Source organism: Emydura macquarii, unplaced genomic scaffold (genome assembly GCF_026122565.2).
Source record: "Emydura macquarii macquarii isolate MOO-44397 ecotype Brisbane River unplaced genomic scaffold, CSIRO-AGI_Emac_v2 contig_2768, whole genome shotgun sequence".
Lineage (NCBI taxonomy): Eukaryota > Metazoa > Chordata > Testudines > Chelidae > Emydura > Emydura macquarii.
Genome location: NW_027132905.1, coordinates 28,110,094 through 28,398,451, shown reverse-complemented (window position 1 = coordinate 28,398,451; position 288,358 = coordinate 28,110,094). Strand labels below are relative to the sequence as shown.

The following is a 288,358-nucleotide window of genomic DNA, read 5'->3' as shown; positions in this document are numbered from 1 at the left end:
TGAGGTGTCTGCAGCCATGGTGAAGTCTCCCCTTTGATGGAAGGGTCACCTCCACAGCTGGTCAATGCAGTCTGTGGTTGAGGAGTACTCTTGCATTCCACACTACCAACGCGCTCTCGCGTAGCAGCATCTGCAGTTAATGCTTTTTATCACCTCCAGTTGGCTAGGAGACTCCGTCTCATCCTAGCCTCCGTTCTTCATGCCTTCACCACCTCTCAGCTGCACCATCGCAATGCGATATATCTGAGCACAATGCCTTCAGTGCTTAGGAAACTCCAGCTAGTGCAAAACACCATAGCACATCTCCTCAGCAGAGGTGTGTGCAAAGGGGGGCAAGCAGGGGCATGGCCCTCCCCAGTTGATGGGGGCACAGAACTGTGCTGGGGCCGAGAAAGTAAGCTCCTCCAACTCCAGGCCAGATCAAATGACAGCTCCTATGGCCGCCAGGGGAGAGTGAGCTCCACTGGCCATGGGGGAGGAAGCCAGCTCCACCGGCCGTGAGGGGCACAGAAATTGCCCCTTCCAAAGCAGCTACATTTTTATTCCTGCGCATGCCTTTGCTTCTCAGCAACACAGGCAACTGAGAGCACATCAGACATGCTCTCCACTTATCTTCAAGGCGCTCCATGGCCTGGGCACAAGGCATCTAAAAGGCCATCGAACGCTCCAGGATGAAGAACATGATTGACAGCTCTGCTCCTCTGGCACAATGGAAGTCTCAACAATAAGAGCAAAGCTTGTCTGCATGAGAGAGAACTGTCTCTGGAGCCAGTCCAAGGCTGTGGAATTAATTCGTCCAAAAACTAAGGAGCACCCCAAACCTCCCTACCTATCGCTCCAAATGCGAGCCCTTCTCTGACAAATACAGAGCAACGTATGTGCGCACATATGTATTTTAAAAAATCCGCAAGACACTCTCTGGAACACAATTCTCCCCTTGGGGAGAGAATGAGAGAACACACACACAGCCGTTGTTAGTCGTGTCACTAAATGCCCTGCTGGAAGATGTTCATGTACTCCAGTGTTGAATGTTGTATAAGAACCTACATGGAATGGAACAGAACTATTGAGTCTTAGGTGCCTTGATTTGAGGAGTTCCCCAAACCTGGAGACACAGGCCCTTCACCCTTCATTCCCCTCTCTAGGGCAGGCTCTTGGTTTTTCCTAGGTCCCTGCTGAGATCTCAGAAGACAACACCACAAACACTAGAGGTCTCACTGCAGCCCACAGGACTTGTGATGTCATAGGACCATTCGCTATGGTTATCGCCAGCGAAGCACAGAGAGGGGGGCAAGGAAATGGTGAGCAACGTCTTCCCTCAGTGCTGAAGGCTGCCTGCCATGCTGGGAATGGGGAGAACGGAGTACAGAAAACCCAGGCTGAACACTGTTTGCATGTCGCCTTGCAGCTTAGCATCACCATTTGTCTTGTAAACAGCCAGCACAATAATATGCCACCCTTGCGCCATCTCACTCTGCTAGCCTCCAGCTACTTTTACTTAAAACATAAGGCTTCTTTCTTCACGATTCACATGTTGCTACTTATTTGCTGGGTGCTCGCTCCTGGTTAAGATCACTGACAGTGTCAAACGCTCCCTCCTGTCGGCAGATGATTCTTGTCTTTGCTTGTAACTCGTCACCTGCCACAAGAGCGCAAGAAAACCCTGCGGTCCAGTCAACTAAATCCTGCTCCTGATTTTAGCCTCCCCTTTCCTGTCATCACTGCTGCTCAGTCATTTACCTCCCTGATATTATTAGGCAGGTCAGGCCAGATAGGATAATAGCTCATAATGCAAATTAAACCAGAACCAATATGGGGAGGCATATTTTAAAGAAATCCACCTGCCCTCCTCAATGGCATTTCACAAGCAGACAGAAACTGGGATGCTCAGAACAACCCCAGTAACCAGAACACGTGGACTAGTACGGCCCCTAGAATCAGAAGAGTTGCAGATGGCTGGTGTAGTCCATCTCTCCCCAGCATGGGACAATTCCTTACATAGTATTCTCCAAATCCTGGGATGGGCCTTCCACCACGTCTGCTGGAGAACTATACCACCACCTAGCACAGCTCACAGCCAAGCTAGATTTCCTCATTTGCGGCCTGATCCAAGCCCAGGAAGTTAAACAGAAACACTCCCATTGACTCCTGTGGGATCAGGACCATCCAGCCTATACCTTACCTTCCTTAATGTCATCCCAAGACTCCTAGTTCTGCCCCCATGCACCACTCTAAATGATCCCTTCTCTTTGGCCTTTGAACGCTTCACATATCTGCAGGCTGCAGCTGTAGCCCATTAGTCATCGCTTAGCCACACTACACTTAGCTCTTCTCAAGCTCTCCCTGTGAGTCAGTCCCTCCCGCTTCTGAAGGGTTTTAATGCTCCTTTCTGGACTTCATCCACTTTGTCAGCGTCCTGGCAATGAGGTGCCAGAAGCAAAATCCCACCAGCCCATAATTCTCCTACTTCACTTAACGAGTCAAAGCGGCTGATCAGGGTCACCAATCCTAGAGCATTTTCCCATGCAGATGAGGTAGCATCTGGTGACTCCTGCTTGGAGCAAAGTGAGACTGCCCTCATCAGAGGAGCTTGCTGGTAGTCACAGTCCCACCTAGCCCTACTAGTGCAGCTGCCGCGCTGCCTCCTTGAAACATAGCCCCTTTGCCCTTATTACAGAGGTGCAGCCCACAGAGACTACAGACAGATCCCAGCACACAATGCTCCAGCTGCCTTCTTGAGTCAAAGGGCTGAAACAATGCACCCTGGGATCTGTAGTCTCTGGGGACCCCACCTTAGAAAGGAAAGCCTTTGCCATCTGCTCCATTCTATACCCAACCCAATGTATGCCTCTGGCACCTAGCAAGTTGGCTGTGTAGCCCAAAATTGGGGTGCCTCAGGCATGAGGAGACACATAACTGGCAGCAGGTTCCATGCCTCTGGATTCTGGCCATGCTGACCCATCACAGAGGTTCTGACTCAGCTGCCATTCACATGTTTATGCAAACGAAAGTGTTGAAGGGAGGGCTTGGATATCCCAAGGAAAGAAAAAGTAGAAAAAGTCAATCTAAATTATGCACAGGGCTGTTTGCCAAAGGTCTAGAAGTGGTTATGTTTACATCTTTCCCAGGTGATGAGAAAGGATGAAGAGACGCTCACAAAAGAGAGAGAGAGATGGGAAGGATGAGTGGATGAGAAAAGAAACAGAAGGAATGAACAGTTCTTTGAGATGTGCTTAGACAAGAGAAGATGCACTGTTCTAGCCATGTAACAACACAGGCCAAATACCCCCACCAGGCAAATCCTCTGGTCCCTGTGAGCTGCTCCAGCTGCACCAACGGGCTGGAAACTGGCCAGCTCTCACCAGCTGAAAACTGCCCTAGTGTGAGGGAGCCCGCAGATCACAGAGCTCCTACAGTGCCCCCAAAGCACCGCTGCTCTTTGGCTATTCCCAAAGGGCCCCGTGGGGTTGTTAGCAACTGTCATAGATTACAAGCAGCCTCCAAGCTGATCAAACCCATGCTGGGACCAGCGTAGTGCTAGCCTAGAATTGGGGAGCAGCAACTAGCTCCTTGTGGTTTTCCCGATGTCTAGCAGTTGAACTTACTGAGTTCATTCACTCCGAGGCTCCCAGTGCCTGGCATTATCCTCTACATTACATGTTATCAAGCACGTGGATAGATAAGATACCCAGCCCTGGGGTTAACACTGAGACGGAGCTGGATGCTGCCCCGTGCCCCCTCTCCAGATTCTTAGCCTAAATCCCTAACGGGGATTCAAAAACTACAGCAAATGGCTTCTTGGTGACAAAAAGAAACACCACAGAAACCCTACTTTCTACTTCGAGTGATTGCTCATATCCATTCCAATATAGGTGAGTGCGCACCCCGTGCACTGGTTCCCGGAACTTTTTTCCCCTTAGCAAGCCCCGGAGGGCCGGCTCAGGTGCCCCCTGGAGTGCCGCACCCATGCCACAGTATATCAGGCGCCGCCGGCTCTGCGGGCCCTCAGTTCCTTCTTTCCGCCTGTGACGGATCCTGGAACATCTGCCTCTTGCTCTTGCAAGTAGCATCCCCTTTGTATCATTGTGGTTAGATAAGTGAACTGTTAATTAGTTGTTAAGTAGCATAGTTGTTAGACGTTAAGTGTTAGATAGATAGCCCTCAGGGGCTTGAGGTTGGGCCATGCCTGGCACAACAGGTTTCAAAGCCTGCCCCGCTTGCAGCAAAGCTTTCCCTCTTAGTGACCCTCGCGACCGCTGCCTCCGCTGCTTCAGAGAGCAGCATCGAAAGGACAGATGCAAAATCTGTAAGGCCTTCAAGCCACACACCCAAAAGGAGAGGGACACGCATTTGAAGGCCATACTTATGGAGTCTGCGCTTCGGCCGGACTCTGAATGGGCGCTTTTCCCTGTGGCACCAAGCATCTCCTCGGTGCGGAGCGCTCCACCGGTACCGATGTCAACACCCGGTGCTGAAAAGGAAGAAGCGGCAGGACACCACACACCAGGACTCCCCCGCACCACCTGCCCGGCCTGGGGGGAGTCAGGAGATGCACCACCCACGTGCCGTGGAGATTACTCCGGGACCTGCATCTCCCTGCAGGGAGCTTTCCCCGACTCCTGGGGGTGGGGGAGCGCCCCTGCAAGAGCCATCGACGCTGGAGGTGTTTGCTGCGACACGCGCCCTCATGGGCATGCCCGCGCCTCCATCCCCCCCTCAGCCCAGGGTGCAGGGACCGGCATCTCAAGGTAAACCCGCACTGGGTGACCCCGGTGGGAGGCAGAGACAGGAGTTGAAGTCTCCCCCCAGACGGTCACGAAGGGTAGAGTGTGTGAGCTCCCCTCCCAGCTCCGACACCAAATCGTCAAGCTCCTCGACACCGCAGGCGGTCGAGAGGTTCATGCAAGAGGCAACACCGATACAGTTCCGCCTCGCGGGGGGGGTTGCAGTTCAATCTCTAGCACCCCAGCACGGAGTCCAGCACGGCACCAGTCCAGATCCCTGGCACGCAGCCCGGCACAGATCCCCGGCACCTGATGAGACCGAGCGCAATCGGCACCGGTCCAGATCCCCTGCACGCAGCCCGGCGCGGATCATGGCGCCCGACGAGACCCAAGTGCTCTGCACTGGTCCAGATCCCCAGCACCGGTGGGGATTCCAGCACCGGAACAGGCACAACGGCACTGGTCCCGATCCTTGGACTGCAGTCCGTCGAGGATCCCAGTGCCGAAGGACTCGGCGGTAACGGCACCGCACCGCCGATCATGGTCGTTGGAGCCGGCACCGAGATGGCACCGCCAGCACCACTCCCAGTCCCCGAGGGGGAAGCGCCATCACAAGACCTTGGCACAGAGGTGGTGGTCGTCTTCCAGCTCCACTAGCTGCTCACCCCCCTCCCCCGCCCGCTGGCACCACAGACGTCAGCACCACTGATCGTCCTCCTCCTCATCATCTCGGGGCCAGTCGTCAACCAGGGCAGGCAACCGTAAATACAAGCATCGATCAAGCGGCTCGGGATCCCGTGCACACCATCGGGAGGCATTACAATCAGCACCGATGGCAGCACCAGTATGGCCACAAGAACCTTGGCAGTGGCCGTACTGGGGGCCTTGGGGAACCCAGATGGGCCAGGGTACAGTGTCGGTCCACTCCTCAGCGGCCCAACCAGCACCCCCCCCCCCCGAGCCAGCAGGACAAGGGTCATTCCTCGGAGGAGGAATCGGACCCTGGGGAGAGTCCCTCCACGGGGCCCCTCCCATAATCCTCTTCCCCTGACAATGCGGCCGCCAGGGACCATAGAACATCCCTGCCAGACTTCTGGGCACACCAGGAGCTGCTGAGGAGGGTGGCCAGTAATTTAAAGCTGGAACTCAAGGAGCTATCTGAGGAGGAGGACTCCCTCTTTGGTGTGTCGGGGATGTCAGGGCCATCCAGAGTCGCCCTGCCAGTACATGAGAGGGTCTTGAAGCTGGCCAAGACCCTCTGGCACACCCCTGCCTCAGTTGCCACTATGTCCAAGAGTACCGAGAAGAAATACTATGTCCCCATGGAAGGGTTCAAGTATCTGTACACCTACCCTGCCCCAGGAACTCTTGTTGTTGATGCCACCAACCAACAAGAGAGGCAGGGGTCCCAGGGCAATGCCCCCAAGAATAAGGATTACAAAAAAGTAGACCTTTTTGGCTGCAAGGTCTATACTACAGGGGCCCTGCAGGTGAGGATCGCCAATCATTAGGCGCTCCTTGGCAGATACAACCTGAATCTGTGGTCCTCCTTGCAGAGGCTCATGCAGAGATTGCCACAGGACCAGGCAGCGGACTTCGCCATGGTTATTGAGGGAGGCGCTGCAGTGGCGACCTTACAAATGGCCAGCAATGCGGCAAACACCGCCAGCAGAGCCATGGCTTCAGCCATTGTGATGCGGTGGTGTTCCTGGCTCTTGTCATCGGATCTGTCTCCAGAAGTCCAGCACTCCAGCCAGGACCTGCCTTTTGATGGTGCTGGCCTCTTCTTTGAAAAGACTAATGACAAACTGCATGCCCTAAAAGATTCCAGGGCTACATTAAAATCTCTAGGGCTTTACACCCCTCAGGCCTTGAGGTGTCAGTCTAGCCCACAGGCCCAACGCCAGCCCCAGCCTGCCCCCAGACCACCTCCCAGACCCCCTCAACCCAGGAGGGGTCAGGACCGATATAGGCAACCTAACCGGCATGACCACCAAGGGTCCTCGACAGGCTCCCAACAAGGCACAACAACAAGCGCCAATTTTGATGGTGCGCCCGAGGGTGGCATTCTTACCGTCCCGTTGGATCTAACCCCGTTCACCCACACAGACTCAGGCCATACTACACTGAGTGGCAGAACATCACCTCAGACTGCTGGGTCCTCAGTGTAGTCCGCAGGGGCTATGCCCTTCAACTCACGGCCTTCCCCCCAGACTCTCCCCCTACCCCGTCCCTCTTCAGGGATCCCTCTCACAAGCAACTCCTCATACAGGTGGTGAACTCACTCCTCCTCCGAGGGGCTGTGGAAGAGGTTTCCCCACAGGAAACGGGTTCTACTCACAATATTTCCTCATTCCCAAGGCGAAGGGGGACCTGAGGCACATTTTAGACCTCCGGCGTCTGAACAGATATATCAGACGCCTCAGGTTCCGTATGGTTTCCCTAGACTCCATCATTCCCGCTCTGGATCCAGGGGACTGGTATGCTGCCCTCGACTTAAGGGATGCATATTTTCACATCTCCATCCTCCCCAGGCACAGACGTTTCCTCTGGTTTGTGATAGCTGGATAGACTTGGCAGTGAAGCCCCTGTGACTGGTTCAGCTGGGACCTGCTACGTGGGAAAGAGATCTTGCGGATAACGCTACTTGAATGTGGAGAACGTTTGGGCCACATCCTGCCCTCAGTCCACGCACACGCCTTGCCACACATGCAGCAGGGGCAGCTGCACACAACTGTTTTGGCAGAGTCCAGACTGGTGAGAGGGTGCAATGCAGACCAAGAGGCGCCCTCTTATGATGTGTGTGGAACCAAGGCCTCCAAATGCTAGCAGGTGCACAGATCTGAGCCTGTTGTAATCAGGACATGCTGGTAAATTTTACGCTTTGTCCATTTTTATGCAAGCAGTTAATATGGCAGTTACAGGTGGGGAAAACAGCTGATTTATCGGCCCATTTTCTCATGTGAGGCTGGCGAATTAGGCAGTAGCATACAAATGGGCCCACCTCTGAACGCCTCAGCCTGCCTGTAATGTTACGTCCCTTTAAGACGCCCATAAAGCTGTCACCCGAGCACACCGGCAAGGCTGGTGGAATCAGTCAGCAGAGCGCAAGCTGCTGCAGCGTGGGAAGCAGCTGCTGGAGCTCTGCCAAGACGACCAATAAGCGTTGGTCCCCTTGCTGGATGTGTGTCTGGATTTACTACCCACAAGACAGCACAGTGACCTCACTTATTACAGTGGCACAAAATCCATGCACCTATCCCACGAACCTGGCTCAAACCAGCCTCCCAAGTTGTCTGACACAGCACTACACCGAGCCCCCACTCCATCATGTCACAGCGGGAGCTTCATCACAGCTTGGCCTGTATGTTACATTCAGCATAAGTTACAGGAAGAAAAGCAAGCCAACTAATCTTCAGGAAGCAGAAAGGGCCAAGAGGCAGGATAATGATTTGGGACTCATATGGGGGGCGGTGTCCAGTCCCAGCTTTGCTGGGTGACCTTGTGCCAGTCACTTCACCTCTCTGTGCCCATTGCTCTGCCATCCCACTCTTTGTGTTTTTACACTCGTAAGTTCTTTGAGTCAAGGATGGCCTTTTGCTATGTGTTTGTGCAGCACCCAACACAATGGGGGCCTGATCGCAGTTGGGGCCTCCAAACCTTCTGTAATCCTAATAGTAATAAACTCAGCCTAGTCGGAGCACAGCTGTGATGAATTGTGCAGAACCATTTCTATTCACTCTCATTTTAGGGTGATTTTTCACTCTCCCACCTCAGCTCGGAACCTGCGCCGAGCAGCAATTTCTTCTGTGAATTAGAGCTAAATCAGAGGTACTGAGCTCCCAGGGATAGGAGCTGCGTGCGCTCAGCCCTTCTGAGATTAGGCTCACAGTGTCTGTTATGGAAGGTTTTGTTAGCATGGCTTGTTAAACCACATGAGAGTTACTGTGACAGTTTCCCTTTAAAATAGAAAATACACAGCAATACTACTAAGTAATAAACAACGGCTGCCTAATAATAGTGATTATCACCCTGTGCTGCAGATTGAACAGTATGCCTTAATGAGCGGTGTTTTGTTTTCGGTATAATAATGCTGGTATTATTGTTAGCAGTATGAACTCACCCAGCTACAGGAGAATGGGCTGGATGTGATTCTGCCTCACGCGTCGGCAACACACTTGCTAACAATGCCTATTGCATTACGGTAGGGCCTGGATGCTTCCCTGAGATTGGACCCCATAGTGCTGGATGCTGCCAGACACACAGTGAGGGCATTCCCTCCCCCAAAGAGTTTATAGGCTAACGGAACCCAGGCAAGGAGGGTGTGGAGGCACAGAGAGTGCACAGCAGGTCTGAGCAAGTCATTCTAGCCTTCTGGCTGCTGTGAAGTCCTGTCTGGCTCCGCTGCCCAGCATGGGCCAAACTGCCAAGTCCTGTGTGGTCACTGGTTTGTTCCAGCAATGGGGCACTACAGCCAGGGAAAGGGTCATCTCCCCTCACCCTGCTCTGCCAGCATCACTGGCACCAATCAACGCTCTGTCAGCCTCACACCCCCACAAGCCTTGGCTTCAGTGCTGACAGGCAGTGAGGATGCCCATTAGCGCACTCCCATGCAGGAGACAGACCCTGGCCACAAGGGGTGGCAGACCTCTCTGTGGCTGTCTGTGCCACTGTTCAGAGTTGACAACTGGACCAGAGGGAGTGGCAGAGGCTCAGCTGTCAGGCAGAAGCTAGCAACCAAATTACTGGCAGCACAAGCAGGGGCTCAATTCGCTGCTGGCCCTCTGCCCCTACGGCCAGTCCTCATTACTGAGCTAGGAACACACAGGCAGCACTGCTAGGGAAAGGCAGCAGCTCAACTGCAGAGAGCAACTGCTGGGCTGGGAGGTAAGCATGCTGAGGGCTCAGAGGGGGAGCCCCATGCTGTGTCCCAGAGGCCTGTCCCCAAGGCTCAGAGAGCAGAAGGGGCAGGTAAAGTCTGAGCGAGGCAGCCGCTCCTAAGGCCAGCAGAGAAGATGCCCACACAAGCAATTTTTATTGCTTCTGTGGATGCTGAAAGCAGGATTTGTACACACACAGCCTCACGTTTTCAAAAGGTTTCCATATCAAACAAACAAAATGCTAAATGAGGCTTCAGCCAAAACTCATGCTCGTCTGCCCAGGTAGGAGCTACAGGAGTGGAACTGTCTGGCCTCAGACAGGACTTTTTAATTTTGCAAACAGACTGGAATGGGAAATTCAACATAATTATTAAACCATATCAGTAGTAACATCCCTAGCTTTGAAGAAACCAAGTTAGTTTCATTTCCTCTGCAGCACAGATGAATTAATGCTGAAAAATAAACTTGTTTCTATATGGAATCCCCAAGAGGAACATGTGAATCCAAGATGTCCTAAGAATACATACAGCCCCTAGAGCCTGAACACATAGCCAGAGGCTGCCCCTTCCTGTCTCGTCAGGGTGAAGCAAAGGCTGGTTGGCTGCGGAGACTGATGCCTGCTGAACGCTAGTAATTTCTGTTCTTCTGGCCAAGAAGATAAATGCACAAGTAAAAACTCAACTCTCTACATGTTTTACAGAGGAGGCAAGGAGCATTCATTACGCAGACAGGGAAACTGAGGCACAGGGAGATGCGAGTTGCCCAAGGTGATCAGCAAGTTAGTAACAAAGCAGGGAACAGAACTCAGGTCTCCTGACACTCAATCCAGTGCCCCATCCACTAGGCCAGGCTGTTCCACAGAAGGAGGCCGTGAGCATTAATTTCATAGGTGAAAGATTACAGCCCTGAACCTGCACTTCTTACTGAGGCAAAACTCCCACTGAAGCCGAAGAAGGTTTTCTCTGAGAAAGGAGCTCTGGATTGGGCCTTATGTGAAAGTACATGGCAATCAGGTGTGGCCCTCAGGCTCCGGGCAGATAGCCGGTGTAGCTCTCAGTGTATCAAAGGCTGGCCATTGCACAGCACATTTTGATGCTCTGAGAGGCTACGGTATCCAGCCAGCCAGAAGAGATGAGGTCAAGTTAGACAGGATTGGCTCTCACAAATTCACTGGCATTCTGGGATCTCAGGTATAAAATACAGCCACCCATGGGATCATAAGAAAACACTTACTCACAGTATGAACAGGTCAATCAGCTCCCAGACAAGCAATGCTAGGGCAGCACTAGGACAGGCAAGGGTGTGTTTTATTGGCCCATTAATATATGCCTTGGGTGCCTAGTGAGGCAAAGCGATACCGCAGATGCTGGAGTCGCACCTCTGACTGCAGTGTCAACAAACCCAGCCTGTCAGCATTAACTAGTCTAGCACCCATAGAAATGTCCAATCCCCTTTGACCCTCACTAAGCTGTAGACCTTGGTGAATACTACCTCCACCTCTCCCAGCTTTTTCAGAGCAGCCAGGCTCTGAAGTTCAAAAATCACAAGATTGGCCCCCAAATATTTAAAAAAAGAGATTAGATTGTGGCTTTGCTCTGTCCTGCCATGTTTGAGTTGCCCCTGCTACCCCAACATGTGTGTAGAAGCTGGTGTCCTTAACTCTCCCCAGTGCACTGAGCAAAGCCATTCTGGCCCCGGCTGCAGCTCTCACCAGACCCCAGCTGAGATCAGAATATCACATTTGTATAAGATGCTGCCTACCTATGCAGAGCTTCCAGCTTCTCCCCCAACTTCCAGCTAGGCAATGCTGTGCCCCCACCTCCCTCACACCTTCACATCAATTCCCCTCTCACCCCCAGCCCAGCCTTCACAGATCTTGCAGCTCCAGGGATTCTACCCCCACCCTGGTATCACATGGGGACGGGCTCCAGCAGGGGCTGGAATCCTGTCCCTGGAGCAGGAATCATGAGAGTTGGAACACTACCCATAGCCACCTCTGCATCCAAAAGCATATGGGCTCGGTGCTTCTGCTGACAAAAGAAGCAGTGCCACAGCGGACATGGGCCACACTGCCTCTGCCAGCCCGGGGTATCAGTGTGAATGCATCACACAGCTGATGAGAGCAGAACACACCTGCCCGCTGACCTAGGCTATCTGGAGACTCAGGCAAGTCTCCCTGTAGCAGTTACATTTAGAAAGTTTCCTTCTCAACAATTCACAACACAGACTTGAAAGTTGCCATACTTCAACAAAAAAAACTTCAAAAACAAACTCCAGTGTGAAACCACAGAGCTGGAACTCATATGCAAACTTGACACTATCAGACTAGGTCTGAATAGAGACTAGGAGTGGCTAGCCCACTACAAAAAATAATGTTCCCTCATTTGACATTCACACCTTCTCATCAACCGTTGTGAATGGGCCTCATACACCCTGACTGAATTAACCTCTTTAACACTTGCCCTCCTCACTGTGATGTAACTCACCCATCCTTGCATGTGCATGTATACCTACCAAACTGAAGTTTCCACTTCATGCATCTGCCAAAGTGGGTTTCTGCCCATGAAAGCTTATACCCAAATAAATTTGTTAGTCTTTAAGGTGCCACAGGACTCTCATTGCTTCACAACAATGTGAGTGACAGATTTAGCTATTTCCTCTTATTAAAGTGGAGGGTCAGGAGCCCTTTTTGCTGCAGTCTCATTCAATAGGGAATTACATGATCATTTACACAGCTGTGTAATGCATTGTGTCGCAGGGCTGGGCTGGAAATGGTCTTCCCCTGTGCACAGCTGAGTGACCTGAGATCTCCTGAGCGGCTTACAAAACAACCTGCAACATGCTGCCTCGAGATTTCTGCTACCTCACTGACTCCGAAGTGAGCAGCCCTCGCAGCAGCTTTTTCAGGTGCGGTCTCTGCCTTTCTCCAATGCAGAGAGCTCCAAGACAGATGAGGTGAGAGTCTTGATAGACAGACATGGAGCTGTGGGAGGGAGAGCATGTCTAACTCAGTGGGGACTGAAAGCAGCAGCGAGGGTGTGTTAAAGATAGTTCTAGCAACCAGGAAAAAAAAAACCCACCTAACAAAGCCACTAGTAGCTATCTGGATTTGGAGGAATGAGCCACCTTAGGACCAAATTCAAATCTCACATTAGCGTGGAGGCAATGGAGTTACTCTGACCTATGCTGGGAACAGAGCTGAAGGTGGCCCTCTGCATCAGGGTGCACTCAGTGCTTTAAAGAAGAACCACCACATGTGCACAGGGTTCTTGACAAGGACATTAGGAGGGTGCAGTGGTGTGATAAAGCAGAGCCTGCAGCCACATCCACCTGGTCCTATGGAGGTGGGGCATGGCAGTCATCTTTGCTCAGCCCCCATTATTCGCTCTGGACTGAGTCAAAGGGACACAACAGATGGCAGTGAGCAAGCTACATGTGCGCTCTCCTCCAGCATCTGTGCCCCTGCGGGAAAAGCATCCAGGCCTTGCTGCTCTGCTCCAACTCCAGGCCCCATTGAAACCAACAGGATCGCTCAATAAAAGTCCCCCGTTCAGTAGTTAAAATTAATATGGTGGAACAAATCACACCCATTATGTGGAAATATTGAGCAGCAGAGCACACTAAGTAAAATCTGGACAGTCTCTCATGCAGAGTAGCTCTAGCAGAGGTCTTAAAACACATTCTAAGAAAAGACTTGCAAAGCTAGCAGAGTTCACCCTGGCACTCTGTGGAGACCGCACTCCATGCACTAAATGGCCAAAGGATATTTACAGTCAGAGATCATAAAACAGTCCCATCTTGCTCCACAGAGCTGCTCTCTGCGGCTATTCAGACAATCTGCTTCACTAACCAAGGTTTATACTCCATTAGCACTTGTGATGGCAGAGCAGGCTGGATTCTGTTCTGGCACACATATCGCCAACTAGCCACACTGCTGTTTGTATTCTAGTGTCACCTGGAAGGCTCCATTGTGCCAGACTCTAGAGTCTAAACACACATCGCTTGAGACGGACCCTGCCCTGAAGAACTTATCTAAATAAACACGACAGGCTGGGATGGGAAAAGGGGATAATATTCCCCACGATACAAATGGGAACGGAGACCCAGACACTAAGACTCAGCTCCTCAAAGGTATTTAGATGCCTCACTTCCAGTGAAGTCAATGGGAGTTAGGTGCCTATACCTTTGGGGAAATGGGCCAAAGTGACTGGCCCAAGGCCACACAGGGAATCTGTGGCAGAGCTGGGACTTGAACCCAGGCCTCATAAGACTCAAACCAGTGCCCTGACACCAAGACCTTTGTGCCCTTTCCCAGCTGGCTTCACTTCTGTCTGCTGGTGGCCTGACATCCCTGGAGAGTGCAGTCCTCCATTAAAGGATACAGAGCTCACAGTGGCAGTTCAGACTTGCCCTTCCACTCTGCCCCACCAGTGAGCCTCATCCCAGCCCCTCAGAGATCATCCCTTGGGCTAAAACCACTTATAATCCAGTCAATCCTTGATGTGTGCAAGGATCAGGTGACAGTGACCTTACAATTTCATGGAGGAGCTACAGTAGGGCTCCACAGTGGAGGCTGAATTTTGCCCTCCACCTCTTTGCTACATACAGAAAATGCAGTATATCTGCTTCCAACTCACAGCACTCCCTCACCGTGTACAGGGTCAGCTTTCTGAGAATTAACAAGGGGATTGGTGATTAGTTTGAGTTAAAAATTAATTTACAAATGGGCCAGAGTTTTTGGTGCCCAATGATCTTAACAGAACAATACATTTTCAAACTCCCTATGTGGCCACCTCACTGAAAACTTGAGCATAGGCTACATTTGAAGATGTTTTTAAGGTTTAATGGTCATTTCTTTGGCCGTCATTCCCTCAGCATGGGCTGAGCAACTATCTTGATTGAATGAAGAGATGTCCTCTTGTCCCAGTCGCTCTTGCTGCACCCATCCTGCCACACTGGATGGCCTGTTGAAGACACTGGGGGGCAGAGGCTTATTTGCAGAATCTATTCTCTTTCAGGGTTTATACTGCTGCCCATCACCGTAGTAGCAGAGCACCTTCCACGTCTAATCAATAGCGAGATCCCTAGTGGACTCCATGCAGTCACAAGCTCTTCCACCTTTCGGGAACTCTTCTTGAGGTTTGTTCTTGATTTGTTTTTAGATTAATTTTTCTTCAGTTGATTTGTTTCAAATTCCTTTTGTTGTTTGGCTGGCATTTGTGCGGAAGGGCCTGTCACCATTGTGACCAACTGGGACAAAATACACCAGGTGAAATTGCAATGAGATCAATGGCAAAACTCCCATTGATTTCACTGGGGCCGGGATTTCACCTCTGGAACCTCCTAAGGCCTTTTGTTAAAGCAGAGTCCTACTTGGAAATATGCTCCTGGTTTGTTTAAGACAATTTTGATGTTTAAGATCAGGATACCTTCTAACTGTAGATGTATTGACTGAACGAGTAAAACTGGCTGACTTCCCACAATACATACCTGGGCTGTTCACATGTGCAGTGCAGAAATTTGCATCCAAATTCATACACGAAAATTGGGGATTTGCAGTGTAAAACAGCTGGAAGTAACGCTCCTGGATGCAGCGAGAGATCCACTTGGAGAGACAGAGAAAAGGGTGCAGCCTCTGCAACACTCTAAAATGGCGATGCAAAGCTTGAGTGAGGTACGACAATTGCACGTGCGCTGGCAGTAGAAAGCCAACACGCAATGGACGTCGAGGGAATTCAGGGTCCACTCTCTGAGGCGTGCGGTTTTGGATAGAAGGTTGGGAGATGAATGGATTGGTTGAGATGAAAGAGACAGATTACCTTATGTAGGAACTTGGGATGGAATCATAAGGATACCTTGTCTTATGGAAGACCATGAAGGGTGGGTCAGCCATCATAGCCACCACCTCACTAACTCGTTGGGCGGATATAATTGCCACCAAGAAGATTACCTTAATGGAGAAGTGGGCAAGGGAACAACTAGCCAGTGGTTCGAAGGGCAGCTTGGTGAGTGTCGAAAGGATGAAGTTCATGTTCGGGGGGGGGGGGGGGGAGTTTCAGACTGCTGGGAAGGTGTTGAGAAGACCACAGAGGAAACAGGTCAAGATAGGGTGGCTAAAAATGGAAAAAACCCATCAACTGGCAGGAGGAAAGCACTAAGAGTCAGTAGGTGGACGTGGATGGAAGAGTGGGCAAGACCTGACTGTCAAAAGGTGGAGAAAGTAGTCGAGGATAATGGGGATAGAGACTAGGTTGAGGGGGTAACGGTGACACCATGAAGCGTTTCCACTTCGCCTGGTAACATGTTCTAGTATATGGGCACCCGCTACGCAAAAGGTCATCACGTACTGGTGTTGAGCATATATTGGCTACTTGTGAGCCCTATCCAAATACCAGGCCGTGAGGTGAAGTGATTCTGGGTTGGGATGTCAGAGCCGACAGAGTTGCTACAAGAGGAGATTTGGGAGAGGAGGCAGGCAAATCGGCGAGTAAACAGAGATGAAGGAGATTGGTGAACCAATACTAGCGAGGCCAGAAGGGAGCGATGAGAACTCATGGTCTCATTGTATCTTGTGGATGATCTGTGGAAAGAGTAGTATGAGTGGGAAGATGTTCTGGAAGCCAGGTGATCAAGGGAGGAGAAGTACATCCCCCTGAGAGCTTTGCTCGAAAGCACCCTTGAAGCAAAAAAGAGGGAATCTGTGGTTGGTAGGGGTTGCAAAGAGGTTCCAGCCTGGTGTGCGCCGCTGGTGAAAGATGGACCAGAGAGTGGGGTCGTGGAGCTCCCGCTTGTGGTTATTGTAGAAGGAGCGACAGAGTGCCTGCAAGGGTATTGTCAGTGCCTGGAAGATGGACCATATGGAGCGTTATGTCATACCTGAGACACCAGTTCCACAGATGAATGGTTTCCACACAAAGGGTAGGAGACTGGGCTCCTCTCTGTTTATGTAGATAGCCATCATGTTGTCCAAGAGGAGTTGCACATGATGGGATCGGAGGAAGAGTAGGAATGCCTGACATGCGAGGTGAACTGCATATAATTCTAGGATGTTGATGTGCATCCTGGCCTCTCTGGGGGACTGTAGTACTTGTGCAGTGTGGTCCTCCAGAGGAGCATCCCATCCTACAAGTGAAGCATCTGTCGTGAGGGTGGTACTGGGTATGGGAGAGCTGAAGGAGGTGCTGGCCACGACCGTAATCGAGTTGCACCAAAAAGCCAGACAAGTTAAAACCGAGGAGGGAAGTAGCCTTTTGTGGAAGTGGTCCTTTTGTGAGTCGGAGACAGTACACAGCCATAGTTGAAGACATCGCATGTGCAAGCATGCATTCGGGGTGACAGAGGTGCAGGACATCATATGGCCAAGAAGGGAGAGGCACTGTCAGAGATGTGTGGGGGTGGCAGCAGAGTTGCGCAGTGAAGGAAGTGAGGGCTGCCAAGCGATCCGTCGGCAGAAAGGCCGGTGCTACAAGGTAGTTCAGTCGAGCTCCTATGAATGGGAGTTCATGGGTAGGTATGAGTGTTGACTTGTCCTTGTTGACGCAGATCCTAAGGCTTGCAAGGAGGTTTTGTAGTATATGGAGGGTTGTCAGAAGGCCTTCCCAAGACTATGCAACTAGGAACCAGTCATCTAGATCTGGAAATGATGAGTGGCTGAGACATCTCATATAGGCTGCCACTACTGCAAAGACTTTTGTGAAGACATGTGGAGCGGTGGCTATTCCAAATGGGAGAACTCTGAACTGATAGTGTGAATGGCCTACCGTGAAGCGAAGGAATTTGCAATGAGCGGGATGCATGTCCACATGAAAAGAGGTGTCTTTCATATTGAGAGCTGCAAACCAGGTCCAAAGGGAAAGGCAGAGGAAAATCTGGGTAAGCGTAACCATGTGGAGTTGGAACTTGGGGGATGAATTGGTTTAGAGCCTGGAGGTCTAAAATGGGGGCAAAGACTGCTCCCTTTCTTCGGTATGAGGAAATAGGGGGAGTAAAATCCATAGACATCATATTGATGTGGAATGCATTCTATTGCACCCTTCTGGAGAAGGGTGTCTACTTTCTCTCAGAGGAGAGTGTGTTGTGATGGGTCATAGACATATTGGGCAAAACGGCCCCCGAAGATGAACACAGGAGATGTGGAGGGTGGTTTGTGGGTCTCAAGAGAGGGGTCAAAATGGATGCTTGGATTGACATTGCAGGAAGGACAAAAAACAGACGAGGTAGTAGTAGCAGCAGGGTATTGAGGCTATTGAGAGTGTTGACGGCGAAGTGGTTGATCCTGCTGGTGTGGAGAGTAAAGTTGGTAGGCAGGGGTCGGTACCGAGGTCGTAAAGAGGACCAGTACTGGTGGTGGGTTGGGGCTGGCGTGAAAAGGCCCAAGGACTGCAGAGTGGCACAAGAGTCTTAAGTGAGTGCAGAAAATTTTTTGATTATCAAAGGGGAGGTGCTCCAGTGTGGGCTGTACATCCTTCAGGAACCCTGACTTCTGTAGCCACTAATCTCTGCAGAGTACCACACCTAAGGCCAATGAATGGGATGCTGTGTCCATTGTGTCTACTACAGCCTGGAGAGTGACCTTAGCCACCAACTTGCCTTCCTTGACCAAAGATTGGAACTCAGACTGTTTGTCTTCCGGAAGAGAGGCCTGAAAGTCTCCCAGTTTGGTGTATGTGCAGAAGTTATATTTCATCAGTATAGCCTGGTAACTGGCTATACAAAATTGGAGGCCTGCCAAAGTAGAGACCTTGCATCCCATTAGATCTAGTTTCTTGACTGCTCGATCTGGAGGGGTCAACTTGAAGTGCTGTTGTCTAGCATGCGCTGTTGACACCTGGACCACCAATGAATTAGGTGGTGCGTATGTGAATAGAAAATTTGTATTTTTTGCTGGGACAAAGTATTTGTGTTCCACTCCTTTAGGTGTTGGTGCATAGGACGCAGGGGCATGCCAGACTGGTCGAGCTGGTTGGAGGAGCACACTGTGTATGGGGTGATCAGTGCACGAGGGTCCCATAGGTTACAGAATGTCCAGAAACCCATTCTGGGGGTCCTGTATGTGTTCCACCGGTAGATTAAGGTCCCTTGCCATGCATCGGAGCAGGTCCTGGTATTGACCATGGTCTTCTGGGGGAGAAAGGGAAGACAGAAGGAGTGCGTGATCCAGAGAGGAAGATGCTGCTGTGGGGATCAGTGGTTCCATCAGTCCTGTAAGTGCCAGTGGTACTGATGGTGCAGTATCTCAGGATTTCTCATAAGGAGGGTGGAGCCATGTATAGACTAGCGAAAGGAGATGGTGAGGCAGCGGCTCCCCATGGCCTCTATTCGGGTTCCAATGGTACCAGTGAGGCCAAGCATATGAATCCATCATGCCACAATGGTACTGGAACCACGCATCGGGGATGGGTCCATACACTGATGCATGGAGCAGGCGTCACTACTCTAAGCTGCAGGAATGTGCAGGTGAAGAGGTGGACTCCTGCTCTGAAGACCACTCCAAGTCAGAGGTTTGGTCCGGAGCAGCTCTGCAAGCACGTGCTCGCTTGTTGTTCCGACGATGCGAAAAGGAGACAGTTGGGGTAGTGGCTTAGTAGAAGCAGGTCCTCCACCGGTGATGGAGGGTGTATGGTGCCCGATGGTCTGGGATGCGGTGGGGAATTGGAGTACTGTATAAGTTCAACCATAGCTGTCAGCGGAGACAGATGGCCAGGTGTGCGTGGCACCGAATGTGGGATTTCCAATGGTCCTAGCAGTATAGATGGAGCTGTTGGTGCAGGCGGTAGTTCCATAGTAGAAGTAGAGGACGACATTGGTTGGTTTTGATGGTGCTCCATCTGAGACTTCTTGGGTGGAGGAGCTGTTGAGTCGTCATGTGACTTCTCACCTGACCTGGCATGACTTGGGGAGGCAACGCTGCATTTCCAGGCAGGCCCTCTCGGGGAGCTGCCCATGTGTGCGCTTATTATGAGCATAGAGCTACTTTGATGGTGCCACTGATACTGCTGGTGGCACTGGGGCCAAGGAGACTGCTCTTGATGGAGCCGGTGAAAAATTCACTGGCGGTAGGCCGAACGCTCCGGTGGATCCGCTGGCATGCCAGGAAATTGCACACATGGGTGCATGGCTTCGTCCATGAGGTGTTTTCGGAGTTGCCACTCTCAAGCCCACAGTGGGAAGGATCAACACATGGAGCAGCAGACGATGACGTGGGCTTTGCCTAAACAACAGAGAATGCTGTGTTCATCGCTCACAAAGGAGCGTGGACACGACGCAAAGCTTTTAAAGCCAGCTTGTTGGAGCATAGTCCCCTTAAGCGGGTGGGATGCCCCGCATGGGTAAAAGGATGATTACTACTAAATTCCTAACTTAACAACTGCTAACTTCTAACTACTAAAAGCTACGCTAAAACTTTTGTAAATTATATACTAGAATGCTAAAATCTATCAATACAGGGAGAGAAAGAGGAAGAGAAAGAGGATGAGGCCTGGGCTCTGGTTGAGTGCGCTGTCACAGCTCCTGGAAGCGGCACCTTCGCCCGCTCATAGCAGGTCCTGATGCAGGCGGTGATCCAGGTGGAGATGCACTGGGTGGAGACAGGTGAGCCTTTCATTCGGTCCGCCACTGCCACGAACAGTTGCGATGACTTCCGGAACGATCTGGTCCGCTCAATGTAGAAGGCCAAGGCTCGTCTGACGTCCAGTGAATGCCATCTCCGCTCCTCCTCCGAACCGTGTGGTTTAGGAAAGAACACGGGGAGGAAGATACCCTGGTTATAGTGAAAGTGGGACACCACCTTCGGTAGGAAGGCCGGGTGGGGTCTCAGTCAGACCTTATCTTTATAAAAGACCATGTAGCGGGGCTCCGAGGTCGATGCTCTTATCTCGGAGACCCTTGTAGCCGATGTAATGGCCACCAGGAAGGCTACCTTCCAAGAGAGGACAAGTAGCGGGCATGTAGTCAAGGGCTCAAAGGGGGGGGCCTGTCAACATGGCGAGGACCAGGTTCAAATCCCAGGGAGGCACCGGGTCACGGACCTGTGGATACAGCCTCTCCACCTCTTTGAGGAACCTGACTGACATGGGGTGGGAGAACAGAGATCACCCTTCCAAGAGCTGGTGGAAGGCCAAGATGGCCACCAGGTGAAACTTGAGAGAGGCCAATACTAGAGCCTGGAGCTTTAGATGGAGAAGATACTCCAAAATGGCCTGTATGGGCAAACAGCTCGGTGAGATATCCTGGGACTCCGCCCAACAGGTAAAACACTTCCACTTGGCCCAGTACACCACCTGGGTGGAAGGTTTTCTACTGCCCAGCAGAACCTGCTGGACCTGTATGGAGCAGGCTCTCTCTCCCTCCGTCAGCCACGGAGTCTCCATGCCGTCAGGTGGAGGGAGTCCAGATCCGGATGCAGCAGGCGACTCTGGTCCTGGGAGAGCAGATCGTAGCGCCTCGGAAACAGGATCGGCGTGTCGATGGATAGGTCGAGCAGCATGCTGTACCAGTGCTGCCTCGGCCAAGCTGGCGCAATCAGTATGATGTCCACTCTGTTCCTCTTGATTTTCAAGAGGACCTTGGGTAGGAGCAGAATGGGGGGAAACGTGTACGTGAGGGTCCCCGTCCAGTCTAGAAGGAATGCGTTGGAGAGGGAGCCCAGCTCGCGACCTCGGAGCGAGCAGATCCTCGGGCACTTCCTGTTCCAGGACAACGCAAACAGGTCCAGTTGGGGAACCCCCCACTTGTGGAAAATGGAAGTCTCCACCTCCGAGTCCAGTGACCAGTCGTGGCGGGGTAAGAACGACCTGCTGAGGCGGTCCGCCTCATCATTCCTGACCCCCGGGAGGTGAGAGGCAGATATGTGGAAGTCGTGCCTCACGGCAAAATCCCAAAGTCGAGTAGCCTCCTGGCAAAGAGCCGAGGAGCGCGATCCCCCCGCCTGTTCATATATAACATGGCCGCTGTGTTGTCCGTGAGGACCTGAACCATTCTGCCCCTCAGGAACCTGAGGAAGACCTTGCAGGCCAAGCGGACTGCTCTGAGCTCCCTGACATTGATGTGGAGAGCCCTCTCGTCTGGTGACCAGAGCCCCTGGGTGTTCTGGTCTTTGCTGATGTGGGCCCCCCATCCCACATCTGAGACGTCCGTTATCAGGGTCACTGGAGGAGCCAAGTCTCTGAAGGGGACACCCCTCAGAACCTCCCCCGGGTTCCTCCACCAATCCATGGAGGACAGTACCTGGGTGGGAATAGTGACCACCCTGTTCAGCGAATGTCTGGCTGGCACATGCACCGAGGCCCACCACCTTTGGAGAGGCCTGAGCTTGAGGCGAGCCAGCCTCATCACATACGTACATGCCACCATATGTGCCAATAGCTGAAGGCAGTGCCTGGCTATCGTCGTGGGGGACCTGGGCAGACCGGCGATTGTGGCGGCCATGGTCTCGAATCGAGGCTGTGGGAGGAAGGCCCTGGCCTGGGTGGCATCCAGGGTGGCCCCTATGAACTCTATGCGCTGCACCGGGGTGAGTGTGAACTTCTGCTCGTTGATGAGCAGCCCCAGTCTGGTGCATGTGGCACAGGTGAGTGCCAGGCTGTTCCTCACGTAGGCCCTGGACCTGCCCCGGATCAGCCAATTGTCCAGATATGGGAATATCTGGACCCCTCTGTGGCTCAGGTGGGCCGCTACCACCGCTATGCATTTCGTGAAGACCCTGGGGGCGGACGAAAGGCCAAAGGGCAGGGCTGAGAACTGGTAGTGGCAGCCAGCTACCACAAACCTGAGGAACCATCTGTGACCGGGGAGGATAGTAATATGAAAATACGCATCCTTGAGGTTGAGGGCAGCATACCAGTCCCCTGGATCTAGAGTGGGAATGATGGAGGCTAGGGAAACCATGTGGAACTTGATGCGTCTGATGAACCTGTTCAGACTGCAGAGGTCTAATATCAGCCTCAGGACCCCCTTGGCCTTGGGAATTAGGAAGTACCGTGAATAAAATCCCCTTCCCCATTCCTGTGGAGGAACTTCTTCCACCACCCCGAGCAGGAGGAGGGAGTTGACCTCCTGTATGAGGAGTTGCTCATGAGAGGGATCCCCGAAGAGGGACTGAGTAGGGGGAGAGTCCGGGGGGAAGGCCCTAAGATGCAGGGCATAGCCCCTGAGGACTATGCCGAGGACCCAGCGGTCCATGGTGATAGTTTCCCATTCGGCATGGTACGGCTGTAGCCTGTAAGCAAAGGGCCGGGAGAGATCCAGGGGGAAAGGAGGAGTGCCACCCTCGTGCGCACTGTCAAAACCTTTTATTGCCAGCATTGCACTTGTTTGGGTCTTGCTGGGGACCCGCAGAGGACCTCGGGCGATCGCGACGGCTAGGTGCCCGGTATCGATCCCGACCCCTCCTGGGCTGAGCGGGTCTGGGGGGCAGCCTGGGTGGAGGCTGCGGCTGCCTCTGGGCCTGAGGCCGAGACTGGTGCCTCGAGGCCTGCGGGGTATGAGAGCCGGAGCTGAAGCGTCATCTACTCTCAACCACCCGCGGTGTCGAAGAGCTCGACGACTGAGTCAGAGCTAGGAGGGGATCCCGCATTCTCGACCATCCTCGACCGTCTGGGGTGAGACCTTGACTCCTGTATCCTCCACCCACTGGGGCCACCCAGCACAGGTTTACCCCGAGACGCTGGTCCGGAACCCTCGGCCGAGGGGGGGATGGAGACATGGGCAGGGCCATGAGGGTGCATGCCGCCATGAAAGCCTCCGGCGTCGACAACCCTTGCAGGGGCACTCCCCCACCCCCAGGAGTCAGGGGAGGCTCCCTGCGAGGAGATGCCGGTGCCGGAGTACTCTCCACTGCACGTGGCTGGGGCATCTCCTGGGTCACCCCCTGCTGTACCGGTCGCAGGGGGAAGTCCATGTGGGCGGCCTCGGGCCACTTCTTTTTTGGTGCCGAAGGCTTCGGTACCGGTGGAGCACTCAGCACCGAGGAGATGCTCGGTGCTGCTGGAGAACAAGATGGCTCGGAGTCCGCGTGAAGGGCGGACTGTGACCCACCTGTGCCCAGGGTAGCCAACTGATAATGCCAAGGTCAGGGCAGGCTGCAAAAGGAGAGCATATTTTCCTCACGCTAGTGGGTGACACTGAAGCTTGGCTTCCCAACCAGCCACAAACTGCACTTCTGAATCCCCACAGAAGCCAGTACACAAACACACACAGGCCCCTTTATTGCATTTCAGCTCCAGGCTCCCAACTCAGCACTAGGTCCAGCAAAGAGAGCAATTATTTAAACTCTCTGCTCTTTGCTAAAAAGGTTCCCTCTGACTCCAAGGGGTCAGCCACAGCACCAGATCAATATAAGTTTGGGTCTTACCTAAAATACCACGCCGTCAGCCAATCCATGAGAGAAATGTTAAAGGGTTAAAGTAAATCACAGATATACAAATGATTAAAAGTCCATATACATCAGGTTTCTGGAAGAAATGTGGAGTTGCAGGCTTGTATAGTGCCCGCTGGTTCACATCCAGTACCTGGATGGGTCTAGGTCCTTCAGTTCAGTTGCAAGATGAATTGATCCAGAGGTAGGTGTGTGTCTGCAGACTGGACAGGAGCAAAGACAAAATGGATCCTGTGGTTTGATCTTATATACCCTCTGTTTTTTGGCCGTGTGGCCTGTGAAACTTACAGGAGCTAAAATGGAGTCCAGAGTCACATGGGACAGTCCTGATGCTTCCTCATTAGTGATGCCAGTTTCTCCCTCGGGGCCCCTTGCACCTGGGAATGCCTTAATGGGCCATTATGCAGGCCATTGTTCTGTGGCCATCCTATCTGGGGTGTTGCCCAGGCAGCACAATTTGAAACACAGATATCTCAAATACATCTATAACTTCCATTTCACATATTACACATGAACATAAGTATTATCATCTGACTTAGCACATTACAACCTTTCTAACAGTACCTGACATGGCACATCTTACGCGAATATTTGTGATTTAGACACACTGATGTTAACCCACATGACAAACGCTCCCCTCCCTCAATGTGCCCAGCATGACACGGACTCCATCAGGATTGCCTTCAGCCTGGCGTCCCTCTTCTTCTGGGTACGGGGCTTGAAGGCCTTACAAATGCGGCATTTCTCTTTTCTATGCTGCTCCCCGAGGCATTGGAGGCAGCGATCGTGAGGGTCACTCACGGGAAAGGCTTTTGCACACGGGGTGCAGGCTTTAAATCCAGTGGAGTCAGGCATGGCTCAACTGTAGCCCTTAAGGGCACTATCTAACTTATTAACTTGAACTAGTCTCTTAACTATCAACAACTATCAACTGAACAATGAAATGCACTAGAATTGCTAAGGGAGGCTACTTGCGATATGCAAGAGGCAGACGTTCCAGCAACCGTCACAGGCGGAAAGAAGGAACTGAGGGCCCACAGGGTCGGCAGCGCCCTATGTACCGCGGCATGAGCACGGCACTTCAGGGGGCACCTGAGCCGACCCTACGGGGCTTGCTAAGGGAAAAAAGTTCTGGAAATCTGTGCACGGGGCGCGCGCACACCTATCATGGAATGGATATGAGCAATCACTCAAAGAGAGAACTGGCACTGCTCAGGTCATTCCCCATTGAATCTGATGCTGGGCTGGGCTTGCCCAGTGCTGAGATGTGGTGTGTGGCATGCTGGCCTGAGGCACTGTGTTAGAGACTCCAGGGAGCTGAGTGAAGGCCTGGGGGGGCAAGGACCTACTGTGTTCTCATCCCTGCTCTGCCCTGACCTGTTGTGAGGCTGTGGGCCAGTCCTTTGGCAGCCATTAACTGGGGATAAGCCACATTTGGAGGGCTCGCATATGTAATCGTGCATGTTGCACTACAAAGGTGATGGCTGCTATATGACCCAGCATTTGGAGGCATGTGCGTACGTTCAAGATCAGACTGTTTTCTATTATTTCCAGATTCACAATGATATCAAAGCTGGTTTTTGGTAGGAATGCCCTGGCAGTGAGAGAATCCAGGTGCATGCCTATAAACTCTAGTTGTTGCACAGGCTGTAGGATGGATTTTTTTGTCGTTTCTCATCAGCCTTAATGAAATATAATGAAATAATGTCATTGTCGTATGAATTGCTTGACTGCCACATGCAGATGCGTGCCCTTATCAGGCAGTCATTCAGACAGCGGAATATTGTGATCCCTAGTCTGCGAAGGTAGGCTGCTACGACGGCAAGTATCTTGGAGAAGACTCTTGGGGCAGTGCAAAGGGTAATGCCATATAGTGATAGTGGTTGTTGCCTAGTGTGAATTTTAGGAATCTTCTGTGGACCAGGTGAATAGTAATGTGGAAATATGCATCCTGAAGGTCGAGGGCTGCAAACCAATCCCTCTGTTCCAGAACTGGCAATATGGTAGCCAGAATTTTTGTTTTCTTAAGTCCAAAATGATTCACCAACCTCTGTCTCTGTGTTGGGAGGGGAAATTTTCTATGGCACTTATTTGGAGTAAATGTTCGACTTTCTGTTGCAATAGATGCTCGTGAGATGGGTCCCTGAAAAGGGATGGTGAAGGGGTTTAGATTGTAGGTATGTAGGTAAAGGGAATAGTATACCCAGATCAGATAATTTCTAGTACCCATTTGTCTGTTGTTATACTCACCCAGTGTTAATAAAAGGGGTGTAGGCAATGTTTGAACATGATGGTGGGTGTTATGGACTCTGACTGTGGCAGGCAGGGGTGGTCGTATAGACTCTCGACCAAGTCCTCAAAATTGTTGTTTTGGAGGGGCAAGCCTGAGATGTTGATGGCTGTTGGTTTGTCTGTCAGCGGCGCTGGGGCCTTTATCGGGAGTGTGGTTGCTTATACCGTCTGTTTTGTGAGTAATGTTGGCATCTGGAGTTATACGGCTGATACCTAAAGGTGGTTCTTCTTGTTGCAGGTGTGTAGATTCCAAGGGGGTGGAGCATAGCCCTTGAATCTTTCACGGTATGCATGACTTCATTGGTTTTATTTGCGAAGAGCTTCACCTTGTCAAAGGGAAACTCCTCGATCGTTGCCTCTACTTGTTTAGGAAGACCTGCTGTGGAGTGAAGCCATGATGACCTATGCATGACAACAGCAGTTACAAATGTTCTAGCCGTGGTGTCAGAGACATCAAAGGAAGCCTGCAACACTTTCTTGTGACCAATTGCCTCCCTTTTATAAGCGACTGAAATTGTTGTCGTCTTTCTTCCAGGACAAATTCAATAAATTCAGACATCTTTGAGTAATCGTCATGGTCATAATTTGCCAATAATGCAGCGTAATTTGTTACTCTTAATCATAGGGTAGCTGACATGTAGACTTTCCTAACAAGTAAATCCAGTGTTTTGTCATCTTTGTCATGTGGTGTTGCTGTTTGTTCCTCTGGTTAGCAGCGTCTATGAATACTGAGTTAGGAGCTGGGCAGGTGAAGAGGCTTTGAGGACCTGGGCCAAATCAATGACAAAAAGCCACCGAAGCTCTCGTGTGCCTATAAGACAGTGGTGGTGCACATCTGGCATGACGGGGGGTCAGATTAGATAGAGGTAAAATTGCCTGAGTCCTTTCTATGCTACAGATTCCGCTGAGGCAACTGGAGAACAACGATTACTCTTGCTCCTATAGACAAGGCCCTCTGTTAGGAGAGCGCCGCAGGATGACTTCTGTGCCTAGTCTAGTCAGACTTCTCTCCTAGGGGACACCCTAGTAATCCTTTGGCATCTGGAATGAGATTCTGCCCACTGGGGGTACACACACACCCCTAAACAAATGAGCCCAGTTGTCAATAATTCAGTTAATGCTATGCATAGCCATCATGGCCTTGGGACTATGCAGTGCTGCTCCTTTGTGAGAGGATTCACACTTAAAAGGTTTCTGTCACTCTTACTGCCTGGTCTGGGGCATATAGTTATATAGTAATTAGTTTGAGTTATGAGCATTCTTAGCAGGCACACGGCTGAAGTGTCAACATTTACCTTTTGTAAAATCAAATAGTCCACTCTGCCTCTGGTCAACCTCCCTCGTTAGTAACAGCATCCCGACTGCACACAACGTATCCTGAAAGAGATGCAGGAAAAGCACATCAGAGGGATGTAACCAGATCAAACCCCAGTTGTAAATGGGGAAAAACACACACACACGCATATACATACAGGAATGCTACTTTGTCTGCAACAGGATCTGTGAATTAAAAAAAAACCCAATCCTCTACAGAGTCCTTCCCATTTTATAAATATTTTGCTGTATTTTTAGTGCTGGATGAAGCACAAACATTTTGCTTTTTGATTCCCTCTGTCTGAGCACCAGCCTCAACAGCATCAGAAAAAACATGCATAGATCAAGAGTTTCATACACCTATAATGCAAAGTGAGAGGGACATCAGTACTAGGGGACGGGGGGACAGTTTATTTTAAAACAGATTCAATAGTCAAGGAAGGAGACAGGTTATTTACTTTACAGGAATGAGAGAGAGGTTTTGTCCCTATGGGTCCCTCCTCCGTAAGATGAACGTGCACCTGGGCTCTCAACTGAAGAATGCAAAGCAGTGTCTACGAACCTGTTCCTGCGAAAAGTGGCACCTCGCGCCTCCAGATGAGGGCATAAGGAGGTGCAAGCCCGCCGCCACTCAATTGCTTCTGGTCAGCGAAGCAGTCTCCACTTCTGAGAGGCAGAAGGGCAGGAGGTGGAGCAACTATAAGGAGAAAACATCTTGAAGAATTCAGGTTACTGTAAGTTAAGGAACCTCTCATTTTTCTTCACGTATATCTCCCTGGGGTGCTTCACCTTAGGAGACGTCCAAGTAGTTACTCAATTAAGAGACAGCTCCTGAGGAGGCACGTCTAAGATGGATGGGAGGTACTGCGTCGCCAAAGGTGGTAGCATCCTTGGAAGCAGGTGAGATGGCGTAATGCTTGGCAAAGGTACCAATGGAAGACCAAGTTGCAGTCCTACAGACTTCCGTTATGGGAACATCTGTCAGAAGAGCTACAGATGTGGACTGAGCTCTAGTGGAACATGCTATCACTCTGTGAGGGTGCTGCATCCCAGTGGATTCATAGTAAGTTAAAATGCACCGACACCCACTCTGACCGTCTGAGTGGGAATAGGTTGTCCTTCCACCCTCTCTGCAAATGATACAAATAATTTGGGAGAGGCCCAGAAAGTCTTTGACCTGTAATAGTAGAAGGTAACAGCCCTTTTGACACCTAGCATATGTAGGCTGGATCTCTTGATTAGTATGGTATTCCGAAGAGATCAGAGAGAGGAAGCAAGGAGGGGGGGCATAGTGTAACTGTATCTCTATAGAAGGTAGAGAACGGTGGGTCTGCCATGAGAGCACTCTCTCCCATTTGTCTAGCTGAAGTGATGGCTAGAAGGAACAAAGTCTTGAGGGAGAGGTGGAGAAGAGAACAGATGGCCATCTGTTCAAAGAGGAGTTTCTTTAGGGCATCCAGAAACAAATTAAGTTCCCACCAGCGAATGGGAGGAAGTTGTGCAAGTCCTTGAGGACTCTCTGGCTGTATGGGGGGAGCAAAAACTGAGAAGCTCTCAATAGAGTGGAAGGTTGACACAGTGGCCAAATATATTCTGACTGAGTTCAGTGATAGACTTTGTGTTTTCAAATCCAACAGAGCGGAACCTCTGATACTTCAAGTGTTGAGAACACCACTTTTGAAGGTAAGTTTTGTGAGTATTAGGTTTCCCAGTAGATAGAACTGACTGGACCTTAACTGAACAGGTTAGCTCCAGGCTTGGGAAACATGCTGTCAGATTCAGGGTGGAGGGGTTGGGATGAATCAGGGGCAAAAAGTTTTGTGACTGGAGAGCCTTCCTGAAAGGAAGTGGGAGAGGCATTGCCACAGAGAGGTGGAGGAGTTTCAACAACCACACACGTCTTGACCAGGATAACCCTCGCTCTTTCCTGTCAGTTTGAGCAAGGTCCTAAGGATTCAAATACGAGGCCACAGTCTTTTCCTCCATATAGCAGGAGCTGCATGAGAGTCCCTGCCTCCTTCTATGCCCTCATTTCAAGGCACGAGGCACAAGCATGGGCCCATTCTCCAGGCAAGAGTGCAGTGGAGCACCCGCAAGGACATATACTTCAGGAGAACCTAAAGTTGCATCAGTTCACCAGAGAACTTTCAGTAGGTAACAGCTGCCTCAGAGAAGTGCAGACTACTACAGAGTTCAATTGTTTTAACTGTGATTTGTTAGTTTGCTTTGACACAATCATTTCTAAAGGATTTGTTAACTAGCTATCAATAACGTATGCTAATCACTGAGGAAGGTCTTAAAAGGGGCCATCAACTTGAAATCTACGTAATTAAAAACAGTAGTTTCAGACCATGCACTTACTTATATAAGCCCCTGTTAATTTCTATGGTTCTATTATCATGTTCTCATCTTTAAAAGTGCTGGTCTCTCCCCTGGTGCTGAAGGAAAGACCCACAAAAACAACTGGCTGAGCAATCTGAAATGGGACAAGAAGTACTTTTGTAACAACTCACTTAGTCCTCTTGGATGCTTCTGGAACAAGGTAAAAATAAATAGAGATAGAGAGGGGTGATGTTTACACAAGTCCTTGCACTTTTGTATCATGCTTTCCTTCACCTGTCAGTCTCAAAAGCACTTTACAAAGCTGAGCAATGTTATTGCTCCCATTTTACAGATGCTGTAACCGTGAGGCTAGGGCAAAACTTTTTTAACAAGTGGCTACTGAGTGTAGGTGGCCAACTTGAGACCCATTGGGCCAGGTTTTCAATGGTGCTAAGCAGCCATAGCTCCCATTATTTTTGGTGCTCAGCACTTCATGAATACTAAGCTGTAGATTAGCTACTAAACCTAAGCCCTCCCCCCGCCCCCCCCCCAATTATTGGGCATTTTTAAAAATGTGGAGATGAAGTGATTTCTCTGCAGTCTCTCACTCTCACACACATACACATACAGAGTCAGTGCAAGAGTCAGGAACAGGACCCGAGACAGACCCATGGCCTGTGTTCAATCCACTTAGGATGAACAGCTCACAAGAGTAAAATATCGGGGGTGGTATGGGCGGCAGGGACCCCTGCCCTGCTCACGGAAGCTGGGAGCTCTGGGTTTCCCCCACAGCAGCTAGGAACTGAATTTTTACCCGAGTCCTGAATATCAGGACGAATGGCATCCTGATCGCACATTGATCGGGATGCAGGACAAAAGATTAAATATCTGGACAGTTCCAATTTTATTGGGATGTCTGGTCACCCTAAGTCCACTAGGTCTAGCTGGCCCTTGCTTGCTCTACCGGGACAGAAAATAAATTGCACTTAAAATTCTTTAAAAGTCAGGTGGGCAAGAAAAGAAAAATTCAGATTTGTGAAAGTTTTTAGAGCTTTGAAGTCATAGTTCAGGACTAGAACATCCTGTCTGATCTGCTGGACAGCACCAGTTCTGAAATTTTCTTTTTCTGCATCAGCATGAAAACAAGACCTGAAAATTTTCATAAAAAAACATGATACTCCTACCCCAAATATCCAATAACCCAGTAGTTCAGGCATTCACCTGGAATATGGGAGAGCGAGATTCAAGTCTCTTCTCTGTGATTCAGAGCAGGCAGAGACCCACCCCAGCATAGCCTGATAGTTAGGTCTGTCTCAGCTCCTTCCTAGAACTGAGAAATCCTACTGATGAAAGTTTTGTTGAAACTGTCCAAAAAAATGTTTCTATTTTGAAAAAAAAAAAAAAATGGTATTTTCCAACAAAAATATGTTTGGTCAGAAAGATTCCTGATCTGGTCTACACAAAAAGCTACCATAAGTGTGGGCAAGCCAATTTTGAAATAAGAGTTCCATAGGCAAAGGTTTACAATCACATACATGCTTTCTGTTTGTGGGGAAGGAAGGCTAGGAAGTACCCACCATAGGAATAAAGCTGACTAGCTGGCAATCAGGATAAGGCAAGAAGTTTCATTAGCTAGAGGGATTTTCAGCCATAACCCAAACCTACTGAGTGAAGCCAGCACTGCTTCAAGACAGGAGTAATGTGTTACCTGTTGGTAGGATGTCAAGATGCAAGCCCATACATTTAATGCAGAAGTCTAGCTATGACTTTATTAGAGAGCCAATTGAAAAGAATTACAGTAATTACTGCTTGATGTAATTATGTGTCGGGTTAAGGATTTCAGCAATTTGTTTCATCCACTAGTGCCAAACGAGAGAAATATTCCTCTAACAAGATAAATGAATCAGCAGTACCGATGCAAGCTAAAGAGCTAGTGTGCAAGTCTAAGGCTCCCAATTGTCTTCCCACATGGTGTTGAATGAAATAGAGGCTGCGTTTGATACTATGGTGTCAGTTTTATTGGCGTACATCTAGCTGCGTTTGGGTAACCACTTGATACATACTTACTAGAAAAATTTCACACTCATCCAGGATTTAAAAGACATAAGATGGCACAGAAACAACAACTATGGGAAAGAGTCAGTCTGTCACTGATGCACTGTAGAAAAACAGGGTTACTTACCAGTAACTATTATTCTTCGAGATGTGTTGCTCATATCCATTCCAATATAGGTGAGCGCGCACCCCCTGCGCTGATTCCCGGAACCTTTTCCCCCTTAGCAGGACCCGTAGGGTCGGCTTAGGCACCCCCTGGAGTACCACGCTCATGCCGCGGTACATAGGGCACCACCGACTCCGCGGGCTCTCAGTCCCTTCTTTCTGCCGACTCCGACAGCGGGGACGGAGGGTGGGTGTGGAATGGATATGAGCAACACATCTCGAAGAACAACAGTAACTGGTAAGTAACCCTGTTTTCTACTTCAAGTGATTGCTCATATCCATTCCAATATAGGTGATTAAATAGCCATACCTTGGAGGTGCGTAGGAGTCAGCGTTGAGCTGCTCTTGCCAGTACTGCTCTGCCGAATCCTGCGTCCTCTCTCGCCTGCTGCACGAGGGCGTAGTGGGACGTGAAGGTGTGGACCGACGACCAGGTCGCTGCTCTGCAGATGTCCTGCAGGGGCACTCCTCCCAGGAAAGCCGCAGATGAGGCCTGGGCATTAGTTGGGTGTGCCGTCACAGAGCCCGGAAGCGGCACCTTTGCCTACTCGTAGCAGATCCTAATGCAGGCGGTGATCCATGTGGAGATGCGCTGGGTGGAGACAGGTGAACCCTTCATCCAGTCTGCCACAGCCACGAACAGCTGCGTTGACTTCCGGAATGGCCTGGTCCGCTCGATGTAGTAGGCCAGGGCTCGTCTGACGTCCAGTAAGTGCCATCTCCGATCCTCGTCCAAATCGTGCAGTTTAGGGAAGAACACAGGGAGGAAGATATCCTGGTTATAATGAAACTGGGACACCACTTTAGGCAGGAAGGCTGTGTGGGGCCTCAGTCACACCTTGTCTTTGTAGAAGACGGTATAGGGGGGCTCCGAGGTCAAGGCCCTAATTTCAGAGACCCTCCTAGCCGATGTAATGGCCACCAGGAAGGCTACCTTCCAGGAGAGAATGAGCAGCCATGGGCTCAAAGGGGGGGGCCTGTCAACATGGTGAGGACGAGGTTCAAATCCCAGGGAGGCACCGGGTCACGGACCTGGGGATACAGCCTCTGCAACCCTTTGAGGAACCTGAGACACATCGAGTGCGAGAACAGCGATGTCCCCTCCAATGGCTGGTGGAAGGCCGAGATGGCTGCCCGGTGCACCCTCAGGGAGGCCAGGGTCAAGCCCTGCAGCTTCAGGTGGAGCAGGTACTCCAATATCACCTGTATTGGAGAACTGTTAGGTGGGATACCCTGGGACTCCGCCCAACAGGTAAAGCACTTCCACTTTGCTCGGTACACCACCTGAGTGGAAGACTTTCTGCTACCTAGCAGAACCTGTTGGACCTGCACCGAGCAGGTTCTCTCTCCCTCCATCAGCCACAGAGTCTCCACACTGTCAGGTGGAGGGAGTCCAGGTCCGGGTGCCGCATGCTTCCCCAGTCCTGTGAGAGCAGGTCGTAGTGCCTCGGGAGTGGGAGCAGCGTGGCAATGGACAGGTCCAGCATGATGCTGAACCACTGCTGTCTCGGCCAAAGTGGGGCTACCAAAATGATGTCTGCTTTGTCCCTCTTGATCTTCAAGATGAGTTTGGGCAGCAGCGGAATGGGGGTGGGGGGAGGAGACGCATACATGAGGATCCCCGTCCAGTCTATAAGGAACATGTCAGAAACGGAGCCCGGCTCACGACCCTGGAGCGAGCAGAACCTCGGACACTTCCTGTTCCAGGACGACGCGAACAGGTCCAGGTGGGGAACACCCCACTTGCGGAAAATGGAAGTCACCACCTCCGAGTGTAGAGACCAGTCGTGGCGGGGTAGAAACAACCTGCTGAGGAGGTCCGCCTCATCATTTCTGACCCCCCGGGAGGTGAGAGGCTGATAAGTGGAAGTCGTGCCTCACCGCAAGGTCCCAAAGTTGAATAGCCTCCTGGCAAAGGGCCGAGGAGTGTGCCCCCCCCTGCCTGTTGATATAAAACATGGCTGCCGTGTTGTCCGTCAGGACTTGTACCATCCTGCCCCTCAGGAATCTGAGGAAGACTTTGCAGGCCAGACGGACTGCCCTGAGCTCCCAAACTTTGATGTGGAGAGCCTGCTCCTGCACTGACCAAAGCCCCTGGGTGCTGAGGTCGCTGCTGATGTGGGCCCCCCAACCCACATCTGAGGCGTCCATGGTCAGAGTTATCGAGGGCATGAGTCCTCTGAAGGGAACACCCCTCAATACCTTTCCTGGGTCCATCCACCAATCCAGGGAGGACAGAACTTGAGTGGAGACAGTGAGCACTCTGCTTAGTGAGTGCCTGGCTAGTGCATATACCGAGGCCAGCCAGCCCTGGAGAGGGCTGAGCTTGAGTCGGGTCAGCCTTTCCACATATGTACATGCCGCCATACGTCCCAACAGCTGAAGGCAGTGCCTGGCTGTCGTCGTGGGGGACCTATGGAGATCTGTGATTATGGCGATCATTGCCTCGAAGCGAGGCCGTGGGAGGAAGGCTCTGGCTGGGATGGCGTCTAGGGTGGCCCCGATGAATTCTATGTGCTGCACCGGGGTGAGCGTGGACTTCTGCTTGTTGATGAGTAGCCCCAGTCTGGTGCATGTCGCGAAGGTGAGTGCCAGGCTATTCCTCACATGGGCCCTGGACGTGCCCCGGATCAGCCAGTTGTCCAGGTAGGGGAAAATTTGGACCCCTCTGCAGCATAAGTGGGCCGCCACCACCGCCATACATTTTGTAAAGACCGTTGGGGCAGACGAGAGGCCAAACGGCAGGGCCGAAAACTGGTAGTAGAAGCCAGCTACCACAAACCGGATAAACCTTCTGTGACCGGGGAGGATAGTAATATGGAAGTACGCATCCTTCAGGTTGAGGGCAGCATACCAGTGTCCTGGATCAAGAGCAGGAACGATTGAGGCTAGAGAGACCATACGGAATTTGAGACGCCCGATGAACCTGTTCAGACGTTGTAGGTCCAAAATGGGCCTCAGGTCCCCCTTTGCCTTGGGGATGAGGAAATAATGGGAGTAGAACCCCTTTCCTCTTTCATGCAGAGGAACCTCTTCCACCGCTCTGAGTAGGAGAAGAGAATTCACCTCCTGGATGAAGAGATGCTTGTGAGAGGGGTCCCTGAAGAGGGACGGGGAAGGGGGAGAGTCTGGGGGGAAGGCCGAGAGTTGCAGGGCATAACCTCTGCGCACTATGCTTATGACCCAGCGGTCTGAGGTAATGCCTCTGCCACTCGGCAAGGTATGGTCTCAGTCTGTTCAGGGAAGGGAAGGTTTTGATCCAGTGGGACGGGGGAGGTGCCACCCTCGGGCATTCCATCAAAATTTCTTTTTGTTGTTGCCCTTAGAGGGCGGTTGCTGTGGATCCGCCAAAGAGCCTTGGCAGTCCCGGCGGATGGGAGCCCTATATCTATCCCGATCCCTCCTGGGTTGAGGGAGTCGGGAAGGCGGTGTCGATGCCTGTTGGGGCGGACGCTGGGGATGCGGCTGTGACTGGCGTCTTACGGGCTGTGGCGTATACAGCTCCAGAGTCCTTCAGGGCGTGTAGTTTCTCGTCTGTGCGATCTGAAAAGAGATCAGCACAGTCAAAAGGTAGATCCTGGATTGCCTGCTGGACCTCCTGTGACAACCCTGAGGGCTGGAACCAGGAGCAGCATCTCATAACAATGCCCGATGCCATAGCTCTACCAGCAGCATCTGCAGCATCGCTGGCAGACTGGAGGGCCGCTGTTGCCACTGTCGCTCCCTCCTGGAAAAGGGTGGCAAAAACCTCTGCCTGGTCCTGAGACCACCCCTGCAAGAATCTTTGGAGGGAGGACCACAGATTCAAGTTATATCGGCCAAGGAGAGCCTGGTGATTGGCTATCCTGAGTTGTAATGCCCCTGTGGAGTAAACCTTCTTGCCGAACAAGTCAAGCTTCTTGCTGTCTTTGTTCTTAGGGGTATTAGCTTGGGCCCCTTGTCCGTCACGCTGGTTGGCAGCCTCCACAACCAGTGACCCCGGGGCAGAATGGTTATACAAATATTCAAAGTCCTCCGCAGGGACGTAGTATTTATGCTCGGCAGTCTTGGAGGTGAGGGCCACCGAGGCAAGGGTTTGCCATAGGACCTTAATCCGCTTTAATACCCACTTATGGACTGGGAGGGCAACCCTGGACGGTCCCGCTGATCCCGAGACCCCGAAGAGGGGGTCCTCCTCTTCGGAGAGCTCTTTTATCTCCAAGTTTAAATTGTCCGCCACCCTCTTAAGAAGCTCCTGATGAGCTTTAAAATCAGGGAGCGGAGCTCTCCTATCCCTGGCGGCTGCATCGTCCAGGGATGAGGAGGATGACTGCAGGAGGGGCCCTGTAGAGGGACCCTCCTGAGGGTCGGATTCCTCCTCAGAGGAATGGTCCTTGTCCGCCCGGCCTGGGGGGGGGGGGTGGTATGGCCGTCGAAGAAGGGACCGACACCGTACCGTGGGCTGTCTGAGAACCCCAGAGCCCCCAGTAGGGCCATTGCCAGGACCTTGGGGCCAAGCTGGGATTGGTCCTGGTGCCACATAGGGAGGGACCCCGTGTGCCTGACGCCCCAAGCTATGGGACCAGTGCCGTTGGGACTTGCGGTTTCTGCTGGCCCTCCCCGATGACCCATTCCGGGATGATGAGTGGTTTCAGCGGTGCCCGCGGTGCCGGTGGTGAGGTGAGTGGCTGGAGGAGCTGGACCGGTGCCGTGCCGAGGTCTTGTACCAGCGCTTCCTTGGGGACCGAGAGCGGTGGCGACCCTCCGGAGTGTGCCCCCTCCTGGACTCCGCGGAGCGGGAGTGGTGCCAAGGGTTCCTGCGGTGCTGGGTGCTCCTTTGGTGCTGGGCCCGGCCCTGGGCTTAAGGTTGAGGATTGTGAGCGGTGCCGACACTCCCCGGCGCTAGAGGAAGTGCAGCGGTGGCGCTGAGTGTCCCCGGAGCTGTAAGACCAAGACCTTGATCGGTGGCTGGCATGCCGGGTACCCGGCTCTGGTAGGCTGTGGTCCGGGGATCTGGACTGGTGCCGAGAGGATTGGGTCCCTGGTAGCACCGGGATCCACACCGGACTGCGTGCTGGAGACCGAGAGCAGTGTGTATTGTCCGCGGATGCCGGGAAATGCACCAGGCTCCCTGTCGTGGATTGGGAGCGGTGCCGGAATTGGGAGCAGTGACAAGTGCTCCTGGACTCTTGGGGCACCAGGATCCACACCGGACTGCGTGCTGAGGATCGAGACCGGTGCCATGCTCAGTCGGCCTCTGAGGAGTGGGAATGGTGCCAGGTGTGACGAGCTGTCGGTGCCAGGCTATACCCCGGGGATCAGGACTGGCACAGGGTGTCTCCTTTCTCGGCCACTGGGATCCACGCCAGGGTGCTCTCACGGGAGCGTGAGCAGCTAGACAAGGCGGGGCTTGGACAACGTCGTCCCGTTGTAAACCTCGAGACTGGCCTCGGTGCTATGGGGCTCAATGACTGAGTCGGAGCTAGGAGGGGAGCCCGCACTCTCAACCCTCCTCGACCGTCTGGGGGGAGACCTCGACTCCTGTCTCCGCCACCCACCGGGGCCACCCAGCGCGGGTTTGCCCCGAGACGCCGATCCCCGGATCGTCGGCCAAGGGAGGGACGGAGGCATGGGCATGCCCATCAGGGCTTGTGCTGCGGCAAATGCCTCGGGCGTCGATGGCCCTTGCAGGGGCACTCCCCTGACCCCCAGGAGTCGGGGGAGGCTCCCTGTGGGGAGATGCCGGTGCCAGAGAGCTCTCAATGGCATGTGGCTGGGGCATCTCCTGTGCTACCCCGGCGGTACCAATGGCGTGGGGGAGTCCATGTGAGCGACACCTTGCCGCTTCTTCTTCATTGGCACCGCCGGCTGCCGAATCGACTGTCCCAGTGCCGGTGGTGCGCATTGACGAAATGCTCGGCGCTGCAGGGGAGCGAGACAGTTCCGAGTCCGAACAGCGCGCGGACTCCATGAGGATCACTTTCAGGCGTGCGTCCCGCTCTTTCTGGGTGCAAGGCTTGAAAGCCTTACAGATCCAACATTTATCCCTCCAATGCTGCTCCCGAGGCAACGGTTGCGGGGGTCGCTGATAGGAAAGGCTTTGCCGCTGGCAGTGCAGGCCTTGGAACTGGTCGAGCCAGGCATGGCTCAACGTAAAGCCCTGAAGGGCAAGTCTTATCTCTAACTCTAAGTATGCTACTAAATACTGTACTTAACGAAACAACAAACTCTAACAACTAACACTGGAGAACTACAGGGATTGTTGCTTGCTTAGAAAGCAAAGGGCAGATGTTCCAGCTACCGTCAATGGGTGGAATGAAGGAACTGGGGGCCTGCGGGGTCGGTGGCACCCTATGTACTACGGCACGAGCGTGGTACTCCAGGGGGCGCCTAAGCTGACCCTACGGGGCCTGCTAAGGGGAAAAAAGGTCTGGAAACCAGTGCACGGGGCACGCATTCACCTATATTGGAATGGATATGAGCAATCACTCGAAGAGAGAAGGTCACGTCCTCTCTCGCCTGCTGCACAATGGTGTAGTGGGACGTGAAAGTGTGGATCGACGACCAGGTAGCTGCTTTGCAGATGTCATAGAATCATAGAATATTAGAGTTGGAAGGGACCTCAGGAGGTCATCTAGTCCAACCCCCTGCTCAAAGCAGGACTAACCTCTGCTATATCATCCCAACCAGGGCTTTGTCAAGCCTCAGCTTAAAAACCTCTAAGGATGGAGATTCCACCACCTCCCTAGGTAACCCATTCCAGTGCTTCACCACCCTCCTAGTAAAAAACTTTTTCCTAATGTCCAACCTAGACCTCCCGCCCTGCAACTTGAGACCGTTGCTCCTTGTTCTGTCATCTGCCACCACTGAGAACAGCCTAGCCCCATCCTCCCTGGAACCCCCTTTCAGGTAGTTAAAGGCCGCTATCAAATCCCCCCTCACTCTTCTCTTTTGCAGACTAAACAAGCCCAGTTCCCTCAGCCTCTCCTCATAAGTCCTGTGCTCCAGCCCCCTAATCATTTTTGTTGCCCTCCGCTGGACTCTCTCCAACTTGTCCACATCCTTTTTGTAGTGGGGGGCCCAAAACTGGACACAATATTCTAAATGCGGCCTCACCAATGCCGAATAGAGGGGAATAATCACTTCCCGTGACCTGCTGGCAATGCCCCTCCTAATGCAGCCCAATATGCCATTAGCCTTCTTGACAACCAGGGCACGCTGCTGACTCATATCTAGCTTTTTATCCACCGTTACCCCCAGGTCCCTTTCTGCAGAGCTGCTGCCCAGTTCGTTGGTCCCCAGTCTATAGCTGTGCATGGGATTCTTCCTTCCTAAGTGGAGGACTCTGCACTTATCTTTGTTGAACCTCATTAGATTTCTTTTGGCCCAATCCTCCAGTTTGTTTAGGTCACTCTGTATCCTATCCCTACCTTGCAGGGTATCTACCACTCCCCCAGCTTAGTGTCGTCCGCAAACTTGCTGAGGGTGCAATCTACCCCATCCTCCAGATCATTAATGAAGATGTTGAACAAAACCGGCCCCAGGACCGACCCCTGGGGAACTCCGCTTGTGACCGGTTGCCAGCTAGACATGGAGCCATTGATCACTACTCGTTGAGCCCTATGCTCTAGCCAGTTCTCTATCCATTTTATAGTCCATTCATCCAACCCATACTTCTTTAACTTGCTGATAAGAATACTGTGAGAGACCGTATCAAAAGCTTTGCTAAAGTCAAGGTATATCACGTCCACTGCTTTCCCCACATCCACAGAGCCAGTCACCTCATCATAGAAAGCAATCAGGTTGGTCAGGCATGACTTTCCCTTGGTGAATCCGTGTTGACTGTTCCTGATCACCTTCCTCTCTTCCAAGTGCCTTAAAATGGATTCCTTAAGGACCTGCTCCATGATTTTTCCAGGGATTGAGGTGAGGCTGACCGGTCTGTAGTTCCCTGGGTCCTCTTTCCTCCCTTTTCTGAAGATGGGCACTATATTTGCTTTTTTCCAGTCCTCAGGGACCTCCCCCTGTTGCCATGAGCTTTCAAAGATAATAGCCGATGGCTCTGAAATCACCTCAGCCAACTCCCTCAGCACCCTCGGGTGCATTGCATCCGGCCCCATAGACTTGTGAATGTCCAATCCTTCTAAATAGTCTTGAACCCATTCCTTCAGCACTGCGGGATGTTCGCCTCCTTCCCATTCTGTGCCACCCAGTACGGCAGTCCGGGAGCTGATCTTGTCTGTGAAGACAGAGGCAAAAAAGGCATTGAGTACCTCAGCTTTCTCCACATCCTCCGTCACTAGGTCGCCTCCCTCATTCTCTAAGGGGCCCACACTTTCCCGAACCTTCCTCTTGTTGGCCACATGCCTGTAGAAACCCTTCTTGTTCCCCTTCACTTCCCTTGCTAGCTGCAACTCCAATTGCGCTTTGGCCTTCCTGATTTTATTCCTGCACGTTCGAGCAGTGTTTATGTACTCCTCCCTAGTCATCTGACCAAGCTTCCACTTCTTGTAAGCTTCTTTTTTGCGTTTAAGTTCGCCAAGGACATCTTTGTTAAACCAAGCTGGACGCCTACCATATTTGCTATTCTTTCTGCACATCGGGATGGTTTGCTCTTGTGCCCTCAATAAGGTCTCTTTAAAATACAGCCAGCTCTCTTGGGTTCCTTTCCCCCTCATATTAGCCTCCCAAGGAATCCTGCCCATCAGTTCGCTGAGGGAGTCAAAGTCCGCTTTTCTGAAGTCCATGGTCCGTATCCTGCTGTTCTCCTTTCTTCCTTTCGTCAGGATCCTGAACTCGACCATCTCATGGTCACTGCTGCCTAGGTTGCCACCCACTTCTACTTCCCCTACCAAATCCAGGAGCACTCTTTCCAGGAAGGCTGCCAACGAGGCTTGGGCTCTGGTTGAGTGCACTGAGACAGCTTCAGGAAGCGGCACCGTCACCCGCTTGTAGAAGGTCCTGATACAGGCGGTGATCCAGGTGGAGATGTGCTGGGTAGAGACAGTTGAGCCCTTCATCCAGTCCGCCACCACCACGAACAGCTGCATTGACTTCCAGAACGGCCGTGTTCGCTCGATGTAGAAGGCGAGGGCTCGTCTCACGTCCAGCAAGTGCCATCTCCGCTCCTCCTCCGAACTGTGCGGTTTAGGAAAGAACACAGGGAGGAAGATATCCTGGTTATAATGAAACTGGGACACTACCTTCGGCAGGAAGGCTGGGTGGGGTCTCAGCCGCACCTTATCTTTATAGAAGACTATATAGGGAGCTCCGAGGTCAAGGCCCTAATCTCGGAAACCCTTTTAGCCGATGTGATGGCTACCAGGAAGGCTACCTTCAACGAGTGGATGAGCAGCGGGCATGTGGCCATGGGCTCGAAGGGGGGTCCTGTCAGCATGGTGAGTACCAGGTTCTGGTCACAGGGAGGCACCGGGTCCTGGACAGGCAGATATAATCTCTCCACCCCTTTAAGGAACGTGATAGACATGGGGTGTGAGAATAATGACCTCCCTTCCATGGGCTGGTGGAAGGCTGAGATGGCCACCAAGTGCACCTTCAGGGAGGCCAGTGCTAGACCCTGGAGCTTCAAATAGAGCAGGTACTCCAAAATGGCCTGTATGGGCGAGCAGCTCAGTGGGATCCCCCGGGACTTCGCCCAACAGTTAAAGCGCCTCCACTTGGCTCGGTACACCACCTGAGTGGAAGGCTTTCTGCTGCCTAGCAGAACCTGTTGGACCTGTGCCGAGCAGGCTCTCTCTCCCTCCGTCAGCCACAGAGTCTCCATGCCATCAGGTGGAGGGAGTCCAGGTCCGGGTGCAGCAGGCGACTCTGGTCCTGGGAGAGCAGGTCGTAACGTCTCGGGAGTGGCAGGGCGATGGACAGATCCAGCAACATGCTGAACCAGTGCTGTCTCGGCCAGGCTGGGGCGATCAGTATGATGTCCCCTTTGTCTCTCGATCTTCAGAAGGACTTTGGGCAGTAGCGGAATGGGGGGGGGAACGCATCCATGAATGTCCCCGTCCAGTCTATAAGGAACGTGCCGGAAATGGAGTCTGGCTCTCGACCCTGGAACGAGCAGAACCACGGGCACTTCCTGTTCCAGGACGACGTGAACAGGTCCAGTTGGGGAACACCCCACTTGCAGAAGATAAAACTTATCGCCCCCTGGCGTAGTGACCAGTCGTGTCGGAGTAGAAACGACCTGCTGAGGTGGTCCGCCTCATCGTTCCTGACTTCCGAGAGGTGAGAGGCAGATATATGGATGTTGTGCCTCACTGCAAAGTCCTAAAGTTGAATGGCCTCCTGGCAAAGGGCCAAGGAGCACGGGCCCCTGCCTGTTCATATAGAACATAGCCGCCGTGTTGTCCGTAAAGACCTGCACCATCCTGCCTCTCAGGAATCTGAGGGGCACCTTGCAGGCCAGCCGGACTTCCCTGAGCTCCCGGACGTTGATGTGGAGGCCCCTCTCTTGTGCCGACCAGAGCCCCTGGGTGCTGTGGTCTCTGCTGATGTGTGCCCCCCCAGCCCACATCTGAGGCGTCTGTGATAAGAGTCACGGACGGTGCCAAGTCCCTGAAGGGGACACCCCTCAGAACCTCCCCTGGGTCCCTCCACCAATCCAGGGAGGTCAATATCCAAGGGGAAACTGAGACCACTCTGTTCAGTGAGTGCTTGGCTGGTGCATACACAGAGGCCAGTCACGCCTGGAGAGGCCTGAGCTTGAGGCGAGCCGGCCTCATCACATATGTACATGCCGCCATATATCCCAACAGCTTAAGGCAGTGCCTGGCTGTCGTCGTGGGGGACCTGTGGAGATTGCTGATTATGGCAGCCATGGCCTCAAAGCAACGTCATGGGAGGAAGGCTCTGGCCTGGGTGGCATCCAGGGTGACCCCGATGAATTCTATGCACTGCACCGGGGTGAAGGTGGACTTCTGCTTGTTTATGAGCAGCCCCAGTCTGGTGCACATCGCACAAGTAAGTGCTAGGCTGTTCCTCACATGGGCCTTGGACTTGCCCCGGATCAGCCAATCGTCCAGGTAGGGGAAGATATGGACCCCTTTGTGGCACAGGTGGGCCGCTACCACCGCCATGAATTTTGTAAACACCCTAGGGGCAGACGAGAGGCCGAAGGGTAGGGCCGAGAACTGGTAGTGGCAGCCAGCTACCACAAACCTGAGGAACCATCTGTGACCGGGCAGAATAGTAATGTGGAAATAAGCGTCCCTTAAGTCAAGGGCAGCGTACCAGTCCCCCGGATCTAGAGCTGGAATGATGGCAGCTAGAGAAAGCATACGGAACCTGAGGCGTCTGATGAACCTGTTTAGACGGCGGAGGTCTAATATGGGCCTCAGGCCCCCCTTTGCCTTGGGAATGAGAAAATAACGTGAGTAAAACCCTTTTCCCCTTTCCCGTGGAGGGACCTCTTCCACTGCTCCAAGGTGGAAGAGGGAATCCACCTCCCGTGTAAGGAGTTGCTTGTGAGAGGGGTCCCTGAAGAGGGATGGGGTAGGTGGAGAGTCCGGGGGGAAGGCTCTAAGATGGAGGGCATAGCCCCAGCGGACTACACCGAGGACCCAGCGGTCCAATGTAATGTTCCGTCACTCGGTATATAACAGCCGGAGTCTGTAGGCAAAGGGCAGGGTTCGGATCCAGAGAGACGGGAGAAGTGCCATCCTCGGGCGCACTCTCAAAACTGCCGCTTGTTATTATTCCCCTTTGCTGGCCCTTGCTAGGGGCCTGCCGAGGAGCCCTGGTGGTCGTGGCGGTGGGGTGATCTGTATCTGTCTCAACCCCTCCTTGCTTGAACTGGTCTGGGTGGCGGCCAAGGGGCAGGCTGGGGCTAGCGCTGGATTTGAGGCCGAGAGTGGCGTCTCGAGGCCTGTGGTGCGTAAAGCCCTAGGGACCTCAGAGTAGCCCTAGAGTCTTTGAGGGCATGCAGTTTTTCATCTGTTTTTTCTGAAAAGAGGCCAGCGCCATCAAAGGGTAGGTCCTGGATGGACTGCTGAGCCTCTTGTGACAGACCGGAAGACTGTAACCACGCAGACCTGCGCATCATGATGCCTGACGCCATCGCTCTGCTAGCAGCGTCTGCTGCGTCACTGGTCGACGGCAGAGCTGCCCCTGCTACTGCAGCACCCTCCTCAATCACCGTAGTGAAGTTCCCCGCCTGGTCTTGCGGTAACGCCTGCACGAACCTCTACAAGGAGAACCAGAGGTTCAGGTTGTATCTGCCAAGGAGCGCCTGATGATTGGCGATCCTTAGCTGCAGGGGCCCATAGAATAGACCTTGCGGCCGAAAAGGGCCAATTTTTTGTGATCCTTATTTTTAGGGGTATTGCCCTGGGACCCCTGCCTCTCTGGTTGATTGGTGGCAACAACGAGAGCTCCCGGAGCGGGGTGGGTGTACAGATAGTTGAACCCCTCTGCAGGAACATAATATTTCTTTTCGGTGCCCTTGGACATAGGGGCAACCGATGCAGGGGTTTCCCAGAGGGCCTTAGCCAGCTTAAGACCCTCTCATGCACTGACAGTGCGACTCTAGAGGGCCCTGCTGACCCGGAGACACCAAACAGGGGGTCCTCCTCCTCCTCCTTGAGCTCAAGGTTCAAATTACTGGCCACACTTCTTAGCAATTCCTGGTAAGCCCTAAAGTCAGGAACTGGCACCCTAGGGTCCCCGGCGGCCGCATCATCAGGGGAGGAGGATTGTGGGAGGAGCCCTGTGGGAGGGGCTTCTCCGAGGAATGGCCCTTGTCTGGCTAGCTTGGGGGGAGAGGGGGTGCTAGTTGGGCCACGGAGGAGTGGACCGACACCGTACCTTGGCCCATCTGGGTCCCCCAAGGCGCCCAGTATGCCCACTGCCAGGGTTCATGTGGCCACACTGGTGCTGGTATCTGTGCTGAATGGGATACCTCCCGATGATTTGCACGGGACTCCAAGCCGCTGGATCTCTTATAGCTATGGCCTTTGCCTGCCTTAGATGACGATCGGCCCAGAGACAATGATGAGGTGGAGGATCGTCGGTGCAGACACTTACGGTGCCAGTGGTGGGGGTGAGAGGTTGGAGGAGCTGGATGACCACCGCCACCTCCACACCGCGGTCTTGTGGCGGCGCTTCTCCCTTGGAGACTGGGAGCGGTGTTGGCGGTGTCATCTTGGTGCCGGCTCCAACTCCGAAGACCACAAGCAGTGGTGCGGTCCCATTGCCACTGTTGGTGCAGAGTCCTTTGGCACCGGGATCCTCGCTGGACTACGGTCCGGGGATCGAGACCGGTGCCATTGTGTCTGTGTTGGTGCGGGGGATCTGGAGCAGAGCGCGTTGGGACTCAGGCATCGGGATCCGCGCCAGGCTGCATGCTGGGAGTCTAGACTGGTGCTAGAGCTGGGCTCGGTGCTGGGGTGCTAGAGCTGGGCTCGGTGCTGGGGTGCTAGAGCTGGGCTCGGTGCTGGGGTGCTAGAGCTGGGCTCGGTGCTGGGGTGCTAGAGCTGGAACTGCGACCCCTGTTGCGAGGTGGGACTGTATCAGCACTGCCTCGTGCTTGAACCTCTCGACTGCCCTCGGTGCCGAGGAGCTCGACGACTCGGTGTCGGAGCTGGGAGGGGAGTTCACACTCTCTACCCTCCGTAACTGTCTGGGGGAGACTTCAACTCCTGTCTCTGCCACCCACCGGGGCCACCCAGCATGGGTTTAGCCCAAGACGCCGGTCCCTGCGCCCTCGACGGAGGGGGGGCATGGGCATGCCCATGGGGGTGCGTGCCGCTGCGAATGCCTCAGGAGTCAACGGCCCTTGCAGGTGCACTCCTCCACCCCCAGGAGTCAGCGGAGGCTCCCTGCGGGGAGATGCAGGTGCCGGAGTAATCTCCAGAGCATGCGGGTGGTGCATCTCCTAACTCCCCCCAGGCCGGGCAGGTGGTGCGGGGGAGTCCTGGCGCGCGGTGTCCTGCTGCTTCTTCCTTTTCAGCACCGGGCGGGTCGATGTCAGTGCTGGTGGAGCGCTCCGCACTGAGGAGACGCTCGGTGCCGCAGGGGAACGCGCTGGTTCAGAGTCTGGCCGAAGCACAGACTCCATAAGTATGGCCTTTAAACGCGCATCCCTCTCCTTTTCGGTGCGTGGCTTGAAGGCCTTACAGATCTTGCATCTGTCTTTTCTGTGCTGCTCTCCAAGGCAGCAGTTGTGAGGGTCACTCACAGGAAAAGCCTTGCTGCGAGCTGCACAGGCTTTGAAGCTGATGGAGCCAGACATGGCCCAACCTTAAGCCCCTAAGGGCTATATATCTTATCTATTTAACTAACACTTAATGCTAACAACTATACTACTTAACAACTACTGAACAGTCATTTATCTAACAGAATACTATGTGAAGGGGATGCAACTTGCTAGATAGCAAGGGCAGACGTTCCAGGATCCATCACAGGCGGAAAGAAGGAACTGAGCGTGTTACTCCAGGGGCCTGCTAAGGGGAAAAAAGGTCCGGGAACCAGTGCATGAGGCGCGCACTCACCTATACTGGAATGGATATGAGCAATCACTCAAAGTAGAACTTGGACTATATGTTCTAACTGCACATGGAACTACTTAGTGGCCTGGGTGGCTCTAAACATGATGGGAGTCCAAACACACCATAACTATGGCCACTAATCAGGACACCTTTATCATCGCCTCAGCTGGCACATGGCTCTCTGCCGGTGACCAGCTCCCAACACGTGGTGCATAGAAAGTATTGGCCTACTTCCTCCCTTCTCTGAGTGCAATGCCCCCTATGGTGCTGAGGCAGCCCCACAGTCCCAATTTGGTACTATCAACCCCAAGTGAAGCAACAACCTGCATGGAATGTGGCAGGAGCAGCATGGGTTGCAGGAGGGAAGAGTGTAGACTAGGAGGCACATGGCTAGAATATTAACTGCTGCTGGATCAGCTCTGCAAATAAAGCTTGCTTTAATAACAAGAACATTTAGTTTAATAAGGCTGGACTACTTGTGTTATTACTTAGCAGCAGATACACCACGTATTCAGAAATCACGAGATGAGTCTTCAGGGATTACATTTTCAAGCTTTTCTTCGCAATCATAATGGCTAGAAAAGAATGAACAAGTCATCTTGAGCAGATTACATGTATCAAGAACGGTCTGAGATGCATGTGCAGCAAAAGTGGGATCCACATGAAAAAATACTCAGAACTTTCATTTTTTTTAAAACTGAAGCTGAGATTCTCATGTAATCCCTGACTTCCGGAGCTGGTAGTCTAAGAAAAATACCAGGTATCAGAAGAGTTAGTAACATTCCCTTCTAAAGTCAATGGGAATACACATGTGCTCAAGCACCTTGCTGAATTGGAGCCTACCTGCTTGTCCTGCAGGCTGTCTATAGACATCTCAGTACATGCAACTGGCAGAGGGAGCATGTTTGTGTCATTCATTAAGACATTTGGTTTTCTAGACCAGAAGAAGGAGCAATAGTCTCAAATTGCAGTGGGGGAGGTCTAGGCTGGATATTAGGAGAAACTTTTTCACTAGGAGGGTGGTGAAGCACTGGAATGGGTTACCTACGAATGTGGTGGAATCGCCATCCTTGGAAGTTTTTAAGGCCAGGCTTGACAAAGCCCCAGGCTAGGATCATTTAGTTGGGGTTGGTCCTGCTTTGAACAGCTACTTAGACTAGATAGCCTCCTGAGGTCCTTCAAACTCTAATATTTTGATTCTATGATATCCTCATCTGCTGCCTGCTGTTCATTCATTGCTTTTGTACTAAATCTCTCCCACCAACTGTATCCCAATTTTTTTACAAAGCCAAGTGCAACACCATGGAGCAGGGAATGCAGAGGGATAGGCAAGCAAGCTGAGACACTTCAGCCAAGATCTGAAGTGAGATGGACTGTTGGTAAGACAGAGCTACACTGGAAGGCGGTTCCAGATCGCAAAAGCTGCCCATGAGAAGACACTCACACCTATTGAGAACCAAGTATGAGGAGGGAACAAGAGGATGACAATTTAAGGAGCTGAAGCAAAGCGGGGATGAGAGAGCACCAAGGTACTTGAAACCAACTGGAGTTTTAAAAACCAAAGACACTTGAGGAAGCAGAATTGTGGAGGCTAAAGAGCTGGTTGGGGAGCTCACAGCAAAGTTGTAGTAGTCAAGAGATAAAGCTAAGAGAGAAGTTAAGGCAATGAGCTATTAACCAGCAACAGGGGTGGCTGAATTTCAATTTTAAGTTACCAGTGAACTGTTTGTGAAGTGCTTTGAAATCCTTCATCAGAAGTGTGTTGATTCAGACATCAATTTTATTAAAACAAGATTACTTACCAGTAACTGCTGTTCTCCAAGATGTGTTGCTCATGTCCATTCCATTATAGATGTGTGTACACCTCCGTGCATGCTTACCAGAACTTTTTTCCCCTTAGCAGATCCCTTAGGGCCAGCTTCAGCACCCCGTGGAGCCCCGCACATATGCCGCGGTATATGAGGCTCTGTCAGCCCTACGCCCCCTCAGTCCCTTCTTTTTGTCAACTCCGGCAAGCTATTCTGACATGCTGACTTATAGATTTGAGCAGCTGAATTCTAACTTTGTAGATGAAAATACAGCAGGCAACATAAACTAAACATTACCTGTTAGGGCCAGGCGTAAGGACAACTGGTTGTAAACTTATCTATGCTCACCTCTCTAGAGTGCTTTGAGATTTAAGCCTGGTCTGTATATAAAAGTTGCACCAATTTAAATGGATTTAAAAAAACTTATTTTAGCTACGTATGTCCAGCCAGAAGTTTTGCACCAGTTTACAACTGGTTAATATCAATTTAGCTGAATTCACCTAAGCTAAATTGATGTAAATCAATTCACGTGACTACACGGGAGTCTGTATTGGTTTAACTAAATCAATTAAAAAAACAGATTTTTGTTCAGCTGGTGTGACATTTGTGTTTAGACAAGGCTCATTAGGATGAACAGTGCCTATATGAGAGCAAAGTCTTTGTAAACAAACCACTTATCAATTTATCCCTTAACAAAAAGTGAAAAACAGACTTACTAAACGCAATTTAAAAACAAATCATCTAATTACTTGGACATATGTTTTTGCTCTCACACCAACCAGTGAGAATACTTAAATTTAATTGACCTGTCCTTTAGTAAAGTCATGTTTATTTAAGGATGTAGCTTTATGTACAGAAGGGATCATTATCCCCATTTTAAATTTGGGGACAGAGGTACAAAGATAAAATGAATTGCTGAAGGTCACACAGCCATTCAATATCACAATCGGGAACAGGACCTCCCAAAACTCCCACTCAAAGACAATGCTGCCTGCATCACTTAGATAAGGCTGAATAGACCAGTGGCTCTGAACCTTTCCAGACTACTATACAACTCCTTTCAGGAGTCTGATTTGTCTTGCCTACCACAAGTTTCACCTCACTTAAAAGACTACTTGCTTACAAAATCAGACATAAAAATACAAATATGTCACAGCACGCTATTACTGAAAAATTGCTTACTTTCTTGTTTTTATTATATAATTATAAAATAAATCAATTGGAATATAAATATTGTACTTACATTTCAGTGTATAATATATAGAGTCATTGTCTGTATGAAATTTTAGTTTGCAATGACCTCACTAGTACTTTTTATGTAGCCTGTTCTATAGGCAAATATCTAGATGAGTTGATGTATTCCCTGGAAGACCTCTGCTTACCCAAATTGAGAACCACTGTGGATAGACTATAGTGTATGATGCAGCTATCTCAGAAAGAAAATATGCATCAGATTTTAACAGAAGGCCACTGGCTACCCAGTGGACTAGTAAGAGGGTTAGTTCCGCACTCTGTAAATCTCGCAAACAACAACAAATGTGTTTATGTGGCACCCCCATCACCATAGTGTCTGAGCCCTTTAAAAGAACAGAATGCACCATTTGGATGGGTCTCACCTTCATCCTTGTGCCATTAGGTATCTGAAGAGCTTGCATTTGATATCAGACAAAAGCGGGAAATTGCTAGGGGATATACTACTGCAGAGCTAGGCACAGATTCATCATCAGTCACAATGCTCAGACTGATATGAATAGCCAGCAAGGCAACGCCCATTCAGAAAGTTGTTATATGGGGTCTAGGTCCTTGGCTAGGAAACAAAATTAATCGTATAGGGGCTTTGTGGCACCACCCGTCAATGGCTGGAGTCCCATGGTAGCATAAAGAGGTTAGCACAGGCCAGGACTACTGGGACTGTTAGTGATGAGCCTCGGTTTGTAAAACCTGGGACAGTCCTAACAGAAATGGACTAGTAGAATCCATTCCTATTCGCACTAGCACTCGCCTGATTCCTATCACCATTCAAATCTAAATTGCCCTCCAAAGAGAAAGCTCCAGTAGGCTTCATTATAATCCTTCAGCTGGTCTCCACTGGCTTCTATTTGAAGATGAGTACCCACACTGATGTACTACTCTGTTCTAAAGAGATGGTGGCCAGCTGGAAAAAGCCTTTAGGTGTCATATCTGATGTTGCAGACATCTGGCACGTCATGGACTCACAGCTACTGCAAAGGGAGGTGATTAGTGTGGCTACTCACAAGCCACCAGGACAGGCTAACAGCTTTAGACACTGGGAAAGTTGTTTCTTCCACGTGCATTCTAACACATACCTCCACTTAGTAGATAACGGTCTTCCTAGACTTCATACACATTTCCCTTTCCCAACTCTCCCTTGTCTTCTACTTCTAGGAGCAAGGCCAAGGTAAGTTTCATTTTACTGCAAGTCTGCTAAAATCCTATTCCTTGCCTCAGCCTCCTACCTTTACTATTACAGCATTATTTCATCCAAATCTCTTCACTGGGCCTCCAGAATAGCATGGGTCCTCAAAACACCTTCCAGGAAGCAATTCAGCCCTCTCAGATTTGCCTGTTTTGGAGAGTGAGGAAAATTTCCAAGGGCAATCCTTCAAACAAGCCAGGATTCTGAAAGCTACTAGTTCCTCAGGAACCAGGAGGATGGGCTTATGCTGGAGAGTTGTAGATTCTAGACTGTAATTTGGGGCTTCAGAGATTTGGATGTTATATAATCCACTATGCCCCTCTCCCAAAAAGCACCCCTACCTGCAGTCACCTTTGGTTTTTTTACAGGGAGTTTGAGAGAGAAAAATGGGAAAGACAGTGATATGCTACATTCCTCCAACACGTTCCAAGGGGAGGATGCAAAGCCCACTTCTCAGAGGCAACTCCCTCTCTTGTGAAATGGAGCACACAGGGCATATTCAGTCTCTTCGCAGGCCTCACGCCCACTTCATACAGCAGGTAATTGCTCCCTCCTCTGCACTCCAGCAGCTGGGGATGCAGCTGAGGCAGGGGGAGAGAGAGTTCCAAGCCAGCTTCCCAACTGCTCAATGTAACAGCCTCTACTGGCTAGAGGCTGACAGTGCTTCTGCAGAAGCCCTCTGGCAGCAGATGACACAGTCCCCATGATACTACTCAGATGTCAGTGCTGAACAGGAATTTGTAAAACACGGGCCTGGAAGTCATGCCTATCCACACAAGCATCGACAGATTCCTATCCCTATTTAGTTCTAACTTGCCCTCCTGTTTTCACAGCCTCCCCTCGTCTCTCTTAGGACTCACTTCCACACTAACTTCAATAACTGTTGAGATCTCTCTCCCACATCCTCTGCACAAGAAGTCCCTGCATCCTTGTGAGATGTAACCCTTAAATCACTCTAGCTTATTTTGATCCTTCGCATGACGGACTAGTTCACAGTGTTTTGCTAAATTTGGTTTTGCGGCATTTGATCTGGATTTTCAAATTACATTTAAATCAATTGTGGCTATATTTTAATTTATTGCTAGCTTAATGACTTGTAAGTTCTGCATACAAAATACAACAGCTAACCAACTTAAATAAATTGATAAAGATTACTGCTTTAATTTTCTGTACGTCTTAAGATATAGATTTTTTGTAGCTAATCAGATTTTTTTTAAACTAAGGTAATGTGTTTATTTTGATGAGAGTCGAGGCAGATAGGGTTAAAACAAAAACGACTTTTCCAATGTTGTATGCAAGGAAACTAGCTCATTAACCCTTCAATGCCAGTGCCTCCGGCATACCTCTGAGTCATCTTTTAAAAACAGATCCATTTTGCCTATAGTATCTATAAATGCAGCACATTTGTAGTGTAGCATGAAAGCTCTTATATAATACATATAGTACATCACTTATACTGAAGAGGACAAGATATAATTTTTGCTTGAAAATGGAATAAATTCAGCAAAATATCCTTGTAGAAACCTTACAGGATTGATGTAAATGTTTATTTCTAATCAGCATTTTTGTATTGTTGTAGTAATACCGTGAATATATTTTAAGTTTGATTTATTTTAAAAACTGTAGTAAATTGTAAAGATGAGCAAGGTAAATCAAGCCATATCTTCTTAACACAGAAGCAATTGGCTCTGTAAAATTTAAATACAATCAAAATGTTTAAATGCAGGACAAGTCATTTTCCTCTTTTAAAAGTGTGCTTTTAAGTACAGCAAAGTAAACTCTGACCTGCACAATTCACTAACTTCTAAAAAAACCAAATTCATAAAATTTAAATAAGACAGCAAAATTATACCTTGTAGCTAAAGTTATCACAAATAATGTAAAGTCTAAATTGTAGCCTGAATAAACACTATTTGCTGGGTTTCTTTGCAAGCCCAAGGCAGGATGCATAGCAATTATCAGAAATGAGTACAATGATGAATTTGCATTTGAATGCTAGGGGAGAAAATGCTAAATTTACAGCACGACAACACACCAGCTGATAAAGCAACTTTATTAGTGTCCTGTGGCAAAGTACATTAGTAATCTGTAACCAAGCATTAAAATTCTCATTTTGTGCTATAAAAAAAGTAATCAGTTTTCTCCACGATGCATATGTTTTACTGAATTTCTTATGGGTTCTGCTCCTGGAGAGACATACATGAAAAACCCTTAACAAAAGGCCTACTGCAAAGTAACCAGAAAATACTTTACTCTCAAAATGCTTAAATGGGCATGACTCACCATTTTCTGTCAAATAGCTTTAAAACCCACAGCTCAAGTAGTGTCTTGGAAAACAGCAATTTTAAACAAATGCAACAAAAAGCTCTATTCCAAATTAAAGAAAAAATCAAACCCACTAAGTCTTACTTTCCGAGATGTTTTTCCACTACTGCCTTACTGTACAAGAAAGCACAGCTAACACCTGCTATTATCATACTCACTTTAACACACAAAGCTTATCCCCTACACAAACCATGTGTGAATACACAAATACATCCATCAGTAATTTAATTCATTCTTTGAGTGATGTTTCCTTTTTGATCACAATGTAAAACTGCAGTCATTGAAAGGCATAACATGATTCAACTAAAGTTAATGATTAGTGTTACTGTAAGATTCTTTGGTTATGGGATATATTTTAAGCAGGGTTATACAAAATAATTGTCACCTAGAAATATGCCCCTGAAATCTAAAAGCAACCTAATATTAAAACATTTGCAGACTGAGGTTGTATTGATAGGATTTATAAATTTGAGTATTTCCCCATGAAATCTAAACAAAGTTATCAAAATTATATTAAGTAAATACATTTTAATGAATAGTAAACTTTTGAAATCCTTAGAATATTAAAAGTAAAGTTCTGGAAGTAGCAGTAGTGGACTAAAGGAAAAACTTTTCTTTAAATACTCTCCATTGCCTTGAACTCGCTGAGAGCCTGCACAGGATTAACATGCTTCTTCTGGGATGCTCTTTTGATTTTGGTTTGAGTTTCATCCTGTTTCTCTCTCTTGACCAGAGGTTTCTTCTCTGGAGCCTTCATTTTCCAAGACACAGCAGGAAGATTCAGAGAAGCCATTCCCTGGGACTTTTGGTATTTAGTAGATGCCACATAGGAAGCCTTCACAGTTTGCACCACTGCATTCATCAGGTTCTTTGCAGCCTGGATCAGAGACATAGCACTGTCCACCTACAATAGATATCATAATCATCACCTGTTTTTGGCAATGCCCATGGCGTGCTATGCATGGTAAAAACTAGGCAAATGCAAGATGCTTCAGAAGGCTTTGTGACACTAGAATATTTTAATCCTCCTGTTAAAGTAACCCTAATCAGGATTTCCAAAAATGATGCTATGTTTTCTGACTCTTTGTGGTAAGAAAATGACTCATGCCATTAGAAGAATAAGCAGTATTTTTGTGCACTCAGTGGTGCCTTTTCCATATTTATCACTATTTAAAATATTTGTATTCAGCCGTTTGCTGTTATAGCCTTGTGGCTGTCCTAATACATCAGCTTCCACATCAATTAAATGTATTATAGCTATGATAATATCTTAATAATTGATTAATAAATTTGTAAGTCACACTGGACATCAAATCACATTAAGAGAAAGGGACTATTAAGCAATTTCAGCCAGTGCTGAAGTCCATGCAAGCAGGATTAAAGTGAGGAAAGCTGCACTAGAGAAAAAGTTCTTTTAGAAAAAAGAAAAGCTGAAGGATAAAAATATACTGTGGGAGCCAAACTTCAGCTCCTGCCAAGTTTCCAATATGGAGATGAACCAGCAGAGCAAGAGGGCCACACCCAATGTGCACAAAATTGAGCAGATTATGTCAACTGTCCTCCTCTTTCATATGGGGGTGTGGGTTACAGAGACTACAGATGCCAGCAAGCAATGCTGCAGCTCAGATTGGTACGGCATGAAAGATTACATGCTAAGTCTCAAGTTTCAGCGGGATGCATCTCAATATCAATGGTAATAGACTGAGGCCGCCTTTGTGTTGTAAAATTTGGCCACCCAAATGTACCTGGCAATTTTTATTTATGGAAAAAAAGGAGAACTGAAGGAGAGGAAAGGAACTCTGCTTCTCTATTGCTCATGCCAAGATTCTTTTTAAAAAGAGAAGTTGAGAGGGAAGGGCAGTCTGAAGGAACTGTTTTCATAGTAAGCAGGGGCAGAATGAAGAACATGCAAAAATGAAAAGGAGAAAGCAGACAGTGGGACATATGAGAGCTGAACTGGGGGGTAGGAGGGGATGAGAGCTGAACTAGGGCAGGAAGCTGGGCAAATGTCTGAGCACGATCTAGGACATGAAGATTGTGCGCAACAAGGCAGACCAGTACCTCACAGTCTTGCTGAAATAATGGCTTATCCTCTCCAATTCTGCAATACTAGTAGGAGTCTACTTTGGGCCCAACACTGTATGGATTATGCTTCTGTGCTATAATAACACTCAATGCCATTTTAAAACAAAATATTTTAAGTCTACTTCATTGCCACAAGTGCCCATACATTATAACAAAAAGAAATACATTTGAGAGTTCACATGCATAAACCCATGAGCAAACTAACAGTCTGATTGATTGGGACACTCAGAACAGGCTGCAGACCATATAATTTTCACCTTCAGGACATTACTGATCTTTAGTGACCCTTTTTAAATTTCCATTCTTACTGAAAAAGCCTGAGTATCAAGCATGTAGCATACCAGGTCTTCTTGTTTAGCAGTGCAGTGGGCTGCCAGCTGATGTTTTCACCTCCTGGTAAATTACTAAATTTTTATTAACTGGTTGGCACAGCCAGTCTTGGGTGTATGCAGTTGCACTATGTACTTCCTTTTCATTCTAGTCAAACTGTTAGCAAACTGGCGCACTAAGCAATTCTTGGAATCTTTGAAAATAAAGACTGTCCTGGCTTTGAAAGCAACCTGTTCATTGGTTAATATGACATCACATCTGCATCTGGCCAGCTACATCAAGCACATGCCCATGAAAGGGCACTCTGAGAGCACAGATCTCAAGATCCCTAGAACTCAAGACATTTTAGGTTTATTTTAAAAAATGCATCTAAAGAAGGTTTCAGCAGTTGGCCTCTAACGAGAGCTGCAGATTCACTAAGTGGATTATTTCAGGGAGCTGCTAACTGCAAAATGGCTATTTCTTTTTCAGAGAGCCTGCTGTTCTCAGGGTGTGTGTTTTTTTTTTTTTTTTTTTTATATCACAGCTTTTCAAAAGACACTGTTTTGGGGTCCTAGAATGATCTGCAGCAGTTTTTTGCCTGCATGATGCAGAAGTGCTATGAGTACTTCACACTCCCCCTATGATTTACATATACCAGTATGCTTGGTGCTTTACAGATTAAGGCAATCCTTGCCCCAGGAAGTTTACAATTTGGTAGTTTAATGACCAGATCTTAATGACAAGTCTGTGCTAGGCCCTGGTGTGTTCTCCATCAGTCAGTCAATTTAATCTGCCTTTCTTAACCTGACCATCAATTTGGAAAATATATTTTTATTTCACTGCTCTTTACAGAATTCTCCACCCTGTGAAGAAATCGGTATTGTGCAGAACACGTGGGAGGGAAACAGCTAAATTCCTGATTTTTTCTGCCAGGTTCTCTTTGCCATAGTTCATTCTAGTTGTTCAGTGATGCTTTGCCATATTCTTGCTAACAAATTGTGTGTTTTTATTTCAGGATACAAACTGTTAATATTTTTAAAGACAGAGTGCCCAATTCAATGGTAGGCAGTGGACAATCTTGTACAGCAGAGATTTTCATCCAGTAATCTGCTAGAGAGAGGCCAAAAAGTCTTGACAACATTTAGCCCTGTTCTTATTCAATGAACGCATATTAAAAATAAGAAGTCTATAGTAACAGTGCTAGGCTACTGATATGAACTAATTTATGGCAGAAGGATATGTAAATTAAAAAGGCATTTTATAATCACAGTACAACCCTAGAGCATGTTATTGTATAATGACATATCCAGTATTTGGACACCACAATGCCTTCAGCCTCACAGATAACAGGCATGCAACACAATATACAGCAACACATGCTCTGCCGCATCTTACTGCTCGGTTTCTCACTTCTGGCACTTTGAGCATGTCCTGTTGCCAGTAATGGGAGGGTGGCAGAGAAGTCCTTCTCTGGCATGAAGGTGCTAACATTATGTAAAAAGTATGTTTCTTTGCCACAACTGTGTCTATTACATTTTGTTTCACATTTTGCTCAGTTATACCAATTATGCAGCACTAACTATTCCTTCCAGCAGCCACTTGTCAGTGAAAGAGCAGTAAACGGAGAAATTGTACAAGATACTTGTACAAATGAGAAACTATTCAAAGGTTTCTAACATATGGAACATCTTAGGAAAGATCAGATTTTATATTTACTTCTAATGACTCAACTGTGAGCACTGAGCTACCAATCACTTTGGTCCCCTCCATATACTAAACCCTGCACTTAACCCACCAGAATCATCAACTGGTCATTACTGCTTTCAACCAATTAGAACATAAGTGACTACTAAATTCCTGAATTCTTTTGCCATGCTCTGATTATTTATCAGTTTCCCTCCTATGTAAATCTACAGGATGCAGATTATTGTAAGTGAGAAAAAAATCTGTGAAGTATAATGAAGACAAGAATGCATCTGCTAAATTGATGGTAGGAGTAAGGAATGAGGCTGGCCCAACAGCAGCTTTCAGCTGTCACCAAACAGAGGAGCAACTAAAAACAGCTGCACTTCAGGGCAGTTATTTTGAAATATAAATACCCCTAAAGACTTAGAACACCAACTGCCCAACATGTACAAAATCTCTATGAAAACATGGGGTAGATTAAGAAATATACATAAAATTATGCTGATTAAGATGATATAATCCCACAGTATGTAAACTCAATAACCTGTGAAAAAGTGGTAGAATATTACAAACCTATAGTGAAATTTCTTGCTGAGGGTTACTATCTACTAATGAAAGCTGAAAAGTAGTTTGAAGATTATTAAGATGCTGATTCTGCCTTCAAAAGGAGACAGTTATAAAAGGTTTTAAAGTTTGGACATAAACCCATGTACCTTTAATTTTATCTATATGCCTTAACGCAAAAGCTTAAACTGGGAAAACTGTTCAACCTGGAAAGAAAAACATGAAATGGAAATAACCAGATCTTACATACCCCAGAGACTACCAGTTCTCCTCCAAGGTTCTGAACTTCTGCCTTAACTTTGCTACAGATGTTCAGCTGATGGCAGTATAAAGCAATACGCTGTAGGTAGGCAAGAAGGTCTTGTTTGCAGGCAGAATCTGGGCACTGAAAACAGAAAAAACTTTTCCTTCAGAATTTTGAAAAGCAAGAATCTTTAAAGCTAACTACCCTGATCATCAGTAAATCCAAAAAAAAGCTTAAGTTGTTCAGCTATGTATCTATCATGATGAATACATTCAATTTATGTATTTACAGACATCTAGCTATCTATTTTCACTGACAAAGCAGTATGAAAAAAATAAGTGAATAAAGGAACAGTGCAGTAACCAATGACCATATACAAAATGGAATAAACATTTGTAACAGCTGTACAACAGTTCCGACATACCACTAGCTCCATACAATATTTCTAGGATTTTAAAACAAATTATAATTCTGAAGAATTTCTTGCATTTGAGTTCAAAACCCTTATTTAAGCCTAGGTTAACCAGCAGCAAAACTTGTGTTTATATGTCATTAAAAATTAGTATCTGCTAAATGTTGAGATTCCTCGGATGAGAAGAGTCATTGAAATACAAGAGAGGTAAATCCATTGTGCAATTTAAAAATGTGTTCTCAAAAAGCGGCACCAGGAGAGAGGACTTTCACATATTTGCTCTGCCACTGGCCTTGCTGTGAGACCTTGGGCAAATGTCCTAGTCTTTCTACATCTGTTTTGCTAACAGGTATAGTATTAGCACACCTCATGGATATTGAAGCTGTATTTGTGAAGTACTGATACAGCACTTTGCATCCTAGGATCTCAATTTAGGACTTGTATACTCTACTTGCAACTCTTACTCAAGAATAGTGTCTTTGTGCCTCAGACGCTGACTCCATTTTCAATGAAATGCTTGCACTAGTGAATAATGATTCCTGTAATTCTGTAACTCCTCTTAAACAGTATTTCCAACAGAATAGATATGTGGTCCTGACTACCTCAATCCTCTTATGAGTGTGGCAACTAGACCTGATAAGGTGTGGAAGTGCTTCAGCAAATGCTCTTGTACTGAGTCATATAGATCTAAATATTTTAGCTGTGTAATAAACTGACTACATAGCTACACAGTACTGCCACAGAGAAGCCCATTTGCTCAGCCCTTGGTGTGCACTGTGGAGACAGAGTGGAAGGAGAGCAAGGTGGTAATATGTTCAACAGCCTTAAAGAGTCAGAATATAAATTGGAGTGCTCTGGTGTTTCTCAGCTGTATTCCCATATAAAAAACAGAGGAGCCCATCTGAGTGACAGTCACAGTCCACAATATACTTCTTCATCTCAAATGTGCAGAGTATATGCACACTAAAATCACCTACTAAATAGGAAAACTGGCATTTAGCCTGTAAACAGCATGTTTTTAAACAGCATGTTTTAAAACAGCAGTAGCATAGCTAATCGGCCTGGCTTCTGCAAAGAAAATTTTTTCTCTAACCTATTAGAGTTTTTTGTGTGTGTCAACAGAACAGTGGATAAAAGAGAACCAGATGACAATCTGGAATTTAAAAAAGTCTTTGACAAAGTCCTTCAAGAGAGGCTGGTAAGTAACCATGTCACAGGGTGAGAAGTAACATCCTGTCATGTTAGCAACTAGATAAAGGAACACAAACAATGTAAGAATAAATGGTCAGTTTTCAACATAGCAAATGGTTAGCAGGAAAGGGTTCAGTACTAATATCGGAGTTTAGCATATTTATCACTTAAATACATTGAAAGAATGCTAAGGTTGCCGGTTTGAGCACTCAACAGTTATGAAATGCCAAAATTAAGATTATTTGTGTAATACTGAGGCTAAACAAGATTAAGCCTAACATCAACAGGTGTTTCCACTAGTTTTAGGTGCTAAAGACCTGAATCTTCCAGAGCATTTAGCATTTTTATAGCACTTACCATATAAAAAAAACACTGAATAGACAATTAATCCTCTACCTCTTGGAAGGTAGGCAGACACATGCCTGTAGTAGAGAGAGTGTGCCTGAGGCATAGGGCCTGATATGACGTCTAAGGCCAGAACTAAAGTAAGCAAAAAAGTCAGGCCCTGCTAATATAAGGCAAAGTTAGCAAGAGTCAGGCTATGAGCAAAAGGCAGGCCCTGTTAGAAAGCAGATGCCTGCTTGCAGGTTCACTCTTCGATACATTAATTTGGCAAGAACGGGGCTGGCGCTGCAAAAACACAAGCACTCCTAGGCATTCTGTATCCACATAAACACATTCCAGAAGGACCGTGCTAGAACACCCCGATACAAAGCTATGGTGTAAACACGCTCCCCAAAAATGACACAAGGACACACTGACCCTTCCTAAGGACAAGGTCAGGGTGACAGGGTGATGAGTAGAGATGTTTTGATCGAACCAACAGGTAAAAGGTAAAGGGTGGTAACTAGCCACATCAGAGGGGCAATACGTAACTTGTTTGTATCTGTTCATAAAAGAGGGGTACAAAAAGCGTGTCTATCTGGCTGAGGGGGGAGCGGAAAATCCTGCCGCTCTCCGACCCGAGTCCCTTATAATGAGCATGCATGTATTAAGTGTACCTGTAGCACGTAGAGGGTACTAATACCGTGCTTTGTCAGCAATAAACCTGGCCAAGTGCATTTGCCACTGAACAGAGTCTGTGGTCATCTTGGGCAGTTTAATCAAAGTCAGCTGTACGGCCTATCTGGCCAAAGCCAGTGCAGCACGCAGAGAACACAAACGCAGCCAACAACGGACAATTGCGCTGATTCAGTTTTACGTGTGGAGAAACTGAGATAAAGACCAAATGACTTGCCCAGCATCAGAGTGAATCAGTGGTAGAGCATAGTTTAGAAATCAGGACCTCCTGACTCCTAACACTGAGAGCCTTGCTATCAGATCTGCTGAGCAGCCACAGGTTCCACTGACTTCAGCTGCAGCTGAGAGTGCTCAGCTCTTTTCAGGCCTGATTTTCAGGACAGGCACCAAGAAACGAGGAACACCCAACTAGAAGCCACCTGTGAAAAGGTTGGTTTAAGTGATTTGCCCAATGTCACAAAGGAAGTCTCTGACAGAGGCAGAAGTAAAACCTGATTCTCCTACGTGGCATTCACCTGCCTCAACTACAAAATAGTGCCTATTGGATGGAATAATTTGAACTATTTAGACATTTTATTGAGTTCTAAATTAAGGAAATAAACATTGGTCTCACTGAAGACAGTGCAATGAATGAAGGCTGCTCCATGTTCAGCAATGATAAAGAAAGAAAATATTGTTCAGCTGCATAAGGAATGGGACAGAAAATAGTGTATTAAGGTGTTATTCCAGCATATAAACCAACAGGACATCAGCATCTGAAAAACTGTGTTCAGTGCCAGTCACTCTAATTCTAAAAGCTGACTGCAGAAATGTATTGGGGTGGAGGCAGGGGAGAAGTTTAATTCAGAGACAGTTTATTTCACAGAGAATAATGAATAAGAGGGAACATGACAAAAGTAGACAAGATAAGGAATGGTATGAAGAAGATATGTTGGGCACTCCTATTTAATCACTGCCCCTTCATGTTATGGCAGCAAGGATGTTTATTTAAACTAAAAGGCAACATTTAAAACTGCTACAAAATAAACACTTCTATATTAGTCAATTATCTTGTGAAAGAAAGAAAATTAAGTACTGTTTCAGGGTATAAACTAGTTATTAAGTGATTGGGGGGCAGGAAGAAATGACCACTATGAGTAAGGTATTCCTTAACGATCCATGACATTTCTTGCACCTCCACAGAAGGATCTGATATTAGTCATTGTCCAGTGTCCTGTCTGTGACAAGATGAAGCATTAATTTGGTGTGGCACGGCTCCAATCAGTGAGGTGCCCATCTCTGTGACTGTTAGAGGAGGTCCATGTCCATTCACATTCATCAGTTGGCCTCCAATAGCTGAAAACTAGAAAACTTGCTGAGGCACGTAGAAAAGCTCAACAAGATTTGGCTGATAAAATTCAAAACCAGGATTGCTAATCATGCAGACTGACACCTGACAAAAAACATCAAGCAGTAAAAGTGTGTGCACACATTATTACAAGACCTCTTAAGAAAACAAACCAGCAAACAAGGCTGCGCCAGTGGAATTTGCTTACTAAGAAAAAGCAACTGATAGGTTCAAGTTGGCAGGCAGAGCCATTTTTCTTTCTAGTATAATACCCTCAATTTAGAATCTGAACATTGTTGTAATTTTTGTGGGTTAAACCCTGACACTGTGCCAGTGACCCAGAGAGCAAATTCCACTATATGCATAATACACTAGTTTTGCATCATGCAGTTACAAAAGCTGTAAGGGGATATTTTGGGAGGGGGGGGGGGGATTTTCTTGCTGCTGGATAGTAATTTTGGCCACACATAAGCAGCAGCTGTCACATGAGAAAGCACTAATCCTGCATCAGAATACAGCTTTCCAAAAGCAGCCTTAGATTGTCTGAGCATGAGGCATGATCAAGATCTTGCCTACTGTAAGGGTGCTAAGAGAGGCTGCTAGTACTTACTTGATTGGAAAGCTGGTGCAATGCATCAGCTATCTCTACTGGTTCACTTGGATTTCACAAATTGGCAATCGATGTACCTTCTACAACTATCAAAGATTGAAAGCAATGGAAATATTGTCAGAATGCCTTGTAAGTGGTCTGGCAGAGACAGGAGAATAAATTTTCTGAGAGAACCTCTGTCTTGCCGCAATCATTTCTATTTCTTGAGATATTAACAACTTCTTAATATTTCCCCCCATTCAGAAAGAGCCTGCTATTTTGAGTGAAAGATGAAACCTTTGGGAAAATTTGAAGGTTGATGGCTAGACACTTTTTAACTGACTTGAAATACGACAGATAATAGCTTTTATGGCTTCATAGGAAATGTGTTATAAAACTATCTGACAGCAGGAGTTAGGATTTCCTGACACACTAACGTGAGGGGTCATGATTCACCTAGTGCCATGTGGTTAACAGAACATGACAGTACATCCCTTTGTTCTTCCTGCTCTTGGCATATGAAGGCATTAACACTCATTGAAATGGCTGCACAGAAAGTCTTCTGCAACTGTCAAATAGTTCTAGGTTAACAGATTACTGCACCTGTTTCTATAAGTACGTCTACATTTGTGGTGGTATGCAGAGTACAGCCACTGCACGCCCAGCTACCAAAGGTATAAACAGCAGCATAAACTGTAAGGCATGGCTTAGGCTAATAAAGCAGAGTGTCCTACATGCCTGAACCCTAGGGTATATATCCTACATAGCTCTACACACCCAAGCAGCGCCTCCCCCATCTACTCTACTATTTCTAGAAGTGTAGCGCCCTGCTGCTGGAGCCTTTCCCCACCACAACAAAGGCTCTGGCAGTGGGCGGCACCAGGAAAAAGCTCCAGCAGCTTCCGGCTGCTGAAGGCTTTCCCTGCCACATATAGCTACACATACCTATATGCTGCCACAAGTGTAGCCAAGGCCTGGGACTATGTAGGCATTCCCAATTGAATATACAGGCTAAAAGATTTAGATGAACATAGGGTTTGAAAAAAAAGTTACATTCTTGTCAATATGACTAGTTCTGGCCTTCTGCTCATCTACCCATCCCCCATGACACCTGTACATTTTTTTTTAAAACAACTTTTCTAATAAAAGCAAGCCAAAATATGCATTCACAGAGTTTTGCTGTCTACTTGTTGTGGCTTTTTATCACCTGCAGAGTGTGTGTGTGTGGAACACTATTTTAATTTGTAGCAATAGAAGATTTCAGCTAACAGAGTTCAGTGTAGATTTCAGAGAGCAATCTAATTCTGAAATCTTGCCCTGCTTGCCTGAGGAGGTGGCATCTCCCCATGCTTAATCTTTATGCCATGACTTCACTCACTGCTGACAAGTGGAGGGGGAACCATTTGAAGCAGCCTTTCCACTCCATCCCAGTAAGCTGTTATCAGTTCATTAATATTAACAGTCAATAAAACAAATAAATTTATATCAGTCACAATAATGGTCTCTGGAAACCAGATGAAACAATTAAAACATCTGCATTTGTTTTAAAAGTTAATTCTTGTTTAAATAAAAAATGTTATTTTTAATCACATGCTGTGAATTTGTATTCAGAGAGGGAAACTGCACAGTTATAGCTAGTTTTTTCGAAGTAAAACCTGTTTAATTACATACCTCAAAACTAAGGGTATGTCTTCAGTACCGCGGCAGCAGGCATCAATGCAGTGGCATCATAGAAGATGAGGGTTGGAAGGGACCTCAAGAGGTCATCTAGTCCAACCCCCTGCTCAAAACAGGACCAACCCCAACTAAATCATCCCAGCCAGGGCTTTGTAAAGCCGCACTTTAAAAACCTCTAAGGATGGAGTTTCAACCACCTCCCTATGTAACCCATTCCAGTGCTTCACCACCCGCCTAGTGAAAAACTTTTTCCTAATATCCAACCTAGACCTCCCCCACTGCAACTTGAGACCATTGCTCCTAGTTCTGTCATCTACTACCACTGAGAACAGTCTAGCTCCATCTTCCCTGGAATCCCCTTTCAGGTAGTTAAAGGCTGCTATCAAATCCCCCCTCATTCGTCTTTTCTGTAGTCTTCAGCGTAGACCCACTGAGTTGATTTGAGAGCGCTCTCCGGTCGACTGAATTAATCCACTTTCTCGAAAGAAGTAAGGCTGCATCAATGGGAGGGTCTCTCTCATCGATGCAAGTTCCGTGAAGACGCTACACTAGTGAACATAAGTACATTGACAGGAGATATGCAAGCTACACTACGTAACTATAGCTTGCGTGTCGACTGCTGCTGCCAGGGTAGACCAGACCTGAGCTATTTCAGGGCCTCTCAAGAGTAGTGACTTCATGACAAACAATACAGATCTCTTCAGTAGTATCAAATTTGGGTGTGGACTGAGACCCACGTCACTTTTGCTTGACACAAACCCAGTTTTAAAACTAGAGGACAGGCACAGACATCTGACAACCAGGCCTGAGAGGTCTGTGCTTATCTGATAACATTTTTGATAAAGTTAAATATCCTGCTAAAGTAAGATTTTTTGTTTTACTGTGATTGTCATTATTGCATGAATACCTTCTGTGATGACATGAGCACATGGTTCATTATATGATTGATCAAGATACACCCCATTAACATTTGCAGTGACAAAGGCCTGGTCTACACTACTGGTGAAATTCAGCAGCAGTCGACAGGAGTTACGCAAGCTACTCTGTGCAGCTTGCATAACTCCCTCTACTTCATAACTTGTGTTTAGCACGCCGTCCCCACTGCACTGGGCCGACGGAAATGCGTACCCGTCAATGCAGCGCTACACTTTTTGGGGAAGTGGTTTTATTAAATGGACTTCTGGATCGATTGAGTGTGCCTTCACTGCCACTCAATTGAACCAGAAAAAAATCGATCTGATGGTGGCGAATTTGTCACCGTCAGTATAGACATAACCAACGCAAAGCTCCATTGACAGTCCTCTTGCCAATGGCTTTTAAGCAGGCAAGTTCAAGTACAGAATCAGGAAACGGCTGCCTACTATGCTGACACTATAGTGCAATATTAATGGGGATGTTGGCCCTCTTTGGATAAAACACAAACAGGTAACCTGTTCTGACCATCTCTCCTGTATATCCAGATAGGGATCCTGAGGAGCATTTCAAATATAACTCATTGATCACTCTTCCCTCTCAAACACCCCCACAGAAACAGGAAGATTAAAATAAAGGCTGTGTCTGACCTGCTGGAGGGACCATAATGGTCGCTGTGTTGCCTATATATTCACATATGCACTGGGCGGCACAGAACGGGAAGGAGGTGAACATCCCGCAGTGCTGAAGGAACAGGTCCAAGACAATTTAGAAAGATTGGACATACACAAGTCCAAGGGGCCAAATGCAATGCATCCAAGGGTGCTGAGGGAGTTGGCTGAGGTGATTTCAGAGCCATTAGCTATTATCTTTGAAAGTTCGTGGCAATTGGGGGAGGTCCCTGATGACTGGAAAAAAGCAAATATAGTGCCCATCTTCAAGAAAGGGAGGAAAGAGGATCCAGGGAACTACAGACCGGTCAGCCTCACCTCAATCCCTGGAAAAATCATGGAGCAGGTCCTTAAGGAATCCATTTTAAGGCACTTGGAAGAGAGGAAGGTGATCAGGAACAGTCAACATGGATTCACCAAGGGAAAGTCATGACTGACCAATCTGATTGCTTTCTATGAAGAAATGACTGGCTTTGTGGATGTGGGGAAAGCAGTAGACGTGACACACCTTGACTTTAGCAAAGCTTTTGATACGGTCTCTCACAGTATTCTTATCAGCAAGTTAAAGAAGTATGGGTTGGATGAATGGAGTATAAAATGGATAGAGAACTGGCTAGAGCATAGGGCTCAATGAGTAGTGATCAATGGCTCCATGTCTAGCTGGCAACCGGTCACAAGCGGAGTGCCCCAGGGGTCAGCCCTGGGGCCAGTTTTGTTCAACATCTTCATTAATGATCTGGAGGATGGGGTAGATTGCACCCTCAGCAAGTTTGCAGATGAAAATAAGCTAGGGGGAGGGGTAGATACCCTGGAAGGTAGGGATAGGATACAGAAGGACCTAAAAAAACTGGAGGATTGGGCCAAAAGAAATCTGATGAGGTTCAACAAGGACAAGTATAGAATCCTGCACTTAGGACAGAAGAATCCCATGCACAGTTACAGACTGGGGACCGATGAGCTAGGCAGCTGTTCTGCAGAAAAGGACTTGGGGGTAACGGTGGATAAGAACAACGAGAGTTCTGTGGCACTTTAAAGACTAACAAATTTAATATTTGTAGACATAAGCTTTCGAGAGATTTCAGCTCTCTTCTTCAGATGCAGTGGATAAGAAGCTGGATATGAGTCAGCAGTATGCCCTGGTTGCCAAGAAGGCTAATAGCATATTGGGCTGCATTAGGAGGAGCATTGCCAGCAGATTGCGGGAAGTGATTATTCCTCTCTATTCGGCATTGGTGAGGCCCCATTTGGAGTATTATGTCCAGTTTTGGGCCCCCCACTACAACAAGGCTGTGGACAAGTTGGAGAGAGTCCAGCAGAGGGCAACAAAAATGATTAGGTGGCTGGAGCACATGATTTATGAGGAGAGGCTGAGGGAACTAGGCTTGTTGAGTCTGCAGAAGAGAAGAATGAGGGGGGATTTGATAGCAGCCTTTAACTACCTCAGGGGTGGGGAACGTCCGGCCTGCGGGCCGCCTGAAATCATTTGGTCCGACCCGCAGCGGGCCGTATAAGGCCCGCGAAATCATGTGGTCTGGTCCTGGCGGCGGCTGGGAATTCGGCGGTGGCGGGGAATTCGGTGGCGGCACGGTTTCGCGACGGCGGTGGCGTCCCATGGGGGGGGCAGTGACCGCTGCCGAAACCCTGCCGCTGTTTGCCCCTTTTCAGCGGCGGGCACTGCCCCACGCCCCCCACCGCCGCCGTGAAACTGCGCCGCCGCTGAATTCCCCCCCGCCGCCGAATTCTCCCCCGCCGCCTTTGGTAGAAAAAACTACCTCATCAGGCCTTTGGTAGAAAAAACGTTCCCCACCCCTGAACTACCTGAAAGGGGGTTTCAGGGAGGATGGAGCTAGGCTGTTCTCAATGGTGGCAGATGACAGAACAAGGAGCAACGGTCTCAAGTTGCAGTGGGGGAGGTCTAGGTTGGACATTAGGAAAAAGTTTTTCACTGGGTGGGTGGTGAAGCACAAGAATTGGTTACCTAGGGAGGTGGTGGAATCTCCATCTTTGGAGGTTTTTAAGATGCGGCTTGACAAAGCCCTGGCTGGGATTATTTAGCTGAGGTTAGTCCTGCTTTGAGCAGGGGGTTGGACTAGATGACCTCCTGAGGTCCCTTCCAACTCTATGATTCTATAGTTTTTCAAAGCACTCAGGGATATCTTGAGTATGACATGGGCTATATAAAAACCAAATTCTATTCTTTTCAGCTAATGTAAATACTCAAGGTCCTTGATTTAAAACAATGAGCTGTAAAAGTATTTTTGCTCTATGTATTCAGGGGCTTATGTTGATGGGGCAGCAAAGAAGTTGGGAGGAACGAAGTCAGAAGAGCTGTATTCAGGAAGTGATTGTAGAAAATTAGGTAAGTACTTAAGTCACCAAAACCAAATGTTTTTTACATTTGTAGATCCATACAGAACTATTACTCAGTTATGCCGAAGACTTATGAAGATGAATGATTACTTACATGGTCAGCAATTGCCCGTCCCAGCTTGTCCATCCTTGACCCAGCCTCTGCAATTTTCTTGGCTGCGCTAATCACATCTGATGTATTTTTTAGTGGTCCTTTACCTCTGCAAAACAAAGCAGATTCCACCTTTTGGAATCAAAACCAAGCACGTTGCCACTCTCTCATTCCGTTTTCCATTGTAGAGAGACAGACTCCCTAACTGAACTGTATTCACATGGGAAAGGGGGACTCGCATAATAAAAATAAGCAGCTTACAGGAAAGTTATCGCACATGCTGTGCTGTATGCTTGGTTGTAAGCCAAGTTTCCCCAATGAGTTCACGCCTCTTCATTGTCAAGTCTATAAAGGGCCCATGTTTTGTGAAAAAACTACTTTTTATTAGGCTCTTTATACCGAATGTTTCAAGCAATTACATATGATAATATTTCAGAAGTTAAGTTTGTGCTGTGACTACCTTGTTTGCATGGAATGTTGCATCAATACCTGAGAAAAACCTTATCGGTTTAAATAAAACCTTTACTGTTAAATTTCAAACCGCAATACAAGACAAGTTTAGACATTTTCAGGAAAATAACCCTAGTTCAAATTAGTGAACATACAAACCAGTTTTACTATCTGGTCATTTTATGACAATTTGTAAGTTTTGAAAACTACACATCAGTAAGTTTTAAAACACACCGATAATACTGTTCAAAACTGAAGATGTGAAAATGCAGGAATTTCAAATATTTGCGCATACAAAAGTTAGGGTGATATTGGTCAGAGCATTTCATTGTAAAGAGATGAACATCTGAGAAAGTAAGCACCTGTACAAGTTTAGAGTATATGAAAGAGGCTCACCTGGTGAAGTCTGTCATTTCCATCATAATCATACACATTTGTTTTGCCAGTACAATAATATCATTACCACTGTCATCCCATTTTGATACTTCAGCATCCAATTTACTCTTTTCTTCCTGGAAGCTTGCCACTTGCTCAGCAATTTTAGCTTTTTGCTCTTGAGGAAGCTGAGCCATGATGGCCTGAAATAAAGTGATTTTCCATATTTCCTTATTCAGTTATTTGTAAGAAGGCTTTTTAAAATATTTTCACTAATAACCAATCTAAGTCACTAAGATAGACTTGTTTAAAATTAAATCCGATTAATACAAAATACATTAAGGCCTAAGCTTCTTACAATCTCTTAAAATATTTAAATAAAAATAAATATGCTCCATTTATGAGCCTCTATCAAAACTATCAAAGACTGCTCTTCCACATAAAGGAATCAGGGAAAAACATGCAACTTTTGAGATCAAGCTTTATAAAAATGGCACAATAGGTTATGTATTGTATTAAGGACTTGATCCTGTGGTGGGGACCCAGGGGCAGCACTACTGGATGCAACAGACAGGCAGAGTCATCACAAGCTTTGGGACCTGGCTTCTGACTCCAGGAGACACCATTGTGATCATAACAGGATCATCCCCTGAGCACACCTGGATGGTTTCACGCTCCTATTTTATAGCTTCTCCCTGCCTGAATTCGGATTGGCTCAGTTCTCAAACTATGAATATTTATATGTGTACTGTTGTGCACATGGAAAAACACTAATCTGCCCAGTGACTTCCAACCTTGCTTTTGGATGGTCCTGGGCCCTTCAAGTAAATTGCTTTGGCCCGTCTCCTTTCATGTGTACACAGAAACACAAATCAATTAACTTCTCAACTGCCACCCCTTTGTCTCTGAATAAATAAGATACTGCAGTGCAAAAGGCATGTGGGTTGCATGAGCAAAAGTTTTGGATTGTAGTTAGTTATTTTGTTTTTCTGGGGGTAGAAGTATGTGTGTGTGGGGGGGAGGGGTTAGGTAACAAGGGAGAAAGAGCAGTGTGTGCAAGCAGAAAGGAGAAACACTAGTGTCAAAGTAGGACATTGCGGGAAGAAGGGACAACATTCTTCAGAGGGCAGCTTCTAATGTTGATTTCAACACTAGAAAACCTGCCATGGCTGTATGTCATAAAAAAGATCCTATTTGGGAGTATTTTCAAGAAATTCCTCTACCTCTGGGTAAAAAAGGAACACGTGGCCAAACGTAAACAGTGCAGACAAACATGCAAGGCCTGGCTGTCAGAATGAAAACTTTATGAAAAATGCTCCTCAGAAGGCAATGTCTTTCAAGAGGACATGGACATGTCTGAACAATCTGGATCAAATGGTTAATACATTTTTTGCACTATTCTGGTATGGACTACCTACCATGTCTTACCTGTTTTATCTTTTACTAGCATAGTATCAGACTAAAGATAAATGTACAAGATATGCTGAATATACTGAAATATACTATTTCCATAGCCTAGGACAAACTACAGAAAAACTGCTTCTGTATTGCAGATGCAGTTGAAACTTGGAAAATTTAAAGGAGACGCTGAAGAAATACTCCACAAAAGTTAAATTGCAGGCAGTAAAGAAGCAGATGGATCAGCCACATACTCAACCTCATTTTCTTGCCAATATTCTCAATTCAACGTACCAGGGTAGATGCCTAACTGCTGAATAAGAAGATGCTGCTATGATGTACATATAAACAATCACCCATCAATCATCGGGGTTCAGCGCTGCCTCAGTGTGGGGGGCAAAATCCTCGGTGCTGAATCTGTCTCCAGCAACCGGGTTCGGCACTGCCAGGCGAATTCCTTGGTACCAAGACTGTCTCCGGTGACCGGGATCAGCGCCACGTCATTGCAGGTGAACTCTTCGCTGCTGGAGAGCACAAACAGTGGGATGGACCTCACCCGGTGCCGGAGGGTCGAGACCTGTGTCGGGCAGGCAACTTCGCTCTCTGCCTCAAAGCAGGTCGGTCCGGCGATCGCGACCTGGGATTATTTCTAGGGAAGCGTTTCTGCTCTACCCTAGGAAACCGGTCGGCAGGAAATCTTCCTCCCCATGCTGGGGATCTCCTGAGCCATTCAGGGGTTCCCAACACAGGCTTACCCTGTAACGCCAGCCCCTTCTCTCTCATGGAGGTATGGGCAGCGGTGGCGTATGCAAGGCCAACAAGGCTTTTGCCGCCCAACAGCCTCCGGCGTCAACAGTGCCAGTAGGTGCCGAGGGGCTCCCCCACTCCCAAGAGTTGGGGGAGGCTCCCTGGCTGGAGACGCTGGCTCAGGCAGCAAGCCTCCGTGATCCAACCTCAGTACGGATCAGTGCTCCACCCTGCCTGCCTAGCCGGTGTGGGAGAGTATCCACGCTCCGAGCGCTGATTCCTTCTCTTAGTGGTTCCGAGTTGGGTTAGTGCCGACAGTGCCCTCTGCACCAACAGGCACGCTGGGTACCGCAGCGGAGCGGGGGTTGGTTCCGAGCCGGTCGGGGGCTTCATGAGCGAGGCTTTCAGGCGGATTTTCTGAAGGTCTGAAAGGCTTGCAGATCCGTTCTTCTCCTCTCCCCCCCCCTCACCCCCGCGCTTCAGGCAATGGGGGTCACTTAGCAGGAAAGCCTTCCCACTGGAAGCACACGGCTTGAAGCCATGAGACTGAAGCATACCCACTCCCGGTAAAGTCTCAGCTAGACTATCTCAAAGTCTCTAACTACCACTAAGAACAGTTATTAAGCTAACTAATTAACACAAAAAATCATTGCTTAAAGTTCAAAACATGGGGAATTAAGCGTTTGCAGTGCAAACACAGGCAGTTCCAGTAACTGTCATGGGCGGAAAGAAGGAACTGAGGGGGTGTAGGGCTGGCAGCGCCTCATACTGTAGCATGTGTGCGGGGGCTCCAGGGAGCACTAGAGCCGGCCCTACGGGATCTGCTAAGGGGAAAAAAGTTCCGGTAGCTGTGCAAGGAGGTGTGTACACACCTATAGTGGAATGGACAAGAGCAAGCACTCGAAGAATACAACTTTCTTTAAAAAAAAATAACTGAAGTACAAATGGAAGAGTTGATTAAAATTGGTGATGTAAATTGAGGCCTTCCAATTGGTGATTTAAATCAATCCACCCTGCAAGCTACACATGGGTATTCACAATTTTACAGAGTTCAGAACAAAGATTACAATGTGAAACTTCCAGCAGATAGCTGAAGTGGTTTACTAGGCTGTGTTTATCCCCAACATAATAGGCAGCAACTCAAATCCACCCTTCTTATAGGATTAATACAAACACCATAGAACTGGGTAGCAGGACTTCTATTCCAATAGCAGTAGAAAAGGAGTTTACAACATTAACAGATACCTGGTATCAGGCTGTGTCCAAAGAACACTAGACATACCTGACAACTTTTATTTTAGTTTGGAGTGAGTGGGAGAGAGGAAGTGGAGAAATTCTTTACAGGGAAAGAATATACTCCCTGCAAGTATGACTCCAAAGCCAAATGTGCCAAAAATTAAATGAACAAGGACCAACTGCTCTTGATGGCTTTCGCAGACTGAAAAAAGAGTTTAACACCAGAAATCTTTTGTGGCATCCTCACAAGAGCATAAAACACTATTGAACTAAGATGCAACTCTTCCAATAAATATTAATAGTAAAGGCTGTTTTACTTCAATGTATCTTTTCTAGTTTTTCAGCCATTAATTATTCAATATTGTACATCAATGCTTTCATTTTTAACTGTCATAGGAAATGAAGCTGGCCTGAATTTTTTTTTTTTTTTTTTTTTTTTTAAAAGGCTGCTGGTCTTTCAGCAGACCCTTCGTTAAATGTCCAGTGGACTTCCTGTATCTATTTCTGGTCTACAGTTCCAACAGCCGGAAAAGAGAACACATCAATTTGCCACAGAGAGACTTGCTTACCCCACAAAATTCACATGCCTAAAAAAAATGGGAGCAACAATTTCAGATCTGTGATGTGAAAGTCAACAGTGGTTTATCAATATCAAAAGGATTCTGGTCTTTCAGAATGCCCAAAACAAGGCAGACACTGATATTTTTGAAATGTAATGTTTCACTTAGCTGCCTTTTGAGGCAGTGGAAATGAAGAGATTAATGTCAGTTTTCTGACCTAGCATTTGCAAAAGAGAAATAGAACCAGACCAGGCTTCTTAAGTTACAGATTTAAATTGGATTTTCTGATCAAGTTAAACTGTTTCTTGTATGATATGTAATGTTTAAAATGTTTTCCTTACTCTAGCGCTTTGTCCAGCAATGAGCTGATCATCTTCAGTCTGAACACTTGTTCTGCTTCTGACATCAAAGTCTTCAGTCTCAAAGTCAGAGTCATCCAACTCTTCAGGAGTCTAAGAAAAAAAAAGTGTAATTCAGTACAAGTCAGAGCCAAGTTCAATAGAAGTGAACCTCTCTCTCAGCAACCAACAAAAATGCCTTCAGGTCAGCTGTTTAACATTAGGGGTAGAAGGAGAAGACAAAATAACTGCAGGGCATTATTTAAGGGTTTCAAAGAAGGGTAAGTCAGAATTCTCTCCTGTTTGTGTTATTTGTATGACTATGTATGTCTGACTGCCCAAACCTGAAGTTTAGTTAAGTAATTGGAGAGGCCCTAAAATGTGCACTAAACACGGAATTAGTTAAAGAAGCGTACACAAGATTTGGGCTATATGAAAAAGACAGACAGTTACACTGAATCCAAACGACATAACATATTAATATGTTTTTTACTTAATTGCTTTATTCAGAGATCACATCAAAATGCAAGTCCCACACACCTCTTTTAAAGCCTATTTCAGCTGTTGTACTGTTTAGGACAATTAAAAATCAAAGCTTGCATAGGGTTAACAGTAGCTAAAGTAAACCAAAATTTATTCTTACATCCTCCAGGCAAAACTTAAAATCTGTAGTTAGTAGGGTCAATTTTTATGCTATAGGCTAAGCTCAGCTGACCTAATTCCTGCTCGCTTAGAGTTTATTTTTGCTGCTGCCTGTATTCAGCTGAAACTGCAGCAAAATTTTTATAAAGCTTAAGTTTAAACATCTGCCTATATTAAAATACTACATCTTACCTAGGCTGCTACATTTTTTAGACAATTTTGCATGGCTGTAGTAATAAGGAATTTGACTGAAGAATGCAACATTTGTTATTAATAGGTTTAAAGATGTAATAGCTCCCACTCTTACCAGCTCCGTTCCTACAATTTAATTTTTATAATGTGTTTTCTAATACGGGTATCTCACAATACAAAGGAAGATTAGGGATGGTTGTGTTAACCAAAATGCAGGCCAGTCACGTAAGTTTATACTAAACCTGGTGCCTTCCCCAGCCTCCACTCTTATATAAAAGATTTCTTAATTTCCACATATGAATGTGGGAACACATGTGGATAACTACATCAGTGTGCCAATGTAAAGCATTTAAAGTACTATTCTATATGCAAATAGTGAAATAGTTTTGTGTTTTGTACTTTTTTGGTTACCAAAACGCCTGCAAAAACTATTGAATACTGATGCAATATTAAATGCATTTTATTGTCTGAAGGGACTAGGTACTCAGAAGAACTGCTCTGCTCCGAATACTTTTTTAACTTATGTATTTACTGTTTACTCCTGATAGCGCCTCAGCCATAATCCAGCTAACTGGATTCTTTTCTAGTTTAGATATCAATAATTTTCTAGTTTAGATATCAATAATGTTAACCTTATGCTAATAGAACCAACTACTGTCAAAGCCTGAACTAGAAAGAATGCAATGATTTTCAGAGCCCAGGTTGGGAATCTATGGTTATCTTTTTACTCTAAAATGGAACAAATCTCATATGATAATGGAGAAGATTAAAACAGTAGCACTGAAAAACCTGCATCAGTTGTCATTTGTAATCTTCATAGGTAACAGTCCAGTGGAGAAATTGTGAAAGTGGCCAACTGAAGGCATTTGTGCTCCCCACAAGTTCCTTAGGGGGTTCATTTTTGTCTTGGAATTAATTGAACATATGACGTACAAGGCAACTACAGCATTTAGCATTTGACATCTCATTCTGTAATTCAGTAATAATACTGTCAGTCAAAAATAATGAACTTCTTCCATTGATACGGTGATGATAATGCACACTAACACTACACTGACAGCTCTGAAGCTTTGTTGTTTCAGATCATAACCTTTTCTCCTCATTCCCACACTCCACCAATATCTAAGTGGTTTCCTTTACTCCAAATTAAATATAACAAATCCAAGTGAATACATGTGAGGTTTCTGATGTGTAGTTTTGTCTTTCAACATGGACTCAAGAACAGAAGTATTTATCTTTATGGAAGAAAAAAGGATTCTGCCCATGAACAAAGATTTTAGCTTTAAAAAAAAATATTACTTAAAACAAAAAATCTTATTAGGCTTTTCAGTGATATTTCTTCCAAGGATATGTGAAGCATCAGTCAATGGGTTTCCCCCATTTAGATGCAGTTTTAACTTTAAATGGCTTGTTTGCACTGACTTTGCTCAGCAGCATTCCCTTTGAGAATAGGGCTGCTTCTGAATTCCAGTTTGAAACAGAAAAAGCCTGTAAAAATGGTGCTCTGTTATCTCAGTTTTGACATGTCTATTTTAAGTTCTACAATTCAAGCCCTTCAGCTGACAAACACTCAAGTGTTTTAACATTTTGACTTTTTTTTAGGTCACTGAAGTGTCACCACTGAACTGCCTTCAGCTACTAGCAATTGCAATAAAACCACGGAATCCTGACATCAAAGATGTGGCTTCTCCCCAGCACAGATGAGCAACATGAGGGAAAATGTTAGGATTCCTGGCACTGCCAGCTCTGCTGATTGCTGCAGGCATAGAATTAGCAGCTGTACCTCTATGTCCTGAACAACAAGACTCATAGAAGAGGGTGAATAAAATTAATTTGTAGCATGTCAGGGAAACAGTATCCTAACTAATAATGGAAAAAAGGAATATATGGAAACACGGAAAAAGAGGTATATATCAAAGTTCCTTAACCTGCTTTCTGCAATAGTTCTCACTTTTTCTCTGCCCTCCCTTAAGTTTTAGTTTAAGCAAGCAAAAGGTAAAAGATGATTATGATGATAGTTGTTATGCAGTCTGTGATGTGCTGGGTTTACATACTTCAAGTTTACTCACCACCAAGACACATTTGGAACCAGTGGACAACATGAAACCTCTACAGAGGAGGCTCATTTCCAACCTTTCACAAATTGTCTTAGATAGAAAGACATTCACTACTGAGGCATGGGAAGAAGGGGAGAGGGATAGAAAACTTTACATCCATTTTGCTATCACCAAGCCTTGGTTCACATTAAGATCTGAAGAGCAAGCCTGCATGTCAGCCTGGTCTGGTACTTTCTTTTTGCGCCTTCAAATTACTGCAGATGCCCTTTTGAACCTTTAAGTAATAACCCTTAGATGACTGTGCCTCTTTATCAGACAGGGAGACATCCAAGTTAAATTAAATTTAAAAACTGCAGGCACACAAAAGAAACAAAATTCTTACAAATGAGCACCCATTTATCTATGCTACCTGGTTTCTAAAGTACTCTAAACAAGGTGAGTTACAATACCCAGATCATCTAACATCTTCAAGAAACTGGTATGGAATTTTTGTAAAATTTACTTAAGATTTGAGAAATTAAATTGGAAGTCTCTTTACCTTAAATAAAAATAAAAAAGTCAAACATAGCAAGAGTTCCTTTGCTATTGTCTAAACCAAGGGTCACTAGGTTTAGCGTATTTATAACAAGGTAAAATTTATAATAAGGTAACATCGCATTATGAATAGATGCATTAATAAGGATTTTTAGCACTTCAGCTCTAATTATCAGTGATGTTCAGATGACGTTTCAAGTTTTAAAATAAAATATACAGCAGATATTTTGAAGTACTCTATAAAGTGATTGACAGCTTTTAGATTAATAATCTCAGTGAAAAACCTTATGCTGTCCTCTCTGTAGGAATAATATATTTTCTTTAGTTCAATAAATGCTGAGTAAAATAAATGAAAGTAGAATGCTGTTAAAATAAGTGAAATACATAGTCACTCACTCTGATCATCAATACAGCTTTTCTGATATCCCGAATTCCATCATATACTAGTCGTGAAGCATCAATAAATTCGTTTTCATCCATTGGCTGAGCAGGGTCAGAACTAAGTGCTTCTACAGCAGCTTCAACTTGCTCAGTAAAACGTGGCATAACTGAATTAAAAAAAAAACAAGCAAGTCAAGCACATCTGGCAATAGTGCCCCCACACTACTCCATGTACTCTAATGAAAGACAAGTTCTGTGGTACTCAGGTTGACAGACTGGAATTTCTGCAGCAGCTTCAGTTAATTTTAAAAACTGAGGTTACTAAAGATGGAAAAGCTAACAGTAGCTCAGGTGCTGTTTTAATTGCAATTTTCTTTATATCACCACATTTTTAGTTTCAAATATGCTGCAAATGTTTGTGTTGATCCCACAGATGATGTTGGGGGAAAATCAAGAGATTTACAGTACTATACATGGGGTTGTGTGGGAGGCAATTGGGGGTTGTAGGATAAGGAGGAAGTGTTTGCTAAAAATGACCAGCAGGAAAATATTTAACTGCTAACTTAAAACTGAACCTGAAGATGACAATTTAAAACCCTACTGAAATGAACGGGGCATTCACACCCTTTGACAGCTTTTGTTTCAGGCTCTACATAGACTAAGGAATAGAACACTGGATTGGTTACAATCTGTTTGTTTTTTCAGTGCCATCTTCGGGGGTGATGGGTTATTTGTTTTTTCAGCTCTCATGGTTGCAATTTTAGTGACACAAGCTCAAATTCTGGAGTATAATTCTGTGAAGAGAAGAATCATGGATGCCTGGGCGCTGCATGAGGACTGTCAGTAAATCCATATGAATAGCCCAAATTCAGAAGTAGGAAAATATATGCCATGTTTGTGCCTCAACTATTAATAGACAGAGAACAGAAATTTTATAAGTAAATTCAGCTGAATCAAAATATTCATTTTGTAATTTTTTCTTCTTAATTCATGACCAGATTGAATAGATGGTGTTTAGTGCCCGCTGTGATTATCTGTACAAATTTTGAGTTTGAAAAGAGGAATTCAGTTATTCTTTTCCAGAGCCATTCTATTTATTCCTACCTGTATTAGACAACAACTTTGTTGCTTCCAGCACCTTTTCTGTGTAGACTCCAGGTTCATAGTTATCCATTTCAGAAGTGACAACATGAATGACTCTAGCTGCACGCCCACGAATTGCACCAGCTGTTCGGTCTAAACCATCAACATCTTTTTCTTGGAGAGCAATGACACATTTGTTTACATCTTCTAAAATATGATTCTCTGGTGGTAAAAGAAGAAGGATTGTGTTTTTCAGCATGTGAACCTTCAATTCCTTTTTTAAAATATGCTCCAACCACACTTTCTGAAGCATTAACAATATTTTAAATAAAGTTTGTTGCAATCAGTGGGCAGATGCCTCTACAAATTGGCTATCAAAATCATAGTCCATATACTATGTGGAATGCAAATGCATCCTCCTCCCAGGGCTTGGTTTTTATCAACACAAGAGTTGAGAGTTCAGCTCACGTCTACCCAGCCTTGTGTGCTCTGAGATTCCTTTCTCTGGACTGCACTACTCCATACCCTTCCCACCTCCCTTGTATGTGGAGGGATAAAAAGCCACCTTGCCTCTGACTCATCCAACCCTTTTAATATTCTAACAGGATCAACACCTCTTAACAGGATGAGGTATTTCTAACATATATTACCAGTTTGAGACAATCCTACCACACAAGTCTACAAATACAAATCACAAATTTACTATATGAGAACAAAATATGATTAATCCTCACCCTACCTTTAAATTAGGCAATCAATTGGAACAGTACATGGAAGCTCTCTTTTTCAGACGCTATTCTTTCATCAAAAATTTTTACTAAATATTATTCACTGCTTCATAAGACAATGAAAATATTCTAGTTTTGTGATTTTTGTATTTGCTTTTAAACTATAAGGAATTTGAGACAGCTTTCTCAATTGATAAAGTTAAAAAATGCTAAAAAAAAAAAAAACCAATAGTGCAACATGCAGTTATAAAAGCTTAGGCGGAGATTTTCAAGACTGCCTAAAATTTGGATACCCAGCTTTGAGCGTCTTAGCTGTAATGTTCTGATATTCTGTTAGATATTAGTTTTGTACACTTGTGCCGATTCAGCATTTTCACCTAGCATTAACATTTGAACGTTGTGCTGCTATCCAGAAAAATAACTAGCTCTGAAATACCACATTAGTAAAGCATTTCTGCTCTGTCACTTTCTATAGGTTCAAATGTTTCCTACCTCTGGCTTAATCATACTATACTGCCAAATCACACTACTGCAGTGTTTTTCCATTCCCAACACAGACTAAAACAGCCACTATGCAAGAGTCTAACAAAGGTGAGAAGTGTATTGAGTTCACTGGTAAAAGATTTGTGTAAACCGGTGGAAGAGACTTGGGCCTAGTCTACACTGAAACGTTAAACTGACCTAACCCCCAGTGTAGACAAAAGAATGGTCATACTGGGTCTGACCAATGGTCCATCTAGTCCAGTATCCTGTCTTCCAATAAGTGGTCAGTGCCAGATGCTTCAGAGGCAACAACAGAATAGGCAATTTATCAAGTGATCCATCCCTTGTCATCCAAACCCAGCTTCTAATAGCCATTGAAGGACTTATCCTGTATGAACTTATCTAATTCTTTTTTTGAACCCAATTATAGATTTAGCCTTCACAACATCCCCTGGGAACGAGTACCACAGGGTGACTGTGTGCTATGTGAAGTAGTACTGCCTTTTGTTTTAAACCTGCTGCCTATTCGTTTCATTGGGTGACTCTGGGTTCTTGTGGTATATAAAACTTCCTTATTTACTTTCTCCCCACCTTTCATGATTTTATAGACATCTGTCATATCTCCCCCTTAGTCGTCTTTTTTTCTAAGATGAACTTTCGGTCTTTCTAATCTCTTCTCATATGGAAGGTGTTTCATACATCATTTTTGCTGCCCTTCTCTGTACTTTTTCCATTTCCAATGTGTTTATTTTATTTTTTTTTTTAAATTTGAGACAACTAGAACAGCACACAGTATTCAAGGTGTGGACAGACTGATTTATATCATGGCATGATGACTTTCCTGTCTTATCTATCCCTTTTCTAGTGGTTCCTAACATTGTTAGCTTTTTTAACTGTCACTGCATACTGAGCGGATATTTTCAGAGAACTATCTACAATGACTCTAAGAGCTCTTTCTTGAGTGGTAACAGCTTATTTAGATCCTATCATTTTGTATGTAAAGTTGGGATGATGTTTTCCAATGTGTATTATTTTGCATTTATCAACACTGAATTTCATCAGTCATTTTGTTGCCCGGTCACCCAATTTTGAGAGATCTCTTTGCAACTCTTCCATCGACCTAGCTACTTCTCAGGGAGGTGGTTTACCTACATCGATTATCTACCCCTCCTGTCAGTATAGGCAGTGCCTACAACTGAAATGCTACAATGGCGCAGCTGTCTAAACTTTTCAAGTGGATATATGGAAAAATAATTAAGCTTATGTAACATTAGCAAGGCCAGGTATCACATTTCAGGAGTTCTCGAAGCACCATGAGCAAAAATTTTGCCTCACTTATACTTGTTCAATACCTTGAAGCAACTGGAGTTGCACAAGTTCAGCTGAGGGCAGAATTTGGCTTTAAGAATGGAAAGTGTGTGTCCATTAGTAATCTGACAATTCAGTGAACAGAGAGGAGGTACAGGAGAGCCACCAAGAGCAAATGTAATACAAATATTTAAACAGGTAGAGACAGAGTTTGGATGTAAAACCAGTAGAAAAAGCTTCAATATCAAAACAAAATCTATATAGTTAAGTATCCACTTCTTTCAGTGCTGCACACTTCTGTGATCAGAAATTAACACCTTTGTCAGTCTCCTATTTTTGTATAACAAATGTGGTTACTGTATGTCGCTTCCAAGAACGGAACAGGCTACACACTGAGAAGAACACCTAACAGCCATGCTCAATACATTGTACAACAGCCCTTTTAAAAGTTTTTGTAATGATTTAATCATCCCAAATAAATCTTGGAATAAGCTACACCCATCACTAATTTATCCAAAAATGTTTAAAATGTTAATTAGTATGTAAGATAAAAAGTGTAAATGGATAAAGTAAATTGCTTTTATATGGAAAGTTTGTCAATAAAGTTAACGTGAAATTCAAACTCATCACTTTGCTGGAATTCAAACCTATCTCAAGAATTCATTGAATATTCACTGAACAAGATCGATTTGCTGAATGCTCTCAATCATCTCAAATAATCTCAAGTTCCAGCATTTCAAAGACATTCTGTGCTAACAGCATATTTGAGGTCAACTGTTTCTCTTTGTTCAGACAGTCACTGCTCTTGAGAACTATACTTCATGTTACTAGTGACATACCAAGACCAGCATTAAGACCTTGAAATTCTTCAGAGTTATTAAACACAGGGGGCTAATAATATAGTCTGCCTCCCCAATAGTTTAATACCAGTGAGGTATCCCCTCTCTTGGGGTGAGATTTGGGAGGGAGTAGGCAGTAGTCAACAGCTTCTGCAGTTTGAGAATTTTTTCAAGCATATTTACAACTGAAACATGCTGGGAGGCCTTATAAAGAAAGATGTAGCACAGACCTGACAATTTTTACAATTTGTTTATATTCATTGGCACATTCCAAACAGGTTGTAAACATGAGACTATCAATTATTATTCTCAAAACAAGCATCCTTACCCAGGAACTGTGCTCCTTGCTGTGCAATTTCAATTGCCACTACTGTAACAACTGTGGAGATATAAGCTGTAGAGAGCCCCAAGGAATTCAATTGCCTTGCAAGCAACTGTGAGTTCATCCCAAAGACAAAGTTGGTATTAAAAGTATAGGACACTGGAATGCAAAAAGTGTACTATAACTCAGATATAGGTCACCCTTGGGAAAGAGCTGCTTGAGTATTTATTGTAAGCTGCCTTTTAAATTAGAACTTCAAGTTCTCTCCTATTGTTCCCACATAACTTACTTCCATGAATGTCTTTTGAATATTGGCACTTTAATAGTATTTGAGATGCTCAGTCTGTTTGCACAAGGAAAACTGGATCCCTAGATCTTCACTGGTAGCAGCAACAGTTGAAATTAGAGTAGAGTATATGCTACAACTGCGGGTGGAGTGGCACTTGTGAATTATGGATTTTAGTTTTGTTATGGTAGACAAATGCCTCAGCGAGTATTTGAAGCATTTATTAAATAAGGAATACATTTATTGAACTCTTTGGAAACAAAATTCCAATTTATAATAATGGAATAGAATTTAATTTGACAAAGATTTTCCTATGTGAGTGCCTTTTACTGTGCCCATCAGTTTTTTTTAAACACAGAACAGTTTTTCTGAGGCAAATTAAATGGATTTATTTTTTGTTAGTTCATAATTAAGTTGCACTTAATATTTTCTATTTCTTTTATCTGTTCATGCACAGGTGACTCTTTAGTGGCTAAAGTGATGATAATGTGTATCCAAGCCAGGTCTCTCTGAACAAGAGTAAAGATAAGTAGCCTGGATCACAGAGCAATCCCATGTACCTATTTTAGCACCTCTAATGTGCCAATTAAATATATATTTACAAATAGTAAACATCTTCTGCCATGTATAAACTGTTGTATCTGTCAATAGATATATAGGAAAAATATATTACATATGGTATGGTACACACTGAAGTTAAACTGCTTCATATTTTATAACTCAACCATGCTTTGTTCTAGTTGCATTAAGAGACCATACTTTACATTTTAACACCGTACACCACTGAACTTTCATGCTTACTTGCTTAGATATACCACAGTTACACTGTGATCCTTGCTCTCCAAAAAGATGGCTAACAATTTCTGGAATACTGGAACAATTGCTGACTTCCTGAAATAAGCCCCATTATACAGTTAACTGCCTCTTTGCAAGTTGGAAACCTTGTTACCTGAAACAGCCAGGAAGTCATCAATGGAAGTGATGTCATCTACAGCATCTGTCAGTACACGGACTTGCTTTTCCCATTGTTCTTTGAAGAGATCCATGTTTTCTTGCGCTAGTTTACTTTGTGGTTTGGCAGCCAGAGCCAATGCGACATTGATGACCTGTAAAACACATTACATATTCAAAATTTACTCAGTTTTTTATTTCATGCAACTAAATCAGTAAGTTACATTCCGTGAATCTGACAGCCTTCAGAGCAGGGCTAATACAATATTTGTTAATTATGTATTCAAATATAAATTTAATTCAGCCATAATCATGTCCAGTTTGTGTTAACGTCCATGTATATTATAAGCAGTAAATTCTACATGCATGTGCACTTGCAGAAAGCTGAAGCTAGCTTGTTTGTTTATTCAAACCAGAAGTGATACGTTTTAGATGGGATGATGTGTGCTTGATACATCTGAAGGCAGTGTTCCCTAAATCCCTTGGCCAGAACACTGACCAACAGAATGAAATGTGCCAGACAAGGATGTGACAACCTTTTCCATAACTAGGAATACACATTGTTTTAAATTCATCAAATTCCCATATAATCACTCTGTATCCAGCTAATAAATCTTACGGCAGCCTAACTGTTCTAGGAATTAACTGTATAAAGCCTTGATGGTCCAAAAATGAAACAGCAGAGTTTGTTCATGCTATGTTATTGGCTACCTCTCCCAAAACTGCTCCCACTTCTTGAGTGAACCCCACAGAGGCTTCAAACCTGTTTTTTGATTGATTCCATCTACTAAAGAAAAAATACAGTGTGACTTCAGCTAATCCCAACAGTTAAGTTTTAAATAAAGTATATATTAAAGTATAGAGAGACTAGAGAGTACATATCATACAAGCCATTCAGTCAATTTCAAGAGTAAAAAGCCTCTGGGACTTCACAAAGAAACACTGATCTTAGAATTCATCTTAGATTCAGCATTGTGTTAAAGTTCTATTCCCCATATTTTAGGGAAGCTAGTTAGAAACATTATTCCACCATATTGCCACCAGAAGCATAGAACAGAAATGGAAATTACTACATCTGAAATGAAAGAAAAAAAACTTAGAAATGGGGGAGGGGAGTGGACTGGACAATTTCCGACCCAGAAAACTGAATAAATTGGCATGAGATTCCTAGCAAGATTTTAATAAGTCTATCTATTCTGGGTAGGGACATAAGACTACAGAGTAGCTAACATTGTACCTATATTTAAGAATCTTTCTTCTTACTGCAAATCCAATAAGATCCAAAGCAGAGGGGAAGGAGGAACACAATACAAATAGGCACCACACAACTCAAAGACCTTCTAGTTAGAAGTAAGGAACTTCAATTTCTTCTTTGAGTGCTGATCCCTACGTGTATTCTGTACATGGGCAACAGACTAACTGTATTCAGATAAGGGGGGCTGTGTGCGTGCACGCACGCACCCAAATATGAGGTCAGTGAAGATGCTTGGAAGAACTGTAGTCCCCGCAGCTGCAGCAGAGACCTGAACTAGCACATAATGTTTTGTTAATGGAGCTCCAGGAAGCTGCCTTGCATGTGTTTTGTATCAGTAACTCCTGGAGAGATGCTGTGGAGACAACTTGCACTTGTCAAGTGGGCCCTTACTCCTCCCAAGTGAGGGATCCGTGCTAACTGGTGATAATGAAACCAGAAAGCCATTTAGAGATTCTGAGAAGATATTGCTTGTCTTTGTGACCTTTCTGCTATAGCGACAAATAACCTTGGTGATTTTCTCATTGGCTTGGTCCTTTGCAGGTAGATTGCCAATACAATTCTGAAATCTGAAGAATGAAGTCTCTCTCAGCAACAGAAGCACACTGTTTTGGACAGAAAACCAGAAATTGAATAGGTTGTTTGACACGGAATTCATAAATTCCTTTAGGAACGAATTTAGGATGAAAGCAAAGAGAGCACTTTTATGGAAAATGGTGCATGGTTGTCTGGCCACGAGTGTTCCCATTTTGCTCACCCTTCTGGCTGAAGTAATAGCAACAAAAAATATGACCTTCATGAAAAGAAGGGGCATAGAGCTTGTAACCAGAAGTTCAAACGGTGGTCTGGTAAGTATTGACAGGATGAGGTTGAGGTCCAACTGAGGTGTAGGCTTGACCACTGGTGAAAAGGTCTTGACTAGGCCCTTCAGGAATCTAAATGTTGTTGGGTGAGTAAAAATGGAATGCCTGTTTACTGGAGAAAGGAAAGCACTGATCTCTGAGACAGACTTGCAGTGGCTGATGGAAAGACCCAAGTTCTTCAAGTACAGGAGATAATGTAGAATGACTGGGATTTCTGAGGATTCTGAAGAAGACTGATTGGGACATGCTCAGGCAGAGAACCATCTTCATTTAAGTAGGTAGGTAGCATTTCCTAGTGCAATCTTTCCTCCTGTAAGTGAAAATGGATTGGGTGGCTTTCGAACATGATAGTTCTAAGTTCTGTAGTTTTTGGTTTGCGATTAACCTGCATTATCGGATTGCTCATTGATAGGAATGTCTTTGAAGGGAGGAAAGTTCTTACTGAGATAAACTATATTGAAGTAACACTGGAGTCAATGAACTTTGTGGGGATCAAAGTGGACATTCTTTGTTCACACAGACACCCTGCGCTTCTATAAGATTGACCAAGAATGACTTTGTGATTGGAATGACCTGTTGGGAGCCAGTTGTCCAAGCATGGGAAGACTATGTAGCCATGTCTCATTTTGCTGCTGCCACTGAGAAAGTAGCATTCAGGGTATTCCCAAAGGTTGATAGCCCAAAGGGAAGGATTGAACTCGCAATGTTCCAGACTTACCAGGAACTGGAGAAATTTTCTATGAGATGGATGAATATCCCCATGAAAATAGGCATCTTTCATGTCAAAAGCCGCAAACCACATTCCCTCCAGCAGGGACAGGATTACTGATGCTAGTATAACCATACTGAATTTTCAAATAAAGATGTTCAGTTTTTGACGATCCAGAATGGGTCTCCACCCTCCATCTTTTTGGGGGATTAAGTAGTATGGGTAATAGCACCCTCTCCCTTGATACTGAGATGGCACTTGTTCTATTGCCCCTTGTTGGAGAATAGAATCTGCCCCTTGGTAGAGAATCTCCTTATGAGAGTGGGTCCCTGAAAGAGACTGGGAAGGGAGAGAAATTCAATGGATTAACTATGGTAGATGATTTGTAGAACCTACTTGTCTGTTGTGACTGAGTTCCAGTTGTGGGCAAAACGTATGTGATGAACCCAATGGTGGGGTGGGAGAGAAGCGGTTAGCATCAATAGAGGCAGGTAGGTGGCTGTCTACCAAAAATAGCTCTTAGCAGGTGGATGGGAATGGAGATAGGTCCTGGCAGTAAAGGGGGCTTAGATCATTTTTTTTATGAGCTGTCACTGGCACAGAAGCTTAGATGGGCACTGGTGGTACTGTTTGTGGAGGGCACAGTCTGGACCTATAGACCCGCCTCTGGTGTTTTCTCTTCAGAGCCAGGGTTTAAATTCCCATGGAGTGGAGGGTCAATCCAGAATCTTTCAACAAGTGTAGGGGCAGTTTTCTGGTTGAAGAAGTTTGACTCAAATGGTAAACTCTCTATAGTGTTCTGCACCTTTTTGGGGAAAGAACGAAGACAAAAAACTCATGCCTCATAACAATACCGTGGCTAACCCTCTAGATGCTGTGTTCACTGCATTTACTGCAGCTTGAACGGATTTTTTGCCACCAATCTGCCTTCCTCAATGAAGGATTGAAACAGGGCTCTGTCCTCAATGGGATGTTTGTCCTTAAAGTTTGCCAGGCTGGAGTAATGAAAATCTTATTTTGCTAACAAAGCTGATAGTTAGCAATATGGAACAGCAAGCTCATTTCTTCCCAAAAGGTCCAACCTTTTTGAGACTGTATCAGCCAGGATGGCTTTAGGATGTTGTGATCTTGCGCTTTCTGTGGCTGCCTGCACCCCTAGTGAGATGGGCACTTGGGGTCTGAAAAGAAATTCAGTTCCTTTGGCTGGGACAAAACAGCACCTCTCAGCTCTTTTAGGTGTGGGGGGTACAGAAAGCTGGGGTATACCAGACCATCCTGGCTGATTCCATGATGGTCTCATTGACTCGGAGCACCACTTTGTCAGCTGCAGGAAGTCAAGGAACTGGTGCTGCGTTTCTTGGACCACCTCCAGGGAGATCTGGAGATCATTTGCTATCATCTGCAGTAGCTAATGGCTCCTGCTTACGGTTGGCCAGCAGAGACTATGAAGATGGAGTAATTACTTTGTCCATTGAAGAGGATAAGATCCTTTTGGTTCCTAAGGATCCAGACCAATTTCTTCCTCAAACTCCAACAGATTTGGTAGTTGCTATGTGGAAGAGGTACAGTGGGTCTCATGGACAGACTCGAGACATCTGCCATGTGGGTCCCATGGGCCCCAGAAGGGCTAACACAAGGGGTTGGCTGGTTGAGGGGGACTCCACAGAATCAGATAGCAGCAGTTCCAGCAAAAAAAATTTCATCTGGGAGAATAGTGCCCAGATCTCCTTGGCTGCATCAGGACTCATCTTTCTGAGAGAGAATAATGGACTGTTCGAAGCATCCAACTCATCAGAGACTTGCTCTCATTCCACTGGTGTGGCATGTGTGTGTGAACACTCCTGTCTCAGGGTTGGAGCGGAGGTGGTTCCTGTGATGCCATAGTTGTTTCCTCCTTTGCTATGTCAATGTCTCTCAAGAGGACAGGGCCTGAAAGGAGAGTGGCTAAGGATAATGGAGGAAGATGTACTCCAGCAAGACTTAAGTGTCTGCATATTTTGGCCTTTAGGGTGTTCTGGCAGTCAGAACTGATGGTTCTGATGCATCCCAAGATGCTGAAGGTGGATGATCCTTAGAATGTGGGCTGATACTGAAGAACAAGGTATAATACTCAGAGCCAGTGGCCACCAGCTTTAATGTTTAGGGGTTGGCGCCAATGATGCAACTGACAGATCCTTTTTTTTACGTGCTTGACCCTTTTGCTCGGAGGTCTTAAGCTATCCTGAGCCCTTAGGATTCAAGTGTGGAGGCTCACCTGATGTGGACGGAGTCAAGGAGGGATGGCGTCTCTTGCTATAGGAGCAGACATGGACAGCAATCAGTCCTTGGATTTTTGAGTGTGTCACTTATTCACACGGTGACCTGCATAATTCCTTGGGTGATAGAATATAGTTTAGTAGCTCTAGGCTCTGCTCCAAAGCTCATGCTTGGAAGGGAGCCACCTGTCAGTTGATATGCATCTCACTGGACACCAGAGGCAGCATTGGTGGCTGTTGCTCATGGAAAAGGAGTGAGGCCAAGAGGCAATTCTTGAGCCGTAAGACTCTGGGCACAATCCCAGTCTGTGGGAAGACACTTCAGAAAAGAGGGAAACTAAGCTATACTAACTATACTATGTAATACTAACTATGCTAGATATTAGAACTATTTACAATATCTGTTTTCCAGGCAGAAGAGAAAGAAGCTGGAGAAATCTGTGGACACAGCGGATTCTGACTCAGGCCACGTAGTGGTAAGAAGGAACTAGCAAGGCAATGGCCTGCACTGCTTCTTATGCCCTCAGTCTGGAGCATAAAGAGGGCAACTGCAATGTGTAGGCCAACTGACTGCTTGCTAAGAATCTTCAGACTCAGGCATATGGTGCAGATGTGGACCCACATATAGAATATTCATAGGAGCTAGCAACTGAAGAATAACTAATCTTTTAGAAAGGGAACTTCAGCAGATCCAATATATTTGGACTTCAGTAAAGCATTTGACATGATGGCACATGGGAAATTATTAAATTAGGGAAGATGGAAATCAGTACAGCATTGTAACATGAATAAGAAATTGGATAAAGGGAAGAAGGCAAGAAGTTGTGCTGGAAGGTGAATTATCAGACTGGAGGGATTTTGCTAGTGGAGTTCATCAAGAACTGGTCTTGGGAACAATCTTATTCAATGTTTTTATTAATAACTTCAGTGTGAAAAGTAAGGGTGTGCTAATGAAACTTGCTGATGAAACAAAATTGGGAGGCATTGTCAAGTCACAGGAGGATCCGACTATTATACAAGAAGATTTCGATGACCTTAAAGACTGGGATGAAATTCAATGGTACAAATTGCAATGTCATGCATCTGGTTGGGGTCTAATCAGAAGAGTTTCTGCTACAAGCTGTAGACACAGCAGTTGGAAGCAATGGAGGAGACGGATAGATCTGGGTGTTTGGGCTGAGCAGAGGATGACTAAAGAGCCACCAATGTGATGCAGCAGTGAAAAAGGCAAATGCATGTATTAGCGAGACATTTCCAATAAATATAAAGCAGCATTAATGCCATTGTACAAGGCACTGGTAAGACCTAATTTGGAATGCTGTGTACAATTCTGGTCGCCCGTGTTCAAGAAAGATTAATTTAAACTGGAACAGGTGCAGACAAGAACTACTGGGATGATCAGGGGAACTGATGGCCTGTCTTTCAAGAGGAGACTGGAAGAGCTTTGCTTGTATAGTCTAGCAAAAACGGCTGAGAGGGGATGTGTGCGCTCTCTCTAAATACAATAGGGGGTAATTCCAGGGATGGTGAAGAGCTATTTAAGCTAGACAACAATGTTGGCACAAAAATAAATGGATATAAAACTGTCTATGAATAAGTTCAGGCTGGGAATTAGAAGGTTTCTAACCTTCAGAGGGGTCACCTTCTGGAACAGCTTCCACATAGGAGTTGTGGGGAAAACAACTTAATTGGTTTTGAGAGCGCACCAAACAAATTTTGAGTGTGATTGTATGATGGGGTTGCGAATGATGGCAGATGGAAGGGTTCAACATCCCTGGGGCTCACTTCCAGTTCATGTCTTATGTTCCTAAAGCTCATGCTCCAGGGTTTCAGCCATCCACTGGCAGGGGTCAGGAAGGGATATCCCTCATCCCGCCCCATTGTATTCTGGCAGTGTTTTAGCAAAAACAAGGAGAGTTCTGTGGCACTTTAAAGACTAACATTTAATTTTAGCAGGCATAAGCTTTCATGAGGCTCAGCTCACTTTGTCAGGTGCAGAGGTAGAAATGAGAAACATAGGATCATCATATACATATACAAGTGCATAGAGAACAACGTGGGAGGTGGATGAAAGCCAGGTACTTGAAGTCTAATGACAGTCATTGAGTAGGAGGTGAGAATGGGTGAGCAAAGCAATTTACCTCTTGTAATGAGAGAGCCATTCCAAATCTCTGTTTAAACCCAGTTTGAATGTTATCAAGTTTGCAGATCATTTCTAACTCAGCAGTTTCTCTTTGAAGTCTGTTTTTGGAGTTTTTGTGAAAAAGTACAGGAACTTTCAGGTCAGTGACAGTGTGCCCTGGGAGATTAAAGTGTTCTCCTACTGGTTTATGGATGTTATTATTTTTTATGTCTGATTTGTGTCCATTTATCCTTTTGCGTAGTGATAGTCCAGTTTGGCCAATGTACATGGCAGAGGGGTTGCTGGCACATGATGGCATTTATAACATTAGTGGATGTACAGGTGAATGAGCCCTTTATGGTGTGATTAATGTGGTTAGGACCAGTGATTTTGTCACTAGAGTCGATGTGTGGGCAGAGCTGACAACGGGGTTTGTTGCAGGGATAGGTTCCTGGGTTGGATTCTTTGTAGGGTGTATGGTTGCTGGTGAGTATTTGCTTCAGGTTGGGGGGCTGTCTGTGAGCCAGGATGGGTCTGTCACCCACTGCCTGAGCGAGAGACGGATCATCTGCTAGGATAGGGTGTAGATCTTTAATGATGTGTTGGAGAGATTTTAGCTGGGGACTGTAGGTGATGACCAGTGGGGTTCTGTTGTTTTCTTTGTTGGGTCTGTCCTGTAGTAGGTGACTTCTGGGTACCCGTCTGGCTCTGTCAATTTGTTTCTTCACATCTCCAGGTGGGTACTGTAGTTTAAAGAATGTTTCATAGAGATCCTGTAGGTGTTTGTCTCTGTCTGAGGGATCGGAGCAAATCCGGTTGTATCTTAAGGCTTGGCTGTAGACAATGGATCGTGTAATGTGTCCAGGGTAGAAACTGGAGGCATGAGGATACGTATTACGGTCAGTTGGTTTTCGGTATAAGGTAGCATTAATGTGACCATCCTTTATTTTTACTGCAGTGTCCAGGAAGTGGATTTCTTGTGTGGACTGGTCCAGGCGGAGGTTGATAGTAGGATGGAAATTATTAAAATCCCAGTGAAAATCTTCATTACAAGAGATAAATTGCTTTGCTCACCCATTCTCACCTCCTACTCAATGACTGTCATTAGACCTCAAGTACCCGGCTTTCATCCACCTCCCCCATTGTTCTCTATGCACTTGTATAGGTATATGATGATCCTATGTTTCTCATTTCTACCTCTGCATCTGACGAAGTGAGCTGAGCCTCACGAAAGCTTATGCCTGCTAAAATTAAATTTGTTAGTGTTTAAAGTGCCACAGAACTCCCATTGTTTTTGCTGTATAAAGACCAACACGGCTACCCCTCTGGAACTCTTTGGCAGTGTTTTGTTGGTTGGTTGTTTTTTTAAATTCCTTCCTGTGAAGCACAAGGATAGCCACAACTAGAGAACAGTCATTGGACGGCATGGGTAAAGTCTCTGAAGTAGCAGCGAGCACACTTGTTCAGGTGCTTGGCTGGCTGGTTCTTGTTCACCTACTCCAGGTCTAACTGATTGCCACATGTGAGGTCAGGAAGGATATTTCCCCCCAGGTCTGATTGGCAGTGACCGTGGAGGGTTTTCTGCCTTCCTGTGCAGCATGTGGGTGCAGGTCACTCGCCACGATTATTTGGGCGTCTCTCTCATTTAATCATTTCCCTGCCTCCACAGGAACCTCAAGCACTAGTGCACGCTGGTCACTCCTATTCTCGCCTGTGGCACATAAGAGTCCAATCTCCTGAGCGCTGTAATATTTTGGTCTCATTTCAGTTGTTGGGTTTAGTGCGTGGGTGCTGGATGGTGTTGGTGGCATGTGAGATCCAGGTCAGATTAGATGTTCTACTGGTCCCTTCTGGTCTAAACTAACCAAGTTAGTTCTGGACTAACAACCAAGATCAAAGACAACACTGGTTTTTGTTTTCAAACAAGAGTTGGAGCAAATTAAATTAAAATTGAGTCTATACGTTTTCCCACGGCACCTTTTTAAAGCTGTATATCATTTCCCAAAGCTGCTGAGCAAAATCATGTAAGCAACAGATGTGCCTGCTTTTATGAAATCCATTTTTCCACCTGATTCATTCAAAAGTGTCACAACCCGTTCCTTTAAATATAGCTCACTAAATACAGAATGATGATGATGTCAAACATGTCATAACGGCACTGAATGAATCAGACAGAAGAAGCAGGATGATTTACTCAAGGGATCTTGGAAATTAGCAACAATTGGGAAAAAATACAGAAAAGTTCTATTGGGCTAGAAGACTAGTGTGTTGCGTTACATTTTCACCTCTGGGGATTTGAGCTGAAATTCTGATTTAGGTCACAAGTGAAAATGAGTTTGATGGGTTCTGTAATGTAGACAAATGATAATTTAGCATGAGTGGCAATCTGCCAACAGAAGTGAAGGGCTGAAACAGGGCACTGAAGGGACTGCATGCTCTCTAGTGTGCTCAGTCCCCTGCTTTCATGGGCACAAGTTTTACTTTCTCTCCATCCTAGGAAAGTACTTTAGACAAATTTACACTTTTGAGTGTATTGAACACACTCATTTATTAACCTGTTATGAACGTGACTCTAAAATCTTGAAAGTTTCTGAAGGAAGCTTCCTACTGCCCAAGAAAATGAATTTAAAAGATATTTGGGTTTCCAACTTTAATTTGTTTTTGTGGTTTTTTTTTGTTTTTTTTTTTTAAATAAACCCACAAATGTTCAGCAATTGTTTTTAAAAGGAACAAGTTGCAATTCACCACCCTGTGATTACTACAACATGGACTAATCAGAGACTAATCACAGACAGTGCTGCACTGGATGTGCAATAGAAAGATGCAAGGGCAGTAGTACATCCTATGTTTAGGATCCTGTTAATCAGTCAAGGCTAAATGTCAGTTGTGTTTCATCTGGCAGAGAAGATGGAAGCAGAACTTCTCTCTCCAGGGCTCTATACTCATGGTCTAGTATAGGAACTGCTGGACCTGTTGCCCCCAGCCTGGTTTATTTAATGCATTATCAGCCTGTCAGTCAAATCAGCAAGATTTAGACACCCACAACTCTTCATACATGAATCTAAGTAATGAGAACCCTAGAAGGGAAGGATAAAATGGGCAACCCTCCAGAAGTTCTCTCTCAGCCTGTATTTTGTCCAAAACAGAGGCTGGTAGTATAGAGGCTTGGAATCCTGCATCTATCCTTCTCCTAGTTCCCTTTGCAATTGATAGCATGAAAACATGCTTCAGAGCGTATTAAAACCAGTTAACATTAATGCCAGTGACACTTGCACTGCTTGTATCTGTACCATGTATGCTCTGAAAAATGAAACCGTCTTGGCATTTTTTCTTAGAGAAAAGCATAGCCACCAAACCTTGCACCCAGATCAGGTACTTTTCCCTGCAATGATAAAGGTGATTACAGTTAAAAGCAGGCCCTATATTCCCCTCGATAAAGCATTTTCTCAAAGCCACAATTCCTAACATACTAATGCTGACAAAATTGAAGGCAGAAAGAATGAGTTATACAAATGCCCTTCAGAAGAGGCAGTGAGTCTTACTGGAAGTGAAGTGAATTTTGGTTTTCCACATATCCCCAAGAAAAAAGGAGGGCTGAGTCAGTGAATGTGTCTCATTAAAAATTGACAGGAAAGATTCTCTTTCCAACAAGCAGGTATGGTTATTAACCCTTATACTTGGAAGGTAGCCAGCAGCATCTGAGAGATTAAAGGAAAAAACAAAGAAAACTCAGAAGGCTGATTATAGTATCAGTATGAAGTTTATGGGGAAACCTCACCAAGAAGAACCTCTGTGCCAATGACTCTCTCAGTTGAAACCTATTAATCCAGCTTGTAAGGTATGACAAACATTAATGCAAGACCTGGTAGTAGCTTCACAATTGTCTTTTTCTGAGGCACATTCCATCTCCAACCACGATGTGGCTGCCAACCTTGAATAGTATGCACAAACTCCATCTGGGGTTCTCAGGCCTTTAACTCTGTACATACAGTTTGTGATCTAAGCAGAATACATCTCATGGCTCCTTGGCTTTTTCTTTAACTACATACATTCCATGGATTTATTAAGGGAGCTTAAGCATAAATAGTTGGAACTTTACCCATAGGCCCTTTCCAAGCATATGCACTTGCATTTTTTAAGACCTACACAAACCTACACAACAATCAGTCCAAGAAATCAAATGAACTGTCCATCAGCTACCTCCTTCAGAGGCAAAGGAAAAGGGGCACACAGAGGAACCAGCTGTCACCTGGGATAAACTGTAGATTTATTTTGGAGGGCTTGAAGGGCAGGCTTGCTAGAAGATCATAGGTAACTGTTTGCTGAATCAGAGAGTGTGTTACGGAAGAGTGCACAGGGCTGAGCAGCAGTGCTCAGCATTCCTCTTTTTGAAATAACCTACTATATGTGATGGACTTCACCTTTTTGTTCATGCAGCCCTCCTTCACAGTCTGTCTCCCTGCTGATGAAGCCCAGCTCAAGGAATACTGTTTTTTGTTTTGGGGTTTTTTTGGGTCTCTGAGCCAAGTTGGCTGCTGGAAGCTGGAGATACAGTAGGAGAGGGAGAAAGTCATCAGTAGAGGTGAGCTGAAAAAGATTGTGGGGGGGAGGAAGGGAGAGGATGGAATGGAAACTGGGGGAAGAAAAAGCTAGTAATGTTGTATATGGGGACTGCAGCAATTAATGATTTGGAAGATGGGGTAGATTGCACCCTCAGCAAATTTGCGGATGACACTAAGCTGGGAGGGAGTGGTAGATACCCTCGAAGGTAGGGATAGGATACAGAGTGACCTAAACAAACTGGAGGATTGGGCCAAAAGAAATCTAATGAGGTTCAACAAAGAAAAGTGCAGAGTCCTCCACTTAGGAAGGAAGAATTCCATGCACAGCTATAGACTGGGGACCGACGAGCTAGGCAGCAGTTCTGCAGAAAAGGATCTGGGGGTAACAGTGGATAAAAAGCTGGATATGAGTCAGCAGTGTGCCCTGGTTATCAAGAAGGCTAATAGCATATTGGGCTGCATTAGGAGGAGCATTGCCAGCAGGTCGCGGGAAGTGATTATTCCCCTCTTTTCGGCATTATAAGGCCGCATTTAGAGTATTGTGTCCAGTTTTGGGCCCCCCACTACAAAAAGGATGTGGACAAGTTGGAGAGAGTCCAGCGGAGGGCAACAAAATTTATTAAGGGGCTGGAGCACAGGACTTATGAGGAGAGGCTAAGGAAACTGGGCTTGTTTAGTTTGCAAAAGAGAAGAATGAGGGGGGATTTGATAGCAGCCTTTAACTACCTGAAAGGGGGTTCCAGGGAGGATGGAGCTAGGCTGTTCTCAGTGGTGGCAGATGACAGAACAAGGAGGAATGGTCTCAAGTTGCAGTTGAAGAGGTCTAGGTTGGACATTAGGAAAAAAGGTTTTCACTAGGAGGGTGGTGAAACACTAGAATGGGTTACCTAGGGAGGTGGTGGAATCTCCATCTTTAGAGGTTTTTAAGCTGAAGCTTGACAAAGCCCTGGCTGGGATGATATAGCTGAGGTTAGCCCTGCTTTGTGCAGGGGGTTGGACTAGATGACCTCTGAGGTCCCTTCCAACTCTAATATTCTATGATTCTATGAATAAGAGCTCAGAAATTGTCAGTCACCACTCATGCAGAAGAACGGTTGCTCCCAGGGCTAGTGCACACAGAAAGCTGCATGAGTTTCTGCAGGTAAAGCATTAGAACCAAGTGCACAGCTTAGTGGAAGTGTCTCCTTATTCAAAAAACCTGCAATCAAGTTGGGAATTGCATTACACCCTCACTCCCCATTTGTACAGTTTATTTTTAATTGCTGCTGGTCAGGAAATAGAGGTAATGGAGAAGCGACTATCCTGCTTTCCAATCAAAGGGACTGAAAGAGTAAAGTGTTTAGGTCAAGTCAAAAGAAGAGGAAAAAATGGGCTTAGGTGACAGTAGAGTCAATGGTCAACATATCTACTTCTGAGAAAAATATGTGCAAAGCAAACACAAAACTTAATCTTCCTTCTCAGGTGCTTTTAGCACCTGTAAAAGCATAACTTCCATGTTAAGTTTTCTTCTTTACAGAAAATGTAGGTGGTTTACTCAGAGGTAGCAAAAAATGTTCAAAATTAAAAACTCTGCATGTTCTAAGTGTGGACAAATCTATCATTCTGCCGCCACAAATCCCCCCTCCCCCCTTCCACAAAGACATGCTTAACTGGTGCATCGGATGTACACTTACTTTAGAATTAGAAAGTGCCTTTTTCTGACTTAACTCATCTCTCTTTAAAAGGCATATCCACAGGGGTGGGGAGTGTCATTCTGACATAACTAAACCAATAAATAAATAAGCCCTTAAGTTTCTTTACTTGTGTCCCAGTTACGGTAAGAACTGGAAGAATTAAGTAGATTTATTTACTTTTCAACATTTGTGCTGTTCCCATTTTGCATTTAGTTGAATTAGAGCAATGAAGATAAACAAAACCACTGAAGTCCTCCAGTCTGTTTTTAACTAGCAGCTGTTCTCATACTATAGTCTACAGAGCAAACTCTACCCATGATAAAACATTCAGTCTTCAAACAGTAACACTTACTGCTACTTGCCACCTAGCTTTTTGGGGCCCCCTTCCCCACTCCTCCCTTCTAGGTACAGGATATCAAAATGGCTGCGCAGGATTCCTGCGCTATCTTCTTGACTTCGTCCCATTTGTCTCCTGCTAGTTCCCGTCTGCAGAAGTCTGCCTGTTGACCACTGACCTGATCTTAGGAGGTTCATAGCTGGGATCCAACTGTAATCTATATGTTAGGAAATGCTAAAGGTGCTTAAGGACTTGATCATAAAAACAATTAAAGCTATATTGCAGAGAAGATGATGTAAAAGTATTTGAAATAGGCTTTGCAATAAGCTTGAGGCCTACCAGGGCTCAGCAATTAGCATAAAGCCTGAACAGTTAGACTGGAGGCTTCTCTACACTTAAAACGCTGCAGGGGCGCTGCTGTAGGACTTCAATGTAGACACTCTGTCAGTGTAGGTAATCCACCTCTCTGAGAGGCAGTAGCTAGGTCGATAGATGAATTCTTCTGTTCATCTAGTGCTGTCTACACAGGGACTTAGGTCAGTTTAACTACGCCGCTCAGGGGTGTGGATTTTTCAATCCGAACAAGATGGTTTAACCCAGTGTTTCTCAACGATTGATCCCGAGACCCTCCCTGACACAATTTAGGAAGGCAGTAAGCCGGTCCCTGGCATCATAAAGGTTGAGAAACACTGGCTTAACCAACCCAATTTTCTAGTATAGACCGGGCCTAAGTGTTTGACCTAGGGTTATAAGATTTAGCAACATGTACCTTATCAGAAACACATGCTGTAAAATAATATACTGCTCTTAAATTAGCAGATTTTAGAAGCTTTTTGGTACATGTAACTATGAAGTGAAACCACTGGGAAATATATTGAAGTAAATAACTTACACGAGCAGTCAGAACTCTGATTACTGCCCCACTGGAGCAACAAGCATGGGCAGGAGGCTGAGACCTAATCAAATATGGTACTGGATGTCTGGGGACAGAGGTGTAAGTTTGTAAAAAAAATTGTCAGACCAATCTCTACCCGGGACATTAAGATGACAGCATCAATCCCACTTACCATACTTCTGCACTGCCTATTTTTTCCCATCCTCACACCTGATGGGTTCCATATGGTTGAGTATGCACAATGCAGGAGGCCATTTTGCTATACTTACCTTATTTTTCTATGGTTGCAATTATAATTGCTTGTACTTCCTTCCTTAACTAACTAACTAAATCAAGTCTCTATATATGTAACTCAATCTTATTTCCTATAGCAAATTTCAAGGAGCCAAACCTGTCAGTGACTTGTGCATTTTGCATCCTAAATTATTCAAATAATACATACTGTCAGTTTCTGTACTATCTAGGTAAATTTATTTTTGTATTTAGCTTTTACTTTAGATTCTCTGTTTCTACTTCAAGACTCCTGAGTTGGGCATTGGAACAGTTAGGTGAAGTATTTGTCGGCTGCTGCGTTTGGAGGAGATTCACTATAGACTTTCAAAGGAGAAGAGAAAGGAGCATGTACCGCTTGTGTACAAAGTCTCTGACACAAAGGAGGGTGGAAGCCTCCTTCCTGAAATAGGATCACCAGTGGGCTGGAGATGTAATCATGGACACAGTGGCAGCTGAAAAACCCATAGGGTTTCTATGTGTATGATTCCCCAACTTTACACCCATCATGAACTCATCTTTATTTCCCCTATATACCTCTCTCTCTCACACACACTTGAATGTGGTAGAATACATGGAAGTTTGTGATGCTGGTCTTGAGAAGTTAGAGAATTGTGTTCACACAGTAACAGAAGGCTTTCAGCAATACACATCCTCACATTATGAAGACCAAATTCAAATGGAGTTCAAAAGTTAATTTTTCAGAAAGAATGCTCACACTGTTCTCCGACTCTTCCACCCCTTTGGAAGACTTAGGAATGCTCCATTCTTTACACACAAACTAGCTGTCAACCTAATATATTACATCTTTGTAAACTAAGTATAGTGCAGGGGAATTCAGCTGACCCAAGGTATGATTTTCCTAATGTTTTTTCCTGAACCAATAAAGAGTTCTCAATATTGCAATTGGTCTCCACTGGCTTTAAATTTGGCACTGATGAACTGGAGACTTGTGCACTGGAAAAAACATGTTAATCTACATCTATGACTGAAAAGTCATTAGAAAGACCTGATTTTTGACAATCTGTCCACATTTTGTAAATTTAACTTTTATTTGTAGGAAGCTTTTAAGTGAACTATCTTCTTGCTTTTAATGTAGCCAAACTGCAGGATTGAGAGCCTCTGAGCCCATACATTAAGCTACTGACAGACAATTCTTTATCCATATACACATTTTCCATGTTTGTCATAATCAAATACTGGGGGAGAGCTTTTGCACTGTGTGAATTGTATTTCATCATTTGTATCGCCTAGTTTAGAAATCCTAGTCCATAGCAGGAGATTGACAAATTTCAACTAATTCAGATGCAGCTGTTTTGATTAAACAATTCTGTTTGTATAGCTCTGACAGGATCCATTTGGAACTCTGCAAGAAAAGCTATTTAAATAGGAACTCCCTCCCTAGTCTCAAAATTAACAATTATCTAACAATAGCTTGGCAGTGCATTGACATTATAGATATGGTTATTTATAGAATTTGTTATTGTAGATATTGTTAGCCACTCCTTTACCGTATTGTACACAATACTTAGATTTCAGCTTTCCTTCCAGCCATAGCATTGCCTTTAAAAAAAGGCCACTCTTTCCTACAACACTCACTGAGGTATTTGGGGATCAATGACTCATTGAAAAAAGAAAGACTGATCCACATACCTCCACTTTTAATGCGAGTACACCAGAGCTGGGCAAACTCCCTACAATTGACAAAACCATTTCATTCCTGAATGGCAAGATCTTATTTTCCCTGTACAGAATGGACATTCTCTATTAGGGAAGTGTGAGAGAACTGTCAGAGTAATTTTAGTGTTAGATGACGCCTGCTTTTCTTCTCATCTTTCACTCTTAGATAATATAAAGGCACAATATTCCTGCTGGTGGGGAATGTAACAGGGCTTTCTGTCTCTCTGAGATTCAACTGTGTGCATGTGTGTTTGGTATTCAGGTGCATGTATTTGCTTATTTAAGCAAACTTTGTTGGTTTTCTAAGGATGATGCAAGAAAAAAAAAACAAAAACATTACTATCTTTCATATCCCATTCACTCTCACTCATCCCACACAAAACAAAGAAATCCAGAGCAACTGTGCCCTGAATTCCAAAGAGGAGAAGGGTAGAAGGGAAAGCTATGTAAAAATGCAAAAAAAAAGCATCTAAAGGAGACAGACTTCCCTGTCACAGAAGGTGAATTTTGAAAAAGGATGAACAGGATAGAATTTTAAAAATATATATTTCCTATTCATGCTTATCCCCTTACAATGGCTTATTTTGTGTTCTTCAGATCTCTGAATTCATCACTAGCCTTCCTTTATGCAATCATAAGTATTGATAAGCACCAATGGCTTTAGTTTATTCCTACTACCTAGTCATAGGTATTTATGACATCAAGACTACGGTCATTAAATAGGATGGTCTCTAGTGCTTTATTGCTTTCCTGTTGTAATAAAGAACTGTGAATCAAAAAAGGTGAACTTAAGCTTAATACCATTCAAACTTGTGGTTATCTATCCTTTTTTTTAGTCCCTATCAAAGAGGATCTTTAACAACTTTATGCACTTGACTACTTCGAAAAGATAATTTTATAGCAACTTAGCAAAGGGCAGGTAGCATTTCTTGTTATGGTCATATTTTAAACCTACCTATTTTGATAGATGCGCTGGTAGTTTCTTTATACCATATTCTCCTGCAACATCAGTATGCATATATACTGCATATCTTAACTATTTACTGTCTAGCAGTTTGTCTGGACATAATACGCGACCCACTAGACCACTGTTTCTCAAACTGGAGGTCGTGAACCCTCAGGGGGGGCGCCAAAATGATTATTTGTGGGCTGTGAGCCTCCCTGCTTCCTCCTGGCAGAGGAACATGGGATAGGGGACAGGTGGTGATACAGATACTGCTCACCCTGCACAATGTTCCTCCGCATCCCCTTAGGGGACAGTGTGTGTGTGTCGGGAGAGGGAGGAAGGGGGATAGAGAAGCAACGCCAGGGCTCCCTGCATCCAGGTCACTTTCCCCACCTAAACATTGCATTTAGTTTAAAGTGTGTCTAAGGAGACTCCATTTGCAATGAGAAGGCTGTTGCATGTAAATTTCTTTGATAAATTGACTAACATATGTGTTGGGCATTGTAAGACGGCAGTTCCTAGGATTGCATCTGGGACTGAGGATACCGGCTGAGGTCATTCTATTACATTACCCAAAGAGTGGCTGGCTAGAAGCACTCAATGAGTTGGGGGCAACTTACTTCCTGGAAGCTGTGCATGGACACCCAAGAGTGGGAGTCCTCAAAGCAGAGTAAGACAAGCTCCAGGAGTGGTGGATTGGGGTGACAGTGTTTCACCAGTCCAGATTACACTAGGGGAACATCACACCATTGCAGTAGACTCAAACAAACAGTTATATACTAGTCAATGTAGTAGTAGATTAATCAACCAGCCTAAATCAACCCAGTTGTTCATCCTTCAACATCCAGTCCACTTCAACTGCTTCAGATATTCCCTCCTCCAATGTACACCTATAAAATTGCAAATTACCTGAGGACAGAGAGCTTCAAGCTGGCTTGCTGACATGCGAACTAGTTTCACACCTTCTTCATTGTTTGAGATGGAACACGCCAAGTTGGCAACCTATATTGGAGGGAAAAAAGAAAGCTTTTTAGAAAAGCAGTTATTTCTGCTATAACATGCAAAAAACTTCAACCTCTCTTTGTTCTGTAACCAGGAAACCTTCAATAAATGCTTTCCTGATTCTTAAACTCAATCTAATACAGCTTTGCAATCACCAGTGACATCTGTTCTGTCACAAGCCAGCAGATCATAAAAATAGTCATTCAAATAAGAAAGGCTGTTATCAGTGTTCCCATTTATTCAATTGAGAGGTTGCCACAAGGGCACCATTAGTAACACTTGAAGTCACAGTTAAATGCCCATTCCTACTTATAAACTATATAAGAATGAAAAAGCTGTAAGCCAACTATTTTATTTAAAAAAAGTAGGGATGAACAAATTGCTGACCATCTGAAGGTTAAGCCTTATAGTGCATATTACTGTACCTACTAAGCCCTTTTCCCTGAATAATCACCACATGACCTCCACATGTAGATGCTAGAGCACTCAAAAGTAGAAATGCTTGAAGATCCAACATACATATATAGTGCATAATTGCAGTAGTACCATGAAGCTTAATCTACTTAAAAAAAAAAAAAAAAAAAAAAAAAAGTACTGTTGCATGGAAAGTGCCTTAGCTACTGTATCTGGAAACTTAATTACCTACTATTGCATAAAAAGCATCTCAGTTTAGGCTAACAATTTAGCCTCCCTTAAAACTTCAATCTTGTGGTGAATGCAGAGAAAGCACTGATGGAAATTTTGGGATATATGCAACGAAGTATTTGCTGGTGCAGGTGGAGCTCTAGAGCACTATTCCCCAAGATTTGGAGACTTAAGATGCTAGAACAGTAGATCACATTTTTAGCCTAAAACCTGACAGTTTCGCTTTAAGTGGGCCATCTTGAAACAAAGACCTTTGGTTTCCAACTACCTTTTAGGAGGATATGGGATGGGGAAAGAATGGAATTGGTGGATTTTTTTTTTTACGCAATTGAAGATATTCTGCATATTGGAGCTGCTCTCAGGGGATTGAAATCTAAAGTAGAGTTATGTTCCTTATTTGATGGGTGAATGACAAGCTTGTTATTTTGAGCTCCAATACAGTTATATTTGAGCACAGAAAGGTGTAAAAATAGCACAAAGACAACTGAACTAAAATGAACATTGTGTACCATCCTATAGAAATGGCAAAAGGCATCCGCCCAAAGTAGTGTCTGAATCCCAAAGGAGATAAATTACATTCAGTAAAGCCAACAGATGAACCAGATATCTAACCAAACACACTTTTAGAGAATATCTGGGGAAGTTCTAAAAACTTCTGTTTAATTTAACTTTACTACATATTCATACATAACATTTTAGATAAAAAATGTAACATGATACTACAGCCAGATATTTTTTTTTCAATGCCTTTCTTTCACTTTTACCACAGTCTTTACTACATATAGAAAGCATTCCTAGGGCAGTGACAACAGACACTAATCACATATCCATAAAACTAAGTGAAGAGTCTTGCCAATTCCATTAGTAATACTAGAGCTCAAGTAAATTCATGATGCAAAGATGTCTTCCCCGCTCAGCTCCCAAATGAGTTACGAATGATAGATGTAAGCTCAAACAGCTCTCCAGGTCAGCGGTACATTTCAAACTCTAAATGGCTGAGTACAGAATGGTGGTGGTATAATCTGAGATTAACATCCATCCAAGAGCATAAATGTACAAGAAAATGACAATATGGGCTGCTCTTTCCAACACTACAGTTTAAGCTCTATCAGCATTTAGTACTAATCTGCCTATAGCTTTTATTTAGTTTAATTATTTTTTTCTATGAAAACTAAGATTAAAATTGAGCCTAAGAATGACAGGGTAAATCTTCAATTGACTGCCAGGTGGGATAGAGTTTTGTATGAACTGTAAGCATTCTAAGAAGCATAGAAAGTTCCTGATTTAGCAAAAGCTCATTTTTACTGGGGTGCACGGAGTGTGAAAATAGTACACGTGAAAAATTCCTGAAACTGCAGTTCTACACTGAAAAGTGACTTTATATGATTCAGTCTTTTTTCTCTCAATGCCATATCAAAATATGCTCAGTTTTATATGTAAAGATTTTCTCCCTGAACTGCCATGACTGCATACTCTGCTTGGAATCCGAGAATCAACCTAGGCTCTCTTCCATCCTGCATATCACCAGCAACAAAGATTCTGGTGGCCATATTACACCCTACACATTCTATTATACTTATCAAAACCCAATGAAGTCAAGTCAACAGCTGAACAAACCATTCTGTTGATGGAACAAAATGACTCAGTGTTAGCGGTGTTGGTCGCAAGCTAATGATCGTAAAAAATATGCAGTAAAATTTTTTACTTATGTCACTAAAGTGAGTGGTTATGACTTTGAATGCTCACATTCAGCAAATCTAAATAAGGAATCATCATTTTTACACAGTCAATTTCCAGAGTTGCTAGGGAGTCTATTTATCCCTAGCACATGCTTAAATCAGTGACCACTAGTCTCTGTAAACCCTACACAATGTGGCCAACTGTTGGATTTTTACTGAGAGTCTCATGATTTGATATATTTTTCTTAAAGCCCCGGTTCACGGAGTTCTGCAATTGTGAGAATCCCAGCTTTTAAATTAAAAAAAAAAAAAAAAAAAAAAGCTTCTAGTCCTCCTGATTATGGAGAAAGTCTTGAACCTTAAAGCCTCAGAAACCCAAAGGCAAATAAGACCCCTAATGTATTTTTTTAATTGAGATTTTTTTAAATTAATCCCAAGATTTTTTGGACTTTCACTGGATTGGCAATATTGCCCATGGGCTACATTTTTATACATATTAATTTTAAACCTGCACCTAATTAAATGACCAGATTCTCAGTAGCATTTCCAGATTTCCCATCAGATGCTAGCGCCACACACAAGTGAAAACTGAATGAAGCTGTATAAAACTGCCTGGGGAGCGGTGTACAACAGCCAGATGTGGAAAACTGACTTCTCCAAGCACAATTTGATGAATTACAAACAGGGTATCCACCTTGAATACACAAAAGGAAATCTAATTAAAAATTGGATGCTTAGTGATATTTTAAAGGAGTTATTTTGTACTGTATATTCATTTCTTCCCCTGAGCTTCTTGATGCTGGCAATCTTTCCTTGATAGTTATCCTGCTGGGATTGCCAGTAACTAGAAGAGAGAGAACATATGAACTTCTAAATTTCATTGCAACATGTAACCAAAGTAAACTGTTTCAAATGATTTTTCAATGTTTCAATTTTCCAAACGATGTAGTAAGCTGCTAATCAACAAGGAAACTGCATTATAATGTGTGTTTAAAATTCTTCAGTATTTCTTAAGTGTATTGTGGTAGATATTCTCAAGGACAGTCCTGTAGTTACAGCAATGGGGAACATCTCTAAAGATCTATGTTTTGTTCTTGTCTCTGCCACAGAGTTCCTATGATACTTTGAACAAGGTCACAGTCTCTGTGCTTTAGTCCTCCATCTGTAATAGGAGGATAACACATCTCTACTTCAAAGGGATTGTGCAAGGATAAATTAATATCTGTGGGGTACTCTGATATAGTGGTGATGAGTGTCATAAAAGTCTTTAAATACAGCTAACTACTAAGTATGCTTTAAAACCAAATCAAATTGGTAAGTATGTAAAGTATTTCCAAAATAGATTTAAATGAGTACCTGAAGCAAAACAGAAGTCACATGCAATAAGATTTAGTTGAATAATTCACCCCACTTTCCAAAAGACATGTGGCACACTGGCTAACTGACATCACAAGAGGGTTAAAAAAAATTATATTTGGAAAGAACGCTTGTGTTTGATAGCAAAAAAGTAACTGAATTCTTACTTTCTTTTTTCATTCTTACAACTCAATACTGTCAAACCACTACACAATTACCAGTGACACAAATGTGATGATACAAGAGAGATGTGATGAACACAACCAAACACCATGACTTTATTAGCTTGTACGTTCTGGGAAAAATACGCCCTGAGATGAGAACTCAGACCAGAGAAACTGTGGCTCAGTTTAGAAATACCCCTTGCAGTACAGACAGATCAAATTAAAAACCTCTTTGATGCAATGTCAAAGCATTAATGTTTTGTAGAGTATGCAACCATCTCCAAGAGACTGCCCTGTATATCCTAAAAGGCAGGACTGACTCGAGGCTGACTACTGTTGCTGCCAATGTTTGGATGAATGAGCTTTAGTTTACCCCCCAGTGACAATTCTGCCTGGATGTGCAAGTGACAAATGCACAAAATACAACCACTTCAACATAGCTCTTTGCTACACACTGAACTAACGTACTGCTACAAAATGAAACTAAAAGCTGGATGGAATTTTCTAGAACGCTGTCTACTCCAAATGTGTCTCAGATCTTTTAATTTAACTTTAAAATTAATTAACAATGGTACTAGAGTATGAGAAGATGATGCCTTAAATTAGGCATCCCCTACTTTACAAAAGAGGGTCAGTTAAGTAAGGCTCAACACTCTGTGGAAAGTCAATACAGGAATAAGTTGCTGCAGGAACTAGCTATAATTCTAGTATTTCTTTTAAATTGCTAGTGCCTGCCATTGAGAAAGCTTCCATGTAAGGTACTTCAATGCTGTTTAAGTTTTGATTCTTGTGAATCTATTTTTTAGGGAAAGACTGATATTTTATAACTGCCTGTGTCTAAATCAACAACTTGTCAGACCATTGCTAAGACCTCTTCAACACTACTCCTGTCCATCATGCTAAAGAGAGAGTTGTTATTGTTAAACAGAATTTCAATCATAAAGCTGCCTAGCAGCTGATGCATAAGGAACAGTGTTTCCATTGGTTTCAGGACTACAGAAACAGCAGCCAGATGAGATGGGGTTGTCATTAAAATAAAAATTTGAAGAAAATCAAGAACAATTGCTAGAAGAGAAACTTTCAATCATTTAACACCTGGGCCTAGGCAGGTAGCTGGCTTTTCTACAAGTACTGATTTGATGTTAAAGAGACTCTTGTCAGTAATCCTTTAAAGGAGATCTGCATAAGGAAAAATGAATTAACTTTGTCCTTTTCCACTTCTTTTCAATGCATGAAGGAGGCCATTATTTGTTACAGTAGAAATATCAAGCATGTCAAGTCTCGCCTTCCATGATTTTACTGGGAGACTGAGGTCTTAGGTGTGTATTAGGACTTTTGAAAACACTTTTGAGGATTTCATTATAAAGCAAAGAAAGGCACCCTCCCCCCCCCAGACCTCCCTCCTTTTGCAGGCCACTTTTAGAGCAGGTTCCGTGAAGAGCCATGCTGAAGAAAGAACTCTAGCCAGACAGTCTACCACCATCATTTAGAAACAGGATCCATATCCTGAAAATAGGTTTGTGTGTTTATGCTTAAGTGATTTTTTTTTTAATTGCTAGATCTTCCCTTTACTGCACTTGTTGGTACAAGTGGGTTTTTAGTAATTTGTTTTAATGAAGACATAGACAAATATGTATCACTAATAGAGCTGTTTGAAAAATATTTGATGGAACAGTTTTCCATCCAAAAAATGCAGTTTTATTCAAATCAAAACATTTAGTGGGAACATGTCAACTTCCATGACATTTTTTTTGGACAGGGATTCATTTAACATATTTAATATAGTTTATCTGTATACTAAAAATTAGATGTAAAATACAAGAATTTTAATCTACAATAATGATAGCTATACTTGGGCAAAATATTACAAGATCTGCTTCTCTCACAAAACTAAAATTTTGAAAAAATTATTTTAGCTTCACAGAAGTTTTGCACATGTTTGAAAGCTGGCCAAACATTTTCATTGCCTAAATTCGGGCGGGGGGGGGGGGGGGTGTGTGTGTGTGTAAAACTAAAAAGCCAGTTTTGTTCAGAAGATTTGTGATTGGAGAAAAATGCTGGAGGTGATAACGTGTCAAAAACACCACAATCTAGTTGACCAATTACAGGACTGACTCAGGAGCTTCAAGTTCTGTTCCCATCTCTAATACAGAGTAGTCTACTTTGCAAAAACATTCCTATATTCTAGTTATGAAGTGGATAAATAGCTCTGGGACTTCCAAGGCAACCACCATCATAACAACTATGCACCACTATTATCACTATTGTATGTATCGGTAAATAGAGGCTCGGTTTAAAGGAAAAAAAAGCATCACCCAATGGCACAAAAAATTAATTCCAGAATTGGCACTTAAACCCAATTCTAACATCTACTAGGCCCATGCTGCACTCACTAGACCAGCGGTTCTCAACCGGTGGTACTTACCGGAGGGCTGGGTGGTACGCGCGGCGCTGAATCCGCCGCCGCCGGATGGGCCCTCCCACCCGGCCTTGCGAAACTGTGCCGCCAAAAATGGGGAAACGGCGGAAGGGTTTAGGCGGCGGGCATTGTTTCCGCTGCGAAACCCTGCCGCCTGTCTCTCCACGCCTCCGTGAAACCCTGCTGGAAATCCCTCCCGCCGCGAAACCCCGCCGCAAGTCCCCTCCCTTTTTTTTCCCGAGTGGTACTCGGGGAAAAAAAGGTTGAGAACCGCTGCACTAGACCAAAATGGCAGAAGGAATACAATTCAGGACTCTTCTGTCCTGCACTTAAATTACTGTATTAAGCTATGCAACTTTTAGTAGAGTAACTATCACCCTTTTGCTTAATTTTTACAACCCTCAAAAAGCAGCCACGCCAAAAGGCTCACTCTACCCATCATCAAGGCATCAGAGTGCCCAAAATTTGCACAGAAAAGGTACATTTGTAGAGTTTACCTCCCCCTGGGGAAAAAATTTCAATTTTTCTTACACCCCATTAAAAGTAAAAATATAAGGGGTGTGAGATCACAAACAGGTTAGTGCGGAAAAAGCTCATGAGTTTTCAGGAAGGTTCTCACAATTCCCCCCCCTCCCTCCGTGGGTTGAATCTGAAGCAGAAAGAAAGCTAACTAGAATTGGTCAAAAACAATTTTTTTTAAACTGAAAAACTGTTGGAAAAGGAAGCTTTTTCCACAGAAAAAGAGGCATTTGACCAAGCATTTCATTGGAAATTTCTGGAAGAGCTGTCATTTTGAACTGCATGTTTTGTTTTGTTTCAATTTTTGAATTTTCCACAGAAAGCAAGAGCACATACGAACTCTTTTCAACTGCAAGAATAAAAGACATGTATTTTTAATTCTTTAGCTCTCCCCTGCCCCATTTTTTCCAGACTTTTTTAATTAACAAATAGTACTATTAAAGCAGGTCCTCCCTTTCTCCTCACCAGTGAAAAAAATGAAAAACCTGAGGGGTTGGACCCTGAAAATCCAAAAAGAAACAAAATTCATTTCAATTAGAAGTTTCCTGAAAAAAAGCTGAAGTCTCTGAAAAGCTTTGTTCACAAATGTTAACAGAATCCACACCCTAACACACCATCCTTAACATAGTTTAGACATCATACAATAAGTTGCAAAGAGGATAAAGTTCCACAGTGGATACCTTAGAAAGTTTATATTTTAATTGTTAAAGGCAAGATAGTTACTAGCATATTAAACATTTAAGGTCATCATGATCTTTATTTTTTCTGAAAATGTGCCAGGCATATAGAATAACTAGTCAGAGTTTCAAAGTTCCTCTGAGTTGAACTATGGTCTAAAGCTAAAATTAATACTGTTCTTAGGGCTGTGCACACTGGATTATGCTGTTGCAAAAACAAGAGAAATTTTCATTTCAAGCTTCATTATAAACAAGGGAGAAAAAATGGAAGTCAAAATGTTTTTAGGCTTCAAAAGCCTGGAGACAATGAGAGCGTTTAAAAAGGTACTTAACTTTCTCATAAAGGCAGTCAAATAGACAGGTGACAAATGCAAAACTGGGGAACAATGAAATTATAGCCCTGGGCACTCACATGCCCCCTATCAGTGTAATACTCAATCATCTCCTTAGGTATTAAAATTAAAACTCCATGCTTTCTTCCAAGCCTGTAGGAGATAATTTTACTCATTTCCAAGTTGAGTTTGTATGTACAGAATTTATCAAGTGAAAGCTAAGTTGCAGGAGAATGTTTCATTTACCTCTGAATACAACCAGGCTTGTGATGATTATTTCTTCAGGTAATGAGTTTCATAGTCTAGGTCCAGTTCCTGTGAAAGCTGAGTGTCTTATATTGATAAGCCTCCCCCATACGGGAAGACAATTTCTTTCTTCAGGGGATTTTAACTGTCATGGAAGCTCAGTCAGGGAGGGAGAGGAGATTTCCTTATCAAGTAAGGGCCAGAGACCTTCCAGCTCCTGGACTACAATCGATGGATCAAAGGAAAGATCAGTAGCCTTGATTCGACCATTAATTTCCATAAATTCCAAAGCCTACTAAAAGACAACAGCACTACACCCATAAGGCAAGGAACTGAGGACCTGGTGAATCGTCATCATTGTATGCTAACCTTGGCCATCGGACCCAAACGGCACCCTCTTGCTCCCCACTGCCTAGACAGTGAGTGTTCCTCGGTTTTCTGACACCCTGCACTAGCTGAAGAGAAGAACAGAAACTCGAGTAACAGCAAAACACCGAAGTTAATAGACAAGAATTTGTTATTTCATCTTCACAAGCTGCATCAGATGCTGCCAAATCCTGCCCCAAGAAGCTACTTATGAGCACCATATGCAGGAAAGAACCGTCGTCCTATTTTGCCGAGATAACCTGCATTTGGGAAGCCTTCTCAGATCCGCTCTACCTATACCCACCAACCAACAGTCCACCTGCATTCCCAGATTTCAGCACATTCCCTCATCAAAAAGTTCTGGACACTTTAAAGGAGTTTAAACTTAAGACTTGGGAATCTGAACCTGCCTTTTCTGGCTTGAGAGGTGCCACTCTTCACTAAAATACACAGCACATCCTTCACAGAAGGAATCTTCTCTTCCCCTCTTTTTGACATGCAAGAGCCCCCAACCAACTTGAAGAAATCAACCATGGATATATCTGTTCTAGCCAACCACCACACTACATAAAACTTCTCCATTTATGACCAAGGTCAGAGAAACTAGATACAGTCTAACTATAAGTTCATCTTCTGTAGCTAACATTCTAGACCCGGCACAATCCAGACTCAAGCCAGGATATGGAAATGAAACTGCTTTAGCAGTGCTCATAGATCTCCTCTGGTCAATTGCTAGAGGGTGGACACGCATTCTCATTCTCCTGGACTTCTCTGCAGATTTGACACCACTGACCATGAGATACTTTTGTCTCAAAGGTGGAGAGGATCTCTCAGGATATTGTGCTAAAATGGTTCAAGTCTTTCCTAGAGAGGCACACCCAAATGAACAGTGATGGAAAACTGCACCACCATTACACCCCTCTCAAGTCCCACAAACATCTATTTTCTCTCTGGTTCTATTCAACACCTACTAGGTGAAGTGGTCAAATGACACGCACTTAAGTGCCAGCAAGATGCAGCTAACAGACAGCTATAATTATCCTTTACGAGATATGACCACACCTCTGCTACCAAGATGATCCAACATTTGCACAAGGTCAGTTCATGGACGAAGAACAGCTGGCTGAAGCTGAACCTGAGCAAGACAGAACAGAGACTGGTGGGAAGTGGAAAGCATTTTGAAGTGTGTGCAGTCCTGGTGCAGACTCCTTTGATAAATGTACACCTCCACAATTAGTCAATTCCATCCACAGTTTAGCATTAGCAAGAAATCCAAGAGTACTTCTCACACAGCAGCATTTGCAAGTAACGCTATCTATCATCTCTGTGGGTTGGAGACTCCGTCCCATCCTGGTGGATGATGACCTGGGCCTTGGTTATTCACATCTTGTCATTTTTCTCAGTTGACTACAGCTATGTCACGTTCCTGAGCATGAAGCCTTCAGCACTCAGAAACTCCAATTGGTACAATTCACCGCAGCGTGTTGTCTCAGCAACATATGGTACTGTCAGCATACGAAAACTGTCCTCTACACTGTTTTCCAATAGAATTTCAAATCAAGTTCAAAGACTCCGTCCTTATCTTCAAGACGCTCCATGGCCTGGACCCAGGGCATGTAAACAACTGCCTAAGATCCAAGATGAAGACTGGTCAACAACCACAGCTCTCTGGCATAACAGAACTCTCTATGTTAAAGCTCATCTATGCAGGACACAGGACTCTCTTGAGGGCCAGTCACAGACTGTGAAATCAACATCCTCAGGAACTAAGCATCATCACAACCGACTACCTTCCACTTCAAATGCAAGGTGCATTTCTTTGACCTTACTTTTTCTAACGAACACAGTGACATCTATTTAAAAAATCACAAACCTAAAATCCCACCCAAAGGAGACACTTCACTGAGCATGCTTCTCCTTCTGGGGAAAGAATGAGAGAACATGAGAGATGTTTAGTCGTGTTACTTTAATGAACTACTGGAAAACAATGAGTTAGTACAGTTAGTGCTGTATATGAACCTTCATAGAACAGTTGGGCTAATACATAAACATTTTGGCTATAACAAAAGGAATGGACTGGTGAGCCAGTGCAAAAAGCAGTATTTTATTTTGGATCACATCTGTGCTCTAACGGATTTACTGTCAAAAGAAAATGATTTCTACTTTCACTTGTTTTGAATTTTTGTCAAAGCGCTTCAGTACATGCACTTTGGCTTATATGTTTGGAATGGTCTCTCTGGCCCTCTTAACTATGCTGGAAGTCCCAACTACTGCTGTCTATACATCTCTCCACATGACAAATTCTGACAGGAAATGGGTCACAAGTACAGGTCGGTGTGAAGATGAAAAATTCTGTGACCTTTTCTGTCTACAGCCAGGTCAGACAGCCAATGTTTTATCATTTATCTACCTTGCCTAGTCTTTGCTAGATAGTTGCGTTACTAACTGTACATTTGTAAGTAGTTCATTGTATTGGAACTTCAAGCCTGCTACTTGTACCTGGCTGGGAGGTCCATCCTCTCTTTCCACTGCCATTATCACCTCCTCAACTACTTAACATTTCTATGGTACATGGGTGTTGGTTAATATAATTTAGGACACATTTTATACTGTATCAAAGGTAACATACAAGAATTCAAAACAATCAGTGTGTTTTACTAGAGGCAGTCTCTCAGACATCACTTTCACCAACAAAATCCATGTCTCCAATTGTGCTGCTAGATCAGGAGATTTGAATACAAGATTTCTCTCCCCCTCCCCCCCCACATGAGCAGCAAGCAAAGATTATTAAGTTTATGAACTTTAGCCAAAAATTTCGAATGCGGTGGCCCAATATTTAACTGGCCCAATTTTCAGTGATACAGAGCACCTGTGGCTCATATTATGTTTGATAGGCATTGTAAGTAAACTGCATTTCTGAAAAAAAGTGACAAAGTAATATTTAGTGGAGAAATTCCTTCTACAAAACTTTCAACTGAATCTGATGGCATTACTTATCTCAATTCCAATCCTGTGATCAATAAGATTAGAATTCAGATATGCATCAGTTGCATTAAGTTATTGTTGGTAACTTGTACATTAAGAATTAAAATACTAGAACACAGGTATCCAGTCATGAACCACTCAAAAAACGTTATTTAAGTAAGTGCTGTTGGGATGAAAAGATTGAGGTACCTAGAGTAGAAAGTAATTTAGCCCTTTACTGCTTTCCAGCTATCTTTCCTTTTACCACTTTTTCCTTTCCAAACCACTTTTACACTGAAACACTTGTCTTGACACCTTTAATGGCTTTTTTCTACTCATTGTCTCTGCCTGTCATCCAAGAGAAGAAGTGCTTCTATGGAGGAATGGAAGGGGAGACAGACACTAATACCCTCAATCAATTCTAGCTCCTAATTCCCTTTTGCCTTCATCCTCCTTTGCATCTTCCTTTGGCCTGAAAGCTAAAAAATATGTAAATCTACCACTGCCACCTCTTCAACAATCCCTACCATACAGCAATACTGCCAGGTTTACCTCCATTCATCTTAACTACTGCAGCTCCCTTGTATGGCCTCTAAGACTTCTGAATAAGCAGAATGCTCAAACCTCCACCACCAGCAGTCACCCATTCATCTCAATACCCAGTTCAAAGTTGCATTAACTATTTAATTTCAAACTCACCATTAACTTGTTCCAGTTCAGACTGCTTCTCTCCCTCCTCCCTCCACTTTGGCCTTTATTTCTTTTCATATATCATCTTGAATATGTATCTTCTCCTTTGCCTGTGCCCAGTTTTTCTTTTCCCTCTGCTACTGCCCTCATGAATTAGTGAACACTTTCAGTGCTCATTCTTCATACACCAGCATTTTATGAAACTTGCTATCATATATGATTCTGTGTAGTGTTGAGATGCTGTGTAACAGATGCTACACAAAATTTGTACTGTAAAAATGATTGCTTGTTTTCATTTGTGTATGCTGTGTTGAGTTTGTACATCTTATTTCATTGAGAAATATGAGAGTGCAGTACTTTTGGTGAGGTTTTTCTATTTTGCTTGCAATTATGAAGCTGTGTGAAGATAGAGTGTTCTAAAAGATATTAAGTGCATCAAATCAATTAATATGTAATGTGATACAGTGAAGGCAGAAGGCTGTAGGAAAGTGATTGAAGGCAGATATATAAGCCTCAGAATGCTCCGGGCTCTGTTCCCTGCAGTTTAACTGAGGGTCGTTAGGGTGCAATTAGGAGCAGCTGGGGGCAATTAGGGACCAGCCAGGTGCTCCATAAAAACCCTCCGCCGCAGACAGGGACAAGCTGGGAGGAGTAGAAGTGCTGTGTGTTGGAGTGCTGAGTTGCGAGGAGGAACAGACCAGAGTGCAGAGATTCTGTGGAGGAAGGTACCAGGCTCAAGAAGCCAGAAGGAGGGGAAAAACTAGCCCAGGGGAAGAGAAGTGCAGTTGGGAGTATGGTGCCAGCAGCACACAGCTGCTTCTCATAGGGCCCCCGGGCTGGGACCCGGAGGAGCGGGTGGGTCCGGGTCCCTACCCCCTCCTCAGGGAAGACAGGGTGACTGAAGACGCCCTGACCCACTACAAGCCACCAGAGCATGAGACCCGCTAGGGGGGAGTCGGCTGCCTGCCACAGTAAGGATTAGCTGACTACAATTAACTTGATGAGGGAGGTTAGCTAGGTCTGGAAGATGCATCAGATTTTAGATGTTATATTAATGTTGGTCATTTACTGCACATATTTGTTTTAAACTGCTGTCTGGATTATCCATAGCTAAATTAGTTAAGGAAAATAGGCTTGGACTCCTACATAGTTGAAAACAGACTTATTTATATATTTTGCTCTATCTCACATGAGAAATAAAAAAAAAAAGATTTTTGAATTTGGAGGTCTTAGCCTGTTCTTCAGTCTTAATCTGGGGCCATTTTTCTTCTAATGCAAATTCATCCTGGAACTCAATATTGCAAATAAGATAGGAATTTTGGTTTTCAGAGATTTCTGATAAAGTGGCTCACTGAACAGGGAAAATAGGGGGCTCAGATATTTTGCTAAGGACTGTGGTATGAGCCTAGATAGATTAAAGGCCCCAAGAATTATGAAGCATATAGTTTCATATCAATATTAGATTCTGATGCCAAATACCTTGCTTCTTAATGTGACTTTTCATCTCTGACTTAAACCTCTGACTTTCCGGCTTGCCTACACTACAGAGCTAGGTCGACAAATTCTGTCAGCGCGCACACTACACACTTGGTCCTGCTGGAAGCTGGGAGCCCAGGGAACAGCCCTGGCTCTTTCACTAGAGCTCTCCACCAGCTTTCTTATCTATTTCACAGCTCCCTGCTGTGAATTTGACAAAAAATGACAATAGGAGCTGAGAAGCCCTAGGCCCCCATACTCTCCCTCAAGTCGGTAGAAGCATTCCTGATTAGAACACACCAACGACAAAAGGAGGATAGTGCGGACATGAACTATCACAATAGTTACTAGGGTGGGTTTAAGTTAGTTTAATTTTGTAGTGTATAGATGCCCTCAATTACAACAGGACTGATACAAGCCATACATCACACATTATAAGCTTAATTATTAGAAATGCTAAAGAAACCAACAATTGCAAGTGGACTGGCTAATGCCTCCATCTCCAGTCAGAGGTGGTTAAGAAGGAACCGAGGGGGTTACCCTGGGCTTGAGGAGAGACAGCACATGTGCAGGCTTAACTGACACCACTACCTAGAGTTCTCTGATCAGCAGCACAGGGACACAAGACAACCTACAGTGGAGTATCCTTAGGAAACCTACTCGAACAAGAAAACTATGTTCTATTTGCTATTAAACAGGGGAGAAAGCTAAGCATTTGAACAGGTGTATGATTAAAAACAAAAATATGAGTAAGTGAAATGATTGATGCTGGAAAAGCAGGATGATCTTGGGAGACTTAAGTTCTATTTGCAGCTCTGGCAGGCTTGCCCAAGGTCCAAGTCATTTTCTGTGTGATTTTCGTAATCTGTATCTACAACGTTGTGCAGTCATGACCTTTACATATAGGTAGTGCCCTGAACCCAAATAAGTTACATCTCTAACATGTACGCAAGAGGTATGTTTCAATCATTCCTGAAGCCAAGTGGCTCACTGTGGGGGTGGGGGGGTTGCACCTCCAGGTGATTTCTGAGCAAGTTTGAAACCATTTTCCAGGCATCTACTTTTTAAAAAACAGATTGTAAGCTTTCATTTTAGAAACAAGTTATGTTTCTAGCCCTTCTGTTGAAAATAACCTTTAACTGCAGCAACTGGATTCAGTTGAGATATAGCACTGGCTTATGCATAAATCATGAAATTTTTAATAAAATGTGTATATACTGGTATATAAATTACCACATAAGGCTTTTTGGGGCAAGGATTCTGGGAGAAGTGTGAAAATTACTGCAGGAAATGGGGTATAGGAAAGAGTGGATGATTTTGAGGTCATAGATGGAAAAATTTTACCAATCCCTGCAATAGATTAATGGAGAAGGAAACACCAAAATTTCACTCTTTTAATTAAAAAAAAAAAATTAAAAAAAAATTGTAATTTGATTCTCACTGAATAAGTCCTCACTGACAATGGGGAAATAAACTCTACATGCAAGAGCCTAATGTCCCAAGAAAAGCTGCCTAAGTAATCCCTTTCAATAATCAGCATAGTCCCTTCAGCTAAGAAACTGATGCTTGTGAAACAGCACACAAGAGGGCTCTGCTTCCTGGTCTTACATCAAGGCTTCTTTGAAGTGAAGGCTTTAAGATAAAATCCCACCTAAGAGTAGAACACACTTGTTACAAGAGTACTGGAGAGACAGTTTACACCAAAAAAAAGCAAAAGTTATTCAGTATTTTTAAATATTAGGAACATTCTCCATCCCAAAATATCCTTCAGCAGATCTTGTGTCAAGTCCATGGCATTTCTAGGCAGCAAATGTCTACTGCAAGCATCCATCAAGGACTTCTTTCTAATGTACCTTTTAACTGCAATCACTACAATCCCTTTTTTAAAAGGGAAATAAGTCTTCCTATTAAATTGCATAGTAACAAACTTAAAATTATTGACTTTTGCCTTTCTGACTTATTAAAAATGTTGTGTATAAAAGTTCTTTCCTTCCTCAACATTTACTGGTGTTTCACTTTTGAAATAGGAATTGAACCACTGAAGTTGATTACAAAGTTGTCTCCTGAGACTTAGTGGACGTGCGCCAAAATGTTCGTCTGGTCACAGTCCAGCTGTTATGGTAATACATGCATGTAAAAATTATTGAGAAGGAAAAGGAAAATTAGCCAAGCAATGACAGACAGCTTTGGTTGGAATGGAAGCCACGCTTCAGAATAGTCTAGTGAGGGGACTGAAGAGCCACACACTGAGCCTGAAGATTCTGCTGTCTCCTTGAAGGAGCAAATAGTCGGTTCTGCTGTAGACACGATGGATAAAAATCAGCGATTTACGTTACAAAAATGGATGTTTTGGGGGTATTAGTTAGCATCTGCTACTGACCACCAAATCACAGTAAAGAACAGGATGACTGCTTTCTTATGCACCTATGTATAATGTGTAGGGGGAAAAACCTGTTAACCTGGGACTTCAATTTGAGTGACATATACTGAGGTCTCATGCTGTCAATAATAAAACATTCTTGAAAATTCTCATTACAGATGACAATTTCCTACCTTAAGAATTGCCGTAGTCAACATGGGGGTATTCTTTATTAGACCTTGTCTTAACAAATAAAGAGGACCTGATCACAGAACTGAAAATGAGTAGATAGAACTAAAAATAAGTGGTAGCTTAGGTATAAGTGATCATAACTTGATCACATTTATAATGTGCAAGCAGAATAAAGCCCAGACCAGTAACACCACACGCACACAGAGCTTTAAAGGGCCAATTTCAGAAAACTGAAAACAATTATGAGCCAAATCAGCTGGGAGGAAGAATCTAATCAGAAAAATGTGAATGATAATTGAGACTCATTTAAGAACCCCTTATTAAATGCCCCAAAAGCCACAATTGAGAAAGAAGGCTGTGCTGGATAAAAATATGACCTGATTTAGAAGGGAAATGAAGGCCGCTATACAAAATTAAAAAAATACATAACAAATGGGGGAAAAGGGAAGCCAATAACAAACAAATCAGAAGTTGGGAATTGTAAAAAAACTGATAGAGAAGCAAAGACACACAAGCAGAAACGTAGGGCCAGCAGAGTTAGATAGTAAGGAGTTTAAGTATATTAGGGACAAAACAAAAAACACTGACACTGTTACTAGATGGAAATGGTAGAATCATCATAATAATGCAGGAAAGGCAAAAGCATTCAATTAATATTTCTGTTCTGTATTTGGGGAAAACCAGATTATACAGTCTCATCATTTGGTGAGGATAACACTCTTTCCATTCCACTAGCATCTCTACAGAATGTAGCATTAGCGAAGTTAGACATTTTTAAGTCAGCAGGTTCAGATAACTTGTGCCCCAGAGTTTTAAAAGAGCTGGCTGAGGAGCTCACTGGACCATAAATGTTGATTTTTCAGTAAGTTTTGTAGCACTGGGGAAGTTCCAGAAGACCGGAAGAAAGCTAGCATGCCAATTTCTAAAAAGGGTAAACAGAATGACACAGGTTAAGTATAGGCTTGTCAACCTGACATTGATCCCGGACAAGATAATGGAGCAGCTGATACAGGACTAGATTCATACAGAATTAAAAGAGGGTAAATAATGCAAATCAACATAGGTTTAGCTCAGTACTGCACAACACTGATTAAAAAATGAGAATGATAAAAAAGTAACATGGCACACATGAAATGGATCAAAGTCTGGCTAATTGATGCCTCTCAAATGTAGTTGTAAACAAGGAATTGTCATCAAGCAGGTATGTTTCCAGTGCGGTGCCACAGGGGTAAGTTCTTGGCCCTATGCTATTTAACATTTTTATCAGTTACCTGAAAGAAAACAATACCACCACCAATAAAGTTTGCAGGTGATAAAAACTGAGGGGAATGGTAAATAATAAAAAGGATAGGTCACGGAATCTGAGCAATCTCAGTTGCTTGGTAAACTGGGCACAAAGAAACAATGTGTTTTAATATAGCTAAACGTAAGCATATACCACTAGGAACAAAGAATTAGCTGTACCTACAGAATGGAGCACTATCCTAAGAAGCAGTGACTCTCAAAGATTTGGGGGCTATGGTGGATAATCAGCTGACCATGAACCCTCAGTAAGACACTGTGACCAAAAGAGTTAATGTGATCCATAGGATGCAAAAATAGGGGAATCTCCAGGAGTAGAGCGGTTATTTCATCATCTATTTAGCACAGTGGTGTAGCTGCTGCTGGAATACTGTGTCCAGTTCTGATGTCCACAACTCATGAAGGATGATGATAAATTGTAAAGGTTCAGAAAAGAGCCACAGGAATAATTAAAAGATTAGAAAACATGCCTTACAATGATAGACTCAAAGAGCTCAATCTATTTAGCTTAACAAAGAGAAGGTTAAGGGATGACTTGATTATAGTCTAAGTGTCTACATGGGGAACAAATATTTAATAATGGGCTCCTCAATCTAGCAGACAAACGTATAAACAATCCAAGGGCCAGCAGTTAAAATGAGAGAATTTCAGACAGGAAATAAGAAAGTTTTGACATTAAGGTTAATTAACCACTGGAATGATTTTAAAAGGCTTACGGTAGAGTCTCCGTCACTGATACTTTTTAAATCTCAGTATACTGAAGCCTATATATCCACAGCCTTAAACTTCAGAGAAATTCTTGCTGCATTGCTGATGCTGTCTAAATTTGGAAGGCACTTCAAGAGACATTGAAGAAAGAAATACCTCACCAGAAAGTTAAACTGCAGGCAATAAAGAAGCGAATGGATTAAGCACTAACTCCACCTCATTTTCTTGTGAACATTGTCAACCCCAGATATAACGATAGATGCCTAACTTCTGAAGAAGATGATGCTGCCATGGCATAGGCATCTCAAAATCACTCCTCAGTTAACGCCAGGGCTGGAACAAAACCATTTAAACAGTACATGTTTACTGATGATGTTTTGAACAAAGTCACTCTCCTGAATTGGTGGAAATTATAAGCCAGGCACCTTGAAACAGAGTTCCTTCAGTTGCTAAGCCAACTTTTCATAGCAGTAGCTTTCTCGGCAGGCACAAAGACAATATTTTCATCATTTGGTATTATTCATTCAAAGCTAAGAAATCGACTGGGAGTTGAAAAAGCAGGAAAACTTGTATCTCTGTTTCAGTCTATGAATAAAAATGACAGTGGGAGTGGGGAAGATGAAAGCTAGTTGTAGAAGATTTAAGGACAGCGTACGTTTAGTGTTGTGATGACTTATCTGTTAAGAGTTAATAAAATCTGAAATTTAAAAAAATAGTTTAATAAAATATAAGTGCTATTTGTGTGTGTGAGAGAGAGAGATTTAGTTCTTACCATTCCTAATGTACTGCTGCTGCATCTGCAGCTTGACACAGGTAGTGGGTATTATGTACTATTTCCTAAATTAATAAAAATCAAGTTATCTAAACAATTACACAAACTATACCCTCCTAGATGTTGTAAAATGCTATATTGAGTTGTAAATTAACATGTTTTAGTGATCAGATTTGCATCATTGTTTAAGAAATATGTGAAGAAGTATGCGTGGGAAACTTGATTTAAATCAATGATTTAAATTGCCTTGATTTAAATCAATCCATCCTGATTCAAGATTGGATGTTCTTAAAAGATACGTTCTAGGAAATATTTTGGGGAAGTTCTATGGCTGGTGTTAAACAGGAGGTCAGGTCACAATGGTCCCTTCTGGCCTTGAAATCTATGAATTTACATTAAATAAAAGAAAAATAAATCTATTTAAAATTAAATTTGAAATTGACAATCTAAATTAATATATTAAAATAATTTAAATTAAAAACAAAAATATTAAGCAGCACGTCTGATGCCAAATTTTAAAGTGAGGTAAACCAATGAACGGGTGGAAGTCACTGGCTAAGTACTTGGAATAAGAGTTTGTTGAAATGCTAAACCATTGACAATAGTGTCTTCTGCACATACAGAGACTGGTTCACTTCAATTACTAGTTCATTCAAACTAAAAAAAACGATAGAGAGCTGAAAATGCAATAAAGTTTATTTTCTTTTTCTAATCTATGAATAACAGCTAGATGTATGGATGAAATTTACTAGTTCTAAAATCTTGAAGGACATGGTGATCTAGAAACAATCAGTTCAATTCACTAACTAACTACACTTTAATAAATCAGTTTTAAATGCAAAGCATTGATACACATTTTTTCTTGTGTCCAGCACATTTAAGGTAGTTTTATTTAGTAAAAAACTTGAATTTCCACCCAAACAGAGTTTGACACAAAAAGTAAAAAATTAATCTAATAAATCAGAATCATCATTCATTTTCTAACAAAAATGTAAAAAATAAATTAATCTGAATAAATGTAAGTTAATTGCTTAAATAAATATGCAGAGATCGTGTACCCTCTCTAGCAAGTTTAGTAGCAAACAGTGTAAATTAGGCTATATTTAGTTGCAATCAACATATTTTAATGGTTACCAACCAAAGAAAATCAACTTTTCTTTAGGAAAATAACTAAAAAGTACAAATGCACAACATGATTAAAATGATTACTTAAATTATGGTTTTCTGCTTGCTGATTTAAATCACAATTAAAATTGGTGATTTAAATCACTGTGCTTCAAGTTAATCCACCCTGGCTGTAGGTTTGACTACCAAGGCTACTGAAGATGAGGGAGAAAGAGTAACCTCTTATAAGTTTAGTTAGGGATTTTATAACTTGCAATTCAACTTAATTTCTGCAGGACTTCTGTGTCACCTTAACAGATTTGTTCTCAAAGTAACTTCTATTGATACTCAATTTTTTTTGTGTTAATTTCACTATAAATGCAGGGTAAAACAGATAGCTAATTTCATGAGTTAACAGTGATTTTGAAAGCCATCTGAAGCATGCTATTCAGTACGGTAAGAGGAAGTGAGGCAAGCCACACAAAGCCCTCAAATTAAAAGAAGGCAGTTAGTTCCCCTCTACTGAAATTGAGTCACCAAACTGAATTGGGCATACAACTGAAGCTCTTTGGGGCATAGAAACTTTTGTTTATCTGTGAAGCACAGACCACAAGTGTGCCAGATTTTGTGGGATGTTCCATTTTGGTTGAATCCAGCTGCCCGTTCTGCTGGGAGGACAGAAGAACGTGCAACAAAATAAACTTAGCCTATGGAGCCAGGAGTTCAAACCTCACCTCTACTATACACTTCAAAACCCTTATTATTGATCAAGGATGTGTAGCCCCCACCACAGAAGGCAGTCAAGTATCTTCCCCCACTAAAAAAAGAAGTTGAAAAGCTACACAAAGTCACTTCAGGGAGAGCCGAGACCAGACACAGGTATCAAATATGACAGATCCAAGTTTCATCCACATTGCTTTTCAAAATGAAATTGCCAGACTTATGTGCTCAGCTATATGGAACTACTGCTTTAGCTCCTAGACAATACTTCCATCCTGGAGCCAAAAACAGAACCCAAGATTCCTAAATCCCCATTGTTCTCCAGAAAATAGTTGTGTAAATCACTGGCAGAATGTGTATTGCAGCCTCCTCTCAGCACTTTGTGGCTGGTCCACAAAGAAGATGACTGTTACTCCCATAGGTCAAGTGGTAGAGGTCCGTGCCAGGATTCTGAAAGTCCAGGTGTAAAGCCTGCTAGTGATCCATGTGGGGATTTCTTAAGGTGGCATATAGTGGAATTTGTTTTTCCAGGTTTTTTTTTTTTTTTTTTGAAAAAAATGCTCTATTTAATTCACATTAAGAAATATAACCTTAATAATGAACTTTACATTTAAAAACCATTTTAAATGTGTCCATTATAGCATGAGGCACAACACAACTCAGGTGTTCCACCTTTCTGTGATGTCACATTGATTTTGTGTGTCACCCAATGGCAGATCTGAAGACAAAGTTATGATAAAGTACCATGCACACACACACTACAGTATATAAACAGAGGTAGCCACATCTAGTCTCACTAAATAGGATGTCTTCTTCTGAAACCTTTTAATTAACCTCCTGTTGTACTATTGTTTTTGAAGATGTATTTAGATTCCCTCCCTCCCCCCCGCACAACAGCAGAATCTTAAAACAGCCTTACATAGTAACTATCAGATGAGACAAACAGCTCATTCTGTTCAAGATGTCTTCAAGAAGGGTCTTAATTAAAACGCAGTCCTAAAGAAGTTAAGTTTCTTCCTTTACAGGCAAACTTACACTACACATGATCCTGCAAAGGCTCTCTATTCATACTAGGAAAAAGAAAAGATGTTTGGAAACTAATGTTTCTAATATAGTGTGAAGAGGTTTGTAAAAATCTAGGCTATACCTACATTGCATCGCAGTGCAGACTGGGGGGAGGGGGGAAGAGAGATAACTGAACAGTGCACCAAAATATTGTGCTTTCAATGCACCATGTGGACTCTGCTGGAGCAAACTAAAAATAACCTACTAGGTTGATGTCAGCATGGTCCTCCTTCAAACAGGACAATGCTAGCATGAGCGAAGTACCTTTTAATTCATGCCAGCTGCATGTCCATGCAGTGCAGTTAAAGCACAACATTTTGGTGGGCTCTGCAATTCACACCCCTGTAGTTCACAATGCAGTGCATTGTAAACAAGCCCCATATATCACGTTACTCTACAGGTGTAGCTACACTTTGGAAAGCAAGTGATTACCAAAGATCTCCGATGCATTGCAGTAGCACATCATATTAAGAGAGCCTTTGACTCCAGTAAGAAGTGTTCTGTTTAATGCATACTTGCACAAGAGCATTCTTTCTTGAAGGACAGAACGTATGACTACATAGACGCTCCCAAAAAATTGATTCGCAGCTTTGTGTTTAAACACAAGTAAAGTCAATAATCACTCGTGCTGAGACGGACAGCTGCTCAGTGCTCTTCAAGTCTATCCAGAACTGTCTGGCATAACTACAGTAGTATAATTATACCTTTAGAGCTATGCTGATGTAACTCCCTGAATGGATGCTATTCTGGAATAGAAGTGACTTATTCCCTTACTATTGAGCCAAAGAGGGAAGACAAAAAGTTAGCATTATTTCATCTTTTTAAGAAAATGCTATTAAAACTACATTAAAGCTGCAACACTGAGGATACAAAAGACAAGAAGTGCCAAATTTAAATTTAAAGTTACTGTTTTTGGCTTCGTGTTTCAGCTACAAAGTAGCCCCTATTCAACTTTTGTTGGCATTTGGCTTTATAACCAAATGAGTGAATATACTGAAGTATGAATTATCTGCAAGGAGTACTTCAGAGAGCCACCATGCTGTATGTTTTTGCCTCTGACATGCATGATTTGCAATATTTTGGAAAGCTCCCCCAAGTTTCTGAATACCCTCATATCACTATTTAGATGCATTTGTCTACAGTGAGCTCTGGCTGGAGAGAAGTACCACAGCATGTTTATCAAGCTTATCAATTTCCTTTGATATACATCATAAGGTGATTTCCAGATTCCAAAACTGCATAAAGAAGTTCCACACTTCAGGAGGAGTGAGATTTTATAAAGGATAATTGCCATCAGACAATTACAGTTAAGCACTTCACATATAATCAAATAAGCATAATGTATGGAGAATCTTTATACCAAGTACCAACCAAAAACAAAAGGGGCTTTAGGGGGCACCAAGATCACTGAATAAGCCAATAAGCCAAAGGTATTAAGAGGAGGTCAGGGAATTGAGATTGCCCTGGCAACCTAAATTCATTCCCCTTGCTTTATTTATGAATAGTACCTCCAAACAGCTTAACTATATGTTAACTATTTAAAGGTAAACATTGCCTTGTGTGATTCCTGTGCTGAAAGCCCTTACAGTCTATCTAATGTGTAGGTGCGATGATCCCAAGAGTACCTTAAAGTAGTAAGAAAATGGCATGCTGAATTAATGCAAGAGTCAGATCAATGAAAGATTGACAATTGCCTTGTTCTCAAAGAAAAATAAATACTTTGTGTTGTGTGAAAGTACCCAAGATTAGCCTAAAAGTCACATGAACTCATTTGTAGTTCAACAGCAAAGTGGCATTATTATACAGTACATTTTGATCAGCATTTGCTTTTTTTTGGCTGCAGTTGAGATTAATGGTGAAAATTAATCATTCAATTGATCAACGTGACAGTATGTAAATACACAGAACAGAACTTTTCAAGGTTTGGCAAAAACTAACTATGCATAAGCAGTAAACAATTACAACTATGGATTTATGTTCCTTTATAATTGTGTTTGCAACACTATAAAACTGGAAGTGTGAATAATAAGGCAGCAGGTTAATATTACTAAGACATACACAGTAAAACCCAGAATGAACTTGAATCTTTTTCTTTACTGCAATACCAGTTGCCAAAGACTAACTTTCATGATAGACTGACTTCTCATGTATTTTAATTAAAACAGGTAAGTCCGCCATTTAAGTTAGTATTGTTCAAAAATGGTTGTACAGACAGGAAAAGTTTAACTTTGATGGCTTATATTTTCAATGAATATTCTTATGTCGATCTTATCTAAGGCTTTTGCATCCAAATTCTTCTTTTTGTAGTGTTCATTCCGCAAGCCTTTGCATAAAGCCAATTTCACCTATCAATAATAAATGTTTCAATGATCTTTACATCAACATATATTTTAGGCTCAATTCACAGACATGAAGGAGACAGTGATTACTCATGTCTCTGCTTAGAACGATCTCAGTTAGTGTAGTACACCCAGACAAACAACAAATCCACAATATTGAAATTACAACTTTCCAAAACCTTCCCAATATGGTTAGAAAATACAATGCATCTCTTTATGCAGTATGCGATCACTAGAAACATAAGCCACGGCAAAAGAAACTGTTGTATCACCACTTACACAAATGAGTTAGTCTTTAGAAAACTGTCTGCATTCAGGTTTATACTTAGGCTTGACAGGATTTGAGCTCAAAATCAATAGATTTCAGTAAACATCAATTTCCGCTGACATGCTGAAATTGACGAAAAAATTTCATAACTGTTGGCAGGAGTGCAGCCTCCCCCATTTATGCCTGCAGGGACTAGGTGTCACCAGCCCCATGGCAGCACAGACCCTGCGCTGCAGCCACACTGTCACAGGAGCGAGTGAGCGGATCCATGATAGTGGAACTGCAGCACTCTCTGTGCTGCCATAGAGCCAGTGATCCCTGCAGGTGCAAGATCATGGTAGGGCAGAGCCAAGACACCCTGCGCCCCAGGCAGGGCTGGGAGGAGAACGACTCCCCAGCCACAGGAAAAGCCTGCCCACTGCTGAATAGCTCAGACCCCAAGCAGGAGCCATTCAAGTAGTTGGGTAGCCTTCCCTGTGGCCCAGAACTCCTCCTCCTCACAGCCTTAGCCAGGGGTCTTTGCTATGTCCAGTCAACAGCTTTATTCACAACTGAAGGGATCAGGTGTCATCAATCCTCACAGCTGTTCAGGGAGCCTTCTGAAGCTCTGCTGTCATGGCCCCACTCGTCAGCCATGAGTGTAGGAGCCATCTCCAGGCAGGCACTGTTCAGCAGCACACTGTGGCCAGGGGCTCATTGTCTTTCTCACAGCACTGGCTGGGAGGCCTCTGATCCATCAGGCCAGGACTGCAGCCTCTTGAGCCCCACTGTCTTGGTCCCCTCAACTATGCAGAGAGGCCTCTGTACCCCCAGTGTCAGCACTGCCCTAACCCTTGATTTCTAATAAAAAAAATTTTAAAGTTACAAAAAAATTAAAATTGCTGTTAATTGTTGACGTTAGAAAAAAACTGAATTATATCAAGCCTATTTATACCTAAAATGTGTTAACTGCTAGAATACAGTTTGAAAACAAAATAGAAATTAAGCTATAACTTAACTGCTAACTTCAATTGGTTTGTATAACCTTACCTCAATCAACTTATTGGCATGTTCACGGAAAACCTGTGCATATTCCTTAACTTCTTTTTCATTCCCATTCTTGGCAGCTTCAATCAATACTAAGAGTGGAACGTTTGTTTCCAGAAAAGAATCCGACACATGATCCATAACAGCTTTGCGGAGCTAAGAATTAAAATCAAAATTAGTTGGGTTTTTTTGGCATAAAGTTCAACTATTTTCCTGCATCTCATTAATGAGAAAGTGTTTGCCACAAAAAGGATCTTGAATATTTGTTTAACAATTGATCCCTCTGTTGCTATGCGTGACCAGGGCTTTCTCTATAGTGGCTGGCCACACAGTTTTTGCACCAATTTAACCAAATCGATTAAGTCAGTGCAACCCCTCATTTGGGCACATTAATATTGATTTTAAATATGTACATATTCATTTAGCTTCAGTCAGTAAATCTGTGCTTTTTCTGCTAAATATTATCAACATGCCATTAGTTTTGTGTTTAGTTCAATGTAAGGATTTTGAAAAATTAAAATAAATTCAACTCTCCTGTATATTTTGCTACATTCACATTTGGGTTTAAAGTAATTTTTCCCCCCTTTAATAGTGAATTGTCCCCAAGTGTCACCACTCTTGCTACAAATGTACTTGTTTGTAATTTGAGTCCAAACTGTTTTATTATAATTGAACATCTAAAATGTCTTCTTTGTAAGGGATTACAATTCAAAACCTAATATTGTCATGAGAACCAAGTGCTGCAGGCTTCCAGCTTTCAAGGAACTAGACAAGAAAAAAATGAGCATGACTACTGCCATTACAGAATATAAAGCACTCAGATAAACAAAACATTTCCAACAGGGAACATTCAGAATTGTATTATTTGTATAAACACTATTACTATATCACATTAATATTTTACTCATTCTGTACCTGTCTACGCAAGTCCCTGGTCTTTTTAGTCATTTTGTCTATTGCAGAGTTCAGCGCATCACTTCTTTCTTTGCGTCCAGCCTGGAAAAGAGGAGAGAGGCGAAGGTAAACAACAATATTTTATGTTGGACAGGAGATAAAATATAGTTGATTTATTCCTCCAATATTCACTTCTTTAAATAGGAAAAAAAGAAGCAGGATGTACCAATGCAAAGCTAAAAATGACCGTTGGATTCACCTCTCTACTCAAGCAAAGCTATTGGTATTTCTTAGGGGTCCCAAATCAGCTTTCTTTCCTCTACATTGTTTTCCTTAGAGGAACTATGGGGGGAGGGGGGAGTTCAGAGATCTAAGCAGCTTGACTCACTAAAAACTGATCCAAAAGCCTTGAAATCCAGTGTCTTGGGTCCCTTTTTGATCCATCTGGCAACCACACAGTTTCTTGTGATGGATCCACTCTGATTCAGACTTGCAGCATGTCCTGAGTAAGAGTTCTGCTTAAGCCCTGAAGACCTCCATCAGAAAGCATGAAAATCCCTGGCTCCTACTCTCACCTTAGTATTAAAAGGTGCAGACAGTACACACCCATTTGATGGATAACCTTCACTCAAACATTTTAAGTATTAAAATGGTTAGTCAAAAATGGTCACTAGTGGGACAAGAAGCATTCCCTAAAGAATTTCGCATTTCATACCAGCCATATTGAACAAGTCACATGTAGCCAAAACCATAAGCCACAATTAAGTACTTTTAAATACAGAAAGCTAAAAAAAGCATGTAAACGCCGCACAAATATCACGGATAAAAATCCACACCAACCTCAATACCAAAACCTATGTATGGAAGAGTGGAGGACTCCATGAGCCTATGGTACACAGCAGGGATCTATGCAGTGTTATGAAGCAGAAACAAGGTTACAACTTGGCTTTGTAGCAGACATAAGGCTGAGAGAATACTGAGCACAAATGTAATCATTTGTGCTAAGAAATTCTAACAATGAACTTAATACATATGGTTAATTGCAAATTCGGAATATACAGTACACAGCTTTCAACTAGCCTTGAAGCAACCACAGAGCAAATTTACAAATTTCTGCATGATGCTCAATGTAATTATACTACTGAGAGAAGAACACATTAGCCGCCATTAATGCATGTGTATGTGGCGAAAAGAACACATTAACCACCATTAATGTGAGTATATGCTAATTATCAAATGATAGGTTGGTTTGGAAGACTTGGATGGGCAGCTTTGAAATCTTAAACAAAGATCTAGTGTAGCTCTGCATAAAACAGATGTTAAGTGTTTGATGGGATTAAGCTAAACTGGGAACAGCGAAGCTGGTTTATTTTGATCACTATTAGTTACCACCCAGAGATAATCCAAGAGACATCAACTTCATGGATAACTGAACTGATTCTTTGTCACAAACAGGTTACAAGAAAAGGAGCACTGCAGATTCAAGTTACTACTGGAACAAAAATTAGCTATTCGTCTTGCTAGGGCCCCAATGCAGCCTTTAAAATATCTCACTACCACTGACACCACCTTTCCCCCCCTCCCAGCAAAAAACCAAACAAAAGTTTAATTTTTCTTCTGCATAACTTTTAAACATGAGAAAACATAAAAGTATAGTAATTAAAATAATTAAAGGTTACTTGTAGAGAGTTCAAACAGAAAAACGTCAAGTTCAAATAGCTCTGTTTTATTGCTTATGACATTATCTTTACCTCAACTAAAGCTTTCCATTGATATTTCAGATAAATTTAAACCAAACTAAAGAGACTAATAGCAAACTCTTCAGAAGAATAGTCACATGCTGGGATTCAGTTTAAGAGGAAGCCTAAACTCTGAATTTGCTAATTGTGCCTGTCTTAGGCTAGGCAACCTAAAAAATTAATCAATTTGTGTGTTAACATGGGAATAGATGTTTATGGCTCATTAATCAAAAGCAGACAACTCAGTGGCAGTTATTTACTGAAATCTGCATGATTTCACATGGTTTTCCAAGCTGCAACTGTTGTCAGTTGTTGGCTGCATGCGTGTTCTCTCTGTGTGCTGCACTGGCTCTGGCCAGATAGGACGTACAGCAGACTGTGATCGAACTGACCACAGACTTAGTTCAGTGATGAAGGTGCTCAGTCAGGATTTTGCCAACAAAGATAGTAACAGCACCCTATAGATTCTACAGGGATACTCAGACATGTATGCCCACATCAATGGACTTGGCTCAGTAAGCGTCAGGACTTCTCACTCCCACCTCAGCCAGACAAAGACACCCCCCCTCTGACTCCTCTCTTTTATACACTGATAAAAACAAGTTACATATACTCTATTTGTACCTGTTGGTTTGATCAAAACATCTCTATCCATTGCCCTCACCTTATCCTTATGAGGGGTCATTGTGTCTATCATCTTTGGGGAGTGTATTTACACCATAACTTGATATCAGAGTGTTCCGGCATGATCCTTCTGGAATGTGTTTATGCAAGTGTCCAGTGCCTAACACTTCTTAGGAGTGTGTTTTGGCAACCCTACCACATTCTCGTCAAGGTCATGTTCCGGACAGTGAACCCCCAAGCAGGCATGGCAGGTAACAGGGCCTGACTTTTGCTCACATCTTAACTCTTGCTAATTTGGCTTTATATCAGCGAAGCCTGACTTGTTTGGACCTTAGGCTTTATACCAGACCCTCACGTCTCAGGCTCTCTCCGACTACAGCAACATGATACTTCAAAAGCCAGCTTTGCAGCCATGACTCCTTGTTAAATAAAGGGCTATGTATTCTATACTATTTCACTTGAAGATAGAAACCCAAATATTTGTCTATTCCAGGAAGTGAAATTGAACTTCTCATTTATAGCCTCAAGTTGTTCCAAAATTAAAGAGAAACTGTAATATATTTCCAGTATGTTAGCTTTATCTAGCATTCTCGCCTTACAGTACATAGGCTCTAGATGATGCTGAATAAGACAGCTTTCACAGGATCTCTCTAATAGAACGATGCCAAATTTTGCCCCTCTGAGGGCTGCATTGGCAATTTGTCAGCAGCCAAAGGGCTGCTGTACCTACTTTGCGTAAAATGAAGCACATTTCAACTGCCCACCTCTTCAATTAAAAGGTACAGTTTGCAGAGACTACAGGTCCCAGCAACCAATTCACCACCTCACCGCAACCAGTGAAAGACGGAACACTGCACGTTGGGACGTGTAGCCTTGTTGGGCCATATCTGCATCAAAGCCACAGACTGCACTGGTAGAACTCCAGTGTAGTTCAGACTATATAAATTTAGTCTATAAATCATCATCTAGTCTGACCTTCTGTATAACCCAGGCCATAGAATTTCACCGAGTGACTCCTGCTTCCAGCCCAACAATTTGTAGTTGAACTAGAGCATGTTTAAAACATTCAATTATGATTTAAAGATGCCAAGTTATAGAGTTTACTATACCTGGGTATAATACCTTATTTCTACTTTCAACTTTAGGTGAAAAACAAATGTACTGATGACACTGCAGCACAAGAGCTCTACCATTAGTTTCAGTTATGCACTGATAGGAAGACTGACAAAAGTGAATCCTGACTATTACAGCTCCTCTAGTAAGATCAGTTAGCCAGAACTAACCTCTCGTACCTCACAGAAAAACATGAACTTTGTGGTCAACAGTAACAAAAGCTGCTAATAGGTCTAAAATTCAATATGGATATGTTGGCCATGTCCATCGTTAGATAATGAGCCACCACAGACCTGTCTAGTTTCACAAATCAAACTGGACTGCTGCATGACTCTGCTTTGAATTAAATCAGATTATAGAACATCATGATTAATCAATCAGTTAAAAATCAAGTGGATCATTTCTGATATCTTGGCAGAAAGAGGACTATCCTGACACAGATTTGAAATTATTCTTGATTTTGTAGAAATAGGAAAAATGGTAACAGCAATGGGTAGGAATATTTGTGTAAAATACAAGAAAGATTTCAGCTAACATATGTAACAGTACTCCCAAAAGGTTCAACAAAACTAGGATCCCTGTCAATCAGCTTCTGAAAGCTCCCATTAGAAAAAGGAAAAGCAATGTCAGCATCTACAGAATTCTGAGTTAAAAATACGTCACCACAGCCCTATTAGCTATTCTGGGTTGGGGACAACAGTTTGCTATTTGCAGATGGTTTGACTTTTTAAGAAATCAACATCTTCTGACAGCTGTGGGTCTGCCAACTTCATTCAAGAGGGGATTGTTTGTCATCATTTAGCTTTAAATGGGAGAAGGAAAAATTCATTAAAACTTTGTGAGGGGGAATCATTCATTTTGCTCAGTTACAAAGTGTTAGTTTTCTTAGCTGTACTTGGATAAAAAATGCTAATCAAGTTTTCCTAAACCAGTTAATATCTCACAAAATTTTATAACCAGCCTGTATGCTAAAAGCATAGCACAGAAAGTAGATGGTGGTGGCCAAGGGAGGGATGACAACTTAAAGCAGCAAGGATTGCCAATGTGTATTAATATATGATAATTACCCAGAAACCCATTTCTTTGCTGGCCTGAGTGTAGCAATGGTTTTTTAAAAAGAACTCCAAAGTATAAGAAGGGTTGGTTAAATTACAATATCCTAAAGTAGTACAGTAGTGTGCAAACTAGGGCTGTCAAACAACTAAAAAATAATTTTTTAATCACGCAATTCATTGTGATTAGTCATGATTAATTGCAGTTTTAATCGAATGTTTAGTGTATCTGGCATGTAAATATCTTGCAATGCCGGCTACAATAGTTCCATGCTAACGCCTATTTTCACTTTCAGGTGACATTAAGAAGCGGGCAGCATTACCTCCCATAAAATTAAACAACTTGTCTGTCTTAGCATTTGGCTGAACAAGAAGGATGACTGAGTGAACATGTAGTCTCTAAAGTTTTACATTGTTTTGTTCTTGAGTGCAGTTATGTAACAAAAATTCTGCATTTAAAAGTTGCACTTTCACAAAAAAGAGTACAGTACTTGTATGTGGTGAATTGAAAAATACTATTTCTTTTGTTTCTTTTTACAGTGAGAATACTTGTAATAAAATATAAAGTGAGCACTGTAGACTTTGTATTCTGTGTTGTAATTGAAAATCAATATATTTGAAAATATAGAAAAACATCCAAAAATATTTATAATAAATTTGAACTGGTATTCTATTATTGTTTAACAGTATGATTAAAACTGTGATTGTGATTCATGTTTTTAATAATTTGTTTTGAGTTAATCGCTTGAGTTCACTGTGATTGACAGCCCTAGTGCAAAGCCAAGCCACTTCCTTCACCTCATCTCTCAGATATTTAAAAAAGATCTGCAATGAGAGCTCATAACTAAGATAACGTTGCTTTTAATATTTGAACTAAAGTATTTTGACTGGTAGACAAACATCAACTAATTAAATCAAAACTATATTTAATGGAATCTATTTTGAGAGAGGACTTTTCTTTTTTTAGAATAGATAGCTTGTCTTGTGAATTGTAGAGAGAGCAAATTGGTAATATGCAAAATGCCCCAGTCAGAATTAGTGAGATTCTTTCCTAAGATCAGTGTTTGGCATGCCTTCCTTTTGGCCAGCCAGTACTGAAGGAAGTTTTACATAAAAGTATACCTCCAGATTCAGCAATTTCACCATGAAATGTTAGGACAGCTCATTTCTCTGGCAGTGCTCAGGCTACCGAGGTTTGGCAGATACTTTGGTAACTTATCCAGTGTTTGAACAGTTTCCATAGCACTTTACTTACACCTGGGTCTAATAAGGATAACCTTCCACACACTCCTTCATTATCCTAGCATACTGATTGTAAACAATTCTAGATTGTAAATAGTGCGTTGACCTGACTGAATTTGCAGGGTGTATGTGTGGCGGGGAAGGGAGGACGAGTAAAAAAATGCAATAGATTTTTCAAATCTGGAGTTTAAAGATTCTGTATCTTTGCGTACACCTCTAATTTCTTTATACACTACATGTAAGGTACCTGCTAATACTAATCTACAGCTCACCAAATATACTTCAGAGAGCTCACTCCTGCATACCATCACCTCTTTGCTCCAGCAAGAATCTTACTTTTTGTCAGCCACCCCCAAAATCTCTCTGTGGTACTCTTGCTCTGTCCCAGGTGTCACCCCCCATAATGGCTTTGTAATTCTCCAAGAGCAATATGAAGGAAGTCTTTGTCTTTGGTTACTCTTGTTTGAACTGGTATACCGTGGAAGGGTTTAAAATTTGCAACTGTTGCCCAGTAAAATAGGTTGTTTAAAAAAAAAAAAAAAAAAAAATCACAGGTGACTGAAGATTCATTAAACAGCCAACATCTTCATGTAATTTTGTACCTAGGAAGTCAAATTAAAATGATATATAAAGCCTCTTTTCCCCAGCTGCTCACTTTCAACTTCATCTGAAGAGCCCTTTATGTAGTCAGAGTAAGTCTAGAACCTGATACGTTTGGAGGAAGATTATGCATCAAGCTTATGTTTTTGTTTCTGCTTTTTGCACATTCTCCCTTTCTTTTTAAAGAAATCCAATTTGACCATAGTATATTCAAGCAACAGTGTGTGCATAGCAATGCTATTACCACCTCCATATTTTTCCAAACCTTTGTGCTAATTTTCTTTGCCTTATAGCTGCATCAACAAAGTAAGGAGATCCTTGTCTTCACCTTTTTGACAAAGAGCAGTAGCTAATATTCACTTATATAAAGCTGAAGTACCAATGTCCAACAAAAGTTAGTTAAGTAATTTTTTTAGATAGAACATCAGTGTTCTTTCCAATCACATCATGCCATACACTAGTAGCAAATATCTCCAATGTCTGGTGATGGGACGCTAGATGGGGCAGAACTCTGCGTTACTACAGAGAATTCTTTCCCAGGTGTCTGGCTTGTGGGTCTTGCCAACATGCCCAAGGTTTAACGGATTGCTATATTTGGATTGGGAAAGGAATTTTCCCCTGGATCAGACTAGCAGAAACTCTGGGGTTTTTGTTGCCTTCCTCTGCAGCATAGGGCACAGGTCACTTGCAGGTTTAAACTAGAGTAAGTGGTGGATGCTCTGCAACTAGAAGTCTTTAGATCTTTATTTGAGGTCTCCAGTAACTCACCAGAGGTCAGGGGTCTATTATAGGAGGGGCCGGGTGGCCTGCGCTGTGCAGGTGGTCAGACTAGATCATCATGATGGTCTCTTCTTACTAAAGTTTATGAGTCTATGTACTTTTCTAGCGGGTTCCTTTATCACAGCACCCAGTTCTTTTGAAAAAAATCAAAGGTGTACAGTGAAACAGAATTCATGTGAGACCTTTTTGGACCGCTAGTTTTACTAGGAGAGAAACACTGTTTACCTCCTCCCAAATTACACCCCCTTTCAACCTTTGCAGCAAAATGTTTGTTACTGGAGAAGCCAGTAGATGGCACTGCTACTCAGTCTTAAATGAGTTTCTTAGCATGCAAGCAAATTTTCAGTCTTAGAAGTAGTGCTATGTTGTTAGTTTTGCAAGATGCAGGAGATTATTCTCTGCCTTTAACTAGAGTCAATTTGGAGGCACAGTGGCCCCCTGGGATGTGGCCTGAGATTCCTGAAAGAAGGGACTGCCTGCATGCTGTTTGTGACCATCTCTGTTCCATGACCCATATATGTGAAAATAAACAATTTCTGCGAAGAATATACCTAGAGACTCTATACCACTGATTTCTGAAACAGAAAGCCAACCTGCAAGATGCCAAACATCAACCACTACATGGCAGAAGGGCTACATGCTCCACAAAGAAAAAGAAAACGGCTTTATTGCATTTTGACAGTAACCCTGTCAAGCATTAATTTAACACCACATTAGGACTGTGTGATACTCATCTGTATTAACCGGCACCACCAGCAACTTGCAATTGGTGGGAGAAGCAGCACAGCTCATCTGAAGGAATTCTGCAGTTTGAGTAGCTGGTAACATATTTAAGAGAGTTACACAGGATATCTATTCTTTGCCATAACAACTTCTGAATATGGAATGCCATATTCTTTCAATGTCAGTATAAATTTTACTAAGATTATAGGCAAAACATTTCAAAACAGAATTTATCAAATTAGTTACTATGTTGCATGTAATTTCAGGTATACTTTCATAATGGTTCCTTAAGGAAAAAGGTAATTCAGTGATTAAGCTGGATATTGTTTGGTATACTTTTGTTAATCAAAAATATTAAAAATGGAATAACTATTTTTAAATAAGCTTGTATGTTGTGTTTGCAAATAATATCTTCAGATTAATGCAAACTTGGAAATATTTAGACAGTAATTTAATACACTTAACCCACACATTTTAATTTTCTTTATAATTGAAGATAATTGTGTTCATATGGCTCTCTCACAGCTGAACTTCTACTTGATGCCTCAGTGAAGTCATAGCTTTGTTTAGGGCAGAACAGCCTGTCACAAAATTACAACTTCACTGCAGGATCAAAAGAGAATGAGGAGTAAAGAAGAGAAGGAGCAAAGTTTTGCTTTAACACAAACTTTTCTGAAAGCAACAAAGCTGATTTTAAGTGCAGTAGGACATTTTTTGTTTTTAAAGGACTGTATTTGAGTTTCGTCCCTTCCCTATCAGCAAGGATACGATCATGTCACTGAGGTCACGGATTCCATGACTTCCTGGGATCTCAGTGGTATTTTTTGCTTCAGCCATGAGCCACCACGGGGGGGGGCCCAGAGCCGCCGCTGTGGCATGTGTTGGTAGTTCCCCACCCCCAATGGGGCTCAGTCTCTCATTTCCCCAGACCCTCCCCTCCCAACTCAGCCCCATTTTGTCAGTTATTTTTAGTAAAAGTCAGGGACAGATGACAGGCTTCTGTGAATTTTTGTTTATTCCCCATGATTTGTCCCTGACTTTTGCTAAAAATAACCGTGACAATCTTAACCTTACCTATCAGTATTTAAGTCCTTTATTAAGCTCAGTTAATATCAACATTAAAGGTTTTCCTTCTCTGCAGTCCATGAATTAAAGAGACTTCCATGTCATTGTGTGCCTCTCAAAATGAATATGCTGTTGTAACAGTTTAAAAGCAGCTCTTACTGCATCATAGCTCCACATCCCAGGATAAAGGAATCAAAAAGAGAGCATACTCAAAACAGAAGAGGGAAGTTAATAGAAAAACATGATTATCGGTGTTTTAAGGAAAAGGCTAAAGCAGCCTTTCAAAAATAGCCATGAAAATTTACCAGCCATTTTAACCTATATGATCAGTTATCATGGAAAATAAGTGGTATTTTGTTTGCCCTGGGTGAGTACAGCTAGTCGAGAGTATATTTTCTCTAAATCTGGTTGAATCTGCTCTTGATGTGAGACACTGACTAGTCAGGAACAAGGCAGGCAGATAGCTTTATAAGCTTTCCCAACAACACATTTCTACCAGTGAATCTTAATTCTAAACATGCAACATCACTGTTATTCTGGTCAGGGCGTTCTGTTGCAGAGATTCCCAGCAGAACTAGTGTGTGTTTTCTATGAACAGAAGTTAACTAGTGACTGAACTGAACCATCACACTCCTCACTTGACATCAAACCTGATTTGAGCCCCAGCCTGAAGTTCAGAGTACACAGCGTTTCCTCCACCCACTCCCCAGAAACAAGCAGTAATCTGTAGTTTTGTTGAAATTGAGAAACTGATTTTGAAAGTGGGAACAATCTAATTTGATTTTAAGGAAAGCAAGTTTCACATACTTGAAGATAAAGTTTAATTTTTCCAGAGATTTCTTGTCATTCTTAATCATAAATTTATGATGATCTTTGTTACTTTGGAGATGCGAACAGCCTAGCTTTACTTTCCAATATTCCACCAGGACCGAAGCAAAATGTTTTCCTTCCTGTTCATTCTAAAGACAAAGGAGGAATGTAATGGTATGCACTCTAAAATGCAAGGTAACTCACCTCATTGTACCAGTTGGTGATAATTGGCATTCTCCTATTACTACTCAAACAGTATGCGCTCATTCCCTATTACGTTTTTTATGTGCAGGAAAATAAACAAAATGAGCAAGACCTAGCATTAAAAGACACTTCACAATTCTAGCTGCACACTGCTTGAGGCTGTCTGCATACAGCAAGCAAAATGTACTACTGAAAAAACGGATTACAAATCATTCTTACTCCTTGACCTGTAGGGATGAAATGTTCTTACAGTTGATTTTTCCTCTATCAGTAGCTTAACAGGATCACTGTATGCACCATAATGCTTTAAAACAGAAAAGCTTCTGGAAAACCCAAACAAAAGGAACGTCACCAGGTGACGTCAGCCTATATACAGTTCTGTGTGGTCGCAGCGCATAAGCAAATCCATTCTTGTACCGTTTCCCTGAAAAGCTTTTCAGTAAATGCACTCATGCTACTACAGGAGCGTCTCTCAGCAATAAGCCACCCATCTGCCATCAACAAGTTAAGACTAAAAGAAACCACAGCTGCGGAAAAAGAATGTGAGCTTCAATGAAACCACTGAGCAGTCACGGGACAAGAAAAAAACAAACCTTATATTCAGCATTGATTCAACAATTACAGACCTGTCACATGAAATCAAGCCAACGAATTTAAAAGGAGTATTTTGAGAGACCATGGTGGATTCAGTCTTACACTAATATCAAAGGACACTAGAAAACAGTAAATTATTCAAAGGCTGTCTTACATTAGAGCCTTTTACAGACTCACTGCGTTGAGTCTAAAACTACGACTGAATGCAATCTCCAATGTACTCTAAAGAATGGGTAAGTTTATACATTTTATGTATACCTTTTATGATGAAAGAATAGCCATGCTTTAGAAAAAGAGGTACTAAAAATGGATTTTCTGAACTGAAACCTTTTAAAGGCATGTTCACATTGTCACTTGTAATATTCAATAATGTAGATAAAGACTTATATCAAGGACAATATCCAAGTACTCTGTATTTAGTAAGTTTGTTAGTTACATTCAGAATTAGCTTAGAGATGCATGAAAGTGTAATCTACAGTGAAATCTTTCACCATAATGTTCTAAGTGTACATGATCTGATAAGAATATCCTATCTTGTTGTTTCCCTAAATTATATTCTGCAGGCTTACATTTCAAGTGGCCATTAGGGGCTCCTATGCTGGCAGCACTATATGCAATGAGTATGGTTTTAAAAATGCTGCCTGCCTTGGGCATGGCTTGTCCACCAAAATGTCGCTGTGAGAAGCTGCTGTTTTACTGTGACTCTCAGGGGTTTCACTCAGTGCCAAACACCACTGACAAGGGCTCTCTAGGTTTGTCACTGAGGCACAATTACATTTCTGAACTTGAAAGGGATCAATTTGCAAGCTTCAGTCAACTTACTTGGCTTCACTTAGATCATAATCAAATTGCAACAGTAAGAGAAGATTCTTTTCAAGGACTATATAAACTTAAGGAATTAATCCTAAATTCAAACAAAATCTTTTATTTGCCAAACACAACTTTTAGCCAGCTGCTGAATCTGCAAAATTTGGACCTCTCTTTTAATCAATTATCCTCTCTGCATCCTGAGTTGTTTTATGGGCTTCGCAAACTGCAAACCTTGCATTTACGTTCCAACTCCCTGCGGACTATCCCAGTCCGTCTTTTCTGGGACTGTCGTAGTTTGGAGTTTCTGGATTTGAGCACAAATCGCTTGCGAAGTTTGGCTCGCAATGGATTTGCAGGATTAATCAAACTGAGGGAGCTTCACCTAGAGCACAACCAGCTGACAAAGATTAATTTTGCTCATTTCCTACGGCTAAGCAATCTGCAGACGCTCTTCTTGCAGTGGAACAAAATTAGCAACTTGACATGTGGGATGGAGTGGACCTGGGGCACCTTAGAAAAGCTAGATTTGACTGGAAATGAAATCAAAGCCATTGATTTGGCAGTTTTTGAAACTATGCCTAATCTTAAAATACTCCTAATGGATAACAACAAGCTAACCACTCTGGATTCCAAGATCTTAAATTCACTTACATCCATAACTACAGTGGGCCTCTCCGGCAATCTGTGGGAATGCAGCCCAAAGATATGTGAATTAGCCACATGGTTGAGTGGTTTTCAAGGTCGGTGGGAGCACTCCATACTATGCCACAGCCCAGACCACACCCAAGGAGAGGATATTCTAGATGCAGTTTACGGTTTTCAGCTTTGCTGGAATTTATCAACTGTTGTCACATCCATGGCTACGAGTTACAGATCTCCAACTACTGAGTATACAAAAATAAGCTCATCAAATTTCCATATGGGAGACAAAGAAATTCCAACTACTGCAGGCATAGTCGTTACTACTGAAGAACATTTCCCTGAACCAAACAATGCCATCTTCACTCAGCGGGTAATTACAGGAACAATGGCTTTATTATTTTCTTTCTTTTTTATCATTTTTATAGTGTTCATCTCCAGGAAATGCTGCCCTCCCACATTAAGAAGAATTAGACAGTGTTCAATGATTCAAAACCACAGGCAACTCCGATCCCAAACACGGCTACATATGTCAAATATGTCAGACCAAGGACCATATAACGAATACGAACCCACCCATGAAGGCCCTTTCATCATTATTAATGGCTATGGACAGTGCAAGTGTCAGCAGCTGCCATATAAGGAATGTGAAGTATAATATCTACAAGTCAGCAAAAATTAAACCAGATAAGTAACCTATTTTAAAACTGTAGGGGACCTACATATGATTCTAATTTTTACAAATGTTGACATATAGCCTAATTTTCCAAACTACTTAATGGAAGCATTGTTTTTGGAGTGGTGCAGTATTTTTAAGTTTTTTTTTTAAAAAAAACAAAACCATATTTTCAGTGTTAAAGAAGCAATGATTACATTAAATTTGCACTCCTAATGTTTAAAAGTCTAAAAAGATGCTCACCTCAAAATATGTGAAGTGTTTCATGTTATGTAATTATATGACTATGTGTAAACATTTATACTTAAGTCTCCATAGTCTACTTTTTCTAACGAAGTGTCTGGATGAAAGAACGTTATATGTATGTACAGAGATCTGTGAGGAACATGCATTACATTTTTTCCATTGTAGCTATGTGATCACAAACATTCCAGTTGGCTCAGTTCACTTTTCATGGTAGACTTGCAAGAAGATTTTCCTTCTGTGATAATTTGACTCTTATATCTACCACCAGTCAATAGCAAAGAAGAATGGGAAGGGGATTTTTAAAGTGTATTGGAGACTGGTGATTTTAACTACTGTTATCCTACCTCCATATTGATAGTCTGCCTTGCCTAAATGTACCTTCGCTAAAGCTCACCGCAAATTTCTAACACAACAGTTTTATACAGTTACACTCTCCAAATGCTTACAAAGTACTCTTCTGCTTATGTAGGAAGGCTCAATACAATGCAATCAATTCTAAGTATTAAATGTGTTCAACTCTTATTAGATCTCTGGTTTGACTTGATAATTGGCAAAGCTTTTCAAATGATAGGCAAATTACTTGGGACCATGAATGAACGGTGTTTCAACATCTTCTCATGTGTAAATACCCGGAATGCAAATTTTAATTAAAAGTAAATATCAATTTTGGGGTAAAAAGGAACTAGGGAGAGAAGCAGCCTCTCTTCTCCTCCTCCCCACAGCAGTTTCTTCATCTTGCCTAGAAGCTATTTTCATGCACAACGCGACTGGTTTCTCTGGAGACAGACTTAGACGCTGCAACATGAGCTTTCACTTATCCTATTTTTGTGAAACCCCCAATCTTTCCAAAGTCAAAGTAGTTCGAAAAGCATTTCTTTTTTTAATTGTTCAGTTGGTAAACTATAATTAGCTTAGAAAGTAGTTAATTGAAAAATGTTTCATTTTATAATTCAATGAATCAGGATGGGATTTAAAGTCGCATGCAATTTTCTTTTCTTTTTAAAAAAATTACTCACTTTAGAAACTCATTCTCTTTTATCCAGAAGTAGCATGTGCTACAAACACTATATTATGAAATTACATGTAAATATTTGGAGATCTATGCAGCCACAGTGGTATCAGACACCACAAATAAAAATAAGATTACAATACTTTTAAGAAAATTGCTCAAATATTGTAAACACTTTAACCAAAGTTACTAGACCAAGAGGGGGACTTTATATATAAAATATATATGTATATTTAAAATGTGTTCTGTGTCAAATGCTGCAGTGTTAGACAATTAGCAGCACACTGCTGGAGAAAAAATTCCTCGGTGTTGACATACTGTAATTACTGATTTATTCAAGGTATGATTCTATGATTCTATGTTAATTATGTGTTGTACCAAACTTCTAAAAACTTTTAAAACAGATAGTCACTGCACAAGTGTATGCTTAATCACTCATATTTACACACACACACACACACACACACACACACACACACACACACACACACACACACACACGTATTTAGGGGTACAATTATACAACATTGTGATGTTTTATTGTGAAAGGAAAGATTTCAGATGAACACAGTTAATATTTTTTAAATTTCTCTTTTTTTCTTGTAATATCCACATGCTTCCCATTACCTGTATGTTATATGGAACTACAGTGCCACAGATTAGCAAAAACAAAAAAAGTACACATTTTCTTATTTTTCATGATTCTGTATTCTAATAAGGAGAATGCATTCAGTAAAGACTAGTTTCTCATTTTTTTAAATAAACCCATTTACTATTAGAACTAGAATACAAACTGATTATCTTGCATTACAACTACCCTAACCACTACTTTTAGCCATATACAGTTCTTTCTATGCATACTGAGGAAGAGGGTGGGAGGAGGAAGAGGGGATATTCTAGATTATTAAATCACACATGCAGTAAGAGACCAGATCTCAGCTGAAAAAGGTAGTATTACTGACACCAAGTATATTAATTATTTGTGATAAAGGATTTATTTCATCTTATATAAATATTAAGTGTTGGTTTACATCTAAGCTTCCATCTTGCCCTCTGATATGTGAGCAGGCATCACTTCATATCTTGTTTAAAAACTGCATGTCTGTGGAAGCACAAAAGCTTTATTAGCTATAGTCTTGTAAATTACTGGGTATTAGAGTAAGATCAAGCCCCTGAAGTTCTAGCTTTCGGAAAAGCCTTTGCAAGTGCAGCCTTAGGTGCAATCAGATGTGCTTAGGAATCAGATTCACTGATCATTCCAGCAATGGTGGGCAGTCAAACACTTTTGCTGCAGTAGCCCCACTCAGAGCTAGAAGTCAGGGTTAAGTTCTATTCCACCCAGCCCCTAACACAAGAACATGTGCTCCCCTTATCCATTAAGATCCTCCTGTTGTAGTGTGGTCGAAAGGTAACTTGAAATACTTCACTTCAGTGTGGAGGGGGAAGTAGTGGATTGTCCTAGGGTGGTCATGCTAACCCAAGGTGTATGTGGCTATGTTGCATCTGCAATTCTACACAAGAGCCCACTCCCCCTTATTAGCAGTCAGTCATTTTTAGCATTGTTTACAGTTATGATTAAGAACAACTAGCAGGCTTGACCCTACTTGTCAGCAGTCCCATGTCTAAAACCATTCCCCTTGTTTGCCATCCCCCAAACCCCAACAGAACAAACTGTTTGCCCCCCCAACCATTAAGTAACCATCCAGGTTCCTATTTTCTCTAGAATTTCAGCACTCTCCCCTCCCTCATACCTCCAGGAATCAGCTGTCAGCCAACACATCCCCTTTTTAAACCAGTATTTGTAGGCTCAGCCTTGCCCAGAGATGGTAGAGCACCACACACCACCGAATACCATGTAAGTTGTGGAGGCAAGATAAAGTGTAACAGCCTTTGCACCACCTATCTTACACAAAGCTGATCTTCCAATTGCTTCAGAACAGAACTGCCACCCCGAGCAGCACTTAGCCTTTGGCTTGAGACGTCAACGCCCAATATTCAGGGAACAACCCTTGGAAGTTCAGACATTAGACGTAAGCAGTGACTGTTACGTCCAATATGGTATGCGTCATGTAACCTATATGATGTCAAATGCTGGCAATGAAAATTTAACCAGATTTCCCTAATAATGAGCAGTAAGTAGCAAGCTATGCCAGTGCCCTATGCAAGAACCCAAGTGACTTTTTAAAAATTGTTTTCCAATCTCAATTGTTTGTGGCTCCACCACAATAATAATTTACTTTAATTTGGCAAACAAACACTTATTTCTTGTGTTTATTACTGAGCACAAGCCAAGATGGCTTTGTTTAACTTGTGTTCCAGTAGCAAGATTGATGAGCACAGGATGTTAATCCATGCTCCACCTGTTGGTTTCAGGGTCTACATTCAGATGTGCTGCAGAGTCACAGTTCCTATCAAGTTTAGTTGGAATTCTAAGCGTTTAGCAGTTTTAGACACAATTAACATTTGCATAGGCAGTTTAAGATTTTTTGCCTTCCTCCAGAACATTCTCCCAAACCCACTCATCCTCTGCTTCATTCTCCACCCAATTTTCTCATTGGCCCCATCCCCATACCTTCAGTCTCAGTGATATTTCAATGCAGTACTTGGATCCAGTTTAAGTCATGGTACTTGAGTGGACCAGAAATATGGGAGAACAAGTTCTCCCATTTCTAGAAATTTCTCTGCAATAGTGGATTCTTTCCACTTATTTTTAACTTTGAAGAATTATCTGATAAGGAGTTGGATGTGTCAAGTCTTGTTCCTGTACTACTTGATAGTGCTCAGTCCATCAACAGGAGGTTAATACTCTTGTCAAATGCAAGGCTACCTGGCTCCACAGCCATTAGGGGATTAGCTAGTTTTCAGTAACAAACTAGTCTATGTGCAAATCCAAATGTTTATGCCCACATCAAGCTACAGCCCTCAGAAGACAACCACCTACTGCCAACACTTGAAAGCAGAAATATCAGCTTGCTTTTTAAACCAGAAATCTGCACTAACACTTGTTTCCTAATGTGCCTAAGTTAATTTTTGTACCAGTTTAATGAAATGGAAGTTGATTCAATTTGTAATTTGAGTAGTTTAAAACCTATCTGTTTAGATTAATGTAATCAATTCAGAAAACTAGATTTCATCTTCCACAGAAGTGGATTTCCACACAATAGTGAAGCGAGAGTGATGAGAGTTATTCTCCCACAGATAAAACAAAATCCAGTGAGATTTATTACTGCTAGCAAGTCAATCATGCCAATTCCCCTTTCCACAACTAGAACGGAGATTTACCCATAAATTAAAGCTGATGTCAGTTTTTTCTTTTAAACTATCATCCATTGACTGCTAGTGGTACAGTTAAAGATCACTGTGTAGTCAGTTGGGAATCATGCATTTCATATTTTGTATTAAACATCTTTAGAGAGAAGTATTAGGATCTAATCAAAGCATATCTACTGCTTAATATAGGCAAACTCATACTATCTAGTCAGGTCACCTATGATGTAAGCATATGAAAGGCTCCATCTGCTACACTTTCAACTAAACCCTTTCACGGTGGCAAAAAACAGATTTTTAAAACATTAGTTAACTTTTTCTACCAATGTTGTGACCAGAGATTAAAAAGCAGAATCCCAAATGCATTGTATTCAAGTCAAGCCATTTTCTGGTGGGGGTGAAAATACAAAATGGAGTAAAATGAAGTGCAGTGTACAGAAAGATTTTGTTATTAAAATTGTGTATACTGTAAAACTGAATCTGCCTCTTTTTTCCTGACTTTTCCAAACAAAAATATTTTGAAATGTCCAGTTTTATGGTAATATAAGATTAGTAGTCATACCAACTGTGTTCTTAATCAGTCAACAACACTTCAAAGCAGACTGTCTAGAAATCTTAATGGGTGAAGTTTCAGTCAGTCTGTTTGCTGTATACCAATATAGTGCTGTCAATTACGCTCTATGGATTGAACAAGTCTGAGTATCTGAACTGTTCATGCAGATAATGTTTCTTCATTGAGTCTAGAAAGTAGAGAATTGAGTTATTGCTCATGAAAGGTGACAGATTAATGGCTCTGGAGACTGAACCTTTGTATTCCTCTATTTAACATACAGCAATACCGCCCCCACATCGGACAGTACGTCTCAACCATGACATTGGAGGGGCCATCTACAGCATTGAGAGAATAGTTCCCTCTCTATTCTTGGTCAGTCCTTAATCTCTCTACTGCCACAATCAATGGTGCCAATTGGAGTGGTGGATAATTCAGACAGGGCCACCTATGAACTCACTAAGGACAAATGACCAAAATCATTTAAAGATCGCATGTGTTGGTGTTTTGGTCTCAACTTTGAATTACCACCAAGCAGAACTAAATATGAATTGCTAACTTCAAAAGGAAAAGCTCCATACACCATTATCAGTGTCATGAGCTATCCATTCCAGTTCCCTAAAATAGGCTACTGGTACTGATTCTCTCAAACATTGGTTATTAAAATCAACAAAGATGCTTTTCTTCCATTTTTAAAGAAATGCAGAGTTAGAGGATGTTAACTTACTAAAATTTCTTAGAAGTACTTGTCAATAACTAAATCAAGTAAATAAACTTAAAATGACAGGTAAAAAAGTTTACTTTACCTAACTAGCAAACAAACAAAAAATCTAAGTAGTTAAATTGTAGCTACATTTACTTTATTAGAACATTTCCTTAAGGAAAGATTTATATGTGCAAAACAATGCATAAAATTACTACTTTTTAAAAATTCAGAATATCAAAATGTTTATTACAGCTGCCTCTAACAACCATCTGAATTCCTTTCTTCCTTCAAAAAAACTGCATAATGTTTAATCTAAATCATATTTAGATTTTTATTTTAGATTTAGGTATATTTAGAATTTTCCATTTAAATCCTTTAATATGCGACCAGTAACAAATAATGAACTTTTTATGTACATTATGATTAATGACGTTCTTAGTGTTCACTAATTCTATGGTCAGAAATTCTTGGCTAACTCCTTAAAAAGAAAACTGCAAAAGTGATTTGAAAAATTGACACACGTCTGATAATGTGCTGAAATACGTTATTAAACAGGTGGTGGGGTACATTCAACATAAATCTTTCTTAACATTAAAAACTCCACCTTTCCCAAGCCTTTAACACCAATTTGTTAAAATAGGCATAGAATACACTGAGTCACTGATGCTAAGAGTCATGCTTTGGTATCTGATATCACAGAAATTGTATTCTGGGATGTATTTTGCGAGAAAGGGCCAAATAACCACACAAGAATTTTAAAATAGATTTATTTTTGTGCTCAATTCATCTCAAGATTCTGGCTACTGAAGGCACATACTAGAATAAAAGGCAATCTACAGTATTGCAGAAGAGAGGGGAAGGCTACAAATAACTACTTGTGGCCTCTTCTGCTTTTTTCTGATGTATAAAAACCTAAAATCTGAAGCTTTTTCCTGCTTTAGTCTTCCAGAAAGGACCTGAGTTTTTAATGTAAACAGATGACTTGAGAACTAACCAAAGTGATATCACAAGAGAAAAAAAAAGTGAAAGTTGAGCAATTAAGACAAGGGAGTTTAATATCTTTTATTGGACCAACTTCTGTTGGTGAAAGAGAAACTTCTGGGCTCCACAGAGCTCCTCTTCTTCTGAGGAAGAAAAAAAGATATTACCTCACCTATACTGTGACTCATGTTCTGGAACCAACATAGCTACAACACTGCAAACAAAGGAGTTTTTGGTCAGACTATTTAACGTCAATCATTAGTTAACATTTTGGAAAATGGACCCTTCATTTAGGAGACCTAACAATAAAGTACGCATCTTGAGACTTCTAGTAGGTCTGTCAGCAAAACCAGGTGACATTCTTAACAAAAAAGTTTATAATCTTTCAGGGCCCCCTTTATGCAGCATACAGAAGAACAAAAGGGTACACTCCCATTTAAAAAATTCTTTGTAGGTCACTTAAATCAGTTCAAGTTTGCTTTGATGTTCATTTTTCAGGCACTTTTCTTCACATGTATTTTACTAATTGGGTACTTTTTCTTTAGCTGTTGGCTTTGAAAAAGAAGCCAAACTGTTTTCCCTCCCCCCATTCTCCGTCCCATAAGATATGATCAGCATACTCACTTGTTCGTGAAGGCATGTACAATTGTTTTATATCAATTTAATACAGCTCAGTCTTCTAAAAAAAGTCAGCAAGTAAGAGTTCATCCATCAAGAATGATCATAAATACTGAAAAGGTCATAATTCTTTACAGGCAAGAACAATTAATTTTCTCTATTATAGATCAAGAACATAAATCTGAGAAGTCTAACCTAATTGCTCAGAATCTGAACTTCAAGTGTTACAACTGCTATAGTATTTTAAAACAAAGTGTATTGAGGATATTTTCCCCAGTTTGAGCACAGACTTCTAACAAAAGGCACAGGCATCTTACACATTTGGGTAAGTAAGAAAAGCTCTGCAAGAGACATGAGAACAAGACAAAAATTAAACATTGGAAATGCAAGGTGGGCCAATACTTCTCAGATAAAAGTTATCTGTAGCCCCAACCCAAAGCAGTAATTATTAAAATACCTTCTTTCAAATGTACAAAATGGTCTCTTTAGATGAACTTATCAAATACTGTTATTTCCACACTTGCATATCATTAGAAATAGTGAGAACATTAGATTATGACCATGTAATTCAGTTTAATTCTATGAAAAAGAAATTATTTGCCAATGTGGTTTCTGTGTTCCCTTTCCAGACACAAATTCTAATGGATGGGTCCCAACTTACAGGGCCTCAGATCTGCTTCAGTAGTCAGACGGTGATTATAGAGTGCATGGATGGGCCTCTGCTGGATTTGTCCCAACAGGCTATAACCTTAAGCTTTGAACCCTTGAGAGACAGGAAAATTTGTACTTTTAAAGGGCCTGCGCTACAAGGTATTAAGCATATTAACTATTTGATTCCGGGAACTTGGAGTAGGGGCCAGGACACATTAGGGTGACAGATTTCAACACTGAATGGTGTTACGAAATTCTTATTTCCCCTCTGACCAATGAATGGGTATTATAAATATTTCTGGGATTACTTGGGGGCGAAAAAATTTCAGACACTAAGATAGTAGTATTTATCAGAAAATCCCTACTTCGCACAGACCCTGAAATATAGCCAATCATCCTCAAGGTCAAATATAATCAATGGGATCACATCGGTAGTTTATAATGACTTCCTGGAGGATACAGCTATTATAGCGCAGAAGAAACAATCTATTCAAGTCTAATGATGTTGGAAGACAGTGCAAATTTGACTATTCTGCAAGTCTCTATACTAAAGTATGGAGTCCTCGTCCATTTTGATAATAGACAGCCACATTTTGACAAATAGTCTCCAATATCCTTGAGATAAGGGACCTTGAGTCAATTAAGATGTGTAACTGCATGATGATAATCCATCTGGAGATTATTCACTTAGTAGCTGGATAAGACCTTGCCGCAACAAAAGAGTTTAAGAGTCTAGATATGGAGAAAATCTGAAAAGTTCTATTTGGACAATTCTAAGACTACTATGCAGCTAAGGAATATGCTCATTTCTTTCCAGAGAGTTCTGAGAACAGAAATGATATAGATAAAATTTAAGATGGAGGGATGTACTACCTGGGGAAGAAAGTAGGTATAGTTTTAATGCACACCTTACAATAATTGAAAAATGACCAAATGTGGACAGAAAAAGGGTCATTTACCATATGGATAACCATCATCATTACTAGCAAAACTATCTTTATATTCCAGAACTCTAAGGATATGATAGCCACAGGCTTAAAGGGTGGCAAGTAGAGAGGCTGCCACCTCATTTAAATTAAAGTTCTAAGGAACATACACCTCTGGGCCATTCAGGGTATGTCTACATTACAATTAAAAACCCACAGCTGGCCTGGGTCAGTTGACTCAGGCTTGCATGTCTCAGGCTAAGGGGCTCTTTAACTGCAGTATAGAAGTTCTCTCTCTTGCTGGAGCCTGGACTCTGGGACCCTGTGAGGGGGGAGGAGCCCAGAAGCCAGACTGCAGTCTGAGCCTGAACATCTCCACAGCAATTAAACAGTCCCTTGGCCCGAGTCAGCTAAAACAGGTGACTCATGGGTGTTTAACTGCAGTGTAGACATACTGGCAATACAGCAGCAATGACACCTGGAAATAAGAGGTCTGATAAGACTGTCAATCTCATTCATCTAGGCTCACAACTGACACCAAAACCTAGAGCTTTGAGAGGCAACAGGTAGGCATCTGATTTGGCTGGACTCAGAAAACGTATGCTGAAGAAGATGTGACAGATCTTTCATCTTTGACCTAACAAGAATAGACCCACCCTAGTCTGCAACAGCATGACCATGCGGTTCTCATGGAAGCCTTTATAACTACCATCTCCTTTTAACTGGAATTTCTACACACATTTTCTAGGTCAGAGTTTCTCCCTGAGATGCTAAATAGGAAACTTCCTGCTCCCAAGAACCCTGCCTGGTTGCACAAGATCAACACACCAGGGCCTCAGAGGACAGTATGGAGTCATTTGGATGATTTCTTACTTTTAAAATGACTTTTAGGTTTATGGAGAAGAGAGAGAGAACACAGCCATGGAAACTGTTCCATAGAATTCTGAAGGCATCCATAGTCAAACCTGAACTGGATGCAAAAGGTCCCATGTCCTTTGGGCAGCTACTAGAATATCCTCAGAAGGAACCACTTTCCCAAGATAATTAATTATCTGCTGAAGTCACCTGCAAAGGTTTATTTCCTTGCAATTTGCAAAGTAGTTAATTAGTAATTGAGAGCTTTATTTTCAAGTCTTCAGTTTGTTTTTTGCTTTAAACTCAACACAAAAACTGTATTCTTTTGGTCCATCCCTGCCTTGGGATTCCTCTTTTTTTAATTGATCAGTGGAAGCCATGGTCAACAGTCCAACCTCATCAGCACTTCTACTGAAATCAGACAACTTCTGTAAGAAAGAACTCTTCTAGCCAGTCTGATCTCCAGTATAACCATATGCAACTGGGTATCCCCAAAACCATGTCCTGTACATGGAGACTCCATGTGGGCTTCTTCATCCTGAGAGTCTGGAGACAGCTGTATAAACTCATTCTGGATGAAACAAACCTACTACCCCTTACTGCAGGTTGAAGCCATCTTTCCATCATGCAGATAAGACTATAGTGTTATGAAGTTAAACCAAACAGTACCTCAACATTTTACAGAAATTGCATGCCTTTGTGGAGGAACACGATTAGAGGTCTGGAACAGAGCCACACACAAAAGACCACCTCCGAAAGGATGGAAAAAACAGTATATCAGTGCACCCCAGATTGTCAGAGTTTGGCATGGGTGAAAGGCACTCTGGAGGCCAAACACAAGATTGAGGGATTCAACCTGCTAAAGTGTACATCTTGCTACACATTGGGCTGAGTTCAGCAAACCTATCTTTCCAGTCCCTCATACATATACGGACCTTCTTACTGTCTGATTCTTCTAGGAGGTAGCAACCATAATCACCAGGTCCTTGGTAAAGCACCCAGGGGGTTGTTGGAACCCAGAGAGGAAAGCGCAAGACTGGTGGTAGAATAGTGGAGATACTTCTTGTGATAATCAGTCTTAGGATGTGCAGATATGCATCTTGCAGGTATGTAGAGGTCAGGTAAATTTTGCAATATGCATTCAGGAGTAATGACTGATAATTCCTTACTGAGGTGTATCCAGGAAAAACATGGCTCTGTCATTTGGAGGCAGAGGGTTGGTCTGTCTCCCCTGATTTAACTAAGATGAAAGAACCACCTCTCAAAGGCACCCTGATTCTGGTAAATCTTACAAAAGTTATACTTCAAAAACTTCTTCTAGATTTCCTAGGAAAGATAGGGAGCTGTCAGGGCTTAATCTTAAGTATTTTCACACCATCTGCCTTCTTTAAAATACAGAGGAAGTTAACCCAAACTTTTTGGCCCATGCTCTAAATAAGGAGAATTATACAAAAAGTGTGACTACTACCAAGTTATATGCCATGTGCTTAGATTCTTGAGTTATCCTGAATTGTGTCATAAAGGAAGAAAACTACAAGGACGTACTTGCCTAAAGGTTTTCGCACATATTGGCCTACTTAGATTCAAGGTTGGGAGACAATACTGTTCTGAGCTCTAGCCACAGAGAGAGTGCAGAGAAATTGTTAACTGCAGAGGGAATTCAAGGGTTTTTCTTAGAGCTGAGTCATTAACATAAAGCAGTGATCCACAAACCGGGGGTGCAGAGGAACGTTTGTGGGGGGCGCACAGTGGGGGCCTAGGTTACACCCACGGGTGTGGGAAGAATGCTCCAGCCACAGCTCTGCCCTCATTCCCTTGCAATCCCCAGACAGGCTCCATCTCTAGTCCCAGTTCTGCTCCCAGCTACGCCATTATCCCAAGCTCCTCTGCTGAGCCAAATGTGCAGTCATGCAGGTTGTGCAGACAGATTCTATTACTGATAAGGGGGAGAGGGCATGATATGAAAAAGTTTGGAAACCACGGATGTAGAGGCATATTAGCCTGGTTTGAAACCAACACCACAGAGGTCTCCTTTTTGAGACAGTGCCCCCAATGGGATGCTTTTCCTTAATACGTTGGTTCCACTTGAAGGACTATACTTCATATAATTTGGCTCCAAGTGATTTGAGCCAGACTGGTAAGATCAGCCAGGAGCTCTGAGAGGAGGTGAAATGGCTCAAGTTATGTAAATAGAAGCTTACAGCCTTAAGAGTGCCTCTGTTGGTTAGATTAGGTACACATTTCTCCAATGCTCCTAGGTTCTCATGAGGAAGGCATGTAGTGATTGAAGGCATAGTTATCCTTTGGGGTTTCTCAAAAAGCACCTAGTCTGAACCTAAGAAACTGAAAAAGCTGTTAGTCCTTTGGGGCTTTCCTGTAACTGGATGTGCACCAGGAATATGGAAGCAGAGCAGCCTGGCTTCTTTGTGCATCCTGAGAGACAGGCCCCGAGGAATCTCCAGGAGGGCTTGCTAACTCAAGTCCTGTAGCATGTTTCTTTGGACTTTAACTCAGCAGCAACTTTAACTGGTGACAAGGAATAAAAATTCCCCTTCCAAACATTTCAGATGGGCAGAGAATGTGATGACCCTAAGTTTGGGGCACTTAGTCCTTTTGCAAAGGCAGAAAAGAAACTAGTGTCTACAACATGGTGTGAGGAGTCCAGCAGAAGGCACTAAGCATCTGATGTTGACTGGCCAGTTTATTGTTTTGGGAAGCAATTCAGACCAGTGTGTGTTTTTGTCATCGCTTGCCCTGTAATCCTGGGTACCTTAAAGACTCTACTGTTGTGTCTCAGAGCCAAGCCTCCAACAGCCAGCAGATAAGCATGCAGTTCCCCAAGTGTGCATGCACGCTGTGCAGCCCTGATTCAGCACGGACTCAAGAGCCCAACCCTGGTTTCCACCAGCAGTGATTACTACTTGCAGGATGATCCCAGTCCCCAAAACCGTCTGCCCTAAAGTATCCAGCCCTTCCCTGGAATAAGGCATATCGCTCCTTTAAAGAGACAAAAAGTCCAGCTTATTACTCTAACTGGAGTTGTTCACTTCAATTCAATCATAGTATCAGTGGTTCTCAACCGGTGATACGCGTACCACCGGTGGTACGCTGAAGAAGGCTGGGTGGTACGCGTGCCGCCGAATCTGCCGGCGGCGGCGGAAGGGCCCTTCCACCCACCCTCGCGAAACTGTGCCACTGAAAAGGGGAAACGGCGGAAGGGTTTCGGCGAAGGGCATTGTTCCTGCCATGGAGCCCACTGCGAAACCCCACCACCACCGAAAGTCCCGGGCCGCCGCCGCCGCGAAACCCCGCCGCCACCGCAAGCCCCCTCCCCCCTTTTTTCCCTGGGGAAAAAAAGGTTGAAAACCGCTGGTTTAGATTAAAAGTAAAGCAACTTTATTAAGAAGAGATATACTTGAACTCACTTCAAACCTAAGGGATAAAGCCAGAAATGATTACAAACAAATAAAAGTAAACATATGCTTCCTAATGACTAATATCTAACTTAATAAGCTAGTCTTTGTTCAAGGTAGATTTCTTACCAATCTTTCTTGTTTCCAGCCACATGGCTGACTTCCCCCCCCCCTCACCCCAGTCAACACCATCCACAGAAGTACAAGGTGTTGGTTTCCCTCATCAACTTAGGTGAAAGATCTTTGCCTAAGCAGCTTTCTCACCTATATAGTTCTCAGTGATTCCAACCTCCTTGGCTGAAGAACTCATCTTTCGCTATTTGCAAGAGCTCTGGTCCCTTGTGTCTGTCCACTGATGGATGTCAACATGGCTTCTTCTCTCCTCTTATAACTTCCCAAACTCACTGTTTTGTCCCCAGATCCAGGATGACCTCATGCTGTTCTTCCCTTTCTGTGGGCTACTCATCCCCCTGCTGACTCATATGTAAATGGGGTTTCCATGGTTTTTGGTCACACCTTGCTTAATTTCACTGGAGACAAGTAGATAGCTTCCTTCTCTCCTGTCTAGGACAAAGCCTATTTTGCATTTTGTTCAGTCAGACTTTAAAGCATAATCTCAGTGAGTATCCACAATTCTTCTTAGTGTTAATACATACATTTTACAGTGTCATCAGCTATGCTACAAGACCTTACCTGATACATTTTTGTAATAATAATAATAATATTGTACACTATTAATTGATTCAATTACTTATTTGAGGTTCGGACCACCTAGTTAAGAGGTTCCTCTCACTAGGTTAATGTCTTCATTTACCTTTTATGTAAATATGCCTTTGTCTCTGCCTGACAACCAGGCTTGTCAGACAAAACTACACATTCCTTTGTCTAGAGCAGATTGGGCTTCTGCATTACTTGCCAAACACATTTTAAGAATGTAATTTAACACATATCCATAATTCTTAGCACACACCCTATTCATACACCACTCAGGAATATAATGATCAGTAAGTTTGTTTTTCAATGACACATTACATATCACCTTTTGGGTATATATTATGACAACAGTGCCGTGAATATGTCAAGCCTGACAAGAACTGTTGACACAGTAGTGAACCACCGGTGGGTGTCTCTCACACCAATTGCTTGGTAATACCAAGGATGAAGATGGACTCAAAAAAATTGTTGAGATGCATGTTTTACAGTTAACCACGTCTGAATTTCAAACTTAAGAAGTCTAGATTAAACAAAGAAATGGTTAGTGAATTCTGAAATTTCTAGACTCTCACTCCTAGTCTAATTAAAGCATTCATATTCCTCAAACTCATAATGTGTGCCCCACAGTAGGCTGGATTAGAATGAAGCCTCAAAGATAAAGGCACGATGGACAAAAAAAAATTAAAATTCAAAATCTAGGCTTATTTAAATTAGATTTTTTTTTTTTAAAGTTAAATACATTTTTCTTTGTTAAAATAAACCCATTTAAAATTCAGTCTGAAATTATGAAAGCCAAGACCTAAATTTACTATGATGTAATTAAAATGATTAAAGTTAAAGAAAAAAATTAATAGTACGTTTGTGGCTGCTGTTTTAAAAAGTCAAATCACTGAACTGGTTGGTGAAAGTTACTGGCTAAGCACCTGGAACCAGAATTTGAGTGTTAAACCAGCTTTTGATAACAGCAGCCTCTTCTGCAGGTAACTCAGAATATTCTCTTCATTTACAGTTTATTCAACTAGTTCAGTTCAATGACTAGTTCATTCAAAATTAAGAAATGAACTGGGAGCTGAAAAAAGCAGAAAAGCTTGTTTTTCCTCTTCTAATTTATGACTAAAAATGAGGTGGAAGGGGATGAGATCTACTGGTTCTAAAATCTTGAAGGACGTCATGGACAGAAATAATTAGTTCAATTCACCAACTGCATATAATACAACCTTTGTTTAATAAAGCAGTTTGAAATACCAAATATATTTTTATAACATTTTCTTTTTTATCAAGCAAGTTTAAAACATATTTAAAATGCTGGGTCTGTGCATTTAATTAAATTTCAATTTTCATCCAGACACAGCTTCATACAAATAAAGTTTAAAAAAAATCAAAATCATAATTGGAAAGGTATCATCCACCACTTTGTAACAAATGTAAAAATTAAAAAACTCTGAATAATGCATGTTAAACTAAACAATTGCTTAACTGGGTATTGGATTAGTGCTCCTGGTGAGCAAAAAGTAGTACTACATTTAGTGTAAAGGTTAATTTAGTTTCAAAACATGTTTTAATGGTTACCAACCAATGAGAATCCACTTCTCTTTAGGAAAAGAGCTAAGAAGTACAAACAAAACAAAATTAAATTTGATTTAAGTCAAGGTTTCCTGCCTGCTAATTTATATCAAACTGATTTAAATCACCAATTTTCAACATTTACATTGATCCATCCTGTACAAAAATTGAAGGGGAAAAGGCAAGATCGCTCAGGGATATGGATGCCTCACAGTTTACCCCAGTTGTTTGGACTCCTGTATGAAATCTTTAACATCAAATGAGGGGAATCCAAGATTTGCCACCTAATTTTTAAGGAAACACTGGGTCCTATTTGTATTCCAACATGCCTAAAGGCAAAGAGCCCTGTATGAGGTGGTAGGTTATAACCAGGCCTAGGCAGGAAACCACCAATATCTGCAACTTTCTCAGATACCTTCCCATTTCCTGTCCTATCCCCCAGGAATCCCAACAGAAGCAAGTCTCCCTCGTAAGAAAGCCCTTCAGCTTTTAGCATAGAACTGTAGAATGGAAGACAGTACAAGGAATGTTCATGCCAGATCCAATGGCATGAAAGCTACTAAAAGCAGCTGTTACGTTTCTGTAGTTAGATCCTCTGGAGAACAATCTAGAAGTCTAATAATATGTCCAAGTTAAAGCAAAACAGGCACATTAGAACCTTTGCAGCAAGAACAAAGAAAATGATAAAATATGAACATCAGCAATGGAGCTCTGACAGACGTGCTGTAACCACAACATAGTTGCCAGGGCACAATGACAAAAATTCAAGAGTCCTGAGAGAAATTTGGAACAAGAATTTCCTGAAGCTATAAGTAGATCTTGCCAGCTTTTACCTTAGTGAACATAAAATAACCCCAATAGGCTTTTTTTTTTTTTTTAAATTGAAACTGTGAAACTTAGCTACAAAGGGGAAAAAAATTATGACGAAGGTTTTAAACCTCACTGAGTAGCTACTGTAATGTCTTCCTCCCCTTTGCTCTCTAAAAGAGAAGCCAAGTGACTCAATGATCACAGACTGTTCTTCCCACACTGTGTAGGTAAACTAGGGATTTGATCCTCTCTCATATCTTCATAGACAACTGTAAAGAGAATTATAGTTCAGCTCATTAAGGTGAACTAGACTATCACTATTAAAGACTATATTGGTAGCACCTAAACAATGAGAGTGAAACAATATTGCCACTACAGCCAAAAAAGCCTTTACACCTATTACCAACCAGCAAACGAGAGTATTGACTATTTCACAAAAACCTGACAAGCAGCAGTCACCAGATTCTCAAATCCCCTTAATTCGTTTAATATTTCAATATTTAATTTAACAAATTAAAAGTGCTCTCTTAAATCTTAATTGTATTGTTAGGTAATGGTATGCAAAAAAGAAAGCAAGGGCACATTGAACCCTGAAATACCCATTCCTATTAGTGAAGGGAAAAGGGTCTGGTTATACAATGAAAAGGAACACTAACCGGGTGCCAGATCAATGAGAAAAACCTCAAACACGGAGATTCTAAAAACTGCCAAAGTGATTCTTAGCAAGCAGGTAAGTGCTTAAGAGTTTCCAACCCCAGTTTATATTAAAGTCAACATGACTGGATTTGTTGCACCAAAGTAAAGCCACCTGCTACAAGCAAGATTTTGACCCTGCTTTGCCAAAACAAAACAAGTATGCTTGAAGTCTCACAGACAAAATGCCCCAGGTTTAATTCTCACAGTTTGAGGCAAGTCAGACAAGACTACTGTAAGAGGTAATCTTGCCTGAAGTTTATCCTCATGTTCTTTGCTCAGAACTCCAGAAAAGCTTGCCCTAGAAATTAAGTTGTGTTAAAACCTATTGATAATGGTACAAATGCAGGCCTTCAATGGCCTTTTTGGGGAGGAAGGAGGAGAGAGGGAACATATAAATGCCAACAGCTTATAACTATTATAAATGTTCATTCAGAGTTTAGGAAACCTGCACAGCCCTGAAGGAAGGAGAGATGGAATCCTGAAGACAAGTTCTTAAAGGTTCAGTATTAGAGAATCAAGTTCAAAGGTTTCATCCTTCAGGTTCTAAATATTTAGAAGTAAATGAACTTTATATTACCGAAATGTTCACCTCCTCCCTACAAGAAATGTCCTTCTTTTAAATCATTCCTCCTCCAGTGAGCTGTTTCTCCAGTTCTCAGTTTGCTCCCCTCAGGGATGGAACCAGCAAGAGAGTGAAGTAAAACATCTTTATATGCTGGAGAATGAGTATTTTACGTGGAGCTGAGTGAGTCCACACAGGCAGGCCAGGTGGCAGCAGCTGCCACCTGGTTGCCAGAAGGAGACAAGAAGGTTGTTAGAAGGAAGCTACTTGTATTGCATTGTCAAATCAATGGGAAAACAGATGCAGACACTAGTCTATAATTGGAATTTAAGACACAATTACATCTCTTTCCATACTACAAATCAAAATTTGATAACCACAGAAGAATCCCAAAAATTCAAATGGGTTATTTTTCCAATGTGTCCAATACCCACTACTTGTTTGCCCCTGTGCCATTTTACAGTCCTGCTCTTCCTTTTATCTCCCTCCACTCTTCTTTTCTTGGTCATTTCCACCATCATGCCCCATTTGCTACCTTTAGGGTTCTGAACAGTGAACCTGAAAGCTGACCAGATTTGTTCCACTGAACTGCTCAGGAGCATATGGACTCAAGACCCCATTCCACTCTGCTGTCTACACATGGTTTTCAACTGTTTAACATGTGCCTAATCTCTTGTTAAACTTCTGTGGCCAAAGTAGGTTGCAAGATGGTTTTGATCTGCCCTTATGGACAGGCATTTTTGAGCCCCTAATGAGTATTCCAGACAAATAAAAACCCAACACATCACCAGAGTCTGAAAGTGATAACTCAATTAGCAGAGGTTTCTAAGTTGCAAGCCACTGGTTTTCATGAAACACAGTGTTTGTCTGTGCACGGTTGGCTTTCCATTTCCAGCTGCTAAATTTCATTTAGACAGTTACAAATCACAGTCTGCCCAATTGTGAATAAGAGAGGGTCTATAAGAAATCCCTATTAGACTGTGATGGTACATGCTATAAAGAAGTTTGACAATCCCTGAATTAGGGCAAGAATGATAAATGACAACTTCTAAAAGATTCCACACAAGCCATTCCACATCAGACTATTTTTATTTTCTATTTCAAGTCACATGGTGTGATTTGTATTCTAGCTGAATGACTAAATCCAGTAGGTTTAACAGGTAGCCTAGAAATAACTAAAAAGGGCTAAAGGAAGGAAATCTAAATATTTTATTCCTGATACTTTCAAATATATTTTATCTGAAACTGGCAACAGAATCACAGTTAACCAAAGGCTTTCAGTGAACATCAAATGTGAAATCCTGGGCAATTAACTGACTAAATGGACACATCTGTTCCATATTCTTTAGCATGATAGAGAAGTGTTTATCTACTACATTTGGGAAAATGTGCTTCAGAAAAACAAGTAGGCCCTCCAGAAATAAAGTTGCAACCAGTGTTCAAATAGAGGAAGATCACTAACGGTTGTAGGATTACAGGAGATATAATGGAGGGAGGTGGAAGAAGCACTACTATTCCACACTAAAACGTAATTTTGTAAAAATGACTTTTATAGCTGGTTTAAAAATTAGTTCCTAACTCTTTGGCTCTCCTTTACTTCAAAAATAGAAAAAAAAAATGTATGTATATGGCATCTGTAGAGAAGCTCATGCAGAGGGCATATTAAAAAGTTCTTCATGGAGTCATCCACCCATCCATCTTAGGCATAAGTCACCAACCACAGTATTCAAAGAACCAGATACACATTTAAAAATTTTGAAATTGAGTTGAAAATGATTCTGTTCTTGTCATTGGCGTTTGGCTGAGATTTGTCATCCTCTGCACTCCAACTCCCTTTTTAACTGTCTCCAAAATATACATGCATAAAGTAACTTCCACTGTACAGCCTCACATCTTACACTCCAAGCAAAAAAGTCAACTTTCCTTTCAAAGATACACAAATCTTAAAGCAGGCTTTGAAGGTAACCAAACTCTGGCCATCACACCAGACATTCTAAAGCAGATGACCCAACCAACACAAGACACTGCCAAAAGTCCCCTCACTTTTAAATCAAAGGATTGTTAGTGTTAGCATCTCTGATAATCTCAATTGCTACAGTATCACATAGGAAGAGATGCAGACTGAGGCAGTCAGGTTTCAAATCATTTTGGGCTTTATAGATCAGAATCAGGATCCTCATGTTTACCTGGAAGTCAGAGAAAGGCCAGTACAGATTCTGTACTGTTGGTGTGGTGCACTTCTTATGCAATGCACTTAGCAAGAAAGCAACTGTATGCAGTCTTAGCCAGTGATATTTATGCTCCAGAGCAGCTAATGACCCAACAAACCCTGAATTACAAACCTAAGTAACAAGTGGCAAGCACAAGAGGGCCAAAACAATATCTGCCAAATCTACAAGAATTACCTTATTTTCACTGAGCCGTAGCCAGCCAAGCCCATATCCACGTTCTAGTCTAATTCAGATATAGAACAAATCATTCAATTCCATCAGATGGGGAAATTCAGAATACTGAAAGTGAGTGTGACTACACCAATGATACAAAACTATCTGAGCAAACAAGCAGTTGCTCAGTACTGTCTTAAGACCGTCCAAAGAATGGAATGAAATCATTCACAAGCAATGTTTTTCACCTCTAACCAGGGACTGCAGATTTATCAAGCTCTGTCAAAAGCTATACTGAAGGCAGTTAAGTCTAACAGTATGTGGTTACCTGATCAGTTACTGTCAAAAGGAGATCTACCAATGCCGCTAGCAGGGTTTACCATGCTCAGATCTGAAAATAGATTGATTCGAAGAGTTAAGTGGAGGACTAAGTATTACCAGGATTTCTTTGCTATCACGTTCTCAAAATGATCTTTCCCAGAAAGGGAGGTTTGAAACAAATGGACAATTAGCAAGACTGTCCATGTTAAGTGACAGTTTCTTGGTCAAAAGCTTAGTAGCTTCCTCAAATACAGCAGGACACTGCCCTCCTGAAGGGAGCCATAAAGAATGATCTCTAATGAAAGGATCTAGTACTTCTTTTGGTCTTCACCAGTCAGGAGTATAGCTTAAAGTCGGACACCTAAAGTTCACCAGTACTTTCAAAAAGATCTATGTACAGTGCTAACAAACCCAAACTGAGAAGTTCTTGCACTTTTCCCATTGAGACACTGGTAAAGATCCTTAATGATATGCAATCTGCTGTGGTCTTTTGGTCACAGTGTGAATTTGGGATTGGGGAGGGAAGAATCTCTGATCAGTTAATGGAAAATAAGAGGCAAGATGTTGATATCTTTGGCCCATAAGCAAACTGGAGGCTGGACATGCCAGCGTAAGTGATGGGAGCATGGTGATTTGTAGCCAATGTTTCAAATGCAGCACAGATGGCTGTAATAGTCTCTAGTTTCTATTTTGTAGCTGGGGGGGATTGGAGGAGAATTCCAGACCACAGTTAAAAGATGGGGTTTTTTTTAATGGGAAATATAATATTTCAAATTTGTGTTAAACTTGAGGATATCTGAATATTTAGCTTGCCCTCTGTTGTTGGTTTTCATGCTTCTAAATGGGTATGTTTTTAGCCATAATTTCTTCATACACTGAAGTCTTAACACTAAAAATCCTCACTTTAATGTGAATTAGTAGCCTGTACTAAGAAACGGGTGAAGATTTTTTCCTTGATGAGTTATTTCAATTATTAGCGAGAAATATGAAAAGCAAGTAAAGCCTGCATCTGAAGCAGTTATAAGAATATCCTAAAATATATTTTATTGTAGATATTACATACACAAGTATCCCCACCCCATGAAGCCTAGAGAAAAGTTGTCTGAAGCGACAAAACAGAAACACTATAATTGAAATATCACAAAACCTCTCTAATGAAAAACTCATATTAACAGAAGTAAGCCAGACCTAAGCAGAATGTGCATTTTGCAAACTGAACAGGATGCATTATGACTCTGGGAATAAAGCCACCAGATTCCTGGCAAGACAAACCAGACAAATGGATAATAAAACAATTCCAGCAATACAATCTCACTAAGCCAGAGCAAGTTAATATAGCCTTGATTCATTGCTACAAGCATGTACATAAGTAAAATAAATCACAAAATCTATGTGAAACTATTTGAATATATCCTTTAAAGGAAAAAAAAAAAAAAAAAAAAAAAAAGATCAGCAGCTTCAACTCAGATCATAGTGAAGAGACAACTGGAAACTGAAGGGGTCTTCAACAGGAAGCACAACCTATTAAAAATTTGGAAGTCACATCACCAACAGCTGACTAATTATCCAGGGAGTTTGTTAACAAGCCCTTCAAGATTTCTAGCCTTAACACCATCACAAGACAAGAGACAAATACCCTCTCTCTCTTCCACAAGTATAGTCATAAATTACTCAAAAACCAGATTTTAAATCATGTGATTAATAAAAACGCTTTACTATTAGTCCAAGAATTAAACAACAAGAAGATTGATAATATAAATATGCACTTTTATTTAGAGGAAGCAAGCATAAATGTTTTCTACTCCTACCTCCTTTTACCGTTAGGCCTACAGCAAGCAACTCAGAGGAATTGTATGGGACTAAGGATGCAACATGCATAGCATTGTACTTTATAGAGACACTAACATGCCATTATTTACAAAGCCAACTAATTAGACTACCACTGTTACAGCTAAGGAGAACTTATTAAAATATTAAGAAATCTGTCATAAATTGACATATCTGAAGTAGTCCCCTACTGTTTAAAAATCATATGAGTAGCAAAGCAGCTAACCAATTTAGGAATAAAATTACACTTGGGATGGAACAGCAGAATAGTACCAAGTGTACTGTAATTGTACAAAAGAGGAAAACTAGGGAAGACTTGCTATTTAGAATGGAGAAGGTTGCATTAATACAGACGCAAGTGTGTTTTAAATCAGTATTTTCCCCTTTACCAATGCAACTTTTTCTTATCAAAGAAAGCATTCAATAAGCAACCTATGTAAGGGAAAAAAATAAGCAACCTTTGTGGAAGAGGCAAATAAAAGATGGGAGATTACATTATCTAAGCCTGTAACCTGATGAAAATTCTTCTGACAACATCAAGCGTGGTAGATCACAGAACAAAATAATTTTAACTGAACATGAATTTCACCTCCGCCTTGCAAGGATGTTAAAGGCACAAAGCATAGGCAATATAGTCAGAGCATGGCTTCAGACTGCACGTATTAATGAAGTTACTTCTCTCCTGGAAAGGCAGAGGGACAAAAAATTTCTGATGTGTAGACATGGTCTACTCTTGCCCTTTATAGAATTTCCTAAATGCCATATGTCAGAGCCCATATTTTAAAAATAGTTATTCCCATTATATCACTTTATAACCAGCAACAGTAGACATTTTTACAAACATATGAAAGTTGTTTAAGCTAATTTAAAGTTTCATCCTGGCAAGTTCAAGGTCTGTAGCCAGAAATGCAATTTTAGACTGTACTATGAATGCCTCCGCAGGACAGGACATAATTGTTTACGCTTACATTTGCCATGTTTCTGTTTTCCCCATTTATTCTAACAGTGCTTTCTAGGAGTTTCACTATGTGGGAATTGTTTGTCCAGGAACATGCCTTTTCTGTCATGAAACTTACTGTAGTCTAGCCTCATATGCAAGGAAGGGAGCATAAGGACACACCAATCCATCAACTCCCAATTCAATTAAGGAATTCTCATCTTAAATCTTTTCCCCCCAGTAATTTATGTCTATTGAATAAAGTTTGCTAAAATTTGACTCTTGGTATATAGCTTTTTAAAAAATTGCTGTCAGACAAACCCTCGCCCCCCACCTTAGCGCCTTTTTGTCTAAATAAATTAAGGGGTCCAACAGGAAGCAGAACAGTTATGTTTTAAAGTAAGTGTTGCAGGCCATTAGTCCAGAATGTGTCACTGCCCAGGGGCAAAAAAGGACAGTTTTGAACTCTGCTCTCTTGCCCCATTCCAATGGTTTCTGCACTAACTTTTCGTTTTCTTTAGTTGGCTCTGTTTACTGAGCTCTAAAATTGCGATTATATGTCTTCTGGCGATATGCCAAAGAGCAACCTTGCCTCCAGAAAAACCTCACCTTGGCATGAGACAGACAACTTGATCAAATAGCACAGATCTACAATAGCAAACTACAGTCTTGTTTTTGAATTTCCACCAATGATGTTACCTATCTCCTCTTGACCCAAAAGAGCCTAGGCACATCCATTGAGTGACTTCATAAGCTCTCTCCCGTCACTCAAAGCAAACTTCCCCTCACAAAAAGGATGGAGGGAGAGAGGGCACACAAAGCTCTTAAACTACTAAAGGAATCCATGGACACACACTATCCAGCAACAAGACTCAGGAAAGTTCCTCCACATATAAAGCAGAAGAGGGATTTTCTTGAGGTGGGGAAAATGTATGTAAAGCTCCTAGAAAGTAAGTACAAATCCAGGCCATCTAAGCAAACAGCAGCTACGTGGCCTTGAGGGACAGTTAAATAAGGCACCAAGGCCAATTAAGGTAATTGTTCAGCCACCTAACATGAGCAAGCCGGATTGTCTGTTATAGTTCACGTGTTGCAACTCCCTGCGTAACATACTGCTTAACTGAAGACAAGACTCCCATTACTATTAGGGGACTCATTCTAATAACTGGGATTCCCTCCAAAAGGAGGATATACTCAGTGCGAAAGGATATCATGACATCATCTAGTAGGAAGGTCCCAAATATGGGGATTGTTTCCCTCTGCTCCAGCTTGATGTTCTCCTTCCCTGAGACTTTCCATCCTCCTCAACAGCACAGAGGCTGTCAGACTGGGGTGGGACTCTTCTATTGTGTCTCTGAAAGTCTCATCTGTATATCTCTGAGTATGTCTGTGCTGAAAATGCTATAGCGGCACAGCTGTATTACCTCAGTGTAGACACTACCTAAGTCAATGGGAGGGATTCTCCCATCAGCATAGATAATCCATCACCCGCAGAGATGGCAGTTAGGTCAACAAAAGAATTCTTCTGTCAACCTAGCACTGCCTACACTGGGAATTAGGTCATCACAGCTACATCTCCCAGGTGAGTGGATTTTTCACATCCCTGAAAGACACAGCTATGCAGATATCAGTTCCCACTGTACAGCAGCCCTAGATCTCCCTTAGCTCCTCCAGTTCAGCTACTCTGGCCTCAAGAGCCCATACTGTGTCTGAGGGCCATGAGCTGCTTGCACCATATGCACATAAACACCACCCACCCACAAGGCAGGTAATCGTACATGCTGCATGCAGTGCAATAAACTGGATCGCGTCCATGCTGCTGCTGGACTTTTGCTTGCATAATATTTACTCTTGGGTTTTTTTGTGGGGTTGGGGTGGTTACTGGCTTAAGTTTATTGTATGTTTGTCAGGTGTATTTCTCTCACAAAACTCCTGTTTGATGAGTGTTTTTTTTAAAAAAAAGCAAAAAAAACTAACCCCATATTAACAGGTAAACAGCAGTATTTTCCCTCCTTTAATGGAATTAAAGAGCCCAACCCTGCCAAGTGCCAAACATCCCCTATAAAAAGGTAGCAAATACTCTCAACTTCCACCAAAACAAAGGGAGTTGAGGGGCACTCAGCACCTTGTGTGGTCAGGCTCTAAATAACCATATGTCCAGTGGTAAACAAGCAAGCAAGCATCTGTTAGAACCATAATTGGTCACAGTAGCAGAACTGCATTTAAGAGGCCATTCAACAATGTGTCTGTAAGCAGGATGCTTAATGCTAGTGCTGTAAGCAGGTTTAGTTGAATAATTTACTCTGAAAAAAAGTTGTTCAAGGGCTCTGCTCAGGGAAGTCCCATTTTATGAGTACTAGGATTTAACTTCATGCAACCACATATTTGAGCATGGCTACAGAGTCAGGCCCACATCCCTCAAGCTTCAGATTAACCTTCATTTCATTTTACTGGCATGAGGCTCAGGCACTAACTTACTACAACCTATAAAGGCCACTCTCCAGTCTGCCTCAATTGCCTTTTAGCTGCAAGCCTTTTAGCTAATTCGGCAAATCCTTTACTGGCACATTATACAGCACCATATTCGTCTACAGTAGTAAATAATAAACAAGAATAGAATGACTTATAAGGTATCCTGTAACATTTCCTGTATTTCAGAAGCTTGTTAGCATAACACTGTTTGAACATGCAATCATGTTCCAGAAACACAGGATTTTTTATTTTTAAAGAACAAAATTTGCTGGATCACTACTGAGGTGTATAATAGATATGCAACTTCAGTGTAATCACAAAACAGAAACAGACTTAGCACAAGTTGTGCTATCTAACTAGTTCTATGACCACCAACTCACCATCCCAATGCCTCAAAACATGTTGTACATGTCAAATTTAGTCCCTTAAATCTAACCCCCACCTGAGACTATAATTCCTCATTGCAGCATTTGAGATTTCAATCACAGACACTGAGTTATCCAACCTCAAAATGCTTTTGTGTATGACTACCATAAGTATTTTTAACTCTGCATCAACAGACTGCTACATGGAACTTGATCAAACTTTTACAAAAATATTCACATCTGAGCTGAAACAAATCATGTTAATTGAAGTAAAAGACATGGAGAATATTATAAGCAAATAAAAACTGTGAATTTAGAAGTTAAGTTACAAGTTTGATCTGTCATGGTAGACGGGGGGAGGGGGACTGGGACCATTAAAAACTTTCCAGTTTTGCTCAATACAATTACCTCAGTACCGTGAGTATTCCTTTGTATTTCCCTATACTAATTATAGAAAATACCAATGCAAATACTAAGCTTATGTTACTGCAAGTAATTATAAGAGCCAAAAACCCACTATTACGCATATGCAAAGCCTGACAGCTAGTCAGAACTATTACATTCCAAAACAAACCACAGTAAGAGTTAAAACATTAAACGTTTGTTTACTTTTTTGGATTCTGCTTTGAATAACATACTTGCACAATTTTCCATGGAAAGTCACCTGTAATTCAGTCAGAACTTAAGGCTCTGAAGCTACCTGCTGAAGAGATGAACAGATGTGCCTCTCTTGAACAGCTGAGTTTTGGACAAAAAGTCATGCAACTGAGCACTATTAAGGTAACTAAGCATTTACCTTCTCATTCTTAGGAATACATTCTTTTCTCATTTAACATATGTACCATATCCAGTGGAGTCAAGCAGGTTCACTATAAGCTAAAATAACAGGAAGACAAATATTATTGTTTATTCTCCTTTGGGAGAGAGATTTTGGCAATCACAATTTATCACTAGTTTTCTCAGATGGGTTCTTAAATTATTTTAACATTCTCATTCTCTAAACTGCTTCAGCAAAGCTTAATTGCTAGCCTAGAGAGACTCTGTATCATGATGAGAGATATTTAGTTAACTTCAAAGCTTTTTGGTCTGAATAAGAGCTAGAATGCAGTGTTTTAGAATTCTTTGGGTTTCCTGTAGATTTTAAGTATAATCTTCTCATTTTAGAATACATTGTGGGTATTTCAGGAATGTGTGTGCACTGCATCAAGATTTTCATGCTGCTTTTCACAATCAGAGGGCACAGAACACTAGGATTAACTTTAATGAAGTGGAAAAAAGGTAGCGCCTTCCAGAGCATCCGACTGGACTCTACACTTTTGAGAATTGGCCCACCACAGTGAGGCAAAATGAAATTTAGCTCAAGATAGCCTATTACTACAGCCTTCGTAACAGTGTGTGTTAAACTAATCTGAAATCAGCTCTGCTAATCATCCAAGGAACACAGGCATCCAGTAATTAACTTGTACATCACAGGGAAGTCTGATGTCTTTCCTCAAGTCAGTTAAAAGCAGAAGGGCACAGAAATTTAGGTAGACAGGCCAGAAAAATTCCATACTTTAAATCCTTGCATCCTCAGTTTTCCTGAGTTACTAACAGAACTAGCTCACTAATAATGCAGAATCAAATGTGTGCTTCCTTCCGTAGGGATAGTAACCTCAATTACACAAGTAGTCTACCCACTTGCTGTGTCCATTTATAATTCCCTCCTTCCTTTTTTCCCCTAAAGATCTTTATTCTTTAAGACTCCTACAGTAGATATGACAATAGAATTGAAAGTAGTAATACAGCCTTTTGTATCAAGGTACAGCATGCAAAGACACAGTTGTCCAGAACTAAGCCACCACGGGATTTTGGCATGGTATCCGCTAGCCATTTGTAAAAGTGACAATACATGTATCCAAATATGTGTCTCCCACTAACTACTAGACTTCCAAGTGACTACCCCGAGACAGTCTTGAAGAGTGATTCCAAAATGGCAACCATAGCCGACTGTGGCAGCCTGTGATGCCTAGGGATCCCTGGAGACTTGCAGGAAAGCTACATCACATAAAGGCGCTGCATTTGCTAGTATCCCAGAATCTTAAGGTCCCCTCACATTTTATCTTTCTTCCCCCAACCCATCAAGAAGTTTTGCAGTTCCATCTGTGATAGAACCATTAAATGAAAATAAAAGCATGGTGAAAATTCCTGCATAAACTCCATGACGCCCAGTTACTGCTGGACTCTCCATTCAACATCTTAGGCATTAGGAGAGTCGATGTAAAAATGGGGAGGAGCAGAGTCAAGAGCAGGAAAAGACAAACTGATAGCAAAAGTTCAAAGTTACATTTACCTTCCAGTTTCCCAGTGTGGAGAATGTGGGAGATTACTGAATTATTTTTAATGAATGTTATGTGAGACACAGTTTACTCAGTTTATCCTTGAGGTGGGAAAGCTGAAACAAAAAGGGGCTTGGTCCCATTAACTACATGCTCTGTCAAACTGGAAGAGGCTTATGGTAGAAATGCTCTGAAGTCAGAGACAGTAGCAGCAGATATGCAGGCTCTCTCCAATTTAAGGAGGAAGACCCCCTGGGCTAAGCAGAGCCTGCTTGTCTAAGCAACAAGAAGCTAGAAAAGGTTAAGCAAGATTCATGAGTATAGGCATGCTCTGTTCTTTTAACCCATTCCTTTGACTACCGTGTTCTTGTTAATTAAATTGTTTGTTTTTTAAAAACCACTGAATTGCATCATTGAAGATGTTTTCTGGTTACAAAGCTCCTGAGAGAGACACGACTACTCCAGGGAGCCAAGCCAATCTGGCCCTGCTTAACGAGCCATGGCACGAAACAGGATGCTGAGGCCTAGAGGCCCCATCTGGTATCAGTCATGGAATCTCCCATGGGTGAAGTGGAAACCCAGTGCTTATCACTAGGAGGCACTAGGAGGTCTTATCACTAAGACACTCACACAAAACTGCAGAAGGGTATAAGACATCGCATGCACAATGATCCATGACACCCAGCATTACACTAAGACCACATCTTCATGAAATACAATTTTCCAGCATGTAAGTTGGAACTTGGATCCAATATTTCAGTTTTTTATTGTCAGGTGGCTTGCAAAATACATATCAGTGCTTTAGAGCACAGACCCCTGAAAAATGCTTAGCAGTTGATCAAGTCTAAAATAAGCTTATCTAGGGAAATTATTTAATTTGTAAAAAAAAATTTGGGGGGGGGGAGGGGAGGGGGATAAATTCTTTCCACACATTGTGTAAGTGTAACTGATACAGATAACGTCAACTCAAATTACTATTTTCAATAATGTACAAATGACAGGACCTCAGGCATCTCCTGTATAGACAAAAAGATTCATAATAGGCAATACAATATTTTTCCTGATTGCATTGAAAACAGAGTACTTGGTCAATAGCAAGAACAGTTTGTCTCGACATTCGGGTTTTAATGTGTATGCCACATGAGTCAATTCCCAGGATACACCCTGAATGAAGGGCTACACATCACATAATATTTGAACTTCAATCTGACGTTTATAGAAGTTTTTAAAAAAAATGTGTTACACTTGTTAGAAGTAAGTACAGTTTGTGCATAAAAGCAGAGTAAGAGCCAAAGAAACAGGACCTGTGCAATATTTGTATCTCAGAAAATAATTTCTAGGCAGAGAACACATCTATCTGCACGGCATTAGCACAATGGGATCTCATCCCTAATTGGAACTACAGGCACTCTGTAGTAAGTAGTAGATTTGAAAAAAAAACAAAAAACAAAAACCAATCTGTTCTTCCATGAGCGTCAATTCAGTGAGAATGTTCTTGATCTTTCAGTAAGGCATGGTTTTTAAAAGGTCAGGAGATAGTAAAGGTTTTCAAATAATCTTGATTTAGACATTCTTCAACTTTAGCAAAATGTTCTCCATTTAACTTAAACCAACAAAGACAACCACAAAAAAGGAAACACCTTTCTGAAATGCGAATTATAAAATGCCCATTTTATTTCCATCATCCTAGACACTCTGGCAATTTGGCACATAAGAAATGCTAAGGTTGAAGGTACACTGAAAGCTATCACACTCAAGCCATTTAACTAGGCTAGAGCACAAAGTAACATTCTGTTGTTTTCTAGCATAACAAAGAACTGCCTCTGCTTATAGGATATGCTGTTGTCTCTGCTCTTCCTCTTCCGCCTGTTGTCTGCACTCCCTCTTGCCAGGCTCATTTAATTCCTTCCTCCTTTTCTCACTAATTTCTCCCTTCCATACTCCTTCCACTTAGTCATCTTGTTTAAACAGGTAGTAACTATGGTTACACTAAAAGCATTAAAGTGGAAGGACAAGAGGTCACCCTAGCATGGACTATGGTTCAAAGTACAAAGGAAGAATGCACACCCCAAAACATTGCATCCCTCTATCGCCAACAGGCAAGGAATTCTGCCCTGATCCAGACCCTTGTGGAGGTGGGTACTGAAGGACTATTTCCCTCCCCTGAAAGAGCAGAGGAGGCCATGAGTCTTTGTTCTATTTGGCTACTCTCCCAAAGGATGCTCCACCCCATCACCCTGTCTTAAGGCCATGAGAGGAGGGTGTGAGACCCCCCTGTCACTACTCCCCCTTATATAACTCGTTTCTTTGATCAAGCCAGTCATTATTGGAAGTAGCAAGAAATGCTTTTATTCCCTTCTGGGACTGTCCAACCTAGGCAAGTAGACAGGATCAGAGTAGGTTTGGAGGCCTGGGACACAATACCACACTTTGAAGTAAACCCAGAATATTCATGGCATATCATAGAATCATAGAATATTAGAGTTGGAAGGGACCTCAGGAGGTCATCTAGTCCAACCCTCTGCTCAAAGCAGGACTGACCTCAGCTATATCATCCCAGCCAGGGCTTTGTCAAGCCTCAGCTTAAAAACCTCTAAAGATAGAGATTCCACCACCTCTCTAGGTAGCCCATTCCAGTGCTTTCACCACCCTCCTAGTGAAAAACTTTTTCCTAATGTCCAACCTAGACCTCCCACCCTGCAACTTGAGACCGTTGCTCCTTGTTCTGTCATCTGCCACCACCGAGAACAGCCTAGCCCTATCCTCCCTGGAACCCCCTTTTCAGGTAGTTAAAGGCCGCTATCAAATCCCCCCTCATTCTTCTCTTTTGCAGACTCAACAAGCCCAGTTCCCTCAGCCTCTCCTCATAAGTCCTGTGCTCCAGCCTCCTAATCATTTTTGTTGCCCTCCGCTGGACTCTCTCCAACTTGTCCACATCCTTCTTGTAGTGGGTGGCCCAAAACTGGACATAAAACTCCAAATGGGGCCTCACCAATGCTGAATAGAGGGGAATAATCACTTCCCATGACCTGCTAGCAATGCCCCTCCTAATGCAGCCCAATATGCTATTAGCCTTCTTGACAACCAGGGCACACTGCTGACTCATATCCAGCTTTTTATCCACTGTTACCCACAGGTCCTTTTCTGCAGAGCTGCTGCCCAGCTCGTCGGTCCCCAGTCTATAGCTGTGCATGGGATTCTTCCTTCCTAAGTGGAGGACTCTGCACTTGTTCTTGTTGAACCTCATTAGATTTCTTTTGGCCCAATCCTCCAGTTTGTTTAGGTCACTCTGTATCCTATTCCTACCTTCCAGGGTATCTGTCACTCCCCCCAGCTTAGTGTCATCCGCAAACTTGCTGAGGGTGCAATCTACCCCATCCTCCAGATCATTAATAAAGACGTTGAACAAAACCGGCCCCAGGACCGACCCCTGGGGAACTCCGCTTGTGACCGGTTGCCAGCTAGACATGGAGCCATTGATCACTACTCGTTGAGCCCTATGCTCTAGCCAGTTCTCTATCCATTTTATAGTCCATTCATCCAACCCATACTTCTTTAACTTGCTGATAAGAATACTGTGAGAGACAGTATCAAAAGCTTTGCTAAAGTCAAGGTATATCACGTCCACCGCCTTCCTTACATCCACAGAGCCAGTCACCTCTTCATAGAAAGCCATCAGGTTGGTCAGGCATGACTTTCCCTTGGTGAATCCATGTTGACTGTTCCTGATCACCTTCCTCTCTTCCAAGTGCCTTAAAATGGATTCCTTAAGGACCTGCTCCGTGATTTTTCCAGGGATTGAAGTGAGGCTGACCGGTCTGTAGTTCCCTAGATTCTCTTTCCTCCCTTTTTTGAAGATGGGCACTATATTTGCTTTTTTCCAGTCCTCAGGGACCTCCCCCTGTTGCCACGAGCTTTCAAAGATAATAGCCAATGGCTCTGAAATCACATCAGCCAACTCCCTCAGCACCCTTGGGTGCATTGCATCCAGCCCCATGGACTTGTGTATGTCTAATCCTTCTAAATAGTCTTGGACCTGTTTCTTCAGCACTGCGGGATGTTCGCCTCCTTCCCATTCTGTGCCACCCAGTACAGCAGTCTGGGAGCTGATCTTGTCTGTGAAGACAGAGGCAAAAAAGGCATTGAGTACCTCAGCTTTCTCCACATCCTCCGTCACTAGGTTGCCTCCCTCATTCTCTAAGGGGCCCACACTTTCCCGAATCTTCCTCTTGTTGGCAACATGCCTGTAGAAACCCTTCTTGCTCCCCTTCACATCCCTTGCTAGCTGCAACTCCAATTGTGCTTTGGCCTTCCTGATTTCATTCCTGCATGTTCGAGCAGTATTTTTATAATCCTTCCTAGTCATCTGACCAAGCTTCCACTTCTTGAAAGCTTCTTTTTTGCGTTTAAGTTCGCCAAGGACATCTTTGTTAAGCCAAGCTGGACGCCTACCATATTTGCTATTCTTTCTGCACATCGGGATGGTTTGCTCTTGTGCCCTCAATAAGGTCTCTTTAAAATACAGCCAGCTCTCTTGGGTTCCTTTCCCCCTCATATTAGCCTCCCAGGGAATCCTGCCCATCAGTTCCCTGAGGGAGTCAAAGTCTGCTTTTCTGAAGTCCATGGTCCGGATCCTGCTGTTCTCCTTTCTTCCTTTTGTCAGGATCCTGAACTCGACCATCTCATGGTCACTGCTGCCTAGGTTGCCACCCACTTCTACTTCCCCTACCAAATCTTCCCTGTTTGTGAGCAGCAGGTCAAGGGAAGCACGGCCCCTAGTTGGTTGCTCCAGCACTTGCACCAGGAAATTGTCTGCGACACTCTCCAAAAACTTCCTGGATTGTTTGTGCTCTGCTGTATTGCTCTTCCAGCAGATGTCAGGGTGACTGAAGTCTCCCTTGAGAATCAAGTCCTGTGAACTGGAAACTTTCCCTAGTTGAGTAAAGAAAGCCTCATCTACCTCATCCTCTTGGTCTGGTGGTCTGTAACAGACACCCACCACGACATCACGCTTATTGTTCTTGCTTCTAAGCTTAACCCAGAGACACTCAACTGACTTACCTCCAGTTTCATACTGGAGCTCAGAGCAGTCATAGTGCTCTCTTACATACAGTGCAACTCCTCCACCCTTTCGCCCCTCCCTGTCCTTCCTGAACAGTTTATACCCATCCATGACAGTGCTCCAATCATGTGAGTTACTCCACCAAGTCTCAGTTATTCCAATCATGTCGTAGTTTCTTGACTGTGCCAGGACTTCCAGTTCTTCCTGCTTGTTTCCCAGGCTTCTTGCATTTGTGTACAGGTACTTGAGATAAGTGGCTGATTGGCCAACTTTCACAGTGTGAATCGGGAGGCCTCCCCTGCTGCACCCTCCTCCTTCTGCTTCCTTGTGGTGTCCCTCTTCCCCACTTACCTTTGGGCTTAGGTCCCCGTCCCCCGTCAAAACTAGTTTAAAGCCCTCCTCACTAGGTTAGCCAGCCTGTCCGCGAAGATACTCTTCCCTCTCTTCGTTAGATGAATCCCGTCTCTTCCTAGTAATTCTTCTTCCTGGAACAACATTCCATGATCGAAGAATCCAAAGCCCTCTCTTCGACACCACCTGCGTAACCACGCATTTACTTCCACAATGTGACGGTCCCTACCTGGGCCTTTTCCCTGAACAGGGAGGATGGATGAGAACACCACTTGCGCTTCAAACTCCTTTATCTCTTTTCCCAGAGCCACATAGTCCGCAGTGATCCACTCAAGATCATTCTTGGCAGTGTCATTGGTGCCCACGTGGAGAAGTAGGAAGGGGTAGCGGTCTGAGGACTTGATAAGTTTTGGCAGTCTCTCCGTCACATCTGTAATCCTAGCTCCAGGCAAGCAGCACACTTCTCTAGTTTCCCGGTCCGGACGGCAGATGGATGACTCTGTCCCCCTTTGGAGGGAGTCCCCGACCACCATCACCCTTCTCTTCCTCTTCGGAATGGTGGTCGTGGAACCCCCATCCCTAGGAGAATGCATCCCTTGCCTTCTGATCAAATGGGTCTCCTTTTGATCCATTCCCTCCGAAGGGTCCTCCAAATCATTCTCCGCCGTAGTACTTGTGCAGAGAGGATGAAAACGATTCCTTACTTCTATCTGCATAGTGGGCACATAGGTTCTCTTTCTTCGGGAGGTCACATGCTACCAATTTTCTTCCCCGTTCTTCAGTTTCGCCTGCCCGGCCTTTTCTGAATCTTCCTTACACTGTGCCTGTGCCCGGTGCAGAAAGACATCGTTTTCTTTAATGCAACGCAGGGTTGATATTTGGGTCTCTAGTCCTTTAACCTTCTCTTCCAATAAGGAAACCAGCCTGCACTTGGTACAGATGAAGTCATCTCTATCCTGTGGGAGGAAGACAAACATAGCACATCCAGTGCAGGTGACAACAACTGATCGCTCCCTCTCCATGCCTTTCCTCTGAGAGCCTCCTCAGATGCTGTATTTCCTGCTCAGCAATGTCTGAAAGGCAAAAACCTGCAGTGGGCTCTCTCCGCAGGCGAACTCCCAGGCAAACTCCCTCCTTCTCCTTCTGTTAGCCACCCCTCTGTTTGCCACTCAGCTGGCTGCTTTTTATAAGGCTGGGGCAGTTGCCCCGCCCCTGCAATTACCCCTCAAAGCCCACCTGGATCAAAGCACTCCCAATCAACCTATCAGACACACCCTCACCTGCCAAACGGTCCCTGTAACTGCACCAGTCACAAGCACACACACACACACACACACACACACACACAGTCAGCTGTAACTTGCACCAGTCACACAACTGGTCTCTCAGATACTCCCCCCTCTAGCACAGCACACACAACACAGCTTCATGGAAACAAGCTACATATGAGCATTCAGTCTAAAAGAAGTATAAAAAGAGCATGTCTAATGGCCAGAGCATGGCTCTTTGAATTAGGACTACTGGATCAGGGTTCTATTCCTGACTCTTCCATAGACTGTGTGAGCTTGTCTAAGTTAAAAATCTATGCTCTATTCCCCATCATGCCCAGCTGCTATAGGAGTAGATCACTTGCCTATTGCACTAAACCTCTGCACAGCTCTTCTGATACAGGGAATATAAAGAAATGCAAAGTGTACCTGAATTCTCCCCCTCCACCCCTCATCATCTTCCAGTCAGCAGTTTGCAGGAAGAAATTAATCCAGTCTGTATTTGAGAGGGTAAAAGGAAGAAGGGGAGTTGTGGCTCAAGTTTCATGTGTTTGTCAGATTCTTGTTTTTCCATCCAAGAGGGGAATTAAAAAGTCAAGTTGTGTGTGTAATACTTTTACAGGATGAGAGCATAATCATGCTGGAGGCTAAAATCCTATTTATCTACAGATCAGTAGTCACTGTGAAAACTTCCATGCTCTATAATCTTGCCTTTGAAAAAAAAAACACTCAAGTAGCACTGTTTAGGACTTCATTAATAAGTGCAATTCTATTTGACAGGTATATTTAACAAGACTGAGGATTTAGCATTTTGTAGGAATTTTAGAATTATTCCAAAAGATTAATTCACAGAATAGAGAATTTTGAAGCAGAGTCCAAATTTAACATTCTAATGTATTTTTTGTAAAACCAATTTACAGCTGTGACAAGCACTCCTTGTCACTGTCAAGGTGCCCAGTGTATGGCTTCATTAGCCAAGGGAGCAAGGGGTAAGCAGGATCCCCCAGGATCACTATGGCATTTCCACACCCCTGATGTGAATTTTTTGGTCCGGGGAAAAAAGTGCCCACCTGCATTAGAGAACAGCCCCGAATTACAAAATACGCGCATCATGAACCTTCCCAGACCAACCCACACTGATGTCTGTGAAACGACCCCTGTGATCCACAAGGCCCTGCAGGACCATAGAAAAGTACCCCTTGCGGTTTATGTACTCAGTAGCTAGGTGGGCAGGTGCTAAGATGGGGATGTGCATCCCATCAATTTCCACCTCCCCCCCGCAGTTTGGGAACCCCATCGTGGCAAATCCATCCACTATGTCTTGCACTTTCCCAAAGTCATTATCCTTCGCAGCAGAAGTCTACTGATGGCCCTGCATACTTGAATCACGGCTGTGCCCACTGTAGGTTTACTGACTCTGAAATGATTCCCAACCGAGCAGTAACAGTCGTGGGTTGCCAGCTTTCACAGAGTGATGGCGACTCTCTTCTCCACCGTCAGAGCTCATCTCAAGCGAGTATTCACGCGCTTCAGGGACAGGACCAGCTCTGAGCACAGTTCTAGGAAAGTTGCCTTTCGCATACGAAAGTTTTGCAGCCACTGGTCATCATCCCACAGCTGCATAACGATGCAGTCCCACCAGTCTGTGTTTGTTTCCCAGAACCAGAACCTGTGCTCCACAGACTGCAGATGATGCGTTACAGCCTGCAGCAATCGTGAATTGTTCTGCTCGATGGCTTGTAGCAGTGCAGCCTCGGTGGCATCGCTGTTGCCTGTGCTTCGGCTTCTTGCTCTACTTCGAAAATACTCGATAAGTCACGATGTATTTGTGACGCTCACAATAACAGTGCAGAGTTGAGACGGCTCCATGTCTCCGCAGCAATGGCGAGTGCGCAGAGTAAAAAAACAGCTCAAAAACAGTTTTCCTGTTTGTTTGGAGGAAGAAGAGAGGGGGAAGCAGCATTGCATCATAGGACGATGACACTTGTCCCAACAGCCACCATGGCTAGTTGCACTGTGGGACAGCAAACCTGTGCAAACAGCGTAGTGCATACACACTGCTGCGACTTCTAAAAATCAGCTGCTGAAAGTCAACTTTAAATAAGCTGACTTCACTCGGCAGTGTAGACACCCTCAGTTTCATATGCTTATTTTATCTATTCCAGCCAATGGCAGTGCATGCTTGGGCAAATGCAAGAGAGACACAGATATGGATGAGAGTTACTTGGCTGACGATCAACCTAGATAAAACTCATGTGATACTGTAATACTGGGAGTAGATTGGCAAGAATTAGCTCTGTCTCTGGTACTGTGGGTGGGCTCCTCCCCCAGTTTATTACCGGAATTTAGTCAGGGGAGGTGACGTCACAGGTCATAGTTGGATTTAGGAAGGCTCCACCCTATACACTGTCATTAGGACACATTGCAGGTCCTCAATTTATTTGGTCTCTAGGCACCTATGTTTTAATTTTGGCAATTGTGAATAAATACTTCTCTGTTACTTCTCTACTGCCATATTTGTGTTGTGCATCTTGCTCAATATGATAAAATTAAACATGACATTCACTTGGGCATCATTCAAGTGGGTTCTTGGAGGTAGAGGAAAGAACAATATATAGGACATAAATAGGACTGCAAGTGGCTGTTGGACAGCCAAACTACATACACCAAACACGAGCAATTTTGTTTTCATTTAATAAAGTGCTTCCAGGACAAATACTTGTATGAATATTTGAATGCTCTACCACAGTTAACTGTTAACTTATTTAAAGCTTGAGATAATGTGCGTTACAGATGTAGTTGTCGATGTTTTTTGATAAACTGAAGTTTAGTTTTTCACATTCAAAAATAACCTGGACAGTTATGCTGCTCCACTGTCAGTCTGGACCAAACACTTTGGTCCTCCTACTGCAATACCAGGGTTTTTAGCCCTCTATTCTTGATCTTCCACTCAGCACTATGACTAGAAACTTTTAGTAAATTAAAAGGAAAATTTCAAAGGGAAAACAAGGTATGAGAGTACTCCATGAAGAAAGACTTCAAGGTTGATACTGAAGTTTAAAAAGAAGAGTTATTTGCTGAATCCTTCAAACTGCACTGATGGCAATCTGTGTTGCAATCCCTCCCTCTTAAGAAAAAAAAGGGTATGACTTGGAAGAAAAGGCCTCTAAAAGAAAAAACCTTCGCCTCAGAACCTTTGAACAAATAGCATGTATATCAAAGAAAATACTAACCAACCCCTATATTTTTAAGGACGTACACAAAAGTCCACAACCCATGGACTATCTCCACAGACTTCACCACCGAAAAGCAAATTCTGAACTGCAGGTGTGAAACATGCAGCCTGAGATTATTTTACATCAAGCCTTTGTATCTGTAAATTTGTTAAGTAAACTAATGAGTTTACACCCTCAGAGTTGGCATTGAGGTTACTGGATTGTGGTGAAGTGGAGAAATCAAGCTTAATGAGGACAATGTTGATGGCTTAGGCCATGTCTACACTACACAATTAAGTTGACCTATGTTAGGTCAACTTTCAGCCACCACAGTAATTACTACGGTTTTTCATGTCCACACTACCCTCCCTCCATCAGTGGTGCGCATCCTCACCAGAAGTGCTTGCACTGATATAAGATGGCCAGTGTTGGGGGCTGAGAGCCCAGGCACTCAGCTCCCCACAGCGCTCCCAGCTGGAGTCCAGCTGTCGCCCTGGTTCTCAGCTCCCAGCCTGAGGGGGCTCTGTACAGAGTGGGGAGCCAGGTTCCAGCTAGGATCTCTGCAGGGAGCCCACAGTTTGGCCTCTCAGCCCCAGGCAGTGGAGCTCCAGCTGTCAGCACTGTTGGGGCTCACAGCTGGACCACACCCCCACCCCAATTTCAAAACAAGGACCCTTGCAGCAGAAAAAATTGACATTCTTGTCAGATTCATGGCTCCAGCTGTCAGCCACACTGACAGCCAGCAGGGGATGCAAGTAATGCAGTGTCTATACTGACACTGTCGCCCAAACTACATCAGCCTAAGCCTTACGCTTCTGGTCAAGGTGAATTTACCAGATCAGCATAGTGGGTGAGTTACAGCAGTGGGAGCAGTGTAGTGTGTACACTTACATAGTTAGGTGTACGTAAGCTGCCTTAAGTTGACTTAGCTTTGTAGACAAGACATGCCCTTAGAAAACATGGCAATCACTGCTAACAAAGGACATATACTATCAGGTATAAAGTGGGAGGGAAGTATGCATGGAACTAAGTGAAGAGGCCACAAAGGGGCAAGATTCCCTCCTCAGTTTAATGCGAAAGTCACATTTCATGCTTTCAGAACCAAGCTGGGAACCTTAATGATGATGCAAGCAGGTGCTAGGAGCATTGGAGAAGCCTAAGACAAGTCTGCAGAATATACTCCCTGCTGCTTAAAACTCTGCATTTCTAGCAGATGGAATCAAATGGAAAATGTCATTCCACATCCTAGTAAGAGTTTGATACCCATAACCTTTTACAGAGCACCTAAGGGTGGACCTCAAGGGATCAGAGAATTAATCAGCTTAACCATTGTCCTCAAAACACCAAATTTTAAATCAGAGTACACACTATTGAGGAGCAACTCTAGAATGCCTGCAGCATCTGAAATGAATCCCAGAAGCTACAGGAGTCCTTAGAAATAAAGTCTAAAGATTGAAAGTGAGTCTGCCTGAGGACATTTCTATCCCCAAACATACATTTTCAGTATCATCCAGCATCAGTCTTCCATTTTTGAAGCTTTGCACTTTTCAATATCTCTGATTCTATCACTCAAATCAGATTTATAATGCACAATTAGTATTGTGCAAATGAAGGAAGGACTTAATGCCTGATCATAGTCTTACGCCAACTTCATTTGCTTCTTTAGAAGGAGACTGTGGGAAAAACAAGTCCACGTCAACTGGAGAAAGCTGGATTCTGTAGCAGTGCTTTATTCTATATAAAGTTCTCTCCATCACTGTTATATAATTACCAGGTCCCTTTGTTCCTCACATGTACTGTTCCCTTTTCACCATTTTTAAGATGGTCTATGTGACTCATTCTTTGACAAACATTTTGAGATTTGCTAGCTTTGATACGTATTTTTAAACTGTGTCCCACATTTTCACCATAACTTTTCAATTGCTTTTTCCTCTTGATTTCACTGAGCTTCTAATCTCAGTTTTCCAAGATAGGCTGTGCACAATCACAGTATTGCAGGGATTTTTTTTAAAAAAAAATCATTATGCATCACTAATTTCACAATGTGTTAAAAAGGAGATAAATAGGAAAACAGTCTTCCTAACTCAGAGGGTATACCTTTAATTAGCATACCACACATGTTAACAGTATACAGCTAAACAAATAAGATAATTCCTTTCTGCCAAGATGTCACTGCCTTGAAGTCTTACACTGGCAGCTGACCAAGTTTCAACAGGAAGAAAACACATCCTAATTCTACCCACATCCAAAAAATATATCAAGACAACATTTACTTCTTGCTATAGTTTTAGGTGTCAACTGGTAAGCATATATTCTCAAACTTCACTGCCATGTCAGATGATGCACATGAAGGTATAAAAACACCCTGTAACAGAATATCTTGCTCACAGTGGAATTTTCTTCCTAAATGCCGTCAGTTAGTGGTTGGCTTCTGACCTGCAGTATAAGGGTTTATATATCCCTTTCTACAAGTCACAGCTATTGTAACTAGGGCTGTTCTCAGTTTCCATATAAATACTTAATTTTTGAATTGTGTCAAGCATAGTGTCTAGTGGCAATGAGTTTCACAGTTTAAATGTACATTGTAAAAGAAGTATTTTCTTTTAATGGGTTATAAATTTGTTGCCTTTCAGTTTTGTTTGACTGCCCTTGTTCTATATTGTAGGAAAAAAGTGTTCCTATTTACCTTCTCCATACCATTACTTATTTTGAAAAATCTCTAAAGAATTCTAGTCCTCCTTTTTTTTCCCCACACTTGGAGGTATTCTCATGTCACTAATCACTTTTGTCACCTGTCTATGGATCCCTTCTACTTAAGCCGGGTTAGACAGAAACGAATACACACACCAATCTGGGTGGTTCTAGAACATAACAGCCATACTATCTCAGACTAATGGCTCATCTAGCCCAGTATTCTGTCTTCTGACAGTGGCCAATGGCAGGTGCTTCAGAGGGAATGAATAGAACAGGTTAATTTTTAACTTGGAAATGTGTATGGATAGTTTAAATAATTCCTTTTCCACGTGCATTTCTGTGTCTTTGTTGTCAAAAATTAATTTCATCTGCCTCCGTTTACCTAGTTTTGTAGGATACTTAACAGTCTCAAGAAGTTTACTTGTCTTTGCATATTTAAATAAATACTGCCATCTGTAAATTGCTGTCTCAGGCCCAGTACCTACTCCAGGACATTTTGTTAACACGTCCAGTGCTTGATATATTACAGAACAGAGACATTCAGTTATTCAGCTTTCAGCATGGCAAAAGCTATCCTCTATTCCTGCCTAGTTTGCACTAAGCAGAGTAAAGTTAGACAGTAGAAAAAATTAAGAGCCATGGGCCCCCAAAATATGTAGGCTGATCTAATCTTCAATGTGATATAACTGAAGTAAGTTATCCAAGTTCTTTAGAGAGAAAAAACAAATATAGCAAATACTTTAACCATTTTAGACAGTATAAACTTCAACTCCTTGAGGGCAAACTGCTCAGAATCCAATGCTAACAATGGGATTTGTCAGAAAAGAACTGCAATTATCACGGTATGTTAGTTATAATTAAAGCATCATCTTGATCAAGTTAAGTGAAAGTAACTCTCACAATCAAACCTGAAATGCAGATATTTGATTTAAAATAATTATACATTGAGCGTATACAAGGTTAATTGAAGAGATATTGAAAAATATCTTCCTGCCAGCACCCCCAAATGGCCAGAAATTCTGCTCTTTCTATATACTCTTCTATACGTTACACATGTAAACCAATAAATGGTTAAGAATGCATTCAAACATTAAAGACAATTTCTGGAATTAGGATTTTATGGTAAAAAAGCAGTTTCTTGGAGAGGGAAGGAAAGAGGCCAAATGATTTCATTTTCAGTATTTCAATTCCGTTCATGCAAATAAGATACTATTTAAGATCAAGGAATACAGGTTCATTGGTAGTTTTACAGTCCTCATATATAAGTTAAAATAACCACCTTAAAATTAAGATGTCTAGGATACTCACGTTCCCCATGTATTCTGAGAGTAAATCCTGCAAGGCCTGTCGCACTGCATTACACTCTGCAACTATGCGTTCCCGTCGGTCATCACGTGTGCAAGATGAATCAGCCATTAGGGCTGCTCCACTAATGATGCTCTCCAAGCGCTCTTCCAGGGAAGGCCTAAAACGTTCCTCACTGAAGCTCAAAGGATCCACAATAATTTGTTTCTAGTAAAGGAAAGTTTACAGCAATCAGTAACTGACATCACTTGTTACCCTTTTCCAAAATGAGTCAACCTTGGAATAGTTGCAGCAAATCCATTCTCAGTCTTCAAAGACAACCAAAAAAGTGTGCTTGTGACAAGTAACTTTCCTACGTAGTCCAGTAATTTTTTTTAAAAGGCTTCCCCAATGCATTAAGTTACTGCAAAAAAAATGATGAGCATTGTATGTTGACAGCTAAACAAAATTTGGCCACAAGAAAAGCATGTTACAGGAATTACAGATTCAAATATGCCAGGCTAAATCAGGTGCAGGCTACTGAACTCTAAGTAACTACATGTCAATCTGTACAAGACTTAATTACTTCAGTTGTCAAATGCAATTACCCCCATCATAAAAAAAGATGATCTAGGGTAGATTAACTATGGTGATACTCTGCCCCAATTTATCCACTCCCTTCCCTCCCCCTCTATGCAATCATGCAGACTACTATGTAAATTGTTCTCAAAAGCAAAAATTTTGACATGAAATGTTTACAGTAAGGTTTAAACCACCACAGAAGTCAGTATCTTCAAGCAAATCACTGGTGTATCTTAACTGATTCTTACTGCAGCACAGTTCATATTGAGAGAGTTAAGGGTGTATCACAGCAGTTCCACTTTCAATCCTTGGGGGAAGTCGAGGGAGGCAGGTCATAACGACAACACAGAAATTCTCTTCAGGCTGAAACTTTGTGTATCATTCATCACCCCAGGTGCATTTTAACACATTATTAAAATAAACAAACTGCAGAACTTTTTTATAGAAAAAAGATTTTGCCATTTTAGATGTTCTTTAGAAAAAGAGCACAAACTTCTGAATTGACATTCTGACAGTCAGCTCATAACACTGAATAAGTTCCACGAGCACTCACTTCACTTCCTCTTCCAAGACTCCACAGCTACTTACAGGAATTCTGAAGCATGTTTCGTCTCTTTAAAGCACACTATAGCATTCTTCTTACACATTTATAGCGTTGCTGCAACTCTGAACCCTCTATACAAGCCGTTGACATGTCACTGATCTTGTATGGCACTACAGCCCATTATACTTAGCCAGCATTCTAAATATCTTTTGGTATTTATTTAAAACTATATTATAGTTCTAACACCACACTGAGTGGAAAGCACAGTCTACACAACAAGAACTCACTACTACTTGGCTGTTAGCAGGAAATTAAGCAGAGAGATCAAGATTACATCAGTGGTTCTCAGCCACGGGTCCACAGCCGCCTGGGGGATCCACAAGCCAGTTTCAGGGCGTCTGCAAGCCCTGATGCCCTGCCCTGAGCCTGTGGGCGGAGTTTGGGACACGCTCCCAACCTCCTCCCCGCCCCCAAGGCTCTGGCCTCTGGAGTCAGGAAGCCAGAGCTAGGAACAGGAAGTGCAGGGCAGCTGCTGCTCTGGCTGGTGCCATGGAGCAGGCAGCCATGGCTCTTCCCCATCTCCTCCTCCTCCCGCTGCTGGTGCCTGGTGCTGTCACTGCTCCTCAACTCCCAGCCCCCTTTGACTACTTGTGCAGCCAGTGAGGGCGACTCAGGAAGAGAGATCCAGCTTTGGGGCTGTCAGAACCATCGGGGAGCAGTGACTGTGGAGAGGGAGGGGAAGGGGCCCTTCTGGAACACAGCCCCAGGTATCCCCTGCCTGCACTCTGAGCGGTTTTCAAACTTTGAGCTGAGCCGAGTCTCCGTCCTTTGAATTATAATTTTTGGTTACACCCCTCTCCCCACCCTGACAGGCTGGGTGGCTTTCAAGGGTGGAGGTGGTGCTCCCTCTCCTGTCTCCCTCCAAATATAGTAGTCAAACTACGCTTATTCCCGAGACGCCCCATGGCTAATGCTCTGAGGCCCATCCCTCCCTTCCCCACCCCGGGCCCTGGAGTTTTTATAGCGTGTCAAGGGGGCCTCAAAGAAAAAAGTTGAGAATTCCCATCTACATAAATGAACACCTATTCTGTTTCTCCCCCTTCTAGTGGGAGGTGAATGCTTGCAAAGGCAAGTGGGCTGGGTGATATATTATGGTACCTTTTCAGACTGGCACATTGAACAGCCACTGACTATGTTGCAAGAGAAGACTCACTATATGAGGTCTGACGGCTAGAAAGCTCACCCATGTATCACTTGAGCCACTTTCATTTAAATTAAACAGAACAAAGAAAATTAGGTATTTGGTCCTACTAGAAACATCACAGTAAGCAATCGGAGCTAAAGCAGCAAAGCCAAAGGCTGAACTACAGTGTGGTTTTACCATTACCACTTCCCCAAACCTACTCTTTCATATGGAATGCTTTTATATAATAAAGCTCAATCATCATAAAATCTGAAATCTCGTGTTAGCACCCAGAAGAACCAGTCAAGATCAAGCGTTCTATTAGGTTAAGTGTTGAACAACAAGATAGGCTGTGTCCAGAAGAGGATAACCTAAAACACCTGTCTGAAAATTTCTGTGAAACCTCTTTAACCATTGCTAATTTTGGTTCAGATGCACAAATGTTTACACTAAAGATTGCTGACTCTGGCAAGCCATTTTCAGGCACTGTGTCAATTAAACTTACTCAGAGCAACTCTAATCAATATGATGTCAAAAGCAGCTGCCAGAGCCTGCAGTCTACATTAGGATTTCTAAATGTTGCAAATGCTGGTTCAGCTGAACCAGCAACAGGTGGAGTTTTCTGTAAAAATTCCTTAGTGTAGGCAAAGCCTAGAGATTAAGTGTATGGAAAAAGGATTCAATATACAAGCAAAGCAAGCAAGGAGGCTGCCACATGTCTACTGCATATTTATATATGCATTTGTGTTAGATTTTGTTTTACTTTATTTTGGAAAGATAGGAGAACAAGCTTCCAGAGAGGAGAGTGGGTAAAGTAAAAAGGTATGGACAAAAAGGGAAGTAACAGTTGCCAAAGTGAAGCAAGCCAGTTGAACAGTGGGCAGTGTGAGAGACTTAAAAATGGCTGCATTAAATGTTTTCCAAAGTAGGTATTTATGAAGTATATTAGTAACTTCTTTATTATTCTGAGGTCATTGTAGGTACAGAAAACCAGCTTGAAGACCAAGGCTGCACCAGTAATAGTTTTAAGGCTAATCTAGTATCCCAAATAATTCTTTTAATAAGCATGCAATAAAGTATGTGATTGCACTGGCACTTGTTTGAGGTGACCTCCATATAGTAATGGACATTCTGATGAGTGTCCATATCTTTGCACTTTCCATTCCACATTCATATCCATGTGTAATCTCCAATTCCTAAATACAACACAACTGGCTGAGACAATACTAGAATCTGTGTGGTTTTCTTTTTGGTGGTTGTTTTTTTTTAAAAACTAGTTTTTCTAGCGGCTAGGTGAGTGGGTCACATAACCTTCAAAGTGAAGCAAAGCAAATCTTCAAAAAATATACTTTCAATACTGCAGAGCCTTTGGAACAAGGCAGGACATTTTATAACGGATTTGTTTAGTGAAGATTATGGCCCCACAAATTTCTTTACTGGACAATTCTGTCTTCAGCCTAAAGTTTCATCCCAACACACCTGGATACCGTATCATGGGTTATATTAACAAGGAACTTTGACTTTTGGAACAGTTTTCTATTAGTCTCACAGAACATTTGGTGCATACACGCCCCTCCAAATTATCTCCATACTGAATAATTCTCAAGGGTCACGAAACTACACTTCTCTACAAAGTGCTAGTCAAATTGTAGTGAAATCTCATGCTATTAAGAACAAACTACTTATTACTACACTACAAGAATGTATTAGATAGTAGAGAATATTTTCTGTCATGCTATAGTGTCAAATCATTAAAACTATACTAAATTTCAAAATGACCAAGTTATACTGTGATTAAGTCTCCTTATTTTGTTTGAACAAAGCTAGTTTACCCTTAATTTGGCAATTCACAAGTCTCCAGTCAGAATCAGTGTGGCTCCAGTGTGTATTTACAGAAAGTTTTAATTTTGTTAGTATCAATGTAAATGTTTTGATGATCACAAAAATAGTAGGCCAAAACGTTTTGCCTTTAATACTATCTGAAAAATCACTTTGTACTGAAGTACGGTAGTCTCAATATATTGCTATAACAGATTATCCTCCCTCAAAATACAATTTCATGGTTGTCCAAGTTATCTCCCATGAGCTTTTCTCACCTTTAACTGATTTACAAGCAGTTTTAAGTTATAGTTTTTCAAAGAGGTTCAATACTTACATCAAAGTTGTTAAGTGCATATGCCAACTCTCCCCCTCCACTCTGCTGTTGGGCAGCATCATCAGATGCTGTGGCTTGGGCTGCATTTGAGATGCCTGTGACTGCTTGCTGCAGTTGTTTGTAGATCAAGTCCCTGTTGGCTTTGTAAGCTGCTACATCTGGATGCTGCAGACAGGCCTGAGAAGCAGTGTAAAGTATAGGAATGTTCTTCTGCAGAATTCCTCTGGCTGCAGCCATCTGATCACGATGGCCCACATCTTTCAATTCCTGCAAGGTAAACGTAATCAATACTGAAAGACATTTCTGACACTCAGTGTCTACATACTTTTCCCTGAAGAGGCATAGGAGCATGATCTTTGCTTAACATGAGGCTGCACCTCAAAAAAATCAACATTACTTCCAGCACATGCAGTTATTAAAAATTTGGCTACCTTGAGAACACATAATAGTTCCATAAAGACTGATGCTATATAGCAGTCCATAATGCTGCTTTCTAAAATTCACAAGCTAATATTTATTATTTGACATGAGAGCAGATAATTTTTGTTTTCAATGCTGACTGACAGATCTGGCAATTTCCTGCAATATCCTGAACAAACCTTAATAAGTGTAAGTATCTTATGATTTCATTGTATGTATGTACATATTACTGTGGGATTGTATTTAACTTCTTTAAGGGGGAAGGAGCACTACTGTAAATGCTGGAAAGCATTATCAGCTTCCAAAGACTTAAAACGGGTCAGCAAGACAGTTTTTCATTGAGAGAGTTTCCAGGAAATAGTTAGGTAATTGGTATTCTCCTTGACCTCCAAACCCAGCCTTTGGACAATTACCTATTCACGGTCTCGGCAGCTCAAAGATGGAAAATGGGATGGAGTGACTCTCAGATTCATCCGTGTTCTTGTTTCTGAGCTCAAGCAGTCACAAACTTGTAACCACAGAAAAACCCCTTGGTAAGGTTTGAAGGACTCTTGCCAGAGCCCATGCTGGAGTTGGGATGATCTCTAGTAAACTTGTTAGAACACATGTATATTTTTAAGACTAGAAGTGCTTGCTTAGAAAGAACTGTGTGAAAACTACAGCAGTTACACTATTTGTAGCCTCTGAGGAGAGAAGCAATGCAGGCCTGCTTTAGCTAGGCCAACTTCACTGAGGAATTCACAAATGTAGACAGGGAATTGTGCAGCTTCGAAATACTCTGCTCAGGAAGGAGGGAGGTGTGTCCCCACGCAAGAGAGGTGACTGCTGAAGAGTAGGAAGTCTAGAAGTGAGTGCCTCTGCTGGATCACTAGGGAGAAATACAGGTACAGATGCCCTAACCTGAGACACTGACAACAGACCTGGACATCATCTGTCTTACTGCATCGACTCCTAATATTTAAGAAAGCAGACAAACAGCAGGATGCAATGGTTACATGTGCACTGGCTTTGGATTGTTAAGTGGCAACAGGCTGGAGGGACAAGTTTCATTTTCTTACCCTCAAATAATTGCAAAGTATTTCCTCTTAAATCTTCAAAGAGAGGTAACATTTATTCTTTTAGATTAGTGGTAAGAGGCAAGTTAGCTTTTACTGCCAAGTGAGAGATCAGACTAAATTCCAGATAACTTTCCTTTTACAAGATGTAGATACGCTTATCTAGCATCTTTCACATAATAGCAGTATATAAGCATAGAAGTCAAATTATAAATCTGAATTTTCAGTGTCTTAGTGAACTATTCTTAAAACAATTACTAATGAAGCAGACAAGTATCTTCTAATTGGGGAGAAAAGGAAATGAAAAGCAGTCACTACACAGTGACCACTGACACACGACAGCCTCCGCATGAATTGGTTCTATTTTACAAGTTTTCATCTGATCAGTTTTCCCTAATTAGCACAAAAACTTTATAAGTCGTTCAAAATATCTATTCCTTAATGAAACAACTCCTACCCCAAGGCTTCCTGAAAACTCACATTACTCTGGGTTCCCCTACCTCCCACAACCCATGCACGCTTTCCCCAATTTTGGAGAAGGACCAGAGACTACCCATCCGAGCAATCTTGATGTTGTAAAAAACACAGAAATCCCCTTCTCATTCAACAAAACCTTAAGATGGTGTCAAAGCTGGAACATAAATAACTTAAAGGAATGCTGCAGTTCTAGAACTCCCAAGCGTGTGAAGACTTATGGAGTTGCCAAATTTCTATTTAGTATAATCTCAATTAATCAAATGTCAGTTACTTCTCCCTTCTAGGTTTTAACTCAACTGATTTAGTACATCTTTAAAAGCAGCATATCTTGTCCCACTAGACTTTTAAAACATGTTCGCATAACACTAACACATTTTCAAAGTCTAGTGTAGGCAAGGCCTTAGTGTGTGTGGTTAGGAATGCCCTTAAATTTTTTAAAGGCATTAACCAATTACATGCTGTAGAGTTAAATATTTTAAAGATACTAGTGGAATAACACTGCACGGAGTAAGTTCTAAAAGAACAGACGACTCCTGAATTTAAGCATTTTTTATTCCCTTAATGCTCTAGAAATATTCTATGCCCCCCATTGTTTGTTACCGTGACAGGGCTAATGGGACCTTACACCCCTTTAAATTCCTTTCAAGTGCACTCCTGAAACAACAAGCCTATCTTTCTATACCTCACACTGAGTGTACTCTCAATATCCAGCCACGTAGACTGGATCTCGGGGCTGCAGGCCCTGATTCCTAATTGGGTTCCCATGACCTGGACCCAGATTGTTTTTTGAGTTGCTTTAATTATCTTGTAGGGGGGAAGGGGCTTACAGGTGCCAAACCAATCTTCAAAACAAAGCATTCATTCATTTCCCAAAAACATACAAAGCTCATAGGATAGAGGGTAAAAATAGAGGCCTACATGCATAGGTGTGATCTGCCTTAAAAATCCTGGCAAGGAAAGATTAAGGTGTAAGTTCCTCGGAGGCCAGCTAACCACCTCATGTTGGGAGAAGCAGACTCATCTATTGCAGTATGCCTTCTGACCAAGAGAGTGTCTCAATCAGCTTTCACTGATAGCTGGGGCAGTCTCCAGCCACCCAAAAAAAAAAAAAAAAAAAAGAACCACCCACAACACATCTTCAAGGATTAACATCCCCTGTGATCCCAGGTTTTAGCCTTGGGAACAGTGAACCATTCCAGCCTGGATGGAACCAGACCCGAAATTTCTTACCCAGTAATGGCCCAGCTATATTATCTTAACTCTTTTGAAGCCATTAACCTCAAGTCTCTGCCATTGTTTCATTTCCTGTAGGATTCCCCGACAACTTCCTTTGAGTTAACTCTAGATCATCAGTCGAGATAATATCACCCATATAAATAACCTGTGATGCATATGATATCTATTAAAAGAGATCTTTCCCAGTTCTCACATTACTTATAAAACCAACAAGTGTATCTAGAACAAGATGGTCAAGCCCAGCTAATAGTACTTTACAATGCACACACTTCCCCTCTCCCTTCCCTCCCATCCCCAATTGTTTTTTGGTGATAAGGTGTAAAACCATTTATGCAAAGGCCATAAAGCTCACACTTCTGGGTTTTTTCTTTGTAAATGCAAGATGTTTTAAAAGGACCCACATTTGGTTCTTAAAGCATATTTGCTGTACATGGGCTTAAATATCTTTTAGAGTAGTAGTAGCAAATTTTTATAATAGTAACTTATAGAATTCAAAGTCTTCCACTCTAACCCACGTTGAGCCAAACATCTTAGCACTGTAGTTAAGTATGTCCGTTCTCCCTCCCTTCCCTAGGGCTGAAGTTCACTGAAGACTTAAAGGGGAAAAAAAAAAAAAAAATCAGAGTGAAAGGCATGCTTCATTTGAATTAATCTATATTTATGGCCAACTACAGTCCAAGAAAATGAGTCTATACACTAGGGATGGGGAATGCAGTTGCATTACCTATAATTGAGGTGAAAGGTTTACTGGCATGCCAGTAATTGAAGCATCCTTTTCTAAAAGGAAAGTTTTTTTTCCCCTTTGAAAATTATTACTAATAACGAAACATGAAAAAGGCATGTTTTCCTTCTATGAAAGGACAGGTAACTCAGACATAATGCCTCACTTTTTCCTCCGGGCATACAGAGTATGATAGGGTTCCACCGCCACTGCATGAAACACATCCCCAATAGTGTCATAGTTTATTTAAAAAAGCACTAGCACACAAATATGGGTCAAGAATCTATCCCTGACAAATGTATGAAATCTTTAATGATTTAGGATAAGGTTCTCTTTTTAAATTCTCGGGCTGTACCAGAATCTATTAGATCATCATTTGGTGTTTTCCTTGTATGTACACAGAAGAATGGGAAGACTAATCAACTGTGAATTGCATAAAGGAGGAATGTATTTGACTGCTGAAGAAAAGTGCCCATACCTCCCTCTGTAAAGGAGATTTTGCTCATGATTTATTATTTTTTAATGTGATGCCCTTTGTCTTCTTCAGTCCATCTTAAGAAGTTGTTTTGGGCACTTAAAATCTTCCCTAAGTGTTTTAACACTGAGTTTCTTACCCCCGCACTCAAAACAGTCATAGTTAATTCTCTCTCTCTCTGCCGATATGTAGGCCTTACCTACATTTAAAAGGGTTTGCTGGTATAACTATACCTGCAACGCCTCCTTAATGGAGACACAGCTTCTTTGGCTTGTACAGCTTAAGCCAGTTTTCTAAATGAATAAGCTGTAACAGCAAAAGCACTTTTTGCTGTTATAACTGCACCTACATTACAGCTTTTGTTGACATTGGTAAGGTTGTGGTTTATTTATACTCTTAACTGATACATCTATGCCAGTAACGCTTTTAGTGTTGACAATAGTTTTTCAGAATATTAACTGCTTTCTTCCTTCCTGTGCACACAACTATTCTCCATGCCCTCCATTTCTATGTACTATTTGTTTCATAGTAGTGCCCAGAAGTCACAATCAAGATCAGAGCCCCAACATGCTGGACCCTGCATAAAACAGGGAAAGCCTTCTTCCCTCTTCACACTGCTACTAAGGAAAGGTTCTCCTCAACTCCTGTTGAGTTCTACAATACTCATCTGCCAATTGATTTACTGAGGAACATGGCAGTAATCACACACACACACACACACACACACACCCCTTTTCCCTGCAGCAGTCAAAAGACAAAGTGTTTCCTTAAAGCCCATGCCCTTCCCCATATAAGAGAAGTGCAGTACAAACACAGACTACCACACCCCTGAAAGCCAAGGAATATCAGGGAAGCTAGTAAAGAGATGAGACAATGAAGATAGAGGTCTGCAGAGTAAGAATGAAAATTATTACAATTATTACTATTAAACAGTGTTTGACATAGACAGAAAGCTACAGTGAATGACAAAGCAGATAACATACTACTCCTCTTTACTGAAAAGACAAATGTAGTGAAATGACCACTGCACTCAGCTGTAAACAAAACAAAAAACCTAGTGATTTTAGTAATAAGGCAGGTAGCTGCCATCAGCAGTCTAATAAGAAATAGTTTCTATAGAACATTTTCCAGGCACTGCTGTGGGAATGCATGCTATGAGAATGGGAAAAATGCTATTGGAGTGGTTTTTCTCCTCTTCTCTTTGAATGTGCAAGGAGGCAGCTGCATTCATTTTTTATTTTTCCCCATATATGGCAAAGGCACTCAGGGCACTGGATAGATGCTTTTTTAAAATGTCTACGTAAATTTAAATGAAACAGTGAAAGAGGCAGAAAGCTTTTCAATTTGCTGGAAAAAAACAAATAATTATTTCTAATGTATTTTGTTAGACTTATATAGAATCCATATATTATTGATCCACTCCCCAAACAGCTACTCCAGTTTTTCTGAAAAGTTTTAACAAGTATTTAGTATTTACTAATACCTAAAATTGTAATTTTCTTTTCAACATTTATACTATATCTGAATTCCGATGTAAGTAAATGCAGAGTACAAGCAATGCCTATCCTGGGCTCTACAGCTCCAGGCCATTGTCAAGTGTTATAAATCTGATTAAGTCTCTTCCCAAACTAGAATAAAAATCCAAAAGATCCCCCCAGACACAAGCCTTTACAATCCTTGAAGACTAGGTAAATAGGCAGACCTTGCAGCATGCTTTGAAGCCCAACAAGTTTAGGTTATTTTTAGGACTGTCAAATGATTTAAAAAATAGTTGCAATTAATTGTGGTTTTAATTGCACTGCTAAACAATAACAGAATATCAATTTTATTATAAATATTTGTGGATGTTTTTCTATGTTTTCAAATATATTGATTTCAATTACAAAGTGTACAGTGCTCATTTTATATTATCTTTTATTACAAATATTTGCACTGTAAATAAGATAGAGTAACAGTAATTTTCAATTCACTTCATACAAGTGCTGTAGTGCAATCTCTATCATGAAAGTGCAACTTACAAATGCAGAATCATCATCATAATTATTTATTACATAACTGCACTCAAAAACAAAATGTAAAACTCAGCGCCTATAAGTCAAAGTGTGAAGGGGCATATGAATGTTTAGCAGATCTGGCATGTAATATCTTGCAATACCAGCTACAACAGTGCCACGCGAATGCCTGTTCTCTTTTTCAGGTGATAATGCTGCCTGCTTCTTATTTACAGTATCTCCCATAAATGTAAACAAACTTGTTTGTCTTAGCTATTGCCTGAACAAGAAGTAGGACTGAGTGGACTTGTATGAGGTGAATTGAAAAATACTATTTCTTTGGTTTCCCTTTTACAGTGCAAATATTTATAATAAAAATATAAAGTGAACACTGTACACTTTGCATTCTGTGTTGTAACTGAAATCAATATTTTTGAAAATGTAGAACATCCAAAAATATTTATAATAAATTTAAATTGATATGCTACTATTGTTTAACAGCACAATTAATCACGACTATCTTTTTAAATCTAGTTAATTTGTTTTGCATTAATTGCATTCATTAACTGAGATTAATTGACAGCCTTATTTATTTTGGACTGGATACAGAGGAAGTGGGTTGGCTCTGGCTCAAGCACCTTCACTGACTGCGGTGGTGGTGGCAGCATGGCATAAGGATGGAAAGGTCTCAGGTAAACTAGTCCCAAACCATCATTTATTTGTGTTACCAGCCCATGTTGGCAACACCTAGCACAAGAGGGTGCATTTACAGGTCAGAGCAAAACCTTAAAATCCCATCAACCTTAGGAAGCTAGTACAGCTTCAGTTTCCAGGCGGATATAAAGGGATGGTCCCATGTAGACTGTGTTGCAGTAATTTGTGCTTGAGGTGCACATTCTGCATCTGAAAGAATCTCCAAACCAGACTAAAGAGGTAAAAAAAAACCTTTACACTGCTGTCAAGTGGTTGCTTAATGGCACCTTCTGCACTGCTACCTCTAACAACTGATGGGCACAAATAAATAAATGGGGGTGAACGCAGACAATGTTTGATATATCTTCTAGCAGCCAGCTTCACCTCAGTTTTATTTAGATTGAGCTTCAGCCAGCTAGCTCATCCATGCCTCATTTCATCTAGACAATAAGCCAGTGACTATAATTTACAGCTAATCTGGGTTTAATAGTTAACTATGCCGGCATAGGTTTTCCCAAACACTCATGGTTATAAACTTTAGAAAATAATGCCTTTTTGGAGTATGACTACTACAAATAGGAGGTCCAATACTTTAAGCATCTCTCATACAAGGAACTCAGTTCCAGAGGGGTAGCCGTGTTTGTTTTTGCTGTATACAGACTATGAGAGTCCTGTAGCACTTTAAAGACTGACAAATTTCTGCGGGCATAAGTGTAATTTATGAAAGGCAAAACATACTAAATCAACGAAGTTAGCTACCCATTAGACGCTACTCACAGTGGAAGAAAAGAAAACAGTGGATTGGCCTAGTGTCACAGTTTCTATTCCCAGCTCTGCCACTATCTTGGTAAGTTCCAAGTCTCAAGTCATGTCATGCTCGGAGGGACAATAAGCACTATACAGATCATATTAAGTTTAATAGCTATACCTTACAGCAACAAAAAGATGAAGAAAACATGGCAAGCAGAAATTTGAGAGAGAGAGAGAGAGAGAATATTGAAGCCAGGTAAGACCTATACTAAGCAGGGGAGGCATTATGAGCACAAACATTTCTCATGTGGCAGAAGACAAACCTTTCACATAGCAGATTGTATAGTAACATGAGCCCTCACCTCTTCCAACTGCAGGTTTATTATAATACATACACACATGGTTTTCAGGCAAATGTCTTGCATTTCACTAGTTACATTTTAAAAATATGCATTATCCAATTCTCTATTCATATAAAGGAACCTAGAAAAGATAGTGTCAGTGATACACTTGAAGTTTTACTTCATACAAATAGCACGAACTATAATGCAACAGATCATTAGAAAGACCACACCATTTCAAACTAATATGACTATTCACCTGTCTTTACTTTTCTATATAATTGACATTTATTCACCTATAGGAATGAGTCATGACAGCAAAAGCATTAAGCAAAACAAATCCACACACATTTAAGATTAAGCCAGAGTGCACCAGGTTAGTCAGATGTACAGATATTTACTACAAAAGAGTTTTTATAAGGGAAATTGCTGAAATGTTTATTTGCTCAAGGTAATAAGATGATCCAAAACAGAAGCACGCTAATTAAATGCAAATACCTATATTAATGCAACATTGTGGTTAAGACTACAACCTCAGTAGTGTTATTACTTACCAAAAACCATAATTCTGCTCCCTTACTTATATGTATTGTTTTGTACAGAAGTACAAAAAAGTGTTACGGCATTAAAATTTATTTGTGCTATGTTGCCAAGTTGCAATTGTATGGTTCCCACAGCAACTGTATCTCCCAGCTTCAGTTTAAAATCAAGCCCGTAACATTTAGGGGAGGAGGTTGGGGTGGTGGGGGGGATGGGGGACACAACATTTTACATTTATTTTTAATGAACAGGCACTAGTGCATTTGTCTACAGTCATTACAATCAGAAGCATGATAAGTACTACATCTGCCAGAATTCATTACTAGAATGCAGATTTAATTTTTGAACACCTGTTGGTGCAGTGCATAGCAACCAACAGAACATGCAATGTTTATTAGTAGTGCTTAGGGCTCAGAATCCATGAGAGTGGTCCCCTCATGTTTCTGAAAGTTTTTTGGGAGTGAGGGGAAAAGAGGAGGAGAGTTAAGACACTGAAGCCCAAACAAAAAAGTAATGTTACTATACCTGCTGTCTTTTGGCTGCCATTATATTAAGCTTATCCACTTCTGGTTTGAGAGCTTTGTATTGTATTCCTAAATCCTGTTCGGTACCAGCATTTCTTAATTTCAGGATACCGTCTTCCACCTAAAAGAGTGTAGATATTTTTAGCCATCTCATGCACAATTTGCAGAAAGATTCACAAGACATTTTATAGCTGACATAACAAGCAATTTAATTTAAAATATACTTGAATGGCTAGTAGGTTAAGTATGGGCTGCTTCTTCTTATGGGCTTTTTCCTCCAAATATTTTTCTGTATCTTGCAATTGCAATAGCAAAATATGATAAAGCAACATTAACACTAGCACGTACATAAGATACTGTGGGTGGGCACACCCATTAAAACAAATTCAGATGCTGATGTTTGAAACAGACATATCAATGTCCCACTCTTTCCTGGGGAGTTAGGACTAGTTTCTGGTTACTCCCATCCTCAAGATGTGCAATTCTACGCCCCACAGTCACCAACAGAGTCATTTAGCAAAACAAAACTACAGATTGTAATAACTATCAGAAGTGCCAGAATATTCCAACAACAAGGAGGGGTGGGGAAGAAAACAGGAAATCATAAAACACTTAACAGCTCATTGTGTCCTAAATTTGAGTTCAATATCCTCAGCATAGTGTTTAGAACAACTGACTGAGACATCAGTAAATACAGAATAGCAACAGGGACCCAGTTTATTTGTTTTGGGAGCAATAGACGAGGAACAGAAGACTAGATGTTATAGCGACAATACACACAAAAAAGGCTGCTCATCAGAATAAGCCTAATGTATGTTGGACAATGGAAAATAAAATACTGAGTTACAGATGAAACACCACACTTACAACTTTAAGCTGAACAAGTAGTTTGTAGACATCTGCCATGTCAGCCAAGATAAGCAGCCGGGTGACAGCGGACAGGAGAGCACGGGCTGCTCGTACCATGTTCCCTCGTTTCACAGAAGAGCAGGGGTCATCTGCAAACTCTCCTGAGGCACTCTTCATAGAGTCACCTGCACAAATATTAGCAAAAGTGTCTTCTCAGTTTTAGAATGTCACATACTTCATTTCAGAGTTACACTTTGAATGGGCTCAATCTTCAAAGTATCAGAAAGTGTTGCAGTAATCCAGGAATGAACAAGTGATTACTATAAAACTGAAAATACCAGCAATTCATGCTTCCCAGTATGAATACAAAGCATGAAAAATGTCACTAAAAACACCAGATTCATATATTTGGCAAACAAGTTCAGATTTTAGCCTTTGTTTCAAACTAGAACCTTGAAAAACCTACCAAAGTATCAGCAAGCAGGTGAAAAGCATCAGTAAAGAAGATATATTACATAGGGTTCAACCTACAACGTTTACAACAATCACACAATATGAAGCCTCTAATAGTCTTGTTTAATTAGGTCTACAATAACTTAAAGGGCTACAGTCAACTTAAATACATTTGTGAAAATTTCACTCCCTTACAAACTGTTGCAAGTTACAGCGAAGATTATGTCACTGGATTATTCACACTCCTCAGCAATGTAAATTATGCTGAAGTAACCTGGAGTGTCAACATGGTCTAGGTTTTGAAAAAGCCAGTTAAATTAAATACATGGAAATGCAGAGTTGAAGTTCCTCAAACTTTAATTTCTGCAATGATCCCATTGATGTTGCTATCCCAGCTTAACATAGCTCAAATGCAGTCTCCAGCAGCTTCCAGTGTTTTTAACCAGAATCTCTCAAACCTGTATCATTCTGGAAAGAAGCTGTGTGGTGCAGTAGGCTCAGTGCCCAAGCTTTCTATTTCTAAATACTTAAAATCAAAAACAAGACACAGTGAATTATTTATAGTCCTTACAAAAATACCACCACAGTTTATACAATTTAAGTTACTGCTCACGAAACAGGAAGTATCCTGATTATTTCAATATCAGGTACAAGACACTGCCTCAAACAGAGCTGAAAAGATTGCTACAAGTTATTGTGAATGGTCCTGGTTACAAAGCATCTCAATTTGTCGTCACAAGCCAGAAGCAGAAAGTGTGTCTATTTTGTACGTTGGGTATCACACCCTATTTCTACCTATTAAAGACCTTATAACTTATGTAAAGTTGATTATAAACTACCTCTGTGGAAGTTAAAACCCCAAAGTGTTTTGATATCTAGACCAAATATGCTACAATGTGGTTCACAGTATAAAGCTGAAAAACGTGACAAATTATCTAGTGAAGAAATTGAATTGTACTGTGCTATTCCTACTGTACTTTTTTAAACTGTAGTGTATGGATCTGACTTGTTAAGTAAAACAAATCTGAACTTCAGCTTGTAGCTTATTACAATGCAGAGGCAAGGGCCACGTTGGTTATTAGACACCTCCATCCATTTTGACTCCATGGCCATTCAGATGTGCGGAAAAGTCAGTCCATCCACCTTAAGAGGAGCAAGTAGAGTCATTTAGATATCTCTCCCTGACCTGCACCACTGCCTGCAGTGAAGCAGTTCACGTCACAATAATAATTTTGGAATCATGAGGGATAAAGCTGTTCTTAGATCTTAGTATTTCAAGATCTAAACTGTCCTCCCTTCCTCTATCCCCTGAAGCAAACTGTAGACTATGCCAGAGATACTCAAACCTGTCGGCCCCTGAGGATCAGCAGAAAACGTGCTAGTTTTTTCCAGATGATAAATCACTCAGACACCTAAAGGTGATGTGAATTTGCCTAATATCACTCTTCCACATATTCAATTGTTGTAACTGCCACAGAAACATACAATTGTGAATGTTTAGGGAGGTGTGTCTAAAACAGCTTCTACTTTTTATTACATTTGAGTTAAGAGAACAGTTACTAGGGAATCAAAGAGTACCAGGTGTTGCTTCATTTAACAGAAGTCATTTATAGACAATCATTCATGTGTACTGAATACCTAATTATGTCTTTCTATATAAAACTTCATTATACATCTAGATACAATCAGCTAACTTTTATACAAAACTCAGAATCCTCTAGCTGACGTTTAGTTAAGACAAAAGATTTTTATTTTCTATATCCACTCACCACAAAGTTTATGGGAGTTTTTATGAGATCGACCAAGTGCACTTTTCCGAGGGGGCTAGGACTTCATTGCCATTTGTTGGCGTAGTCAATTAATTTAGAACATTCTGTTCTGTAGACTTAAAAATCAGTGCCAGAGAGCCAGTCCCAGGGAATGGACCCCAAAATACACAATAAATAGTTAAACGCTAAGCCAACTGCCAATTTTGGATGTTGGAAGTGGCATAGGCAGCTCTATAAACCATATATGAATTTTGTGGAGATTTATAGTCACATCTAAAATACAAGTCTGTCTTATTTTTGCTAAATTTGAAGAAGCTGTTACAAGTTTAGGGTGGGAGGAAAGGGTGTTCAGTTCTCTTACAACCGATTATCTTCCAGAGGAAATTCGAAGTCTGGTGAAAACCTGGTCCCACAGAAGTCTATGGCAAGATTCTCAGACTTCAGTGGGGCCAAGATTTCAGCCCATGAATCTCTGGTACAGATCTTTGAGTGTTTCCTCAGTGAAAATGTAGCAATAGTAACCTAATCGACAAAGTTCCTCAGACAGGAGCTTAATCAGCTATTCCTAGACGTGACTACTAAAAAAAAATTCAATAACTGAGGAAGCATTTAACTTGTAGGAATGTGTAAAAAGAATCTTGAGACTGAAAAGCTTAGAATTTATTTAATTCTGAACTCTACAAAGTTTCATAGTGTTATACCCTGGAAGAGTCTCCAACGACCAGCAGTTCTTTGGAACTAATTGAATCTTTCATTTTAAAGTTAGATATTTCTTTATCTGATGTAAGATTTAGTAAGCCACTTATTAATGAGAGAAGTCCAACCTTACATCAAGGTACTCAATTGCCAGCCCTGCTCACTCCCACCCCACAAAGTGGTTCCTAGAATAGGATGCTGTCTGATGTCAAAGGAGAACAAGGCGCCACTGTCTTCTTCACAACTCTGTTTAAGATTAGCAATATGCTGTTTCAGTGTTTGCCATATGAAGCAGCTTTAAGTTTCTGTAAAACAAAATTAGTTCCAAATATCAAGCTACAGCTGCCCATTTACAGCATTTCCAACTGGAAACGTTAACTTTAGATTTGTTTTCCATCTCTGAGATATAGGAATTACAAAACTCTATTGGTATCCTGCAGCTCCAAAAGCAGCCATTAAAAACTTACTTCAAAAGGTGCAAAAAAACCTGCAGTAGGCAGCTACAAAGTTTAAGCAAGCTAATTCTCTGTTCTCCTTCCATGTTACACAGTTGATGCTTTACAAAAACACTAAATGAAGCAAGTAGGTAAAATGACTGGTAGGGGTATTTTTCTCAGTAGACTGACACAGAAAACAGTTATGCCATCTTTGAAGGTCTTGATGTAACAGTTGCAGACAAGGGTACAAATCTCACCCAATTTGAGTCCTTCTGGGGACTTTTGGGCCTGGGGAGAAATCAGTCACACTATGTATGCATGAAAGCATTACCTCTGACTTAGGCATATTTCAGTCTCAACTTTAAGATGTGTAGTCACTCTCAAGCTTTCATAATACAGCCCACTAGCAAGACTTATTTTAGACTTTACAGAAAAACTGAACAGCTTAAGTGACAATCTCTTAAATGAGGAAAAAAGTGGAGAGCAAGAACTTGTGCATGAGATCTAGCAAATGTAAGCTGGTCTTTTTTGGCTGCAGAGGAAGAAATCTAAGATTATCCATCTCTGATGTAAGTTAATGACAAAATCATTATCATAAGTCACAACAGTCAGGTTATCTTTGCTTCATGTACATCCTGTGCTTTGTCTTTGGAGAAAAAACACACTCCATTCAAAATGCTCCTTTGGATTTCGCTATATGAATACATTTAAAAAGTACTCATCAGAACCAAACGCAGGATCCATACTCCCTCTCTCACCACTCTGAATGGACTTACAGTTGCTAAAACTCAAGAAGAAAAAAAAAAAAAAAAAAAAAAAAAAAAAAGCAGCATTCAACTTCACTCACTTCCCCAGTTTTAGAGGTCAACCAACATTGCACCAGGCTTCAGAAGTTAGCTACAAAGGTTCAGAGCATGGGGAGAAGGGATTTTGTTTTTAAATTGCAAACTGACAAGCCAGTTTTGAAGTAAAGAGCCATTCCTCTTATTGTAATAAAAACACCTTTCAAAGGGCTTTGTCACCAGACTTCAAGCAGCTTGTCACAGAAGTATTTAAATGATAATTGGCCTCTCACAAATAAGGTGAAGCTACATCCTGCAGTAATTTTAAATGTTATTTTGCAAGTTAAAGAAAGATTCAAACTTGTGTATCCCAGAGATGAGCAAAGCATAGGAACATTTATCTAGAGTGAATTTATGGGTGTGAAGGGAAAGGAGGAATACTGCCCTCCAAATATGCAGTTATTGCCTTAAAAAAATGACTAATATTTCAAGTCCAAATTTAGCATTTTAAAAATAAATTTGACTCATGCACTTTAAGATTGTTTTGAAGTCTCAGGTCTTAGACAAACAAAAACACATTGTAAATCACCAAACTATAACTTTGGACTTGTTACACATTCCTGTGTGAATAACCTGCTTTTGCATCATAATCTTGGGCTTTCGCCAGATATTACATAAGGAAGGATAGTCAAATGTTAAGGAAGCAGTGATGACTGTATGCACTAATCTAGTCAATACAACATTATGAATTAAATTATGCTTCATGGAACTAACCCTCCTTTAAAATACTAAGATTTTGGTCAGTCAAACACAATGACCATTTTCTAGCCTCATTCTCCCCAGGTACACAGAGTGTGGAAGAAGCGCAATCAGACAGCAGGATTAACCTTTCCCAGTGTCATGGTGGGGTAAGAACAAAATGTAACAATGCTCCACATCATTGAATGATGTCTAAAGGCTGAATGATGTCTTAACCCATACTCTACTGGAAGAGCAGTTACTAAGGCAGGGGCAAAGGGAAGATAGCACAAAACAACAGTACCACAGTGTTAAGGCTGAGCTGCAACTAAATGGAACAGCTCTTACATAGAACATACTTCAGGGACACTATTCCAGCTGGGTACCACCATCTTCTGCCAGCCCAACTGTGCCACATCCTTCAGCTTTAAGACCCAACCCTCTTCCATCTAGTCACAACCATCCCTCCTTCTGATGAGGTATGCATGGGACTTCAAGAAACCAATCACCATCTCAAATCTTGCAGTTTCTTCAACATTTTGAATAGCCATCTCTGCCTGCAGCTAAAAACTCAAACCATGCCCCAGTCATCACCCACCTTGATTACTGCACACCCCAATGCATCTTCTCACCCACTCCATATTCCTCTATCAGACTGTTCATATATCCCTCTCCACCTCAACCATTTCACTTTTTTTAACCTATTCTCCCACCACTTAAAGGCCCACTCTGTATTGCCCCAGCATACATACCCAACCCCCACATCTTGCCAGTGATACCAGCATCAATAATCAGTTCAACTTCCCATGTTGCCCCCTATATTTGAAAGATCTTTTATTGCAGCAGGCCAAGCTACCACCTTTTGTTCAAAACTCCCCTGAATACTCACTTTTGCTATACCTATAAAACACAAGTTGCTAATTTTGGAATTCTGCCCATTCCTCATCCAACCTTCCTTGACCGGTAGAGATAATAAGCCTGTCCAGGCAAGGACTTCATAGTCTAGTATAGAAAATTCAGTTGCCCTGGCTTGATCGGACAGATTGGCTGTTAGAAAGCTTTACACTTAGAAATAAGTCTAAAAGGTTTGAGAACTCTCAAAACTTGGCTGGCTACAAATCCCAGCATTAATCACACTGGTTTACATCCTGTGAAAAATGAGCAGAGGCCCCTATACATTTGTGATGTCTCATGAAAGAACTAGAAGCAGTTTGTTAAACAGCAGCTCTGACTGACCTTTCTGAAACAGTTTAAAGGAGTTAGGCACCTAACTCCCATTAGGTTTCCATGGAATTTGGACACCTTGAAATTTTCTACCTGAGTCTCTTCCTAAACTATCATTCTGATGTACCAAGTGTAATTGAGGAATTATATTTTAATTTTGTTACACGATCTGCTCCATTGTTCAGTTTCAGAATAGCTTCATTCACACTCAAGATGTTTAGCTGAACATTATCTCAAGTGGGAGTATCATTATTAACCAGTTCATTTCAGAAGCTAGTTAATTACAGAGTTGGTTACCATAGTAGCTCTTGTTTTTCCAACTACATTATCTTCACAGAACCATTTAGAAGGCACATCCGTACCTCTTGAGCCCAATGTTTTACTAACAGAAGATATAAAGTTACCATGCCCCCTTCAGTTCCTCTATATCCATCAGCCAGAACTGTCAAAGAACCTACCTCCTTTTTAGAGGAAGTGGTGTAACTTAGATATTTATCACAAGGTCATTTTTAAAGTTTTAAAATTAAATTAGCTAGATCTAAAGTTATACTTTAGAGGGTTTGGTTGCTGGAAGATTTGTAAGCACTACTACACCAGCAGCTCAGAAATAACTATCACTGCATTTCTAAAATGTTATAGGAATACAGACCAAGATGGTAATTTAGATCAAGTATGTTTATTCATACCATTCTTCCAGTCCCAGGATGCTGGGGTTCTCTACAAAAAACTTATACACGGAGACGCATTAGCAGGCAGACACTTCAGAACTGCCTGTGAACACAATTAAGTTAACAGCATAGATTGTATGTGGTGAAACAAAATGTAGTTCATTCAAGATCAGCTTTAATCCCATGACCCTTTAGACAGATACTGAAGTTTTAATATAACAAGCTGAGTCAAAGACAAAGACCGCTGCAACCCAACTACAAGTGTTGGGTTCAGGTATGAAAACAACTCTACACTCTGAGGCTCAGATAGGGCCTCCCCCCACTACTATGTGCATGTGATCGCAACTTTAAAACCCACACCCAATTTCCTTTTTTGTCTATTTTAACTATTACCCGCCTCTGCTTTCCCTCTCCACTTTCTCCTCTGTCATTTCCCCTGCTCCACAATGCTGTTCTCCTCTATTCTCTCCCCATATTCTTTCCCCTTCCCACAACACCATCCTCACTCTCCAGCCCATCTGATCCATGGGGACATCACAGCCCTGCCTCTGGTAGTGAGGTACCCTGAGTGGGAATGACACTGGAAGAGCTGCAAAACAAAACTCCCAAAGTGGAACAGTGGTTGATTCAAAGGAAGGCAGAAGTTCTAGTGGTACTGCCACCACAGTAGGTGGAACCATCCAAGTGCTGCTGCCAAGTTAAGCCAACTGGGAGGAGATCAGGGGCAAGTTCTCCTCTGCCTCTTTCATTCCTTTGCATGGAGTGGGGGACCTCTCTCAGGTGTGCATGCAAAGGTCTGAACCCTGGACCCACACTGCTGGGTAAGCAGATGCTCTGGAGGAGATGGAAAAGTTCCTTGGCTTTATCACAGAGATGAGGCATCTGGGTGAACAGCTGCCAGCCCAATGTCCCTGTGGAAGAAGTGGCTTCCCCACTGCGGAGGCCAAGCTTATCAGCTCTCACAGGCTGAGCTTTTGTGGGGGGAAAACACTGATCCTCTGAACACAGACTCTCCCATCTAAATCCACAGCCACTCACCCCCACACTTCCGCCCATAGTTTTTGCTTGGGGAGCTAACTCCCTACAAGTGTTGGGCTCGAGTTGGGTATGAAAATAATTCGACGTTCCTGGGCTTGAGTCAGGCTCAGGTCAGGCTTTAAAATTAGCCCAAAGCAGACCTCTACAAAGAAAGTCTTGACAATTCAGGATGCTCAGAGTACAGCCAGTTTCATTTTATTATTAAATATAAACATCAAAGGGCTGCTCTACATTACAAAGTTAGGTCAACTTAACTACATTGCTCAGCTGTGTGAAAAAAACTTGTGCGATGGGAACAAACTGACCTAAGCCCTCACATAGGCACCGCTAGGTCGACAGAAGACTTAGCTACTGCCTCTCAGATAGGTGTATTTACTACAGCGATTGAAGAACCTCTTCCACTGCTGTACGAAGTGTCTACACTGCAGTGCTACTGCAACGCAGCAGCAGGCCTAGAGTAGAAAAAAAAAAAGACCCCTACATTGATTAATGAAGCACATTCAGTAATATACAGAACTCACAGTTCACTAGTGCAACTACAGAACCAGAGAGCTATTTTATGCTCCTATTCAGCGTCCCATTCTCAATCAGTCTTACCCATGATTGGGAAGTGGTGTATTTTACTGAACTCAATATACCATTCTGTCACTTTTTTTAAAAAAAGATCAAAGCACAGTCATTCAGCAGTGACATAGGCAAAGCACCAATCCTGTTAGTTTTGAAATTAAATCAATTATGGTGAATGTGTATCACTTCAGGAGAGTTATCTTCATGCTATACATTAGTCAGATTCTCAAGAGAGCTCCCTATAATAATCTTAGATAGGAAGAGCTAGCAAAGTCAGATGGCAATTTAGATAGGGAGTTGGTCAGACTCTCCCTCTATAGAGACTTCAGCTATTTATGCTTAGAGATATAAACATAGGCTAAGGAAAACCAGCATCTGTTCACTTTGAGAACAAGGATTTCCCAACATGAAGCAATAATGCAAGATTAACACTGGGCCAGCCCAAGCGTTAGTGCACTACCATATTTAACTCAGATATCACATTTGTAGGGGATGTGCAAAATTACGAGGCAGAAGAACCTCTCAACTACATTGGACCTTGATATTTGAGGAAGGTTGGCAGGGAAGGAAAAGGGGTGAAGAAAGAAAGAAAGGGGGCATAGGCAGAAAGAAATTGCAGTGAGGATCCACACAACTCAAAAACAAAACATGATGCTTTCACATCCTGCCACAGAAAGGAGGCCAGACTAATTTAAATAAAGTTTAGTGTATTATGTATACACTTCAATATATCAAGTTAAGTCTATTGCTCCACATTCCTACCCCTACACAATTTAACACAGAAATGAGAGCAAAGATGATACCTGTACTTAGTAATAACAAGAAAGAGCAAGGTAGTAGCAAGGTTTTGGGAAGAAGATCCCAACATTTACTGTTATTTAGCTAAGAAGTTTTTTGAAGGGCTGTTACTTTGTTAATCCAGCCTGTGTACACTGTGATAAATATGCAGTCTTCATGCAAACTCTCCCTACACCCCACCCCTGTGGCCATGCCAGGGCAACATCACAAGGAAGGAAGGAGTGCAAAACTTCATGGGGCTGGGCCAAGAGAGTCAGATGCCCAATGAGCACTCAGAAGCAATTAGAAAAAAACATCTGTTGGATAACCTTTATAAAAATATTTTTTTAAATCTGAGGACAGCCATAGCCCAATTAGGGTTTCTTATATAACAAATTTCATTTGAGTTGTTGCTGGTGTGAGGGGGAAGAAGTGGAGAAATTTTAAGGCTGAAAGTAAAACTTCACCCTTATAAGAACTCTCACAGCTGAAGGAATTTTATTCCCAAATGGTCACTGCCAGACTCAAGTGTGAAAAATTTCAGCTATAAAAGAGTTGAATGTTTTGGGAAATTTAACTAGGGGGAGGGAGTCATATTGAAGCAGTTTGACAATCTTTACTACCACTGCCCAATATAATATGTGGCAGAAAGATCAGCTAGCAGACAACTTGAGGAATTTCTTCTTTCTTTGCACAGAGCTCTCTTTGTAGCTCATCAACATCACTAATAACTATCTGAAGGGGAGGAGGTCACAGTTGAAACTAAACTCCTATCTACCAGAGATCAAGCTAGCACCAAGAGACTGAAGACCTTCTTAAAAACAAGGTTACTTACCAGTAACTGATGTTCTTCGCAATGTGTTGCTCACGTCCATTCTATTATAGGTGGGTGCACGCCTCCGTGCACGGCTACCCGGAACTTTTTTCCCCTAAACAGATCCCAGGGCCGGCTCCGGCACCCCCTGGAGCCACGTGCACATGCCGCGGTTTGAGGCACTGCTGACATTATGCTCCCTCAGTCCCTTCTTTCTACCAACTACAGCAGTGGGGACGGGGGTGGGGAGGAGAGCGGGTTGTGGAATGGACATGAGCAACACATTTCGAAGAACAGCAGTTACTGGTAAGTAACCTTGTTTTCTTCTTCGAGTGCTTGCTCAGGTCCATTCCACTATAGGTGACTAACAAAGCAATACCTTTGGAGGTGGTAGCAGTTACCGGTGAGTTGCCCTCAGCACCGCTCTGCCGAATCTCATGTCCTCTCTCGCCTACTGGACGATGGCATAGTGGGACGTGAAGGTATGCACTGACAACCAGATGGCAGCTTTGCAGATGTCCTGCAGGGGCACTCTCTCCAGGAAGGCTGTAGATGAGGCTTGAGCTCTGGTTGAGTGCGCTGTGATGGCTCCCGGAAGCGGCACCTTCATCTGCTCGTAGCAGAACTTGATGCATGATGTAATCCACGAGATGTGCTGGATGGAGATAGGTGAGCCTTTCATCTCGTCGGCCACTGCGACAAAGAGCTGCGTCGATTTCCAGAACAGCTTTGTGTGATCGATGTAGAAGGCCAGGACTCATCTCACATCCAGCAAATACCATCTCCTCTCCTCCTCCAAACCATGAGGTTTGGGGAAAAACACAGGGAGAAAAATATCTTGGTTACAATGAAATTGGGAAACCACCTTGGGCAGGAAGGCTGGATGCGGCCTCAACTGCACCTTATCCTTATAGAATACTGTGTAAGGGGGCTCAGAGGTTAAGGCCCTAATCTCGGAGACCCTCCTGGCTGAGGTAATGGCCACCAGGAAGGCTACCTTCTATGAAAGGATGAGCAGAGGGCATGAAGCCATGGGTTCAAAGGGGGGGCCCCATGAGTCTCGAGAGGACCAGGTTGAGATCCCAGGGAGGTGCCAGGTCATGGACCTGTGGATAAAGCCTCTCTACCCCCTTGAGGAACCTGACTGACATGGGATGGGACAACAGCGATCTCCCCTCTAGCGGCTGATGGAAGACCAAAATGGCCACCAGGTGAACCTTCAACGAGGCCAGCGCCAGACCCTGGAGCTTTAGCTGGAGCAGGTACTCCAGGATCGCTTGTATAGGCGAGAGGCTGGGCGGAATACCCCAGGATTCCGCCCAACAGATAAACCATTTCCACTTAGTCCGATACACAACCAAGCTGGACTTGCTGGACCTGCACCGGGCAGGCTCTCTCTTCCCTCCGTCAGCCACAGAGCCTCCAGGCCATGAGGTGCAGGGAGTCTAGGTCCAGGTGCAACAGGAGACCATAGTCCTGGGATAGAAGGTCGTGTTGCCTCAAGTGCTCCAGGGGTGGGGCAATCGAAAGGTCCAGCAGCACACTGAACCAATGCTGTCTTGGTCAGGCCGAAGCAATGAGTATAACGTTCGCCCTGTCCCTCTTTATTTTCAGCAAGACCTTGGGTAGGAGCGGAATGGGCGGTAATGCATACATGAGGATCCCTGTCCAGTCCATGAGGAACACATCGGAAATCGACCCAGTCTTGCGACCCCCGAGTGAGCAGATCCTTGGACACTTCATGTTCCAGGCCGATGCAAATAGGTTCAGCTGGGGAACACCCCATTTCTGGAAGATCATAGCCACCACCTCTAGGTGCAATGACCAGTCATGGCGGGGTAGAAACAACCTGATGAGGCAATCCGCCTCATCGTTTCTCACTCCAGGGAGGTGAGAGGCCGTCAGGTGGAAATCGTGCCTCACAGCAAAGTACCAGAGATGGCTAGCTTCCTCGCAGAGGGCTAAGGAGCACGCTCCCTCCTGCCTGTTTATGTAAAACATGGCTGCAGTGTTGTCCATCAGCATCTGCACCACTCTGCCTGTCATGAATCAGAGGAACACCTTGCACACTAGGCGAATGGCCCTCAGCTCCTTTAGGTTGATGTGCAGGAGCCTCTCCTCCCCCAGCCAGAGTCCCTGAGTGCCTAGGCTGGCACGGATGTGGGCTTCCCATCCTAACTCTGACACATAGGAAGTTAGGGTGACTGACGGGACCAGTTCCCTGAATGGAATGCTCTTCATCACTGCCCTGGGAGTCCGCCACCAGTTTAGGGAGGCTAAGACGGGCAGGGGAACTGTGACCACATGGTCCAATAGGTGTCTGCCAGGCACATATACCGAGGCCAACCATGTCTGAAGCGGTCTGAGCCTCAGGCGAGCTAGTCTCACTACATACACATAGGCTGCCATTTGGAATAACAGCTATAGGCAGTGCCTGGCTGTTGTGGTGCATCGGTGCAGCTGGGAGATGATAGAGACCATCGCCTCGAAACGTGGCTAAGGCAGAAAGGCTCTGGCCTGGGAAGCGTCCAGCGTGGCCCCAATGAATTCTATGCGTTGCACTGGGGTCAGTGTGGACTTCTGTTCATTTATGAGTAGTCCCAGCCTGCTGCACATGGAGCAAGTGAGGGTCACACTTTCCTGCACTTGGGACCTGGACCAGTCCCTGATCAGCCAATCGTCCAGGTAAGGAAAAATTTGCATACCCTTTCATCTCAGGTGGGCAACCACTACGGTCATGCACTTGGTGAACACCTTAGGAGCCGAACATAGGCCAAAGGGTAGGGCTGTAAACCAGTAATGGGAGCCAGCCACCATGAAATGGAGAAAACGCCTGTGGCTGGGGACAATAAGACACATAAAATCATGTGTCCTTGAGATCAAGGGCGGCATACCAGTCTCCTGGATCCAGGGAAGGGATTATGGAGGCTAGGGAGACCATGCGAACCTGAGTCATTTGACATATTTGTTGAGACGACGCAGGTCTAAATTGGTCTCGGACCCCTCTTCGCCTTAGGGATGAGGAATTACTTCAAATAGAACCCCTTTCCCCTTCTGCCTTGAGGGACCATTTCTACTGCTCCCAAGTTGAGGAGGGTGTCCACCTCCTGCAAGAGGAGTTGCTCATGAGAGGGGTCCCTAAAGAGGGATGGAGGGGAAAGGTGGGGGGGGGATGTAAGCTGTAGGGTATAGCCCCTTGAGACTATCCCAAGGGCCCAACGGTCCAAAGTGATTTTTGCCCATTCAGGATAAGAGGGCATTAACCTGTTTAGGAAGGGGCGGATCTAGGAGAGCAGTTGGGGCACCACCCTCGGGCGCACCATCAAAATTTCCTCCTCTGGTTGCCCAACCTCCTGGGGAGCCCTTGCTGGGGAGCTGAGGATGAGCTAGGGGGCTGATTTCTTCTTCTTCTAAATCCCCCTATTCCTATCCCTGTTCCTATAGAGTTGAAAAGGCCTGGGCGGAGGCCTTGGCTGCTGTTGCGCCTGGGGCCGTGACTGATGCCTGGAAAACTGGGGCGTGTGAAGGCCCAGGGAGCGAAGCGTGGTCCTGGAGTCCTTCAGACCGTGCAACTTCGCATTGGTCTGGTTGGAGAACAGGGCCAACCCATCAAAGGGGAGGTCCTGAATCAACTGCTGCACCTCCTGGGACAGGGCCGAGGATCGCAGCCACGAGCACCTTCTCATACATAGGGTAGAGGCTATGGTCCTGCCCGTCAAGTCAGGAGCGTTACAGGATGTCTGGAGCACTGCCCTAGCTATCGCCATTCCTTCCTCCACAATAGTGCTGAAGTCTGCAGCCTGATCCTGGAGCAGGGCCTCAGCGAACCGCTTGAGGGAGTCCCACAGGTTGAAATTATATCTGCCCAGGAGGGCCTGATGGTTGGCAATCCTGAACTGCAGGCTTGCCAGGGAATAAACCTTTCTCCCCCAAAAATCCAGCTTCTTATTGTCCTTGTTCTTGGGAGTGGACCCTGGATAACCTTGCCTGTCTCTTTGACTGGCTGCATCTATCACCAGGGTTCGCGGGGCAGGATGAGTGAACAAATACTCAAACCCCTTGGCCTGGACATAATATTTTTTCTCAGCCACCTTTGACATAGGAGTGACCGAGGAAGGGGTTTGCCACAGGGCCTTTACAATCTTAAGGACCCTTTCGTGGACTGGGAGAACCACTCTTGCTGGGGCAGCCGCCGCCAGCACATTAAAGAGGCTATCTTCGACCTCTAACTCCTTCACCTCCAGTCCCAAGTTGGAGGCCACCCTTCTGAGCAGCTCCTGGTGCACCCTGAAATCCTCCAGTGGCACCAAGTGGCCATGGGAGACTGCCTCGTCAGGTGAGGAGAAAGAAGACTGCCGAGGTGCGTCCTGCGGGTGTGCCCCCTCCTGGCGAAGGGTTGCACCCGCTGAGGGTCCCTTCATGGGGTCCGATTCCTCATCTGAGAAATGGTGTCTATGGGCCTTCTCCTGTGCTGGAGGCACAGACTGCACCACCGATGACATAATGGATTGGGGCCCTGGCCCCCCCCGGATACTTCATGGGGCTCAATAAGGCTGTTGTGACTTTTGTCCTTCGGGCCAACCTGGGGCTCACTGCGCCACAGGCTGAGACACTTTGTGGGGGCATCAGCTCACCCAACGACTGTCCTCCTGGCAGACCCCGAGCCATCCTCATAGGTCAGAGGCCCTAGACCGGCAGTGCCGTGTACATCCTCGGTCCCGGGTACCCTTCCGTGCCAGGGACCGCCCTCAATGCCTCTGACCTGGAGGACGATGAGGACTGCCTCCGTCGCCACGAGTGGTGCTGATGAATGGGGGTGTGCTCTGAAGAGCTAGAAGGTATCAGAGCATTGTCTCAGTACCGATGATTTCCGCTGCCGCTTGCCTTGCGGTCCTGCAAACACCTTCAGTGATGGAGGTTGGCGCCACTCTGATCTCCTCGGTGCCGAGCCAGACTCCGGTAACCTGGTTCCACGTTGCGGATGGCACAGTGCTGGGTCTTCCTCTGGCGACCGGGCTCCGTGCCATCTCGGTGCGGGCGAACTCCTTGGTGCTGGGTCCTCCGATGGCGACCGGGGTTCTGTGCTGTCTAGGTACGGGCAAACTCCTCGGTGTCAGGGATCTGGAACGGGAGCTGTCCGAGCACCGCCTGGCAGACCTCAACCGGTGCGGCCTTCTAGCATGCACTGCCTCTGGTGACAGGGATCGACGTCAGCGCTGAGAGGGAGACTCCACGTCCTGTGCCGGAGCAGACTGCCTCGACAACGCCAACCTGGAGCAACTCCTGGGGGAGCGGCTCTGCTCTACCCTTGGAGATCTTCCTCCCCGTACCAGGGATCTCCATCACCATTCGGGGGGGGATCCAACACAGGTTTCCCCCGTGATACCGGCCCCTTCTCCCTCAGCGGGTGGGGGGGGACACAGAGGTGGCATAGGCAAGGCCAACAAGGCCCTTGCCGCTTGAAAAGCCTCCGGTGTCGATGGCGTCAGCAGGGGCACTCTCCCACTCCCAGGAGTCAGGGGAGGTTCCCTGACCAGAGATGCAGGCACCGGAGAAAGTCTTGAAAGGCTGAGTTCGGTGCATCTCTGTACTCGACCCTGCCCTTAACAACGGCACAGGGGACTATCTGCGCTCTGCGTGCTGCTTTTTCCTCTTCAGTGCCAGCGATGTTGCGTGGTGCTGCGAGGGCGGTGCCAATGGTGCGCTCTGTACCGAGGTCACGCTTGCTACCGAAGTGGAGCGGGTCGGCTCGGACACCAGGCAGAGCGCTGCCTCCATCAACAGGGCTTTCAACCAGATTTCTCGGTCCTTTTGAGTCCTCTGTTTGAAAGCCCTGCAGATCTTGCACTTCTTTTTTGTGGGCTTCCCCCAAGCACTTAAGACAGCAGTCGTTGGGTCACTGAGCAGGAAGGCCTTCCCGCAGGAGACACACTGCTTGAATCCCAGCAACTGGGGCATAGCCCGGCCACTCTAAGTCCCCACAGGGACTTGCCTTATCTCTAACTACTCTTAACAACACTTAACTAAAATAATTTAAAATATCAAACAAGTCCAAACAAGTGGAATAGTACTTGCTGAGAGCAAGGCTAGTTCCAGCAACCATCACAGGCAGAAAGAAGGAACTGAGGGGAAAGGGGGGGACTGGCAGCACCTCATATACTGGGGCATGTGCACAGGGCTCCAGGGGGCGACGGAGCTGGCCCTACGGGATCTACTAATGGGAAAAAAGTTCCAGGTAACCATGCACGGAAGCATGCACACACCTATAGCGGAATGGACATAAGCAAGCACTCGAAGAAGAACCAAGGTTCCTGCACATTTTTGTTTAAGCCCAATACCACATTAAACCCCTTTTTTAGGTTATATTCTTATCGGACAGCCAGTCTGATAACAAGGTTACTTACCAGTAACTGTTGTTCTTCGAGATGTGTTGCTCATATCAATTCCAATATAGGTGTGTGCGCGCCCAGTGCACAGATTCCCGGAAACTTTTTCCCTAGCAAGCCCCGCAGGGCCAGCTCAGGCGCCCCCTGGAGTGCCGCGCTCATATCGCGGTATAAAGGGCGCTGCTGGCCCCGCGGGTCCCCAGTCCCTTCTTTCTGCCGACTCCGACAGTGGGGACGGGGGGTGGGTTTGGAATGGATATGAGCAACACATCTCGAAGAACAACAGTTACTGGTAAGTAACCTTGTTTTCTATCTTCGAGTGATTGCTCATATGCATTCCAATATAGGTGATTAATTAGCCATACCTTGGAGGTGGGTAGGAGTTATCGGTGACCTGCTCTTGACAGCACGGCTCTGCCGAACCCCGCATCCTCCCTGGCCTGCTCCACGATGGCGTAGTGCGACGTGAACGTATGGACCGACGACCAGGTCGCTGCCCTGCAGATGTCCTGCAGGGGAACCCGCTCCAGGAAGGCTGCGGAAGAGGCCTGGGCCCTAGTAGAGTGTGCTCTTAACGCACCTGGAAGGGGCACCCCTGCCTGCTCGTAACATGCTCTGATGCAGGCAGTAATCCAGTTGGAGATTCGCTGGGTGGAGACAGGAGAGCCTTTCATCCTGTCTGCCTCAGCCACGAACAGCTGTGTCGACTTCCGGAAGGGCTTGGTCCGCTCGATATAGTAGGCCAAGGCTCGCCTGACATCCAGCGAATGTCCCCTCCTTTCCTCCTCCGAACCGTGGGGTTTTGGAAAGAACACAGGAAGGAAAATGTCCTGATTACAGTGGAACTGAGACACCACCTTAGGCATAAAAGCCGGGTGAGGTCTCAGCCGAACCTTATCCTTGTAAAAAACTGTGTAGGGGGCTCCGAGGTCAACGCCCTTAGTTCGGAGACCCTCCTGGCCGAAGTGATGGCCACCAGGAAGGCTACCTTCCACGATAAAAGGAGAAGGGAGCATGTGGCCAGGGGCTCAAAGGGGTGTCCCATCAGTCTGTTGAGGACCAAGTTGAAGTCCCAGGGTGGCACCGGGTCCCACACCTGAGGGAAAGTCCTCTCCACCCCCTTAAGGAACCTCACCGACATGGGGTGAGAGAATAGGGACCGGCCTTCCATCGGTTGGTGGAAGACCGAAATGGCTGCTAGGTGTACCTTGAGGGAAGCCAAAGCCAGGCCTTGCAGTTTAAGCTGCAGTAAGTACTCCAGGATAGCCTGTATAGGTGAGAAGCTTGGATGTAACCCTCTCGATTCTGCCCACCCCGAGAACCTCCGCCACTTAGCTCTATACGTTACTTGAGTGGACGGTTTCCTGCTGCCCAGAAGGACCTGCTGTACCTGTATGGAACAGGCCCTCTCTCCCTCCGTCAGCCACAGAGTCTCCAGGCAGTGAGGTGGAGGGAGTCCAGGTCGGGGTGCAACAATCTCCCGTGGTCCTGGGAGATCAGGTCGCATCGTCTGGGTAGCGGAATCGGTTCGGTGATGGAGAGGTCGAGCAGCATGCTGTACCAGTGCTGTCTCGGCCACGCTGGGGCGATCAGGATGATGTTTGCCCTGTCCCTCTTGATCTTGAAAAGGACTTGGGGCAGGAGCGGAATGGGGGGGAATGCATACATCAGGTCCCCTGTCCAGTCTATTAAGAAGGCATCGGACAGCGAGCCCGGCTCATGACCCCTGAGTGAACAGAACCTCGGGCATTTCCTGTTCCCGGCTGAAGCGAACAGGTCTAGGCGGGGAGTACCCCACCTTTGGAAGATTAAAGCCACTATGTCCTGGTGTAAGGACCATTCGTGGCGGGGAGAAAATGATCTACTGAGGCGGTCCGCCTCGCTGTTCCGTACCCCAGGGAGGTGAGAGGCAGATAAGTGAAAATCGTGCCTCACCGCAAAATCCCACAGGCGAATAGCTTCCTGGCAGAGAGCCGAGGAACGTGCCCCCCCCCGCCTGTTCACGTAGAACATGGCTGCCGTATTGTCCGTGAGGACTTGGACTACCCTGCCCTTCAGGAACTGAAGGAAGGCCTTGCAGGCCAACCGGACCGCTCTGAGCTCGCGTATGTTGATGTGCAGAGCTCTCTCCTCCGGTGACCAAAGCCCTTGGGTACCCCGATTGCGACAGATGTGGGCTCCCCATCCCATATCGGATGCGTCTGTGATGAGCGTCACAGATGGAATAAACTCTCTGAAGGGAACGCCCATCATCACTTCCCTTGGGTCCCTCCACCAAGTGAGGGATGACAGCACCTGTGGGGGAACCATGACCACTGTAGTTAGAGAATGCCTGTACGGTACATACACCGAAGCTAACCACGTCTGGAGAGGTCTAAGCCTCAATCGTGCCAGCCTCACTACGTACGTAGAAGCTGCCATATGTCCCAACAGCTGCAGGCAATGCCTGGCTGTCGTCGTGGGGGACCGGTGGAGATTAGATATAATAGCCGCCATTGCCTCAAACCTCGTTTGAGGGAGGAAGGCTCTGGCTTGTACCGCATCCAACTTAGCTCCAATAAACTCTATACATTGTACCAGAGTGAGTGTGGACTTTTGCTCATTAATAAGCAACCCAAGTCTGGTGCATAACTCGCGTGTGAGGAGCAGACTATGGCTCACATGAGACCTCGACTTCCCCCTGATTAACCAATCATCTAAATAAGGGAAGATTTGAACACCGCTGCAGCGCAGGTGGGCTACCACCACAGCCATGCATTTAGTAAAAACTCTGGGTGCTGAGGAGAGCCCAAAGGGTAAGGACCGAAATTGGTAGTGTCGCCCAGCTACCATAAACCTTAAGAACCTCCTATGGGCAGGCAATATAGAAATGTGAAAGTATGCGTCCTTCAAATCTAGGGCGGCATACCAATCCCCCGGGTCGAGGACTGGAATGATCGTGGCGAGGGAGACCATACGAAACTTAATACGTCTAATATACTTATTTAGGCGACGTAGGTCCAGAATGGGTCTAAGGCCTCCCTTCGCCTTGGGGATTAAAAAATATCTGGAGTAAAATCCCCGACCTTCCTCGGCCACTGGGACTTCCTCCACCGCCCCTAACATGAGGAGCGACTCAATCTCCTGTACCAGGAGTTGAACCAGGGCAGGGTCCCCAATGGGGGACAGCCTAGGAGGGGCGTTGGGGGGGAAGGCCGTGAGTTGGAGGGTATACCCTTTGGCAATCACCTCTAGGACCCACCGGTCCGTAGTAATGGCTTCCCACTCTGTAAGAAAGGGGCGAAGCCTATCTGCAAACGGTCGGTCAAGATCCCGGGGAGAAGGAAGAGTACTACCCTCCTGCACTGGGTCAAAAACGTTTATTGGCATTACCCCCTTTAGATGGCCCCTGTTGGCCCCCCGCAGAGGACCCTTGTCGGCCTCCTCTGCTTGGACCACGGTAGCGCTCACGACCTCTCCTCTGCTGGGCGGGTCGAGAAGCCTGCCTGGGCGGGGGTGGTGGCTGCCTCTGGGCTTGTGGCCTGGACTGCCGTCTGGAGGCCTGGGGGGTATATAACCCGAGGGACTTCAGGGTGGCCCGAGAGTCCTTAAGCGCATGCAGCTTTTCGTCCGTCTTTTCTGAAAACAGACCCAGACCATCGAAAGGTAAGTCTTGTATGGCCTGTTGAACCTCCTGGGTGAGGCCAGACGCCTGCAGCCACGAGCAGCGGCGCATAACGACCGCCGAGGCCATCGCTCTACTAGTGGTGTCTGCCGCATCGCTAGCAGATTGTAGCGCCGCGGTTGCCACCGCGGCCCCCTCCTGGAGTATCGTGGAGAAGTCTGCCTCCTGCTCAGGAGGTAACTGGGATGCGAACCTTTGCATTGAGGCCCATAAATTTTTATTATATTTGCCGAAGAGGGCCTGGCGATTAGCTACTCAACTGCAGCGCCGCAGTAGAGTAGATCTTTCTCCCAAATAAGTCTAGCTTCCGGCCTTCCTTATCCTTGGGAGTGTTCCCCTGGTTCCCCTGGCGGTCTCTCTGGTTGGCCGCATCGACCACCAAAGAGCTTGGCGCGGGGTGGTTATAGAGGAACTCGAAGGGTTCTTTGGGAACGTAATATTTCCTCTCCACCCCCTTGGACGTGGAAGGTAGAGAGGAAGGAGTCTGCCAGAGATTTCTGGCAATCTTCATGACATTGTCATGCACCGGCAAGGTTACCCGTGATGGCCCCACAGAGCTCGAGGGCCCAAAGAGGGGGTCCTCCTCCTCGGACATGAGCTTGAACTCCATGCCCAAGTTCTCAGCAGCCCTTTTCAAAAGGTCCTGGTGGGCACGGAAATCAAACAGGGGGGCCCTGTGATCTCTGGACGCCGCCTCGTCTGGTGATGAGGAGGAAGAGAGGGGTAAGGGGCCAGTGGAGGGTCCCTCCCCTGGGTTCGAATCTTCCTCCGAACCCTGCCCTTGAGTCTTAGGGAGAGGGGGCATTGGTGGGGCCACTGCAGATTGTGTCGATAGGGAACCCTGGGGCATAGGGGCATTCCAGGGTCCCCAATATGGCCACTGCCAAGGCGCCTGGGCCCACCCAGGGGCTTGCAGGGTAGGCAGCTGCTGTCTCGCGGCCCTCTTGTCACCCGAGCCTCCCATAAGTCGCTTATTCTGCCGACGTGTGGATCAGTCCGAAGAGGATGATGTGGACCGGTGCCGACGCATGCGGTGCCGGCGATAAGAGGAGGTCGGGGATGATGACGATGTAGAGGACCTGCCCCGGCGGCGAGATGACTTGCGGTGCCGCTTACCCCCTCGAGATCGAGAGCGGTGCCTACGATGGCGACGCTGAGGGGACTCCATCCGCCCAGTCGTCGGTGCCGGGCCCATCGGTGCCGGCAGGGGCTCTTGAGCCGGATGCGAGCCGCTGACTCTTGACGCAGCCGACAGTGACCGGGATCGGTGCCGGGACGGGGTCTGCACTGGAGATTGCGAGCCCGAATTACGGTCCCTGCTCAGGTCAGAGCTGGACCTGCGGCGGCTCCGGCGATGAACTCGGGACCGCCCACGGTGCCGCGGTGCCGAGTCGCTCGACGACCTAGAGTCGGAGCTCGGAGGGGAGCTGACGCTCTCCACCCTCCTTGACCGTCTGGAAGGGGACCTGGATTGAGAGCGTCTCCAACCACCGGGACCACCCAGCGCGGGTTTGCCCCGAGACGCAGGTCCCTTGTCCCTCGGCCGAGGGGGGGACGGAGGTGTAGGCATGGCCATGAGGGCTCGTGCTGCAGTGAACGCCTCTGGCATCGACGTCCCTTGCAGGTGCACTCCCCCACCCCCAGGAGTCGGGGGAGGCAACCCGCGCGGAGACCCCGGGGCCGGAGTAATCTCCACGGCCCGTGGCTGGGGTGTCTCCGTACTCCCTCCGCCCTGCGGGGGCTGGGGGGAGTCTTTAGGTGCGGCCAGGGGCCGTGCCGTCTTCTTCGGCCCCTTCGAGATCCGCTGCGGTGTCGAGAGCGGTGCCGGTGGTGGGGCGCTCCGCACCGACGACACACTCGGTGCCGACGGTGACCGGGATGGCTCGGAAGCTGGTCGGAGCGCCGACTCCATTAGGATCGCCATTAGCCTCGCATCCCTTTCTTTTTGGGTCCGAGGCTTAAAGGATTTACAAATTCGGCATTTGTCTCGACGGTGTTGCTCACCAAGGCACCGGAGACAGCGGTCATGCGGGTCACTAACCGGGAAGGCTTTAGTACACAAGTCACAGTTTTTGAAGCCTGTAGAACCCGGCATGACTCCAAGAGAAAAAACCCCGTCCGGGGTTCTCACTTATCACTATAACTAACTAACTTATCTAACACTATAACAACTATTCAACTCTAAACTCTAAAGAACAGTAACAACAGCTAGGGAATGAGCTACTTGCACACAGCAAGAGGCGATAGTTCCAGCAACCGTCACAGGTGGAAAGAAGGAACTGGGGACCCGCGGGGCCAGCAGCGCCCTTTATACCGCGATATGAGCGCGGCACTCCAGGCGGCGCCTGAGCTGGCCCTGCGGGGCTTGCTAGGGAAAAAGGTTCCGGGAATCTGTGCACTGGGCGTGCACACACCTATATTGGAATGCATATGAGCACTCACTCGAAGATAGAACCAAAACTTCAAGCCATTTTCAAGTGATACTTAGTTATTAGTCAAATTCAGCCACAAACAAGTAAATGGTAAAAAAATTCCAACAACAGCCATTAATATCAGTTGACTAGGTACCACCTAACTGTAAAATGAAGTCTCATGAGGGAGGAAGTGAATCTTTTGAACAACAAAAATTTACCAACACCAGTTTTGTAGTTTTTGGTTTCAGAAGCTATACTTATACTCCCCTGGACTTTTTTTTTGTTTGTTTAAAAACAGTCTTGTGTTGTGAACCAACATTTCTTCAGTAAGAACTTTCAAAATTCAACTTGTCACCATTTATGCATTGTTTACTTTTAACGAAGTCTCTTAGCTTGGACATTGAAAGTCAGTTTCACTTTCTGGTTTTTAGTATGGCAATATTGGTTTTAAACATTCACCATGTTTAAAGAATTTTACTTCTTAAAAACTAAGCTTTTAGAGGAAAGCCTCTTTTAAAGAGTTTATTATTGGGGCAAAATTAAATTGAAATTGCCCTTTAAGCAACATAATCCATTTCTTTCTTCTGTAGAGTATTTTCTTGCGACATGTTCTGTTTAAACTACTATAGCAATAGGTCAACTAAGGAAAATTAAAAGGACGAAGTTTGGAAGCTAAATCCACGCAGATAAAATTATGGATGACAGAAAGAATAGTTAAGACTTGAAAGAAGTTCAGATGTAAATTATCAGATTAAAGTTATCACAAAAATACACCACCTACCTTGCTTGCGAACATCTTCCACAGCTGCCACTAGCTCCTCCTTAAGAAACTGACTCTCTTTTGCAATTTTGTCTCCCTTCTCCAAGAAATTCTCTGTTGCTTGTTCAACTGATGCAGCTAGAACATGGGCCTTCTTAGAACGTCCTCTTTTTTTGTTGGAAGGACCCTTGTTACTGGTATTAACCAGTGTTGTAACCTGAAAAAAGGGGTAATATATAGTTGAGATGTATACAGAATAATTATACATAACATGAAACAAGATACAAGTTTATCAACTTAATAGCTTGGATTTTCTATAGCATGTTTGAAATACCTATATTGACTTCAAGAAAGCAGTACTTAATTGACAGTAAATTCCCTTTTTAGCAGTTTTCATGGTTATTTAACCAAGAAGCATAGTGATATTGTAGTTAGACAAGTATGATAAACTTCAGATAAAGTGATTAGTGAGTTGTTTGGTTTCTTTTAGAAGCAGACAAAAAAGTTATTAAAAATTAGATGCATCTTTTTCTGTGCATCATTAAGCTGCAATTTCAGCAAGAGGCCAGGGCTATTTTGGATTTGGCTTCACATAAGAATCCAAGTTTGAAACAATTAGTTCAGGACAGTTAAGACTTCAGTCCTGCTAATCTTTTCAAATGTCTTAAAGTGACACATCTACGGAAAACTAGCAGCGCAGCCTTTCTTCAGTCTAAGATAAGGATGAGGGACTTTGCAAGCAAGGTAATTTTACAGCCAAATTAGATGGCTGCAACTTTTCAGTAAATTCTCATTTAGTCACTGTTCTGGGTGCAGCTGGTAACATGACCTATAAGTTTAAGGTTGACCGACAATTCCTAATTTAAGACTTTGTTTTCAGTTGCTTATAAAACTTCACCCTCCATTTGGGTTGAATTTTTCCATGATGAATGTCTGTCTCAGGCTAAAGTTTCTCAGTAAGTTCCAGCAAAAACAGGTCATTTCAGAGAACGAGATTGGGGGAAACATGTTATTTCACCCATCTTTTAAAAAAAAAAAAAAAAAAAAAAGGCATCCTTTTTACTTAGTAATTCTAGTGCCCCATGCTGTGAAGCAGAAATCTTAAATTTGGCTGAATTTGTCTCAGGTATGTGCCTTTTGCTTTGCCCCACACAAAATGTCCAAATCTGGCCAGTCTATGATGAACTGAGACAGATTTGGCAGCTAAATTCTCCAAAGAGAATGTTTGCACAGAACTTATTCCAGCCCAGGGAGTAGAGACTGAGGATTTTTTCTGTATTTATTGATCCTCATTTCTGCAGGCACCAGAAATGAGAGTAGGAAGTGGTCTTCCCTGTGCTCTCAATGCCTCCATTGCTTACACCCAGGTACTATGGAGGAGGAGGATGCACATTGAAATGCAGAGGGGACAACAGCTAGACTGGGGGTGAAGGAAACAGATATGAACAAGAAGTTTTGGAGGGAGAATACTGGGACTGGCTGGACAAGGAGACCGAAAGGAGCAATATGGGGAGATGGTGGAGAAATTGGGGCAGAGGAGGATCTATGACTTCTAGAGCACACGCATCTCTAGAACTTGGAAGAGAAACCAAGATTCCAAAGTTTCACCATTCCTCTATCATCAGCAAATATCTGCAAAACCCAGAGAGTCTCTGTGATACCTCTAGTAGTTGGTCCACAAAAAGGATGACAACCTAATATTGATATAATTTCCTCCATTAGATAAGTGCTATGGCTCTAAAAGTTCTAACTCCCATAGAATCACCAAATTTTAAAGAGATCAATAACTTGGATTTGTAAGACAGCCCCTTTCTTAATATGAAATGTAATCTTGCCAGCTAAGAAGCTGCCATTGCTTTAAGAGAAATAAGTATTGCTAGACACTGGCAGAAAGATACTCTTTGCTCAATAAAGCACATGTATCTGAGGCACAGCCACCTTGATGCAGACAATTGACGTTTTCTTGCCTATTATCAAGAAACAAGACAAATAGCGCTGTTTATCTTCAGCATCTGTGTTCCCTATATTATACTTTAGCAGCATTCTGAAACATGCTTAACATGGGGAATAAGTTCTGATTCTCTTTATACATAGGTAGTTTCAGTAAGCAGCTTCAAAATGTCAAAGTGAAGAGGCACAAGATCCACCATTTGTTCCAGCTTCTTAAATTTTTAATAAGTAGTTACCAAATTGATCTTAAAATGTATCTATCAGTTCCACTTCTTGATATGTAGCTTTACAACTATACAAAAGTATCTATACAAAAGTTGTTAGGCCATTCTTGACTTGATTTGGTGCACTAGCTAGTGGGTTTTTGGTTTTAATTTTTAGGATTTAAGTTCAGTTTTTGGCATAGTGTCGTAAGTATTCACTTATGACAATAGGTCACAGGAATCTTCCCATCTGCAGCTACACTTCTACGGCATACCTCCAGGATCAACACTGCACTCACTAACTCACTTTTCATAAGGGAACCTCCAGAACGTAGAGCACATTAATCTTCAGTGGCAGGACCTCTGAAGTAGATTCCACCAATGATAGGTCTCCCGTTGTGAAACAAATGGATGCTCTAGAAACTTCAAGCTCCTCGAAGGTCAATCCACTTGTCTATCACTGTATCCAGACGAGGTAAGAAACCCTCTGGGGTGATGACTGTCCTCTCTGGGGACAGTTTTCACCAACAGATAGTCTTAGTTCATGCATTGAATTCACTGCGAGAGGAAGTTTATTTTCTTCTGATTATTTTCCCTGTCACCCCACTTACAGCACCTGAAACTTCAGGTACAGGCTGCTGCAGTACCTCATGAGGAAAAGTTATGTTGAACTCAATGCCTTGGGGGAAAAAAAGTTTATTCTTTTGACATTGTCAATTAAACTTCCCTGAACTTGAATTTGCAAGGATACAGAACTAAACAGTAGGAAACCCAACTGCCTTCTTACAGCTTTGGAGATGGAAAATAATCATAGAATATTAGAGTTGGAAGGGATCTCAGGAGGTCATCTAGTCCAACCCCCTGCTCAAAGCAGGACTAACCTCAGCTATATCATCCCAGCCAGGGCTTTGTCACGCCTCAGCTTAAAAACCTCTAAAGATGGAGACTCCACCACCTCCCTAGGTAACCCATTCCAGTGCTTCACCACCCTCCTAGTGAAAAACTTTGTCCTAATGTCCAACCTAGACCTCCCGCCCTGCAACTTGAGACCGTTGCTCCTTGTTCTGTCATCTGCCACCACCGAGAACAGCCTAGCCCCATTCTCCCTGGAAATCCCTGGTAAATTTCTTCAAGAAGTAGAGTCTACTTCCTGCCAATGAATGATGGGGTTTTCAACTTTGGAGGCAGAATCTGAAAAATTGCAGGATCTGCAGACCTCAATGAAGAAAGTTTTCAGCTCTTTCGAACTTCAACATCCTGTACAAACTGGCAAAATTATTTAAGTTCCATAATCTATGACAACTGGGCTAGATGCCACTAATTCTTTCTCCAGTACACTTTCAGAGGCCTACATGAGAAACCCTCTGCTGCAAGTCTTCAGAGTGCCCCAACTACTGGGGGTCTCCACCATGTAGGCCTTACAAGGTACACACCAGCCCTCTTCATCTCACATTAATACACTTTATTAGGTGATTAGTCACACACAAAGCAAAGTCTTTAGCAGCTGCACACTACACAAGTTTAGCAGACCCTTTACACTTATAAGCATGCAATCATCAAAAAGTTCTGTGTCAAATGAAAACTAAGTTTGATCATGGCACTTTTTTCCTAAATGAGAGTTTGTTTCATTGTCTATTTCAATTTTCTTAATCCTCCCACTTAGTTTTGGCTATAGATATTTACAAAAAAAAAAAAAAAGGTTCTAGTATTTTGAAATAGGAAAATATTTAGTTGCCTTGTACTACAGGCAACCACCCTTTGTGCTCAAACTTTCACTGTTTGCTTGCTCTCCTCAAAGTGAGTTTTTTGCTTATAAACTTTCTATCTAAGAGGGAATTCAAATGAAAGCTATTATGTAATATTAAGTATAGCAATTGCTGCTGTTCCCACTATAAGTAAGGGCTTTTAGCCCATAAGAGTTCTAATGTAAGACTCAAGTCTTTTCTACATCATCTCAGTTTCTAATGACATAATAGTAAAGAATACTATTTAGACAGAACCATTTAATAAGTCTTTCACCTAAAGGATTCTTGTTGGAAGAAGAAGAAATTTTTGCCACAGAGAAGAGAATGAACTGAGAACAAGTACAATAAAACTTCAGCAGCAATGTGATATGTGCTTTTTGCACTTCTGATTAAATAAAGGATTGTGTTACCTTAAGTTGTGACAAAAGCAAGAAAACCTTCTAAGATTAAGACGAGAAGCATGCTTAACACCAGGACAGACTGAGCAAAGAGCCTCTCTCAATTTTTTTCCTCCACTTATCTATCTCAGACCAAATTTTCATTTCTGGAGTTCTAACTTTAAGGTATTAGAATTATCAAATTGGAAATTACCAAAAATTGAGGGTTTAATATATAAATTTCTTACCTGTGTAACGAGGGGCTCCAATAGTCTTTCAACTGCCAGTGTTCTTATCTCTAAACTTTTGGGGTCCCATTTGAAGTTAACACTGCCTGCATTAACAGTAGTCATTTCTTTGGGGGAGAGAAGAAAGGGAAAAAAGATAACTTCAGTCTTAGTATGTCTGATTAACAATGATGGATCTATTTTGAAATGAAACAAGGATTATACAAAAGTACTACATTAAAATAGTTTCTGCTTAAAGACAAATTTGCACTGCCTTTGGGGATACCAGTTTTGAATTAGCCTCCTATTTCAGAATTTCAGTGCAAAACTGTGTTTTCAGTTATGACATCTAAGTTTCATACATTTGTTTAGGTTAGGTAATAAGCCTACAAAAACTACCTAAAATATTGAGTTCCCAGACAGAGTGCTCACCAAAAGTGTTTTGGTGGTTAATTTGTCTTGTTCCGACTAAGTTCAGTCTCTAGCTAATATTTTATGACAGTCAGAAACCAGCTTCCCCTCCAACACCCAATTACTTCCCAAATCAAAACTGAGGTGGTTTTCTTTTAATTGTTTGAATACAAAGTCAGCTTACATTCAGCTACAGCAAAACTGCTATATGCAGCCCAAAAGATTGTGCATGTTCAACAGCTGAAAGCCTTTCCTATTTTTCAATATTTCATGGCTGGAATCAACACTTTCCCTTAAAACTCCCCCACTACAGGCTGCTTTATGAATACGTTAGAACTCATAGTTAAACCCCCTCATCCACATAAAGAGGTTTCATGTTTAGATCCTCACTGAACAGTCAAGAGGCATTTCAAGATTCTCTTCAGTATTTTTCTTAAGAGACTGAACAGACTCCTCCCCCCCTTATAGCTCTTCGAGAGTCCTATGGGTTTCAAGAATAGTACTAACAAGCTAAAAACAAGGAAATACCCAGTTTTAGCTTTACCGCCACACGGCACTCAGATAGCTAAAACAAGGGTGCGACCAGACAAGCAAACACAGATAAGCAACAACCTGATTCTAAGGAACCCAGTACTTAAACAGTTATAAGCATGCAAAACCATTTCCTGGTTACTTTTTACACCATAGGTCACAATTTCTTGTTCTCCATGCTTTAAACAATACCCGATGTTTGAAGTTACACCCTTTCTCCTCCTCCTCCTATGTAGGATAGTTAAGGATTCTTCAAGGCAACCTCTAAATAAAAAAATGGTTTTGGTTTGTCTCCTTTGTGCTTCTTTATGCTATATAAAGGCAGTCTGAAAGCATGCTCCCTCTTGCAAAATAATGTATTCCCACATTTATCTTGGAAATACCAGAAAAATTTTTTCTAGTTTTTGTTGGGAGACTTCTTTAAAGAAGACAGTCTACACTACACTGTTAGATTGACAAGAACCAAGGGTCAGCAATGAAATTAACAGGCAGCAGGTTTAAAACTAAAGGAAGTACTTCACACAATGCACAGTCAGCCTGTGGGACTCACTGCCAAGGGACTTTGTGAAGGCCAAAACCATAATAGGGTTCAAAAGAGAATTAGATAAATTGATGGAAGATAGGTACATCAATGGCTATTAGCCAAGATGGTCAGGGACGCATGCCCTGGGTGTCCCTAAGCCTCTTACTGCCAGATGCTGCAACTAGATGACGGGATAAATCACTTGCTAATTGCCCTGCTCTGTTCTTTCCCTTTGAAATATCTGGCATTGGCCATTGTCTGAAGACAGGATACTGGACCATTGATCTGACCCAGTACAGTTATACTTACATTCTCGCATAAGTTGTCTTGTGTCAACCTATTTGTACATCTGTCTACACTCAAATAGGTTTCTGATCTCATAAGCAGCTACTTACAGCAACGCAGCCATGGTTGACACAATGCAAGTGAAGACATTACACGACCAGTGTTGACTTTAACAGTCCTCCAGAAGCTGTCCCATAATGCCCCCATTCCCTGTGGCAGTGACTGCTCTGGTCACAATTGTAAGCTCCACTGCCCAGGGTCCCACAGACTGGAAACCACTCCACCCCCTTTAAAACTCCTGCATATGTTTAAATGTCTTTTCTTGGTTGCCCACCTGGGAAAGCACACCTAGCAGCTCGCTCTTGTGTGGAGCTGGCATCAGCAGTTGCACACACTAGACACACTCCTACCTGGAGTCGACAGGAGATACTGGACCTCTGGAGCCTGTGGCAAGAAAAGGCTGTGCAAGCACAGATATAGACCAGCCATAGGAAGATGGACATTATGAATAAAGCCCTACTTCACTTGTGATATTGCAGAAATTGCAGATTCCGCAATATTAGGTTTCCGCCACAATTTTGACAGCAGGAGTCCCCACTTGCAGTGCCGGGTGATGGCCAACAGCGGAAAATCGCAGAAAAGTAATAATGGACTTTATTACTGCAAATAAGGTCCATTATTACTTTTCCTGCAATTTTCCATGGCTTGTCTGCAACTCAGCAGCAATTTTTGACAATCATCCCACAATTCAAGTAGAGCCTTAATTATGAATAGACTACTTTCACGTGGCACTGCTGCTGTTCCCTGTTGAACTCCTTTGCCTGCATCCCTGGTGCAAAGTAACTTTGCCAGGCATACCCCAAGACCAAGAAGGCCAATAACAGATCTGGGACTCAGCCACAGAACTGCTGCTGCTTTTACAATGAGCTATATGCCATGCTTGGCAGAGATCCCACCAGCACCCCACAGACCACTACAGATACCTCTCAAAAGCCTGAGACCCCTGCCATGAATAGCAAGGAGAAGAGGAGCAAGGGAGACGCAGCAAGGGATTCCAACCAGGTTGCGAGCAAGGACCCGTTTGAGACTCCGTCACAGTCTAACCAGTCCCGCCAGATAAGCCGGATGAGTGTTATGAAGGGGAAGGGATCTCAGGTAAGTGTGAGCATTCATTCTTCCATACAACATTGAAAATTAGAGATAGTGCCCATTTCCCATTGCAAAGACAAGACAAGGTATTGACTTTTCATTGTTTTACTTGCATGAGAAGAGGCAGCAGTACAAAAAAAGATAGAGTTGGCATCAGCTTTAAGATGTTGAACATCCATATATCAGAAGTTCAAGGATTCCAAAAATTAAAGCTCTATAATGGTTAAAACAAATTACCAACATCACCTGTCAAAATATACAAAGTAAATATCCTTAAGCCACACTCTAATAAGTTCTTAGTAACATTTTTATTTCTCAGCCTATCAGTAAGTTACAATCATCAATAGGAAAAAAAGGGTACTGTGAAATCATTTATCAATAAAAATCTAATCCTTCCAATCTTAAATAATAAATTGCTTGCCTCTTATGCCTGAAACGTCTTCGGCTTGGACAAATCACCCTCAAACAATTGGCTATAGGAAGCCATTTTACAACCATGGTGCAGCTTTGGCTACAAACAATAGTATTAGAATATACAGGGCTTCTTGAACTCAAAAAGGTATCTAGTCTACTAGAAAATCCCATCGGCCATAGAATCCATGTGTTGTTGCCAGGTGAAACATGTAGAAATGCCCAAATAGTAAAATCATTGTGTAGACAAGGCAGCTGGTTGTTTCCATGTGTTAGCTGGTTGACGTAATCCCTCTAGTGTTTACCTTGACCAGCTTGTGTGTGGGAAAATGACAGACTGCCTTGTCCACACTAGGATGATACTACATGTTAGTTAATGGTTGGTAACCAACATGTGGTGGGTGAGACCTTTTTTCCTAGATGAGACTGCAGCCTGCTCCTAGGAGCAGGGACTGTAAAAACACCAAACATGTCACACGTAAGTAAGGCTGAGATTTAGTAATGGATATTTTTAGTAAAAGTCATGGACGGGTCACAGGCAATAAACAAAAATTCAGAGGCCCATGACCTGCCCATATCTTTTACTAAACATAACCATGACAAAATGGGTCTGAGGGGATGAGAGCACTGGGCACCCCCCCTGCTGCGGAGGGCTCAAAGCACCGGGCGACCCATCACCCATGATATCAGGGAATTACAGGGTCCTGGCTCGGAACCATGAACACCCAGGCCTGGGGCAGCTCAGAGTTCTGGGCTCCCTCTGCTATTAGCAGTGGCAAAGAGCTGCTGAGGCCCCCACAATAGCTGGGAGCTGCAGCAGCTTGGAGCTCCAGGTCCCCCGCCATCCAGAGATGGACAGGGTTGGGGAGGGCAGGGCAGCAGCTCCCACGGGGCCACCCAGAGCTGGGTCCCCACTGCTCACAGCAGCTGGGAGCTCTGGCCCCACCCCCCAAGACTGAAGGGGAAAATGTCACTGTCATCTCTGGACTTCACAGAATCCATGACTTCCATGACAGACACGCAGCCTTACTCATAAAAGAATCATGAGAACTGGTGACAATTCTGCAAAATGTGAAACTGACTCCAAACTATTGGAAGACGCAGGAAACTAATGCATCAGAGCACCCAGAATAGCAGCTCAGAGTGGTGTGAACTGCCCCCATTCATCTCAGTAGGATGTTGGATGGGTGGTTAGATCTATAGACCTTGGTATTTCAAAAAAGGATTTTTATAGATAAGTGTGGGTGTGAGGTGGGGGGTGGAGGTTTCCTGTTCTTCACAAAGGCAGTGCCCATGGTCTCCGATACTGGATTTTAAAATTAAAAATTTTAGAGAATACAGCAATCAAATGCCTAGAGTTCTACTGTTTTACTTATTGTAACTAGTTCACTCTTCTGAAGACAGCATCCACCAAGTCTTGTGGCAGTATTTTTTTAATGGATGCCTGAAGTTGGTTTCTGAAATCCTTTACTTTATGCTCCCCATTTCTGAAAACATTGGCCTGGAAGCCTAATTCACAGACTTTGGAAAACTTGGAACAGTAGTCACGTGGTTGTCTGCATTCTAGGCTCCTCAGCCATCACCTCTCTTGGGTAGGAACCTGTCTCTCTCTCTCCCTCATGCCCAGAGTTTTTCTAGACAGTACCGTTCCCTGTCCTCCCTGAGATAGTCCCAGCAAACCAACATCTGTGCCTCTCTCCTCTCCAGAGGTTATGAAGAGCTGTAACTACCAGCAGCCACAAGTGACCACACAGCTCTTTATAAGCACATTATTCTTACAGAGAAAACCCATTAAAAACAGAAGAACCTAGACACATGCTAATAAGCTGAGAGACCACCATCTCTCTACAACTCCAATACGGGCTCTGGTAAGACTCATTCACCAACCCCACAGAGTTTTCTGTGGTTACAAGTTCATAACAGCATCAGCTTAGAGCTAGCACATCCTTGAATAGGTTAGGGTTTGTCTACACTGGTGCTTATGCCGGCAAAACTTTTGTCACTCAAGAGTGTGAAAAACATACCCCATTGAGCAAGAGAAGTTTTGCCGGCATAAGCACCAGTGTAGACAAGCCCTCAGTCTTTCCTTCATACAGCTTACACCTTTGATTAAGACTCCCAAACAGATAGTCAGCAAATGGTCCTCTCCTCGAATACAGATTCAAAAGGCTGGGTTTTTGTATAATCAAAAGTGGAGAATTTGCATTCACTTCTCCCTAGAGATTCCCCATGTAGCCCCTTGATACCGTTTGTTCTGGAAGTCCATTCTTGTCTAGTGCATTGTTCAATAACACTTTCCAGGGTCCATATCTTAGAGAGGTTACATACAATCCTGGCCCACAACAATACACAAGCCACTCACTTAATACAATGGACCCCAAACACACAAACTTAATTCAATAAGGTCTCCCAAGGATACTGTAGGAAATTGGCATATGTCACACCCTCTGACAATTGAAAAGCCATTCCTCCTCTAGGAACACATTCCAAATGCTAAAAGAGGGACTCTGCTCCATTCGTTGTATGCCTCATATAAACTAGCTAATCTACCTGGAAGTTAGTGATAATAGAGGCTTTTTGACCATTATTAAAAGGATGGGTATAAGACAAACAGAGTTGTAGATCTGCAACATTTTGCAAGAATTAGATGTATTTCAGTTGCAATACACACTTCTAGCATGTGCCATAAGCATTTTCCCTTTGGATGTTATTCATAGATGAAAGGCCAGAAGGGATGACCATTGTGTTCGTCACGGTCTGACCTCTTGTATAACACAGGCCAGACATTCCCCAAAACAACTCCTAGAGCAAATTCTTTTAGAAAGACATCCACTCTTGATTTAAAAGTTGCCAGTGATGGAGCACCATGACCCTTGGTAAATTGTTCCTATGGTTAATTACCCTCACTATTAAAAATTTACATAATTCCCAGTCTGAGTTTGTCTATCTTGAACTTCCAATATTTTAAGCCAAAATAAGACGCAGCACTACACCACTTGAGTGCAATAAAAAGTGAATTCATTTTGGGGAAAAAAAAAGTTGGTTTCATTGCGAGCACTATTTTATATACATGAATAATGCAGCTGGGGGGCAAAGGGGGGTTTGCTGGATAATGCCCTTAAATCAAACACGTATATGGCTACAGCTATAGCCACCAGGAAGTCTCTCACTCTGAATGGCTTGACTGCCTGTTAGGCAAGGGTATTCAGCATAAACTAGGTCAGTGGTCCCCAAACTTTTTACCTCATGCCCCGTTATCCCTGTCCATACCTCCCCACCCCTCTCAGCTGAGGCTGGGGCAACAGTCAGGGCAATGGGCTGCAGCTGGGAGTGGGGCCTTAGGGCCGGAGGCTATGGCAGGCCAAGGGGCCTGGGGCCAAGCACAGAGGCCATGGCTGGGTGCTGCAACCAGGCACTGAGGCAGGGACCAGGCGCCAAGGCCATGCACTGTGACCAGGGGCTGGGGCCAGGGCCAAGGCCAAGCCAGGAAGGGCCGGGCGCCAAGGCCACATGCATGTGCTGCGACCAGGGGCCGAGGCTGAGCCAAGGCTGCAGCCCAGCTGGGAGCTGGGGTTAGATGCTGGAGCTGGGCTCAGGGCAGAGTGGGGCTGGAGGGACACTCCCTCCCTGGCCCCCCTGTGGATGCTGGCCATGGGCCTGGCCACAACCCTGCAAATGTTCCTCCAGGCCCCCCCCCCCCCCCCCAGGGGGGCAACACCCCAGAGTTTCAAGACCTCTGACTTAGGCTCTTGAGGACAAGTTTAAGCTGTTTGAGTGACTGGAGGCAGACACATCTGGCAATGCTACAAGCCGGCTGAAAATCCAGTGTTAAAATCTGTAGACCCCACCTAGTTAAAGGTCACCTGTCCAACCCCAAATTCCCATCTGTCAAACCCTGAAGATCATCAGTCCCCTTGCTCTGATCCTCACTCCAGCACAGATACAGTCAAGTTGCTTTCTCATTACAGAAATCCTCAGTAGTTAGATTTAGGGACAGCATGAACTGAAATATAAAATTAAACTAAGGATATTGCACTAACTATATTGCTTACATTGATTTATGTGCGCTCTCATAGCAACCACAGCATTCAGGTCCTGTGAAAGAACTTTAGTCAGTTTCAGTGGGTGATTGAAAGCTTTATCATAACAGCCCTTGAAGTACACCCCCCACCCAGTTTGTCTTTACAGTCACAATTTTGCATTTGATATGCTTCTTTCTCCTTTGCTGACATGTCAAAGGCTGTTGTGGAATTATGTGAAGTTACTAATTTCAAATTACTACAAATAAACTAGAATACAGAAAAGTTTTTCCATAATCAGTTGGAAGCAAAACCCAATATTACTTAAGTCATTTTCTAAAATTGGTATTATAGTAGAACCTCAGAGTTACAAACAGTTAAAAACTGACCAGTCAATCAGACACCTCATTTGGAACCAGAATTACACAGACAGCAGCAGACACAAAAAAAAAAAAAAAGCAAATATAATACTGAACTGTGTTAAATGTGAATTATTAAAACAAAGGGAAAGTCTAAAGAAGATATGACAGGGTAAGAAAACTGTTTCTGTGTTTGTTTCATTTAAATTAAGATCATAAAAGCAGCATTTTTTTTCTGCATAGTAAAGTTTCAAAGCTCTTTTAAGTCAATGTTCTTGCAAAAGTTTACAACTGAACCATAACATTTTGTTGAGTTACAAACCACCTCGATTCTCAAGGCATTTGTAACTCTGAGGTTCTACTGTGCTTTAAATAAGGGAAGCTACTATCATAGTTCAGTGAAACTGCACCTATATTCGCCCTCCGCAAAGGGCACCAACTTTTAGGCTTCTGACTCCCCATTCACCTAGTCTCCAAGGCTGAGACCTATGTTTCTCCCCCTCCTCATCAGGATTTTTTTCTCAGACTGCATAAGTTCCCTGCTTACACTAAGTTGCCCAGCAAGTGAGACTGCCTAAACAGACCTGCTTTGCTTGCTCCTCAGAGGCTATAAACAGCATAATTGCCCACAGTTATCATTTAACAAGCAAGCACATTTCTTCTTAAGCATTACAGTGAAAAACCTTAAAAAGATGCAGACAAAAAACAAACAAACCTAGATGCATACTAATAAGCTTATCAGAGATCACCCCCCCTCCTCCAATTCCAGCAAGGGCTCGGGCAGCTGATCAGTTCTTCAAATTTCACCAAGGGATTTTTTCTAGGGCTACAAGTTCAGAGCTCAAAACTAGCAGCCTCATGAATCTGTCAGTCACTCCTTTATGCAGTGTTGTTGTAGCGGTGTCAGTCCCAGGATATTAGAGAAAACATGGGTGAGTTAATATCTTTTATTGGACCAACTTCAGTGGGTCAGAGAGACAAGTTTTTGAATTACATGGGTCTGGGAAAGACATGAAGAGCTTGTCTTTCTGACCCACAGAAGTTGAGCCAATAAAAACTATTACACACACACACCTTGTCTCAGTTGCTCCTTCATATAGTTTGAACCTTTGATCCTGTGACCCTGGGAACAGGTAATCAGCAGACAGTTGCCTTCTCCTCAGGGCATAGTTTCAAAGGACTGAATTTTTACATAACCTGAAGCACGAGGAGAGGGAGAATTTATTTTCACCTCTCCCATGATATTTCCAAGGAAATTCACTTCACATATCCTTTTCCAAAAGGATAATTTTGCATTAAAGACAATGGTCTCCAAAGATACTTAAACCTGATTAAATTAAGTCTCCCAAAGACAGCGCAGGAAACTCAACTGTCACAGCAACTTTCTACATTTAATTTCCTTTTAAAAAAGATGGGTCTTTAACCTGACCCTCTCCCAGCGGCCTTATTCCCTCATCACCACCATTGCAGGATAAGGCCATCAATTTCTTCCAGCTATCCTCCATTATCCCATGAAAAGACTGTCACATTCTTCCTTTCAGAGTCAGGTGCCCTCATACAAAGGCATGTTTTTCCAACATGTGATCCTGTCACATGCACATACCATACACATTCTGGTGTGCTACTGTCCTCCCCATCAAGACACTTTTCAAGGACAGGGATACAGCCGAACAGATTTTGGCATCTCTCTCTACTGCAAACTCCTTTACAGGTCCAAATTACTTCAACTTCAAATTTACATTTTAAGAGTCAGAAGCTTGGCATTTTATGAAGGAAAAAAGTACAGTCAAGGTTTCTAAAGTTACATTTCATGCACATAATGTCTAATTCTTTCATCGGGCAGATGGAAGACATGCTTCCCTCAAACACCTAGTAAGATGCTCCCAAGACCATAACAACCATGATTTCACAACAAAGAAAGCATTTTCAAAACTGAAATGCTTACACAATAACCTGATGCGTTTACTTATATAAACAGCTTTTTTCATTCTTTTGGGGCAAAACATTTTGCCTCAAGAGTTAAGAGCTGCATAAAAGTCAAATTGCAGCAAATATACAAGATACTGTATTAGTTTATCATTGTCACAATATGCCTTAAATGGCCACCTCACAATGAGCACAAGAACCATCCTTTTAAATTAAAGTAGAACCTCAGAGTTACGAACACCTTGGGAATGGAGGTTTTGTTCAGAGTTACGAACAACATTATGGTTGTTCTTTCAAAAGTTTACAACTGAACATTTACTTAATACAGCTTTCAAACACTACTATATAGAAGAAAAATGCTACCTTTTTTTTTTTTTTAGTAGTTTACGTTTAACACGGTACTGTACTGTATTTGCTTCCCCCGGCAGCCGCCTGATGGTGTACTTCTGGTTCCAAATGAGATATGTGGTTGACTAGTCAGTTTGTAACTCTGGTGTTCATAACTGTGAGGTTCTACTGTATTCTAAATGATATCACAGTCCTTCAGACTAGCTGTTGAATTTAATCTCTGAGCAGACTATTAGTTGCCAAAAATTAAACTATTCAAGCAGGATTCTAGCCACATACAGGGATGCCTGACAAGGTGTAAAGGCATTACTTGGAATAAAAAAACATGCAAGATTTTATTAAAGATAGAGTGCCTAAAGATAAATAGATATATAGAAGCTTAAGTTAAGACACCCTATTTCTTGAAAGATCTAGCCACATCACACTAGCTTTAGGAAAAGGGAGAAGAGGTGCATTTCAACTGAGTATTCAAAGAGAGTAATTAATAGCCAAACAGAGAGCAAGCTAAACATAGCAGAAGAAAGAAGCATGCTACTTTTACCCTCATAGTTCTATCAGTGCATTTTGATCCTACACTGCAATGCCAGAACAATGCACAAGCCTCAATGCCATAGATGTGCTAACACTTTAGATATTAGCAGTGTGTGGATTTGTCTCAAGTAGTTAATTTGGCATGGCAGTTTGCTCTTTGGATCAAAATTGAGGCTTAGCCCTGCCATCTCATAGAGGTGCCAGGGGAGCTGCAAACAGATCAATTTTCCCAGAGGGTGTGTCTTCACTGCAGAATTAGCCCAGGCTCTTACTCAAATGTTGCCCCTAACAAACCTCTCCACTTTCCATTCACACATAAAACCCACTCACCTGAGTTTAGTGGTACTTTCAACCCAAGCAAACTGGCTCACAGCGAGGAAAGAGAGAGAGAGGTTAAAACCTAGAACTGTCAGGTCATTTACTTGGGCTGGTAACCCTTCCACTTTGCACTGTAGACAAAAACCAAGAAACTTGAGTGTGATAGTGCAGTGCCTTCGGAGGCCAGCATTCCCCTCTCTACACCCGACCCCGACCCACACACACACACACGTTTGTGGACCAGATCACCAATTGGGACAAGCAACTGGCTCCACTCAGTTCAATCTGTAGCCTTATCCCCTAGGGGTGGCTCTGTTTATTCTTTAAACAAAAAGGAAACTGGAACAAAAAAAAAAAAAACAGTCCTATTCGCCAACTAAGAATGTAGAGATCTCTAGTCTCCAACAGCTTAATATGCTGGTTTTTCCTGACCTCTCTCTGTCTTCTTCTGTAGGCACAAGAGTGCATTAAATCCCCTGGCTGGAAGTTATCAGCTCTAATCACTATCCTCTCCAGCTGAGATCCTTTCCAGAAATGGTCCAGCTGCTTCCTGGCACCACAGCCCTTAAAAGGAGTAGGCCACCCTGTTACACAACCTCCCTCCCCCCCCCCATAGTGTAGCAAAGTATACCAGCAAATATGCCTTCAAGTTTCTACTACAGATTAGCCAATTTTAGGAGTTGGTACAAGAATCTGCCAATGCTGCAATATGAACTCTTGCTTAGCATTCAAAAAACCCTGATTACTGGCAATAAGCAGCAAAGAAATCCTGGTATTTTGTTTCATCTTCTTAGGCCTTCAATCTGCAATAAAAGTGCAATCTACAAGCCACATAGAAACAATTAAGATCTGACCTCACTCATATCCTGAAGCTACATTTTTGTTCCTAAATTGCTACGAATGCATATTACACAGCATTCTTCAGCAGAACAAAGTCTTCTAATTTAGACCTTCACTAGAAGTTTTAAATACAGAAAGTGCGCCATATTGACTGAAATTGTCTGGCTTGTTTGTGCCCAAAACAGTACTTTAGTTAAGATTACCTTATTCTTCAAAATATTACTGTAACTGAAGGCTAGCCCCAAAGCCTTACTAAGACAGACATGATTTTGTACATATAAATATGGGAAAGATCCTTTCTTAAAGCTCTAAATTTGAAATCAACATGTATAGGAAGCCAACTGTATCCTTACACGGTGATGATGAATTTAGTTAGCCCATAAAAATGGCTCACCACAATTGTGAAAAAACGCCTCTCTCCCCCACACTTCAAGGGAAATGAGCAACCAGATGGCACTTTTTGACTTTGAACCCCACACTTTCCATTTTTTAAGCTTCTGAACTATTTAAATAAACAGAACATATTTGAAAGTTATGACATTAGAAACATTAGATTCTAATTTCAGTCTGTAAATGAAAGCTAACTACTCTAACAAAATAAGAAGGGAGTGATGACATCAAGGTTCATGTTATGTCTATTAGAAGACAATAAGAAAATTAAATAACTTTGCAGAAGCTGGAAGAGAATACATGGAGTCTGGTGATTGGAAAGGGGCACTGCTAGTAGTATAGTCAATTGTAGTTGACTATTGAGGAGTCAAAGCTGCGAGTCACTGAATGGATTTGGTTTGCTGAGATCTAGAAGCTTGTAAAAGATGTGCAGTGCACCTAATAACGTGGTCCTGTGAAGAGATAGATAACTTCATAGTCTAAGATTGAAATATAAGATGAGTTATCACCTAGTGAATTCAACACTAATTTCTGTAGTTGTGAAAGCTGCTGATTTATGCAGTGAGTGATTAGAATTAGTGATCACTAAACATCAGTGCATGTTATTTGACTTGCATGCTTAACATGGTAGGAAACAACTGACTGGACCAAAGAAAAAGATAACATATCAAGTGAAATAGCAAAACAAAAGGATTCATGGTCATCTTAAGAAAATTGTCCCGTCCCCCCCATCAAATATGCTGAAATAAGCACCTACTGAAGCAAAAGATCAGAACATTAGTGATGTTCCTGCAAGCAAGGTATTTTCAATGCTATTGTCATAACCAAAACAGTCACAATGACTTAAGGCACTGTTTCAGGCCTTCAGCAGCTGTTTTGTCAGCTTCATTCAGAAGCAGTCTGTTATCTTACCCAAAAAGTGACAAATTTTTAGTGATCAAGCCATAAAAACGAAGAGGCAAAAGACATGAACTTGATATGTTAAAATCTTCTCCTACATTAAGGATATCACCTTCAATGAAACACAAAATTAGATATTAATTGAAGCCCTTCACCATGACTATTCTCCTCCAGACAGTTTTAGACTTTCAAGTCTGTTACAAGTTCTTTGCTTGCAACATCTAGAACAGTGTTTCTCAATTATATTTTGCTGCAGCAGCCTTGCGCGGCCATGCGATACCCTCCACCGACAAGTCCAGGAAATCTTCCCCTTTTCGGCAGCGCGCTCTGTAAGCAGTTTTCCACAGCGCACTATTTGTGTTGATTTCGGCGGCACGGTTCCGCTTTTTCAAATACTATCTAGAAGAACCAACACTAATATAATGCAAATGACTGCGTGAACATAAGATATGACCCGTTATTGGCTACAAGCATCCATACCACGGGTTGGGGGGGAGGAGAGGAGAAGAGAGTGTTTCAAATCAATAGCATTGATTCTATGTCTGAAGAGAAAAACCACAAAATATTGCAGACAAGTTGCTCAAAGACCGGGGGAGGGGAATGATGACAGAGGTCTTTGCAATCTGTTCGTACAATGATAAAAATAGTAAGAGGACTTTTCAGCTGCAAATCACCTTGAACTTCTGATATAAGGATGTTCACCATATTAAAGCACTGTTGGAAAAATGTCACTAATACCTGACAATCCCACAGAATTTTTAAACTTCACAATGATTTCTCCCACCGCATAAGCTTCAAGGAGATTTTTTGTTTTGTTTTTAAGACAACATCTTCCCAATCATCTGCAGAGGAATTTTCAAACTCTCTATATTTGAATCCAACCACCATTAAAGAAGTTGGCATTTGCTTTACCGTGAGGAGGACTGAGAAAAACGGCACAACACACATTTTATACAAAGACTCTACATATGCAGTGAATTTGCAAAGCAACTGAAGGAGGTTTTGGAGAAATTTAATTATAAGGCCAATTACACAGCTGCAGATGCCATGGAAGTCTAGCAGATCTAACTAAATCAAACTACACAGAGTCAAAATAGAAAAGTACATCAAAATGGAAGTAGTTTCTTCTATCATAACCCTATTCATTCTGAAGACCTGAAATTCTGTTCAGCATCAACAGCTTGATCCGAAGTTCAGTGAAATCAATAGAAAGTCTCTCACTTACTTCAAACAGATTTTGGATTAGGTCCCAGTTGATCAAGTTTTTAAGAAAATTCTGCTTGGTTTGATCAAACCTTACAGGTTAAATGCTGGATGAGCAAATAAGTTGGTATCAAAGTGTAGTAGGTCTAGGCTGGATATTAGGAAAAACTTTTTCACTAGGAGGGTGGTGAAGCACTGGAATGGGTTACCTAGGGAGGTGGTGGAATCTCCATTCTTAGAGGTTTTTAAGGTGCACCTTGACAAAGCCCTGGCTGGAATGATTTAGTTGGGGTTGTTCCTGCTTTGAGCAGGGGTTTGGACTACATGACTTCCTGAGATCCCTTCCAACCCTAATCTTCTATGATTCTATCTGCCATCATGTTACCCATTCAGCAGTTTATAAACCCCTCTGAATAACTAACTTCAGTCCCTTCGGTACCTCACTGCTCACCCCTTTCTAGATTAATATATTAGAGAGACCTACCACGGAACCTTGTGGCACTCAGCTGCAGGGTATTGGATAATGCAGTGAGTTCAGTCTTCTCAGCTACTCCAGGATATCTGCAGCCACATTTAACCTTTTGCTATGACAAACAGTCATTTATTCCTACTCTTTTCTCTCTCCCAGACACTTTGATTTATGACAATGCTTTTCTCCCCCCCCATAAGTGCTTAGTTTTAGCAGCCCCTCATAAAAAACCTTGTCAAAAGCCCTTTAAAAATCTAAAATTAAATCAACTGTTTTTCCTTTATCCTCTACTTTTATCAGAATTCTTTCAACTTAGTAGATTAGTGAGATGCAATTTCCCATTACACACACCATGCTTGTTAGACCCTATCTGATCTTTTAGATGTTTAATTCTATTTTTAAACATTATTTCAACCAGTTCACCAGATACAGGGGTACGGATTACTGGTCTGCAATGTAGGCCCAAAGCTTGATACTGTTATACTGATTCTATGTGAAATACCTTTATTCTTTTGGTACGTGACAAACCAACACAGCAGTTTCGGTGAGGCTTTGCATTTTGGGTATGTAGGGTGATCTGTTCACTATTGATAAGTTTGTTTGAAATCACCATCTGTTTATCCAAAACTAACATCTGGTCATTGATTATCCTGCTTGTAAAGTTACCAAAGATCATTCTGTGGAACTGTTGCTATTATTGAAGTACATGTGTTTTAAGATCACTGCTTAAAGTAACATCAGCAAATGTTCTGAAACAAAGATTCAATGTTAAATGAGGATGTTTTGTAATAATAGTGAATGTTTTAGATAAAAAGGAATGTTATTGTTTCTGAAGGACACTTGTGTCTTCCAGTTACAAGTTTTAAGTAAATGTTAAGAGATTAGAATGCGACTAAATGAATGAGTGATGTGTGTATGTGAGACCAGAGAGTGACGGGAAAAGGCACCAACCTCGGATGTTCAGGAGAATTAAGGTAACTTTTACGACCCAGATGGCCGAAGACTGCCCACCCTGATGATCCTGGGATCCACCTCAAAGAATGAAAACAAGATGAACTATGAAAAACAACAATGGTCATGCTTGCAAAACATGGGTGATTAATAATCACATCAGGATGCAGATGCAGCATGACGAAACAGTACCTATAAAACGGCATAAGACCTTACCCCTATAAAAGGGGACAGAAAGAGGAGGACTTTGGTTCTACAATCATTCTCCAGGAGCTCTGGTGCGCACCGACAGACTCCTGCTCCCTCTCTCGTCTTAGCCATCTGGGCAATGGACTAACAAGAGCAACTGAGACTGGTACCTATACTTCATCTTTGTAGAACCTTGTGAGTGAGTGCAAGCACACATACAGGCCATTGCTTTTTGAAATCTTTGTATTCACAATAAATGTGGCATATTGCCTTGTCCCCCCTGAATAAGATCCTGCTGTTTATTTTATAAGCATGACCGCAATCCCCTGAATTACTGCAAGAGCCTTTTTAAAATATAGATACAAGATTTGCTATCCTCCAGTCTTCTGGTGTAGAAGTTATTTTTAATGAAACTGTGTATTTTGCTGAAGTTAGTCATGCTTTAAAATGTTATTTATTTTACACACACCTTGTCCTTGTCTATGCTAAGTCATATTAAAATGTGTGTAAGGCACTTAATAGGATGCATTCTCTCAATGTAGACAAGACATTGGAGAGTTGCTATCTGTTCTTCAGCACCCAGTCACTAAACGCATAAGATCTCACGAAAGGCAGGGTAAGAAAGTGGTAAAAGCCACTCTATTGGGCCTTGTCTACACTAGAAAGCTGTGTCAACACAAGTTACAACAATGATAAAAAGGCACTGTAATTACAACGCCTGTGCCTGTCCACACAGCACTCACTGTGTCATCCAAGCACGTCCACAGTTGGTGCTCTAGCATCAACAGTCAGAGCAGTGCACTGGAGGCAGCTATCTCACTGTGCTACTTGCTACATTGCACTACTAGGAGATGTGAGAAGGCAGAATCACACTGCATCATGGTTACAGGCTCAATGTCCTGTGATGCAGTGATTTCCATCCAGTCATTCTGACTGTGTTTCATGACATTTTTCAACAGCCTCAGTTTCCTGCGTGCCCACCATCTTTATCTAAAAGGATGGAGCCTGCACTGCTCCCCACTGTTGTCAGTGTTCTGACCACATTGCAGCTGGTCGCGCAGTATATCATGAGCTCACAATTGGAACTGGAATCCAAGGCACCTGACCTACAGTGTGCCATGCAAACAAACACGGAATTACTGTTTGCATTCACGAAACATCTGCATACAGTGCACCGCCACATTTGGGCGCGTGAAACAAGCACTGAGTGGTGGGACCACATCATTATGTGGGTCTGGGATGACAAGCAGTGGCTGCAGAACTTCTGAATGCGCAAAGCCAACTTCATTGAACTCTGTGTGGCGCTTACCCCTGCCCTGCCGCGCAAGGACACTCGAATGACAACTGCCCTCTCAGTAAAGAAGCACATGGTGATCGCCATATGGAAGCTGGCAACTCCAAACTGCTAATGGCAGGTCGCTAATCAGTTTAGAGTCAGAGAGTCCACCATTGGAGCTGTGTTATTGCAAGTATGCAGGGTCATTAATCGCATTCTGCTACAAAGGACTGAGTGTCTCGGAATTGTGCATGAAATAGTGGATGGTTTCATGGCGATGGGATTCCCTAACTGTAGTGGGGCGATAGATGACACACATCCCAATTTTGGCCCTGGATCATCTTGCGACAGAGTACATCAATAGAAACGGGTACTTCTCTATGGTACTGCAGGTACTTGTGGATCACCGTTGGTGTTTCACTGACATCAATGTGGGTTGGTCACGGAAGGTGCATGACGCATGCATCTTCAGGAACACTGGCCTGTACAGAAAGCTGCAAGCAGGAACTTTCTTTCCAAATGAAAAGATTCTAAGGGGGATGTTGAAATGCACATAGTGATCCTGAGACACCCAACCTACCCCTTACCACCATGGCTCATGAAGCTTTATTTAGGAAACCTGGATAGCAATAAGGAGTGTTTCAGTAACAGGCTGAACAGGGTCCAAATGACCATTGAATGTGCGTTTGGCAGATTAAAAGCTCACTGGCAATGACCTAAATGAGATCATGATTGGTTAGACCTAAAAGAGGAAAACATTCCCATGGTTATAGCCACCTGCTATGTGCTCCATAATATTTGTGAAGCTAAGGGTGAAAAGTTTACCCCTGGATGGAGTGCAGAGGCGGATCGCCTTGCACCTGAATATGAACAACCAGATGTCAGGGCTCTTAGGGGAGTACACCGGGGGGCATTCAAATCAGGAAAGGCTTGAGGAACTATATTGACAATGAGCACCAATAAGGTGTCTTTGTAAACAGTGCTGTGCCATGCTATGACTGTTATCCAGCTTACACAGTGTATCAATGTAAAGGTGCAATCACAGGCTGCAAGAGACAAATAAAGAATTTAATAAAGACCTCCTGTGAAGAATAAGCAATTATTCACAACACACACAAAAAGCTGGACTGGACAGAAGAAAGCAGTGAGAGGCAGGGAGAGCTGACAGCTGGGTGTAAGTTCCGTTATCGTTCTGGAAGCTGTCTGAAGGGAGGGATTGAAGGGGGTACTGAGACGGATAGGAAGTCTGATAGGAATGTGTGGGTCGAGTTTGGGGAGTGCATGGAAAGCAGTTCTGTATTGGCTGCAAGGGTGAGGGAGGGGCATGCAAGAATTCAGTCTGCAGCATTATATAATGAGTGACTTTAGCAGCTCTCTTTGCTTCTCCAGGGCTTTATCATGTGCTTGTGACCTGCTATCACTCACTTCTGGTTTTCCCTCCTCTCCTGCCCATCAGTTTTCTGATTTTCGGACACAATGTCTTTCCATGCCCTTTTTTCTTTATTTCCCCTGCCTCAGAGGCCTGGAGGAGTTCTTGGAACATCTCTTCTCCATGGTAGTTTTCTTATCAGCTGCAGGTGCTCACCAAGTGTGGAGGGGTTTCCTCTCAAGGGAAATGAACAGAAGCATTATTGTTAGTGCAACAACAGCATTGATGTATTACTGTAAAATACATCTCCTTCAAATTTCCAAAAATTTCAAATTGTGCCACCATTTTCCACAGGCAGGGGCCATAAAAGCCGATCTCACTCCTGAGAGTAAACAGGAATAGGGTGCATCTCCTCTATACAAGGAGCTTCAAATCGGGTCCCTATGCTGCTTTGGTCCCTGCACAAGTAATTGCTGATTGGAGCATGTGGTGAATTGCCACAGGCCGCCCTGCCCTTCTGGGTCCTCTGGGTGGTCTCACTAGTTCAAAATAAGAGGACTCATAGGCATCACCCGTGCTCATTTATTAACAGTGCGCAGGTACAATTTCCACTCCCAAACCAGGCTCTGGGCTGCTCATCCTTTCTGGCCAGGAGGCAAACTCTCCTCCTACTCTCCTCCCTGGCCATGCTCTTCCTCTGGTTTCTCCCTGGCTGGTTTATGTGCTCCCTCCTGTTACCTAGCAGCTCTGTGTTCTTGGGGAACCAGGGCGCAAAACCCCAACTCTCTCTCTCTGGCTCACCTGAATTACCCCCCCACCAGCCCATGCTTGAACCAGAAACCAAAGGCTGCTTGAACCAGAAACCAAAGGCATTTCAATATGAAAAGGCAGGGGACACAACTGAAACCCTCCCATCAAGGGTGAGGCAACTCCCCATGCCTCATACAAGAGACACAATTGGAACCCTCCCATCAAAGGTGAGACAACTCCCCACGACACAATTGGAACCCTCCCATCAAGGGTGAGACAACTCCCCATGCCTCATAAGCATCTCAGTTAGCACATGAATGAAGAACAGAAGCCTCATCTACATCGAAGATGGAACACGCACTGAACTCTGGGATTGCTGAAGCACGGAAGCACTGCATTTTGGGAAATCTCTGCTCTCGATGTAACTGAACTCACACCTGTACACACCCAGCTCCGCAGTTATCAGACCATTCTAGTTATTGGTATGCAAAACACTGAAACCTGGTTGCATTGTGAGCCCTCTCTCAAGAAAGGACGCCCTTCCAGGAATGATCAGCTCCTTTTGTCCAGACATTGTTTATCCATAAACAAACCTGGCATCTACAAATTCCCTATCAAAGCTCAAACCTCTGTTCTGATGCTTGGATCCAAACTCTGCATCAGTTCCACTGTAACCTGTCTTCTCTTCCTGACTGATCGTGTTGGGGGCTCTGCCAGACTCAAAGCCCTCCAGACCCTGAACTGACAAGCCTGTTCCTGGGAACCTCTGAACTGCATGGAGTGGTGAGATCAACCCCCTCCTCCTTCCCCCAACACAACTGATCTCTCTCTCTCTCTAGTCCACTTTTGTAATCAAACCTGGGATAGCTTTCTCCAATACCCCAATTGTAATTGTGTAGTATTGTAAGTGTTTGATTGTTTTTCTCTCCTTGTATGGTATTACTATTAGTATCATAAGTTTTATATACCTAGCAATAAAATAACTGTTATAATCAAGCTGGTTGCCACTTTCTCTCTCTCTCTCTCCAAACTTTATGTTCTTCCTTTGTGTCCTTGGTCCCTATCTTGCTCTGTAGCAACGCTTCTCTTACCTAAGCCAAAGATCCCTGGAGTGCCCAAAAATCCTATGGGGTTTGCTCATCAAGGGGGTTATTGCTAGAACAATTGTGGTGTAAAGGGGTATATGAAGGGGACAGCCAGGAAGTGCTACTCTGCCTAGCCTATGGGATCCAGGGGCAAATGAGGGTGCAGCTCAAGTGCTGTTTGACCCAGCCTGATCGATTCCAAGGGGCAATTAAGGGGAGTAGCCAAAAAGGTGCTGTTCTATTCTGCTCTATTCTGGTGTGTTGCACAGGGGCATATAAGGGTAGCCACTGAGAGTGTGGTGTCACCCAGCCTGCTGAGTTCAGGGACATATAAGGGGTCAGCTGAGAGTGCTGATAGCCCGGTCTGCTCAGACGCACTAAGTTGAGCTGAACTGTGTATGTGTGTGTGTGCGTATCTGTGGGGGGTTGTGCTGGAGGAACCCAGCCCTGAAAACCTTAGGTCCTGCAGGATACCTCCATTGGGAGAGGGCTTGTAGCCCTATGAACACACAAGTAACACAAGCAGTACATTAGTAGAATCACACCCCTAGAATCACACCCCTCTTCCAGGAAGGTAACCCTAATAAATGAGCATACCCCAAGGAGAAGGGCAAATCTGGTAACACTCCAGCTAGGGGAACAGCTGTTCCCACTTGCCCCATTAGTCACAGTCCTGGCTTGCTCTAATCAGCACCTTCAGCTGTTGCCCTCTTCCCTACTGTCTGGGGCTCTGCCAGCCCAGCTTGGCTCAGCCCAGGCAGCTGTGCTGGGAGGGGAGGGGGGAGGGAAGGAGTGGCAGAGGCACTGAGGGGCTTATCACCTTCAACTCTGCCAAAGTGCAGGAAAGTTTCCTACAATGAGGGAAGAAACAAAGCAGCTCTGCCGAGAAATCTCTGGCAGAGGACTGGCAGGTACCTCCAGGAAAGTTTCCTAGAGATCTCTCTGGAGGATTCCCATAGTCTCAGTGTGCATTAACACACTTTTCTGCCTCACTGCCTAACTCAACAAGGGAATGGGAAGCACATGCAAACACAGCTACTTTTGTGCATTTCTATCCCTTCAACCAGCTGTATAATGCAACAAAGCAAAGGACAGCTGTACCTCATGTAACCGAGCAGCACTAGCTCAAAAAAACCAAAAAAAACCCCACTTTCTTGAGTTCCCCTCTCCATCCTGCACGCCAGAATTGGAGGGCTGGGACTGGCTCGAAACCTCTTGGGTCAAGAAGCGGTCCTGGTTCCCCATGTCAGCTCGGTCCCCTGCTCCACATCATCCTCCAACTCGACCTCCTCGTCCATGACTTCATCAGGGTTGAGTCTGGTTTCTGCTGTCTCCAGGCCTGCAGAGGTATCCATAGGTCTCTTGGCAATGGAGGTGGGGGTTGCCTCTGAGGATGACTTCCAGCTCCCTTACAGAAGCAGCAGGTCTTTAGCTCTGCGCCAGAGTGACAGTTTCACTCCCTAGCCTTTTGGTAACCTTGCCACAGCTCCTTGAATTTCGCACGGCACTGAAACGTATCCCATTCATAGCCCTTCTCTGCCATTAAATGAGAAATTTGACCCATACATATCAAAGTTCCTTCGGCTAAGCAGAGCAGGGACTACACAGCCTCCATTCCCCAAATGCCAATCAAATCCAGAAGCTCCAGCGTGCTCCAAGTGGGAGAGTGTTTGATGCATGGAATCGCCATGGTCAGCAAGGAAGATAGAAAGTGAGCGCTCCACGCCGACCAAGCAGAAGGTAGAATTTCAAAAATTCCCAGGACTTTAAAGGGGGTGGGGCAAATGGTGACAAGGCAGCAGAGTTCAAACTGATGGCCAGAGCGGTCAGAATGGGCATTGTGGGACACATCCTGAAGGCCATTTACCACAACATAAACAAGCTCAGTGTATACACTGACACTTCGTTGCTAAAAAGGTTTGGTGCAAATAGACCTATGCCTCTCATCGAGGTGGTTTTATTTTATCACATAATCAGGGGATTTGGGTTGGCAGGAGGGTACAGTGTATGCACCACCACTGTTTTGGCACAAAAAGCTGACTTTGGCCAACAAAAGTCTCTATTGTAGACCAGACCTGAGTAGCAAAGGTGAATAAAAGTCAACATACTTAGCAGAAATGGAAACTCTCCCCCACCACCACCACCCACACACTACCCCTACAGACTATGCCTTCCTTCTTAAACAAGTCTCTATGTTAGTCTGGAGAGTGTCATTGTTACCAACACAAGTACCCTTGCTGGATGGGAGAACCCAACCCTGCAGCTAGGCCTGCTGAGTGTCTTACTTTGCTCTCACCCAATAATTTGGGTCACTGGCCAGAGAGGGGAGCAGCAGCAGCTCCTCATTTCTAGACTGCCAGCTATTGGGCTTATCCACTGAGGGATCCATTCAGCAGGACTGAGAATACATACATACACACTTTCATTGTTGCATTACCTACCACATCTTCAACCTAGACCTGGAGTGAGCAGAGTTAGGGCCCCAGCCTCCCTAAGAACAGTAACAGCACAGGAGAGGCCAGCTCTGAAGCACACTTTCTCTACATCCTAGCCAGTCACTATTCAGAGCTATTCCATATTAAATTAGAAGAATTCAAGGCAGGAAGCCTCTAGCACAATAGGCCTGGTACTTCTTCCCCATAATGCAATACAAATTAATAAGTGGCACAGCAGAAGACAAGATACCAGGGAGAGACAATAAGGCCAAGGAATGAGGAGACAATGTTTTCCCTATGTCTTTAGAATGCTTTAAAGCCCCAGAGGCTCTGGGTATTTCTATAGTACAAAGCTATACAAAGACCAAAAATAAGAGCTTGTCCACACTGGGAAGTTTTCCCATCATGAATCCCCATCTGGGATTATGTCACTTAAAAAGTGGTATAAACTAAACCAGAAAAAGGCACTCAGTCCAAAATAAGAGCATCCACATGGAGACAAATACCAGCATATTTATACCCGTAAGTAGACAAGGCCTTAAAAAATCCCACACAAGCCCTCCGCATAAAGCAACCCAGAATTATTGAATTCCTCACCAAGAGAAAGCTTTATAGAAGATCTAGAACAGGGGTGGCCAACCAGTCAGAGACGAAGAGCCGCAAAGAGCCACATTTACCTTTTCAGTTTCCCCTTGTCTCTTACCCTCAGCAGAAAATTCCCCCTGATCTGTCAATTTTGGCAGCACTTGTCAATTTCACTTGTCAGTTTCCCCTCCTCTCTTACTCTCCACAGAAAAGCTTGAAGCTTGTCAATTTCAAAGAGCCCTAAAGAGCAAAGAGGGCATTTGTATGACCAAAGAGCTGCATGGAGCCATGGGTTGGCCACCCCTGAGCTAGAACTACAAGTCAAATACCGACTCAATTTTTGTCATCTGTCTGATTTCCTCTAAATACATCTGGTTCCCACCCACACTCTTTACCTCACTTTGGCAAATCAAGGGAGCCAAATTTAAGTTGAGAAAAAGTCTACTGGGGGGAATGACAAGGTCACAGGCACATGTAAGTAGGAAAGCCTTTCCTACTTTATCAGTACTGCATGCAATACAGAAGTCCGTTTACTCTTTACCTCATTCCTTCTTTTTGAAGGCTAGTCATGACAGACAAATTCTTCTGTCATTGTCTTCACTAAATTCCCTGTTCATTCTGGAACGAGACTGATGTAGCCTCATTTTCCAACCAAAAAGACTCCAATCTGCAGATGAATTTGAAATTTTGGTTTTTTTATTCTTCATCTGTTTACCTTTCCATAAGTCTTTGATCCTGAGCTCTACTTTTCCCACTGCCTTATGAGACAACTGATTCTCAAAAGCTTGCCTCCATTTAGTTTGGTTCCTCCAGTAATAGTTATTGGGATAAAAAAAGCCACGCACAGAATTGTAATTTTGTACCACTGGATAAGATAATTACTACCTTTAAAGCTGTACTATCAAACACTTGCAATTTTTCTCCAAAGCTGGAAACAAAGTCTTGAGAAACCAAACCTGGAACTGTAAATCCATTGAGTGGAGCTACTCCAAACTAGCTATAACATTAAATTAATATACACGCCCAGTGTAGTGAGTGTTTCAAAGTTAAGTATGCAACTTGTTCTTTTAAATTACCCTGGCTGGTATATAACTACATGCAACATTAGCATAAGGCTGTGATAAAGAAACTGGAAGTAATAAACTCATACCAAACTTCTACATGACAGGAGTACACTTTGGAATAAATAGTCCAGGCATTTAAAAAACAATATTCAGAATAAGAAAATGTTAACAATTCCAGAAAATAATAATTCTAGGAAACTGGGTATTTCCATCACTGCTGAGCCACTCAAAAAGTGCTGAAAAGTAACAGCGCTTGTCTACATAGGAAAATTTTTACCAGCTATACCTGTATAATCTACCATGTGGACATTTATTCTGGAATAAAACTGGCTATTTTCAGTTTAGCTTAAACTCCTTGCACATCAACATAAAATAGACCATACCAGAAAGTATGCCCACATGGGAAGCTGCACCAGTATGAACTCACAACTTATACTAATATAAGCTAACTCTCTTGTGTTGACAAGCCCTTGAGCAAATACATTTTCAAGTTCAGCGGAATAAGCATTTGGGGATTTCCAAGAAAGGCATTGTGCTACAAGAAAGCAGAGCATACCAAACATTCATTGGATCTATGTTCCAGTTTCCTCTTCATATTCTAAATTTTAGATGAACATCACAGTAAGTATTCCACCTGTCATATTCTATTTGGGGGCCAGTTACCCCAATTTAACATCCAACATTGTTTTACTGATGATATAGCAAGTATTTTCACAGCATTTTATGGTCACTTATGTCCTCACCCCAAGCTTACCTTAATATCTATGGATTACTTTACTTTCACCACAGAAGGTAAGTAAAATGTCCAACTAATTCCTTGCATGAGAAAGAAATTTAAGTAGCCACCACTGTTCAGGATCCAATTTCAATTCATGTTAAAATTCTACTTAAATATATTTCCAGTTTCAACATTGCCATTGTTGATTCTTTGGTCAGATGAATTTCTCAATGAATTGCAAGGGACACAAGTAGTTGAGCTACAGAAGACTTTTCTAAATCTGTTATATCCTCCAATTAATTTTATTAGGCCTATGGAACTCCTCTGAATGAAGAAACGTAACTATACGAATTTCTTGCCATTACCCATGTTAAACAGCATCAGATTTCATAGGAAGAAGAAACCAAAGTGGAGATACTAATTAACTTGTTGACTTTCTGGGCCTCCAGAAGCTTACAAATTGTTTTACATTCAATATTAAAATAATTTTCTTGAATATTTCAGTGAGTAGTATGAGGATAAGAGTTCTAATCCCAACTCTGCCCACTTTACATAAACATCTGTTCTGCTTCAGATTCATGTTAGAACTGGTTGAAAAATAAAATTATTTTCATAAAAAATTGTTCACTTCTGAGGTGTTCAAAACTGACCTTTTTAACTAAAAATATTTTTTGTTTACTGAAAACCCAGTTTTGGTAAACAAGAGTTTTTAATAGCATTATATGGGGGAGAGAGGGTGTTTGGTTTTGGCTGGTTTTTTTTTTTTTTTTTTTTGTTTTATTTGTATTTTTCAAAGAAAAAAAGACAGTGATTCTTGTTAAGAACAGTTATGTAAAGGGTTTCATTTTCAAAAGGCCTTTTTTTAAAAAAAAACTTTGTTCAGAGAGATAACCAGTTCATTATTATATATATTTACATTACGCTAGCACCTAGAGATCAGCCAAATCAAGGGCCTATTGTGCTAGACATTGTACCGACACAGTAAACAATAAGGAGAATGACATAATCAAGCCTTTGGTCTATCTTTGCACCCACATCTTGAATGGGCTTGTGGGGAGTCAGGTTGCAAGCATCAACGCCAGACACAAAACTAACGCAGTGGTCAAGTGATAGATAAGGATTTTGGCAGCTAGTGGATCATGGGAGTAGCTGACATGGGGCTACTGACTAGAAATAAAAGTGTTCACAGGGATCAGTTATCAGCTTTGCAGACATTGCATAAATAGCTTTGGGAGAGATATCTTGTAGGAGGTTCCCTACACTCTATATCCACCCAGAACTTGTTCTGTAACTTTAATATACTAATAAGTATACTACCAGAGTTCTCATGTGTCTTACTACTGCTGTAAATCAGAGGTAGACTACATAAAACAGCCTTAAAAATAAAGCTATTCATGCCTAAAGTGCAAAACAATCCAGTGATGCAGTCACTCTCCTTGACATAATAAAGTGAGTTTCAGGCTCTTGTTAGGTGCCACTTGCTCTCATTCCTTACAGTGAACAAAATACAGAAACACCACCTCACAGTTACAACAGAGCAATGCGTCAATTTTGGCACAAGGCCTAAATGACGATTAAGCTACTGGATTAATGGAAGCACTGTGTTTGTCTGGCAGACTACAGATCTAATATTACTCATTCCATCCACACATCTTCAACTACAAAAAAAATCCCACTAGACAGAGTCCTCCATAGATAATGAAAGAAAATGCCAACACATTCCCTTTAAAACGGCTGTTCTTGAGAGCTAAGCACATAGAGCCCAGTTCAGCCCTCTTATTAGCTAGCATAATTTCCATCAATAGAGGTATGGACCAAATACAGATGTGGTGTAGAGTGGAAGTGGATTACTGGGCCAATTGTCACCCCACGTTAAAAAAAAAAAAAAAAAATCAGGGATTACTTATGTATTAACAGACTGTTTTCTGTACACCAAGAGTTTAAAGGAATACCACCAGTTTATTAAAAAAAGGCCAAAGTTACACTTGTTTGAAAACTTTTTCCATACTAATGTTACCTGTAATATCAAACATCACTGAAAGATTAAGGAAAGTATATTTCTATTTTGTCCTCTTGTGTTTTGACAACACTTCACAGAAATCAGTTGGGACAGGTCTTTCGTGCTACCATGGGTGGGCATGAAATACAGAGAGAAATAAACATGTTGGTAAAACAAAGGGAAGGTGGGTGGAGGAACCTCTTTTACTGGACCAACTGCTGTTAGCTGTGAGACAAGACCAGAGCTCTGGGTAGCTCGAAGCTTCTTTCTTTAAGAGCTATCCCCCCTCACCAGCCTGTCTCACTCACACCAAGGGCCAACACGGCTACCTCTGCCTAAAGCCAAGCCAGCGGCTAGAGTTCGGGGGCAGCGTGCACGCCCGACGCAGTTGGGGCCCGCGGCAGAAGGGGCTGACTGCGCAGGACGTTTTGCTCACCCTGCCCCCGGCCGGCACTAGCTCCGCTCAGCGCTTCACACCAGTCCCTCGGGGCTCAGCGCCCGTGGCTGGGGCGGCGGCCCACTGTAGAGTTTCAAGCCCTGGCCAGCGCTGACGGGGGCCGGGGAGCAGAGTCAGTCCCCCGCTGGGCTGGGGGCGCAGCCCCCTCCCGCCCCCCCAACCTCGGGAGACGGCCCCAGTGAGCCGCTGTAGGGGCGCCTTCGCGCCAGGCCGGCTGCAGCGCCGGGTCCCGCCCCGGGCGGGGCTGAGGAGCGCAGCTCGGCTCCCGCGGAGGAAGAGGCCCTGCTGGAGCACTGCGGCCCGGCTCGGGATCAGGGGGAGGCCGCTGCACCGTAAGGCGCTCCAGGGCCTAGCGGGACGGGTGGGTGCGGGGCTCCGCGGGCCCCCTGGCGGTAGAAGGAAAAGTTTCCAACTCAGCGGAGGCGAGAGGGTCCCGGGCCGCGAAGTTACCTGCGTGTCCCGGACTGGGAGGAGGCGCCGCTGAATCCTGGGCCCAGACTCACCGCTCCGGCTGCTTTGTCTCTGCGCCGCGCCCGTCCTGAGTCCGACTGAGGGAAGGAAATGGGCTCTTCCGGGCACCTCCCCCTGCGGCCCTGCCGGCTCTTCCGGGCACCTCCCCCTGCGGCCTCGCCGGCTCTTCCTGGGACCGCCCGCTCCGCGCAGGTGAGAGGCTGGGGGATTGGAAGCTCTGCCCACGCGGCGGGCGGAGTGGTCGGTGCAGGAACAGCCCGGTGGGGTGTGAGTCAGAGTTTCAGGTGAGACTGAGGGACGTGCCTGGGCTTTCTTGGGTCGCTAGCCTGAGGCAAGACGAGATCCCGGCCAGGGGGCAGAGACTCGAGAGCCGGGATGTTGGGCGGGGCGAGATGGGGGGCAGAGGGCCGGAGGAATGAGGTGATACGGGGGCAGAGAAGTGGGGTTTCCGACACCGTAATGAGGGGTAAAGGGCCAGAGGGATGGAGTGTCAGGTGGGGCAGAGGGCCGGGGGGTGTCGGCCGGGGGGAGTTGGGCGGGGTGAGTGGGAGGGGGGCAGATGGCTGGGGGGGTGTCAAGTGGGGGGAGCCGGAGGATGTCAGGCGGGGTGAGTTGGGGAAGCCGGGGGCAGGGGGGGTCAGAAAGGGTGAAACTGAAGCGGCAAAGAGCCCAGGAGGTGGGATGTCAGGCGAGGTGAGATGAAGGAACAGAGGCCCTGGCCCTGGGGCACAGGGGAGTGGAACTGTTAACAGCATCTGCCCGAGAGGGTGCATCATGATGTCTGGCTGCAGCGGGATGGGGCAAAGGAGGTAGAATGAGGCCGAAGGGAGACAGGGGCCTGACCCAAGACTCAGTGTTCAAGTCTGGATGTCAAATCCCAAGGCATTCAGGGTAGATGTTGGATCTGGGATTTGGTTTAGCCTTTCATAGACTGATGCCTAGTCATGAAGTTGGGATCTAATCTGGATTCAGATTTCAATGAAAGTGTTTGGATCTGGAGTATCAATTTGGCTCATTCCAGGCAAGACAAGGGAGGAGAAATTCAAATCTGGATACAGGTCCAAATTCCAATCTGCTGTCTAAAGTTTGGAGTGTTTGGTTCAGGCCCAAAACCCACTATCCCATATATTATATCATAATATAAGAGGGAAAGTCCTCTCCTGGATCAGTAACTGGTTAAAAGGTAAGAAATAAAGGGTAGGAATAAATGGTCAGTTTTCAGAATGGGGAGAGGTAAATAGTGGTGTCCCCCAACAGTCTGTACTGGGACCAATACTATTCAACATATTCATAAATGATCTGGGAAAAGGGGTAAACAGTGAGGTGGCAAAATTTGCAGATGATACAAAACCACTCAAGATGGTTAAATCCAAAGCAAACTGTGAAGAGTTACAAAGGGATCTCACAAAACTGGGTGACTGGGCAACAAAATGGCAGATGAAATTCAATATTGATAAATGCAAAGTAATGCACATTGGAAAACCTAATCCTAACTATACATATAAAATGATGGGGTCCAAATTAGCTATTATCACTCAAGAAAAAGATCTTGGAGTCATGGTGGATCGTTCTCTGAAAACATCCACTCAATGTGCAGCGGCAGTCAAAAAAAGCTAATGGAATGTTGGGAATCATTAGGAAAGGGATAGATAATAAGACAGAAAATATCATATTTGCCTCTATATAAATTGTTGGTACACCCACATCTTGAATACTGCATGTAGATCTGGTCACCCTATCTCAAAGGAGTTATATTGGAATTGGAAAAGGTACAGAAAAGAGAAACAAACATGGTTAGGGGTATGGAACAGCTGCCAGATGAGGAGAGATTATAAATCTGGGACTTTTCAGCTTGGAAAGGGATGACTAAGGGGGGATATGATAGAGATCTATAAATTCATGACTGGTGTGGAGAAAGTAAATAAGGTGTTATTTACTCCTCATAACACAAGAACTAGAGTCACCAAATGAAATTAATAGGCAGCAGGTTTAAAACAAACAAAAGGAAGTACTTCTTCACATGATGCACAGTCAACCTGTGGAACTTTTTGCCAAAGGATGTTGTGAAGGCCGAGACTACAACGGGGTTCAAAAAAACTAGATAAGTTTGTGGAGGATAGGTCCATCAATAGCTTTTAGCTAGGATGGTCAGGAATGCAAAACCATGCTGTGAAGTGTCCCTATCCTCTATTTGCCAGAAGCTGGGAATGGGTGACGGGATGGATCACTTGATCATTACCTGTTCTGTTCATTCCCTCTGAAGCACCTGGCATTGGCCACTGTGGGAAGACAGGATACTGAGCTAGATGGACCATTGGTCTGACCCAGTACGGCCGTTCTTATATACTACAGTGATGGGCATTGCTTAGATAGATAAATTTATACATACCACTTGCACTCCTCAAACACTTTTTCTGAACCAGGATCACTGGAGGTTAATCAAACCTATATACATTTCACTACTGAACGATCTGGTTATACTGTTGTTCATTCTCTGCATCTTCATATGGGTGAAGAAAACTCAAGGGCTTCATTTCACTTTCTCAGCAAAGGCATGTATAAAAGAATGATCTGTTTTGAATGGAGTCACCTAAACTTCTGTTCCTGTTTTGGTTGCTGTGGTTTACACCACACCCCCTGGAGTTTCACATTTAAATAAAGCTAAACTCAGTCAAAATCAGTCTTACTGTACCTGCTTCCGTATCAGCACAGGGTAAAAGGGTGCCTTTCTCACGTATTATCTGGTTTCAGAGGTTTTTTGGTTCAGGCCCACCTCTAATTCTGAGTGAACCTGATCCCAGTTTCCCGAAAACTTGGGCCAATTTAAGATTTCACCTCAAATACATGGGAAACTTGCTCTTTTGCCCAGTGCTGATATGAAAGCAAGTACAGTAAGACTGGTTTTGACTAACTGTCTTTCTTTAAATGTAAAACCCCAGAGAGAGGGATGCGAAACCACAGAAACCAAAACCGGAAAAGAGGTTTTGGTGAACTTCACAGATGTAGAATGTCTTTAGAATGGTTCAGACCAACCTGGGATCACAGTCAGGTGTTCAGAATCCACACTGGGATTTTTGGATTTGGGCATTTCTCCACTTAAATGGTTTCTGAACCTTAGTGAATCTTTTGACAAACATGGGCAGAGCTTTGAACTTGTCATGGAGCCTGATACCAGGCATGATTTGTGTTTCAAGTTCCATAACAAAAGTTTGGTGTGTCCTTAGTTCTTATGGTCTAGGATAAAGCAGAAGGCAGTGAGTGGTGGTTTTACATATATATATATATATATATATATATATATATATATAAAATCTTTTCACTGAAATTTAAAAAACAAATGTCCTAAACTTTTCTATTCCTCTCAAGTTTTGTTAATTGCTTTTTTCCTTTACAAAATCTAAATGATATATGTTAATATTTTGATAGCGTTGCTTTAAAAAAAAGTTTGCTGTTTTCATGCAAATATCTTAAATAAGGAAAATACTGGAAATCTGTGTCATGAAAGAGCTGTCAAGCTGTGATAATGCAAACAAGGAAGATTTCCAAAAATGATGCATTCTATTTAAAATGTTTCATTGAATCACATACAGCAAGAGCCTTCATCAGAAAAGAAAAGACTTTTAAGAACTGACTTAAAGTTAATCTACTTGGGTAGCATTGGCAGGTTTGCATATGAGAAGAGTTCTTTAAATAGCCTTTTTTTCCAAAGTTTTTCATGAAGTATCAGTGAGTCTGCTGTGTGGGAAATTGACCCTTTCTATGCCATATTCAATTATTTTTTTAATTATTTTTTGTAGTGCACTTTGAGATGGCTTTTGATATGGAAGTTTCTATAAAAATTATGATTGCATTGTAATAGTGACTGAATTAAATTGTTTCGTATCTCAAACATGTCAGACTGAGTCATCTGAATCTACTTGCCATTTCTATTGTCTGGCTGACGTCAATCAAAATAACAGAAACACCTCTCAAGAAGAGTATAGATGTGCCCTGTGTGATTTAGCTGGAGGCCCCAAAGCATTTCTCATCCAGATGGCTGGAAGCCATGCTGTGTGGCCAGGGACCATCACAGAGGAGGCACTTATCCATGCTCTGCAAGGATGAAGGTAGATTTCCCCTTAGATCATGGGTCTCCTGATATTAACAAGTCCGTGGCCCTGGAAGAGAAAATGCACCAGGAAGAGATTTCAGATTTTTCCCCCTTTAATGGGTTTAACCCAGAGAGGGGGAGCATTTAGTCCCAGGACAGAGAAAGGAGCATAGTACCATCATTTCAGAGTTCTTAGAGAAAATAGACCCTATGCACAAAGGGACTATCCTGTTGCTATTTGTCAGTTTGAGTTTTTCCATTGAAGTCAGTGGGAAGAAGATCAGTTCCTAAATCCATAACTGTAATCTTGGGTTAAAATAGCATGACCTGTTCATTGTCAGTCCTCTTAACAAACAGGCTCTTTAACAGACAGACTTTTAAGGGCTTTGGGCATTCAGCTTGCACCAAACCATTAATATTTTCAATGTCATCTGCACCGGGGAATCCAATCACTTATTTTTGATTTGTAACATAATAAAATTCAGTCTACACTTCAATAGCTTGCTCTCTTTCATTAATTCTTTTAAAATAATGTCTTGGCCTCCTGTGGTGGCTTCCGCATTCAGCACTTATCTCACATGCTTTTGGAACAAAATGCTGGATAGAAATCAGCACAACATTGTAGGCAACAATCCCTTTTAGCCGACTAAGAGTAGAAGATTAAGTGGCGGTTCTGTTGGTTCATGTATCACAAACTTAAAGATACAACAATCAAGCAAAAGATATAAAAATAAAGTCACTTGAGGTACTAGATTGGCATTTTTCTCCTGATTAACAGTTCTCCCTGGATTAGGATAACAGGGAACTCTATCAATCTGAACAAAACAAAAGGTGTTTATCAAACAAAAGGACCATAACAATAGCAGAAACTCCCAGAAGAGAAATCATTAACAGTGAAACATTAACTTGAAATCTAGTCAAGTCTTAAAAAAAAACAAAAACTAGTTAAAAGTTGTCTTAACATGGTACACTTGGCTGAGACTTCCCACTGCCAAGACGTGTGGTTTTGTAATAACATTTTCCTTTTTCTCCTTTCTTCTTTTTGCTATATGAAAAATACCCAGAAACAGGGATAATTGAGTATTACATAATGGAAATTTAAGTTGACCATACACAAAGGGAGGTCAAAAGCACAAACAAAAATTCTTTCATTCTCCAGCCTCTTTCAGTTACAGTAATTGTAGGTGTTATAACAGTAAGTAGAACATTTCTACACCAAAGTGGATTTTTAACTTCTATTACAGTAGAGTCCCAAATGTGCTGGGCATTTGACTGACATGCCTACCCTGAAGACTTTACAATAAAAAAAAAATGAGGGAGGAAAGGGGTACAACATACAGTTAAAGTGGTCAGGGGCATGGTAAGCACCCATTAGTTGAATTTATTAAATATACATTTGATCTTTTATGTACAACATAAATGTTTTCATTTTGTTGTCTGGTGAAGGAACTCTGTTAAATTAAGGGAGAGGAATGGTGGGAACGGTTGGATTGAGAGAGGCGAATGGAAGAAGGAATCAGAGAGGGGCACAGAAAGGAGAGAGGGAAAGAAAGAGTGAGGGAGAGTAGCATAATGAGCAACATGAAGAGTGTGGTTGGGCAGTTGCTGAGTTACAGCAGTGTGGGAGGGGTAGGATGGAAATCAGCTAATGGCAAGACAGCTCTGGGGAGAGGAGGAGGGGAATCCAGAATCCAAGTTTCAGAGGTGAATAAGTGATGATGGCAAGAAGCACTCCCATGATCATGCTGTTGCTCTGCACAGGCTTGTTCCTTTGCATGATGTTAGGGTTTCTCTAATGTACCATGGGCTGTAATAACTGTAATGGGACAATACATTCTGCCAAGGAGTTGCATCACACAGGGGAGTCCTCTAAGCTCCCTTTTCCTTGCTATATCAACAAGCGGGGTGGTGAATGGAGTAAAAATCTCTAGGTTGGGGGTGTCTCCTGCTGGGGAGAGGGATTACACTAGAATGGAGTGATCCTCCAAAAGCATCTTGGCTTTAGGGTCTGATGATGTCAGTGCTGGTGACAGAGTGGCCACATCTGAGAGTCTGGTCCATGCTGTGCGAGCTCATAATACCTGTGGATGTCTGAGCGCCTCACAAGCATCAATGAATTTATCTTCAAAATACCCGTGTAGGTAGGGAAGTATGAACATTCCCATTTTGCAGAGAGGGAACTGACATACATACAGTTGTAAATAATTTGCCAATGGTCACAAAGAGAGTCTCTCTGTGACAGAGCCAGGAAGAGAATGCCGAGGTCCTGAATCTCAATCCCATGCCTCAATCACAAGAACGTTCTTCCTCTTGATGATACTTGCTGATCCAAAAACAAAAATGCCTGGTTAGCCCTCACTCCCCACCCCCAAAGAAAGATAGCTTACTAGAAGTAAGCCATAGTACAAACTCAAGGAAACAGCTGGATACTGACCCGAACAGACTGCATCCTCCTCAGCTGCTGAACATTCCCAGGGAAAAAGTTACACAGATGCCCAGATGTGATCTATAGTGCTAATTCAACAGCAAGTGCAGGAGGTAATAGCATCCACCTCAGCTTCCTTCAGCATATTCATCCTGAAGGAAACAGACAGAAACCAAACGAGGACAAATTTTATCATGCCATCCCAAAGGACACGGGGGTGAGCCTTAGTGCTGCTTTACCAACTACTGAAGAGTGTAGCTGGAGCAGTTAGCATTCACCTCAGGTTCACACAGCTTTAGTATAATGAATCATCATAGCCACAGAGAAGGGAAGATTTTAAAAAACTACCTGAGGCAATGCATAGCAAAAGCCTAAGAATATTACTTCATGAGTTGCTGGCTTCCATACACTGCAGCTACTCGACCTTTTAATTAATAAGTTTTTCCATTTCTGTGGCACCTTCTATCTGGAAAGATCCAAAGAGCTTCATGGCCTAAGGGCATGCAGCACGATTGAAGTGAAGCCACCAAAGGAGAGGGACACAGCAGCCAATTGTAAGAAGAGGAAATTTTGGCTAAGGACACAGAGAAAACCTCTAACTTTTACATCAAGTACCAAGGGAACTTGGGACATTTAATGTCCATATGGAGCAGGCAGGATGGTTTTGGTTTTCAGGGTGTCATCTAAAGAACAAACTTCACGGCACAGGATTATTTGTTTACTTCAGGATGAGTCAATACAACACTGATAGAATGTGAACTTGAGATACCAGAAAATGTAAGAATCCCAAACCAGTGCCATACAACAATTCATCGCCTCATGAAAGCTTGTCTCCTTCTTAAAATATGATCCATGTCCAACTACTAGTTGCTAGGAGGCAGAAGTCAGTGGAAGAAATAGCATCCATGTTGGATCCATATGACCTATGTCCTTCCACATAAAGTTCCTGACTCCAAGTTCATTTACACTCCATAAGTATGTTCCATGGAACTCCATCAGTAGAGTTGCACAGAAGCTAAGCGAGAGTTGAAGCTAGCCCGAAGCATTCAATGAAGCAATGCAGAATCATACATGGAAATTGATATTCTTTCCCAACGCGCCATGTGGAAGTGATCTGCCAAGTGACCCCACAAGAGAGTAAGGACAAATGCTGAATCAGCATGAATCCCTTCACTCCTACATTAAAAGGTTAAATCCCTAAAACAGTCAGATTGTTCTGTTCTTCTGTCTTTTGATAATCTGTCTTTTGTCAGGGGGGTGGGTCTGCAAATGAGTTTGGTTTGATCCAGGATTATACTGAGGGGAACTGAAATGAATCTCAGCCACAGATTTAGTCTCTCATTAAGCACTTCGCTGGAAACGCTCAAAAAACTTGGATGCAAAGAGGCTTCAGAGGAATGTAAAGATTCTCTTGTTTTCTGTGCCTCTTTTCTTTTTCCGCCTCTTAAAAGAGACACATGGGTTTTGCCATTGCTAGTCGTAAACTTTCATTGCTTCTCTAGGAGAAATTTCAAGCAAATCAGACTAGTGCTCTCTCTTTATGTCTCCTACTGCTTTCTGCCTCTCAGTTCTATTTAATTCAATTCTAATCTCCTCTTTTCTAACACACACCTTGCTACTGTATCACCCATTGAAGAATATTAATGACATGCCTCTGTAATGCAAATATAGCTGCATCTTGTTCACTGTGAGGCAGATCTTTCATTTAGTGTCCAGGCTAAGTAGGCCTGTTGGGGGCTGGGAAAATGAACTGAGGGAAGGAGTACTTCCACCCACCCAGGCTTCAGAATTCTGTAGCTGTAAAGCCCTAACATGTCCCCTCCGTGGGGAAAGTCAGGAGGATACACAGACTAGCAGATCTTCTCGTCCCATTACATCCCCAACTGCTAAAAATGTGGACTCATAGGGAGCTTCTAAAGAGCTGGGTGTGTGCACCTGCCCTCCACATCCGCCTAATCTTATCTTTCTTTGCACTTCTTCAGGAGCTCTGTGTAGCTCAAAAGCTTGTCTCTTTCTGTTAGGGCTCCCCTGTCCTGTCTCTCTCAGTTCTCAGCACATTCGCAGACACAAAGCAGCAGGCCAGAGTCCAAACTGCAGGCAATGCAATGAGTTTATTGGGGCTAAACAAGCAAGCATAAAACCATAGCTCTTCATACCAGTAGATCTTCCTTTCCTATAACCAGAACTCTATACACTGATAGAGCTTCTTTCGCTTTTAACCATAGCTCTATATGCCGATAGAGCTCCATCTTCGCCTCCTTCTTCTTGGTAGGCTTAATTATACCAGTAGTGCTCGCTCCTGGTACCATCCCTTTCAATTTATGGTCATATTCTGTTTTGGAGGGTCTTGAGTCTGAGGGCTTTGGTACCACCTCTTTTATACCCCATGGGAGGGGTAGGGAGCGAGGTTATATTTTGGCCATGGTTACTTTTATGGACTTTAGTGTTTCTTTCTCACACCTCCCTTTACACCCCCCTTGCTCCTCCCAAAAGTTTGCTCAGCCTTGTTCTGGCATCTGTCTTGAAGAGGAATCAGAGCTTCCCTTCATTTGTGCATTCATATTTCAAACCCCCACTGTTGGGGAAAATTATTTGTGATTGTTTATGCGTTGTAAATAGATTTAAATAGTCCTCTGTTAATGAATAAGAGGCCAACCAGGCCAGACTCCATGTTGGATCTTAAATCCAACATGGAGCCAGACAATAGAGATACTAAGATACTGATGCTTGTTAGGTTGCCAGCAAACCAAATCTGCCTGGGGACAGGACAAAAAGGCGGGAAGCCTATGATTTTGGTGCCGGGTTCACAAAATTGGTGCTATGTGCACCACCCAGAGAGCGGGAAAGATCCCAGCCCATGATTATCTGATAGAAAGGCAGACCAAATTGACATAAGGCAGTGAGTGCCAGAACTCGGGGCTGTCCATCTGAGTGACAGTGTGGCGAGGGTATGTTTCATGTGCGCGGGCATCGTAATTCAAGGACGAGAAGCCGCCGACTGCGGACCTGGAGCCGAAGCAGATGACTGACCAGATCGGAACCAACACTCCTGGGAAGGAGCGAAGAACCAATCGTAAATATCTAAAGACTGAGGGGACCTAGGGGTTGCATTATTGGTATTTGGGCCTGGGGTTTACCCCCACTGTTATTCTTAACTTCAGTGGTTTTGTGTTATTGGTTGTCACCATAATAAATTACCCTTTTGATTGGATACCAGCAGTCTTATTTGCAGTCTGTCCCCGATGATAGATCCGGAAGCCAGGGTAAAGAACTTTCCCCGTAACAGAATTTGGCGACCACGAAGAGACTCTGACAGGAGCGTGACTGACGCTGGTCAGGATTTTGGGGATTTATTGTGTTCCACTGAAAAGTTAAGGGCAGCCAGTAGCTGCGTGGGAGGGCCCCTTGAAAAGGCAAGGCCACCGGCTCAGCAGCCGAGGTGAGGCAAGACTTAGTGATTACCGAGCTGAGAGACCAACATCAGTCCAGGAGGGGTACGGCGCTGTGGGATTGCAGGCCTCCAGGAGGGGTGCCGCACCCTGGGACAGCAGCCGCAGGCAGCGCTGAAAAAGCAGACTGCGCACAGACACGGACACCAGCCACTGTTGGGTCAGGCCGCTGCTGGGAGAGCTGCGCTAAAAGCAGCTGCAGCAGCGTACGGAGCGGGGAAGCTCCAGGAGCAGAGCACTCCAGGTCTACGCTAGCCAACTGCTAGGTAGTGCAGGGGAAGAAGCGGAGATCTTATCCCGCCGAAGAACCGCCGAAATAATGACTACCGTCTGGAAATTCAGAGCCAATGGCTGGACGCAGCCCACCAATAAAGATTGTTTAGAGTCGTGCCTCAATGATCTCAGGACGGGGAAAAATCCATGAGAGGCAGGTCTATTTAAGGGAGCAGCGGCCTATGCAATTTGGGACGGTTGTGGGAGGAGTTTGTGGCGGGAAGGCCAAAACCCTCCAGGAAAGAAAAGAAACAGGCGTTATGGTATGGCCTGAGTATGGTCGCCCAGGAGCTGACCGCGATAACCGCCAAGCAAAAGGGTCGCATAGACCAGCTCGTGGGGGAGGTTGGTGTAAAGGACGCTCGCATTGCTGAGCTACTTAAGAAACGGGAGCTGCTGACAGCTGAAAAAGAAAAACGGGAGGAATGTTAAGCGAACCAGCATAACAAGTTGGAGGCGCAGGTCACTGATCTAACGGCGTCTCTCAGTACAAGAGAGAAAGAGGTTAAGCAACTCACTATGGATCTCAAGGAGTCAGGAGCAGCTGTGAAGCGCTTGCTCCATGAGATCAAGGAGGGGCGCAGGGCAGGGACTGACCACTCTGCCTGCAACAAGAAGCTCACAGCCCTATCTTTAGAGCTTAAGGAGGTTAAGAGAATTGCTCGGAGCAAGTGGCAGTAGCTGAAATCGTCCTCTAGCTCACAGTCGAGCATGGAACTCAGTTCCAGCTCAGGGGAAGGAATTCCTGCGGCACGGGGCTGCAGCTGGGTGAAGCCCTCCACTCCGAGGGAGAGCCCCCGGGAAGAGGGTGATGTAGGCATAACATAGTCCAGGAGTCCTAAGGCGGTGGTTCCGATGAACCCGGTAACCACCACTGTCATTCAACACGTGGGGACGGATAGGCCTAATGAAGTGAGGCAAGAGTATTGGACATACATGCCAGACCAGGCTCGGGCCATGGAGAAAACAATGAGCCCTTTGAGCCGGGATATGGTTGTAGATTGGATCGCCTGGGTGGGGGAGATGACTGGCATGAGTGCTGACGACGTGGTGGCTCTGGTAAGAGAAGGCATGAGCCCGGAAGATTTTGGGGCCTTGCCTGGAGAGGTGCAGTTAGCCACCCTGAGAGACCCAGTAGAGGTTTTTAAACAACTGTACAGTTTCTACTGGACAAATGCCAGCCTGACTGGTAGATACTATACAGAGAAGCAGGGGTCCAATGAGAGACCGGAGCGTTCTGTCCTAAGGAAAAAGAATGGCAGGAGCCCAACATTTGGACACTCTGGAATTCAAAGAAGAATTGGTAAAAGGCCTGTCACTGGCCCTAAGAATCACAATGGGTGCTGTGGATCATCAACTACATATGCTGGCAGAGATTGAAACCAGGATCAGAGCAGTGTATGAGCTCCATTAGGAGGGATTCCTGGCTAGGGATCCCCAGGACCACAGGAGAGAGCAAGGACTAAAGAATACTGGCTTCAAGAAAAGACCTGCCAGAGTGGCTGCCGTGAAAGAACCAGAGAAAGGGAAGGCAGGAAGGGTTTCAGAGAAGCCATCCTTGTCCCAAGCCCAGAAACCGCAGTGCAGGTCCCAAGAAGAGCAGGACCGGTATGATGCGAAGAAGCTGCGAGGCATCATATGGAGACGACTCATCAAGTATGAGGATCCATAGCAGATAGATGGGTTGAAGACCGCTGAACTAATGAGCCGGCTGGCGGCACATGAGGGAGGCAATCCACCCAGGGAAGGAGGTCGGCCAAACCTCCAATGGAGAGGCCGAGCTTCCCAGGCGCCCCTGGCTACCGTAGCTCCAGTAAGCCAAGATCTATGGGGATGGCTGGTTGTTACAACGACCTTTCAGAGGAAGTTCAGTACTTTGAATCAACAGATGCTAATCGAAACTGGAGCTACAGCATCCATGACTAGCACTCAGGAAGACCCGATGACGAGACAATGGCCCATTCAGGAATGGAGGACACTGGAAGGGTTCAATGGCAAAAGTAGTATCGTGCCATTCACTCCTCCGGTACCCTGTCAAATTGGAGAGATGTCATGCTTAGCCAGCTTTAGGCTGCAAGAGCTAGATGGGTGTGGGATCCTTGGAGTAGACGTGCTCAAGAAAATGGGAGCGGTAGTGGACCTACATAACCAGGTGATCCTGACACAGGGAGAGGAGAAAGAACCATATGAGGTGGCGGCCTCATTTCGAGTGGCAGCTATAAAGGCACCCACAGAGATTTCCCTCCCGAAATGGGAGCCGGAGGTGGCCGACATAGCCCGCAAGCATCTTTCTGCCTTCGCTATTAATAAACTATAGTGAGGCAAGACGGCCAGAGTGGTGAGGATCTTAGGACCCGATCCGCGACCACTCAAACAATGCAAGTACCCACAGCAAGCTTACAAGAAAGCATCGACATGTTAATGAAGCAAGGGGTGCTTACTGAGACTCAGAGCCCATGTAATTCACCTATTTGGCCAGTAAAGAAAGCAGATGGGAAGACATGGAGGCTTACTGTAGACTACAGAGAGCTAAACCATGTAACACCTAGGTTAGCCCCTGTAGTGGCCAAATTCCAGGAAGTGATGGCTACGATCGCAGCTGGCGCACAGTGGTTCACTGTCCTGGACCTGAGCAACGCTTTCTTTTCAGTCCCCATAGATGAGAGGGACTGGCATAAGTTAGCATTCACGTTCAGGAACCGCCAGCTAACTTTTACAAGATTACCACAGGGGCTCCACAACTCACCATCCATTTGCCATCAGGAAGTAACTAGGATGTGGAGGGATGTGAGTTGCAAGAAGGCAGTGTTGTTGTACATCGACGATATTTTGATCGCGACTGGCACCAAGAGAGAGAATTTGGAAGCCATAGATGAGGTTCTAGGAAAAATACAAGAAACCGGATTTATAGTAAATCCAAGCAAGGCACAGATGGTGAGGCAGCAGGTGACGTACCTGGGAGTAAGCCTAGGTGTCGACAGACGGTGCCCAGACCGACAGAGGGTCGAACTAATTGCAAAACTGCCTGCACCACAGGACCTCAGTGCTTTGAGGTCCTTCCTGGGACTAACGGGGTTTTATTGAAAAATATGCCATCATCGCAAAACCCCTATATCAACTACTAAAAAAGAATGAAGACTGAATATGGGGGGATGCCCAGCGAGAAGCCTTTATAAAGTTAAAGGAAGGCTTGACAAAGGCACTGGCCTTGGCATATCCAAAGGAAGGAGTTCCGTTCTCCATACAGATCGCCGCGACCCCAGACAGGATAAGTTCATTTTTAGCACAAGACAATGGGATTGGAGAAAAGCCCATTGCCTATGGGTCCAAGAACTTGTCAGAAGTAGAAAAGAAGTATTCCCTATGTGTGAGAGAGAGGTGTTGGCGTTAACCTGAGCGATCACTCACTGGGAGTATCTTATTGGTTTATCCCCCATAATCCTACGAGCATCCCACACTCCATTGAAATACGTTCTATCGGGAAGAATTAACCAAGGGAGGGTATTAAACCCAAGAATCGCTGGATGGACCCTTACTTTGATAAATCGAGAGATTAGCATAGATAAGGCCAAGCACATGACAATGGCCCCCTATGCCCTGCTCTGCCAGGGAGAAGAACATGAGTGCCCGTTACCAATAGAGGCAAATCCAGAGAAGGTATCTCCTTTCAAAGTAATGAAGGAATGTGAAGTCGATAAGGACCCCACAATAGAAGTATGGGCCACGGACAGAAGCTGCTACTACGTGCAGGGGAAGCCCGTAGCAGGACATGCAGCACTCTGAAAATCGGATCAGAAGGTCCTACAAGGGACAGTGAGGCCACCCTCGGCGCAAGCAGCAGAGGTGGTTGTGATAGCAGCCGTATTGAAGGAAGCTGACACAGATGCAGTACTGATAATCGGCACCGATTCCGATTGGACTATGCAGGCATTAGTAGATTGGATGCCCGTCTGGATGGAAAGGAAAATGACAACGGGAGACGGCAAGCCAGTTGCTCACGCCCGACACCTTTTATACGCCTGGAATGTGGCGCAGGTGCGTACTGCTACGACATACCTGTGCAAGGTGAAGGCGCACAATAGGAAAGATCCTCCCCTTTCAACCCTGAATTGAAAGGTAGACCAGCTAGCTAAGGAAGCAGCATTGATGGGTCCTGAGAGAGAGTGGAAGGAGTCAGACAAGGTGCAGGTACCCCTGTGCCCACAAAAGCCAAGGACAAGAGGTAGTGAAATGGATGTGATGGAACTCCAGAAGGAGGATAAAGAAGTCCAGGAGTTGTTGCAAAAACAAGAACACCAAGGATGGAGTGTATTCCAGTCCAAGGAGGGTTTGGTTTTAGCAACCAAACGAGGAGCCAGAGATGAATTACCTGTTCTGGTTATGCCAAGCTGCTTGAGGGAGGAACTTATTGAATTGGCACACCACCAGGGTCACTTTGGACGAGACAAGATGGTGCAACGAGTGCAAGCCGTGACCTGGTGGCCCAATATGACGAAACAGGTCGTGAGATTCATCAATAAGTGTCTCAACTGTGCAGCCAACAACGCAGATGGCAAGGTGGTCAAGGGACCTATGAGACACCAGGTTATGGTAGGTCCCTGGAAAAGGGTGCAAATTGACTTAATTGGGCCACTGCTGCAAACAGGCCGAGGCAAAAAGTATGTCTTCGTTGCTGTAGACTCATTTAACAAATGGATCAAGGCATACGCCACCACGAATAATACTGCGATAACCATGGCCCGGACTTTCCTTAATGAAGCTTTCGTGAGATATGGCATACCTGACTGCATCGACTCTGACCAGGGCCCCCATTTCGCTGGGGAAGTAACAAGGCAATTATGTCAGGCCTTGGGTATTAATCAGAGACTGCACATTGCAGGCCACCCCCAGTCCTCTGGATTGGTAGAAAGATCATATTGGACCCTGAAGACGGCCCTGAGGAAAATGGTCTGTATGTCCGGGAAAGATTGGGACTTGAAGTTGCCCCTTGTGTTAATGGCAATCCGATCCCCAGTAGGATCGCACGGGTTCACCTCACATGAAATATTCATGGAAAGGAAAATGAGAACTCCGGAACTCTGGTGGATGGAGGGAGGAGTCCCTCCAGATGAGTTCCAACAGAAAATAAAAATGAACGATTTCGTCTCCAAAATTCTGGATAGGATCAGGGAAGTCCAGCTGAGGGTGCCCCACCAGCTAAAAGCAAATATCCAGACTATGGACAAAAGATTGGAAGAACAGTTAAAATCCCAAGAATGGGAAGTAGGGGAGTGAGTCTTATACTGCTATTATTCAGAGACAGGACACGCGTTGAGTACCGGCTGGGAGGGACCGGTTAGGATCGTTAATAAAGCAGGTCCTACGGTCTACCAGGTGGAACTGATGGGGAAAAAGGGAAAGGGGCCCACCAAATGGTTCCATAGCTCCCAGCTGAAGCAGTGGAGAGGAGACCAAGCTAGGAGTGGGGATAGCCTAAAGAAGTAACGATGCTATATTTCCCCCCACAGGTGACGGAATGGGCGTCAATCGCCAAATATTGTGTACATATACGATGATAATTGTAAATATGTTATGGTTCAAATGGGGTCATGGGCTAGAGGTAACCCAAGACAGAGTGTATGTATGCACGATTACAAGGACCTCGACAAGGGAGGAATCCTTAGTGGTAGATGGACGGAAGATGTTGGGCACGTCCAAACGGGTGGTAGAAATATTTGCTCACATTGAGTATCAGAAATGTTACCTCTATTGGAGAGGAATGATGAGGGATATCACGGAAAAAGACAATGACGAAAGGTGGCTCCACCAGAAATGGTTAGGCCGAGCTATAGTCATGGGCCAAAGATTTGAAGAAAACCTAGGAAACCCTGTGGAGTGTGCCTGGTATACCCCGGACGAAAATACGTTTCACCAAATGGTGATGTGTAGAAGTACGGTAGGCGTAAAAGGGGACAAGTGTGGTCAAATATAAGGTCAGGTACCGGGATTGCTGCCTGATGGGTATCATGCACTGACAGTGACTATAAGACTTATGACCTATTTGGAAACGGTACAGGTGACTGTGTGTACGGGAAATAGGGAGCACAAGGCAGATATTAGGCGCTATAGAGATAAGACTGCAGGGAACTCATCTAATGGCAGAACCAATGAGTTCTGCAAGCCCACCCAAAAGATATACAATGTTTTGTGCATAGGATCTATCTTTTTATGATTAACAGAAGCAGATTCAGGGAGGTGGCTAATATCAGGACCCTACGGAGTAGGCTGGGAACAAGAGGTAGTGGGTCCACCATAGATTAGTGAAATTGGCCCTGTAGTAGTGAGCCACCAGCTAAGAAAGAAGTTAATAATAGCACCTGAATACTCCCTAAAACACTTAAAGATCAAATTGCAGACTGAGATTCATAGGGTGGAACCCCGCTGTGAACCCTATACCAGAACCTTGCGACAGGGTTGGAGGAATTGGATAAAATTGATTTATGGCTACAAGAGAACAAAAAGAGACATTACAGGCTCAGTGTTTGGAGGAATAGGGACAGGATTAGGGGTTTTAAATGCCGTCAACCAGGAGGTGTTGGCCTCTAAACTGGGGTCCCTGGGAAGAGATTTGCACTTCATGTCTCAGCCCCTGACATCCTCGCTAATTCAGCTAGCTGACATACAAGTAAGGGTAGCCAGCATTTTGCCCAGCTGGTTACAAATGCAGACAAAGGATAACCTAGGTGTGTTGTCAGCGCTAGGAGTCCTACAAGAGAATGTATCTAGGGCCTTAGCATGCATGCAGGCCCAAGGTGGGTACAATCAGTGGAGCAAGCCATGATTCGATCTGGATTAGAGGGAAGTATTCCCATAAAAGTCAGGGAGATACTGAAGGATAACATGATCATTGATTTTGAAAGAATCCACCAGGAATGGTGGCACTTAATCAATTTTACTATCAACCCCGACACTATGACAGCAGAGATCTTTGTGCTCACCATCAGGAGGGCGACGCAAGCGTGGGTTTATCCGTTGGTCCCCTTAGGATTGATAGTCAACACATCTCTGTTATGGCCAGAAGATCTGCCCAGATGGGTAAGGGAAAACGGGAACCTATGGGAAGTAGTGAATTTACAGGCATGGACTGGCGAGTTCCACCTGGGATACATGTGCAAGTCTGGATTTACCGAGACGGAGCACGCATGCTTGAATCAGGAAAAGGGCAGGTGCAATTATAGATAGATCAAGGGAAATCTGTCCAGATCCACTTTGGTAATTGTAAACTTATCCTGTGTATGTATTCGAACATCCTGTAAAATGTTGGAAATACATACTATGTATAAAGTGTATCCGACACCCGGTAAGAATATGTGTGTGTGTAGGGCGTACACCATAGAAGGTTGTGACATACGATTTCGATATCCCAAAATGAAAATTGTAGAAATGACACGGCACTATAGCCTGTATGAACAAATTGAACCTGTATATTTAGGTGCCAACCTGCATGTGTTACAACAGATATTGCAACACCCTGATTTAGAGGCTCACCTAATGGCAGTGGTCAATGAAAATGAATAGGTGGCCCTCATAATGCATCACTCCGCAGTGAAGATAGAGGGTATCTTTCGTAGGGTGAAGCAAGACACAGACTCTAATTGGTGGAGGGAAGTGTTTTACCCAGGAGCGTCCTCTGTGGCCTACTGGAAATACTTAGTACACCCCATCGTGATCGTACTCGTGTCACAACTGATTTTGTTCATATTATGGTTGTGGTTGTATATAATTGTTAAACAAAGAACAAGAAATTGAGTGTGCTACGCCCGGGAATGAAGGATATCTGTGATATAACTCCACCCTCGAGGTAGCAAGGAGGGGAATTGTTGGGGAAAATTATTTGTGATTGTTTATGCATTGTAAATAGGTTTAAATAGTCCTCTGTTAATGAATAAAAGGGCAACCAGGCCAGACTCCATGTTGGATCTCAAATCCAACATGGAGCCAGACAATAGAGATACTAAGACACTGATGCTTGGCAGGTTGCCAGCAAACCAAACCTGGAGACAGGACAAAAAGGCAGGAAGCCTATGATTTTGGTGCCGGGTGCACAAGATTGGTGCTGTGTGCACCACCTAGAGAGCGGGAAAGATCCCAGCCCGTGATTGTCTGATAGAAAGGCAGACCAAATTGACATAAGGCAGTGAGTGCCAGAACTCGAGGCTGTCCATCTAAGTGACAGTGTGGCGAGGGTACGTTTGGTGTGCGCAGACATCGTGATTCAAGGACGAGAAGCCGCCGACTGCGGACCTGGAACCGAAGCAGATGACTGACCAGATCGGAACCAACACTCCTGGGAAGGAGCGAAGAACCAATCGTAAATATCTAAAGACTGAGGGGACTCAGGGGTTGCGTTATTGGTATTTGGGCCTGGGGTTTACCCCCACTGTTATTCTTAACTTCAGTGGTTTTGTGTTATTGGTTGTCACCACAATAAATTACCCTTTTGATTGGATACCAGCGGTGTGATTTGCAGTCTGTCCCCGGTGATAGATCCGGAAGCCAGGGTAAAGAACTTCCCCCGTAACACCACTGCACCTCGAAACATTTTAATTACATCCCTTATCTCGTCTCACCATAATAAAGAAAACCCATCTGGTTGTGTGTAGGCAAGAGTAACACACAATTTCTTTGTTTACATGTGTATCTTAAAGACCTTAGCTTTCAGGAGGCAAGCAGGCCCAAATGCAGGCACAGAATACCATCACAGGCAGGCCTAAATACTTATACAAACCTAAATTTTATACTACTAATCCTAATACTTTCACCCACAGAAGTTGGTCCCATAAAAGATGTTACCTCATCCACCTTGTCTCTATGATTATTCTTGTTTATTATTTAACCAAGAGGGAAATGGAGGCAGAGAGGTTCAATGGCATGCCCCAAGCCACATAGCAAATCAGTTAGAGCCAGGCCTAGGATTCAGGTATTCCTGATTCCCAGCCCTGAGCTCATTCCACTAGACCACAGTGTCTTACTAGAAGGGTGCCTGATACTATGGATAAAAGCAATCAGCCTCCCTCTTTATCAAAGCTAGAAACCTGGGATCATGCAGCCATTTAAGAATCAAAACTTCATCTAACGGGAGGAACAACCCTGTTGCCAAGGTGAAAAGAATTGCTACCAAAGTGTGATCAGAGAGAGAATTATCAACATAAGTACACTCTGGAGCTCTTGCTCTCAGACAAGAGTATTATCAACAAGAAATCTATCCTATAAAGTAGCTGCTACTGACGGAGAAATAAAAGGAATACAGTTGTTCTTATCAGATAGACCTAAGTTGCTCCCAATAGCTGTCAGGTTCAAATATCTTGCTAGTAATTTGTCTTAGAACTTTTTCTCATTTAATTTGATTCGTTGCTATATAGTGGAAGATCTGTTCAACACAAAAACTAAAAAAAAAAAAAAAATCTTGTTGCCCTCCTGTTGTATTGTTTGTGATCTCCCGTTTCCTGAGTCAGAAACAATATTATAGGGACACCATCAGCTTGATAAAAATAATAAAATCATATTGTCTGAAAATGTTGTACCTGCTATTGTTCCATGTAACACCTCCAATTACTAGGAGTGAAAGCAATTAAATAACATTTCCTCCCCGTTTTCTTAAGTTGTGCATTTGGCAGCACTTTGAGTACAGTCTCTTTGGCTGTATCTACACTAGGGGCTTTGGGTAACAATTTCCCACCTCTGCTAACACTTGTGTACCCCCATTGGTGAAAGTACTAGTGTAGATAAGGCTCCACCTGGCTGCCAGTCATTTAACATCGTGTCATCTAACCTTGCTCAGAGCAGATCTGAACAATTACACAGACCCTTCTTCTTGCTGAGTGTTTTGGGCCCAGAGTCAAAGGACACCATGGTGATGCTAACCAGTAGGCACAGCAGAAGCTGGGTGCCATAGCCTCATATGACAGCTGGATCCTGAAAACTAGAGCCCTGCAAATCCGTGGATATCCTCTTTATATCCGCGGATATCTGCATCCATGGATGAGTATGCAGATATTCGCAGACCATTTCTTGCAGATCGCAGTTGGATAGTCACAGAGGTTGGAACCTCTGTAACTTCTGGGGCAGGGCTGGAGCAGCTGCTAGCCAGGGATTCAGGGAACAGTTGATCAGCTGTTAGGCTGCTGGCAGGGCTCAACAGCTGATCAGCTGTTAGGGGGTCAGGGCTCATCAGCTGTTTGGGGAAGCAGGAGCTCAGCTGATGCGCGGATGCAGGTAAGTCTAAAAGAGGGAGGGCGGATTGTGATCAGATAAAAGTTTATTTCTGTGGATGCAGATCGGATACAGATTGATATTTGTATCCGCGCAGGACTCTGCTGAAAACCCCAAAGGTTGAGCATGCAGCTGGATCAAGAGCACCCGCGCAACTTCCATGTCCAGAGCAGGCAGCAGATTTTCAATTCTCCAGTGCTGTCCATTCCCAGCTTTGAACATTCCCCATTCCAGAATGCCCATAACTCAGCACCCAAGATGCCCCATTCAAGGTTCCCCTACCCACATGTCTTTCAAGTCTCAGAACATGATGACCTTGCATCTTTTGGGGAATGTCCTACATATATGATGGTTTTGGTGCAGAGATATAAAAGCCTGCCTTTTTCTGGTGGCTGCCTGCTGTTTTAAAAGAGGCAAAAGCAGTTAGCTGGAGCAAGACAGAGACAGGTGCACCAGGTTTAAATACTATCTTAGTGCACAATTTCTATATAAGTGACTTCATTAAGCTCATTAAAATTTCAGTTATTGATGCCATGCAAATATGTATTGGTTGGAGATTCAATTTCCTCCTCTGAAGAGGTGTGTACCTGAGCTCTCAACCACCCTCCTTCTCAGGGGTAAAATAGAGTTCCCACTTTACACAGGGCTTGCACCCCTCCTTCTGTGTCTTGCGCTCACTAGACATTCGGACTTGCACAAAGGAATTAGCCAAGATGGCAACGTCCTGTACAGATTTTGAAGATTTATCCCATATTGCACTCTCAGAACTGATGCTTAGGAAATGTTCTTGAGTAAAGAGCTCAAACAATTGATCATAGTTCTTAGCCCCCTTTCCTTTTGCTCATTTTCTCATTAGGTCACACATTTTATATGAATACTCACTATGACTCATGCCAACACTTTTCCTGAGATTTCTAAATGTCAACTGTACACTTCAGAGTTAACATGAAACCTTTGCAAGACAGCTTTTTAAAACTCAGTATATATCAAAGCTTCTTCAATTGGCATTTCATTAAATATATTTAAAGCTTTACCCAAGAATTTTTCAATCAGTGTACAGACTTTCTTATCCTCTGGAACTTCTCACAGCCTATCAAAAGTGGTGATGTATTCTTTAATAAAGTCTATGTACTTGTACGCAGAGTACAACTTATCCCAGCTGGGTGATCCTTAGATAGAGGGAATATCTGGGGATGGTGGAATCTGTCCCTGCCTGTCCAATATGCTCTTTGCATGCAGCCTTTCCATCTCTTTTTCTTGGAATTCCTTCTCTTTCGGCTCTGAGGCCTGCAGGTATGCTTCTTCTTGCTGCTGCCTTTCTGCCTCCATTTCCTTGGCTCTCATCTCTACTTCCCACGTTTGGTGTTCACACTCTTTGTCTTTCTGGTCATTCTCCAGCCTGGCCAGCTCTAACTCTGTAGTTGCTTTGCAGCTCATGTTTCTGCTTTACTTTTGTTCTAGTTCTCTTTCCCAAAATAAATAAACAGAAAATAACAAAGCTGTAACCTTTCTTATGACTGTTCCCAGCCATCACACTTGAGAATCACTAAAAACTATAACACCAGTGCTTCAAGTGTAAATCTCAGTTAAACTAACAAGCTTTGTATAAATGATGCTTTGAATCCATTGCTGTCACATTCTGGGGTGCAATCTAGAACAGGGAGAAGTTGTGTCACCACCTGCCCTGGGTGCCACAAAACACTTTGCTACTGTAGCGCCCAACCTGGACCACTCACAAACAGCCTACCAGCATTCAGGTCACACCCTGAAAGTCTGTGTATAGCTGCAGCCCTGGTCCAGCAGCTCTGACCCCAGCAGCTTGTCAACAACACTCCAGTCACATTCTGGCTTTCACCAGCCTTAGTTACTACTTGCAAGGTGACCCCAACACATTCCTGGTCCCGAATTTTCCCAAAAACATGGGTTCTGCAGTGTCCAGCCCTCTCCTGGACAGTTCAGATATTAAGATCCGTTGCTCCAGTAAAAAGTCAATATTCAACAGTTTGCTACTTTAACTAGAGTTACCAAACAGTTCAGTTTAAACACAGCACTGGGCTGGTTTAAATTAAAAAATAAAACAGAACTAAAGAAGATAGGATATTAAGTGAATTCAAGTATAAGAGGTAAAGTTAGAAATGGTTACAAGTAAATCAAAGTGAAAACACGCATCTAAACGTCTGAAACGTAATCCACCAAGTTTTGGTTCAAGGCTTTGTTCAAGATGGTCTTTCTTCCCTACATCCCCCATTTTCCAGCAAGTTGGTGATTGACCCTTTCCTTGGTCAGGATCTCTCCCAGAGGCCCAGAGGTTCTGGTGCCTTTGTCTTAGGTGAAAGAGGGAAAACTTGGGGTTCTCTGAGGGTTACCTATCAAAGTAAAGTTCATTCAAGCAGTAAAGGCAGTGACATGGAGTCTTGTGGTGAAGGAGGCTGCATGCTCTTCTCCTCACCTGTGTTTGCTGAAATGCAAATTTGCTTTGTCTCTTACCATCTCCCTCACTGTCTGGAGGATCCTGTTTACTACACACATTGCTTTTTTTAGGACAGACCTGTTTAACAGCTTTTGCCTAGGCAGAGCTGTGTAGTTTTGAACATGTGACTAGGCAACAACATGGCAGATGACATTCAATGTTGATAAAAGCAAAGTAATGCACATTGGAAAACATAATCCCAACTCTGCATACAAAATAATAGGATCTAAATCAGCTGTTGCCACTCAAGCAAGAGATCTTGGAGTCATTGTGGACTGACTCCATTGTGGAGTCATTGTGGATAGTTTTCTGAAACCATCCTCTCAATGTGCAGTGCCAGTCAAAAAAGCTAACAGAAAATTAGGAGCCATTAGGAAAGGGATAGACAATATCATAATGCCACTATATAAATCAGTGGTACACCCATACCTTGAATACTGTATGCAGTTCTGGTCACGCCATCTCATAAAAGATATATTATAATTGAAAAAAGTACAGAGAAAGGCAACAAAAATGATTAGGGATATGGAACAGCTTCCATATGAAAAGAGATTAATAACACTGGACTTTTCAGCTTGGAAAAGAGATAACTAAGGGGCATATGATAGAGGTCTACAAATTCATGACTGGTGTGGAGAAAGCAAATAAGGAAATGTTATTCACCCTTTCACAAAACACAAGAACTAGGGGGTCACCCAATGAAATTAATAGCAGATTAAAATGAACAAAAGGAAGTATTTCTTCATACAACACACAGTCAAACTGTGGAACTTATTGCCATGGGATGTTGTGTAGGCCAAAAGTATAACTGGGTTAAAAAAAGTAATAGATAAATTCACAGAGTGTAGGTCCATTAATGGCTATTAGCCAAGATGATCAGGGACGCAATCCATGCTTTGGGTGTCCTAACCTCTAACTGCCAGAAGCTAGGACCAGTGGATAATCACACTTTTCTATTAACTCCCTCTGAAGCATCTGGCATTGGCCACTGTCAAAAGACAGGATACTGGGCTAGATGGTCCATTGATCTGACCCAATATGACCATTCTTATGTTTTAATAACATCATACAGAGGGATTTCATAACTTTACATATAATGTTGCTACATACATTTCACTATGATAATATTGACCAGTGAGTTATTATTTTTCAAAGAATACTTCACATGGCATGTTTTGTACAAAAATTATTACAATAGTGCGTAGGGTGTGAATACAAGAGGGTGTTTACTGTCACACACAGTAAAGAGCTAAGCCAAGGGTCAGATCAAGAGACAGAGTCAGGCCAAGGGTCAATACCAGGTATCAGGGTCCATGTTGAGGCTTCAGGGGTCAACTGGGAGTCAGAATCCAAATCAGAACCAAGGTCAGTACCACAAGTTCAAGAAAAGAGAAGCTAGGGATCCACATTGTTGCCTGGACACTTGCTGGCATGTGCCAGGGATTTATATAGGGGCAAGCAGCCAATAAGGGATCACTAAGCCCACTGTCACTCAGATCACAGGAGATGGAACTTCCTGTGGCATTGAATCTCTGAAGTTTGTGAGTTGCAGACAGTAACCGAGGCACAGTTGCTGCAGGGTGGCATTGTGGGTTGCTTGGTATCCCTACAGGCATGGGTTCAAGTCTGACTAAGCTTTACATGTTTATCTCCCACTGTGAATTCCCAGCTTTCCTTAGAAAGATATTTTTTTTAAAAACTGCGACTCCTTTTCCCTTAAAAGAAAAAGTCTTTAAATAACATATAAATATTTGCAACTATAACAACTTATTGATATTTTGTGCCTGGGAAATTAGGTGTTTTAAAGTATTGACAAATTCTTCAGTGAAACAGCTTGTAAGCAGAGTTAACGATAAACTCCTTTCCATTTTCTGAGCCTCCCAAAGGACACCTTCAATTACAGGTAGGGGTCAGATGAGGACAAAAAAAGGTGGTGGTACTTATCAAAACTCCACCCATAAATTGAGCTCCACCCATGTGAATTACCAAAACGAGACACAGGTTATACTATATTATGCAATATGAAAGTGCACAGCTGCCTTGTAGCACATCCTTCTGGCCAACTGTAGCTTGATTGAGGCCTGCTTACATTTCCCTTTGTTGGGGCAGAAAAGAATTCCCTTTAACAAACCAGGCAAGAAGAAGCCAAACACTCTAATTAACATAAGTGTGTCTCCATGTAAGGAAGCCCCCCAAAAGGAGCCATTGAACAACCATTTAAAAGCTCTTACCTCAGAGCCCAGATTTGGATCAAAACTTAAAAGACCCAAAACAAAAAGCCTCTGGGCTTAGTCAGTCCAATCCTCAGGGAGGTGGGCAGAGATCACCATCCCTTACCAGCTATGCCATTTCTGATCTGTGCACCTCCACCTGTTCAGCTTCCTCTTTCTGTTTTAAATAGGACAGACCTCAGGTGGAGCAGGAAGCCAGGCTCTCGACAGCTCGTTGATTATATGCTGATGGTTCTGATCATAGCTGCTGGCTTGCCCTTAAAAAGTTGTACACCCCATCACATGCAGATATTCAAAATATGATTGTGCAGTTGTCTGAGCTCCAGTAGGCTCCTTGAGCTGGGCTCCCATCAATTGGGCTTGAATACATCCATGGGCTCTGCCAGGCTTCTTGAGTGTGGCCTCCTTTCTCACAGGGGAAAAAAAAAGTGGTGGTATCTTTCATATGCCACCCACTTGCCACAGAAATTATGGAGATCTGTGACCCTCCCTCTCCTTTCTTACATGAGGGATGAAATATTTAACAGTGTTAACGTATAAATTATCATCACTGGGCATCTGAGTTGACCTCTCATTGAGTTCACACTATTCAGAGCTATTGGTCCCAGGCTCTCATTAGACTTATCACTGCATTGGTTACAATCAGTTCACATTTTTTAGGCTTGTGCTGCAACCACAACAGCTAGAGACTTAGTCTTGGACTGCAACCTAGTCTCAGACTTGTCTACACATGAGAGTTATTCTGGAATAAGGTAGGGTGTGAATTTAAAGTGGAATACCTATCCAGAAATAACTCCATGTGTGGCTTGTGTTATTCTGACTTCAAAGTGCCTTTTTCTGGTTTAGCTTACTCCACTTTTAAAACAGCTATTCTAGAATAACTCTGTGTGTAAACAAGGCCTGACTTTTTATTTGAAACAAAAGCTGAGATGCTAGAGGACAAGATACTAGCATCATAGTGCTGCTGTGCTGTTTGGACATGGAGCAGCTGTTTGCAAGTCCTGGATACAGGTGCCCAAACTCTGCAGGGCCAAGGACTCACAAAGGCATCTTCCCATTTAATTTTCCTGTATGTTTGTATGACATTTAAAAAATTATTCCACACAACCCTAATATTTGCTTATTTCTGGATCTTCGTTGATAGAGGATTAGCAACAGATTCTTGGTTTTGTTTACCAGTAGTACAGCTCTGCAGCTGATCATCTTTGGCTTTACGCAGCAATCCCTTAGAGAGGGTAACCACAGGCTGTAATTTAGGACTCACCAGGTCACCATTGTCCCTTGTTTGACCAATGCTGATTTGGACAGGGTGTCCACCTATTGAGACTATCAAGAAATGATGGGGGAATTCACGCCGCTCCCTAATCCACTATAGAAAAATAATCCTTTCAAATGCTATTGAGAGTAAGAAAATTCAGTGCTAATTCGGGTAGCTGTAATTTTGTGACACAGTACACTCTGACATCACCACAGTGGGAGCTCCACTTAACATCATTGAAATGAACAACTACGAACCAAAAGAGATTGACTATAAACCTCCCATTATTGTTATTTGCAGAAGGTGACAATAGGAAGGTCCAGGTACACTCAGCCCACAGTATAAGGCCTTAAGACTCAGAGACATTAGTATTCCCATGAAAAATGGGCATCGGTTAGAAACCCAGAACCAAATAGCCCAAACCCTGGAGCGTTCCCAAGCTTCACAGCTCCTGCTCATTTCCAGTTGCAGTGAGTTAAAACCCTGATGCCCTATGGTGACTGTGGAATGAACTCTCCCAAGAAGTAAGGACCGCCTCACGCCTCTCTGACCTTGCCTTCTCTAACAGAAACACATAGCAACAGTTATCTAAATATCTATCTAAACCCCTGCCCACACACACACACACACCTGCCCTACCAAAACAAGACACTCCCTACACACCCTTCTCCCTCTGAGGACAGGATAAACAACAGGTGACAGAAGTGGTCTCACGTTGCTTTACTCACTACTGGAAGGAGTTCAGATGCTATGGTGAGGAGCGTAATATAAAAGCCTATATACAATAGAACAGAATAGTAGGGGGCTGGGAGGAAGAATCCTCCCTATGTACAGCAGCTGCTGAGTTGTTCCACCAAAGCTGTTTCAGCTCCACTGCCAGAGTAGCATTCTCCACAGGAGCAATGCCCCCATCTCTACCAGGTTGAGCACCAGAGGATCTGGTGGATCTCCTAACCACACCCCTTCCATGCCTCTTGGCTCCCTTGATCCCCCCTGCTGTTCAGGAAGGGGATCCCTGTGTGCTGTGCAGGATGTCAATGCCCCAGATCCTGCACCCTACTTGGGAGGCAGAACTGCACAGAGGTCACTGCCAGGAGACACTATGACTAGAGCAGTGTGGACACGATTTGCCCCTAAGAGCTCAGGTATTGTAAGCAACTTGTCTCTCTCTGAGTCAAAGGCAACAAGCTCATAAATGTCTAGGAATTATTCTTCATCTGCAGCATCAGAGGAAATGTGCCTCTTCTTGGTGATTAAATACAGACCGTACCCAGGGTGGGAACACCGCAAATTAGATCCCACAGCCTTTTCTTTTTTTATGTAATCAGATCCAAAGCCTTTCTCCAGAGTCTTGTGGCATAAGTGGAGTGAGTGTGATACTGTAAATTATTTATAACAGACATGCTGAATCAAGAAACAGACATTGTTATTTCAATTAAAGAAATGGAGCCGACATGCTAAGTGTGCTATGCTGCTGTTTGGCTTGTGCTCTTCGGCCTGGGTCTCCATCCTGCACATCAGACCTCTGTGGATTGAGAGGTTTGCCTAATGTGTAGGCAAATAACTAAATCAAAATGAGATAATGAGAAAAAAAGGGAGAGTCCTCGGGAATGCACTTGAGTAACAGAGAGAATAACAGGACTGGATAATCACAAGCCTCCTGACTCGATTCCCAAGAGGCAGGAACAGTGTAATATCCAACAACCTCTCATGTGATAGCAAGCATTTCTTTTACAGCATTACCCAGGTAAAATAACATAAGTGATCAAATAATAGAGTCTTCCTGCAACTCTCTGCACGCCAGCCAGCACAGCAAAAACTCAGGTTGTTTACTTACGCCTCCAGTTTGGGCACCAATCTGAGTGAGGGATCTTTCATAGAGTCTTTGCTCAAACTCCCACAAGGAAGAAAAAGAGAAAGAAAATTTGCCACTGCACTGTTTGCTGGGGTCCTCCACTAGGAGAAAGGGTGCCAAGGGACACCTGGGAGCAAAACAGAAGCAGAGGCATCATGCTATGGGAACTGATAGAACGGCTTCCAGGACTCAGCTGGAGAGCTGGGCCATTGTGCAAGTGGTCTCAAGCACCTCAACTCTATTGTGTCAGGGCCCAAACCCACACCCAGTGCACTGGAGGCGGCCAGAAGGGATGGCACTGCCTGGAAGGGCTCCTGGACAGGACAGCTGGGTAGTATGTTCTCCCCTGATGGGAACCCCAAGCAGGGTAGTCATGGTAATTCCATCTGCTCTCCATTGGGCTGCATGGCCCCTGTAAGTGTAAGGTGGTGTGATACATCTCACTGCAGCAGCCCCAATTATTCTGGCCTTCACTTTGCCTTTAAGGCACAGCACCTTATAGGTAGGCGCTGCCCTGCCCCACCACACAATAGATTGTATCTCAGGAAGGCACAACCTTCCCCAGCATCCCCAGGCATGCGTGGGAAGCACATCCCCGGTAATGGTGATGGGCAGGAAGAGGGGAGCAGCATGCCCTTCCCTCCTCCTGCACACTGGCTGGTGTGGGAGGGGTGCGACTGTGGCTTTGTCCTGCCTCAACCTTCCCTGTTCCTTTTGAGGTGGCTTATGGCCTCCACGTGGTGGGGGAGCAACCTTGCATTTGGGGGGAAGTGAAGTGACTGAGATTATGTATGGCAGCTGCTCAGGGAGGCTTCCTGTCCCCTCCCTGCTTTATGCAGCAGCTGGGCATGCTCTAGCCCTAGAACTCAGCCATAAGGCTGATGTAGGTCTCTGTTGTGCATGTCGCCCAGAGGGAAGTGTGGCATTTTTAGGGGTGCCTTGCTAGATCAGTAGCCCATGTTCAGTGTGATTTGAAATCCCACTGCTTCAGCTCCAGCTAGGAGAGTGATTGTGGCAGAAAAGAGCAGCTTTTGGAGCTAGGTAAACATAACCAGTTCCACTAAATGGATCCCTCCCATCCCTCCTCTTCCTGCATCTCGGCTTAAAAGATGCAGAGCCAGAACCCAAGGACTGAGAGAGGAAGACACGCAGCTGCTCTGCAGATAGCAGCTAAAGAACAGGATTTCCACATTCCTCTTTGATGAACTAGCTGGGCCAGCAGTTGGGCTTGGCTATTGCCCACTGCGCCCACATCTATCCCCACAGGGAGGAGAAAGCAGCGGAACTCATTGCTCATCTCCCTGCTTTTTTCAGGGGAAGCATTGCTGGCTTGAGTGCTGTGGGAATTTGGAGAGACAGCCAAGATGAAGGGGTCACCCATAGTTTCTTGCTGTCTGCTGACCTGCAGGCTTCTGTTGCAGAGATGACCTGCTAGCCCTGACTGTGCTGTGTTTGCCAGAACTGCAGGGATTGCCTCGCAGTGACATTTACATGGATTTAGGCTCAATGGGTCCTTTAGGAAACAAGAGCCCCAGGTCTAGGATTTCACCTATTACAACCCTGAACTCAATCAAAGGCCTGGCCCCTGAGGAGCATGTTTGAACTGCTCGTCTAGAGAAAGCTTGAATCTTGTTGTTCCCCTTGTATATATCTTCTACTGTTGTGTGTTTAACACGCTCACCATCATGCCCCCACAGCTGCCTATGGCAATCTGACAGTGCCTGGCCCAGAGAGCTCCCCAGCTGTTTGCAGAGTTTGCACTTACTGGTAAGTCCACCTGAGTCACTTTGTGAGGCCGTAGAGACTTTGGGGACTGGTGACGGTAGGGGGAGGTGTGGATTGATTGGTAGATAATCTGGTTGGGGTCTTGTTTGCTTTACTGATAATTCAATTTTTAATCCCTTCTTCCTTCCTCTCAATAAACATTGTCCCTGGTGCCCCCACACTCATAATTTCTTGTGTATGTATCCTGACAGGCTCAATGACTTCCTGGAATATCAGGTAAACTATGCTACATGTTTAAAGTGTTTTTAGAGGCAGGGCACCACCTGCTGTGGACACGCCCTCACAAAAGCTGGAGGAACCATGCGAGAAAGAGACTAACAACTTTAGATCCTGTTGCCAGTAACCCGAGGAGACCATGAACCTGGTCAATGCCACCCCACCTGAAGGACCGAGGCCCCTCAGATTCAAAGCAAGCACCACCTTTGGAACAGGGCTTTCATGCTGGCACATATCTGGTATTGCAATTTTGAATAGTGCCCACAGTTGCTACTGCCACTATAAGCAACAAACTACTGGCGGTTATGCTCGTAGGTGATTCCCTAATTGCAATCTTATTTTTACAAGTAAGCATGAGAGCATGGGTTGTTTTTTTTACCTACAGCTGTCACGTGGAAAGGAGTTGCTTTCAGAGATTTAACAATTCAGAGGAGTGAATCTGTGGGAGTTTCTCCAGAGAAGGATTGTGAGACTAAACTTGCCTTTTTATGTGTTAAATGTTTTGGAACAGATGGAATTTACAGGGACCCAGTGTTTACTAATTAGACTACAGTATGGGGAGTAAGGCATTATGGGATCTCTCAATGCCCAAGGTTCAGGAAGAACTCCAAGGTCAAATAGCTCACTGTCAGCAAATGCAATTGCATATTATTACTGATGCAGCTCCATGAATTTGCACAGCCCTTTAAAGAACAAATAAAAGACACAGATCCTGTCCCGAAGAGACTACAGTCTAAGGTTAAGTATAGCATAATGAGAGATAAGAGGAGATGAAAGAAAGCCAGGATCAGAGAAAGGAGGACAAGGATAATGTAAATAACATTATACGGCTGCTGGAGTGGGTTTGGAGGGCTCTGGGGTTGGGGATTCTTTAATTTTGTTTTTCAGTTTAAATCTGAAGTCATTAATTATTGCTGTGGAGTCTCTTTCTCTTTTCCGCTCTTCCTTTTGCTCATTTGCATGACACACACTGGTGATTTATTGGGGTTTACGGGAGCACAGAGGGCTGGGGTGATGTGGGAAGATGAGCACGAGGGAAGGAGAAGCAGGAAGATAAGCTCAGGTTCCCAGTTAGAATAACTTGGTGATAGACAACAAGCAATTTAACAGCAATGCAGATGAGTCAGTTAATGGTTATGGCAACAGTATCTAAGGTCAAGAGGGATTGTCTGGAGTGCTGGTGTGGGGAGGAGCTGGCAACATCAGGAAGGTGGAGACCTCAGAAGAAGTTGTCAGGGGGCTGGAAGCTGTGAAGGGAAGCTGGCAGACCCTACTTTCACCTCTGCTGCCCATGCTGTACACAGTGGGGGAGGAGGAAAGGGAGCCATTGGGTGCCACCATCCACAGGCAGCCAAAGGCTGGTCTGGATGGGGGGCTGGCAGGCTTGTCTTTCTCCTCTGCTACTGCTGTGGCCTAATATTTGGGTGGCTGCTCTGGGTGATGTTGCTGGCTCTAAACCTGTCTCCCTTGAGCCCTGTGACTTGCAAAATAAAAAGTTAGTGTTCCCGGAGTAGCTCACTCAGCACTGTGCTCTCTTATCTCTCCGTTTGGATTGCATCCCCTTCCGATGTGTTCATATTGCAAGCTCTGTGACTACAAACTCCACTCCTTCACCTAGGACAGAAGGAAATTTCCTTTGCATCCATGACAACGTGGTCTGGAGCTGGACCACCTTGAGGGGTTTAAATTCCAGTCTCATTTATTTGGCCAGATTTGTAATTCACCACCCTGAGCAATGATATTAACATGCAAGTGTGCTCACACAGGAGCCTGTAACCATGGTAATCCTCTCTGCTCCCTGCTTATCTGCCTACTTTCCTGATTCAGACCACAAAGCCTACACAGCTGTGGGAGAGGGAGCTGGACTCTATCCTGCTTCCTCTTTCCTCAGCAAGACTACATGAGGTGGAAAAAGCACTGCTGGATTTTCAGCTCTCTGCTGGAGTGTGTAGGGTTCTGTCAACTATATGGATCTAGTCACAGAGACCCACCTAGAACCCATCTAGGTCTGATCCTGAGCAACTCAAGGTACATCTACATGGGAGCTGGAGATACGATTTCCAGCTCAAGGAGACAGTAACCGAGTTAGCACACTAAAAATAGCAGTGCAGCCACGCCAGTGTAAGCAGAGGGATGGGCTAGCCACCTGAGCCTGAGCCCATCTGAAACCCAGACTCAGGTGGCTCACGCTGTTGCAGCCACACGTCTAATGCTAGCACGCTGTCAGAATCGCTGGGTAGCCGGCTGAGGTAGGAGGAGATGCAGGTTGGAACAGGCGCATGGGCAGTCTGTCCTAACTACTATGCAACAGAGTGTTCCCAGCCAGGTAGTGATGTGAAACAGACTGGAGAGAGGGTCTGCTTCTCGCAGGAGCCTATATACCTGCCTGGGTATCACCTGGGTGGCTCCTTGCCTGTGGATTGGCTGAACCCTGGTTGAATGGTGCGGAGCCTATCACAAGAGCTGCAGGTAATTGCTTCTGATGACTCCTCCCTCTATCTGACTCAGGGGTGACTCATCAGGCTTTGGCAGCCTGGACTGGAGCTAGTGTGGGAATGTCTCCTCGAGCTGGAAAATACACCTCCAGCTCCAGTGTAAACACATCTGCTGTTATGGACTGGGATGTGGGCGGTCTGGCCTCATGGTGAGAATCAGGTCTAGTGGTTCCCCTAATCTCACCCCTTCCATGCACTGGTAACTGGCAATTGACTCTGGCTTAAATAGTGTAGTTGGACCAGTCGGTGGAGCCGGGTGATCCTCCAATCAGAGCTCTCATGGGTGGGGCCTGGGCTGGGGCTATAGCCCACCTGAGTTCAGTAGCCATTGGGTGGAGCCCAGGATGTGGTAGCTATCTGGGGACTCCCAGGCCTGCGTTGAAGAGCTGGGCTATCACACTTCAAAGAGAGTGGCTGGTGCTCACAGTTTCTTAGGATCAAGCCCAGCGCCATCTCTACAGTGCAGGAACCACATTTCCAATCGAGTCATGGGCAGGAGGCAAGGCAGGAACCATTGGTCCTGCCGCTGCCTTGATCACTGATCTCGCTCACCATTCTCAGTGTCAAAAGGAGCAACCAGAGGAGACTGGGACTATTTCCAAACCAATTAAGCTGAAACAGTTGCCCATAGATTGAGCAAACCACCAACTCCCTAGATGCGAGTAGGATGAAACGTACTCTGGGAGCAGGTTTGTGCACACGGGTGAGATTCAGCCCTGTGCAAAGGCCAGCACAAAGGCTTGGTGCCTCCTAAGCCCCACTTAAGTCCTATTTTGAGCATAGACCTTGTGCTGCCCCTTTGCCAGGGGTGAATCTCATCCTGATTGATCGTCATGGGCTTTCTTGACCTCTCCTTCACAGCATCTGCCAGAGACTGAATACTGCACGAGATGGAGTCTGGTTCAAACTGGCCTGGCAATTCCAATATTCCTGTGAAGGGGAGGGAGGGAGAGAGAGAAGAGGCCTTATACAGCTCTGTCTAGCTCCACCGTCCCATCTTTCATTTTACTGGCAATTTGAAGATTTCTGGTCTGTTCTTCAGCTGTGTGAACTGGCATAAGCGCCAATAAATTCAATGAAAAGTTCCAGAGGGGTAGCCATGTTAGTCTGTATACAGCAAAAACAACAAGAGTCCTGTAGCATTTTAAAGACTAACAAATTTAATTTCTGCAGGCATAAGCTTTCGTGGGCTGTAACCCACTTCATCAGATGTAAGGAATAGAAATCAGATTGGGAATATATATATATATCTAAGGGTAAGGAACAACAATGGGGAAGTTAGGTATAAGCAAAGTCCATTCAGTTAGAGTAGTTGAGGCCTATTCACAGCCATTGATTAGGAGGTGAGAATGTGTGAACAGTGACAATTACTTCTTGTAATGAGATAACCATTCCAAGTCCCTATTCAGACCCAGTTTGATTGTGTCAAGTTTGCAGATGAGTTCCAGTTTCTCGTTTAAGACTGTTTTTGAAGTTTTTTTGAAGTATGGCAACTTTCAAGTCAGCTACAGAGTGTCCTGGGAGATTGAAGCGCTCTCCAACTGGTTTATGGACGTTACCATTTTTTATGTCTTATTTGTGTCCGTTTATTCTTTTGCATAGTGACAGTCCGGTTTGGCCAATGTACATGGCAGAGGGGCATTGCTGGCACATGATGGCATATATTACATTAGTAGATATGCAGGTGAATGAGCTCCTTGTGGTGTGGCTGATGTGGTTAGGACCTGTGATGGTGTCACTAGAGTCGATGTGTGGGCAGAGCTGGCAACGGAGTTTGTTGCAGGGGTATGTTCCTGGGTTAGTGTTCATCTTGTATGGTGTACGGTTGCTGGTGAGTATTTGCTTCAGGTTGGGGGACTGTTTGTAAGCAAGGATAGGTCTGCCTCCCACAGCTTGAGCGAGTGAGGGATCATCTGCTAGGATAGGTTGTAGATCCTTAATGATGTGTTGGAGAGATTTTAGTTGGGGGCTGTAGGTGATGGCCAGTGGTGTTCTGTTGTTTTCTTTGTTGTGTCTGTCCTGTAGTAGGTGACTTCTGGGTACCTGTCTGGCTCTGTCAATTTGTTTCTTCACCTCTCCTGGTGGGTACTGTAGTTTTAAGAATGTTTTATGGAGATCCTGTAGGTGTTTGTCTCTGTCTGAGGGATCGGAGCAAATCCGGTTGTATCTTAAGGCTTGGCTGTAGACAATGGATTGTGTAATGTGTCCAGGGTGGAAGCTGGAGGCATGAAGATATGTATTGCGGTCAGTTGGTTTTCGGTATAGGGTGGTATTAATGTGACCATCCTTTAGTTGTATTGTAGTGTCCAGGAAGTGGATTTCTTGTGTGGACTGGTCCAGGCTGAGGTTGATGGTGGGGTGGAAATTATTGAAATCCCGGTGGAATTCTTCGAGGGACTCTTTCCCGTGGGTCCAGATGATGAACATGTCATCAATACAGCGTAGGTAAAGGAGAGGTGCTTGGGGACGAGTGTTGAGGAAGCGTTGTTCTAGGTCTGCCATAAAAATGTTGGCATACTGTGGGGCCATGCGGGTGCCCATAGCTGTGCCAC

General features: G+C 43.6%; 2 protein-coding genes across 5 annotated transcripts; one reads left to right on the top strand and one right to left on the bottom strand.

Moving 5' to 3' along the window:
* Positions 1-52,887: 52,887 nt before the first annotated feature.
* On the bottom strand, positions 52,888-253,177 carry CTNNA1 (catenin alpha 1). 4 transcript variants are annotated; one of them, XM_067566787.1, is made up of 18 exons: positions 252,988-253,177; positions 225,068-225,174; positions 220,566-220,761; positions 197,376-197,542; positions 196,510-196,629; positions 187,286-187,552; positions 182,846-183,049; positions 128,107-128,187; positions 127,195-127,347; positions 101,711-101,803; positions 83,236-83,392; positions 78,342-78,542; positions 77,253-77,404; positions 73,435-73,545; positions 69,174-69,355; positions 68,331-68,436; positions 58,074-58,208; positions 52,888-54,080 (listed from the first exon to the last, which is right to left on the bottom strand). In XM_067566787.1, exons 2-18 carry the CDS (start codon positions 225,170-225,172, stop codon positions 53,793-53,795), a joined length of 2,718 nt encoding a protein of 905 aa, XP_067422888.1. In that variant the 5' UTR covers positions 225,173-225,174; positions 252,988-253,177; the 3' UTR covers positions 52,888-53,792. The 4 variants fall into 4 exon arrangements, with proteins under 4 accessions (XP_067422888.1, XP_067422889.1, XP_067422890.1 ...); XM_067566788.1 differs by lacking the exon at positions 252,988-253,177 and adding an exon at positions 252,517-252,608; XM_067566789.1 differs by lacking the exon at positions 252,988-253,177 and adding an exon at positions 243,501-243,507.
* On the top strand, positions 138,835-141,203 carry LRRTM2 (leucine rich repeat transmembrane neuronal 2). The gene is made up of 2 exons (XM_067566791.1): positions 138,835-138,864; positions 139,623-141,203. Exons 1-2 carry the CDS (start codon positions 138,835-138,837, stop codon positions 140,736-140,738), a joined length of 1,146 nt encoding a protein of 381 aa, XP_067422892.1. The 3' UTR covers positions 140,739-141,203.
* Positions 253,178-288,358: the final 35,181 nt, after the last annotated feature.

What these genes read in the sequence shown, in the direction of transcription:
- LRRTM2 (XM_067566791.1), top strand. Translation starts at nt 138,835, where the DNA reads ATGCAATCTCCAATGTACTCTAAAGAATGG. An exon ending in CAATGTACTCTAAAGAATGG is followed by an intron (nt 138,865 to 139,622) that starts GTAAGTTTATAC and finishes TCTTTTAATCAA; the next exon opens with TTATCCTCTCTGCATCCTGA.
- CTNNA1 (XM_067566787.1), bottom strand. Translation starts at nt 225,172, where the DNA reads ATGACTACTGTTAATGCAGGCAGTGTTAACTTCAAATGGGACCCCAAA. An exon ending in GGAAGATGTTCGCAAGCAAG is followed by an intron (nt 197,543 to 220,565) that starts GTAGGTGGTGTA and finishes ATATTTGTGCAG; the next exon opens with GTGACTCTATGAAGAGTGCC. An exon ending in ATGCCAATAAGTTGATTGAG is followed by an intron (nt 101,804 to 127,194) that starts GTAAGGTTATAC and finishes CCTCCAATATAG; the next exon opens with GTTGCCAACTTGGCGTGTTC.